Here is a 286,250-nt window from a genome sequence, read left to right as displayed (position 1 = left end):
ATACTACAGAGCAGATTGAACTCTTTCCAAGAAAACTACATCAAAAGACTCCAGATCCCTCTTTAAGCACAGAAGGAAGATCTTTTCTTCCTATCTCCCTCTGCGTTTGTTACATTGGATTCACATTCCCAAATATCATCACACCTCAACTTCACCTACTCTTTCTCCAATTTTTACGGCCTTCTCTGAGTGTTTTGTCATTGATAACAGAGTCTGGGAAACCATTTTCCTTACCTAGCATCAACATCTCTGCTTTTATATTCGTAACTGTGTCATTAAGTGAACAGTGGTATAGTTTTATGATGTCTAAACATGGGCCTGAGTGGCAAAATCTGCACACTAAGTGAAAATTTTCCCAACCTGGGAGGCATAGGGTTTCAAGCTCTTCACAACTTTTTCCCTGTTATAATGAATTACATATTGTGCTACTTCCTTGTGAATATACTAAGTCATTTTCATTTTTAGTTTCTGATCCCAAAAAGAAAAGAGTTTAAAGTCAAGAAAGTTAAGATAGAGTTTATCATTCGGTTCAGAAAGAGAGAAAATGCTAGAAAACAAATAGATCATTGTATTAATTAAATCCTTATGTATTTTTTCATTCCAACTACAGTAACATCGTAAGCTGATAATCCACATTGGTAAGGGATAAGTGTGTGTATGAATAAATATCATGCACTATTTCTGAAGCTGAAGATTTTATTACCAAATGCGGCATAGACTAGATAATGATGAAAAGTGAATTCATTCAAACTAAAAAACAAACCCTGGCTTAATTTTGTTACAGACTCAGAAAGGATTTACAATCCTCACAGTATACAAAAACATTCTCCTTCACACTCTTAAGTTCAAACTTGAAGCTAAAAGGAACTCGTCAGCTAGAGTGGGAAAGTACTCCATAAACACGATATAAATTTGTTAAGCATTTTCATTCAGTTTATCATAATATAATCACACAGTTTGTTTATTCTTCTCTTGCTGTTTATTTCAACAGTACTGCATCCAAGTCATTCAGCAATTGCCTGCTCCCTACTGTGATGCTCTAAGATAGCCAAACACAACAGCTGATTGTCCTATAAAAACAACGAGTATGAGTCCAAAGCAAGAGTCTCAAAAGAAATTCTCTTCTAGTGGTGGTTGGGATGTTAAGGTCACTAGCTCTCCAGCAGATACGACCCTGTGAACCACAACCGAAATAGTTTTTTCAAACTGTCAAGACAGCTGATTGCACATTGCTTCTACATTAGGTCTCACCTGGCTATGAAACTGCTCTTACTCTGGGTAGGTGAGCACCCTTCAGCATAGAAATAGGAAAGGAGCAGGGAGATGGTCTGTTATAAAGCACAATAGCTGGATCTACTGGAGATGTTCAGACACTTAAAAAATGCTATTTTTTTTAAATTACAGAAACAATGCAAAAATAATCACTCAATAAGCAGTCCAGAGTATCCTTTCCAGTTTTAAACTAGCAAATATACTAGAAAGTATCAAGAAAATGAAAGACTAAGAGGAAATAAAAAAGCACTCTACTATATAAGATGGTCATTCATAAGTAGCAAAACAGCAAGCCTGAATTACAGGGAAAACAAATCTCTTTAAGTAGCATGGTTCAATAGCTGAAAGACAAGCATAGGGTATTTTTCACAACTGCAGCTAAGAGTAAGGTGTCAATTACAACATGAGGATGTTCTTATTCAGGCAAGTAAATAAAACATGATGGAATCTTACAGGAGTCATCCTATACATCTCGTATGTTCTTTCCATAGGTTTCACACTTCACAGAAAAAGAATCAGCAAATATCTATGGCAGGAATAAGTCTCTTTCACAACTATATCACAATATATCACTATATCACAATAACTACAATGAGAAATAATTAACAAAAATTGATTTCTGAACTTTTCTGCACAGCGTAAGTTGCATTTTATAGTCACTTCACAGTCTTCTGAGCAGAAGTGGGCAATAATGACCACATCCAGTACATTTGCATTCAAAAAAAATGCCAGAATTGTAAAGTAATTACCCAGTGCACACAAAAGGGTTCTCTGCAACCTCTAAATACCTGAAATCATTGAAGTTACGCGCTTATTTCCTGGATGAAAATAGAATCCTGCTGAGACTACAGCAATACTATCTTCAGAAAGTTTACAGCAAGGAATTAAAACTGTGTAATTACTTCCTAAACAAACAATTCAGATCCTTGGACCTGACCTAATGCAAGCAAACAGGTAATCATCACTTTTGAAGCAGGACAATTTTCACCTCTTTTAATAGACACTTGAAATAATAACTCCCATACAAATTATACCTGTGGCAACAAGAACATCAGATGTCTTGATGTCATTTTCCATTTCCAAAAAGTTATCTTACACCCCATGCTTTGTGTTTCAAAAGAAATCTGTAACTATCAACATCAAATCAATTAAATAAACATTAATATTATAAAGCATAGCAAAACATAACTGGAGTACACATACATACACATTTATAGGCTATATGTGTATTTGCAAATATAGTTACATGGATAGATGTGAAGATACTCCATTTTGAGGCGTTTTGCTCCTAATGAGGAAACCAGGCTGCCCATAGAACTGACTCAGGAGTAATGTTTATTGGAGAACACTATAAAATGGAAGTGATCCCACTTTAAAAACATCACCCTCTGTTTCATGTCCTCATACTAATTAAAAATTCTATTCTTCTGAGCACCTTAAATCTCCAAGAAAAATTCAGCCACTTCTGCAAAAGATTTGAATGTAAACACACCATCGATTTAACAGAAATTCCTTGCATCAGGCTTGTGTTATTTTTCCTTCCTTTTACACACACGTTAAAATAATCATGTAAAAGGATTCCTTTACTGTGTCTTCAAATCTTTCAGAGGATGATTCACTGTATTCATTTTCACTAGGCACAGCACTGCTTAACTTTAACAGAACATACCTTTTATATATTTAATGTGGATCCAGACCAATACGCAGAGACTGAATGACTCTTTGCTAATAAGGCCAACAGACTGAAACAAAATACACGTGTAGGAAAGAAAGCGCGGGTAAGAGGGAAGTGCTTGGCAGAAGGAAAGAAGTTTTTGGTGATTCAGTGGTATGCAAAAGAAACGGGGCAGCTTCCCATCAAATTACATCTTTCCATCTTCTCCATCCCCACTCATCAGCACATTAGCCCTATACACTTCTCCCCTGAGTAAATCATTTGGAGAGCAATAGGAAAAATGCAGTAGCTCAGTCTGTATGATTCAGGGGTTCGGAAGCAGGAAATTGGCCTACTAAACCATGACTCTACCCTCAGAAAGGTTGCCTATATACATGGAAGAGATCTGCTCAGCCTTGAACAAGTCTCTCTCCACACAGAGCAGGATTTAGGCAGCAAGTTATCACCATGAAGGTGCACAGAGTCTCTCAGTGGGAGCTAATCTTTACACAAGCAGAATAGAGTCTTTGCCAGTCTTGTCAAAGGATTCATTTCCTGCCACCTTCATGCTTTTAGAAGCTCAGTGACAAGTTGCAATGAACTCAGCTTTGCATTGCTGTGATATCCCAGTAAGTCACCTTCCTCCTCTGAAGCTGCTTTACTACTGCCAGCAGGCCTGCACCACCACTGAAGCATGCTGAGATGAAGCGGGTGCAGAAAGAATAGCTGAACCTTAATTTGAAACTCAGATGGATCCGTGCCAGGGGTTATTTTACTTTATCTAATCTATATTAATTTCACATGATAAGGGTGAAGATCTGCTTCTCTTATATCTCATCACACTCCAAGACTACAACACAAAACTCACACAGCAGCTGACAGAGATGCAGTGACAAGATTGGTGGAGGTATGGATAAGTTATCCAATGCATAAAGCAGAAACCGTCTTTGTCAGCTCCAATATCTATTTTTTCTGAAAATGCAAACTGTTTTCCATGAAGATCTTCCACCTGACTGTAGATGCCATCTCCTCCAGCTGTATCAAGACAAAGTTATTTCTCCGCAAATAAAACCTACTCTGAAAAGGACAAATAAAAGCCCAGATTATCTGCAAGCTGGACAGTGACAAAATTGTTTCAGACCTCTGAATGAAAAACCCCACTCCTAATGCACACACTTACTACTATGGTCCATAACCATCTCAGCCCAAATTTTGACTATACAACATGGGGACCAGAACCAAAAGCAAGTTTAAAAAAAAAAAAGTTAAGCTTTTTGCTAGCAATGTTCTATCTGACAATTCTAACTAAAGATCACATTCAATGTGTTATAAAGCACTTTTCTAGAAAGCTTTCCTTCAGAACCAGTGTTCTCAAAACCTCATATCCAGACAAATGCAGGGAGGGAGAGAGACATTTCTCTGCTGTGAGTAAAATCTTGCCCTTTCCTCCCCCCTCTCCCAACGATAAATCTGAAGGCATTATAAAAGACTATAAAACAAAGAATATGTATTTGAATAGTAATCTCCCAGGTCACATCCTAGGGAATCAAGGAGAGTCTGGTGGGGAAAAAAAAAAAAAAAAAAAATCTATTTCCTTTTATTTCAATACAAACTGAAAACAGACAGGAAAGGAGGACTTTGGTTCCGCTAGTTAGTAAGTCAAAGACAATGGTTGGAAAGATCTCAAAATGCTCACTGATATATTTTCACAATTCTCCCAAGAGTCCCCACACCTTTATTAGTGATCCAGATATTTAGGTAACACTCTGGAATTCATCAGAGACCAGTCTAAAATGTTGTTGCAGGGGAGCCAAACTGCTCCAAGATGCCTCACTAGAATTCTAACTTATACTTTACACAGAAACTACTTCAGAAGGGACTGGACTAAGCTGCCAAAGAAAATGGAATTTAACAGCCAAAGTATGTGAAAATATCTCCCAGAATTGCGCACTGTATCTCTACTGGGGAAACTCTTTCCTTCTTAATTCAATTTACTTTTATTTCCATCAGAAAGTCATTTTGCACTAAATCACTATTATGTCTATTACATTTTAGACTTATTTTTACTTCATTAAATCACTTAAGAAAGAGCACTAATTTGAATCAAGGGACTTGAGCAATTTCATCTCTCAGTACAAACAAACAATGACTCACCTCTTGTAAGCCACCCCAGAATCTCTTGTTTGGTAGTTTTCACTACAAAACTCCTGTAATCACTGGCAGAGTTATACTATACAGGCTATTCCAGCACCAATGAACTCCTAGTATCTTATATCAGCAAGGACATTTAAACATTTAAAATGAGCATCCCTGGATAGAACATAACTGCCTGAATAATTTGGGAACTCCAACACAACAGGAACAGGTATGCCACTGAAAATAGAGTGTTCTTTTTAGAATTAAAACGAAAGCATGTAGAAAAGATTGTGTACACACTTTAATTATCCTTCTCTTTTTTTTCTGCTTGAACCTTAAAAAGGAAGGAAAGTCAATCTAATTATATAAAGCACAACACTCTGTGGACAGATATCTGTCCCCAGACTGAATAATCTCTACAGAGTAAGTTTGGAGAGAGATGTTGAGTAGCAGCTCTAAACAATTGCACTGTGGAAATGCTGAATGTTGTGACACATTTTCTTGCCTTATCACTACGCCTATGCCTAGGAATACAATTCCCCTTCTACTGGGGACCGCAAAACAGAAAACAGCAATTTATAGACCTTCTTCCTTTATTCTACCTTGCCATATTCTTTTCACTGAGCTCTTTCTACAGGACAGAGAACCTGCCAGTTCAATAAACATAAGTCTACTCCTCTGCTCTTTTATCTCATCTTCATTTGCATACTTAACCTCTTCTGAATTCACCTGTAATTGTTGTGGTTTTTAATCCAGAATCCTCAAAAAGAAAGTCACGATCCATGAATTTCTGATCCATAATATTGTCTTTACATTCTTTTCAGTAAAAGTGAAGATTCATTCTCTTAGGTTTAGTTGCAGACTGCTTTTCCATTTCTGTTATGGAGACCAGCTTTTCAACCAGCAGAAGGAATTACTGAAAGCTTGCCTTACGCACGCTGTTGTAGTATAATAATTACTGTAGTTATGTTCAAATGACTAGTAATTACGAACAAAACTGTTAAAAAGTACTTAACTATTCAATAAGGCTATCTACCTTTCTCCATTAGTGAAGAGGACAAATGTTTTCATGCCTTTAGAACCTGAGTCTCTGAAGTCTCCCTCTTTTTGCTAATAACACTTGCAAGGTAAAAGTTGTCATTGCCATGGAACTGTACTATTAGCGAACTAGAGGATGTAACAAAAATCCTTTGGTGCCTTAGATAATCATCTATACTTATCCCTGACACTTTGAAACACCATCCTTGAAAAGCCCCTTTAGTGCCCAGGACAGGCAATAAGGATGAGTGAAGCACAGGCTTGGCCCACAACCATTAATCAGCTCTCAGAGACATAATCAAAATTTACAATGGAAACCACTCCACCAACCAGACAGCCAAAAATCGCCATTAGCATTGAAAAACACACCCCAAAATGGCTATCTCTGGCTCCTGAAAATTAACCACAGCTGTTGCTAAGAACTAGTCCAGTTCCACAGGAAACCCACAGAACTGGCAACTTGAAAACACTAACAAGCTTCCCTGAGCAACTTTTTAATCCTGATTCCTCAAAAAGCGTGGAGCCAAAGCGGATGCATCATCCATTCTCCAAGAAAACCCCACCAGGTCTCTGTGCTGGCCTCCACTGCCGCACACATGCCTCTCCAGCAGGCAGTGGTCAAAAAGAAGCCATCAAAATTTTCCATTACGCTTTTCAAGAAAAACACATTTCAACATACTTCAGGTACACAGCCCATGAGCAAATGAACAGCAGCTTATACGCAAATACTCTGTTTTCCCAGAACATTTGGGCCAAACTGTGAACTAATTGGAACATTATGCAGCTGCTGACTCTAGTGAGAAAAAGCAGGTGTTACATCAATTATCACAGATTATCTCAGTGAAACAGCCCCAGTTTGGTGTTTCATGCTCACAACTTTGTCCAGCAGACATGAAAGGTCTCAGTCAACATAACCAGACACAAGAGGCTCATCAGTGTTGCAGGGAGGAGTACTGTACCAATCAAAGGAAAAGTAAAAGAAGTCCAAGGTTTTTCCTCCAATCCAGAAAATCTCAATGACTTATCTCCAAGGAGTATTTAACAAAGTTAGAGCAGGCATAAGGCTGCTCCAGCATAAGCCAAGTAATTGTGCATGGCTGTGACAAAAATCATCTAATATAAGCCTCTTTTATCCAAGATATTCTTCCATTTTAGGAGGGCTTGCTCATAATTCTTCTTTTAAAAAACAAAAATAGGATAAAATATTGTTTCATGCTCAGGAAAACAATTGAGACGACTTCTGTTTTAGAGAATTACAGTGTGCCTTCCTCCAGCACTGAACAGGCTTTCTAAATTCTGCTCGAAGTCCTACGCTTCACTCCATTTTCTAAAAGAAAAGAAACTGTCTGTAGAAGCTTTTACACACTTCGACCTGCCAATTACTGAAAAGTAGCCAGAACCCGTTTTTTTTTTTTTTATACACGTGTACCTCCTTTTATCCACTTCGCAGTCAAAAAAAGCTGACTCCATGCTTCCTTCTCCTAACTACAAAGGAAGCACAAAAGAGTTCAATTTTTTTTTGTTTTTAATTTATTTATTTTTTTTAAAGACACAGGGGACACTGGTTCTCTATCAATTGTATAGTAGCTTTAGGCTTTAAAAATCTGTTCAGGAATCATGACTGTTTATGTTTAAATTTAACTAGTTTTGATTAAAAATGATGGGGCAATAATAAAAATTTTGGGGAACAGAAAAATATAGAAAATTTAATTTACATTACTTCTTTGCGTGAATATAAGGGTGATTTCTTAGCTTTAAAGCATGAATCTTCTTAGGATAGAGGCAGTGGGAATTCAGCTTGATAGCCTATTTCCTAAGCACGTATAAAGAAAAGTCTTCAGTATTGTTTTCTCCATTTATCAGTTTGCTGAAGACATTTTTAGAGCATTACCCATAATTCAGAAAGAAAAGCCCCCCCTACTTACAGCTGAAACCACATCAGACCCATTCGAAGTATCCAGGGGAATGTTCACATACGCAGCAACAAACTCCAACATCACATACAGTTATGACACCTCAGAGACCACAGGAGCTTCAGAAATGGAGAGGCAACATGGAAGTACCTGCCTTAGCATATACCAGATGTAAAGCTAGCTACATCAATTTGGCAGGTGTACGAATCTCCAACAAACCTTTTTGCACCAGTAGGTGCTCCAGATGCTTTCAGTCAGGCTAGCAGAATAGAATTACACTCGCACGCGTATGACATAATCAGTCTTGAACAACATTTAAAACACAATCTTGAACTTGTTCTTAAAACCAGGCACTATAACATATAGCTGTATTCACAGCCTTTGGACGCCAGCAGATGCACTTCATGGTCTTCCTGCATACAAGCGAGTGCTGGAAAACTTTGCTTCATTAGGAGAAACTCTTCCCACATGCTCTGGAACTGTTTGGAATTCAAATGCTTGAGAAATTACCTCACTGTTAGGCATCACCTAATCTGAAACAATCACAACAGACATCTTTCCATTATCACTTTAAGAAAGTTTACCAGCTCTTTGCAGAATTAATAGACAGTAAAATTGCTTCATAACTTGAAGTCAAAAATCTTAATCCATGGGTGGAACCCTCTGACATTCCATTACTCATTACCTCAGGTACCTGTACAAATCATCTTTCACAGGGAGACAGAGAGATGGACATTAGAACCAGAAGGCTCACAATATAAGAATTCGCTGTATTTAAAAAGAAAAACCAGCATAGTTACATTAAACATCCAGAAGAGTTAAAGTGGTGTCTAATTAAACCCTCTGAGTGTGGGGGGAGCGGGGGGGGGAAGAAAGCTGTTATATTTAATGAACATGTGTACTGGGTGTGTTTGAAGATGCATTTTCCTTGGAACATATTCAGAAAACAAAAAGAAATATCCTTTAAGCAATTCTCATTAATCTGCAGGAGTTACACACCAAGGAAGGTATTGGGCCTGCATTTTATTGGAATTGTTTAATGTTACTGTTAGTATTGCTGATGTGCAGTCATCCATAGAGCTCTTTCCAGGTGGCTTAAAATAAATTGGACCCAAACATAGACTATGAAATATAACAGTGAAGGTCAACCTCATGTGATCTCATTCATGAAACTGCATGCACAACATGTATGGTGAAAAAGAAGTTCGAGGGAAATAGTGCATATGTGTTTTAATTTGCATTATCATATACCTCAACCTACCACCACATAAACTGAATATAACTGGAACCTAAATTATAAGGACAACGCTCACCAAAATTTTTTTTTACACACTGTTTCCACATCAATATCACCCTAACCCAATGACAAGATCAGACTTCAGACTCAGCAGAGTACTATTTTTTTTTTTTTAAACAGATCAGCATCTTATCTATTACTCACAGCTTCTGAAATACCAAGAGATTAAAAACAGTTTTGTATATACTTGAATCAAAGACACCAACATTGACTAAAATGTTGGTTACATAAAAGCAGATAGACATTTTATGTGAATTACTATGCAACAATGAAAGGTCACTTCTGGAAGAAGTTTGGAAACCGATTCAAATGTAGTCAAACAAAACAAGAGTCTATTGCTTGCAATAGTCTTTGGATCAGCTCCTGATTTATCTGCATCTATTTATGAAGACTCTCAGGGTGCCAATTGACTCATGAGATTAAATACAAATCAACAAAAAACACCCTCGTAACTCTCATTTCCTCCATGTTAAGGAAACAGATTATCTTGAGTGATTAGCTGGAGAGTATAACTATTGATTCCTAAAGAATAATGTCTGGTTTTGAGAATTTTTCTGCATCTCCTGCCACGCTCCATGGAGATATTTTATATGAGATATTATTCAAAAGCTGCAAGTCTGCTAAATTAAACATGTGGCTCTAGGATCTTTGAAAATTAAGTGTGGAGAAATCAGAGACTTTTACCTACACAACTTATTGAAAATAAGCAGCTACAAAGCACACTGCATTTCGTTGTTTTGAGTTCTTCAGTCCATTACTAAATTTATAGCCAGCACTCAGGTTTATAACTTCTTTCCACAGATTTCACAATTCTCAGCTTATTTTCAATGCTGGTTAGAATTGAAAGCTTTTTCTGTCCTTTCTTCATAAGGGACCCAAAAATATATTTCCTTCAAGCATGCTAATAATACTGCTACTTTGGTCTATGATAGTATTTGTTTTTCTCTGCCACTTTGAAATTAAGCTCTGTGCATTATTTTCTGACATTTGCTTTCTTCTTCTGCTTCCACCTCAAGGAAACTCCAAACACTTTAAAAGCCTACTTGAGACAATGATATTTAGGTGAACCATTTGTCTGCCTTACTATTCTTTTTTGTCCTTAATATAGAGACCTCTGTGACTTGATTTGTTCAGAGCATAGCTCAATAAACCAATCTACTCTTCTAGAAATAGTTCAGCCAGGTTCTACATTGATTTCAGAGCCAGTTACAAAGATATTTCCTCTGCAACTGCACAAGTATCTCAGTCACCCTGTTTCCAACTCTAAAAATTCTAATTTTTATCTGAAGTTTTCTCTACTACATTGCTTATGAATAGAGAAACTTTACAACAGCAGCAAAAGATGTCAGAAGGCATCTTCATTGTGGCCTTTCTATTTTTCAAAGAAATTATACTTTCTATGCATTTTAAATAATGCTGATATGACAGTTGCTCCAAAATCCAAACACAACAGTTGGTTATTACTGAAGTTGCTTGATGATTTGAAAGGTTTGGATTCCAATCCAAACTATTCTGTGATTCTACGAATAATACACATTATTTACTATTTCTTAATTTGGATAGCGCTATAATTTAAATTAAAAAATTTGGAAACAACAAAAAAGTTGCTATATTACCCACTATTTAGATAGGTAACAAGCTAACAACAGAAAAAGAAGCTATAACAAAAGATATGAACATTAATTGTTGAAGAACCAAGCATTTCGACTAATGAAAAATGGTTCTCATTATTAGTCTTATAAATACTTATTGAGTAACATTAACAGCAGTGGTAAGAGAGTTGTGTATCTTATAACATATGCTGCATATCATGCATTTGCCATGGCTTATGTTAAGAAATGTGAATGTTATTTATGAACAGTGAAGCTGCAAGTTTAAAGACTCATTTTGGTGAACAAAGATTAGGCACACACAATACAAGCCACATTGTTTGTTATCATCTCATAACTCAGAGTTACAGCACAGTGACTCATGTCACATACAGCCACATTTCAGCACTGTTTACTGCACTCTGAGGCCTCTCCCTGTCAAAGGTGAGCAACATGGTACCAAATTTACATGGGCTCCCAACCAGCTCAGACTCAGATTTCAAAACATGTGGGACTAATTTTGAAGTCAAAGTCAACCTTTAAATCAAGCGACAATAAGGAATGAATCATTTTAAACAAGGTCTTTAACCATCACAAAGGGAGAAGCCATCAAACAACCCATGCTCTGCTAGTTAAGTAGTGTAGGTACATGGTGGGCCAACAAAACCTGCAGCGGCTTTACTGGTGTCTATATACACTCCCACCAGTTAAGTATGTGCTTTATTTAACTTTGATGACTTTGATGCTTCACCTATCCATCCCCGTGTATACACTGACCTTGTCGAATTACCAGAAGTACACTCAAAAAAAGCCACAAGACCGAACTTCAGGACTTAAGAAGTACATCACAGAATCATGCAATCATAAATGTTGGAAAAGACCATTAAGACCATCCATTCCAATTAACAACCCATCTCCACTGACCACATTCCTCTGTGCCACATTTTGCTACATTTACCTTCTTGAACACCTCTAGGGACAGTGACTCCACTACCTGCCTGGGCAGCCTGTGCCAGTACATTGCCACTTTTTCTGAATAAGAAGTGTTCCCTAATATCCAATCTGAACCTCCCCAGGCATGACTTGATGCCATTACCTGTTGCCCTATCACCGTTACCTGGAAGAAGAGACCTATCCCACCCACCTCACAACCACCTCTTTAGATAGCTGTAGAGAGCCATAAGGTCTCTCCCCAAGCCTCCCCTTCTTCAGATTGAACTATCCGTTTCCTCAGCCACTCCCCATAAGACCTGTGCTCCAGACCCTTCCTAGCTTTGCTGCCCTTCTCTGGATATGCTCCAGGGCATCACCATCTTTCTCACAGGGAGGGGCCCAAAAGAAAACAGTACCCAAGGTGCAGCTTCATAAGTGCTAAATACAGCGGGATGATCACCTCCCCGGTCCTGCAAGCTGCACTATTTCTGGTAAAGGCCAGGCTGCCACTGGTCTTCTTGACCACCTAGGCACACTGCTGGCTCCTGTTCAGTTGACTGTCAACTAATACTCCCAAATCCTTTTCCCCTGTACAGCTTTCCAGTCAATCTGCCCTAAGCTTGTAGCAATGTGTGGCATTGTTGTGATCAAAGTGCAGGACCCAGAACTTGGTCTTATTAAACTTCATACAACTGGCCTCAGCCCATCAATTCAACCTGAGCAGACCCCTTTTCCTCCTTAGGGCCTTCCTGCACCAAGACGGATCAATATTTCCTCCCAGCTTGGTGTCACCTGCAAACTTATCGAGGGTGCAATTAATCTCCTTCTTCAGATTGTCAATGAATATGTTAAACAGGACTGGCCCTTGTAAATCCTCTGTAAGACATCAGCATACACTAAAGTAGCAACTAATGACAAAGAAAATATTCAGTTATTAATAGATGTACAGGCATCCCTGACAAATAAAGAGGAGTACATTAAGTGAATGCATTCCTATTTTGTACAAGCAAAGCAAAATAAATCGCTCATTTTTTTTTTTTTTTCACCCAATGTATTGTTTTTCCAGATAAATCTACCATGTTTCCTGCAGGGAAACAACCAGCTGGCAAAGCTATTTGGAAACAAATGTACACACTACCTATCAATAACTAAGAAAATAATTATTTTTTTGGCACCTTGTGTAACACGCCCAACTGGACATGGGGTTCAGTATCCTCAAGTCTGGTAGGAGCAGTGCTGTTATGCCAAATGCATAGTACCACACAATACCTACAAAAACAACCCCTACCAATAGAAACAAGGGCCTGAAATTTGGTGAATTTTTCTCAGCAGAGATAATGAGGTGTGGTTGACTTCCATCAAGCTCAACTCAGTTGTCCCAGAGACAGTGCAAAAGAGCAGAGAAAGTACAGTTTTTATTAAGAGCCTGGAGAGATCTCAGAATACCCACTTAGCAGAGAATAAAGTAGAGAAAACAGCAGTAACTCATGGGGTGTACAAATTGGGATGGTCTTTCAGGAGTCCTAAATAAACTCTCAGAGACAACTGCTGCTGATGTTGAGACTTCTCATTCAGTTAACTAAGTACACAAGGAGGAACTGTATCACTCCCAGATGGTGTGAAAATCACTGATTATAAGTCATCTCCTTTCTTTCTGCTCTAACCTGAGTGCTAATAACTTTTCCTACTGATACTGTGCTAGCCTTCTCACCCTTTTAGTGAAGGCTGAAGGAAAAAATCATTTAACATTCTCACTAGCATCTATTATTGGCTTTCCTTTCCTTCCTTCTTTCAGCAGAGGACTAGCTCTGCCCAAGATCTTAACATGAACACATTTGTTAAGTGCCCACTTGTTACCCATTGTGCACCTTCCTTGTAGATGATATCATGCATTAGATTTTCAGTGCATCTTTGTGCGTTCATCTGATCTTCTTTAGTACTCATTCTCACTTCTATTTCCATATCAATATTTTCACTGCCCATGTCAATATTGTTTTGTGGACAAAGGATTTCAGATTCCCATCAGATGATTTCATGAGAAAAATCAGATACGATACAGAATGAAAAGAATAGATATATTTCTGATCATTAAAACATTTCCTTAATTTCCACAATTTACAATATCAATTCAAGACTGTTGCTCTACAAAGATTTGTCTTCTGTTGAAGATACTTCACATTTACAGAAGTGTTTCTTATTAAAACCCATAACTCAAGAGAAAAAAAATGTAGACTCAAAAACCATTAAGTATATAATTTGGACTAATAGAAACAGTAACTGAACTTCAGCTTCGGGGACTGTATTCATTCCCTGAAGGAATATGAAATTTGCCTTTGCATTGGTGGCATTTCATCTGCAGCATATTGCATTAAATTAGCAGCAGAGCATGACCTATCTGCCCTACTCAATTCCAAGTCAATAATCATTTAGCAAATGTTTTTGCAAACAGGTGAATGAACAGAAAAAAAATGATTGATTGTTAAAGAAATAGCAATTATACAAAGTTCATATAACTTATAACCATAGAAAATCTAATTCTAATAATTCATAATTTTGGCAATAATTTTTCAGGGCAGAAGCTTTCTTTGTTTGGTCTGAGTCTGAAACAACCCTTGCCAAGTATGACAAAATATGATACAGATATCTTCTAAGTTACCAGATCACAACATAGTTGAAGATGCTTTTCTTTTTACTCAGATAAAATAGTATGTCTGGGAGATTTTTAACCTTGAACTTGGCAGATAATGGTATTTGGAATAAAAATGGATTGATATTAAAATCTTACTTGCACAGTATTGCCATTAACATCAAAACCCCGTATCAATAAGAAACATTCCAGTCAAAATGGCTGCCAAGCATTACATCTAAGTAGTCCTGTTCATTTTTAAGTCTGAAAAAGCTTTTATACACATACACAAAAAACATTTCTTCAGCTCTTCAATGGCACAAAACAATTATTAAGCAGTGGAAGTAGCATGACAACCAAGTATGTGACAAAAAAAATCATATATTCATATCTATGATTGTTCACGTGACTTAAAGGTCTCACTTTTTTTTATATACAAGTCAGTATCTTCACTGGATAGCCATATGGGAACTCAGAAATCCAGTTCAGTTTAGGATGCAAAATGGGGAGCTGATACATCATTATGTTATACTCTTCTCTAAATAATTGTTTCCATACTTTTGGCTTCCTTTGGAAGCAGCATCAAGTTGTTTTGATTAGTAGCTGATGAAAGTGAGGAGACTTACTTTTCATTACACTGCCACGCACATCTCACCTAATTCAAATTATTTCCTTTCATATCATGACTCACAAGTGCTGTTAGCCACTTATTTCAGAAGTATTTTGTTTCTTTTCTTTATACAGTAGATTCTCAAGGCTATAAAGAATTTCAGAACTTCCAAGTACACTGTTCATATGTATATCCAGAATCATAAACGCAGAGAAGCACGAAATTGTCTCCAGAGATGGAAACATAAAGCAGCAGCAGATACTCCTTATACTTCAAATATTTTTGAATCTCTGAAGTAAACCTCAATTTTGTTCAGAGAACAACTAGGGTAGATGATCACCTCCTTTCCCAGAAGCTGAAATGCCATTCAGTCTGAAAGCATGGCTTGCCACCACTCAGCATACTTTGCCTTGTTGTTTTGTTTGTTTGTTTTTGCCTAGGCAACTATAATAAAGCTGTCATGATAGGTTTGTAATATATAGTTCAGCACTGTTTTCTGAAGTTAAAACTATTTACTGAGAATTGCTTAATGACTGTGTTCTGCATCCATAAGCCAGAATTTAAATCCATAGTGATTCTACTGTTAGGAAAAATGGTTATAGTATATGAGAAGTGATGAGATACAGAAAAGTTAGAGTTTTATCTTCTATTTGGCACATATATCCCAGCAAATGATTCTGAAACAGATTTACGTATTTAGGTAGATTATACACAAAACCCTAAGACTAAAGTATTTGACCAAGACAAATTGTGTAACTACATGCTCCTAAAGTTCTAATTTTAGGAGCAGAAATACCAGCTGAATGATTCTGAAGCTGAACTGTTAATTACCCAAATGTGCAGAATTTTTCAAGATTTAATAGTCATGTACAAGTCCATATCACATTGAATTCAGTTTTATTAGGCTTAAATTTGATCTGTATATACAGATATACAGTAGCTTATGTATAAAAGTACCAGTAACTGCCAATGGGCTTTTATTGCAGCTGTAGAAAGCAATGGACTTTTGACACCAACTTGACAAGAGTACAAATCTCACTAAGGCTTCTGTCTGACTCTCAGACATAACCTGATACTCAGTTTGTGACATTAAAATTGAGAAGACTAAGCAAGTCATGGAGATTGCCTTGAAAACAGGTATGCAGGAATCAGAGGGAATCCCTGATATACACTGCTCTGATTAATAGTTGCCCAACAGCAAATACTGAAGTGATTTTCTACAACGTATAGATTTCTGTGGATTTTTCTACAACTGAGAAGCAAATCCATATGTCGAGTTAGGCAGATGTACTCAAAATCCCCACCTCTAAATACTTTGGCCTCCTTTTTTTTGTGGTTTTGTAAACCACAAATCACTGTAATACTTCATACAAATGATTTCAAGAGACATAGTTTACGGAGAGATCTATGGCCAACTCAAGGAGACATTATTTTCATTTCACTATTCATTTCTTCTTTTTTACATCTCCAGTGGTGTGGTTCAGATTCTGCATTCCATTGACGTCAATTGGAGTTACGTTTATAACACTCAAGAATCAGATTTATGTTCCAGCATATTACATTTGATTTTGAAAGGTTATATACACTGTATTCAGATCATGGTGTGAATCAGGGAACATATGTTCAACCTGCTAATTCTAAAGTTTTACATTCCAATGCTTTCAAGTTTTATATTAAGAATTCTTATATTTTGTTTCTCTAAGCAGACTACCAAACTTCCAGCATTCCTTAAGCTTACCATCCAAAATATTGAAGATTTAAAAGAAGCCAAATATTGTTATTTACATTTAAAACAAATTCTAAACTATAAGCCATAAATACAAAAGATACAATTCTACCTTTTCTAATCCATGACACATGAGGAAATAGTCCATAATCTATTTCAGAATGTATCAAAATAGCATTCATAGTTCACTGTCATTAAATAAAGTGAAATATAGCCTCTCACTCTAATGATGACAATGTCATTTACTTTCATCTAGTGTTCAAAGCAGTAACAGGCTTCAGACTTTCTCTACTATTTTACCTGTAGCAGATCTTTCTGACCTTCAGATTTTGCAATGGTAAGACCCGGACAATTTAAAGGCTTTTTACTGGAATTATAGTCTTCTAGCCAAACACAGAAGACAAAGATGCTGTGTGAAGAATCTAGCCTAGGCTTTTCTCTCCTATCTAGTTTTTTCTGCAGTCATTCTCACTTCTTGTCCCAGAGCCTGAAACTTTAAATCCATCTACTCCTACAGATTTTATGAATGTAGAAGGTGGCAGCTGTTTACCAGCAGCAGAATAATACAAGCGAAGCAAAAAAAAAAAAAAAAAAAAAAAAAATTCTTACTGTTCTGCTGATACAATACTTTACCCTCCTCATAAGACAAAGTTCTCATGAGTAAGTTGAACATAGAGGAAATAAGAAGACTATATCCAGCCATTCTTTTCTAAACACTTTTTTTTTTTGCCAAAAAATTAAAGCTAGAATTTCTCAGATTTATTTCCCTATCAATGGGAATTAAATAGAAGTAGGACAAATTACTGACAGAGATTCACTGGAACAGGTTGCCCAGAGAGGTTGTGAACACCTTCACTCTGGAGGCCTTCAAGGGCAGGCTAGATAGGGCTTTGAGAAATCTGGTCTAGCAGAAGGTGTCCCCTACCTACACTAGAGGGATTGGAACTAGATGATTAGTGTCTTCTAAGTATCAATTCACATGAGAAGTTGTAGGATTTGGCAGACTAGATGGAAAATGGTCAGGTCTACACCAGTCATAAAAAGAACTTAAAAATAATATCTAGACTTTCTCATTCCTGGATCTGTTAAAAAAAAAAAAAAAAGACATGTTTGATAAAGCACCCCACTGATTTCAGAGATTTGGAGTAATAGACCATTATATGCTATGAACTGAAAAAACTCCTTTCTAACCTGGTCATGTTTTAGCAGGAAACCTGAGAGGGATCTGCAGCCTCAGAGAATAGCTGTCAGACTTGTAGCCAATATTCTCAACAGCCCCTGCACTGTTTACATATTAAGAATGTTTTTAAGTCAAGTAACGTGTTTCATTTTTTCTCTCTGTAATGTTTTATACCTTTTCCTTTTCTTTTATTCCCGAGGGTTTATGCCTGGACTGCTTTGAATTCAGGGAGGTAATTAAATCACATAATTTAGTCTCCTCACAGAAAGGGTTGCTCTGGGTTGATTTTGAAGGAAGGGGAAGAGGGAAGTTACAGTCCATCCAGAAGCTCTAAGCCAAACAGATCTGAGATGGAGAAATGCCTAGATTTCTTAGAGCATATATTCACCATACAAACTTATTGGGTACTACAATACAGTAGAACTTATCAGATGTCCTTGAGAATAATGCTTCACAGCTCCATGACCCTACACACACACTGGCCCTGGTCAGTACATCATGGGGTGCACACTCATGTGGCAGCACAGGTTGGATGAGACACTCTTGGGTGCCAGGGGGAAACAACAACAAAAAAAAATGCATCATATTGGCAGTTTTCAATAGCGCTCATCTCCCTAACAATGGACTATTTGGCATTTAAAAACTAACTCTGGATTGGTGAACGAACCAGGCAGTGAAATAGCTAGCCCACACAGCTGTCTTTGCTTAGCTGTAAGCTAGTGCATCTGTGCGAGGGTAGGCAGCAGCAGATACAGTTACTTTAAACCCACAAAAGGTAGCAGTCACAATCCAGTAATAAAGAAGGAATTGCTTACCCCTTTTCTAAGGATCAGGGCTCACCAAACACTCCAAAGAAGATGGTCTTCAAGTAGAGAGACTTCCCTTGCAGCTACCAGCACTTAAATGAGGCTAGTGAGCAAAAGACCCTGGATCCACCCCTTCCAGTCCCTCAGGTGAATTGCTTGCACCTGTGCTCCCAAGGCTGGTTACACCTCTTCACCACATGCTCAATCACTGGTTCAGGACATGATCTAACAATTCCCATACAATCTACAATCTCATAATCCTATTTGTGGACATGCTTCTTAATAGGATTTCTCCACCTTCAAGAGACTAGAATACAGTCACATTGCTGCAGAAAGACGAAGTTGAGCTTGTTTTCTCAGGCTGAGGAAAGAGTGACCAAAACTTTTTTTTCCCCAACGCGTGGAAATTTTAATTTCATCTATCAAGATACTTCTGATGCAATTTTTGAGATGTCTTAAATATGGTTGCATTAGAAAGACAAACTAAGCTCTGCATACAAGAGACATTAAACTGTTTAAGGAATAGTTCTCTTCTAGTCATTTAATTTCATCACTGGTTGCAGGCAAATCGGTTAACTTTTCCAACCATACCTATATACAAGAATTTCTTCAAGTCTGGTTGTATCTTTGATATGCCCAACATGTTCCCAATGTGTTTTCCTGATATAGGATCTTTCATCACTAAGGTGTCAATGTAAGGATTCTGTATGGTTTCTCTTTACATATTTGGAAAGCAGAATAGGAAAAGAATAATTATTTTATAGAATGGACACAGTATTAACTAGCTATCCTGGAGTCGTACATCAATTGTTTGTATAATAAGCAGACATCAGGCAAAATCTATGCTCTGCATAGGACCTTAATTTCTGAATTCAGAGAGTGTTGACATCACACAATAGAAGTACTGTGATAGCTGGTGTATCCACATTTCAACGTTCACAGTCTTAGATAGATAATGGAGTCTTTTGCCCTAAGATACCCTTTAAGGAAAATTTTCAACACTGTAATATCAGTCAATTCTTTGATTGACAAAACCCATTCTTTTCGAGAATAAATAATAAGCTGGAGTATTTTGATTTTGTGAATTTATGATACATAATAGCAATTCAATTACTACTCTAAAACTGCGCTTTCAGCTATTAAAAAACCTGTGATGCTATCCAAAAGTTCTGTAATAACAAACAATGTCTGCTGCTATATCAAGAGCAATTTCAATCTAGTGGAGTATTGTAGGATGAAATCTAAAAAGATGGGTGCTATTGTCTTAAGACTAAATAAATACACTTATGTTTCTTTTGTAAATGTCACCACCTTTCCATCTGTAGTGATTTTAAAAACAAACATACAGTTTTGGATCCATCCGTTTTCAGGTGGATCACTTGTTACTGCTTGTCCATTCACCAAAACCATAAAATCTTGTTGTGGCAAAGTATAAAAACACTAGATATTTTGTCTCTAAGACAAATAAATAAATCAACATGCATTTAAAGGAACATATTGACTAGCTAAACAACCATAGGTGTTTTTAAAGATTAAAAGCTACATCAAAAATGTAATATGCCTGTTGGGAAAGGACCTCTTTGCTTCAGGCTAAATTTTACTTTCCAGTCTAGTTTCTTCTTCCTTAGACATGGTTTGGGTAAGAATAGACTCAAGGCTTTTCTCCTACATTTACTGGCTTTATTTCACAAATCTTCTCCTCTTTGATACTGTTTATAGTATTTTATATATATTATATCATTATATCAAATACACTGGAATAATTAAATGATATGTATATTGATTATTCTGTATTGTAGTGATGGATTAACCAATAAAGAATGGGAAAAATACTTATCCTGGAATTTCAAAATCACGTTTTACAGCTGATTTCATAGTATCAAGAGTAATTACTACAAATAAGTTCATTGGTTCAGAATAGAGAGCTCAGTGTTCTGTTGTGAAACAGCAGCATAACTTCTACCAAGGAAGGAAACTGAATGAAATAACAGGAGAGAAGAAAAAAGGAAAGAAAATAGATGTTCTGTTTTGTAGAGCATTTAAAGGTTTCAACGTTTTGCTTTCTTTTTGGAAACAAACACACAAATTCCAAAAAGACACGAACTATTTACAAGCAGAATCACTGTAGTATTTCCACCTTTGAAATACAATCTGACATACAAAAATATACCTTGTTTTGGTACGGTACCGAAGGCTCTCTTCCCACTACTTCACCAGACTACAAGCTGATCAATAGCTGCAGTACATACAGCTGAAACTCTGGACGCCTATATGTGCCTATGTGCCAGGAGCTTCAGGCAAAGGATATGGCTGAATAAACCTGTTCAGAAATCAAGAGACAAGAGCAGGACAGGAATCAACAACAGCTTCCCTAGAATATGAATTTTCAGGAAAGCCTGGAGAGAATATAGGAATGAGATCACAAACCTATAGAGTTTTTGTTTGGTTTGGCTTTTTTCCCTTTGGTTTTTTGTTGTTGTTGTTGGTTGTTTTTTTGGTTCTCGTTGAGAGAAAACCCAGCAGTTTGTAGGAGAATGGGAAAAGAACATCCTTGAGGCTTGATCAGGAATAAGAGCTACTGGATAGGCCATGAGGACAGAGACAGCTTGGTCAGTGTTCCCATACAGACTAGAGTAACTGGTTGGTGGTTGGCGCTAATCCAGCTTCTTTTTTTCCACTAGCACCTCTCTTTTTTCAACAGCAGGATTAAAAATTATGAGAACTGAGTATTTTGTAAAGCCATTTAATCAAAACACTAATTTATTAAACACTGGTCCTTAAGTGTCAAACCTTGCTTTGAAGAAAAATAAGAACCAGCAATGGCTGAATGAAGCACTGGTAGCCTTCTACTTGTTTAAGAAAATAAAATAATAATAAAAATTATAGTTCCAACAATTAAAAAGTAGTATTATTTTTAAGAAGTGATCACTTTTAATAAAGAATAATTGAAAGACTTGAAAATAACTATTCATGAATTAGCTAATGGAAATGCCTTTTTTTAAGTTACCCTCAAAACATTTAAGCAGCTGGGAAATCAAATATAGTTTTTAATAGCAAAGAGTTCTCTTTAAAATAACAAATGGTTTTATTGTTTGGGGGGGAAAATATGAACAGAGAGAAGAGATTTCAATCTGCTTTTATTAGAGAACTTCAAAACTTACATGATATTGATAAGGATACCTGAGCATTAAAGTCAAGGTGAGAAGTATCCCAGAAAGCGTTCATTAGGGTAAGAGTTCTCTGAAGCAGAGGAAACCTGTTTTTGTATACCTACGGCTCAAGTTCACATTCCTGCCAGGCTGAACATAAATGTTTAAAATACTGCTTACTTTTAGAATGTTATTCCAGCACCTCTGGAAAGCCTATCACAGAATCACAGAATGGCCAGGGTTGGAAGAGACCTCAAGGATCATGAATCTTCCACCCCCCTGCCACAGGCAGGGACACCAACCTCCCCATTTAATACCAGACCAGGCTGCCCATGGCCCCATCCAATCTGGCCTCGAACACCTCCAGGGACAGGACATCCACAACCTCTCTGGGCAGCCTGTTCCAGCACCTCACCACTCTGTCCGTAAAGAACTTCCCCCTGACATCCAACCTAAATCTCCCCTCCCTCAACTTAAAACTATTTCCCCTTGTCCTGCAGTTATCAACCCTTTCAAAGAATTGATTCCCCTCTTCTTTGTAGGCTCCCTTTAGGTACTGAAAGGCTGCAATGAGGTCACCCCGCAGCCGCCTTTTCTCCAGGCTGAACAAGCCCAGCTCCCTCAACCCTAATCATCTTTGTGGCCCTCCTCTGGACCCTCTCCAACAGCTCCCTGTCTTTCTTGGACTGGGGGCTCCAGACCTGGACACAGTACTCCAGATGGGGCCTCACAAGAGCAGAGTAGAGGGAGACAATCACCTCCCTGTCCCTGCTGGCCACCCTCTTTTCTGATGGAGCCCAGGATACCGTTTGCTTCCCGAGCTGCAAGAACACACTGCTGGCTCATGTTAAGCTTTTCATCCATCAAGACCCCCAGATCCTTCTCTGTGGGGCTGCTCTCAAGGACTGCTCCTTCCAGTCTGTATAGATGCCTAGGATTCCTCCAGCCCAAATGCAAAACCTTGCACTTTGCTATGTTGAACCTCATTAGGTTCACCCAGGCCCACCTTTCATCTATGTTAACAAATCACAGTTCAGAACTCCTGTAGTAGGATTAAACAGTCCTATTTTCAGGGAATTAAACAGCAAATCTGTGTGTTTTTAGACAGTCTTTTTCTGATCTGTTTTATGTACATATGTAAATCCAGAAGGATGAAGTAAAGTAAGATACATGCTATGAATGCTACCAAATCTCAGAAATGATTAACATGCAACACAAGACATATGTCAGTAGTATCACAGCAATGAAAGTACAGGGAGAAAAAAAAACTTATGTTCTCGAAGATTCTTAAGAGTCTGTGGCTTCATTTTCTTATTGACCATAGAATGGCTTAGGTTGGAAAAATCTTAAAGATAATATAAACCCAATCTCCCTGCCACAGGCTAGATGCCGCCTATCAATCAGGCTGACCAAGGCCTCATTCAATCTGGCCTTGAGTACCTCCAAGAATGGGACACCCACAGCCCCTCTGGGTACCGTGTCATTGGACTCACCACCCTGTGTATAATTTCCAGCTGAGAAGTCTGCTTCATTTCAAATACTCATGAATAACCAAGTATAATAAATTGTAAAATGAAGCAAGGACACTTAAGTTTACATTAAACCATTAAAAAGAAGTAAATGAAGAAGCTCATTTTAGCAGGAATACACGTGCCAAAGAGGAAATGAATCAGACTAATTTGAGTTAAAACATACCTTGTGTCCAGGGATATCTTCTTTTCACTATCTATATTGTAACTGATGGCAGCTGCTCAGAAACCTTTGGTTTTCTGTGACCACTTCAAAAGGGAGGCTTGCTGAGTTTAAAAGTGGCAAACCAGGAGTAGTTTTAGCCAGGACAGAGAGCAATGAAGTTGCAGTTCTGTGATTTCAGAAGTGCCAGTTGAGAGCATGCTCCCTTTCATGTGCCAGGCCCAGCAGCCATTTCCCTTCACCAACACATTCTCTGAAGGCACATGGTGGTCTCCACACCTCTCCTTTGGAGAGCAGCTACCAGAAAGGGATGTACAAAGAATGTACCCAACTAGATAGCTTTAGAACCTTGGTTAGGAAGAGAGAAAAACACAGCTTGCTAAATTTAGATTTAATTTGGAAAATAATAATGAGGTTCTGAAACAAATTTGAAGTTTTTAGGTTCTGGTTTGCTCTCATAAGATGAGAGCTCTTAAAATTAATTCCATCGCTAATGCCAGAACCAGACAAGCACTGGCTGCAGAAAACCTCCACTGTTTTTGTAATACTGACTTCCATTTAGTAAGAAATACTTGTTTTTTAATTAAATTTCCCATGAAAAACAGTGGTTTATACTGAGGGAAACTGTGCCTCACAAAAACTCAGTAACATTGTTGAAACCAAGAGCTTATTTAAGAAGACAGGGGTTTTCATAAAGATTCTAAACGCATTCATTTCTCCATTTCTGAAAGTAAATAAATCAGTCATAAATCCTACACTAATTCTTCCTCAGGCTTACGCACTTGGATTTTACAGACTGAAGGATCAGGAAGGACAAACGATACTACACAGAGTTCCATGAATGCTTCCTGCACCTGTATACCCAGTGGCACTGAGGCGGTCCAGGGAGGCACATGTCATGGAATCACAGAGTAATTTAAGTTGGAAGAAAACTTAAAGCCTACCCAGTCCCAAACCCTCTGCCACAGGCAGAGCTGCCACCCACTGGATCAGGCTGCCCAGGACCCCGTCCAGCCTGGCCTTTGAACACCTCCAGGGACAGGGCATCTACAGTCTCTCTGGGTAGTCTGTGCCAGTGCCTCACTTCTCTCTGAGCAAAAAGTTTTCTGTAAAATCTCACGTAGATCTCCCCTGCTCTGCAGCAGGCCCTATAGCTTTATTACTTCCAGGTGCCTCTCCTACCACCCCAGCCCCCAGATCAGGGTGGGCCTGGCTTTACCTCCCTCCAACCCTTCCTGCCACGAACAGGCTGTACACTTTGCTATTTGCCCCGATAGAAGGTCTGGAGCAGACCACCTGCAACACTCAAATCACCTAGCACAGGCTCTGGACCACAGACTGCCCACAGCTGTTCAACACAAACACACCCAGTGAGGTTTCTGTCAGGAAAAAATAACCATGTCCACCTCCAACTCAAAACAATCACTTGTGACAGCACAAGTCTCTGGGTTGCAGCATGCTTAACAGGCTTCAACACAGCTCAAAATCATGCCAGATCAACATTTATACAAAACAACTATGGAGACATGCAAGCCATCTGTTGACTCAAAACACAGATGGCCTTTGGTCTCTCCACCATCACAGTCTGAAAGTCATGTGGATAACTTGGCAAGAGATTGAACAGAGGCTGCAGGGCTAACTACCTCCTTCCTCAGGTTACCACATCTAATACAGCTCCACAGAATAATCGTAGCCTAATTAATAAGCACAGGCTTTCCCCCCCCCCCCCCAAAGTTTTGGAGACAATTGCTTTTAAGCTTTACTTTTGTTGCATATGACAAGTACCAATAGAGGGCTCAAAATACAAGCACTAAATACGGAATACTGTTAGTGCTATTTATGCAAAAAGGGAGATAAATCTGTTTTCCAAGTTGCTTTCTTTTATTTATGTTGTTTTCTTTAAATTATGGTAACAGTTGCAGAATTCATATTTGGAAGTAAGAGGGTGGGAAATTGGAGTTTACTACTGCAGAAAAAAATGTTTCATTATCCTCAAATCCAAGAGACAACAGCACAGCCAAAACTGTCAGCTCATGTTCCAGAATAGTAAGTGGTAGATTAGATACGGAATGGATGAGGGTGGAAAAAAAATTGAATTGTTCAGTCCCTTATGGCTTTAATTGAATAACAATAACAAAAAAAAAAATCAAGTACAGTAGGAAAAAAATAATCTTGGCTTCCTCCTGCTACAGCCCTAGGTTTTGGACAGAAGCAATGTTATAATGTATAATTATATAACTTACTTGAACAGTTGCTTTCCATATGAGAAGTAACAGATTTGCCCAGCTGCACTTTGGCAAAGCCTGAATCTACCATTATTCAGAGCATAACAATTTTAGTGAAATTTGGAAATCTTACAAATGTATCTATACATTTCAATGACAGACTGTGACACTGCTTCTCTTCCTAAGACAAATATACTGCTTCAGTGCCTTACAAGAGGTTTTGAGCCATATTTATTGCACAGGATTATCAGTATAATTAAGACTGCGTTCTTCCAGTGATGAAAGGACAAGAGCTTCAGGAAACACAGAAAGGATGCTTCTGAAAACCTCATTAAAACATTGATATTCTATAATTCTCTGAATAAACTTATACAATTCAGCTGCTTCATGACCTCCATTCCAGGTTTTCCTGCACCTTCTGCATCAGTAACTGAAAACAATCTTCAGTTGCCTCAAAGCAGCAAAGAGTACTTGTCTTCATATAGTTATTTCATTAACTCTGCTATAATCATGAAGCTGGTTACACTCATTATGTTTTAAGAAACAATCTATTTCATTATTTGTGAACTAGAAATGGTCAGGGCTGCGTGTTAAGAATCTTCATTCAGTGTAAGAATTCTAAATTATCTCACCAGAACCCTTGCTGCCATGCCATCGATATTTAGCACAGATACACAGAATACTAGCTGAGTGCAAGACTGAACAGAGAAGCCACAAAAACTGCCACAATTTCAGAAGATTGACACTAGAGTGACCTTGTTACCAAGATGTCAAGTCCTCAAGTGTGAGTCAAGTGGGTATTAACTGGAATTTTTCCCACAGTCAACCTTACAAACATTACACAGGCCATTAGTCTTCCAAGAATACTTTATTTCACTGAGTGTCAGAGATGAAAGAAAACACCAAAGACGACAATGCAGTGTGAACAGAGCACCAAGAAGTGGTTCCACAAATGTCATTGCAGCCTCTTGGGGAAAGCTGCAGCCACACAGCCCATAAAATTTTCAGGATCCCAAAGGGAAATTACCTCAGATTTCCTGTGTTCTCATTTGTCTAACACATGTTTTTATTACATTTTCTATCTTTAAGTATTCCATAGTCCATGAAATCACTCCAAAAAGCAATTTACCACATAATATTACTTTCTGCTATCTTTATGTATCATCAGAATTTTGAGAACTTAAACTACTGTGGTTTGCAGAATCCATGGAAGGCATCTGGCACAACTAGCAGAGTTCAAGAAGAAACTGCATTTGTTGCCAGATAGTCTCCTGGATTTTCCACAAAACAGCCCTTGGATAAAACACAGGAACAGGACTACGGCAGGGAAAGGAAGAGAGGCATGAGTGAGAAGTCTGAATCCTCACATGCAGACAAAGGAACTGAACCAGGCTTCTTACATCCTGGCCATGTGCTTCAGGCACTGAAACAGCCCAGATGTCAACCCTGAAGACAGCAGTCCAGACTGAAGGTCTCAAATGGGCAGAGAAACCTCCCTGAAACTCACATTGAACCATGCGATGGTCCAAATTTAAGATTCAACCTTTCTCTATCATTTCCTCTTATTAGCAGGAGGCAGTTCTGTGCTTTACCACAGTAACTCTTTAGAATCTTATTTTGTGGTTCAGATACAGTTTAGATGCCAGCTCTTAGGCTGGCCCTGATCTTTAATTTGAGGTGAATTGTGCATCTAAGTCTTCACTGTGACTCCTAGCTGCCAGTGAATACTGAGGAAAAAGCTGCATTTGAGAAGGTGGAATGATTATTCCCTAGTGGTAAAAACATAGGATTGCCCTATTAAATGCTCTTCCCCACATTACATACAGATCAGCCGTGACAATAAAGAGAGCAGCTCAGAACATTGGCTCCTCTATGAGTAAGGAGCAGAAAGTGAGGAAATACACCACAATTCATGCCTTAAGGGTTACCACCAAAGCAACTAAATCATAGAACATATTGTCTTATTGAGGCACAAAATACTTCCTCTACAGGGGGTCCCCCTGTACAATCATTTTCTAAAGCACAGGATTTTGCTGACTTTACATTCCAGCCAGTGATCTGGAGTAGCTTACAAATGTTGCCATATTTATGCAGAAGGAATTACTTCAAACTGCCAGTCTTCCACAGACCACAAAAACACTCCTCTCCCCAGCCCCCTCAAAGTCCCACAGTTCCTACTCAGTGTTTTTATGAACTTAAGGCACTGACAATACATTTTTTTTTAACCAGTTCCTCAATCCAGGAGTGCTCCTCTAACTTTCTGCTACTGCCAGAAACAGTAATTGTGTGCTTTCAAAACTATGTAAAGAAAGTTCGCTGTTATTTGGCTGTATACATTTGCTGCCTGTGAAGATGTAAGGTGTGCACATTCCTAATCACAAGCTCTGAAAGAAAACAAATGAAAGAGCTTGGAGTATTTAAACTATACTCTGGCCAAGGATGGGTTAATGAAGTGCTCTGGGCTCTGCCCTCCTACACTAGTAATAAGAACCAGGCTTGTTGGGAAGGATTTCTTGGGTACTAGCCAGGAAGAGAGCCTATAATCTGCAAAAGATGGGATTCAGGGCTGAGTCAGAAACTGCCTGAAAGTCTTCTGCATGTCAGATCCTCACTAAGAGAAGCTAAACCTGCATGCAGCAACTGGAGATTTGTTACAGAGACCTTTGTCATGTAGGCAGCACTCTACTTCAAGGGAGGAACAGACAGATAAAATGTGTCATCTACTTCAACTACGCAAACTTTGTCAATAAGATTGTAGTGACCCCATTTCAGTTACTTCTAAAGTCACAAATTGGGAAGTCGCAAATTGGGAACAATTCTTTACCATCTAGTCAACTCCAAACAATCTGCTGCCTTCACTTAAGTGACAGAGCAGTACTGGAATTGCAGAACAGTAGGGGGAAAAAACTCAAGTTTTATTACTGCAGAATCTGGTAAGGCTTAACTCAGAAAGAAAAGACCGGAGCACTATGAGAAGAATCTCTTAATAAGGATCCACACCAAGTCTAAAAGTAGATGACAAACTGGCTGAGAGAAGCTGACAAAGGCTATACATGATTCATTACTACATTAACATTACAGTGAAAAAGAAAATTGCGATCAGTGTTTAACACGACTAGTTCAGACAAAACAGTCCTACACAAAGAAGAACATAAGAACTTTTTTTTTTAACTCATATCTGAGCTCTGCTAACATACTCAAAAAATGATAAATGGCTGAATATGGATAGAGAAAAATACAAGCACTCTTCTCTTTGCATTGACATGGGCTGCTTTTGGAGTGAGACAGCCATAAGGGCTTACTGGCAGATATGTTGAAATATCAAGAACAAGAAAATTATTTTTTATTTTACCTTGTACATTAACCAGGCTTACAACGTAAGGAAAAATAGCAAAAATACTGGAAAAGTTCTTTACTTTCAAATCACCTTGAAGATCAAATTCTGTTCGGAAAGATGCACGGTGTGCATTCCTATTTTAAAAGCAAAGTCCTTAAAAGCAAATGCCGAAAAAGAAGCAAAGGGTCCGAGTGCCCTCTGGTGGCAGTATGTTGTTAGTATTCATTTTAGAACATTGTTCCTAATAAAAAGTTCTCAGTTGTACTATAAAGAAATCTTAAGACGTTGAGGTAACACTCCTAAAAATATCTATTCTTAATAGAAACTTGAAAAGCTAGACAATTAAGCACGTGGATTCAGACTGCCAGAGGTCACCCATATATAATGAAGTCCAGAAAAGTAAAGCACATGCTTTCTCACCACCAACTCCAGACACCATAAAGCCATGAAATGCAAAGTCATAGCTGGGATAAACTTCTCAGTTGCTGAATTGGTTTGATAATCTAAGCACAACATTGGCACAACAGAGGGAGAAGATAGGAAATCAACTCTCCTTATTGAGGTGTATAACTATATAGGAAAGGAGAGTGAAGGGAAACTCCCCAAATTAAATCTGCTGTAACCACAAGAGAACTAATTACTCCTTCCATGAGCCTGCTTCTAGAGTCATCACACATTTATCCCTAGGGACCAGATCTCAAGCTCTATTGTTAACAGCAACTAAAGGTCTCCGCACATCATCTCAGATGTGCAAAAGGGAAAAGAAGCCCTGCAAAAAAGATAAAGCAAGCAGAGCTGAGTTAACTCTGAGGGGATTTTCATCCTGTGCTGCTGGAAGGAAGAGATTTAGGCCCTCAACCAGTCTATCTCCCATCTTTTCCACAGCTCCTCATGGGTCAACTCTAGTTTTCACTCGAGGATGGCAGCTTCCCTGAGGATTAAAAGGACAGCTCAAGACAATGAAATATTACTGCCCAATTCGCCCTGCAAGCAATCAAAAACAAAATATCTATTTTAACACCCTGCTCCAGTGAGATACCAGTCACATCACAGGCAGGATAGCAAAAAGCTCTGATAAGGCTGTGCTTACATGCAGAGACACTGCTATTCAGTCACTAGTGGAACACATTATACAAGAAGGAAACCCAAGCTTGCACAACTGACAGAAAGATAAACATGCAGTACCATCAGAGACAACTAATTCTATGCCCACTCCTGAAAACAGAGCAATAGAAATACTCACTGGAAATCAAATCTTTCCTCAGGATCTCAAATGTCTTACACTGAAGTGCCTAAAAAGTTCAAGTCAGCTTTTCTAACATGCCTAAAAAGAACAAAACTAACACTGACATTCATTGCTAAATGAGATTAAATAAGGAACTAATTTTAAAACTAGGCATAACTACAGTTGAGTATACATATTTTCTGAGTATCAGACCTTTCAGCTCCAGGAGACTTACATCCTCAAAAAATAAATTATTTAATATATTATCAACTGTCAAGTTCCCCAAAGAAGGTAAAAATAAACTTTCTGGCCTATCTGCATGCAAACTGAACAGTTTATTAAGGATTCCTTAATTGAAAACATGTAAACAAGGGCTTTAGCCACATTGAAACAATCTCTTGAGGCAAACTTCATGGTCTGATTTCCCAGAAATACACTGGAAAATTAGCAAAAGGGAACGGCTCTCCCTGCTTTGCTTTAAGCCATGGAGAACAATCCTGACCACACCCAAAGGGTCAGCTTCAACAGGCAATAACACATCTGCAACAAATAACATGGCTGGGGGGGGGGGGGTGGGGAAGAGGGGGAAAAAAAAAAATCAGGTAAAAATATCTGATAATCCAGACCATAATAAAGGAGAGAGGCATCAGCTCTATTTTCTATCCCAAAAGCCTTGTGGTGGTTTACACATTCTTTGTTGTTGTTGTTGAATATCAGCATCATAATTAACCAAAATTTCCTGTTCCTCAGCTGAAAATCATTATCTTAATGGTGACTGATTAGCACAGCTCAGCCAATACATCCAGCCACATGTGCCAGCATCAACTGAAACAAAAACATGTATTGCTAAATCAAATGAAGTATGGTTCCTCTCTAAAAAATGATTCTGTAAAATACATAATTGTTTCTTGCTTAGTAGGAACCTCTTTTTGCTGCTGAAGTTGGATCTAATCACCTTACCAGCATACATATATTTACTGTTTTTCTCCCCTCCCTTTACTAGAGTAGATCTGTAAATTTTATGTGGTAAGGTGCAGAGTAACAATGCTTGTGCAATTGCTAATTTCCAATATTCATTTAGAATTGTTGCGAGCATTAGATACTGTACTCCATACCTCTTACACGTATTGCCTTAATGATAGGCTTTTCTGGTAGCACCACAACATACCACTTCTACTTAGACAACCTTTGCTTTAGAAAGAAGAGGCAGAACATATTCAGAGTTAACTCCAAAACGTTCTCTAACTGAAATCTTTAAATTGGCAAACTGATTCTAGTTGTAGACATTAGGAGTTGCTAATTAAAAGGCACAGTGCAATAGTTCCGCCTCTTCTCTCTGCTTTTGGAAAATTAGCTTGATTGCTGGTGGCCCAATGGAGCACTGGATGCAAGTATACTGAAGTCTGTAATGCAAAAAGGAGGAATCTGAAAAGCATCCCAGTTTTGCTTGCTCCGATAGGACAGAGACTAAGATGACCTGATTGATACGAAAAAAAAACAGATTACACTCTCAGATTTAATTTTCCAGAGGGAAATATTCAAATAGCAGAGAACTTGCATTTCCATAGCATGGAAGGGATTAAAAGTCCATATTATTGCTTTCACCATAAAAGGACACCGAAATCAAAAGTGAAACCAACTGAAAAACAACAAAAGTTAAAAGAAATCATCCTTTTTCAGTCAGTTCAACTTTACTACAAAAAAAAAAAGTTACCTGCTAATTAGGAGAGGAAAAGCTCTTCAGATCTGAAGGATGGTTAGAAAAAGTAACAAGAAGTTTTTACAGATAGTTATTCTTATAGCAAAAGGTGCAAGATGAACTAGACATTTATCTGTGATATGAAAATCCTTGAAGCAATCTAGAACTTTCACACAAGAGAAATACTTGTGGCTTGTCACACAGATATACAGGAGAATAAAAGGAAACGTGTGAATCTTCGGGGAAGACTTCAGTCACAGCAAAAAAAATGTTACCAGCAAAGTAATTTCTTATGTTATGCTTACTCAAAACACTTTACTTTTGAGTAGTTCCACTGCAGTCACTGATATTGTGTACAGACTGGATATAAAATTTTAGTAATTATGAGAAATATGTTCAGAGGTAGGCTCCTGGTTAATTTTCTTCTCAGCAGAAGACAGGAAGATATCAATGAAATTAATTCAATTTGGAGAGCTACAGTAGGACAGATGTTTTGAAATCTGCTTTGGCAAACAACAAAAGATAATTCACAGCTAATTAAGGACATCATTTTGTAGTTAGCTTAGTGCTTTCCAACCATCTAGTTTCTCTTTTCCTAAAGCAAGCTCAATTTTGAGCATTATTAAAAGTTCTGACTAAATCAGAAATAGGACAGCCACTAAGACATTCACTTGGACTAGGTACTGCTTAATCTATAAATCCAAAAGCAAACTTCCAAATCAAACCCAATCAACACCTAAGAGTTTAGCTGCTTTCATTTGCTTAGATTATCAGTTGTATCTCAAACTCTGATAACTTCTTTATCTCTTCATAGAACCACAGAATGTCCTGGGTTGAAAAGGACCACAATGATCATCTAGTTTTAACCCTCCTGCTGTGGACAGGGTCACCAGACCAGGCTGCCCAGAGCCACATCCAGCCTGGCCCTGAATGCCTTCAGAGATGGGGCATCCACAACCTCCTTGGGCAACCTGTTCCAGTGCTTCACCACCCTTTGCATGAAAAACTTCCCCCTAATAATTAACCTAAACCTCCCCTTTTCATAAGGGTGCTTCTAGGCTTGTCCCCTAGTACTTCAGTACTACTGAAGTGTATTATGTAGCCCACATGAAGAGTTTTAACTTCCTTTGAGCCTTCAAGATATTTTTCACAATTTAGACCATAATCAGTATTGTTTACTTCAGAACTCTGAATGTTAAAGATTAATAAGTCACTGACAATCAATTCTGTGCCAGCACTCCAATGGTTGGGAGGGGGTTTGCTTGAATCATACTTTACTGAAAGTAAAAGCATTTGATGTACTCTCTTTTTTCATGGGATATCTCTAAACGTTTCTGAATCATTGGTAATCTTTTCCATATGATCTCACATCATGTTATTTGAGCTACCTAAGCCTCAGTAAAACAAGCTAGAAAGTTGTGTAAAAGTGTGAGTTCAGGCTAAGCATATTGCAAAAGCAGCAAAAATACAGCAGCAGTGAAAAGGCAGCCCCATGCTGTGCTACTCTTGGGAGGCCCAAAATGCAAAGAGTGCAGCTGGATACATGATTTTTGGTGTCAGACAGATGGAAATTCCTGAGTGCATGGCAAGGTCAGAAAATACTGCAGCAGGAGAGGCCCATTTTCCTCTTGCAGTTCTGAATCTAATCTCAAAGCTGAAGTTATTTGTAAAATAGCTTCAGGTAGAAAACTCAAACCTTTGCTTTTATGTTCCAAAGATCAGATATGGTTTACAAAACAAGCTTAAAAATTACTTCATCTCTAGGATGTCCCAGTGCATTTTTGATGGGTTCAGACAATTTTTAAACTATATGCATTTCTGTGCATTACACATATTCAGTTTAAATTTATGGAGATGAATATCCTGTTTTGGCTGTGTATCACAGGATACTTACCCCATTCGTTTTCCAGACTTCTAGAAACGAGGTACAGGACTCCTAGGAAATGCTCTCTCTTCTGAATGCACTGAATGCGAACAAGAATGCACAAATGTGTACATGTGGAGAAAAGGGCAATTACCCCTCTGATACAAGTAAAACAGCCTCATCAGCTCAGCTTTCAGAAACCATTCTCTGCTAGACAAGGCTCCTAAGACTGCAGCAGTGGTTTCATGACTTTTACATTCTGCTGCTGAGTCAGGAGATCAGAACCATGTGTCAGAACAACAGACACCTGATCCCTATCAATTCTATATCAGAAATTCAGCCTCAGAAGGCAAATGAATCCTCAGCTGCCTGAAATTAAGGCAAACAAGAAATTCAATTTTGTATTTCAAGATCTTTACACCCAACTATCATAAGCCATAGAAATTTAGGTAGTTTCACATTATAGATATAGCATTCACATTATAGACATATAGAGATATAGCACAATAATATTTTGCTATACCCATACCCTTCTGCCTTTAAAAGAAAAAAGCAATAAACCAGACAAGCACTGGTATAGCTTTCCTTTTAGTAATAACTTAAACTCAATCAGAAGAATTTTCCAGGCTTACAGAATAATATAAATTTATATCAATTCAATTCCTGTTATTATGAGACATCGACTCTTCTTTCAGAACTTCAGCGATCTGTTTATGTAACAAGAAGAAATGCATCTTTCTGTCTCCACTTCAGACAAGTGCTTTCCAGACACACTCACATTGCTCCTTTAGTCTGGCATGCGCCAATTGCCTGCACTTTCTGGTCTACTATTGAGTAGAAATTAGAATGAGCTTTCTTATAAGGCACAGTCTAATTCCTTTAATTGCTAATCAACAGAATAGTACCTCTCAGTTTTCTGCAGGCATACAAGCATGCTTCTCCCCCAGCTGCATTCCAACACAAAGTGAAACAGATTATCTTAAACTATATGTGCTTTAATACAACATATTAAAGATGACTTCCTCAATACCGGCGCTCAATAACCATTTAGATGTAGTACTGAGGGACATGGTTTAGTGGGCAATATTGGTGGTACCTGGACAGTTGGTCTAGATGATCTTAGAGGTCTTTTCCCAACCTGAATGATTCTAAGAAAGAGGCAGACAGCGCTCTCCTGCATTGTGTCCAGCTCACACTTACAGTGCACGTAGAATTGGTCAGGCTTTCCCAAGACTGCTGCTCTAACATGCCCCTTATGTGTTGATGCACAAAGCCAAGAAGTATGCCTGAATGATACACAAATTAAAACTTGCGGTTGAGCCCATTACCACTGAATTCAAGAGAAGAACGATGGCCCTAGAGAACAAGAGTGTCGGTAGTAATTTTATTAGTTTAGTCTTTATTCTAAAGATTTCCTTTTAAAGTATTTCAAAGTAGTTGATGGACAAAATTCACTATTTTAAGTAGTTTTGAATTTATTCCACACTTAGTTTCTTCTACTTGCAGTAAAAAGAGGAAGTTTGATATTCCTATCTAATTTAATAGGGCCACATTCTAGTTCTGGATAATCAATAATTAATCTGGATAACCATAATCAATCTGGATAATCAGTTGTGCATGCAACTTCTGTTTATTTCTTAAAATAATCATTCCCCAAAATGAATTATTTTCGTGAGTAAAAATTAAGGAATGAGTCCACAAAATAATTTTTGCATCTCAAAAACTCAGGTTTTTTTTGAGTTTTTGATAAATCCCTCAGGATTTAAAAATTTAAAATAATTTAAAATCCCTCAGGATGTCAGTATTTTCCTATTATGAAGAATTTTTCATCTGCTTTCTGAATAGGGTCAGATGAATGGGTTGGATCAGTGATCCACCCATATAGAGAAAAATAGCACAGACTCTGCACTAGACAAGCTTCACCCACAGAAGCTCTGCAGAGCTGCAGTGAGGAAAACCCATATTTTTCCAGTCACAAGGTATATAAGTGAGATACCATAAACAGTTACCGATATCAGTAGGTAAAAGGGTGAGCTAGCACATGCAATTTACCCTCCAGTGAGCCATCAAGCTTCTGTTCAAACAGCTCCATGTCATTACTAGTTATTTTGTGTATGAGTAATCATGAGTGCTTTGTTTCAGAAAGTAAACTTTTTTTTTTTGAAGTCTCTAGAAAATTTCACAGGTGCCTCTAAAAGTGGTGCCTTCCAGTTGAGATATCACCCTGCTTTCATCCTTCAGCTTCCTTTCCTTTCAAAAGAAAAATGTGAATGATGCTTTTCATGCTGATGATCAAGAGAAGTATCACAATGGTATGGAGATAACTTTTGTTGTCTTTGTCTGCAGTATCAGACTATAATTTCCTCGCAAATACTTCTTAACTACAATCCAACATACAACTGACTGTTCTGAAACACTACCAGCAAGTCTGCTGGTGCAGCAGCAGGTAGCAAAAATCATCATACAGTCCAACCATCATCCCATCACCACCATGCCTGCTAATCCACATCCCTCATTTGTCTGAGGTTAAAACACACTGAACTTACCTGTTGAGAATCTCCTTCTCAACTAAAAAAAAAAAATCTCAAGTCAAATTTGTGTTCTTATGCATGACTTAAGATTGAGGATACTTTAACCATCCTTTTTTTTTTCCCCCCTGAATAGTCATTGTTTAAAAGAAACTGCTATAGATGCAATTTTTGAGTCTTGAGTGGGGGAAAAGCACACCTTGAAAACATCCAAACACAGCATAAGCATTTCACAGTCGGTGGCTCACAGGTTTTCCTCAGTGTGCTATTGTTGAGATTGTTGTTCTTACCTAACAGATGCTAAGAAAGAAAGCCTTAATAAGTTAGTTGGTATGACAGATAATTGAAGTGAAGAAATGAACTGGCAAAACCTCTTACTGACATGATTCTGAGCATAATGTAATTTATTTTTACTTGGTTAACTATTCCAATGTATTCAATTTGTTATGTGCCTCTGCTCTATATTCCTGAAGAGAAATATTTGTTGTTTTTTTTTTTTTTTTTTTGAAGACTTCTTTGAAATTAATTGCTTTGATTCATAAGCTCTATTTCAATGCTGGTGATACAATATTTATGAATTTTTAGAAGTACAATGAATGCATAATTATATGTGTTGCATGATATGAACAAAAAGAAGAGAGGAATTTCTAAAGGTCAGATGCATGAAAGCTTGAGAGGAGATTAAAGTCATGCTGCTGGTATTTTGCTGGTTTTTGATCTGGAGCCTCCACAAACATTTAATTAATAGAGCTTTCAACATGCTGAGAGGATACTGCATATATATTCTGGGAAAAATGACTATTTAAAATAGGAGAGTTGAAATAAAAGAAACGTGGGTACTCCCATTAGGGTCGTTTTGCTTGAAATTCAAGGCACTATCTTCAGTGCCTCAGAATGACTTGGGGAATATGCTTTGATTCTCTTATACTACAGCTCTTTCTGTTGAATTCTAAGTGAATATTAGTTCAATTAATGCCATTATAATCTAATAATAATGTTTAGACACTACCTGTACATTTACAGCAGGCTACCTGAAACAAAATGACTGACATGGCTAAGTTCAGCCAAGCAGATCCTTAGAATCACAGCTACCTATTGCCTACTGAAATTCCCTGTAGAACTCTAAGCTATGTGGATCTCCAGCAGTGACATTAGCGAACTCTGAATCTGTGGCATGAGAACATGTTAGGTATAGGAGGGCCACTACTTTCTTTGCTAGACTATCGAGGAGCATGGCTTAAGGGAGCTCTCCCCTAGTTCTAAAGAACAAACTCAAAAATCATCTCCATGAATGGTGACTTGTATTGTTTTGATGAACAACCATCAAAATTTCACTGAGATATATCATTCCACAGCAGTAGATACTTCCATCACTTGGTCTGTAGCTTAATATTTTCAGTTGCGTTCATCCACATCCTTTAATATCCAAATATTTTGCCTCTCATGTTTACTGAAGATAATCCCTCATCAAGACCAGACAGTCACAGATCTTGTACAAATTACTCTTTCATGCACTTCATAAAAGCACTCAGTTTTTCTGAAATTACATTACAGCACTTTTTAACCTAACATTTAATTTTCTATTCTGTAGAATGCATTATCAGGAAAGAGAGGCTGTGATATATATCCACAACTCCCAAAGTGTTCCAGAGTCTGCAGATAGTTCTTGGAGTAGATCTCTCATTTACGGCAGGTGTACTACTGCCTGAATGGCAGCACTCATTGCTGGGTTATTTTGCTCTTCGGGATGTCTTTTCTGCTACAGACATTTCACAGTCCTCTATTTCACACAAAAACACATCTCTGTCAACAAGCAATTTAATACAAATTTAATTAAATTTAAATAAATTAAATAAATTAAATTTAAATTAAATTAAAAAGTTTAATATAAATAGAACAACGCAGACAGGGAGGAAAGAATGAGACTATAAAGTTAGAGGCAATCTCAGAAAAGAACTTATAAATAAATGACATTCAGCCCAATATGCATGGTTATAGGCCTATACTTAGAACTTGAATGTAAACTGAATGCAAACATAGGTTCTCTGATTGCACTTCCTACACTTATTTTCTTACACACTCAGCTGCTTCATTTCTGTCTGAAGATGACTGCCTTCCACAGAGACAGCTTAAGTAGCAAAAAATAAATGTGAAATCTGAACACTGTGTTGCATCAGTTATCTGCACTGCCTATTCATTTTGTGCAATTTAAATGGTCTAAAGTGCACAAAAAGAGTCAAAAAAGACCACTGATATAAAAGAATCTTCAAGAGAAGAATGGAGTTCCTATCGCTGGTTTCATACCAGTTAAAGCACATCACAAAAGGGGAATGGAGACTGTTGATATCTGGAAAAAAAACCACAACCACAGTTCAAGTACATAAAAGAAACAATTATAAGTGACAACATTAAATAAAGAGGTTGAAAAAAAGTAAGAAGGAAACAATAAGTGTATAGAAATAACAGAATACACTGCTTTCAGTGTCAGCCTAATTAAAAAACAATCCATGCTATAACAATTCCCTAATGGTCCACAGGGCCTGGCATTTCTTTACTTCTCTCACAAAGTAGAGAAAAACGATAAGAAAGAAAAACGAAGTATGCATTGACATTTACATTTCCATTCAAAAATATTGTATGTTTTCCTATATGAATATAACCTATTTACTAATTCCCCCTTTACAAACACTGAATCTTTAGAAGGCCAGATGCGCCACCATCAGTGCTCTTCCAGCAGGGAGCTGTTACCTACAAGACAACTACCGCAGCAAGCGTCTGCCTTTCCCAGCGGCAACCTTTCCATTCCCCTTTCCTCATCCCAGGGTAGTAGCATTCACTGTGGCTCCCTGGCCTTCGCTTGTTCTCACAGGCGCATGACACTTCATAGAAGATTCATAGTTAGAGAGGAAGAAGAAAGAAAAAAGTATCATGGAGTTTTGTAGAAGGACAGAACACTGGTATGGAACCCCCCCCAAAAAAGAGCAGAGGCAAGGCTGCACACTTTCAGGTCAGATTACATGAAGGCAGGAGAGAGAATCTCCAGTCACACAGCTTTCCACAACACCTTAGAGCAGCCTCAGCTTCCTTGCCTTTTCTGTGAATTCTTCACCAGTCTGGATTCACTTTAGACACACGTGGACCATTTCTTAGCCTTCTTGTTCACTTGGGCTCTCCTCCCACTCACACCCTCCTCTCATGTTCTCCTACTTCCATCAATCCCACCCAGATCCTTTCATCCAACTGCTTTCCACCACTCGTCAGAAACACAGCACCACAAAACTAAACTTTGCCTGCACTACTGAGGAGTCCTGATCCAGCTCTTAGTTTCCCAAACTTGGAAACATGTAGTTGGCCATCAGTGTTGCAAAGCCTAGACTAAGATCTCTCCACCCATGAAGTATAAAGCCAGGCATTAGAACAGAAATTCACTTTAACAGGAAGCAGGTGAAGTTGTAGATACCAGCTGGCTCTAACTCTTGCATTCCTTTCTTCTGTTTTTAAATTTTAACTTTGACCCATTTCTTTCTCACATATGTACATATCATTAGCCAAACAACTTTGTGTTTCACAATTAAATTTAAGAAATGATAATAAATTGCCTTTAGTCTAAACAAAATGCAGAAAGCTGACAATTTACCTTTCCTCAATAACAACTGAAGTTATGCACTTTCCACTTTCCCCAGTGACAATAATGGAAACAATTTGCATTATTGTTTCAATGAACATGTAACACAGATAAGTAGACATTGATCATACCTAGTGCTGTACAACAGATGTTGCAAAGAATGAAAGCCAAAGCATTGAAAATGTTGCATTCCTAATAAACAAGCTGTTCCTTTTTTATTGCCTTAGTTATGGTATATTGGTAGATTCAGATAGCTCTGATAAATGTAACAACACAGATCTGTTTAATAGTCAAACATTGTGCAGGTGCGCCTCATTAATGTCAGATATGGAAAGATTGTTCCTTAGAGACTATAGATTTATATAGCTGAATGCTTTACATACTCCACACGCTGCAACAAGCTGGATGCCATGACTCTAGGCCAAAGCAGAGCCAAAGTTCGCAGCTAGACTCTGCAACATAACTACCAATCAACTATCTTGCAATGTAAAACAGAATTTTTGCTTTAAAACTTGGGACATAAAACTTAAAACCATGGAACATAAGCTTATATTTAGTTTTAAGTGCTTTTGAAGCTCAAGTCAGAATCTCTTCCCCCCCACCCCCCAATCAAGTTTCTCACAGAAAAAGGTAATAATATTCATGAAAAAGGAAAAAAAAAAATTCTCAGAGAAAGCCATGCTTACTGCCCTGAGGTTCATCTGGACACCAGCTTGTTGGGAGAGGCCAATAGGAGCTTTTATCTCCCATCAGTGCTAACAGACATAGCCTGTGATGCCACATTATGTAGTAGTCAGAACTCCATGACCATATAATTTGCCACATCAGCCATGAGGACTGTGGGTTTTGTGCATCTGCTTTTGTCTCTTCTAGTTTCCACTTAAGTGGTAAAAGAAAGAGTTGCAGTTTTGAAGCCATGCAACACAACTATTTCTCCCAGTGTGAGCTTGAATTTGTTGGTCTTACTCCTGAACTTCTTCCTATGCTTCAGTAGGATGACTTGTGTATGAAGTGAATAGAACTGATGTTTTAACTAAAGTTTCCTCATACACCATCAGCTTAACCTCAATAGCTTTCTCATATTAAATGCTCTTACCTTTCCCAACACCAAAAACTAGCCAGCTTTACTTAAAAAAAAAAAAAAAAAAAAAGACTTCCAGAGATTATTTCAGCTACAGCAAATAATTAAATTTGATTCTTGTGTTAAAAAACTATTCCTGATTTTTGCTTCAAATTTTTCCCCACTTCTTACTGAACTGCCACTTCTACTTCTGAACTGGCAGCCTAACTCCCTTTGGATTGAATGTTTTAGCAAGATCTAAGTCATAAAACTTTCACAGACTATCAGAACACTGAAATATCAGCATACATCCATGTATTCTTCACTGAAGCATGTCAGCCACAGAAGAAAGGGAATTCAAGCAGGTGCTGTGTTTTTATCATTTAATTTGATACTGAGTGCTAAGGAACCTGTGAGAAGGTGGGATTCATCTGCAGCTGCTGCTGAATCACTTGTCTCACGCAAGGGAGAGAACAGAGGATTCTGAAGTACTTCTGTGTACTTCTCCCCCTTCCCAGCCACAGGATGTGACTTTTGACATAATCTAGCAGTTAGTATGAACAGAACTAGTACTGCTCCTACTTTAACACAAGCATCTGTAAGTACTCCTGTAAATATCAGAAACTTCACTGCACATGTGCTCTAAAGCCTGACCTCTTCAAAAAGGAAAAAGGGGAGGTTAGATTCCAAATATAGAAGGTGTTTGCCTTATAAATTCTTAACAGCAAAGGCTGTATTCAGGGTTTTCATTTGAAAGCATATGCATCCAGTATGGCTATTTCAAGACATACAGCAATGTGAATCACATGTCCAACTTCAGAAGGGGACTACAGGAGTGAAATGCAATTGGTAATGTATCGTGGATCTTCCCCACTTAGAGAAGAGAGTCCAGAAATTTTGTGTGTTTCCATGAGGCATATTCACACTAAGTCAACCAATTTAGGAAAGATGCCAGAGCCACCTCTAAATAGTGAATAACTGGCATCCTGTCCCAGCCTTTCCTCCTCTGCTTTGCTGTGTTTGTGTGAGCTGCTAAAAAAAAAAAAAAAGAAAAACTTCCATGTTCACAATGACTCTAGAACTGACAACTTAATTTTATAATTATTTTCTGAGAGCATTTCTTACAGCAGCCATTCCTCTTCACATACATTAAAAAAAAATGGAGGTTCAAAGTGAGAAGGAATGGGAAGCAATTCAGTTCACAGAAAGAAACAACAGCAGAAGAAAGTGAAAGAGAAAGAGGGAACAAGGAAAAGCAAAGAGTAGGATAAGCGATAGGCAAAAGGGAATAAGACAGCTATGTTGTTCAGATCCCTATGGCTTTAAGTCCTGCCAGTTATACCACAGAACTATTAACAATAATGGACACAGAAACCCTCAATACTTACACTTTGACTTACCAGCAAATTATGTATTAACATGGTAGTAACTTAATGTACACTGTCTTGCACCCATTTGCTTAACAGAATATCATTTTAATCAGTGTCAAAAGCTTTAAGTTGTCTGTGATATTTGCTGTTAATCTATCTATCCATGGAATCCCACTAGAGACAAAATCAGGTTGAATTAGCATGTTTAAAATAATAATTTGTTCTTTCTAGTCTCACAAAAGCAAACTTCAAATGAAAACACAAACTCACATGTGTGGGCTATACCTGCACAGTGGGTTTGGGCACAGAAGAGATTTCACCAACTCAGGCCTCCTTACCACACAGAACATTTGTTACAGAAAGGGCTTGTGCCACGTAGCCGCCTCTTATTTTATATCTTTTGGTACTTTTTGCTAGACAAACAATTTGCCTAAGGCTTAAAAAAAAAAAAAAAAAATGTTTTTTTTCCTATCCCTTGGCTGGTAGATAGAACTCTGAAATTAAGAGTACTGCAATTTCAATTAAACAATAGTAACAGCTGTGACTGCCATTATTCCATAAGATGATCTGCCACAATCTTTTGTGGGAACACAATAAAGGACAGTAGCTATTATCTCTCAATGCAATAACTTGGATCAATAATCTAAGGAATTTTGTAATTGCAAAGTTCTGTGTATTTTATAATCTAATCTTGAATAAAGAAAGGGGGTAAGGACAATGAAGCTAAACATGCTACAGAGTAACTTGTCATTCTAAAAATCTATGTGTTTGTGGAAAGCCCGAGTAAAATTGCATCTCCTAGCTAAAAGGCAGTCCATCAAAAGATTCTTATAAAGTATATTAGAAAAGACCACAGGAAATCAGAAGCCCCAGACTCACATAGAGCAAGAATAACTAGATCTACTTTTTCCACATGTTGAGAAACTCATGTGAAAACTAGGTGGAGACTGAGTGAATACCAGATTTTAAAAATGCCCCTCCTGGCAATTACTAAGAGCATACGAGAAAAATGAAATACAAAGTATTGTAGCAGTAGAATCATAGAATCATTAAAGTTAGAAAAGACCTCTAAGATTATCCAGCCCAACCAACCATCGATATCACCCACTATGTCCTTAAGCACCACATCTTCATAATTCTTGAACACCTCCAGGGACAGTAACTCCCCTACCTCCATGGGCAGCCTATGCCAGTGCCCAACAATCCTTTCTGAGAAGAAATTATTTGTAATATCCAATCAGCAATTTCATATCAAACCACAGAGCATATTCCTGACATTATATGACCTAAGTCCATCACAAGAAGACACCATGATGACAAAAGCCTTGTCTTTTTTTTCCTCCAAGGAAGTATCTCATGCATTATTTAATTACAGCTGGGTCTCAGCAGAATAAGCCTACAGACCAGCTATGAGGGTCTGTGTTAAAGAAAGGAAACATGCCAAAGAAAGCACAAACATTTCAAAAACACTTTTGGAGATGGCTTTTTTCCTAGATAAAAAGCAGGAAGAAAAAAAAACACCTTTAAAAAACAAAGGAGAGAACAGTAAAAAAAAAAAAAAAAAAGGTAAAAAGGCAAGAGGAAGAAGAAATAGTCATTTTATCAGCTCAACAAAATGCCAGATAGCCTGTTTACATTATCTGGAAAGGTTGTCAAGAATAAACAAAAAATTCTTGAACACATACAGAAAAAAAAAGTATCACTTTTCAAGGACAGACTCAAATAGCACCCGGAGATACTTCAACAAAGAAATCACATTCCTAGAACTACACATTAAACGTATCACATTACAAAGTGAAGACTAGAAGACCCGCAGAAAGTTAAAAATAGGAAAAGTGAATGCAGCAAAGGAACGATATGGGACCAAGAAAAGCCTTTAAAATAACAACACAAGGCATAGATAACAGTTATCTTACATGAGTGTGACTTAGTGTAACAATCATTGAGGTGAGCAAAACTACAGACATAAGTAGTCATCTGCAATGTCATTTTAATCATTTTTTTTCTTTAGCTAAAGCAAGCAAGAATAAGCTGCATTTCATGTGTTGGGCAGATTTTCACTCAAAGTATAATCAAAGGAGCATCAGATACCCTTTACGCAGCACGCTTCATAGATTCTCCCAGCACATGGAGAGTTTTTATCACAAACCATTGCAAAGTGTCTTGAATTGTTATTATACCCTAACAAAACTAATTGCCATCATTGCAATAGAGTTTACATGGTAAAAACATGGACTCAAAAAGCGGTTCATCATATAGACTGTTATTTAATAACAAAGTATTCTACAAGCTATCTTGTTTGGCATTGCCATTAACTTCAGTATAAGAAAACACAGAGTATATGCATTCCTTTTCACAAAAACAACATAATCTGAAGATCTGGGCCCTGTGAATGAGATAGCTTTAAGTGCTAGCTCAACAGAAAAATGAAAACAAGAACAGTCTAATAGTATTAAAAAGATTTGTTATGAGAAAAAACAACCTAAAAATTCCAGACTAGACTGTAACTCAATCACTTAATTAGAAAGTCAAAGTACAACACAAATGAGTCATTCTGCATGCACAAGCAGCGAAGAAAAAAAATCTACAGGATTTTCAGAATTAAACAGTTAATAAATGGGAAAGGAGGCAGGAGTACTTCCTTGTTTAGCTGAGACTTGATTATGAAAAAACAATTCCAAGACCAAAAGACAATTCCAACCTGCAAACCCAAAGCACACAATTCCCATCACACCTGATGGATCCAACAGTTAGAAAGCAACCAGAGGTAAAGACTTACACATCTCATCATTAAAGTTATCAAAAATTAAATAGAAATACTCAAGACATATAAAAGATGGTAAATTAAATTTATTAGAATTACTTCTTCAAACCTGTTGGAAGAAATACTACCTGGGAACTAGGCCTCTCTTTACATTTTCTCCTTACATTTTAAGATAAAATGGCAGATTCTCTGATGCCCTTACAAAACTGTGGTGTTATAAAAAACATTCAGACTTTAAATAATCTAAACCTGGTATGAATCAGCTTTATTTCAACAATATTTGATAAAATTACATGCTATTTTTAGTTCTTGCAAAACGCAAAACAATAATAAAGTAGAACCAGAGTATTATTCTTATCGTAAGTTCAGCTAACTCGGTTTGTACTATAAATGATAGTCCTTATCTGACTGACATCCAACATGAAAGCTAAATAAATTTCAGTCTTTCAAAGAACAAGTTGAAAGGTACAAGTCTCAAGTCCACTCCATCATCACATTGTGTTATCAATCCCTCTTAGCCAATTTAATGTCATTTTCAAATGAAAAATATAGCCCTTACATACAAGTCTTCCTCCATAGGTACAAAAACAGTATGGAATAAAACCAAGAGCAGGCATCAGTCACAAATGAGTAGTAACTGGCATGTTTACATAAGGTATTTGTGGATGCTATTAGTATACAAAGAAAAAGGTGGGAAAGTAACCACGTGGTATGAGTACACAAATTGAATGATGCGTTGTATTGCACCCCAGATTATCTTCAGTGCCATGTGATTCAAGCTATCTCTTCCTTAAGAGGACAGTAGCAAGATGAAGCCACAAAAAAAAAAAAGCATCAATTTTCTTATTACCTTCAGTTTTTAATTCCTAAATATGATCTGAGAGGAAAGTACATCAATTGTCCCCTTTATTATCATAAAATCCTCACTAGAAACTGTGCCACAAACTAAGTGCAAGAAATATGGAAGGTAAGGAAAGATATGAACAGTACTGAAAAACAAAAATTGTAGATAATAACTGGTTGCACTCTGACCGCCTCTGAATTTAGCTCTCTCTCTATGTGTGCCTGCCAGACAAGTCATAAGGTATACAATTTCAATAATTATCTGATGACTGTAATTCAATGAAATTGTGCCACTTGTTCCTACAAAAAAAAAAAAACAAACAATTTTACTTCTGAGTTTCTTTAGCAAATCAATCTAAAGCACTGTATTCTCACTACTATTGCTTTAAATGTCTTTTAATACTGCTTTGGCAATCAGGTAATTACAGCCTTGGAACAAATGATTGATTCTCGCTACTTACACATTAAAATGTACTATGGTTTCTTTAATATTAAATGAATCACACTATGGCTGTACATTAGTTCTTCCTGCAGCTTGGTGGAGGTGCTGCTGCTCACGCCACATGTATGTGAGAACAATGTGAACCTGTGGATGTTGCTGCCACACAAGATAAACAAAACCAGCACCCTAATCTCTTTCCTGTGTTCTGTCAAACAGACTGATATACAGGACCAACAAATGCTTTACTACAGGAGTTTTGACTTAAAAAAAAAAAAAAAAGATGATGCTGCTTAACAGCAGACCCACCAAGAGGCAGTCACATGTAACAGAACAATCCTTGAAAAGATGTAGTCTCCAAGATGATTTTTCTTTTTATCTTAATGACAAAAGTATCTCAGTTACACACATGCAGTCCCTCGCTTGTGTTAAAAAGGCAAGCCTGTGACTGACTCAGTCAACTGAAATAGTGAGCATGACTGTTCGAAGAGCAAAGGAACAAGACTAAGGTGAGAAATGGGAAAGCAGAAATATTGATCAATGGTATGTGCAGAGGGGGAGGCAGTGACAGAAGCAAACCAGCTGTGCTGTCACACTGAAAGAGAATATTACAACAGGCTCTCTGTGTCAGAGACACTCCAGACACATAGACAAGAGTGTTTTAAGATACAGTATTAATGCATGATAACAATACATATGCTAAGACAGCAACTTCTATTGAAAACATGGTAAATTTGCATTTTTATAGTTATTTCCATAGCTGCATGAGGATTTTTCTTTAAAAAAAAAACCAAGCAAAGGTTGCCACTCTCACACATAATTCAGGTCAAACAGGCAGTTACTGACTTTCCTTTTTTTCTTTTCTTTGGTATAAAAGAGACTCACCTCTACTATGTTTCTCTTATTAGAAGGTATTTCTCCATCAATGCCATTGAAAAAACATTTTTCACTGCTTCTGCAATTCGATGAGTTATAAAACCTGGTAAAGACAATGCCTTAGTGTCTCTCAATTTGTTTCAATCTGAAACAGCGTTGCTGATTTTTAAATAGTTGCTTTTCAGCTGCTTGTTCAGGATTCCGCACAGAACTGGTATCTCAGCTAGTCTCCTACTAACTAGCAGATTGCTGTGTTTCCACAACACATGTTGAACAAAAAATACTCCAGATATAACCAATCTGATGTTTCTGAACTATGAAGGGAAATGTAGTATTATTCACTGTACACAGGTCACTCCTATTTATTTCCATGGAAACTACAACAGCTAGAAAGTGCACAATAACACTACTTGATAAAGTTCTGAGCCATAACACGCTATTTTTCAACAGTCAACACTGTTAGCTGATTGGTATGGATGAGGTAATCAAGATGCTCTTCATTTTGTAGTGTGGCATCTGGCCATCTAGAACACAGCTTGTCTTTCACTGTCATCACTTTAAAACACACCACCCACCATATCACTGTGCCCGCATCCACTAGTCGGTCTCCAGAAACATTCAGCAAGCATCAGTGGGTGCCATTTTCTTCACATGGAGGAATCTGATGACACACCTTGGCTTCATACACACTTCCACATCAGAAACCACTGTCAGACTTTGTTGCACAGCAACAAAATGCAATGGGATGCTGGTGTGAATGTTCAACCTCTACTGCCATAATACAAACATTTGTCTCTGACATCACGGGCCAACATCATAAGCACTACTTCCAGAGCAGCCCTGTTTACAAGACAGAATTTGAAGGAGTGTTTGACACAACAAGTCTGTGGCTGCAGTGATTTTATCTTTTGCAAGCAGATTTATCTACCAATGAAGGGTGTATCTTAAAAAAGGGGAATATGTAATACTGATTTTTTTCCCCTCTCCCAGTACTTCAGCTCTTGCCTATTAACCATTCTTTAGTTTCATTTCCTTCTGAAAAATAGCAAAAAAAAAACCTCAATTTACACATATTAATATGAATATAATTAACTTTTTTCTGCTCAGATTCGATGTGATATTTGATACAGCACTAATTATAGGGAAATTTGGAGGTTACAAAATCAGTACTGTGTGTCTTCCTCTTCTCTAGTAATTATAGACAGCTCGGTGACTATTCCTGTGAATATTCATCAAAAGAAAAGCTCTGGTCATCTTCAATTTACCTGTTGCCTGTTTTTGTTAGAACAACTCACCTGAAAGCTCTTCACAGGTAGACTTACAAAACGAAGAAGGTTGTGGTGGCCCCTTAAACACAAGAGACCACAGAGTATTTTTCACCTTGCAGTCTTTTGCAAACAATCACAACGTTTTCTTGACTCACATCCAAAATATTCTTTTTGAACTCTCTCGGTAACAGAACCTCCTCTGCACAGTTTTGTATCATGCGCTCAGTTTTTCTTGTTTTCTTTGACATTCAGCAATCAGCAGGCCTGGCGTGTGATCAAATACATTTTAGAGCTGAGTACCTCCTAACATATGGAATGGCTGCTGACATCATAGGGTCAACTGCAGGATAGATTTTCCTGCAGTCTTTGGCATAGCATATAAAACTGACTGTTAATTGCTGCTGTTCTGATAAGTTATATCCATTTTTTCTCCTCAGTAAGTTCTCAGAAGGCTGAGGAAACTTCCTAGTCTTAAATTGATGGATCTAATAAATGCATTATTAGGAACTGAATATGCAGTTCCTATATATGCAACTAGAAGAAGATGCATTGCTGAAGATTTTAATTCACTGTTTATTTCTGGCTAGCTGGCAGTGCATTAAAACTAGTCACAGTACAGAGTCTTCACCCTCAACCCTCCATACCTCTTCACACTCCCACAGTTTTATTACTTATTTTGTAAATCTAATGGTCACATTTCCTCTGAAGACTAACTTGTTCCAGTTCATTTTTAAACACTAAAGGACCAGAAAGTACAATCGCTTCTAATTAAGAATAACTTACTTTTTAGTGTTATTTAATGTCTTATTACTACCTGTACACAATCAGTAGCTCTCTGTGGTCAGCTTAGGAACATCCAGAAAGACATCCAACCCAAACAGAGAGCACCAAAAAAAAAATCTGTGAGCCCCTTTATTTATAAGGAAATTAGGTTTATTTATATAATTTACATTCAGGCCTGATCGGCCTTTCTGTATCCATGAAGAACAAGATCTGATATCCCAGCAGAGTCATGAGAGATTACATACAGTTTTGAAAATAAATACACAACTTCTACATTTTCCTAAAACAATCATGGTAAGATCTTCCTTTTACCTAGACAATAACTGTACTTTGCAGTGCTCCTTTCTTGATAGTTGTACCAAAAAAAAACCAAACACCTGACAAAATGAGAACTATGGATTTTGTCTTATAATGGACATTACTAGAAAAGATTTTTTAGAAGTATTAGGAATAGTGTTTATAGTCTGAATATATGTCTAGGCAACTATACTGGATACTGTAAGCATCAAGGAGGAATAGGAATAGTTTAACTTAATATAGTGTACTGCACTTCAGGGCAATGGGATTATTATTCTTTGTTTTAAGTAGCACCCACTGCCCTGAACTATAGGAAGCTGAACTGCTCCACACTAACCAAAACACAGCAGGTTCTTGCTCTCTTGAATCAGACTGGAAGATGAAGAGAAGACATAACAAATAGGAATAGCATGTGGTAGAGGGTGGCAAAGGAAGGGTCATACAAATAGCACAGCAATATGCCTTGTTATTATATATGATTCCAAATGACAGTTTGTGAAATAGTCCCTTTTGTTCACAAATATGGATATCCAAATAAGAGAATCTTTTGAGTTGGAACAGACCCTAGAGGGTCATCTAATCCAGAACCCCGACAAGGAACAGGGACACCTACAGCTACATCAGGTTGCTCAGAGCCCCATTCAGTCTGACCTTGGATGTCTCCAAGGACAGTGCTTCCACCACCACTCGCAGCAACACATTCCAGTGCCTCACAACTCTTAGTGTAAAAAAGCTTCTTCCTCATATCCAGCCTAAATCTTCTCACACTTGAAAATATTTCCCCTTATCCAACAACAACTGGCCCTGCTGAAGAGTCTGCCCCTCAACCCACACTACTTCCTGCACCATAATACATATATTATATAAAATAATAGAAATATGAATGAGATAGAGGAAATTCTTTCCAACTGAGAGTTGCATTAGATGATGACATTTTCAAGCAAAGCCAAGATTTTTATTCCTCTAGTCACTTTAAAAGAAATTTCGTAAAATAAAAAGTAGCAGACAGTGGAGAAGAACACAGAGCAAAATATTTAATAGGACATTTATTAGGCTGAATATTCCAAGAGTCATCCTGATGTGCAAGAAAAGGGAGTTCTAATGAAAAACAGGATAAGAAATAGGAAAAGCAAACACTGAGTTAAAGAGCAAGACTGGGAAATGAACATTTGCCAATACAAAAAGGGAAGGAGGAAGAAAAGCTGATAAAAACATGGCAAAAAAAATGAGGAAAAATGTGGCATTAACAACATGCCCAGAAGAATGCTCAAAAGGGGAAAAAAAATAGGAAGATAGTTTACTTTTTGTATGAAGAAATATTTGAAGTTTGAGGAGGAAGGAATAATCAAGAATAGAAAGCCATGAAGTTATGAGTTATGGCCTGGAATTTCCTCTGAAGTTCTGTGACTTGAGTTTCACTGTCAATAAATTATCTTCAGAGACCCACCCACTACTCTGATAGAAAAATGGCCCCTCAGTTTGTGCTGTACTATTTATTCTAAATTTAATGCTCCCCATAGGTGACAGAACACTTGAGACTGCCAACTGTCAACACATTGGACTGATGTTTAATATTAATGAGTCAATAAATATGCCCCTTTTGTTGTGTATAAAGGGGCAAGATGTTCTTCCCTCTTTGATTTTTCTTACTCATTAAAAATATACAGCCTTTCAAAGCATTCCCTGTCAAACAGAGATAATGGAGATTTCATTGGCCATGGACTTGCACATGCTGATCTATCTCCTAAACAAAACTGTCAGCATGCTTACACAGGAGGAATCTGGCCAGCTGGAGGGCTTTACTGAATACTTAAATATAAAATTAAACATTTGTAACTATTGCATTTACTGTAAAAACCTGCAGAAGGTAATGACTGAATGGGTAATTTAAAACAAAAGCACCAGCAGAGAAATATAACTAAAAGATAGCCCTGGGAAATCCTGTTCCAGATCTCTGCAAAGCATAGTTGGAAAAGGGCTTGCTTTTTTTTTTTTTTTCAGTACAAAGCAATTACAGGCATTTCCAAATAAAAATCCATAAAGTGTTCAGGCATTCTGGTTTTCTTCTGCACTAGGTCATGTTGATAAGTTACAGGATCCCACTGCCTGTTGACAGCTCTCCAGATTTGACAGAACACTACAAAAACAAATGCTTATGTAATCAAACACTGTATATTTGTTTTTAAATGTACCCACTATTTTCAGAATAGCATCATGAAAATGAATAAAGGAACCTGTTGAAATTGAGAACTGTATTTGCCCTTACAGAATCAAACTCAGTGCCTGTAGTCTGAGTGCAGCCACTTCAGGACACAAAATATCACAATATAAAATGTGGCTTGTAATAAATCACCTAAATCAACTTCTGCAACCTATTGCTGATAATGATCATAACATCACCTACTGTGTCAGTTTCAGCAACTTGTACATTCTGATGACAACTTTAAATATCCAGAAGTAAACAGGATTTCCAGTTATTTTGAAAACCAGAGTGTCCCACTTCAACTCAAATAAAAAAAATCATAGAACTGGCTACTTGAAATTTTAAAGATTTTCTTCTAGTTGAAGTTCACCAAGAAGTGCTACGATGTTCCTATATTGTTTTGTTACTAATGCAATGAAATTTCATATTCTCTTGAAATGAATACTCAGTGAAGCCAACATAAACTTTTAATATTGAAATGCTCTGAGATGCCAGTATTGACATCCATATACAGAAGAAAGTGTTTGCTGAAGCATTCTCTCTTCAGAAAGATTCTCAAAACTCATCAGTAAGAATGAGCAACATTAAGTCAGAACACCTGAAGATGCTCTACAGAACACTGACCTCACAGAAACTTGAGGATAACATCTGTTTCATAATGATAATTTTGCATAAGTATTTCAATACTGGAAGCACTCTAGGAGACTGTAAGAGAACTACCACTCTGCAACTCTGAGGCAAGCAGTTCAACTGAAAAAAAAATTCAGACAAACTAAAAAATTTATATCTGACTCAATTAAAAAATTCAAGTAATATGGAATAGTATAATAAAGCTCTCTTTTTATATTTAGCCTTGTTTAAATCATGTTATACATTTAATGGAAGTCTGTTCAGATTTCTCAATTGTAACTAAAAAATGGTTCATTAAACATGAGTAAAGCACATGTAAAACAGCTCAGAAATCAGTTTATTTATAGACAACCACTAGAAATCATCATTCAGTACAGCTGCATCTGATAAGGTTTTTCTGGCATCAGTACTAAGTTTACCAGTATTCAACACTATTAATCAACAATTAGAAAAGAAATATGAAATTACAGTTCTGTTTGGCAAGCCTGGATGTTAAAAACATATTTTACCACTGCCAAACTCAGAATTATATCCAGGAATAGAAAACACAGATATTATTTATAGATTGGACACTACATCCTTCAGAGTAATTAAGGAAAAAGAGTCAAAAAGGAGGAAACACTCTCCTTCCACTGTCAGGCTATGGTTAACAGGTTGAATTTTATCTTTAGATCTATGAATGGGAGAGGACTGAATAGAAGAAAATGGATGTTATTACTTAGTGCAGCATTAATGAGATCAATCCTGCAATACTACACCCAACTCTCACGCCAGTTTTTTCATTAACTTACAGAGCTAGAAAAGGTACAGCAATAAGCATTAAAATGATACAAGAAAAGGAGAACACAGCTTAGAGTGAGATTTTAAGTATGTTAATCTACCTAAAAAAAAAAATCTAAAAAGTTGATACCTTTAGCAAAAATAAGAGATACAAAATAGATGCTGTATAACTAAAAGACAAGGCAAGGGCAACCACTGAAGTAAAATGAAAACAAATTTGAATAGGAAATAGAGCACAGACATTTAACTCCGATTAACTACTTAAACTGATTATCTAGGGAAATGTTGAATTCTTATCCCCAGATGTGTTCACATGTCTGGAAGTGATACACTGGACAAGCGACCTATTGGGCTTGATGCAGCAATTAAGAGGAAAATGGAAAGGCCAGCACCACGTAGAACAAGCTAGATAATACAGAGATTCCTTCCAAAAACTAAAAAACAATTCTATTAGCTTACCCATACTACTACGAATGCCTGAAACAAAGAAACATCATTATCAGGATAGTACACTACATCCACAGCCACCATTATATCCCTCAGGCTGTCCCAGGTTCTTCAGGATCTCAACAGGCATGGAGCCAGAGTTTAGGATGCACTCATTTCATCCCTAGAACACCTATCATGACTATGAGATACCCTTGCTGAAAACTCCAAAAGCTGCTGGAATCCCTAGCTGCCTAGAAGTAAGAGAACTGCTGCCCCAAGGGCAGCATCCAATCAGATTATCGTAGAGACAACAATACCAAATATAATTGTTTAAAGTCAACTTTAAACTATCCATAAAAGACAAAGGTCACAATCAAATAAATAAATAAATAATCACTTACCCCTCTCTGAGGATCAAAGTTTACCAAACACCCCACAGGACAGAATCTCCAAGTGAAAACCCCTCCTTTGTGCTGGCCAGCCCTTAAATGTGGTTAGGCTGGCACAAGTGAATTGCTCGCACCTGTGCTCCCAGAGCTGGCTCAGCCCCTTCACCAGGTGCTCAATCACTGGTTCAGGCCGAGACTTAATGGTTCCCATAAAATTATATACAGGTGAACATGTACAATTTGCTTTTGTTGACTTGCTTCTCATGGATCTAAGAGTTCAGTTTGGTACAATGCTAGATCCAAGGAGTGGTGACAAGTCTCTCTCTTGATCTACTTTTATTCTTTTTCTTTAGTAGCTATTGCCTAAATTTACCTTGAAGTAGCTGTTAAGTGAATAACACCTGTGCTAAAGTAATAACCCAACCAGGTGGGACAAAACACTTCTCTGTTCCTTTAGCTGTAGGAATCACATTACCTACATGACGTTCCTCCTCTCTTCAGCTGCTCCATGTACCAGTACATAACCCTGCTACAGGAGGAGATGGTTCTGCCTGCTACTCCTTCAAAACAAAACTATCTGACCATCTGCCTCTCATCAGTTCTACTTCAGGGGTTTCATTTGTAATAGCTTCAGTAGAAAGCGCATAATTATTTCTGAAGATCAGTCTTTACTGCCTATCTCTGATCAGAAAAATATCCATACCAGGAGAAGCAGAACTTTCACAGTTCCCTAGAAAATAATTAGGGGAGAGGTTGGACATCTTAAAATAGCCATAAAATCCTCACTGCAGGGAGGAATCAAAACAAGCAGCATAAGAGTTTGTCATTCTATCTCATTGCTGTCTTTTTAAATTTTGCTTTATTCTGCTGGCTAACAGTACTTCACATCTTAATTGCAATATTTTGATTCTAATGGTTAGAAGAAATATTTTATTACAGTCATATGATACCAACTGACCTGAACATAAAGAATGTCTGGAATCTGATGCTATTCCTTAAATTACTTGCTACATGAGATGCAGTTGGCTTTTCAGCTGTAAAGTTTGTGTGATTTGTTCTGCCTCAGTCAGCTCATTAATTCAAAGAACTTGAATTCAGCTCATAATACATCTTAATCATTTAGTGGCATAAAATGTTATGCTTCGTATTTCCTTTAGAGAAGGACAGACATTTTTATATATGCACATGAGCACCCATACAATTATTTCATAGATACTTGATAGTACCCCTGACACTTTCCAATTTAAGATAAGGTATGAATATTATTTCAGATACCTGAAAAGAGAAGTGTGAAAATGAATTAGCTTTAATGGAAGCAGCATCACACAGATAAAATTCCCAAATTAACTGGAACTCAAAGCACGCCAATATCCAAAATACACCCTATATACTTACCACAGTTTTTAAAAAATGTATATTATATTCATTTTCTATATATGCTTCATGGTTTCAACAGCTACAGACCCATAAGTTAGAAAACACTCTGGAATGTACTGAGTTTATTATTCATATAAGGACAATACAATAGAAGTATTATTAAATTTAACTTCTTAGTTCTGAAACTGCTTATTTTTGAGAACTCTGGTCAGAAATTAAAGGGATAGAAAATTAGAAAGGAAACCTTGTTTTCTTTTATTCCATTGTACTTATAAGACAGTTGACTAAGTTTTCCCAAGTAATTCCTACAACAGTCTGCAAGGCAAATTACTATATTCACTGAACACTTGAAACTCTAGTACACATTTCTGCATGCTGATTGATCATTCCCCTCTGATGAAACCACCAGGTAAAACTCTTTCTTTTTGCTCCTGAAGAGTTTTCTCACTGAGTTTAATGGAAAAGATACATTCTCTTACTGTGCTCAAAAAGGAATATCCTAATGTTGATGCAAACAGAACACTGCTTTAGTTTCCCCAAGTTTGTAATTATATCTTACAAAAGGTGTTTGTATTGCCTTTTGGGACACAGTTTGGAGATTTACTTTCCAGAAGCCCAAACAGAGCCAGACCTCAGCAATGCATTCAGGAAGACAAATATATCTTTGACATCTCAAAAAGCCCATAGGACAAGCAAAAAGTTCAACACGCTACTTGATGAGAGGTATGCATTTTCATTTCTCAAAAAAAAAAAAAAAAAAAAACAGACAGACCCTTAGTCCGTTGCTTAACGGAGAAAGAGAACACATTAAGAAGAGGTCAACATAGGCACTGCCGTCTGCAATCCACGTATTAGATCGCTAATTTCACGAGGCCGGGAACGGAACAGGCCCCGGCATCCGCTACCACAGCGCCCTCTCGCGGGCGCGGCGCAGCGCACACGGTCGCCTGTCGCTGCAGGGCGGCGCGAGTGGGCGGTTCACACTCGGCCGTTGTTAAACGGCGCGGTGCAGGTTCGGGTGCTGGCCGGCCGGACCAGCGAAGGGGACGGAGGACGACATGGCCCCCCCCCCTGCGCCAAAATGCGACTTCTCCTTGGGTTTGCTGGGCTCAGGCATTCCCTGCCGGGCAGCGTTTCACTATTCCGCTGGCACTTAAGAGAAGCCGTCCAACAGCAAGACTGTGTCATGGGGCAGCTGTAGGAGCAGGTGGAACTCTTGTCCTTCTTGAGCACATCTCATTTCAAAGGGACCGACTGCTTTTTCAGTGGAAAGCAGCCAAGTGGGGCCGGGCAAGAAGGCACTCACTGCCCTGCAGGGCCACATGTGATGTGGGACGGACTTTGCCTTCCCTTGGGCACAGGCACAGGCAGTGTGCGGGCACTCGCTGCCAGCATGGGAAAGGATGAGGTGCTCAGGCAGGAGCTGGGCTGCCTTCATGACATTCCACTCTACAAATCCTTTGTGGCAGGCTGGCCACAGGTGGAGGCCTTCCAAGCCCGGCACGATGACCTGCTCATCGCTACCTACCCCAAGTCTGGTAAGTGGCTCCAAGGGAGATGGGGAGGAGAAGGATGGGGCACAGCTGGGTAGTTCACAGCCCCTACACTGTTGCCATGCTACCCATGGGCTGCAGGCACAACATGGCTGAGCGAGATCCTGGATGCGATCTACCATGATGGCGACTTGGAGAAGTGTCGGCGAGATGCTATCTATAACAGGGTGCCCTTCCTGGAGATGAAGGCCCCTGGGATACTGAGCGGTGAGCATCTGAGGGCTGTGCAGGGAAGGAGCAGTGCTGGGGCGGGTGTGGGGTCAGGGCACTGAGCCTCCATCCTGCAGGTGTTGAACAGCTGGAGAAAACCCCATCCCCACGGTTGGTGAAGACCCACCTGCCAGTTCACCTCCTCCCAGCCTCCTTTCAGGAGAAGGATTGCAAGGTAATGCCATGAAGCAGCTCCCAGTCTCTCTCCCCGTGGGGCAGAAGTGAGGGGACACCACTCCTGCCTCCCCAGCCACAGCCTCGGCTCCCTCCAGGTGATCTATATGGCTCGCAATGCCAAGGACGTCGTAGTCTCCTACTACTACTTCCACCAGATGGCCAAGATCCACCCTGATCCTGGCACACTGAGTGAGTTCCTGCAGGCATTCATGGATGGGAAAGGTAGGGGCTGAACTCCCAGACTCCCCAATAAATGCTAGTGGGGAGGGCATCCTTTGCTGTGCCATTTTTCAGCTAACCCTACCCACATCCTGCAGTGGCCTATGGGTCCTGGTACAAGCATGTGAAGGGCTGGTGGGAGAAGAGGCATGAAAAGCGGCTTCTCTACCTCTTCTATGAGGATATGAAGAAGGTGAGGATAATCTGGAGGGAGGGTCTGGAGCCTACGCCTGCTGCCCCAAGCCATTTCTGAGGGAGTGCCAGCAGCAAGCATCCCCACTCTTGCTGCTCCTCAGGATCCATGGGGAGAGGTTCAGAAGATCCTGCAGTTTCTGGGCAAGGAGGTGGCAGAGGAGATGGTGGCAAGGATCCTCCACCACACCTCCTTCCAAGAGATGAAGAAGAACCCTACCGCCAACTATGAGACAATGCCCACTACACTGATGGACCACAGCCTCTCCCCATTCATGCGGAAAGGTGAGTTTTGGCTTGTGGTGCCTGGTGAGGGGAATCCCCAGGGCAAACTGCAGCCCTCATCTGTGGATGCAGATATTCAGAGGGGCAGGTTTTGCCTCACATGCTTTCCTATCCCCTCAGGCATCTCCGGTGACTGGGTGAATCACTTCACTGTGGCCCAGAATGAGCGCTTTGACCAGCACTACCAGCAGCACATGGCAGGCTCGGATCTCTGCTTCCAGATGGAGGCATGAGGGGTGCACATCCTCGGGGCTCTGCACCCAGTGAAAAGCAGGCACTGGATTCCTGCTGCAGCAGTGCCAGACTGGGGCACACTACCATTCATTTTTATTCCTGTAATAAATTGCAATAGAAGGAGTGTTGCCAAGAAATTCAACAACTGCTCTATGAATGGAAAAACCCCAGAGCAGCCAGAAGGTGCCCAACTGCCCCACAGTGCTCTTTGCCTAGGCGTGTTTATGCCTCTGAATTGCTGCAGATTGCTTTGCAGAGCGGGCAGTGGCAGGGCAGAAATATCCATTGGCATTGTACCAACCCCAGGTTTGCAGGGCAAGCACAAGAGGAAACACCTCATGCCCCACTCATACTCTAGCACCCACTCACTGGCACCGTGACATGGGATCATCCCTGCTCACCCACAGGTTCTGCTTAGGCATCACTGGAGTAATCTGGTCTCCATCCCATTGGCATCAAGGATTTGCTCTGGAGCCCCAAATCTCCCATCTATACCATTTCCAGCTTTGGTTTTATTTGTTTCCAAAATAGTGAATTTCGGTGCTGAGGAACATCTCCAGCTGTCTCCAGCTGCTGGCTTTGCCAAAAAGATATGCGACCTCCCTCCCAGCACAGCGCGTCTCCCTTAAATTCTTTTCCCAGCAGTGCTCTGGCTGCTGGAGGCACTGCTCTTTTGCAACCGTGCAAACTTTAGACCCGCCTTCTGGGCAAGAGCCTAAGCACTGTCTCTCAGCAGTGAGCCCCACGCAAGTGACACCCTTTCCCAGCTCCATTTAGGATTGGATGCTGAGCTCGGCACTGCTCATCATAGGCGCTGGACTCACACCTCAACCCGCTGTCGGCTCCAGACCCCGCACGCCCTTTCCCTCCCCCAATGACGTCCCTATTCCCAAGCACCTCCCCGCGCCTCCATCTTCTGTGTGGGGAAAGGAAAATAAAGCCCCCCGTGTCTGCTGGCAGAGCATCCCTGCTCCTCGCGTCACACAGCAGCAGGTAATGAGCAGCCCCCAACTAGCCTCTGAAACGCTAAGCCTGAAGACCGGAGGGGCTCAGGAGGGGGGAATTTCCCCGCCAGCTGCAGAGTGTTGACTAGCTACTTGCTGGTCGATCCTTGCAAGGCCAGCTTTGCGGGGTGGTGCAGGCCCTAAGAAATGGGTTTGAGAATCTCTATGATCGCACAAGGGGTCTAGAGACAGGTGCAGGTCTTTGGTTTGCCAGATGCATCGGTGTGTCCGACACCAACCAACCCACACCAACACCAGGAAAAGGACAAGTTATCCTTCAGGACCTGCCCTTTGCCCAAGGGGCAGCACTCACTTTTCTCAAAACTCTTCTCCTGCTGCCCCAAAAGCTGATGCCAGGCAGGACATGGGCTTTTTCCCCTCTTGGCACCCTCTTTTTCCCCACCTTTGGCACCAAAATTCAGGGGCTCCCAATATACCTCGCAGGAGGCAGGGGCCACTTCCCAGGACACCAGCACACAAGACAGGGTTTCCTCCCATGGCTAGGACCGGTGAGCTCAGCAGGGAATTTCAGGGCCTGAATAGGGATGAGGTGGCCCCATGATGACCCCACTGCTATCCTGTGTCCCTTGTCCCCATCAGGATGGGCACAGTGGATGCCTATCTGCGCCAGCCCTGGAACACTGTGCATGCCATCCCCATGGTTAGTGCCTTTGCTCAGAACTGGGAGAGAGTGGATAACTTCCAGAGCCGCCCTGATGACATCGTGGTGGCCACCTTCCCCAAGTCTGGTGAGCAGCCTCAGCATGGGATAAGGGCCGTGCATTGGAAGAGTCAAGGTGCATTTGGGTGCCTGTGATGGGTTCAGGTGGGAACAGCACCAGCCAGACCCTTGTCCCTTCCATCCCAGGCACCACCTGGATCAGCGAGATTGTGGACATGATCCTTCAAGGTGGTGACCCCAAGAAATGCAAGCGGGATGCCATTGTCAACCGGGTGCCCATGCTAGAGTTTGCTGCCCCCGGGCAGATGCCAGCAGGTAGTGGGCTTTGGGCATAGGTCTCCCACGTTGGAGGGGCCACACTGGCCAAAAAGAATGGGAGCAGGTTGTGGTTTTCAGTAGTGCTAGTAGTGGAAGTGCTTTTTGTAGGCACAGAGCAGCTGGAGGACATGCCATCCCCTCGTATCATCAAGACTCATATCCCAGCTGCCATTTTACCCAAAACCTTCTGGGACAAAGGCTGCAAGGTAACAAAGTTGCAGGGAACATAACAGGAGGGAATCTGCAAATTAAGGGTGTGACTAGCCCTGCTAGCACCTTGCAAATCCCCATGTGCCACCAACACCACCCCCTCTGCAGATGATCTATGTGGGCCGCAATGCCAAGGACGTGGCTGTCTCCTACTACCACTTTGACCTGATGAACAAGCTGCATCCTCACCCAGGGACATGGGACCAGTATCTGGAGGCTTTCATGGCCGGCAAAGGTGGGAGGGGACCCGTGGGAGGGGACCTGTGGGAGGGGACCCATGGGAGCAGATGGGGACACTCAGGGTGCTGCCATGTGGTGACGTCCATGGCCACTCTCCCCACACAGTGGCCTATGGTTCTTGGTTTGACCATGTGCGGGGCTACTGGGAGCGCCGCCAGGAGCACCCCATCCTCTACCTCTTCTATGAGGACATGAAGGAGGTGAGGGGCTGGGGCTAATGGTGGGGCTGGGGCTTGGTGGTACTGGGGCTGAGCACCAGTCCTTGCCTCAGGATCTCTGCCGGGAGATTGCCAAGGTGGCCCAGTTCCTGGGGCAGGAGCTGACGGAGGTGGCACTGGAGGCCATTGCCCATCATACATCCTTTGAGGCCATGCGGGACAATCCCAGCACCAACTACAGCATTGTGCCCTCCCACCTCATGGACCAAGGGGTCTCCCCCTTCATGCGCAAAGGTGAGCAGCCCCAGAGGGCTCCCAGGCCCCTCATCCCCTCTGGCCCTACTCAGTCCCTTCTCACCCCCCCAGGCATCACCGGTGACTGGAAAAACTACTTCACTGTGGCTCAGAGTGCGCACTTTGACCAGTACTATGCACAGAAGATGGCAGACACCGACCTGTGCTTTCGCACACACATCTGAGGTGCCTTCTCCTGTCCTCATTCCACAGCCCCATATTGCCCACCCACATCCACAGGACCACCTGAGCAACACCATGGGCTCTTTCCTTTCTTGGTGCTGCTGAAGAGAAATAAAGTGTCCTTGCTGAGCTCATTCTGTGTGCTGGCTGCTGCATCACTATGCTTGCTTCATCCCTGACACACCCATGATCATTCCCCAGACTGGGGCCACCAAGTCCAGTAAACATGAACTCTGAACTTCCCCGGCGCTTGCTCCTCCCTCCTGGTACGTAGACAAACATCTCCTTCCGCACACACTCCGTCCTCCTCCCTTCAATTCCAGAGCTTCCACTGGACCTGAGCTCCCTGTCCTCTGCCACTACCTTCCCTGTGCCACCCTCCCGGTATCACCGTCCTTTTGCTCTCCTGCTGTCACGTCCTTGTGTAGAGCGCACGCTGCCAGGTGAGGCCTCCTGCCTACACTCAGCCCCCTGTACTGTGGGTGCCTCATGGGACCAATGGGTGGGGCTGCTCAAAGACTTGCGGGACTCAGCCCCTGGCATGACAAGGCATGGGGTTTGGGCTCTGCAGGGGTGCATACAGTACCCCAAAGCCTCCCCCATGGATGGGAGCTGCTGCAGGATGTTACCAGTCCTTGTCTCCCTGCTTCCCTCCCTAGAGGGGAAGAGAGGGGTGGTGCTAGAGAATTCTACTACCCAGGACATTCTTGGCGCTCCACTCACTGTTCTAGGGCTGCAACTTCCCAGCTGTGCATGCAGACTAGTACCCACAGGTCAGGAGGACAAGGGGGTCCTAGGCTGCTCCCCCACGCAGCTGCCTCCCATGAGTCTTCCCTTATCCCCATCAGGATGGCCACGGTGGACAGATACCTGCGTCAGCCCTGGAGCATGGTGCATGGCATCCCCATGGTCTGCGCCTTTGCCCCGAACTGGGAACGGGTGGACAACTTCCAGAGCCGCCCTGAAGACATTGTGGTGGCCACCTTCCCCAAGTCTGGTGAGCAGCCCAAACCCCACCAGGTGTGGTGGTCCTGGGGTCAAATATGTGGCATAGCCAGGACCTGCTATCTTAGGAAGGTGCATGTGGGTTTCCTTTCATCCCACAGTACTCATTTGGAGTCTGGGGACTTTGGTGGTGCTGAGAGTCTCTTCAGTACTTTCCTCAATGGGCCAATTTCCCCAGGCACCACCTGGGTCAGTGAGATTGTGGACATGATCCTGCAAGGTGGCGACCCTGAGAAGTGCAAACGGGATGCCATCACCAACAGGGTACCTATGTTGGAATTTGCTGCCCCTGGGGAGATGCCAGCAGGTAGGGGGGGAAGGGCTCATCTGGGGGCATCCCACCAGGGGCTGTGCCCAGAGGCTCACAGGAAAATCCTTTGTGGTCCCCAGGAACAGAGGTGCTAGCTACCATGCCCTCACCCCGTGTGGTCAAGAGCCACCTGCCTGCACATATCCTACCCAAATCCTTCTGGGACAATGGCTGCAAGGTAGCCCCCAACCTCGGTCTCCTCAGCTACTGTATGTGGTGTTCAGAACCCCGAGGGATGAGAGCATCCCCACCACTGGAGAACTAGGTGCTGTCACCAGACTCTTCCACAGATAATCTACGTGGGTCGCAATGCCAAGGATGTGGCCGTCTCCTTCTACCACTTTGACCTGATGAACAAGTTTGAACAACATCCAGGGACATGGGACCAGTACCTGGAGGCTTTCATGGCCGGCAAAGGTGGGGGGAACCCATGGGAGCAGATGGGGACACTCAGGGTGCTGCCATGAACCCTCATGATTGCTCTCCCCACACAGTGGCCTATGGTTCTTGGTTTGACCATGTGCGGGGCTACTGGGAGCGCCGACAGGAGCACCCCATCCTCTACCTCTTCTATGAGGACATGAAGGAGGTGAGGGACTGGAGTTGATGGTGGGGCTGAGGTCTGGTGGTACTGGGACTGAGCACCAGTTCTTGCCTCAGGATCTCCACCGGGAGATTGCCAAGGTGGCCCAGTTCCTGGGGCAGGAGCTGACGGAGGTGGCACTGAAGGCCATTGTCCATCACACATCCTTTGAAGCCATGCGGGACAATCCCAGCACCAACTACAGCACTGTACCCTCCCACCTCATGGACCATGGCGTCTCTCCCTTCATGCGCAAAGGTAAGCAACCTCAGTGGATTCCCAGACTCCCTGGCTCCTCTGGCCCTACTCAGTCCCTTCTCACCACCCCAGGCATCACTGGTGATTGGAAGAACCACTTCACCGTGGCCCAGAGTGCACACTTTGACCAGTACTATGCACAAAAGATGGTGGGCACCGACCTGTGCTTTCGCACAGAAATCTGAGTCTCACACACCTTCAGATTTCTGCTTTTGCAAAAATAAAAGAGTTTTACTTCAGCCTTCCCACTGTCTCCCCAGCATCATTTCACAGTCATTTGATATCAGCTGCATCACTGTGTTGAGCATCACCCACTAGGACACACATCTAGTTGTGCACACACAGCTTTTTGGGGGGAGGAAAAAATAAGTCAGAGATGTGCTTTCAACACATGGGAAACAAGTATGTCTTCTGTTCTCTGTGCACATCTCTGCTGCCACCCTGCACACAGTGGTCCTGTGTCCACTGTCTCCATCCTCATATATCCATCAGCAGGTGCTGATGAAAAGCCCCCACTGAGGTCACACAGCAGCTGAGCCATGGGAAAGAGGCATGGTAAGTGGGATGGGGCCAAAAGCATCCCTGGCACTGCCAAGAGAGAGCCCTGTTTACTGTCAGGGACCTGGAACATCCACTGCTGCTGTCTCTGAAGGAATCCCTCTGAAGGTGTGATTTCCTTCTCAGATGCAGGTGAAGTGGTCCGAGGCATTCAAAAATGACATTCTGGTTTTGCTGGGTGCTGCTTGTTTTGTTCTTATGCCCCTTATTTCTTGTACCAACACAACCACCAGTCTTTCATTCACTTTCATCTCACTCCATTCTCTGGCACTCCATGGGCATTCCTCAGGCCATCACCCCCTGGCCATGTATTTCTGGGCTGAAGAAATCTGTATGAACGCTGGATTGCTTCTGGCAGTCCCTCTCTCAGCCCCTCAGCACCACAACATGACGACTAGCTGCAGGAATTTCCTTTCATTTCTGCTCCCCCTGCTTCCCAAAAGCACCACTGCTTTTGCCAGACTGCTCAATACGCATGCAAATGACTTGGTTTTAATTTGTTCCAGGCACTTCCTGTCCTCTACAAACCCTTTGCATGCCTGTGTTGATACAAAGCCAGGCCTTGCAACATCCCCTCCCCTTCCTCTTGTTTCTCAAGTGGCACGCTGCACCCACATCAGCAGAAAAAAAAAATTATCCCTTTTGTAATTCCCCCTATACAGAAATGGGCTCTGCTCTGCCTCCAGATTGCTTTCTTAGACTACAAAGCCTGCAGGTGGATAAAGTATGGCATCAGAGATAGGTACAATTAGTGAATTCAGTCAAAATTTAGCAGAGATCTCATTTGTTTTTCATTCTCCTGTGGAGCTACTAATATATAAATGCATTATGAAATGTGAGTAAACTCCTGCATGGCTCAAAGCAATGGCTGCTGCACACCTGTTGCCAGAGCCCATGACAGCATGGTCTTTGCCTGATTGCTCTGTGGGACAACTCCCTGCTGAGTCCAAACTTCACACACTAAAATCAATCACCTCTGAGCTGACATGGCTCAGGAAAAGCCCTGATACAGACAGGGCTGAAAAGGCACTGGATGGCTTCCACCACACCTGCACCCTCCCATTTGCAGATCCAGTGGTCCCTGTGGCACATAGCAGTCCTGCAGGAGGGCTGACACCAGTCTACCCTGACAGGATGCAGCACTGATTGTACACAAAGCTTGGCCTGGATCCTTTCTCATTTTGGTTTTTATTTCCCCTTGCAGAGTGGAAAGGCCCAAGCGTGAGTTATCCCACTGTCTGTATAGTTACATGCAAAGGTGTCCATGCAGCATCTGAATTAAAAAAAGCATCTGAAACTGGACAAGGAAATATTGTAAGCACAGGTACATTTTGTCCTCTTGCAATGCTGAGATAAAGTCACAAGCTGGCTGAGAAATGGCATTATGGCACAGGTTCTAGTTCATCACCTTTTGCTGGAGTTTCCCTCTTACACTTGCGGATTGCAAGGGCATCAGTTTTCTACTGTGGACAGCATGTGTTCCTCCATCTAACTTCCCATCCCAACCCGTACTTGGGGATGAAGCAATCTCCACAAAACCTCAGTCTTCTCCACCCACACACTGCTCTCCCTCTGAAACACTTGTTTTTTACAGCTCGACTTTTGAGGTGCCAGTGGTCATCGAGGCTTACTTGCTGTCACACTTGGGTGGATGTGGAAGATGTTTTTGTACCTGTGTGTGAAAAACATGAGGCTGGATGCCCTACCCTTTGTGTAATTAAACTTGAGTAACCTACAGCTATTAGAGATCAGAGGTTGCATCAGTTTCTGCAGCCGTTATGCTGAGTAATGCTAGATATGTAAAATGCAGGCACATAATACCATTCACTTTCTTCAGCTTACTTTTCTTTTGTTTGCTAGATTTCATCCTCAAATCCTCTTAAAGCTTATCTTTTCTGCATTAAGAGTAATGTGAGTACCACCTTTAAAACATGTCCTTTCAAATTCTAACCTTAAAGGAGGGCTTTAACCCTCTGGTTCCTCTGGTAATAGCTCTCAGCTTCTACAGAGGAATTTGTTACTGGGGGTTTAGAAACATCTTACAAAATTCAGCACTATGTTCTTACTGATGAAGATGGTGAAGGTGTAGTGTGCAAGACATATGAGGAGTGGATGAGGTCCCTGGGTTTGCTCAGCCCAGAGCAGAGGAAGCTGAGGGGAACCTCATGGCAGCTACAGCTCCTCTCAGGGAGTGGAAGGGCAGTGCTGAGCTCTGCTCTCTGTGACAGTGACAGGGCCTGAGGGAACGGCATGGAGCTGTGTCAGGGGAGGGCCAGAAGAGTGTTAGGGAAAGGCTCTGCACCAGAAGGCGGTGGACATGGAACAGGGCACACAGGGAGTGGGCACAGCCCCGGGCTGCTGGAGTTCAGGGAGTATTTGGGCAACACTCTCAGACACAGGGTTTGGGTTTTGGGTGGTCCTGTGTGGAGCCAGGGGTTGGACTCAGCGATCCTTGCAGACCACTTCCAACTCAGGATATCGTATGATTCTATGATTCTCAACTGAGTTTGCAACTCCAAGCATCAGTACAGAAGGGGAAGAGTGGATTGAGAGCAGCCCTGTGCGCACTTGCAGCCTGGAAAGCCAACCATATGCTGGGCTGCATCAAAAGTATGGTCAGCAGGGCGAGGGAGGCTATTGATATCCTCTACTCCACTCACAAGACTCCACCTGCAAGGAGTAATGGTTTTAAACTAAAGGAGGGTAGATACAGATAAGATGTAAGGAAAACATTCTTCACTGTGAGGGTGTTGAGGCACCGGCACAGAGAGCCTGTGGATGTCCGTCCCTAGGCCAGGCTGAATGGGGCCCTGGGCAGCCTGATCTGCTAGGTAGCAACCAGCCCACAGGAGAGTGTTGGAACTGGGTAGGCTTTAAGGTCCCTTCCAACCCAAGCTATTATCTGATTCTACAATTGTGGAGAAACTAGTGGAGGTGAAGCCAATTACTGTCACAACATGCTGCATGCTGGTATAATTGCCCCAAACAAAGGGTTTAGAAAGTTTATGTATCACAGACAAAATTTAAGAAAAATACAGAGATGTATCTTCAGATTTCTATAGTTTCCAGTTAGTAACGTTTGCCTCAATTTTTGGAACCAAATGCCACTCACAGTACTTAACAGCAAGGCTAATATGCAACTCTTGAAAAGCTTTGCAAACAAAGTACAAGATGCTCTTTGTTCCAGTTTGTAAATGAGTCTATTATATAAGAACCAATTTTTTATACCAGCTAGGACCTTAATAGGAGCAAAAAATATTTTTAGCCTCAGAAACCGTATCTCTGAGCTACAGGATGCAAATCCTCTGAGAATCTGGCTCTGTAGCAACATCACAATATTCCCTAGCACAGAAAAGACCATCCAAATTATTAGATTACCGAAGGACAACAAAGCAATGAGTAATCCTGGAAGACATGCCCCCTTATGATCATCCCATATTGTATTACTCCCTCCTATTGAAAATACATGTTCAGAGTGAAACTTATTTAAAGTCCTGCCCAGTGCCAAACCTTGCCAGAGCCCTGGCAGGCTAAGAGCAGGTGAGCTGCAACACACAGAAGCAAACCAGCACAGCACATTGCATCGTATGAACCAGAGCACGATGATGATTTTGCACCTCCGAAGGCTCTTCTAGGTAAGAGATTTGCTGCATGGCATTGCCCCTTTCAACCAGCTGAACCATGTTAGATTGAGCATATCATGTTCTGTCCCATTTTGATTCCTAGTGATTGAAAGCTCCTTTCAGGACACAGTGCTTACATTTCCAAAAGAGAAACAGCCCAGAAGATGCAGGTTCCAACTCAAGAATCACTTCTGGCAGCCAGGAAGTAGACAGACCCACAGTTAGATATCCGAACCAAGCCTACAATATGACCAGTGTGTTGCTGATGTGCCCCAGACAGCAGCAATGACCCTTCAGCACCAGAACTGCCATGATTTGTATTACTTAAACAGTGTAAAAGGGTTGAGATGGCTTACTGATGCCTACAATATCACTTTTTTCCTTTTAGTCTCATCACAGGTGTCCATCCGGCTTCTGTAGCCCCAGGCTTTTGCCCCAAGTCTGGCCATACCTTCATGCACGCAGTTCCTGCAGCACAGCTGCTGTTGGCTCAGCAGAACCGCGTGCATATTCTGGGAATAAAGAGTAAAAAATATATTTTGCATATGTAATTGTACCTTAAAAGGTAGAAACATTAAAGTATGCAGGCATCACGGCTTTTGCAATTGAAAACAGACATCAAGTCAGATATGGCTGTGCATTCTTCAGCAAATTTCAATATTCCTTCAGTGTTTACAGACACACCACTTATTTTCTCACAGTTACATATCTACCAGCACTTACTGACTAATATAGCACCTATATAGTGGAAGAAAATCCCTATTATTTGCTTTCATGTTCTCAGTAAGGATTTTATCCCTCAGAGAGAAACTAAAAAAGTACAATAAACAAATTATTGTGCAAATGGACAGGTCTGAGGGAAGCAGGGACTTCTGACAGTGCTGGGACTGCTGCCACCCCTATCTAGGGAAAAGAGTACTCTCAGGGGGAAGTTAATGGTAGAAAAAAGAAAGGGAAAAGCAAATCACCAAGCATCCTTTCCTGTCTTTGGTTCAGGTTTGAAAGGCCCTGCTCTAGCAGCAGCAGACTCACACAAACAACACAGAGGTGGAGTGCTCCTAGCTGGAAGAAAAAGCTGCCAGGCCATCCAGCCCTCAATTCTGCCATGGCCACAAAAGCCACCAGCTCCAAGAAATGCCTCCAGCTTCTTGCTTTCTATGTGGCTCTGGTAGCACCTGTCTTCTGTGGGAATGTGCTGGTCTGGCCAACGGAGGGCAGCCACTGGCTAAACGTGAAGATGGTTATTCAGGAGCTCATCCACCGTGGGCACAGTGTCACCATCCTGGTGTCCAATGCTTCCCTCTTCATTCAGCCAAAGGCTGAGACCACTGAGAAGTTTGAGGTCTTTAACGTGCCCTTCAAGAAAGACACCATTGCAAACCTGATTGAAGAGATTGTGGCATTGTGGCTGAACAACAGGCCAACAGCCTCGACCTTCTGGCAGTTTTACAGGGAGCTGGGGAAACTGTCCAAAAGCTGGCACCAGGTCAACCGGCAGATGTGCGATGCAGTGCTGACTAATCGGGAGCTGATGGCTCATCTACAGGGCTCTGGCTATGACCTGCTGCTGTCAGACCCAGTTACTCTCTGCGGGGACCTCGTAGCTCTCAAGCTGGCCCTGCCCTTCATGTACTCCCTGCGCTTCTCTCCAGCCTCAACTGTTGAGAGGCACTGTGGCAAAATCCCAGCCCCACCATCCTACACACCTGCGGCCCTGTCTGAGCTCACTGACCACATGTCCTTTGGCGAGAGAATTAAAAATATCCTGTCTTATCACTTGCAAGACTACATTTTCCAGAGATACTGGGGAGAATGGGACATCTACTACAGCAAGATCTTGGGTAAGCTGTTGCTACATAGCTTCTCATCACTCAGCTTCCTATACTATGAGCTACAGAGCTGGGAGCATAGAAGGTGGCAAAGGGAAGGCCTGGAGGGGGAAGCAATCAACACACGTCCACCAACAAATTTTTCATTGTGTCAATATATGGAAAAGTGAGTAAGCCACCAGTGAAAGAGTGAGGCAGTTGAGGTTCAGGTTGGATATTAGGAAAAATTTCTTCTTAGAAAGAGTGGTGAGACATGGGCACAGGCTGCCCAGGGAGGTGGTGCGGTCATAGATCCTGGAGGTGCTCAAGAAACACAGAGATGTGGCACTGAGGGACATGGTTAGTGGGCATGGTGGGGGTGGACTGGAGGTTGGACTGCATGATCTTAGAAGTTTTTTCCAACCTTAATGATTCTGTGATTCTTTGACCTCTTACATATGGCATGTAATGGCAGTCTGAAACAGTAGGCCAGAGTGATTTCAGAAACCGAAATAATTAATATCTTCTACAAAACAGAAGCCCCATTTCTCTGGAGATCCTGCTTCAATCTAACCAGGCAGTCCTTACAGTCTTAAGTCAACATTCGCCAAACTGCCTAAGTCAAGTACTTTTGTATCAACTGCACCCACTCCTGTAAGGATGCTGTGCTGGCATGGTACTGTGTGAAGACAGGAATCTATAGGCATTCCAACTGAAGGATTTGCCATAATTAATTCTAATGTAGAGTCTTAAGAAACTTCCCCAGCACAGTGCGCTCTCAGCATGGAGAGCTCAGCTCATACTTCTCCTCTCATGCTCACACTGAAAGCATACAACAGAACTGCTTTCCTGGGTCAGAGCATCACAATTAGGTGAGCTACAAGCCAGCCTTGACCCTCAGTAACAACTGAGGTGCACTGTGCTTTTGCAATAGACTTCACTTACATCACTGGTAAAGAAAACCAATCCTTCCTAAATACAACTTGTTTTGTGCAAACAGACCTTCCACCTACAAGGGAACAGTAAAAATAACAAGCCTTCCTCAAAGGCTTTTGTTTTGGACTCTTCTGAGCAAATAATAGAAAAATGTGCTTGGGTAAGTACACAATCAACATGACATGTTTACTGAGCTCGCACCAACCCTGTGTAATAGGGCACCTCCAAGTCTCACAGGACACAATCTGCCTGTATGCTGCAGGACTCCACAAGCAGAGCAAGCTCTTGTCATGTGTGCAGCAGACAGGAGCTTCAGTTCAGCTTCTCGGGGTCTGACCACTACTTTCACTTCCCCTGCATGCTGGAAAGGATGCTCTGGACAGCACAGGACCCACAGCAAATGCTCTGCCCAACATAATGATTGGGAAAACAGAACTAGGCAGGAGCACAATTATTATTTCTTGCACAGTGAAGAAGTCTCACACCATTTCTTACCTGGAAATCAGAAGTATGGCTGTACATAAAGCAGCTTAGCAGAGCTTCTGGTTCTACTTACAGCATATTACTGGGACCTGGTGGCAGACAGGACAGCCCATGGCCATCAACTTGCAGCTCCAGCCTCATTCCAGGACAGTTCTGGAGGAGGAAAGTTCATGTGAGGACAGCCTTATTCTGACAGAAGTTGCTTGCTTTACCATGTCATCTCATCTACATGGAGATCAGCTTGCCAGTTGCAACCCTGGATCACCATGCTAAGCGTACCGCAAACAGATGCTCAGTGGCTTCATAAAGCAAAAAGATGCACACACAGTGGGTGAACATTTCTCTGAACATCAGTTGCCACTGGAGCTGCCAGAGGAATGACAAAGTCACCTCTTGTACCAAAAATAACAGAGATTATAGCTAGATAGGCACAAGAGCCAGGACAGCTCAGAAAGACAACTCTCACAGCTCTCATTGCTTCAGAGGAAACCCCTTCCAGCTTCATCAAGTCAGTGACCGCCAGATGGAGCCAAGTGGTTCCAGTCACCTTTTCCCTGGGAAAACATGCCATTATCCACGACGGGATTTTGCACCAGCTACCTTGGCTCTTTGCCTTACAGTGTCATGCAGGCCCAGCCCATTTCAGTGTGTTCTGCTGCTCCCAAGGAAGCAAGGCCACTGAGGCACTGAGAAGCACTGTAAATCATGTCAGGAAAGAAGGTGGCTGTGCTGTGGCTGCTGGCTGTGCTGGGCTCTGTGTCTGGTGGGAAGGTGTTGGTCTGGCCAGTTGACAACAGCCACTGGCTTAACATGGAGTTTATCCTGCGGGAACTTGTAGTCCGGGGCCATGAGGTGACTGTGCTGCTGCCTTCGTGCTTCCTTATCCTCAATGGCACTGAGCCCTTACCTTTCCAGTTTGAGATGGTCGAGGTGCCAATCAGCAAAAGTGAGATGGCTGCCGCAATGGATGAAGGTTTCTATTTTTGGTTCTACGAGGAGAGAAGGTTACCCTTCTGGGAAAGTCTTAAAAAGATGATTGATATACTACGCAAGTTCGAGAATATAACCAGAACCATTTGCGATGGAGTTGTGAAGAACAAGGTGCTGCTGGAAAGGCTGAGGGCATCTGGCTTTGATGTCCTCCTGGCAGACCCACTGATGCCCAGCGGGGAGCTGTTTGCAGAAAAGCTGGGTATCCCTTTGATGTACACCATCCGGTTCTCCATGGGCAACACAGTGGAGCGGCTCTGCGGGGGACTCCCAGCTCCTCCTTCCTATGTGCCAGCCAGCCTAAGCTCCCTAACAGACAAGATGACCTACACACAGAGGATAAAAAACACGCTCTCCTATGCTCTGCAGGACCTCGCATACCATTACATTCTTTGGGGACATTGGAATCAATACTACAGTGATATTTTAGGTAAGCTGCTCTTACTTGCAGAGATTACACATGCTATACACATTGGTCTGCAAACCCAGAGCCTTGGTGCTAAGGTACAAGTTAGGACCAAGGCAGTCCTGAACTTCTTTCCTCCAAAATATTTGTGTCACAGCAAACAACCCAGGCAAGAACAAACATTACCTGTTTCCAGCTACAGCTAAAACCATACAGGTACTTTTAACATAGGCAAACCTATCAAATGCTAATACCACTTGAAACAGCCTGTCAGTCAAATGCAAGACACAAAGAAAAGAATACCACTGCATTTCTACCAAATGCTACTACTGAACTAAAATTTCTTGTCACGGGGTTATCCTTAGGTATAAGTCCGCGACAGGGGGGCACAGGCCCCGGGAAAAAGAGAGAAAAAAAAAAAAAAAGGGAGTACGAACGGTTTGCCGCGACCCGGCCAGCCCCGGACCACGTGCGCTCCGGGACAGGGGGAAGGGCAGAGAGCTAGCCGACAGTTTTAACAAAAACACAACGCAACGATCTGAGGAGGAGGGGTAATCTACTGAATTTAACTAAATCGAACAAGACGAGAGAGACAAGAGTATCAAAAAACGAGAGTCAAACCACGATAGTGCGAGGGAAAGCATGCGCTTTCCCCGAGCAAGCTAAGACGGCTAAGCCGGACCAGACGGAGAGAGGCAGACCTCCGGGTCCTATCCGCAGCTCCACCCCACTGCCTCTGCCCGCCCCTTCCATCAGGATACTCAAGGAGTCCGCAAAAGGCAGTAAAGGGGAGCAGAACAATAACTTGTTAACTCCCACTGGTCCACATGATGTTCTGACGTGGAGTACTGACAACAAAAAATCACGAAACCACAACATTTCTAAAGAAGAAAGCTATACGTTTTCTAGAGGGCTATCCACCAAAGTTACCTTTTTTTCCTTTAGTAACACGCTCACTCCTTAGCTCTCCTCAGAATGAAGATAAAACCGGCTCCCTAGGTCTTCATAGGTTTGGAAGAGCAACTGTCCCTGCAGTCTAAGAAGACTGCAATGCACTGAGTCTCACTGGGCAGTGATACAATTCCCCCAGCAGCAAAGAAAAAAAGTACTCGGCTTTTTTGAAGGTATCTTAAAGAAGTATTTGGAGTTGCTTACTTGTTTATCTAATAACAACTACAGAACTAATTTTGAAGTTTTGTTTTAAAGAGTTCTTGTCAAGATTAGGAAGAAATAGGATAATCTTCATTCATTAAGGAATTAATTTATTTATTTTGCAGTGGGGGAGAAGGAATTAAAAGGTTGTTATTTCCATGTGAAGATTTAAGTGCCTTTATTTATTTTTCAGATCTGTAGTAGTGTGTGGTTTTGTTGAGAGAGCAAAGTTGGCAGGAAGTCTTACTACTGGAGTACATAGCCACATATTTATTTGTGTTGCTTATCAAGTTTGGCAGCAGCTAGAAAGCCTTGTGCTGGAAGCAATGCACTTTGCTGAACTTAGGCTGTGTCAGCTTCAGGCTGCCTGAAGTGAGTGATTTATTGGGTTTTCTACTAGTCATAAAATGTGTGCATTAGCACTTAAGGTTACACATACAAACTCTATGTAAGCCTACTTTTTCTTCCCTCTGACTGCAGTCTGCTTATCTCCTGTCTGAGCTGTATTAGTCCAGTGAGGGTCCCATGTAGTGGTGCTGGGCTCCTGGAGGAGTGCCCAGGCCCTACTTCAACTCAGCATAAGCCTCATCCTCCTGCTCAGGAAAGAACAGATACCTGTTCTCCTCCATTTACACATCAGTGGCACAAGGCATCTTTGATTTATCTGTGGGATTACCTTCAGAAGGGGAAATTAGGATTCTTGTGTTGGACTGCCCTGAGCAGTGAGGGGCAAAGAAGGTGAGCAAAACCCAAGCTCTCCATTTCCTCCTGTTTCTTCTATGGAAATGGCCTTGATGCTGTGTTGACCTCTGTCAGGACTGTCCCCTTCCAGTAATCAGGAGATTAAAACCGCAACCAGCCATACAGGTAGTTTGGTTCTTAAAGGGCAAAGAAGCAAATGTAGACTGTAATCAAGTGAAAAGACTGAGCTCCTTGGGCTCCCCTAGCCTGAACTCCTGCTGTGCACAGAGATGTGTACCTTGAAGATCTGGCAGCAGGGTAAGGGCTTCTGGGCCTCGCATGCTGCAGGCTGCACTTTCTGGTGAGCAGAAACAGGATTTGCCTTCATTTCCAGAGGTTGGCTGCAGCTCTGCAGGAGATTCCAGAACGGGATTTACTGCTTGCCCAGCCCTCCTACAGGTGGCGTTATGTGTACTGACATGCCCTCTTGCCAAGGCTGGCACCAAGTGAATCTCACTTTTACTGGCTGTTTCCAAAGTTGTTTGCATACTAACGTAGTGTAACTGTTTCAAGCATGCTCAGACTGGAGTTGTGCGTGGACTGCTGAGATGATGGGGCAAAGATTCTCCTGGCTACTCTGGACCTTTGCGTGCTGCTGGAGTGTTGGCTTTTGTGGGAAAGTGGTGGTCTGGCCCAGCGATGCCAGTCACTGGGTCAACATTAAAGTGTTGCTGGAAGAGCTTATTCTCCGGGGTCATGAAGTGACTGTGCTGGTACCATCAATAAATCTGCTCATCGACTACCAAGACACGTCATCTCCTTTCACCTTTGAGGTCCTGAAAGTGAACATCACCCAAGAGACCCTGGATGCTCTCATGGAGGACTTCCTCAATCTCTGGATAAATGACCTCCCTAATCTGTTCCCCTGGGAGGTCATGTGGAGGATGAAAGAAGCCATATACTCCTTTTCCAACTTGTCAAAGCAGTCCTGTGATGCCTTGGTGTCAAATCCTCAGCTGATAGCAAAGCTGCATCAGGCCAAGTTTGATATTCTGGTAGCTGACCCTCTAGCTGTATGTGGTGAGCTTGCAGCAGACCTACTGGCAATCCCTTTTGTCTACAGTTTCCGTTTTTCTGAGGGGAACGTGGTAGAGCGGCTGTGTGGTGGGCTCCCATCTCCACCTTCTTATGTGCCTGCTAGCACAACAGGGTTGACGGACCAGATGTCCTTTGTGGAGAGACTGCAGAATTTCTTCTTTTACTTTGCCATGGATTTATTTTTCTTAAAGTTTTGGCGAGATGAATGGGACGGATACTACAGTAATGTCTTAGGTAAGGCAGCTGTTGAGCAGTCTCTCTTGCATAAATAGTGCTTTTTGAATGTTTAGAGAGCTTAGTGCTATAGTCTCAGAATATTTCCTTAAAATGTCTCAATGTGGTAGATGACCTCCTTGAAGATGTAGTCCCGCGTTAGAAGAGAGCACATTGAGCTCCTTCCATCACTGATAGAAGGAAGGGAAAGGTCTCTGAAGGAGGCTGTAGATTACTACAGTAGATGAAGACGCTAGTCTCTGCTGTGTCACAGGCACAAGTCCATTCTGCTTCTATACTTTAGTCCTCTTTAACATCTGCTGCATTCATTTGATGTAGAACAGAAGTTTGCAAACGACACCAAGCTGGGAGGGAGTGTTGATCTGGGGAGAAAGGCTCTACAGAGGGACCTGGATAGACTGGATCGATGGGCCAAGGTTAACTGTATGGATTTCAATAAGGCCAAGTCTTGAATTTTTGTCGCAACAACCCCAGGCAATCCTACAGGCTAGGGGAGGAGTGGTTGGAAAGCTGCATGACAGAAAGGGACTTTGGTGTACTGATGGACAGTCAGATGAATATGAGCCAGCAGTGTGCCCAGGTGGCCAAGAAGGCCAATGGCATCCTGGCTTGTGTCGGGAATGGTGTGGTGAGCAGGACTAGGGAAGTCATCCTGCCCCTCTGTTCGGCACTGGTGAGGCCTCACCTTAAGTACTGTGTTCAGTTTTGGGCACCTCAGTACAGAAAGGACATTGAGGTGCTGCAGCAGGTTCAAAGAAGAGCAACAAGACTTGTAGAGGGCTTGGAGAATATGCCCTACAAGGAGAGACTGAAGGATCTGGGGCTGTTTAGTCTGGGGAAAAGGAGGCTGAGGGGAGGGAGACCTTATTGCTCTTATCTCTCTCATCTGAAAGGTGCTTACAGCTAGAGCAGGGTTGGTCTCTTCTCACTGGTGACAGGTGACAGGATGAGAGGAAATGGCCTCAGGTTGCACCAGGGTAAGTTTAGGTTGGATATCAGGAAACACTTCTTTACAGAAAGCGTTGTTAAGCACTGGAATAAGCTCCCTAGGGAGGTGGCTGAGTCACTGGATGTGTTTAAAAACTGTCTGGATGTGGTGCTCAGGGACAATTTAGCTGAGGGTTGTTAGAGTTAGGGTAGTATGGTTAGGTTGAGATTGGACTCGATCTTTAAGGTCTTTTCCAACCTGAGTGATTCTATGATTCTATGAACAGATCTCTGATTTCTTTTATTCTTTTCTACATTTTAAGCAGAGTGTTTTCATTCAATTTTCTTTTTCATTCAAAATTGTAGCAGTTTCAACACACAGTAGTGCACAATTTACCTTACTTCTTAGGAGAGCAGAGATGATAATTCTGTGTTGGTCTGACAGAGGTTGTTTTTTATCTTTTAAAGCTTGTATAACCTAACAGATACCAGTGCAGTCCTGTTATATTTCCACTTAAGGACCTTTAGAGCGTTTAGTTGCAATTTTTTTGTCAATAATGGTACTGCTGGTCAGTTCTTCTTGTGAGCTGCATGCCCGTTTTAGTGCCTATAGAAGAATTTAGAGGACAACTGTTGTTTCTTAATTTTGAGGACAGGCACTTCTACAGCTAAGGTAGCGGATAAAGACTGGAGGGCAATATCATTGTTTCAGTAAATGCAAGCTTCTGGAAATGGCTCCATTAGTAACATGGAACCAGGATTGAAATTGAGCCTGTCTTGTTCTAACTAGGAACACTGGCTGTCGTTAGATGAAAAGGGCAAAGTTGCATGCAGTCATGTTGCATGCATCATCTGGAGGTACTATCTGGCAGCCCTGATTGGTATGGATGCTAAATGTGGGTGGTCTTCTCCAAGAAGACATTTCCCTTTCTGTCACCATACAGAGTTTGAAATACAGTTTCCTTAATCTATATACTCAAAACTTCTGTTCTAGCCTATTACAGCACAGAGCGTGACTCAAAGTCTATAAAAGAGAGCTTTCAGTTAAATGGACATTGAACCTTGTCTAGAATATCCATGTTCAAACAGATAAAAATGAACATCAAGCACAAGGGCATCTAGTCTATAGCCCTCCAATCTCTTCCTCTGTTTTCAGCAAACACCTCTACCTTCCAGACTAGCCTTTCTTCCATTAGTTGAATTTTTCTACCATGTAAGACTTGACAGTTTCACACTACAGTTTGTGACAGTGACATTTTATATCACTCTAGTAGTAATGCAGGTGTCATTTTCACTACTGTAATTTTATAGCTGAGTCATTGCCCTCTACTTTAGAAAAAAATAATAATAACATAGAAAAAAAAAAAAAACACCACCATTTTATTTCTTTTTAATGCTGATCAAGTACTATAAGATGCTCTAAAGGCAACTTTCCTCCTGCTGTTTATTTTGCTTGGGTACTGCTAGCATTAGATCATTTAACCCTTTTCCACTTTGTGGGGAAAATATCACAGAGAACTTGCAAAATGTGCCTAAGAATACGTATTTTCCAAATGGGAAGCTATAAGAGTTTCTTCCCCACCCCCTTTTTTTTTTTTTTTTTTTTTTTCTCCTGCAGATGAATTTCTAAAGACATTTTGCCTAAAACAGTGTTACAGAAGCCACATTTTGGGCCAGTTTTTCTCTATACATTTCAGCAGAAGTTTTCCCAGTCCCCAGCAGAACTTGAGCTAACTGTATCTGTTTTTTTCACAGCCACAGAGCAGCCACAGACTGAGACATCATTTGAAAAACACAACAGAACTTGGTTAAAAACTTTCTTCTTCCCTGACTTCTGATCATCACTTTGTGATTTAATCTTATGTGGCTATAAGTTTTCTGTGACTGTTTTCTTCCTCCAAATGGTGTTTTAGTACAAGCATAGGTAATTACATTTTCCAGCAGTACAAGAAATGCACAGAAATTAAATGCTTCCCAACTTGCTCGTATACATTTATCCTGAAGGTTCAGAATGGTTTTAAAGATACTTTTGCCTTGTTTGTGGCAACTTTAGAAGACTGAAGAGGGACGGGGCAAGGAATAGGTCTAGATTTGTCCAGATTTTCTCTTCCTGCTCATTTAACAGAATACAGTGACTGGGAGTACCAAAATACAAAGGTAGGGCTAGTATTTTGCAATCTACTGCAAACAAGATTATACTCGTGACTGTTGTAAATGCCTTGTACCTTGCCCACAGGAAGGCCCACAACCCTGTGTGAGACGATGGGGAAAGCAGAGATATGGCTAATCAGAACATACTGGGATTTTGAATTTCCTCGCCCTTTCCTGCCCAACTTTGAGTTTGTTGGAGGACTTCATTGCCAGCCTGCAAAGCCACTGCCAAAGGTATTCTTTGTTCTGCCATTGGCTGGTTATCTACAAAATCTATTTTCATCCCTGATAAGCCATGTCATGAGAAAGCTCATTCTCAAAACAGATATTTTGCTGCTGGTGGGAGCAGGAGGGAGCTATTTAGCAATCTGCCCAGGCTTGTGCAAACTAAGGGCTGGGTTTACAGCTTGCTGTCAAAAGACGATAGGTGAGTCAGCAGGAGCAAATATGGGTATTTGTTTTAGGAGAAGTAGGTGTTACCTCAGAGCAGTGAAGTGTAAAATTTAATTCTAAGACACTGAAAGAAAACACTGAAATACCTGATGTAGCAGGTCACTTTGACAAGAAACACTTTTTAAACAAAATGGAGCCAAGATTTGCAGAAAGAGACCAGTGCTGAACACTTTTTCTATTGGTACTTATTTTAAGACATCTTAAAGGGAGTAAAATACTCTGCATTTCCAGGCTGCTATGACTGACAATTTTCAGGTGGAATCTGGAACTCCTGGATATTGATGATGATGAAGACATAACAAGCTCTGGTCTAGATTATTACCCCTACAGGACCCTTTTAGGAGGCAGGATATTTTGCAGTATAAATTGTCTACTGAAAAAAAAAAAAAGAAAAGTAAGTTTTCTTGACTCTTAAATGTTACAACTCTTAACTGCTACAAGGGTTGAGTTGAGAGAGAGGTATAGCCATTCCCTTTTGGATACTATTACTTCATTTCACATGACACTACCTGCCAGGGAGGATTCCTGAGTATGCCTTCTCACCCCAGTGCCAGGATCCATTCCTGCTGGTCATGCTCTGGAAGAAATGTTTCCTGAAACTTCCTGACTTGCATTCAAAGAGATAAAGCCTCTTCTGCTTGTCTTGATGCTTGTCTTGCTCCTTCTTGGGGAGAAGCTGCCTGTTCTGCCGAGGGCAATGTGTATCTTTGCAATAGCCTTCTGTCAGCAGAGGTGCTTTTAACACCACGATCATCTTCTTGATAAATTAAATAAATTATACTCTCTCTTCACATAATCTGTGTAATATGCATTGTGTGATTACTGTTAGTATGTCTTCTACCTCCTAGGAAATTGAAGAATTTGTTCAGAGTTCAGGGGAACATGGCATTGTGGTATTTTCTCTCGGGTCAATGGTCTACAACCTAACTGATGAAAGAAGTAATGTGATTGCCAAAGCGCTCAGCCAGCTTCCACAAAATGTGAGTTTACTTTCAAGTATAAAACAAACTGCCTTGTTTTTGTCACTAACACTTCCTTTAGCAAACCTACATTTGATTGGCCTGATTTTTATCTGTATGTATGCTGGATATCCCATTGCCAGAAGCTGGGCTTTGCAGAGGCAGACTGCCGAGCCATCCCATACAGAATTAAGGTATTTCTCCTCGATTCTCAACCCAAATGGTATGGAGGCCAAAATAACTAACCAAAGATCTTATTTAAAGCCAAAGCTGTTTGAATTACTGATAAAGGATATGTGAGTTTGAGAGAATGCTCTGCTTTACATGTAATAACACAGAAGATAATGCTGCAGTCATAGTGTTTATCTCAGTGTTCCTTTGTTCAAGGTCCTCTGGCGATACAAAGGTAAAAAACCAGAAGCTCTGGGCTCCAACACCAGGATTTATGACTGGATACCCCAAAATGACCTGCTCGGTGAGACTGATTCTATCTGGGATGAATTACACCCTTGGAAAAGCTATTTCCTTTATTTTTCTGCTAAAATGGCTTATTTGGGTGAAAGAACCCCTACACTTAATGGCTACAAATACTTTTGTACTTCAAGCAGCAGAGGTTAGCTCTTGAAGCCATAATTTCATAGTTTGTTTTTGACTTTATGGTGAGTGGGCTATACAAGAACCATGGAAGATACAGCCATACCCTAAAGGGAGTAGGGATCAATGGCTCAGGAAGGCAGCAATTTGAGCTTAGCTATACAGATGGATCTCTTAAGGAAAAGTCCTAGTCTTACAGAGCCCAGTGGCATCAGTCTGCAAGGACTAAGAACCACATGTCAGTAAGAAAGAAGGTGTGTGCTCTGGATTTCACCCTTGCAATTCATTTCCGAGGCACATTCCTCAAAATACATCAAGCATCTTGGTCAACAAGAAGGCTGCAGAAGAGGCTATTATAAACCTGAGCCAGTGTGAAAACTAGAACAGTATGACTGCAGAAGGGCTGAAGTAACTTTACGGTAGTCTGGAGGAATATACCAGTTCACATACTGCATTCAAACATGAATGTGGGGAAGTTAAGCTAAGTGTGCATGCTCTGGTTCAAATCCAGAAGTCAGGGTGCATTTACTCTACTAGGTGACAGCTCTGATACTCCTGTGAACGTGGCCTGCTGCTGCTACATGTGTCTCACCTTCCCTGTTGCAGGCCATCCCTTGACAAAGGCCTTCATTACTCATGGTGGGACCAATGGGATCTATGAAGCTATTTACCATGGAGTCCCAATGGTTGGGATTCCCATGTTTGCTGACCAGCATGACAACATTGCTCACATGAGGGCAAAAGGAGCTGCAGTGGAGCTGGATTTCAGCACACTGACAACACAGGATCTAGTTGATGCAGTGAATACAGTCATTAACAATTCTACGTAAGTTTTATTCTTCTATCAGAGTGATGTTATTTAAACTTTGGGCTGCTGATGTCAAACAGCTGGCTCTTCTGGGAAGTCGGAATATTGTGTAGCTGGCACTTGGGTCTTAAAGAAAAAAACAAACCTTTTCTAAAAATCAGCATCTTCTCAGAAAAGAGAGACCAGAAATTCTACTTTGTATTGCATTTTAAGATTCCTTTGAGAAAGATAGCTCCGGAGCAATCCTGAATCATCCTGAGATGATTCTCTGTTCACTGCTAGCATAAATTCTTTGGATACACTGCATGAGAATGCAAAGTTGTTTTATCTATTCTCTGTATGGAGCTGTCACAGTTCTCTTATCTGAACCTTCAGTTTCCTTAGGTTATTGTAGCAATATAGCTGAACAGATGTAATAAAGTTTATGTTGCTTTTTTACAGAGTAAAATGGAACTGGAATCATTTGGCATAATTTTTCTTTGCAAAATATTGACTTTCTCTATTAAAGTTTGTATCTCAAGTTCTGTGCAGATAGGAATAAACTGGGCTGATTTCAAATATTTTTATATAATGTTGATGAAAGTAAAAGCAAAACTTTCTACCTTCCTCAAGACAACAGCCAGGGGTGGAACAGGTTGTTTCAGAAATCAGTGACAAATCTCCTTTCTTTCTTTCTTTCTTCAGCTACAAGGAAAGTGCTTTAAAGTTATCCAAGATACATCATGACCAGCCAATTAAGCCTCTGGACAGAGCTGTCTTCTGGATTGAATTTGTCATGCGTCACAAAGGAGCAAAACATTTGAGACCAGCTGCTCACCATCTTACCTGGTACCAGTACCACTGCCTGGATGTTCTGGCATTCTTGTTCACCTGTGCAGCCATTGCTGGCTTCATTCTTGTCAAGTGCTGCATGTTTTGCTGTAGAAAATGTGGTAGGGTCACAAAAAAAAAGAAAGAATAGATATGTTGATTCCATCAGCAGTTTTTCTTCTCATACACTGTTTCAGTAAAGCATTTCTGCATATTCCTTGGTAAATACAATTATTAGGATATGCTTTAAATTACGCATATCATGAAGCACCTCATTCAACTGGGTTGTACTAAAAAAGCAGTTAGAGAGCTGCTTGCTAACCCAGCAAATTACTTTTGGCCTCTATAACATTGAATTATAGCTGTCTAATCCCTTGGGAAGCTGTTAGCTGATCACACAGTATTCCTAAAATAATTGCTGCTCTAACTTTTCAAACTTAGTTTGGTGATCTTTTTAAATTCAGCCCTTCTGTGTGTCATCCAGTGGTCCTGCAACTGGTTTTCTTAGCCTAGCTCTGTCCTCCCCCATAAAGTCACCTATGCTTGGTGATTCAAACCAGAACACCTCTCCTGCCTGTATACCTCTTTCCAGATTGAACAGGGAAGCTCTTAAAAAACACCCAACTGAAAGGCTAACATCATGAAAGACGAGGAGCTGCCAAAATCTGGTGAAGCTTGTATCATCTCTTTCTACAAATGCACTACTTAGTGGTATATGGGAGATCAGAGCTTATCTGAGTCCTGAAACCAGTAGAGAAACTGTTTCCTTTCCTCAGGGAACCATTCCTTTTTCCCATCCAGTATACTCGGATTCCTACTGCACACATTATCATTCCAATTACACCACCGTGTGTGAAAATAACCTATATGTAATGTGCTTGCATTAACCCCCAAATCCTCTGAGCCATAGTAACTGATAAATCCCAAAAAACCTTGAAGTGGAACTTACAAAGTAGTACGTCATACATGGGAACAACACAATAGTTACTTGTTTTGCCTGAAGTACTGGTGGGAAAATAATGCTGCCCATGGCTCAGACAGAGATGTTAAATGTTGCACTACTGAAACTATTTAAGGAGACCTTACTGATGAAAACTGATGCTAGTTCAGGCCTCCTGCTGAAGGTAAGGCTATTCAACTATTATGCCAGCATACTTAAAGAATCTGCCAGACAAACTGGTGTTTGTTGTATTCTGGATGTTGCAGATTTGTTTTCAAACAGACTAAGAAAACATTATCTTCGTTTACATAATAAAATTCCCCTCAATATATTAACTTTTTAATTGTTTCCTTTGTTAGCAGCTTCAGTTCCACTGAAATATCTTCATATGAAAACCTCCACAAAAGTGTAAGTGAATAGTTTCCAATCTAGAGTGATTAGAACAAGCTTACTAGTGTTTCACATGGTAACTAGGAATCCAGCATGGTCATGACAGGATGTGCAGAAACATGTTAACAGTGAACACTCAACAATTGGGTCCTAGAGCAGAAAGGTTTCACAAAACCTCTTCATAGAGCTGACTCTTGAAACTCAGCTTCACCATACTTCATCACTGAGTCCTCATCATACAGCTTTGAAAGTAGGAAACTGGTTGAGGATACTAGTTCCATTAACAATAAGGCCAGTAAGATTTCTAACATACATTTGGTACATTTGGTCAGACAGAGCTAACAAAGGATATAGGAAATACAGTGAAGGTACTTCAATTCACACAATCACAAGGGTTGGAAGGGACCTCAAGAGATTGAGTCCAACCCCCCTGCTAAAGCATGTTTCCTACTGTAAGTCACATAGGTACGCATCTAGATGTGTCTTGAATATCTTCATAGAAGGAGATTCTGCAACCTCTCTGGGCAACCTGTACAGGAAGCTGACAGAGCACTGGAAAAGTTCTTCTGCATGTTTGTATGGAATTCCCTACCTTCAAGTTTTAAGCCATTACTCCTTGTACTATCGCTACAAAACACTGAGAATAGCCTGACCTCATCAGTTTGCCTCTCCCCTCCCTTTAGATATTTATAAACATTAGTCAAATCCCCCTTCAGTTTTCCCCAGGCTGAGCAGATTACGCAGCCTTTCCTCATATGGGAGATGCTCCAGGCCCTTTGTTATCTTTGAGGCCTTCCGCCAAACTCCTACTTACTCAGAGCAATTTGGCTTATCAAGCACTGAATTAAGAGTCAAGCTTAGAAACAAAACAAAACAAACCAACCAAAAAAAAAAAAAAAAAACCCACACAACAAACCTGCAACAGCTATTATTTCAAACAGCTATTATTATATTGCTTCAAATGAAGCAATGAAATATCTCAGAGAATGTAGGTAGTCTGTGGTGCACATCTCAAACCAGCCACAATATGCACGCTCAATTTGATAGACCAATCTAATCCTACTGCACACCTCTCAGTTCATAGTTTTGAGGAAGTTTAACATGTTAAACTTCTTGAGGCATTTAAAGAAATTTTCTATAGGGAGGTCACACTTTTTGCTCATGTTTACTATACAACCATAGACTGAAATACACAAAGCCTAAAACACTGTCAGTTCCAAAAAAGCATCTGTTTCCACAATTGCGACACTGGCAAATCCTATGTTGCAGTTCGTTAATACAGCTAAAGCATACAGTGCTGCAGAGCTGGAGGACTACAAAGAATGTGCTGTAACTTGATTTAATTAAATCAGAAGACAAAAAATAAAGGTTATTAATAAAGTCCACAAAGGCAGTGCTACAAATGCAGGTTTTAAGAACTAGGAAACTGCTGCAGAAACTGAGAAATGTCCTCTACAACTATTATCTTTCTTCGCAGTTCTATACCGTTAGCATTTAGGTTGAAATAGTTTCTGTTGACAAGAAATAGCAAGTGATGCAGTAATCTATACAAGGAAGATACGGGAGAGGTACAATTGTGGTTGAGAACAGCCTGTTAATAGCATGGAGATCATTTTAAGTTAGAAGTGTTGGACCTTAACTTTGATTAGCTGCATGAGCTGTGTTAATCAACTACTTCACTGAGGAAACAGAAAAAGCAGTTACCTTTTTGTTTCATGTTTCTTGATCAATTTCACCCACTGCAATTACCTTTAAGCAATTTTCTCAATACTTTCCTAGAACAGACAGATTGTAGGAAAGCAGGCAAGCTTAGAAAAATCAAGAAACTCAGTCTGGAGCATCAATCATTTCAACAGTTACCAATTTATTTTTATATATAAAAAAAAAAAGAAATGGTAGCAATGTAGAATACAGCAATATTTCCTGTTCCACACACGCAGTTGTGAACATTCCAAGCAATGTGTACATTTTGCAAGGAGACCAGACAAGATAATTGACCAAAATGTTACTGAACACGGGAAGATTTTTTTTTTAAAAAAAGGTTAAAAATTAGGTATCAATATCGTTTTTTTAATATTGCTTTCATTACTGAAGACTGAAAAAACACTTGACTTTACAGACAGTTAAAAACAAGAAGAAAAGAAGAAAGCTGCTATGGCACCGCCAGTCAGTCAAAAATCATACTTAATATTTGCATACTTGATAGCAGCATTCTCCCACAGAACCATGTGAAACTACAGGAAGAAAACATCAAAGCAAAAAAAAAAAATATATATATATATATATATATGGCAGTTTTCCATCAGTATTCAAAAACCTAGAATGATGTTACTAAGTAGATGAACACTCACTGAGAATCAGTATGTACATTCTTGACTGTTTTCCATTCTGCTCCAATAGAATTGTCAAGTGTCAGCTTTGTGTATTTTATTTTTGGCCAAACTGAGTTTTTCCAGTTCACAGTTCACTGCATGCTTGGAATAAAGAGGGTCATTATAAATCCTTCTACACAACGAACTTTAAGTAGATAGCTGAAAATAAAATGTACTACTTGTAAACACACAAAAAAATACAAGCTCTTTTTGTTTCAAGTGAGCACTGGTTCTAAACAGATTATCTTCGGTATCTACCTCTTTCTCCTCTGTCTCTGTCCCGGTCACAAATCCTCTCTCTCTCCCTTTCCCTATCACGGCCTCTGTCACGTTCTCTGTCTCTTCTATTATCTCTAGGCCGGTCCCGTTCCCGCTCTCGATCCCTCTCTCGAGGCCTGCTTCTCCGACCGCTGACAACTGCTTGTGTGCGGCGAAGAAAGTCGTCTACCCTCATGTCATAGTCGTGCTGCGATGAAAGGACAGCTGTTTATTTTCTTTGCCAGATGAAAATTCCCTCCCCGTCCTTATCCACAGGACTGGCTGTAAGTCTTGGGAAAGCCCAATATAAAAGTAATAATTAAAAACAAAACAACCACCAAAAAAATCAACTGAAAACATGCATCCATCAGTACAAGTTTCTTCTCTCATCTTCAGGGCAGCACCATACGTCTTGTTTCTAGTGTGCATGGAGTAAGATGAGGTTCAAATGTCAGATACCAGCAAGAGACCTGAAAGCTACACAGCTTTTGAAGACAGCTGAAAATTTTTCAACAATCTACTCTAGTTTTTGATGGGCCTTTAAGAGTTATAGAACTCTCCATTAACAGAAAAGTTTCTTGGTATTATAGATAATTATAGAAGGCCACATCCTTATTCAAACTGAGCTTCAACAAGGAGTTCACAACTTGACAAGTGTATGCCAATTTTAAGCAGAAAGGTCAGTTTAAGACCACATTCTAGTAATGTTTCACTTCTACATGACCTGGAAGAAAATCTTTTCAACAATACTGAAAATAACTCATAGTTTGACTAGATATCTTTCAATGGAAAACTGTATTTTTAAGACCTGTATTGTCCAAGTCAACACGTTTCAGGTTAGGCTACCTACATCTGTACCCCAAATTCCTCCCATTTCTAACCTAGCCTGCAGACTTGCCTTCCCTTATCTTTTTGGACACTTACTACTCGTTTGTCTCTATATCTTGCTTCATGTGGTACAGGATGATGTCCTGAGTATGGAGGGTGAGCTTGAGGTGGAGGTGCATGGTGCTGATAATAAGGATGGTGTGGTGGCTGCTCCATACCTGGATACGGTGGCTACAAGAAAGTTAAAGGCAGTCTGTTTAATGTTCCAAAACAAAGGTATGTACATAAAATGTAGCGCAGGGAGTACACAGCAGAGGTTACTTTCATTCAGGTGGAAATACAAACACCCAAATACACAATTACTAGGCTGCGATCAGATATAACAGGTTATTTCTCATGAAGCACGCATGCTTTATTATTGCTCTACCATTGATTTTTCAGAAGTTCAGGGAACATCCTGCCCAGATCCAAAACATAACCTCTTTCCATATCTACCTTAAGATGATACCGTAACTAAACTTTTGTTACTTAATTCTGATAACTATATATAGGGTTAGGGTTTATATATAGTTATATATACCCTATATATATATCCATAAATTTTTTGTCCAAACTAGTAAATCATTCTCAAGATTCTTTTCAGTGCCATGGCTACACATACATACTGTTTTACATGAATAAGCTTACTCCGCAAGGCAAACTATTCAACAAATACTAGTTGATTATATTATTATTAATATTTAAAACAAGGCATCTGTTTGCTGTTCTACTCCACTTCTTGAAATGATCAAGCCATTTCTTTCAGATGTTACTGAAGTATCTTGGCTTGCATTCCTGTTCACAGAAGAAATAGTGGAAGTGCATGCAGCATACTTAATGGAGAGGGAAAAATGACAGGAAAATCTGGAGGTTTAGCTCTGCTTGATGAACCACTCCCAGTCTAACAACTTTGTTCATTTCTTTCAGTTATAAGAAGTCAGAGTTGTGTCTCAGCTGAGCAAAAATGAGAGGTATCTCCACATCCCGCAAATCCTTTTGCTTCCACAATATACACAAGAGCCAGAAAACTTGTTACAGCTACCCAAAATCATGACCCTTGCTCTAGGTCATAACAAAGTAACCTGTTACAATGACTTTTTCCTCACTGAATTTAAGTACTGAAGTTGAATTTAAGTACTTAAGTAATTAACTTCAATGGACATAACTGCAAGTACATGTATTCACATATATGCTCACCTGGACAGGGAAAGAAATGCATTTCAATGAAGGATGCTATACAGCATGTCTTATTTTCATCATGCTGTTCAGTAGGCTCAGCTATTTTTCCACATGCTTCACTGCCCTAACCAAAAGCAAGCCACTGTGTAACACCCCAGTATGCCATGATCCTATGCAGGAAGTCCAGTTCTGAAACACCTACTGTCTGAAAGAAAGCCCATTACTACAAATCTTGAGTTGAATACAATTTTGTCGCATCCTCTTGTGTGGGCTAAAAGTAAGGGCCTGTTGTCTCCTCTGAGTTTAGAGCTCCTTGCAGGTTCAAGATTAGTCATTTTCACTGCTGTACTACTAACTAGAATGACAGACTATTACTGAGAGTAAAGTAAAAATACAAATAGCTGATATAAATTACAGCAGTTACAGCAGAGGTACGTTTTAGGAAAAGGGAAGGGTTGAGCACAGATCGGATGCACTAGGCTTCTATAGCAGGGTACAGAAAAGCCATGCTTTGCAGAAAAAGCCAGAAGTTGAATAAGACACAAACCATTCCTTGCCATGGTGGCGGTGGTCCCATGTTGTGGAATTCCCTCACATAATCATTGTAGGACTAAAATGAAAGACAGGGATATTAATATTTGTGACAGGAGTTCTTCAGAAGTGCTGAAAGCTGAATATAGGAAGTTCCCCCGAAATCAGCATGCACAAACTTACCCCATTTAAAAACACATCTCGTCGAACTCCTGAAAATCGTCTGTTGGGAATAAAAATTTGCAGAACTAAATTCACGTTATCCATTCAGACAAGTTACCAGGACATAAAAAGAATAGCATGAACACACCTTACCTGTCTACTTCAGGATACCTGGGATCCTTTATATACCCTGTTCAAACATCAAGCAGTATTAATTTACCATTTCATAGCAATAATCTTTAAATACATACTAATTAGAATCTATTCTCCAGCTATCAAATTCTAACAGGTATTATAGGCTAACACCCATTGTATTCAGTTCCAACATAATTATAGAAAACTTACAATTTCTCATAGACAATACAAAGTAACATAATATAGTAGCAAAAATTGTATTACATATATAATATATACACACTCATAGGAACTTGCACACAGTACAACTACGTAAAGGAATACCTATGCAAACAAAGACTTAGAATTTTATTCAAATAAATTGGGAATGCCCACAAGCTTGAGGAGTACTGTCCCCAAACAGTCACCACATGGTCATATAGCTACTTAACAACTATGCACTCAGTAGAATCCTACTATTCCCAGCAATTCTTAAGACCAATTTCCTAATAGGTCTTGAACAAACAGTTATACAGAAAATTAAAAACAAACAAGGTAAAACCACCTGGAAAAGCCTCACAGGGTAAAGAACTGTTACAGTTTAGAATGTAAACTTTTTACAGCTAAAATAGTGCAAAACACCAGGCATGCTTATATTGCTAATGAAATGATGCCTTTGAGTTTCATTAGATTTTACATTTTTGTTCTGAGATCTAAATAATAGTCTTGAAAAGCCAGGAAGCAACTTTTTTTTTTTTTTTTTTTTTTTTTTTTTTTTTTTTTTTACAAACAACACTAAACTTGCCGTCAAACTGGACAGATAAAAGCAGATTCTTTAGAAAGATTTAGATATCTACTACTGAAATAGCAGGATATATATTCCCAATAACAGTGAAGCAAGATTATACAATTACAACTGACCATTTTTTAATATTGCTTTCTGAAAAATAAAAATCTGCAATATTACCATTGCATAATTATATTATTGTTCTACTACCATTGCAAACACTTGTCTGGAAAGTAACAAAATTGTTTTCCCACATTCATGATTAAACCCTCTCGTAAAAGGCAGTAAAAGTTTATTTTCCCTTCCTCATGTCAAGCTTGTAAAAAAAAAAAAAAATTATATCTGAAAATACAATTGAACATGCAACCTAAATAAATCTGCTACTCAGGCAACCTCAGCTCACTTTTTCAGTTGGAAATTTCTGATAAACATTTTAATTTGACTATTACTGCACTGATAAATAGCTTAACTAATTCTAGTGATGGATAGGCATTTCAACTAACCATACTTAAAAGTTTAAGGGAATCATGCGTAAAAATTTACACAATTGTGAGATTCTTAAAAGGGCACAGTACAGAACAACTTATTTCTCACTCAAACCAGTAAAGTTAGTGCCACAGGAATTCTGCAAAAGGCGGGTTAAACCCAAAAGCAACACTTAGAACAAATCCTTTGTTTTGTTTTTGTTTTTTTTTTTTTATTTTTATTTTTTTTTTTATCCCAGCTACATTAGAAGGTCACTTTTAGAATTTATAAGAATGCACTAGGAAACACTCATGAACTGGCGCACAGAAATCTTCACAGTAAGATATTAACCTGGTCTTTGGTGAAACTCAGGGGGATAGTCAATTCTTGGTTTCTTCCTGCTGTTATGAATATCATAATCTTCTGGTCGACGCCTACACAAATTAGATATCAGAGATTAAACAAGGTTGTTTGGAGCATTCAGAACAGCAGAATACCTCAAAGGAATATCTTGAGCTGCCCAGAACCTCTGTTTAACCATTCTGAATTCCATCTGATTCAAAACATTCCACAGCTTTAAGTATGAACTCAAGTAATCAAGAACAGCAATCAAATTAAATACCCCTTCCTATTTCACTTTCTGGCTACAGGTGCTTCAGTAGTTAGGAAAGGAACTCTACCCACTGGTACTTTTGTAACAAACAAAAGGTAACAATTTCATCTGAAAACAGAACTTAGACTCATGGTTGAACATACTTTCCGCTCTACATTCTGAACTAGTCTGTTGGACAACAGAATTTACATTTCTAAGTCTAGTTAAAATAAATGGTAAAGTATATAATTATAGTCAAAAGGCACAAATATTACCGTATTTGCCAGCTATGGGGTGAAAAGGCTTATTTTTGTACATTTTAAATAAAACTGTACATTATTTGTGAAATGGCTTCTTTCACTGTAGCTTGTTTAGCTAGGCAGGCCAATAATATTTCTAACTACTTCTGATCTAAGCAATTTACCAGTAATGCATCAGTGCCATTAGAACAGGAAGCTCAAGAACACTTAAGCTCCCTAGTTAAAATAATTAAGGCTCTCTTCTACACAAGCCACCTTTTCTGTTACCTGAGAATCTCATACTCAGGGAAGAAGCTTGTTTATGAAACAGTTAAACAGAAGCCAAGAACTGGCTGCTAATGCTGCTTTGTCAAGGACCATAAACACTAATGCGAGACTCCAATGCTAACACAGAAGCATTTCTAAACACAAATCAGCTATGCACCCCTCTCTCCCCTCCCCCAATGAGCAACAGAATCACTTATGACAAAGAAAAGAAATTGATATTTTCTTGTAATGCTTAATTATTGTGCAACTTGCTCGCTGGGTAACAAGCTTTCTTTTTATGAAGAGCCATTTTTCCTCCCCCTTCCCCATTTCAGTTTTTAATGCCCACTATACCCAGCTACTAAGCTCTTTAAAATGAAAGCAGATCCTGTCCTACGAGCAAAAAGCCCAAAAACCAGAACAGTTGCATCCACAGTAAAACAGATCAAGAAAAACAAAAGCTGGTGAAAGAATAAACATACCGCTTTCTTGTAGTTTTGAGAGTGCATTTACGACCGGTATAAAATATGATAGAAACAGTTCATATAGTAGTCCAACTACTGACTTTTAGCTGTAAGCCACATACATAAATGGAGGCCCTGGCAGGCATGAGAAGGTGTGGTGCTGTTATATGTATAGTTTGCAGTCCATTGCAAAACCTTCACTTGTATATACTTTATTGCACTGGAAACCTCTTAGCTTAACTTCACAAGCCATCTTGGTGTTCAGTCCTTTAAAGCCAAAAATAAGGGGACGCTGCCAGGTTTCCTCCTACCTACTCGTTACAGTGTCCTTTTTTTTTTTTTTTTTTTTTTTTTTTTTTAAGATCAAGAAAATGGGGACTCTTGTTGGGTATCTGTACCTACCAGAGGATGTTTCCACAAAGAGGAAACTTAACCAAAGGTTTCAGCCCAAATCATACATCAGTCTGTATGCAAAGTGGCTACACAGGGAAAAGGTGTTTGGCAGAAGGGCTAATATCAGTTCTTTGCAAAGACTTCTCCAATTCTGTAACAAGTTACACCCCCTTTTATCCTGGAAAATGATGTTAAGTTCATATAGCAGTGATCAATAACCATGTCGATCCTCTAAAAATACTTTAAGTCCACAGGTACTGCCAGCATCTGGAAAGGTTGTATATACAGACACAGCAACAGCCTGTTGGTTTGTTGCCGGGTCTCCAAGGGCCACTCGATCCCTTTTGGAAAGAACCTATTGTTTTCAGAAGCTCAGCAAGATGTGTGAATTCAGTGGTTACATGTTAGAGAATATCTGGCAATGGGGTTAACACAGCACGGTGACACAATTTGAAACAGTCCCAATAATGCTCCTCCTCTTGAATATCAAAATAAATTAAATATTTTATCCTCAAAATGAGGCGGCATCTTCTGAAAAATTATCAGTGATCCTTATAAAAGTCCCATATTTGATAAGGCTTATCCAGAGACATACCTGAAAGAAAAGGCTTTTACAAGATATTAACACATTTTTGGCATATAAATATATCCTTCTCTCCATCTAGCCTCCTCATAATAAAGCCAGGCTTACCTACAGCTAGTGTTACACATTGCATTATCTCAATAAATTATCTAGTCTAAACTAGATGGCACTTTAAGAGCTTTTTTTTTTTCTGCAAAAGCAAAGATCCCCTTTTTCCTCTTGAATAATGACAGACCGGGAAATCATGTGAAATCCTCAATGAAGCCACAAACTTGTCCATGCAGCTTGATTTGAGGATTTTCTCTCTTCTTTATCGCAGGGAAAGCTTTGACGAATCACATTCCTCCATCACGTTATTCTGATACATGTGCCTATTATCAGTCCAAAGAACGTTTCTAACCTTCCCACGTCCCGAACGGGGTCTCGACGAGATGGTCGTCCTCTTGATCGGGGCTGTGAGTGCATTCTTCTCTTGTGCCTCATTTTATGAATGAGTTGATACAAGTCAATACTTTCATCAGGAGGGAACAGAAGACAAAGCTGGGTTCCACATTCCGGCTCAATTTCCTACAATTAGTTAGAAGTTCAGTAGTGGTTTATAAACCGAGATTAGAAACTCTCCTCAATTACATTAACAATACATATTTAAAACAAAAATCCCCTAAAAACAAAACAAACTTAGATCTCAGCATCACCAGAGACAAAGCAACATTCACTTACATTACCTTCCACTCTTTAAGAACTACTTAAAATTTTTATAAAATAGTCCAACTCTCAGGGCAACCATATCTTCCCATTAGGCATCCAGGCCACATCACTGTTTTACTACAATATCAGAGGACTGTATTTCACCATAAAGAAAATGATCACCTATTACAGACAGAAAAGCAACACATGTAGGAGAAAAATCCATCCTTGCTTCACATAAAAATCCACAGCCTGATAAAATTGACTACTACCACTCAAAAAAGAGTTAGTCAGTGATTGACAGATCCATGAAAGTACTAGATCAACACTTGGCAGCAGTCAGAAGAAGCAAATCACACGTCAGGATTATTAGGAAAGGAAAAGAGAACAAGAAAATCATTAAAAATCATTATACCACACTGAAAGTTCATGTTCCACCTACTCCTGGGGTGTAGCTCTGATCCCGTCATCTTTACAAAAATAAAAACAAAGGCAGGGATACAGGGACAGTAGAGCTGGAACAACTTCAGAGGATATGATGTGGATAACTGCACAAGTAGAACAATCCTTATACTGAATGACTGAACAGGTTGTGACTGTTCAGACTAAGAAAAAAAGAGAAATCTTTGGGGGTATGGAGGACAACAGCTACAAGAGTGAGTTGCTTGGAGGAGAGGGACAGAAAGTTGTTGACTACCTCTTCCGGTACAAAAACCTGGGGCTATTAAATGAAGATAGCAGGAAACAGCTGCAAAACAATTGAAGAAAGTGTTTTCTTCAGCCTGGTGACAAGCAGGCCTGGGGAGAGTCCTGGGAAGAGTCCTGGGAAGTATGCTGTAGATATAAAAATCTCACATGAGTTCTAAGGGTAAGAGTACACATCCTCAGAATAGAGATCCACTGGGGGTTACACAAAATGTAGACGGATAAATGACAACCACTTCAAGAAATAACCCAAGTTGAAAAGCTAGAAAAGCGAACATCAGACAGTGCTTGTCCAGTACTTAACAATATAGCAACATTATAAAAAATTAAAACTCACATCTAGACTGCAACTCTGTAGCAAAGTGCACAAAACATTAAACAAATATACATACTTTACCTTGATCATTTAAGAAAAACAACGTTAATGGAAATACTTTTTTTTTTTTTTTTTTTTTTAAAGATCCCACTAAATTTGAACAAGACAGAAGATACTATTTTACTTCTACTATCCAACAAAGTAAATGTGTCTATGAGAAAAAAAAACAACACATGAAGTATACATTTTTCCATTCAGTATGGGCGACTATGCAGCTTCCATCTTGCCTCTGGAAAGCAGAATTCATTATTTTAAATCAAGGTTGAGTTACTCAATTCCAGCAGCAACATGCCTGCACTCTATTATGTCTGACAAAACAAAAAGCCAACCCACTAACCATTTACTAGCATATGTTTTACTATGCTAGAGACTATGCCCTAAGATAAATAGGAGAAAGGAAAAACACAATGAAGAACACAGCTGGAAATATCAGAACTGGTTCTTAAAAAACTGATGCTATACAGGTTTACACACCATACAATCCATGACATATTACATTTCCATTTCAAAATATCAGTTCTGAAGCATCAAACACTGCTGATCACAACGAAGAACATCGGCACGCTTTGGTCTTCTTTTTCCTTCTTCCCTAACAGCATTAGAAATAAGATGAATGCCTTTGTCACAGTACTCTAACAACGAGTAAGTGATGTAAAGAGATTCCAAATCTTCTATACGTACAAACTAAGCAAGTACTAGAAGATGCAAGTTATTAAACAAAAAACAAACCAGAACAAAAAACAGCATTAACAAACCTGTCCATCACGTCCAATCTTGACCGGCTTATGTTCGTTCCAAGGATTGGTCAGATGAGCAGATTTAGTGAACGGCAATTCACGCCTAAATATGCAAGCGGTATTATTTACAGTTCTGCCCTCATATTTTTACTTTTAAATAATAACTTGTACAATATGACACAGCATACTGAATAATTCCGTTAACCTTTATAGTGGTAAGCCTCTGAATGAATGTATTAGTACCAGAAGAATTGAAGATTTCACATAGTATAGTCCATCCCATGACAGCCTATTGAATACTCAAATAAGTCCATTCCATTAAAGAAATGCTTGTCTTTCTAAAATATTGAGATTGTGCCATAATAAACAAGTACAATCTGAATATGCTGACCAGTCTGTATGAGACACAGTATCTTCATATAACAACATCACTGAAAATAAAGATGCCCCATCCCTAGAGGCATTCAAGGCCAGGCTGGATGTGGCTCTGGGCAGCCTGGTCTGGTGGTTGGCAACCCTGCACACAGCAGTGGGGTTGAAACCAGGTGATCACTGTGGTCCTTTTTAACCCAGGTCATACTGTGATTCTATGATCTTACTCTCAAGCTAAAATATTTGACATTAGAGTAGATAACTTCCCAAGGTTCCTTCCAACCTCAATTTTCCTATAATTACAAGTGAAAACTCCTCCACATTTATTCTTTCTGCCAGCACCAGAGCTCATGCAACCGTGCACTACAACTTATGGGACCGATACAGCTTGTTTTCTTCAGACTTGTAATTTTTTCAGTTATACCCAATTATAGGAATGAACATACTGCTCACACCCTACATATAAAGCAAGAGTCTCTACTTATTTTAGAACACTAGCATTTCCCTTCTTCAGCCAGATGATGTACATCAGATGAAGACAGGAAAAGCCATTCTGCAAGGATGGCTGTTTGCCAGAGCTGTCTATCAAGTGATCAGTTGCTTCTCATCAAGAACTTCAGAATATACTTCCCTAGTTCCAGGGTTAGAGTTCAGCAAAGGAAAACACTCGAGTGTTAAAAATCTCTAAGCTCATTAATGGACAACAAAAAATATTTGTACCATCAGGTACAGATCTGAGTACCACGCTCAATAATATAGGGCATGGGTACATGAAGGATGGAAAATAGATCTACTATTATCATAAATAAATGATATAACAACATCTATTTAATAAACAGAAGCATAAATCAACAATTATTTACCTACAAATCCAGTCAATTTTAAAGACACCTCCCAACATTTTTGCATTCATTCCTGCAGGCAACACCCAGTGTATAGGTGATCCTCCATGATGGGATTCTGAAGACAGTCTTGCAAATCCTAGGGATTTCACATCAATTGTAACAACAGAAAAGCTACCACACAAAATGTCACTTTCACTTACCTTACTAAAAGCTTATCTCCCTTACCTTGGAATTTGCCGCTCTCTCTTACAGAAAATATCAAAATGACACTCCTCGCTGATCTAAATGCAGCATTAAGTTTCTTTTCATTCACTGGAAGCGTTGACCATACTCCCTAAAACAAAACAATCCCCAACCCATCACTAGAAGAGTTAATACGTGGTTCCGCTGACAGAAGATTTCAAGTACATAGCTTAGGTGAAGAAAACGAGACCAAGCTAGTGTTCAGGGATAAAAAGATAATCAGAAGAGAACAGTATTCTAAACATCAGGTCTTTTGGAAAACACTTTTAGCCTGTCTCATGACAAAACTTTCAGAAAAAAAAGTTGCATTGTCTTTTCTGAACAATGTAGATGCATTGACCACTTATAAGATTTCATCTGTAATTACAACAGATTGATGATTACATCTGTCTTCAGGATTTTTAAGTTGTGTTTTAAGTAACTTTGGGAGTTCGTGTATTTTTTTTTTAAGAAAATATATATTAGGGGGAAAAAAACGCAGCATTTATGAAGAATGTTCCAAAAGTAATGCCTCCTATTTTATGATGTTGACCCACAACATCATAGGCGGATGATGGTGTTATGGCAGCAGAGACTGAACATTCCCACCAATAACCCATTACATTTTGTTGCTGTGCAACACACAGCACCAGAGGGACAGTCTGACAAAATTGTGTCCGACAAAGAAGAGTGTAGGAAGCTAAGGTTGGTTATAAATTCCTCCATGCACAAAAAAATGGTGCTCTTTGACATTCATCAACGTTTGCTGAACAGTGATGGAGACCAAACAGTGGCCATGAGCACACTGAGATGCTGGGTGATGCATTTCAGCAGGGGGAACAGCAGGTCACCTCTGCTGGCACAGATCTGGATGAGAACAGCATGCAGACTCCTTCCTGTTCATTGGTGGCAAAAGTGCAGAGCTAATGACTGTGACCATGTTGAAAAAACAAGATTTTTCAGCTGAGCACTTGCTCTATCAAATAGTACTATTGTGGTCTGAGGTAGTTTCCATGGAAATAAACAGGAGTTTTCTTACTCACTTTTAGTCAGATGCTCATTGTTTTAGGTTTGTTTGTGAAATCATACTGCGAGACAGAACAACTTCTTACATTGGCTACACAAAAGTCAACTTAAAAATGCTGTGAATCACACAACATTAAATACTTACGCATCCTTTCTGTTCAGCTTCTGTTCTGCCTTTACAGCAGCGGACACATACAGAGAGAACAGCAGGTAATGTCACACTGCCAAGATTTCACGGAGGAAACCCAGAGAAACAAGAAACCCTATGCTCCAATAAGGAACATGTGTACAATTCCATTCAATGAACTTCTGCCCTTAAGGAAGCAGCAGTCAGGGTGGCAGATCACCCATCCGAACTATTTCTACCAGCAGCTTCTCAACAATGCTGTGCCTAGACAACAGTCTATCTGCATACTAAAGATTCCAAAAGCTCAGCATCACCAGAGATCCCACGTTCTCATGGATTATCCTGTACCATGCATAAAACTCACCTGATCACAGAGAAAGATCTAACACAAAGTGAAAATTGCAAACTACCATAACACCGCAAATGGAAAGCTCCCTCAAAATTAACAGAACTAGGAGACCCACAGTGCTGGATTTATTCAAGAACCACTTGCCCTAAACTATATTCTGTTAACAGTTACTACAGTAACTTTTTTTTTTTTTTAAATAAAAATAGCTTTTCAAAAAAAGACAAAATCATTTTCCAGAACACTTGAAACAAATTCAATGTACTGATTACAAGGACTATTCTAAATTCTTTTCAGTAACTAGAACTTAATGTCTTGCATAGAAAAATGACAACATTGTATATATCCACTGTATTTCAAAACTGGTCACCTTAAAGTGATCAGATTTAACAGAAGAATATTGTAGATTCACTCAGAACATACCTTACGGCTAAAGTACCTTAGAGAGGCACCGAGCAAAGGAGACTAGCTTTCAAAACTTTCTTGAACCAGCTATCCACTGGTTACTGTTCCCTCAACATTTTCAGAGTTAGATTAAACTCCAGTCTTCATTCACTCATGGCTCAGGGTCCCTTTTTAATTTTATCAAGAACAGTGACAGACGGCCTAGAAACTTCTCTGGGATACAGTGGAAGCAGAGTTGCTAACCCTAAAGAATCAAGGAGCATTAGCTTTCATCATCACCTCTACCAAGATCTGAGTAATGAAAAAAAGCATGCACATATCAGTATGCTCTTTTACAGTAAGCTGTGTCTGAATATAAAAGTGATCAGTTTCAAGAAAAATTAACATACCTTAGCTTTAGCAAGTGAAACGTTTTCATGGTTATTACTCTTGATGAGAAAAAATCTTGCATCTTGGAGAATGTATTTAAGTTTACTTGTTTGGTCTGAAAAAAAAAAAAAAGGTGTAAAGTAAGTTCAACTGTAAAAATTCAGTTTTCAAAAATGTTGCTGTAAGTGTAGGTAGTTATTTGCCTCCTTCGAAATAGACTGTATCCCACCCAGTTCCTACCTATGTATCAAAACAGTCAACCACCCAACTTCAAATTTGAAATCTAAGCTGTATAGTACAAAATGCCAAGGGAAATCAAACTAAAACTTAAGATATTCAAATAAAGAAAAAACTAAAATTAGCAGGATTCAGTGATGTTCCGATATATAGGACTTATTTCCTTCCTTGAGACTCCCTGAATGAATATCAGGAAACACGTGTATCAACATTAATCCTCCAACAGATATTACTGATACAGTCCTCTTTTTACATGGAAGCACTTTTTTGCTTTGATGCTTCTGTGAGGAGGAAAAAGGCTGGAATTTTTGCATTACATTCTCAACGCATGCAAAATTAGCTCAAGATTTACTCACTATGCTCACCGTTACAGGCTCAAAATGCTTTATATCGGAACATTACTATTTACACGTAATTTAATGAACAGAGACAATGGCTTGCTGTGGGGCATGCATTAAAAATTCAAATTTAAATGATACCTTTTTGGACAGCACGAACGGAAGATGATAATTTCTCATGCTTCTTTTCTGAACCTGTGTTTAGCCAAAGTACATTTTGTTCAGATTGAGCCTTAATAGAGATAATATACAATTTCTACAGCCTTGTCACATACAATTTTCATTCATGACAAATTATGCTTTCTGGCGCGCACCCACACACACAAAAAGATACTGTTCCATGTGCACGAGTGTTTATTTGTTTTAATTGTTTGGTTGGTTTTGGGTTGTTTGGTTTGGGTTTGTTTTTTAAAATGGTATTTGAACAGTTTCCTACTCAGAAAACTAGTCACTGAATCATCATCTTCCAAGTTTAAAAAAAAGTGAAAATTCCACTTAAGCAACAGAATAGCATTAAAGTAACAAGAAAGCCCACATCCCCCCCCACCTCCCCGAAAGGTACCCACACACAACATGCCAGAAGTCAATATTAAATTATACAAAGCTACATACCCCATAAATCTCTACAGCCAGTTACATTTATTTCAGACTACTCATTACAACTTGATGCAAGTCAGGACAACAAACAATAAAAGGAAAGAATACCTGCATAGGATTCGGACGCAGAACTTCCACTTCTATCAAAAACAATTGGAGAGATACCTCTAGCTCTTTTCCTTTCCTTCTTTTTCTCATCTAAAAAAAAAAAAAAAAAAAAAGATACCAAATAATAGCAACATTTTAATGATTACGCAACAGGTAAAATTTAGATGCAAAGTACTGAAATAGGCAAATATTTTTAACTGTGAAGTTAGCACTTAGCTTACACATTAAAATCGTAGTTGTTGCATCCAAAGCAGCATTTGCTTCTTTTGCCCATGCAAAAGCTTTTAATTCACAAAAAAGACAAATGCCACAAACCTAGAAATTCCATGCAAAGTTGAAAGACAGAATTAATCTCCTAGGTGTTCTAGTAAGGATGGTTTAGTTCTTCTCTTCAGCCTTCAGCAAAATTCACAGAGCACAAACTCTGACAGTGACATGGGCTTGCTTGCTCAAAGCTTAACAAAACGTCAAGAAGTATGAAAACAAAACACTGTAGCACACAGTTATTTGCACTCTAGAAAAAGGTTATACTACAGAACAACTATTACATATTTACTTGTCTTTAGGTTACACTCTTCTGTTTGATAATTCCAAATAACAAAGCTGAATCAAAACACAGATGTTAAGCAGGAAGACTGCCTATGAAGACTTTAGATCAGGAAGCTAAACAAGAGGAAACTCAACAATACAGTAAGCTTCTTTAAGAAAAATTTAAACTGTGCTGAAGTTTCTCCAGTCTACAGCAATTACAGTACAGATAATCTTTCTTAAGGCTTACTTGATCCAAATCCTTTACGTCTGCATATATAAAAACAACTAAGGGGAAGAATGTTCAGAGAATACTCAGAAAGCAGGTTTGTGTGAACCTGAAATCCTTCAAACAATGCAGTATTTCCTATCTGTAACTCAGCACCAGCTACACTAAACAACTGAGAAGCATCCGTTTCTAGTTTTTGCTCAAAACTTCTCTTATTCTAAGGTTGTCTTAATAGCTAATATTTTCAACTTACATTCAAACCTGCTGTATAGAAGGCAGACGTTGCTCAACTACCTAACATCATATCTTCTCTGGTGAAGACTGTGCTTTGACTGCACCAGCTTACCAGGTCACCCATCTACATGAATATATAATAGCTTATCTCCAGTAAGACAAATTGCATGGGAAATTAAGCCATGAGGAAAATATTAACTAAGAAACAATTAACTATGAAAAACACTAACATCTCAAAGCACTGAACAGCAAGGTCCAAGCAATCAAGAATATGAATTTTCAGCATGGAAATCCTGTTATCTGCAAGTACAAGTATAATGAGAAATCACTTCCCAGTAGGATTCTTCTTTCCCTACAATATTTCAATATTAAGATCTTATTGACTCTTGTTGCTAAAGATTAGTTTACACACATTCATTAAACCGTATCCTACGGTTAGCTAAACTCTCAATGGCAAAGTATTTCAGATCAGGATGTTAAATGTGACCTACCTGATTCATCTGAACCAGAAGCAGATCTGACTGACCCATCTGTGAAAGAGGCAGATTCAGAATCGGAATCGCTGGCTTCACTTCGCGTGTCGTAGTCATTTCCTTCCTTCTGATCTCTCTCATCCTGTTCATACTCTTCTTCATCCTCTTCCCCATCTTCTTCCACCTCTTCATCCTCCTCCCCTTCATCATCATCATCTTCTTCCATTCCTTCCTCCTCGTTTTCTGTATTGCCTTGTTCAGAAGAGCCACTGCTACCAGTCTCATGGTCTGAACAATATTCCTCAGAGTTAACCTCTTCTTTAGAAGAATGACTGGATCTGCTTGGTCTTCTATCCACATCATGTCTCATTCTCTGATGTTTAAAGAAAAAGCGAATCAGTGGTCACATAACATTGTTAGGATGCACACACAGTCCTAAGAGAACGTGCCTTATAAAAGTCTCAGTCGCTTTACTTATAAGGCAGCAAGAACATTTAATACCTCTGAACCATCTGGTGTGGAAGACTTTGCCCTTCTGTCAATATCCCTCTTCCTCAGAGGAGTCTTTTCTGGTTGTCCTTTATAAGGATCCCTGGAACTGCTTGACACGCGTGTTTTTCGATCACCATCTGGGCGTCTGTTTCTATCAGACCTCTGGTACTCCTCATTCTTGTATTCTGATACTGGCTTTCCTTTTGTAGTCACTATTCTCTTGTTATTGCTAACTGATGAACTAGGAGGCTTTGGCATCATCTGCCTCGATGAATGCACAGAAGGTTTTTGTCTCTTGCTTTCAACGTTTTCCAACCTGTCACTTTTTCTTTTTGATCCTTAAATAAGAAGAGATTTCAAGATCAAAGTTATTTTGTACAGCAAACCTGAACTTCTACAGAGACTCCTGCTTTCTCTACTTTTGGTAAATGCCTTGTTGCACTCAGCTGTAAGTTTAGTAACAACATTTAGAAAGGCTTGTTCGGAACAGCTGATGCTGTAAAACTTGCTTTACACTTTAAAAGAGCAACTAATCCCTTAGGCTTTGGTAGGTATTTTCTAAACATCATACATAGGAACATTAAGCAAATGCTTATGATATTGGCCTAAAGCATATTAACAACTGAGCTAGAATAAGACTTGTGGACCCCCTTGCTCCATTTCACTTCATTAAAGCAAATAGTACAGACTTTTCTAACAGCGAATACACTCATGACAATGCAGACTCCAGAGTTACTTCTGAGGCAAAAGGTAACCAAGTTAAATGCTTGTTTGGAAGGTCAGGTGAAAGATTAGATCACCTCAGAAGACTTTTTGGACTCCTTAAACTCTTTGACTCAGGTTCTAAAACCTGTTACTCAAAGACTTAACTCTAGTAAGACAGAATTTTTTTTTTCTTTTTACATCCTTTACTTTTACGTGAGACATCCACTACAAAAGTAACCTACCCTTTTTCTCACTTTTATCTTGCTCACTGTCTGGATTATATAACTCATCATCTTGGTCAGGAGCATCAGTTAAAATGTCATCCAGAACATTTAGTTCACCATCTGAAAACAAAACAGTTAAGAACAATTATGAAGAGTCTGAAGACACAAAGTACAGTAAAACTACTATTTAGAAAACATTTCCTTTACAGATCTGCCACATCACAAAAATTAAAGTTCTCTCAATTCTGTTCTTTCCAAAATTTTGCTTAGATGCATGGATTGAGTAAAACCAATAGAAGAATTAAAGCATGCCACAGGATGCATTTCGGTCTCTGAATAAGGTCCAGCTTGGCTCCTCACACCACACTTTGCAGGAAAGCTGACCTATAAATGGAAGCTTAATAAATAAGCCTGTACAAAATTTGAAAAGTAAAACAAAAACAACAAAAAACATCAAGAGATTGGGATATAGTCTGAGTACTATTAGCAAAGTGGAGGGACCTGTCTACTCCGAATTCTGAAGATCTTGCACCTTAAATTATTCCCACTCTTCTGTACTAATATTTTTGTTCTCATTGCTGCGTTAGGAAGGGAATTTTGTGATATATCTCTAAGGAAGACGCCAAAAAAGGGCAAGATAATTTAACAGAAAGAGCGTAAGCTAGCTCGTCCCACTGAGGAAGTGGAGAGACAAATCTGCTGCAAAATTAATTCTGAGTTGTTCTAAAAAAGCTCTATAACTAATTCACTTTTATCAACAGGGGAAAAAAAAAAAAAAAAAGGAAAATCCATGCTAGAAGCAGTAAATGACCACACTTGTCATACAACTTTTAAAACTTGTCACTGCTTCCAGCTGTTTCACTTTGAGTGAAACCAGAGGGGATATGTGGTGATTCCGGTAAAAGGATTCATGGCATGGGAGACAACAAATCAATATTCTAATCACATTCGAAATAAGACTGGACTAAGCCTTAGCACATGAAAGGATAATAACAGAGAAAGTATTAACTTTGCAGTCTCATATTATTTCTCCTAATTTCCAAGATTTTGAGCTCTTTAACTCTTTTTTGACTCATTACTGTCAGTGATTTTATTTTCTACTTAAGAAAACAAAAGCAGATGGATGGCCAGGATTCTTGTGCAGGACTAAACTGGGATAAAGCAGTAAAGAAAGTCATTTCAAGTTGGACAACTTCTTTATACCAAAACCTTGAGCTGTAACACAAGTTTTACAGCTCGGTATTAGAAAAAGATAACCCACATCAAAAAGGAAATTGATTTTTATAAGCTCCTCTCTTCTATATACACCGGAATCACCATATGCTAGCTTCCCTCCTAGCACTTCTGTGGCAAGGGAACATAGAAGTGGCCACTGAACTGCACAACTGCTGTTGATGATGCAAAGAAAGTGGTGCACAGAGAAGGTTAAGTTTTTCAGCAGCAGCATGCAAAGGACATTCAAAGGTAATGCAAAGTTCCATCATAATTCTCTCAGGAGCAGACCCTTATGTTTGCAGATACTATACATCCACATACAATATTCTTGCTGTTAACAATCAGAAATTTAAGGGACAGGCTGATGGCTGTGCAACTGCTAAACAAGGTTTGCAATTTCCTGGATTGCATCATGTCCCCCCACAAAAGACTAGGCAAGTTCACAACATAAGATTTTATTACTGGAGACTAGTGAAAAATAGGTGTACTAGAATTAAACGTATCACCCATCGCAGATCACAAATACTGAAACTCAGATTCATTTCTGTTTCAGGGAGGCAATAGCAAACTTGCGTAAAAGATACTTAACCCAGCTACTGAAGTTGCATTCAAAAATGTTTAAAAATTTGCCTATCAGCTGCTTCCAGAACAAATGAAAAAATAATAAAAATTTAATGGAATAAGCAAGTCTGATGCAGACTCTCTGATAAATGCTTTCAGGATTTGGTAGGCCTGATTTATAGTCAGAACCCTAAAAAAGTACCCCACGGAGAGAAGGAAAGGTTTCCCCACCCTTTCTGTGATGCATATGACTCCTAAGAAATTTCCAGATGTATTTAGCAGCCTGCTGATGCAAAAAGGGCAGTCGACCACACAGCTCCTACGTGCCACCTACATCAGGTATACTGCCCAAATGCCTTTCATAACACGATTCCACTTGCTCCACTGTCACTGTCAGCGTTCAATCAGATCAGCTAAATTATCTCACAGAGATCAAGATAAGTATCAGGAAAAGCACAAAAAAAGAAACAGAAAAACAATAGAGGGACAGATTTCTTACAGTTCATCTCTGCTGAAGGGGGAAGGTCCACATGGGTCCATTTCACTACAGACACTCCCAACTGGGCTCTCCTGCAACTCATCTTATGTTGACTCCGGGATGTGTTGGATCCCTCCATGAACAAATTTAACTCACCTGAAACAGCAGGAAAGTAACCTGGGGAGAGTGTTTTTCCTCTGCTGGTCAAAAGAGTTAGATCTATTCAAGGAAGGGTCCAAACAAGAATCTGAATCGGCAAACAGAGGGGATAAGACCAGGCAATTTAAAACTGAAAGGGTCAGTGATGTTTATTTCCACTTTCCCTAAGCAGTGAAACAGCATTTCTCTCTTGAAAAGACTATAAAAACAATATCACATTTACAGCAGAAACAAATTCAGTTACAAACAAATGTGCATTAACATCTACTATTAAGTCAGAATCAGCCCTTTCAGAGGGTAGAAAACTGAAAAGCAAATTAAAACACAGAACAAAAAAGCTTCTTGTCTGTTACTCATGATTTTATCACTATCAGTGATTAAAAAAAATAAAGAAAGAAAAAACATCCTAACAACAACAACAAAAAAGGGCAAGCCTGGCTGGAAAACATGGTTATAGGAGTTGAAATTTAAAAAGTCAATAGAAAATACTTAAATTTCACTGCTTTACTACAATGACAGCTCAAGTCTGTTTCAAAACGGATCAATTAGATCTAACCTCCCTACTTTTACAATAATAAAGAATCAAACATCAGAAATACTTTTAAATGTCAGCTCTAACAAAATCTAGTAGGAATTTTAAACATGATCTGGTTTCACAGTAAACGTTAAACGTAGCAAACTTTCACTATTCTAAGATACGGCCAAAGACAATTGACAGCCTGCAAGAAGGTTTATGGGAAATGTATATTCCACAGAAATCCAAAATGATGCAAACCATCCCACACCACCAGTGATCCTTTTTCAGAAAACTGCTATAATCTGCGCTAGCCACCAGCCAGCAATCTCCTACATCTGAATTATGCTTTAATTTAAGGCCAATTTAGTGAGGAACGATGCATGTAACAGATAACATCTCAGGCACCGTGTAGATCACTTAAGCTTCCGCACAGGAAGTTTTAAATGTTCAGAATATACATTGCCCTGGAAAAAAACGCCGATTTCAAGTGTATTTACCCACAGGGCCTAGTAACCCTCAGCAGCTCCATAAAGCAATAAAACCATTGGAAAGCACCAAAGGAATGCAAAGAAAAGCACCTAATATCAGTTTCTGCTTGTTGAAATGACCATAGCCCTTGACAGAAAACCTCCCAGAAAAGAAATATGGCCGTGGTTCCCACTGTAACTGCAGCAAACCGGACGCCTCCACCTCGGAAGCGCCCACCCTAGTGAGCAAGGCTCAGCTCTCTGCCCTATGCCTCACTCCCTCCCCCCGCCCCCCAGTCACCTTGCCCCGGTTGGGCCCCATTACCTCCAGCGCCACGGTGCCCCCAGAAGCACCTGCCCGCCGGAGGAACCGCGCCGCATCCTCAAGCCGCCCCCAGCGAGAACCTCCTACTACCCCGCTCTTCTCACGGACGCTCCCAGGGCGAAGGCCCAACACCACCAACCGAGCAGGCCCCGCGAAGGGCGGAGGGCTCAGGAAGAGAACAAGCTCCCAAATCGCCCCCTGAACCCGGCGCCTAGCCGCCACCCACAGCCCCAGGTACCTTTCTCCTCCCGGCTGTCCGCCGCCATCCCGCTACTGCCGCTGCCGCGACGCGCTCAGCGCTTAAGATGGAGGCGCCTTCTCCCAGCGCGTAACAATTCCCACTCCCCAGCATGCACCGCTTTGTTTACGCACTGAGCGGCGGCCGCCGCAGGGGGGCGGGAAGAAAGCAGCGCTCGGTTGCGCATGCGCTCTGGGAGAAAGGCAGTGAGCGCGGCGCGTGCGTGGGGCCTTCCTGCGCAGCGCGGTGTGCGCATGCGTAGTCCTGGCATTTTAGGGGAGGTCGATGGAGTGGCTGGCTGTAGTTTGCTGTACCTTAGTTGCGTTTGTGGCTTTAATTTTTTATTTTTATTTTTCTTTCGTTAGTAAGTGAGCTATAAAGAAGGAAAAAAGAGTGGATGAGGGATATAGGGATGGAAGAGAGGACATTGCTTTCTCACTTTTGGGGGGAGGTCTATGTTTGGTGTTTTTGTTTCTGTGATGGCCGTCTGAGGTGATAGAACTCTTGTGGCTCCTTACTGAGGCATAGCAGTTGTGGCTTTCCCTAATGCTGGGAATTGGGCTTCCCCAGATTTCTCTCAGATGTGTGAATGGCTTGTGGGTCTGAAGGAAGTCTGTTTGTCTGCGGCTTTGTATTTTTTTTTTTTTTCTTAAGCTGAACTAGTAATTTTCTGGCTGTTTTTTTTTTTGTTGTTGTTTTGTTTTGTTTCTTTTTATAGTAGCATTCAGCTTGTTTTGTAATAATCCTGTTGATGACACCAAACTGAGTGGTGCAGTTGGTACATTGGAAGGAAGGGAAAGCATCCAGAGGGACCTGGGCAGGCTGGAGAAGTGGGCCCATGAAAATCTAATGAGACTCAATAAGGCCAAATGTAAGGTGTTGCACTTGGGTTGGGGCAATCCCAGGTATTTATACAAACTGAGGAAAGATCTCCTTGAGAGCAGCCCTGCAAAGAAGGACTTGGGGGCTCTGGTGGATGAGAAGCTGGACATGAGCCTGCAGTGTGTGCTTGCAGCCTGGAAGGCCAACTGTGTTATGAGCTGCATTAAAAAAGGGGTGGCCAGCAGGGAAAGGGAGGTGATTGTCCCCCTCTACTCGGCTCTTGTGAGGCCCCATCTGGAGTACTGCATCCAAGCCTGGGACTCCCAGTACAAGAAGGATCTGGAGCTCTTCGAGCAGGTCCAGACGAGGGCCACTAAGATGATCAGAGGGCTGGAGCACCTCTCCTATGAGGAAAGGTTGAGGGAACTGGGATTGTTTAGCTTGGAAAAGAGAAGGCTTCAGGGAGACCTCATTGTGGCCTTCCAGTACTTGAAGAGAGTATGGCTGTTTACAAGAGTGGAAAGTTACAGGACAAGGGGGAATGGTTTTAAACTGAGACAGGGGAGGTTCTGGTTAGATATCAGGAGGAAGTTTCTCACACAGAGGGTGATGACACACTGGGACAGGCTGCCCAAGGAAGTTGTGGATGCCCCATCCCTGGAGGCATTCAAGGTCAGGCTGGATGTGGCTCTGAGCTGTCTGATCTGGTCGCTGGCAATCCTGCACATAGCAGGGAGGTTGAAACCAAATGATCGTTGTGGTCCTTTTCAACCCAGACCATTCTATGATTCTATGTATAAATAAGCATGTTTTATCAGGCCATGTTGTCTTTTAAAGAAACTTAGGATTGATGTGTATTTTCCTAACATAACCTGGGTGAAAACAGTGTCTCATTCTCAGTTACCTTTCTAGGTAGCTTGTGAGGTGATGGAGGCACCTGAGTATTTTATTAGGGTTATATGTAACTCTCAGTTATTTGAGAGCTCATTTTGTGCACTGTGATATTGTAAATCCTATTAGCTATCTTGTTCCTGTTAGAAAAGTTCTACCAGACTATTCTGCTCCTTGGGAAAGGTTGCACTACATGGTGACAGCTGATATAGACTGAGTGGCAATTCTTGTTCTCAGATTGTAGGTCTTTGCTAGTGTCATCTGATGGATGCAACAGTCATCTTGGTGCCATGACTTCCTCCTGCAAGAACAGTATAGTTTCAGGATGCCTTGCTTGGGATCTCTGATGTGTGTGCTTGCCCTCACAGAGTGGGTGGTTTAGTAAGAAACATCTGGTCAGTCCAGCACCCTTTGGTTAGCTGACCTAGAATGTTGTGAGAGAGTACATTTCCATTCTAGTGATGAAGGTTAGAGTACAAAATGTGCAATGACGCTGGTCAGTATCATCCAACTTGCTTCAAAGGTATCAAAGCAAAGCCCAAAAGGAGGATAAAAACATTATTGTGAAGCTATAATACTTTTCCAGTGACATGTTATAAACTAGAATGAGGTGAAGAGGAAAAAGAAAAAACAACTGGGATAACTGATTCTTACAGGACATAGGAAGGTAAGCATTCTTCAACTTTGTAGTGGCTTCCTTATCTGAATAAAGACTGTTATTGCTTTGGTGATCTAACTGGTTCAACATTTACTCATCTGTGAGTCTTTATCCTTTCTGTGAAATTACACTTCCTGATATATTCAGGATTTTGCCCTAGCAGGTTTTTTTGATACTAAACTCTCAGTTCTTCAATCGTAGACTGAAAAGCAATTTTGGTAGGCACATGTTCCTTTCACCTCAGTTGGGTAAGCAGCTTTTGGAGTACCTTTCAGCAGCTGGAATGCACACAACGGGTTTAATTGGCCTGTGTTATTCCTGAGCAATGCTTACCTTCTCATTTACCGGTGGCTACCTTGTGATATGATTTATTGCTTCCTTTATATTAGATTTATGGAAAGAAGTTTGAGAGAACCAACCAAAAATCCTGTCAAGCTGTGTGCCTTCCACTAGATGGTACCATTGATGTGAGTTAACTGGAAGGGCACTTGGTCAGAAAGAGCTGCAGTTCGTGGCAGCGTACATCTTGCAGATGCTCTAAGGTAACCTTGGAGAAGGCAATGCTTGACAACCAGATGTAGCCTCTTGATGGGTTTCATCCCTTTATTGTGGCACAAAGTTCAATTACAGGTAGTGAGTGTCTACCACCTTCACTGTAGCGTGTATAGAAAAAAAAGTAAAAACCTAAAGATGAGGACAGCAGCTGAAACCTTACTTGAGGTTGAAATCATTACTTGTGAGTCTCACTTTTGAGTGGGAGGGTAAGATTAAACTCTGTCCAGAAATCCCTTCCAGCCTTAGCCATTTTGCAGTTCTGTTATTGATGGGCGTTTGTGCAAGAATTGTATGGTAAGAGCTGCTCCTTGATGCAGTGAAGCAGTTTGTAACCTATATGGAAAGCCACAGCTACAATATACCAAGTCCAGAAGGAGATGGGAGAAAAAAGGGATACTAAGCTTGGTAGTGGGATTCCTTTTAGTTCTCACTGTGCCAGAGATTTGGTGTGCAGCCTTTTAGTTTAAGGGGCAGTTAATTGCTTTGCTCAAACCTGTTCTAAAAGGAATGTAGAATTCCCTTAGTGTCTGCAAGAGAGTGCTTCAGAACCGAATTAAGAGAGAGACGCTGATTGGAAGTTCTCCCTTTAAATGGCCTTCCTAAAACTTCTGTGTTAGTCTGTTCTTGCCTTTTTGCAGCTAACGATTGATAGGCATTCTCTTAAAATTGTTCATTAAAGATGGGCTGCTTGTGAGGAGTGTCAGTGGTGACTGAGAATAGTCTATGTTCTAGCTCAGATGTGAGATCTGGGTGTGCTTTTTTGTGCTGGCCTTTTGCTGTCTGTGAGGGACTTGAGCAGAGATTGTTGCTGACTGTTCAAGAAGTAGATTTTGGAAAATGACTTGTTTGTAGGCTTGTGTAACTTGAAACGTCTCCATTTATGTATGAAACAAGTGTGCTATATCAAGCCACATTGTCTTTTAAAGAAATGTAGGATTGGAGCATGCTTTCCTACCACAATGTAGGTGAAAATAGTGCCTGTGCTTTGATTACCTTTCTGAGCAGCTTGTGAGGTGGTCTGGGCACTGTACAGAACTGAGATGATGGAATACCACCTTTTTAAGGTAGGTTAATTGATCTGAGTTGGATTAAGATGAAAAATCCATTGATTCAGAATTTCTCTTCCAGATTGCAGGACAAGATTTAACGCTGTTCCTCTTCTCATTTGTAGAAGGCACATTTGTACACTTGTGATGCAGATCAGCAGAGAGCCATTCATGTAGCTGAATTATGGTATTTGTGTGTTCAGCTGATCTGCCTGTGCATTTGGATAATGTCACCATGTCTATCATTCTCGTAAAGGCTCACAAGCTTTCAGATTGTGTGACTGTTAATCCTAGTCCTTTACCTAGAATCTTGCAGAAGTAAGGTGTAGGTTATAACCACTTTTCTCTACCATTCTCTCATCTGGTTATGCCAGAAATCCTTTCTAGGCTTACTTTGTGATGCTTGACATAATTTTGGCTATGTCAGCCCATGGAATATGTGAATTTTCTGAAAGAAAACTTCAGAGAGTGCTGGAAAACACTTGTTGGCATGGATAGTGAAGTGTTGTTCGTATTTGGTTTGATTTCTGGTTTGAACCTTAAGTAGACTGCTGGAACTGCGGAAATGTGTGCCTTTTGTTCCTCGGCCTGAGTGCACTGACAGTAGCGTGCTTCCTGTTTATGAGATAATTGCTGTACTCTGGATTGAGTGTATGCCAAGTCCAAGTACTTCAGATCACTGAGTTTATTGGCTCACTGTGTTATTACAGTGTAAACAGGAAACTCCCTGAAAATATTATTCTAAAAATGTATTTAATTAGTAAGCTAATGATAGAACACTTGGGGGGGGCTGGGGGGCGGAGAGAGGGGAGGAGGAAGGTGACAGCATGGTATTGGAGTTATAAGGGGTAGAGAAATTAAGAGTTCTTGGAAGCCAACAAGCTGTTTTCCTATCTCCCAAGATATCTGTTTGGCTGCTTTTCCCAATTGTTGATATTTATGTGTTTGTTGCTTGTTCTGTGCTGTTTTCTTTGCCTCTTCTTCCATTCTCTTCTTTCCCTTTTTTTATCTGCCCTTTGATAATGAAATTTTCAGGCCAATCATGGTGCAAGTGATACTTGCACTGGATTTAAAGGAAGGTTAACTTCTTTCTAAATAAATTCACCTAATAAATGCTTTTGGAAATGCTTTGTTGCAAGACAGTACCACTAGAGAATTGAATAATTAGTTTCCATGACATGCAAGTCACAGGTGAAAGCTGATTGTTGGGTATTCTCCTCTGTGTTTTTGTTTTGTTGTTGTTATTTGAAAAAATCTTCATTTCATTGCCTTTGCTACAGTTTTCCCTTGTTTGAGCACTTCCACTTGAAATATCAGACCTTGCGTACAGCTGAGGATATTCAGTATTTTTCTGCTCTGGGATGATCCTTTCTTTTTATCTCTTCATTCCTTTTGTTCAGTTGTGCTGACCTCGGTTCTTACGGAGTCTTTTCTGACGATACAAATTGCTGATCTGAAAGAAACTTATGTTTTTCAGGATGACTTTTCAAAGACCTGAATAGACACAAAGAGGACAGTGCTGCTGAAGCAGGACAAAGTGTGTCCTGCACTGAGTCTAGCTGTCACCTGGTACGTCTTTACAAATTTTTGGGTCGATTTCCTCCTGAGTCAGGAGGTGGCAGCATGTCCCATTTGGTGCGCACTTTAATACAAGACCTTTTTGAATTACTTTGTTGCTGGAATGTGATCCATAGTGATTATGCTCAGAGGAAAGAAAACCCAGGGCTCACCCTACGTCACTGGTATGCAAGTGCTTCTCGACCTAGCTAGACCATGTCTGGAGATAGCAGGGTTTGTTGTGAGTGGTATTTGTAAGTGGTAAGTTTTTGCTTCTTTTGCTGTTTCCCCAAGGAACAGGAGAAGGATGTAAGACTGCAGTCATCCCTGAGATGTCATAATCACATCTGAGAAGTACATTTGCATTGGCCTGAGTTCAGCAGGGTATTTACAGAACTATTAGAGCTCTAGAACAAGTATTATGGAAGCCATGGGTTCCTAATCGGATACTTGATATTAAACATGCCCTTTTGCTCCTTGCTGAATCGTGTTACAGTTAGCTTTTTTACTGCCTATAAGCTCTGTAGCAGGAGCCCAGTGTATATACTATGCTGCACCAAAGAGGTGAGGAGTGTTTTTTGGTATTCCCTTCTTGCTCCCCTCTGTCTGCCATGGTTTATAGTTGCTCAGAAATACAGAAGTACAGCTCTCTTCTCAATTGTTAACTCACTGGAAGTGTATGAACAATTATTTTGTGTGGTACAAACTGTCTAGCCCATTTAGACAAAGGATTAAAGAACAGGCTTGACAACTCCAGATGTCTTCATGGTACTGTGATAACCCTGTCATTAGTTAGATAGCCCTACCTTAACTTAGACTGAAATAGATAAATGGCATCCTTGTGGTAACCAAGGAATTTTTTTGGTTGCAAAAATAGTATCCAGTGTTCTACAAAAGTATTCGCATCCATTGGCAGCAGTACAATTCAAAATTGTGCATGACAGACAGATATCTTTCAATGACATATAATGGGGAGAAGCTTAATTGTCTTGTGCCAGTTTATTTTTCCACTCTTCTGTCCTGTCTAAGGAGGAAAAAAAAAAAAGAGTTCTCCTTTCTGGACAGATTTTCAGATTAAATTTTAAAGGAAGATAGCACTGTGCTGATTAGGTGCAAGACTGTAAATGTCACCTTCTCCAGAAAGCTGAGCGGTTGCTGTTGGAGCAGAATGCAGTGAGGGCTTCTGCATGGTGATGTTTCTGGCTCTGAAACCTGAATGAATATTGTTCCTCCATACCTCTGCAGTTTCTGTGGTCTGGCTCTGGTGAGCATAAATGTGTCAGTTCAGATTATTAAGATGTTCTGATTTACACTGTCTTACTGTATTTGTGAATGGCTGTAGCGTGCATCATCAGTAGATTAACTGGTAATGGCTATTTGTGGCGGGTTCTGTGATGGATATAGTTTTTCCCATGATTTGTTCCAATGAAAACCACATTGCCCTGTTCTTAACCTTTCCTTCCAGCACGAGGGGAGTTGTTAAGGCTATGACGCCATGTATTCTCATTGCAGTGCAGGTTTTAGCTCGTCTCTTGCTTTTGTATTCCTTGTCTTCCAGGTGAATCACTAGTGTTATCTCATGTCACACCCTCTTTTTAAACCACAGTACTTTTCAGTTTTGAGGGCCAATTAAATATTGATGTTTAATTGGAAAATTTGCTCTGTGTCCTATTGCTGTACATTTTTCTTCTGTGCAAGTTTGCTTATCAAGCTCTTATCAGTGTAATCTTCAATAGATACTTAAAATCTTGAGTTAACAGTGAAGCTATGGGGTTTTGTAGATGAACAGTAGAGCTCTACACACCAGGGCTGAAAGGATGGGTCATCTGATTTCCCCACCACAGGTGTGATCAGCATGTTTGACTACTGCTGATTGTTTATTTATAGAAGCTCTAGAATATCAGCAATTAAAGCTTGGAAGAACAGGCTGGACTATTTTAAGTGCTTAAATAACATGATGGTGAGTATTTCATTGCCTTCAAGTTTTAGAATGTTTAGAGTTGATATTTAGTGTTTTACCTTGCAATATGTGTTAGAAATAAAGCTAAACTTACCAGACAGTAGTTCCACTTCAGTAGCTGAAGTGGTAGAATGGTGGTAGGAAGATTTTGATCTCTGGATTTGATATCAGAATTAAAATATTAGCAGATTTGTGTTTGAAATGTTGATCTCATGGAAACTCACTTCATGTAGTGTTGGCAGAGGTGAAACTAAGAAATTGTTTATCATTCTTGGTAAACTGTGCATGAATTGGTATCAAAAAGGTCTCTCATATTTGAGACAACACATCAACCTGTGGATCTGTATTTCTCTAGAATATTAAACTAATATTTTAAATAACGTATTGAGCCAGAATACCATGCTCATCATCGCCTCTCCTTAAGCGGTGTGTAGCTAAGAGTCTGAGCTGGACAGCGTGAGCTAACGCTTAATGGCTGAGTTCTGATGATAGAAACCATGGTGGGCAGTTGTGTGGCTTCCTACGGGAAGCCTTGTTTTCAGGGAGAGGGCACACCTCCCAGGGGAAAAGCCTAATGGGACTGCTTGGGCCCTAACAAGGCTCTCATACCAGAGAAGGAGGTATTGCGGAGGTGGTACTGAAGTGCAGTAGGAAAGATATTAAATTGAAGCAACAGTGATTCGCTCCAAGAAAGTTTTAAAAACCTGTTTCAATAGCTTTCTGGGAGCACCCACCAGTCAAACATCTTTATACAGCTCTCTATTGATGCTATTTAAAAAGTGCTGGTCTTTTTCTCTCAGCCTCATTTGTTGGACTAAGCTGCTTCGTCAACTCATTCCAGTTGTACTGTGAACTGTAATTTGTCTCCTTTGCTCTTCCTTTGCCACCTTGGCTTTGCAAGGCACTGACAAGCTCTGCAGCAAAGTGAAATACAGCTCACCTTCTCTGACCTGGGTGTAGAAATTCTTGAATGCTGAGGTGGTTTTTTTTTGTTTTTTTTTTTCAGGCACAGCTTGCTAGGCAATTATTTAGATGAGTCATAGTACATAGTCTAATTTAATCTGCAGTGTGTTCTTTGAATTTGTTAGCACCATTGGGACACGAGCTCCATTAGTCTACTTGTTTCTGACAGGATTTAATGTTTCTTGTTTTAGGATATTTCTGCAGGTCTTGGGTACCTCAGATATGTGCTATGGGACCTGCATGAGCTTGGGTTTTTTTGTGGCACTTTCAGTTTTGGCTTCTTTCTTCAGGAGTACTTTGCATTTTTCTACAAACAGTTAATACAATTCTGAGGATCTTCTGTTCTTAATGTAATAAAGTCTGAGCGGATGCAAAGATTTGTAAGCTTGCTGCAATGGGTTTATTTGCTTTATATTTGTCCAGGTAGTTTAGGAAGCTTTCAGCTAGCTGGATTTTGATGTGGTGGTAGAGCTAAGTGCTCTTTATGTTCCTTGTTTGAAATCCCTATTATAAGAAATTTTCAATTCACTTTGGTAGTTATTCCTGTACCATAAATACTCCTAAACTTATTTCTAAATTGACCTGTATGATCACCGGTACCTTGCTTTGCCTTGTGGGGGGAGATGAATCTGTCCAGCAGCTAAGCTCACACCAGGTGCTTGCTCCATCCACAGAGGGATGAGTGAGAGGATCGGAAGAGAAATGAGCAAAACTTGTGGGTCATGATGAAACTCTCTCCCTGCAGCAGCAGGAGAGAATAACTGAGAGAGCAAAAGCGAGAAAAACTCATGGATAGAGACAGTGTAAATAAAGGAAAGGAGAAAATGAGGGCAAGCAATACAAAGGCTATCACTTTACCACCTTCTACAAGCAGGGGGATTCCTGGCCAGTCTCTGAACAGCAAACATTTCAATAAAGCCTTAGCCTTTTATATAGAGCATATTGTGTGGCATGCACGGTCCCTTTGATCAGTTTGGGTCCCCTATCCTGGCTGTGTTTCCTCCCAACCTTTTGCCCAACTTTTGCCTACTTGCTGTTTTAGGGAGTGGAAGAGCAGAGGGAGACATAGAAGGCCTTGATGCTGTTCAAGCACAGCTCAGCAATAGCTAAAACACTGGTGTGATATCAATACTGTTGATATTGGTGGGGTGCTGTTTTGATAGCATATCCAAAACATGGCACTGTATGAAGAAAATAAATCTCATCCCAACCAAGCCAAGTACTCTTCTATGGTAATAGTACCATCAATGAGTTAAATTGGTTTAATTGGCTCATTTTATTTTATAGCCTAATAACTGCTGTTTTTGAGGTTCTCTTTAAACTTGCATCATGTAACAACATGTTAGTTTTAGGTTCTTCCTCCGAGTATTGAAGTTGATATATTAATTATGTGTATTTGATAGGTTAATTACTTTAATTATGGCCTCTTTGAATATTAAAGCTTCTTTGTGTGTGGGTATACTAGATAAAATCTTGGCAGTGTATCTTAACAAAAACTGCAAAAATCAACTGGGAAAGAAATGTATTTGCTTGAGGTCTTTCTGACAATGCTAGATTACTTCAATATTTAGGCTTCTTTATTTAAATAATTTTTTTGTCAAGCTCTTCTTAAAGGCAAAAGCATTACAGAAGAATTCATCATAAGTGCCCGAACTGCTCAGTTCAACTTATATCAGTTCCACCTGTTATGCTTCTAATGGTTGTATTTTTGAGATGTGCCCACAACAAGTTGTGTTTAACTTAAGTAGCTGTATCATGGTCTTGAGTCTTATGAAGTGTGTGACATTGAGGTGGCCAAAAACTATCAGGGTTGCTTGCTGATCAGTGTTGTCACCTCATCTTGGAAGGCTGGGTGATGGCTGTCCCTCCCCAAGAGGCATTCCTAGCTTTTGGTGATTCCTTGGTTTTCAGCTGCCCTTTTGTGAGGGAGAGCGTGGGCCTTATTCTATGTCTCAGTTATCTAGCATTGTTTATGGGATTGTTTGTAAAAGTTAGTGATTTCAGTTCCTCCATAACCAAGCAGATAATATCACAATTAGCTACATTAGTTTGAGCGGTTAATTTAAAAACTCCTAACTAGATGGCACTGCACTGTATATAAGGGTTCGATGTTATTGAGGTAACCTAGGAAACATTGAATTTGGTTTCCCTAAAAGAGAGGGGAACAGTAGAAGATCATGAAACTTAATGCTTGGATCATACTCTCTACTTCACTGATGAGTAGCAAAAGATTCCAGAGTTCTGGGAGCCTGCCAGTGGAGAGCAGAGGCTATGGAGTTGGGCAGCAGGTGGCCAGACTGCTCATGACTGCAAGAGCAATGGGAAGTGTAACTTCCCTAGGAGGAGATAGTAAAGGATTGCTGTAATCCAGAACCCCATTAAAATTACCTGAATAAAACCTGGAAGAGAGGTGATCTTACTTACATGAGACCAGTCAATAAATATGTTGTATTGATACATTGCTTTGCACAGACTTTTTTTTTTTTCTGCTGAAAAAGTGAATTTAGGTTTCATTAGAAACTGTCTGTCTTTGTTGTTGTTTAAAAGCCTGGTCAGTTTCTGGAGAGCTCAGGATGTCTGGACAGATGTAGTTAGGGAAGCCATCTCTCCAAGTGGAGCCTGTCACTGATGGCAGCAGACAGCACACAGGCTTGGTGCTTGGCTTCCTCAGTTGGCCTGGGGTGCTGGCTAGACACCGGCTTCTTGAGAATCTGCTGGCAAGGAACGGTGCACTGTGATGGTCTTCCCTTCTGTTGTTGTATGGGAGAGTCAGACTTGGCTTTCGTTCTAATTATAAGCTAGGTGTTACTAGCGGCTTAAAAGATTAAGGACTTTTGATTAATTCTTGAACCAGAGGCTTTAGCAGCTGGTAAGGAATACCTCACCTGCCATCTCTGTCCTAGGTCATGCTCTCTGTGTGGTCAGACAGATAGCACTGCTTACGGGCAGTCAAGGTTGGCATTTTTTTGCTGCTTTTGCAAAATATCGTCTGTGCACAATGAGACTGAGGCAGTTGAGTGTGGATTTTCATCTAGATGGCTTTTAGTTTGGGCTGTTGGCCATGCTGTTGATTAACTCATTCACAAGTGAGTATTCCCTGGTGTCTAGAAGAGTTGAGTTCAAACTCTAGCTTTTCTGGAAGGATGTAAATGTCATCTCCTTTTTGTTAATGTTTTGTGGTAGGCTCAACCTATGGAAGATACTTACAGAAAAAGTATGGTTGCCTAAGTCTCCCGCCCATTAGAAACCATTCTGTGATTTTATTTTTTCCACCATCCCATGTAGGATATTATGGTGCAGAGCCATAAACAGATCTGCTACCTTGCTTCTAGTTCCAAACTGAAAGGGAAATACTAGAAGTGCATGCAGTTCAGTGATCAAGTCACTTCTGAAGTAATGCTGTGGGAGAAACTATAAGGATATACTTGTTGCTTGTTTTTTCACTTCTCTGCAACTCATAATGGTCATTTGAGTGCAAGTTGGGTAGAACAGAATGGTTGTACGATCCAAATTTATCTTGCATGGTAGCTTGTCTTTTAGTGACCCAATTCTGTTGTGTAGGGAACTCTGGTGTTCCTTGGGAGATTCTTTTTCATGTTTTGCTTGCTGATCCATTTGGAACATCTTAAATGAGAGTTTCTGCAGTGTAATTGCAGCCTGAAGCAAATTCTCTCCTGTTAGCCCAGGATGTCAGCCCAGAACTGGCCTATTATTTAAAGCTTGATAGTCAACTGCCTTATTTCTCCAACACTAAAAAGTTGTTTGTTGTCTTCATATCCTATGGGGTGGTAGAAATTGTATAGTACAGTAAAGTCCACTGTAAACTCATTACTTCTGAATTCAATAAAACCCTGTAGCATGGGCGTAATTCTATACCTTTTCAAATGCTGGAACTCAAACCACTTTGTAAGATTTCTTACTCATTCATGAATACAAAGGAGAACATTTCGTATTTTGAATAAAAGTATTTTACAATTTTGTGTTGTAAATGTCTACATTCAGTTGCTTGCTATCTGGATCTTTGTGATTTATTATCTTGTCTGCTCGTTTGTCTAAAGAGGGATATGTGTGAAGTAAATTTATCTAAGCAATTCCATCATTTAAAGCTAGAGAAAGTGCTTCTGTCACACTGCAGCTCTATAATTGCCCTCTAGAGAAGTACATAAACAGGAAATTTCATTTTGCTTTTTCAACACAGCTAGTGTTACAGTGAGCTTTTGTATTGTCTCTGTTCTTTTTGGGACACAAACTGAAAATACAAATGATGAGAATAATCCTTTAGTCATTACTGGCTCTTCTGAATGATGCTAGGAGTAAGATTTTTGACCACATTTAAAATTAGCACTTTTCTCAAACTGACCATATTCTGACTTGATGTCCACATGGGAATCCCAGCCCTACTCTGGACATAGCTGGTCTGTAGCTGCATGTGCTGCCATAGGCTGAACCAGCCTCATCAGTGGTCTGGGGGAAAGCCAGATGCCATAGAGTTGTCCAGATCCAACCTAGTACGATGAGTATGGCTTTCCTCCCAAGTTTTCCTCAGTGTGATAACTGCATGTATGTCACTCCATATTAAGGAAGATTTGAGAGAAATTACTTCTGTTTTTCTTGAGAAAGAGGGAAGAGTAAGGTCCAGCTTATTCTGTAGATGCTTAAAAACATAGTTGACAAATAATACAAACCGATTAAAACTATCGCCCTCCATGATCCCTAGTTTGTTTGGAGGCATGTTTGGTCACTTACTAACTTGGTAGGTGGACTCGAGGTTTCCTGACCTTTAGTTTTTTCATCTCCCTCCTCAGAACCCTGGCAGGAATTTTGATGCTTGTCCCATTCCTGCTCCTGTGTTTATTACCATTTCTAATCATCTCTGTTCAACTTACTGGCTACCTTACATGCACAGAAGTAGCTGAAGTTTTAATCTAGCAATTTTTCCTCCTAGCTGCCTAGTTTCAGTCTTCAGAAGAGGAAGTTTCTGTTCTCTCTTCTCTGTTGATCCCCTTTGAAGAAATTCTGTGTGTGAATGTTGTCTGACAGTAATGAATGTTCCAGAGTATGAACTTCTACAAGCTGGCATGAAAAACTTCCTTAAGTTTATGTTCTGATTGCATTCCCCATGAATGCTTCAGTAGTCTTATTTGTAGATCCAGTTGGCTTTCTGTTCTGACATGCTGGTAGAAGGTGTATTTGTTTTGTCTTGATTATATTTTTTTCTTTGGCACTTTACCTGAGTCTTTGTTGTTTCTATTTGATAGACCAGAGTTTGTTCTTTATCATCTGTACTGGATACATCTCTAACTTCTTGAAGAGTATTGTCTTAATAGCCTTCCTTCCCGTGTTCTTTCTCCTTTGTTTCTGACGTCTGTTTTTTTCTTAAGAAGAATAAACTCATTCCAGTCCTCCGGCATGGGAACCTGAAACAAATTTGTGTTTTGTTCTAAATGTTTAACTCATTTAACAGTTAGGCCTGCTGGGAGATGCTAGGAATTTATCCATTGTGCTTGCCCTAATGTATCTCACAGGATCTGTTGTGTAGAACACAACACGCAGGTAGCATTAAATTTGCTAAGCTGCATCCTGGAAGATCTCTGACGAGCTTAAGCTTAGTAGAGGCTGTGAGAGCTGCCTGAGAGCTGGAGGGAATAACCTGAGCTATTAACCTGAAGTGCTGCAAGTATCTACTTCTCTTCTTAGGCAGCTTGAGCTGATCTAATGTGCTTTAGGCTTGCATTTAGTTTAGACTGAAGTAACTGCTTAGAGGAAAGTTCAGCATGCTGTGAGTACGTGGTGCATCTGTACAGTCACAGTCTCATATTTGGTAAAGTGTTCGTATGGATAAGGGGGGCTGCTTCCAACACTATTTTTGTTGCTTCTTTTTTGGTTTTCTTTTCCAGAAGGAATCGAAGGTTGACTTATGTTTCAAAACTGTTTGAAAGTCTCCTTGTTACAGGAGACCAGTGCAAAAGATGGTCATGGACATCCTTGGTTACTTCATAAGGGTGTGGCAGGAATTACTGGTGGTAACTCATGTGTGAGACAAGGGTGGTTCTTGAAGGAAATAGGAAGACCGCGTGGCTGGTTAAGCACTTGAGAATTTGGACATTATCTAGTCCAACCAATCAATCCATCCCCACCGTACCCACTAATTATGTCCCTCAGTGCCATATCTCCATGTTTCTTAAACACTTTCAGGGACAGTGACTCCCCTGGGCAGCATGTTCCAATGAATGTGTCACCACTCTTTAGGAAAAATGTATTCTCCAAATATCCAACCTGAACTTCCCCTGACACAACTTGAGGCCATTCCTTCTTGTCACTGTTACCTGGAAGAAGAGATTGACTGTTATCTTGCTCTAGTTTCCTTTCAGGAGGATGTAGAGAGTGATAAGGTCTCCCCTGAGCCTCTTCCAGACTGAACAAGCCCAGTTCCCTCAGCTGCTCACCATGTCTTGTGCTCCAGACTCTTAAAAACTTTGTTGCTCTTCTCTGGACACACTCGGCCTCAGTGTCGTTCTTGTAGTGAGGAGCCCAAAACTGAGCGTGGTACTTGAGGTGTGACCTCACCAGTGCTGAGTGCAGGGCTATGATCATTTCCTTTGTCAGGAAACAACAGTTGAAGACAAGGGTGGGTGCCTTTGAACTTCCTGATGAACTGAATCTCCAAGCTTTGTGAAAACAAAAAGAAAAAAAAAAAAAAGTTAAAACCTAGTGGTTTTTGAGGGGTAGGTTTTTTGGTTTTTTTTATGTGTGGTGAAATGGTATTTTTGGAGCTCTTAAATGATGTAATGCTGAAGTAGAAAGTTCTCTACTGTAATAAAACACAACAACACTTCTTCTCTTGAAGTGCTACAAATGTCTTCATTCTGCAAACAGAAATGTTTTCCATGTTATTGGCAGTTGTTACAGTTGGAGACCCCACCTGGAATACTGCATCCGTTTCTGAAGCCCCCAGCACAAGTAGGACATGGAGTTGTTGGAGCAGGTCTGGAAGAGGGCCTTGAAGATGATCAGAAGGCTGGAGCGTCTCCCTTTTGAGGACAGGCTGAGGGATCTGGGGCTCTTCAGTCTGGAGAAGAGAAGGCTCAAGGAAAACCTTATTCTAGGACCTGAAGGGGCCTACAAGAAAGTTGGGAAGGACTTTTATGAGGGCATGTAGTGACAAGACAAATAGAAATGGTTTTAAACTAGAAGAGTGTAGATTTCGACTAGATACTAGGAGGAAATTCTTAACTGTGAGAGTGGTGAGACACTAGAACAGGTTGCCCAAAGAGGTACTTAATGCCCCCTACCTAGAAGCATTCAAGGCCAGACTAGATGTGGCTTTGAGCAACCTGGTCTAGATGTAGAGGGATTGGAACTAGATGATCTTAAGGGTCCCTTCCAACCCTTTTTATGATTAGTGTATGGTTCTGCTAACTGGTTGTACTTAGGTTTTTGTCAGGCTTTGGTAGTTTGTGTGGGAGAATTCTACCTGTTGGTTTTTTATCTCAAATCTTGTGGCTAGTGACAGATGGCCTCTTGCTGTTACAATAGCTGCTCCACCTCTTTCCAACATCAATTACGAGAAGTTACATACAATTTAGGGAAACTAGTCCTGGGGCTATTGGTGAGGATGACCATTAAGATAAAGGCCATGGAGGGGAGCAGGGGTGAGGAAAATGTGCATGCTTAATATGTTTCCTAGGCTACTTTCTGATTTTTGTGTGCTTTTTTTTTTTCCAAGAGGGAGAAAGGGGGTGAAATACTGATAATGCTACAAAGGTGCCACACCCTAGTGCTACAGCAAGAATTATGGAGTGTGCTGGGAAAAGAGATCACCTTTGGATCCTTTTTGCTCAATACAGTACAGTTCAACTGAGTCATGTTGACTACATGCCTGCTTCTATCCCATCACAGCTCAAAGCAAAAATTATATTTGCTTAAAATGTTACTGCAAATCAACTGGAAGTAAGTTCAAATTATTCTGCAGTTGGCCAGGTAATACAGTGTAGTACATAACTGGTAGCTCACTAATGTGTGTTGACTGCCATCCTTTCTCCCTAGCCTCTGTTTCTTTTAGGATCGCCTTGTAACAGTGCATGGTAAAGATAAGCAGTCTTTGAAAGATTAGCTGGCATGTTCAAATGTAGGACTCTCAAAGTTACTTGATACAGGGTTGGCTTGGCTGTTTCTTTCAAAGACCACTGGAATTGTTCATGCAGATAAATAGAAATGTGTATTTAAATGCTAGGCAAAAGCTTTTGAGTATACTTCTGATAATTTTACCACAATCATGTCAGTGTTTTAAGCGTGGCTGACAGAGGGTTTCTGCCTCCTTTCCTGGCTAGAGATGTTGGAAATTCTGTTTTACCTTTTCAAGAGCATTAGGATTTGCACTGATCTTGCTGGTGGCAGATACAATTTGAGCTAAGACATCTTTGAAGTCGTAATTGGTGGCTAATTTTATTTCAAGACTTTTTTTTTTTCTCTAAAAGCCACATCTTGCTGATTGCTGTAGAAATGTCATGGATGGCTGAAAATCTTTAACGTATTCTTAAATTCTAATGCAAAGGCTTGGGGTTGCTAAACCCTTCCCAAGGGTTTGTCCTGGGAAAGTTTTTGAATATATGGACTAAAACACTGACTATAATGAATGAGGACTGGTGCATGCAAAGCCAAACCCTTCTAAGAGGCAATCACAGTTGTTGCAAAGTGTTTCTGTGGACTGTGTCAGTTTGCATGTCCTATGGACTTCTTGCATAAAAAAATCATGTGGATTTCTAGACTCTTGTACTCTGCAAGAGCTAACACCTGTTAGATGAACTTTGGATTGAATACTTTAAAGCTGTAACTATCATTTAGTTTTTCTAAGAATCATCCAGTGTGGAGGGAGAAATTTTTCATTTGTTACCAAGTCACAAATGCATATGGCTTGAACCTGTCTTGTAACACTTCTTCTTACAACTTACCTCTTCTATAATGGGTTCAAAAATACTTTTGAAGGAATTGAGCACTGAGCCTGGTAAATTATTTGCTTTGAGACTGTAGCTCTATGTCTAAAATGTTCCTGTTGATCAGTTGACTGTGAGACAATGGGCTGGTCTGAGCCTGGGTTGCAGCCAAACTGGCTTGTTCTGTGTGCCATCCTGCAGGGAAGCCAGCTGTTTGGAGAGGCACCCTATTAACAGAAGGTAAAAAAAGCCACCTTTTGTGTCTGCTTTTGTCTCTGAGAACATACAAAGCTCAGAGACTATACTCTGTGGCCCAGCAATTAAAACTGCAGCATGAGTTGAGATGAGCTTGTGTGATGTGATTTATTTTTGCCCCGTGTCTTCAAGCTACTAGCCGTGTGCTGGAAGATTGTCTGTATAATTAGAAACTGACTGCATAAGGATGAGCTCTCATCCATGTGAATCAGTAACAAACTCTCCTCTTTCTAGTACCCTTATACTGGTGGGTTTTTTTCCCTGCCATGGAAGACTTGCATCTTTCCAAATTCCACAAGTAATGCCACACAAAAGAGGACTTAATGGTTACAGAAATAGGAGGTGTAGAGGGATTTTTGGAGATCATCTAGTTCAGCCCCTCGGCTGCAGCAGGTACCCTGCAATAGATTGCACAAGGAAGTGTCCCAGTGGATTTTGAATATCTCTAGAGAAGGAAACTTCAAAACCTCTCTACTCCAACAGGGTAGCTTGTTCCAATACTCTGTAACCCTCAAAGCTATGATTTTTTTTTTTCTCACATTCAGATGGAATTTCTTGTGTTCCCATTTATGCCTCCTTGTCCTGTCAATGTGCACCACTGAAAAGAGCCTGGCCCCATCCGTCTGCCTTTTAGGTATTTATAGTCATTGATAAGATCCCCCCCTCATCCTTCTCCAAGCTGAACAGCCCCAGGTCTGTCAGCCTTTCTTTATTTATAAGAGCCATGCTCCAGGCCCCAGGCCCCTCTCTGGCCCTCCACTGACCTCTTTCTGGAAGTCCCCTATATTTCTTGAACTGGAAAGCCCAACACTGAACAGGGTACTCAAGATGTGGTCTCACCAGGGCAGAGTAGAGAAGACCGATTACTTCCCTTGATCTGCTGGCCATACTTTTTTTTTTTATTATTTAATGCATCCCAGTACCTCATTGGCCTTCTCATGGCTGTTCCACTGCGTACTTAGAATTTTACAACACTGCAGGAGCTGCTAATTTTTGTTAAGCCTTGTAGCAGGAAAGCAGTTAAGGATTTTGATTCTGTCTAACTCTTATCCGCATGTGCTTTTAAAGTGGACTTCAATCTGTCCTGCCTTTTTTGTTGTTAATCTCCATCCTTCCTCTCATAAGAATAGCTTTCCATTGCTTTAATTCTTTTGGCAGCCCTCTTTCTGTCTGATCTGGGTGTAGTTCTGTAGTTCATCTGTGACAGAATTTTATGTTCCATTGCTGTGCATGGTATACCACTTTGACTTTCAGAAGATATTTTGTAGTACTTACTAGGTTTGCATTTTCCATTTTTGATGGTTGAAAGTTCTGGCTTCAAGCCATTTCTGCATTGTCTGTGGGATGGTTAAGCATTTCTCATTTTCTGCTGAATGATCATTCAGCATTTGTTATGAATTCTTGTTGAACCAACAAGTATTCGATCTTATGCTTCATCACATTGAATACTATTGTATTTATTTGATTTCTTAAGTTACATTCTGATATTTTTTTCAGTATCCATGTACTGTGCATGCTGATTTTGCTTACTGACCCATGAGAGAGGGTGGATTAATGACTGCAGCAACAGACCCTGCAGCAGGCCTTTAACTGTCCACTGGGTCTAGCTCTTCTCCCTTGGAGTGAGCAAGTGAGAGGTGATGTATGCCCATTTGGCTAAGAGCTGATGCTCCTGCATCCCTTGCAAATATCAGAGTACTGTTTCACTGAGGTCCCACACCTTTCCCAGACACACTCAACTGATCTTGCTGACTTATCTTTGCTCAGCTGCGTTACAAGAGTTGGTTTATCACTGCCAAGCTTCTCTTGTGGTGCACTGACCAGAGTCATTAGGCTCATGCCACGTGGCAGTATCTGTGCTTAGCAGATCTGATTCAGAGAAATTGAGACTCTTTCCACCTAAGACTTTTCTCCACAAATGAGGGAGGTGCCCAAACTGTTTGTAGTTATGCAGACAGCCTGAGAAACTCAGCTGTCACCAGCAGTGTTTGATCCTGTCTCCCCACCCAAATGCAGTGTAAGCCTGGTTCCCTGAGCCAGCCTTTTTGTTTTTAGCAACCCAAATCAGGGTCTGGCCTACCCAGTTTTTAGCAAGCAGGAAGGGTGGAACATCCTGAGATCACTTGCTCAGCGCAAAGAGATTTTCCATGCATTTACTGCAGCTCTGTTATAGCTAAGCATTCTGTGTTGTATTTATGTAAATATGTGAAAGTACTGGCACCAGGGTGACACGAGTCTTTCTATTTTATAAGAATACCTTAAAATGCTGTATTATGGCTAATAAAAATTCTGAAGCACAGTGACTCAAAGTTTGCAGTAGAAAATTATTTGCTGTAGAAAGATAGTCTGCCCTGTCATGGGGAGCAGTCTGTCTTATAGTGCTCAGTGTTACAAAGTACCTTAAGCATGATCTGTGCATTGCTCTGTTTCCTGCAGGGGATGAGACTCAGGCTTACCAGAAATGTCTTTCATGGTTGTTGGTAGTCTTCTCTGCTGGGACACTTTGGTCTTCAAGAATAAGTCCTCTCTGATGAGCTGTGAGATACCAGAGATGGAACTGAGTTGTGCATGCATTTGTATGCAGCCCTGTGTTCTTACAAGTGGCAGAAGTGGCAGTGTTCTTACAACGGTCCATCTCCTCTGCAGGATGGTCAAGAGTGAGAAAATGCACCATGATCTCTTTGCTCTGTATTTCCTGAAACTGGTATTTATCTAGTGGCACTGTGACATTCTTCTTGGTGTGGCAGGAAGGGTTCTGGATCCATGAGGCTGCAGGGTCCACTGGTCTTGTATTGCACGTCCAGCAGTTCAAGCGATATACTTCTATTTGTTGCTCTGAGCCTCAAATTTACCTGACATCAACTTCTAGATGCTAAAACTGGTTGTGGGAATGACACCAATTTCTTATATTTTTCTCTACTTTCCTGAATTTAAATGCCTGCTATTCATGGCAAACATAATGAATAAATGTTCCAAGGTCTGCTTTACCATATCTCTAGATTCTGATCTGCTCTATTCTCTGCCATCACCTTTACTTTCTTTTTCTAGAAACCTGAGCTGTGCTCAAGATCATGACCCCTTCTATTTATTTCAGTGTCTTTTTTTCATACAGACTCGTGGTAACACATGGATACTTTGTCATGACAGGCACGTTCTTGATTTCATCCTTCCCAGTAGGAATAAGTTAATTACATTTGTTTTCTAGTAGAAAAATTATGGTAAGCAGAAAACAATATCTTTTTAAGTCCATTTTTATTCAGTAGAGATGAACTTAAATCCAGAAACAAATTATAAGGAGAGATTTTTTTCTTAATCCCTCTGCTCTCCTTTTCCACTCTTGTTACTTTGCCTTTAACAAACCTTGTGTTTTAGTCTTCCAAGCATGTGCATCACCTTGTGTACCTCAATTGCCCTCTTACAGTTATGGGCAGCAATCTTCAGCTAGTGGGCGTTAACAAAATGATGACGACTTGAATCAGCTGTAGACTGATGCCTGCATATCTGTTTCTAATTCTGCACTAATTTCTACCTGGACAACTCATTACAAGGATGATTGTTTTTGCTTTTCTACTGTTACAGATTTGCCCAAGGAGAGGCCAAACACTATAGCAATAGGCATGTATACGTCTCAATCTCTTTTAAAGAAGCAAATGGGAACAGTCATGGCAAACGCAATGGGGAAAAGCTTCCCCTAACAGCCCTTGTGACAATTACGATGACACATTAGTATAGTAAGATCTTGTTAATGGCTTAGTGTTTAAGACAATTCTTCAGCTTTCTGCAAGTCGGGGCAGTTCATGATAATGTGTGTTTCTCAATTAGGGAAGAGATTGACAAGGCAGAAGGAGTCTCCAACCAGAAAATTACTTCATGATAATGCAGAGGAATTTTTTTTTAAATGCTTTAAGTGTGAGATTGAGTAAATGCAGCTTGACTCAGTCCTAGGTGAATCTATACAATTTGTTTTTAAAAGAGCAGGAAGTAAAACAAGATTTGGGGAAAAAAAAAAGTTGAGTCATCGGTCTTAAAATAAATAAATAAAAAATTATGTGCCCCTGTCTTTGGATCTCTCCCCCATTTGCTTTTAATATGTGTGAGTTGAGTTTTGTTGGTAGCATAGCAATATACAGGTATAACTGAGGATTTCTAAAAACCCATTTGTTCAGTTTGCTTGTTCAGTAATCTCTGCTGTAAGCAATCTGCAGCTTGCATACAGTCTATTTAGACTGTTCACTGTTGAACAGGGCATATCCAGTAGCTTGTGCTGATACCACTGTAGCTGAGCGGCCTAATCCTGCTAGTATTATTACTGACCAATCAAAAAAATGCTAAGAGCAGTTATATCTAATGAACACCTTTCCAAAGGTTGATACAGGATTTAGCTTTGGTCGTGGCTTTCTTCTCTCCTTTGTGCAAAGAATGAGATTGAAGTTGTGGGATGTTAGGTCTTTTTTTGAGTGATGCTAAGGATACCTGAGCATTTATGAAACAGAGTACTGAGACCTTTCTGGGAAATTCAGCTCTCTGTGAACCACATAGGAAACTTTGGTGCTTATGGAAGGTATTTCCACATGAGAGCTGAAGCTGTGAACCTGTTCCGGGTGTCAGCTGCATATTTACTCCTTCAAGAATTTTAATCCTCAGTAGCAGAGTTAGGTTTAAGTAATACATATGCTTTACTGTCATAGAGTCTCTGTTTAGAGACCTTTTAAGAAAAAAAAAATCTAGCTTTGTGTAACGTTTCTTCCAGCTTCTGTTCCTGAGTTACTGTGATTGAGCGTTACTTTGATTCTCGTGTTCAGAGTTTGGCTTTTTTGGAGACCTGACATGAGCAAGATGGTCTGGTTTGACTGGTCTGTGGCCAGGGTAAGGCTAGAGAAGGCTGTAGTGTTGGACCTTGACTTCTTGAAGAGAGAACTGGGGTCCAAACAAAAGTAGTGGAATCTTTGTAAATGCAGGTATCTTCTCAGGAGTTTTGTGTCCTAATATGAATTTAGGACTGTTGTGAATGAAATGGTCTGTGTTTTCTTGGCAGGTGATTACTACCTCACTTATTTCTTTTTTCCTTACTATTTATGAATACAATGAGTAGAAGAGATTCCTATGAGATGTAACTTGGCTTCACCAAAAATCATTATCATTTTCCTCTCTTTATTTTAATTTGTTTTTCTATCTTTAGCCTTTGTATATCATGGCAGCTCAGATCTTTTAAGAAACCCTTTGTAAGACATTTTGTTTAAGTCAGACCTGCCTTTTTCACTGACTTGCTCAGCAATTGATGTAGGTTTTCAAAGCAGAACTTGGATTCACAAATTCTATTATGATTCTACCCCATATTACATGTTGATGGGAATACTTGTTATTTTTATTACTTAGTTGCTTGTACTAATTTAGCTCTTTGTGGATCTTAACTATGCTGTCAAAAGTGTTTGGATTTGTTGGGTTTTTTTTGTGGATTTTTTTTAGGAAGTGGTAATGAGTGAGAGGCTGCATACCATCAGCAAGTCTAGTTTTTTCATCCTTTATCAGGTTGAATGTTGTCTGTTCTCAAGAGCTATCTTCTTGCTGTTAGCTTTTCATTCTACTCTCTTCTACTGATAATTTTTTTCTAAGACAAATCATCTAGTTGGTTCTAACATGCCTCTATCTGAATTTTTTTCTAAGACAAATCATCTAGTTGGTTCTGACATGCCTCTATCTGGCTGTGTTTGTGCAATTTATGTGCCTAAATGTATAACCTTTTCCATTCTTTCACCTGTTCTGGGATACGCTTATTTGTTCCCCAGTGTTAGTTTTTTCTTTATATATACCCTTGAGATTTCTGAAGGCTGTTTTATTTGACAAACAGAATGATGTCTTGAAATATGTATGTCTCCAGAGAACATGCAGTTCTTTTTAGGTTCTCCCTTGGATGCTTTGATTTTTCTGTATGCATATGGTTCCGGTCTTTAAAATTGAACATGGCAGTATCTGGTCTTCTTGCTTTGGTCTCCCTGTAGAAGTGTTGACTTAAATGCTGGTACTGTTCAGGTACATGGTAGGACTATTATGAAGCAACTCTTGATTCAGACCCGACTGGTACATAAAATTGCTTTCCACCTTGTGAGTTTCCTCACAGCATGCAGAAATCTAGTATTACCTGACTGCTCAGAGTAAGGATTTTAGATTTTTATTTGAAAGTAATTGAAATAATTGTTCTCTGGCATTTTCCTTGTCTTCCTGCCACCACATTTCCTTTAGGCCACCTATGTAGCTGTGTTTATGTCCTTGTTTAAGGTAAAGTATTCTGGGCCTGTGATACCACTATTTTCTCAGATAATTCTGTTAAACATGGGAAGCATTGCTTTGGCTTTCTGTCTCTGCATCCTGTTCACAATGGACTTTCTTTTTTAACTTCTCTTTATTTTTTGTTGTCAACATGATGTATTCTTTACTTGAGGATGCAGTGTCTACTGTAGCGTTCAGCACAGTGTATCCTCTGTGCATCAAAATGCTTTCTGCTAGTCAATTTGTAATGCTTGTATGCTATTCCTGTTAGGATGTACAGGTGTTGTTTTCCTAATCATCCTTTGCTAGGCTCCATCTACCCCCTAAGCTTCCCCAGTCCCTGATGTTTCTGCACCTCTCTTTCTTATTCTGTTGCTTTAGCCATGCACTGAGACTGCTTTCCTACTGGCTGTTAGGGGCATTCTGGTCTTTGGCTTCCCACTTGGCATCCTACATTCTGCCTGCAGACTCTCCTTCCCTCACTTGTAGTGGTACCTATGCAGATCACAATCTCTGCTAATTCCTCAGCATTTTCCAGTTTGTCCAGGCTTCTCTTTGCACCAACAGGCACAATCTCTCTGCAGTCATGCCCTAAACCTGTTAGGTACTTGGTGATGGTGGCTATTTATCTGAGTTGAAAGGGACACTTAAAGGTGTTATAGTCCAACTTCCCTCAAAATGAACAGGGACATCTGCAGCTAGATCAGGTTGCATAGAGCCCTGTCCAGCCTGACCTTGAATGTCTTTAGGGATGGGGCATCCACCACCTGTCTGAGCAACCTTTCCCAGTGCCTTACCATCCTTACTGTAAAAACAAACCCCTCCCCCCCCCCAAAAAAAAAAACCACTTCTTCCTTATATCAAATCTAAATCTCCCCTCCTTTAGTTTGAAACTATTTCCCTTTGTCCTGCCACAGCAGACTCTGCTTAAGAATTTGTCTCCTTCCTTGTTATATCTTCCTTTTAGATACTAGAAGGCCACTATCAGATCTCCCCAGAACCTTCTCTTCTCCAGGCTTAACAGCCCCAGTTCTCTCTGCCTGTCCTTATAGGGTATGTGTTCTATATTGAATCATTTTTGTGGCCTTCCTCTGGACATGCTGTAAAAGGTTCACATCCCTCCTTTACTGAGGACTTCACAAGATTTTACTGTCCTTTTATTCTAGCTGGAGTTTCTGCTGCAAAGAAGTATTGTCTCTACAAGAGTGTACAGGAGATAGAGGACCATTAGTCAGGGTTGTTACATCCTTCACCAGTTTTGGTTCCTTCTTAATGTTAAACTAGATCTGAAAAAAGCTTTTCCAAAGAGCTCTGTCTCTGAGTATTTGGGAGTGCCAGAAATATTCATACCACCTGCACCACCTGGGTCAGGTAATCATATGATATTTGATTCTTTACCCTCAGAAATTCTCACCCTCTAGCTAGGCTTTTGTCTACACTTCTCTTGCATATCTAGACTGACTCAATAAAAGTTTGCCATTATGGAATGGAAGTGCAGATTGCGGTTGAAGTATTAAGAAACAGTAACATGATGCATTATTAGTAACTGTACTTATTGAATTTCATAATAAATTATGAAGATACCCTGACTGAATCTAAATTATGAGAAGCCTGCTGTTTAACTCTGTTTTGTACAAAAGAAGCTGACCTTCCTAAGACGGCAGTACTCCAGTTATTTGGCTATGGACTTGATGTAAGGTAGAAGCATAAGCTCCAGCCACATAAGAAGTACTTGGAGCAGCATGTTTCTTAGCTGGTGATTCCCGAGTTACAGAGGAGTCAAATGAAGGCCATTCAGGAGCAGGGAAAGAATCCTTAGACATTAGAAAATCTATTGCAGCAAAGCAAAGAAAGTATTTGCCACATACACAAACCTCTTTGTCTGATGTTCTGTCTTCTAAATTGGCTTTCTAGAACAAATCTGTGCATAAGGTTGTCTGGGCATATATGTTTTTGAGTAAATTTAATGAACTTAAAATTGAGTACAGATTGAGAAATGCTACCTTAGGTTAGTTTGTGCTTGTGATAATTGACTTCACAATTAACTTGCCATAACTAGCACAAGTAGAAATGCCTATGTAGACATGAATACCACATGTCCATCTTGGAAAAAGTCTTCTAGGTTACATGTCTGTGGCTGGGAGGTCTCAATCAAAATCAACATCTAAGAAGCTAGGGAAGAATCACAGACTTGTCCTCATAATAACAACTACACAGAAGTTCTTATCTGGCCAAACAGTACCTTTCAAGGCAGCTGGGGCAAATGCAGCTGAGCCTTCATCAATACGCATCAGCTCTTTATCTGACCTCAAATTGAACACTCTCTCTAACACAAGCAACTCTTTCGTACTGGTCCTGACTATAATTTCTGTTTATTTGTTTTTTTAATTATACCAAAGAAGGAAATAAGTTTTGTATCCTCACAGAATTTTCATGTCTCTTCTGATTTGGGGTGTTGCAGGGCGTGTAGTTAATGCTCTGAAAAGGCTTTGGGATTCCTGGATGAAAGGTGTGATGAAAGAAGTGTACTGTTATTGTTTTAGGGGAGGAATCATGCTACTGGGTAAGCCTCTGTCACTGAGACTTGCTGGACTTGTTTGTTCTGACTTGCCTGTGACTCCTTTCTTTCCTAATTCAAGCGATAAAGCCTCAAGTCTATGCTGAGATGCCGCACAGTGTGTTGTGGAGTTCAGGACGGTACATCTCTCAGACAAAAGACCCTCTTCCTGATCTCTCACTGGTACTCAAAGGTGAGTGCTACAGCCAACTAACTTGCTACTCGGTTGTTTGTGCAGCATGGTTACATAGCATATGGATTTTTGGGGCAATTTCTGGGCTTTGACCAAGGTGGGGGTTGGAGAATGAATGGCTCTAGTTCTGAGCTAATTTCTGATTTGGGCTACCTTTTATGCAACAGTAATCATTATACTTCCCCCTTTCTCCTCACCCAAAAAGCGTTCATTTTCCAAGAACTCCTTGGCTCCTCTACAGTGTGGTACAGTGATAAGGCAAGGTGGTCCATGGCCACAGGGGATTGTGGGGGGCAAGTGAGAACTCTCTCACTACACTGTAACTCTGATCTACACTTCTTGCTGCTGCAGTTAATGTGTTGAAGTCGCAATTGCTGGCAGCGTGGTATGGATGGTAAGTAGATTGAAGTCATAAAAGTAGCTTCTTGTGTTTCTGTTTACTTTAGTGGAGTTTTTTGCAGTCAGTGAAGTGTTAATATGTGCAGAATCCTTTTGGAAGTGTACCAAATCTTGTACCACACTGTTTCACCACCCTATCTTGGAATGAAAGTCTGGCAGAAAAAAACATGGATACTATAACTATTTGTCTAGTATTTCTCTACTGGAGTAATGTGAAAAGGGGAGGAATGGCAGATAGAGTTCTTTTCAAAAGCTGAAAACCAGAAACCTACTGCTATATTCTGAAACTGATGAACTAATAGAATAAGGCAGTAGCCTATGGCCAAAGTATAAAATGATGTAGAAGTTGCAGAACCATATTGTAAACTGATTGTGTTCAGTAGCCAAGTACTTAATTTCTCTTACACTATAGTGACTTTGCGTACCTTCATGCACGCTGTAAAGTCCTTGAGGATGTACCTTCTTAATTCTCCTAAAACTTGTTACGAACAGGAGAGTCTTTCCCAAGATGTTTGTGACAATCAATTAGAGAAAAATATGTTATTAATCAAGTTCATTTCAGTTGTTAGCCTTGTTATGTCTCACAGATTGTACACATACTTGTGTACAAGTATGGTAGGCAGGGTCTATCCCAACAGTTAAAGAACTTACAATCTCCTAAAAGCTATACACAAAATGGATGAGAAAAAGAAACAAAACAATACTTTGTGGTGATTGCAGAGTTGATTGAATAATCAGGGAAGACTGTATGAGCAGCATTTTTTGTTGTCTTAGATTTCATGCCAGAGGCTAACTGCTGCTCTTGAATCTTGCTGCAAAGACAAGCTGTTGTCTTTGCCTAGCTATAGAGAGTTCTTGAGAAGCAACAAGACCTTAGCAGAGTTGGGCAGTTAAGAGAAGAAGTAGAAGAAAAGCACTAGATTGATGTGATTGCTTATGGCAGAGGTAGGAGTGGAATTAAACATTGTTAGTGTGGCCATGTGCTTTTGCTACTGGTCTCCTGGGGTTAACCAGACATACTCTAGATGCTGCCATTCCAATCATCCTGCCAAAGAAAGTTGCTTCAGGGATATAGTTTAATGTTGCACTTACTGAGCCAGCAGGTAAGTTTATTCAGTTGTCTTGTGAAACACCCCCATTTCTATGAAGAGTGATTGGAGTGATTGTGGGACTGTGCCTGAATCCTAGAATGGAAAACTGGGCATGCCTTAAGTATGGAGAGACCCTCATCAGCATGTTTGCAGACCACGTTCTTTTCTGAGAGTGCTGCAATATCATTGAGCAGGAATTGAACAAAACGTATTATAGGAAGACAATAGCAGATCAGATGGCAAAATGGAAGGGCTGATATGATCTATTCTATGCCAAACTTGGCAGAACACTTTGAATAAGTAATGTTGCTTAAAAAAAAATCAGTAATGTTGGACCCATTTGAAAGCAAATATAGGTAAGAAGTGCTATGAAGGCTTAGGTTAAGAGATGAGAAAAAATCAAGGGCAGATTCCTAAAACATAGTAGGGCAACCTTCCCTGCTAACCCAGTACCTAGTCCCTTTTCCCAGGACATAGGTGACAATTTGACTTCCTTTCTTTGTCTGAACTGTTTTCCATTTAACAAAGATCAGTTTTTTGGAACTGATGTTATAGAGGCTTCTGGTTAAGCACAGCAGTTCAACTAGAAAAGATGGCAACTTGAAATGCTATCCATTCTCTCACTGATTTTACAAGGAAGATCAGACTTGTACTCCAGTAAAATTTCAATATTAGTGTTTCATGATGTGTCAGTAACTATTAATACAGCTTTTTCTTGCTACATTTCACTTATTTTTAAAATATCCTATATCAGAGCTTGTTATATACGTATAAACACATTAAAGATGTGTTTATATAGAACTAAGTTATTTCTGAAGTTCATTTGGATGGCTTTTTTTCCATATGTAATAACTTTTTAACCATCAAAATGCTTTCTTTGGTGCAGAGCAAAGATGTGTAAAGTATGAGAATAATAGTTCACATTTGCAGACCTAATGAACCATGACAAGAGCTTGTCAGGCACTACAGTCACTGGATCATTCTGGTCTTCTTGGAAATGAAGTGGTTTTTAAATGAGCACTGACTGCTAGAGGAGGTCTGGTGTTCGTTCATAGTCTCACTAAGAGTTTTGTTCTGAAACTTTTTGCTGTATAGTACAGACCAAAAGCCTCCTGATATAGACTGTGAGGAGGTAGTTTTCAAAGCAGGGAAGACTCAGCCTTCCAAGTGGAGATCTCTCAAGGATTACTTTTGAGGAATTAAGGTTATTTTCATGCTCTTACTAAAGTGGCTGCTGTGCTGGAGGACGAGTCTATTGGTGTTTCCTGAATTCTCTTGGATTTCTCTCCTGAGAACAAAATGGCAGGTTGCTGTAGTTTGGACAGTAAAAAAAATAATAAAAATATATATCGATGTATGTTATAAGGAAAAGATGCATCTGTAAATGAAGGTGATCGGGTCATCTCTGCCTCTGCATTCTTCAGCACCACAGAGGAGTCACTGTTTCTTTAGCCAAGGGTGTGTAGTAGGGTGGAGCAGAGTTTTGGTGACTGAAGCGTAGAGAAGATCATGCAGATTTTGATCCCTGAACATAGGGGTCCACCTGCCACTGAACTATTTAACTACAAAGACAGCAGTCCAAGGCACAGGAGTCCCTGCCAGGTGGTTATTCTTGTAAAGCATGAGAATCCTGCACTTCATGATATAATAGCAAAAAGACTAGAGGAGAGAAGGAGCTAGTTGGTGATGTAATGTGTGATTACTGACTGAATATGCAGAGTGGACGTAATCTGAACAAGAACTGGCTCTTCCTAACATTGTAGTCAGCCTTGGCATGTGCTGCTCCAGTGCAAGCAGTACATGCTTAGTGCTGCCTGTACTCAAGCTTTTCTTCAAAGATTATAGCTGCTTTTGGGACAAATGAGGCCATGTTTTGTCTGCTGTCTGATTCCTGGAATGGATGGCTAAAGATTATTTCTTATAAAGCTCTAAACAGAGAGCTTTTCCTTCCCATTGCCTTTGCACAGCTGGTGATAGCAGTTCTGCTGCTGAAGTGAACAGAAATGATAAATGCTGCTTAGTTATCTAGGTCCTGCACTTGAGCAGCACAGCTGAAGGGTGTATACTGGCAGCTGTAAACATGAGGAGGTGGTGGAACTTGACATTTTTACTCCACAAATGATTTTTCTTGTCTCTGTTCTTTTTTTTAGCAAGGTGGAGATAAGAGCATCCTTCTAAAGAGAGGAAACTGGGATTTGAAGAGGTGTTTCTGCTTTAGTTTGTATGTCTATATACAAAGTAACAACCCATATGAATATAGAAATATATTAAGTGCTTCCTTTAAACTATTTTCTTAGGACTGAATACTATGTGCCACTGCAACCTGGAGATTCCATAGAAAGCAATCTTGACTAGCTCAGACTTTGAGGCAGCTCTCACATGCTGTACAATCTGCTTTGCGCAGACCTTCCAACAGAAACTAAGCCTGTCTAGTGGAAAGATGAGTAGATTTGCAGAAAACCTTTGCAACAAAACTTAGCAGTGAACACCACCTATTTGAGAGCATAAAAGCTTTCCTGCTTCCCTTCTTAAGAAACACTCTGGGATATGTGCCAACACTCGCTAGCTGAAACCAAGCTTTTTGATGAGGAGATTACTGTGTGAATTGTTTTCAACTACCCCTTCTCTTGCTGAACAACTCTGTGAGCAGACATCTCAGCTTCTTTTGTGGCTCTAACATTATTTTTTTTTTCTTTTCCTGATTTGTGTTTCCTGCCTTGCCTTCCTCATAGCTTTGCTCAACTTTCTTGCCCTTAAGGCGGAGCATAGAACTCCTTTCACACTCCCCGAACTTCACTATTCTTTGCTGTCATAGGTCTGTGCATTGTGCCTTTTCCTTCACTGCTGGTCTGTCCTCTGAGTGCACATCTTAAGCAACTGGCAGGTTTTGGTGTTATTCTGCTCTGCTGGCTCATTTTTGCTTTCACTGTGCTGCCCTGTTACCTCATGGTGAGAAAAGATGTGAACCCTCCATCTCTCTGCCTGTCTGCTCATTACTACTCCTTTCTTCTCGGGTGTTGTTCAGAAATGACTATGCCAAAAGCCTGAAAAGGGGGAGTATAACATCAAGTGTGTCTGACCCACAGGAAATGCAAACCTGGTTTAGTGGTAATAAAACAGTATGGTGACTAGTCAGCTAAGTGCCTCCTCCTCAGAGCTTGCTATTGTTGTGTTTCACTTCAGTCACTTTGAGGAATTATTCCATATGTTCTTCTAACAACTTGTACTAATGCCAACCACAATGCAGAGACTCAATGCATGGCTTGAGATCAAGTACATAGTACACTGTAGAATTACTAGGGTTCTGAAATAACTGCAGTTAAGGCTTTGCATCATTGTACAGCAACATGTGCAAAGATGCAGTTTTCCTAGTGTTCTCTTCCCTAATGCGGCACCAGAGGAAATAAATGGAAGGAAAAGGCTCATTCTTCCTTTATCCATATGTGAGTCAGGTTCACAGGTCTGTTGTGGGCTTTTAGTGCGTCACTAAGACTGGGTCTTGTTGCCATGTATTGACATGTTAGTAGGTATTTCTCTCCTCTCTGTCAGATTGTCTGGCAGGAGCCACAACACTGTCTCTTACAATGTATGCATGCTTTTGGTGAGAAGAAACCCAAACCCGGTAGGAGACCAATACATGTTACTACTCATAACAGTGAAAAATAACTCAAAACTGTGTTTTATGGCATCTCTTATTTCTCAGAGTGCAGAAGTTACCACATCAGTCAGGAATTATTACAGTCAAGTTCAGTTTAAGCACCTGTATGGGCAGCCAACTGCACTTGAAATCTGTGTAATATTTCTTGATGGGAAATAGTCTCTCCTAGAGATACCTGCACTATACTTGAGGCTTTTCTCAGAGGTGGATGTGAGATAATGAAGGCAAGTTGGGATACAGGAGATTCTTACTAAATATAAAGAAAAAAGCTTTTGCTGTGAGGAGGGTGATCACAGTCTGAACAAGGATCCTGAGGGGCTATGGGATCTCTGTCCTTGGAGATACTAAAAACCTGATAAAACTTGGGGAAACCTGCTCTAATGGGAGCTTGTTTGAGAAGTTCAGACCCCTGGCATTCAGGGGCCTTTCCAACCTACCTGCTTCTGTGAGTCTGTGTCAGTGAGCTGAGTTAAGTAGGGCCAGGTACAGTTTTGCTCAGGATATGCCATTGTGTTTCTAATAGAGTTGAATTTTTACATTTTTTCTTTTCCAATGCAGATATTGACTCAGATGGACTCAGGAGGGAGGAATGTGAAGCCATGGAAGATAGCTGTCATCATTGTGTCAGTGATAATTGGTTTGGCTCTCATCATTGGCTTGATTTCTTATTTTTTGTGCCATTGTAAGTGCATTATCTTTGTTGTCTTGAGTATCTATTGTGTTTCACTTGTTGTTGTAGTCCTGCCCAGTGATTTAAGTATGAAATCCACTGCGGGTATAGAATCTGCATGGGAACTTATTAGATCCTGTTAAAGTCCTATATTGACTGAAAATCCGTCAAGAATACTTAAAATATCACTTACTTGAATGGGGATTTAAAGTTTGTCCATTCTTCAGTTTGTCTTGCCCTGCTACCTCCGCTGTTATCCATGGTTAGGCAGTAACTGTGTGTTGTGTGGAAGCCCAGAAGTATGTCTTAACACTCAGGTGTTGTATGCGTAGTAATCTTGGTCTTGAACAAGGTTTTTGCAGAAACAATCTGGGTACATCATTACAAAAAAAGAGAGGTTTGGGTTTTCTGGAGTCCTGATTGCCAAGGACTCTGTTTCACTAGTAATTGAGTGATGCCACTCTCTTCCCAGTCTACTGCAGGGAGGTGAGGGGTTTTGAAATTAATTCCTGCTGTGACAGAACTAGCTGTGTTGCTGACTTTGCTCACCAAGATTCAGCGAGGCCATGGATAATCAAAGGATGCTAGACAATGTAGTGGCAGAGCTGTAGCTTATTTTTGCAAATAGCTTTTTGCTAATTCTGTATCGTAAGGGCCATCAGCCTTCACCCGAAAGACAAATTTTAAACTTAACCCAACTGCTGAATGAATGTGAACAGCTCTGGGAGGGCCACCTGCCTCTGAGGGACAGGAATATGCCAGAAGGCATCTAGTCTGATGGTCCTCAGAGAAGATTTGTAGTGGATGTAATTTAGAGCTGCTTGGGATGGTTGTAAAGGTGGAAGTAAGTCCTTAGCTGTGTGGTGTGGCAAGATGTCCCAGATCCACCTTGCCTCACTATGCTGTCCAGAGTCTGGCCACAGCTGATAATGTTGCAACCAGAGCCTGGGAGTCTTGTGCCATGCCCTGCACAGAACTATGTGTGTCTGATTCGTACTGAAGGAATGAAGCAACTTGTTCTCTTCCTCTCTTATGTAGATCAGGACCGATATTACAATGCAACTTTCCTTATCACCAATGTCCCATATGATCCTCAGTATGGAAGGCAAACAACGGAGGAGTTCAGATACTTGAGCCAAGAGATTGAAACCACGGTAAACTAAGTTGTTTCTCTGTCTCTATCTGGCATATGGTGAAGAGTCATACAATTGTGTGATTGGAAATAAGAGTCAGGGGTGATTGTGCTTCATGCTCATGTACCTAGATTATGTAGACTATATCGGGCTATTCCAAGGGCAGAAGGTAGGAGAATTAAATATTGGAGTAAGTGGAGTCTTTTCTCTGGCTCTGCCATTCACCTATGCTTAATGGTTTAGCCTACTCAGTTTGCTACTGCCAACAGAGAAACTGTCAATGACAATGTTAAATTTTAAATGCTTGGGAAATAAAGGAGATTGCTGGGGTGGAAGAACTCTACTGAAAGTCTGTCATGCATATGGCTCTCGGCATCATGGTGTCTGCATCCCTTGCAGTTTTTCCTGTGGTACCTATCTTTCCAAATCTTGTAGAGCAGCTTGGTGGTGGTTTTGGTGCTTAGGGTGGATGGGGAAAAACAGCACAATGTGATCAAGGCTGAGTTTATCAGTATTAAATGTTTAGTTCTCTTAAAAATAATCAGGATTTAGATGCCTAACTACTATTAAGAGCTTAGTGGTTTTGCCACAGTTGCACAGGACTTGCACAGAGAGCAGTGAATGATCCTGTACACCGTTACACCAAATCAAGGAGGATTTGGAAGCAGTCATGGACGTAATCAGTGCAGGAATAGCATTCGACTGGTGGAGGACATTCTTTGTTGGCTGGTGATGTGGATTGTACCCTAGCAATTCCAATGCCATGACTTATTGTACTTAAAGATTCTGGGCATTAAAATTGCAGGTCATCCCTATTAAATAAGGACTATACTGTGGAAATCAGTAACTAAAAGCTCAACTGCCCAGCAGAGGAACAGTTTAAACTCTGTGATGCAGTGTTCCAGTTGGGTCTATATAGGGTATAAAACTAGAGCTGTAAGAGGTTGTTTGCCCTGCACGTGCATACTGGCAGCCGTACTGTTGCTTAGCATAGCATTCTTTTTCTTTCAGCAAAGACACCAGAAAACTGGGGTGGTACAGAAAAGAGACAAAAAATACTTCTAAGGTGCACAAAGTACAGTAAGAAAGGCTTATACAGACAAAATAGCAAAAGAAGTCCTGGTAACTTATTTAAAGCAGAAAGTTGGGACTGCATGTCTTTTTGGGAGCTGTTACGTGATTTGGCTCAGGACAAATTCACCCTAGATTGTAGAATCATAGATTCAGACAGTTAATCCTCATTGCTTCTTGTCCTGCCACTGGACACCGCTGAAAAGAATCTGACTCAGTCTTCTATGCAACCTTCTTAGTCATCTTCCAGTCATCTTTATACCCTCCCCATTCATCTTCTGACACTAGCTTTCAACAGGGAGTGTTAAATTCCTTGTTGCTGTCTCTGCACTCAGAAAGGAGGAATTATACAAGCAGTTCTTCTCTGCTCCACTGTAAACTTGTCAGCTTTGTCTTTTAAATATTACTGTAGTAGTAAAGAGACCTTGCTGTGTGCAAGCAGATAGTAAGCATGTGTGCTGTCTGTTCCAGCAATTGTAATTGAAAAAGTGCCTGGAGAGTAGAACAGAGAGCAGAATTTGCTAACTCAACTGTTTAATTCTGGAATCTCCAATGAAGTTCAGCAGTAGCTCTGTAGAAATGGGGCTCTAAAGGCAGTTTTTGTGTATTAGGGGTTCACAAACTGTTTCAGTTTGAGAGGATGCATGTATTACAAGTGGATTTTGATATACTCTTTTCCTTTAACAGATGTCTAAAGTATTTAAGGGGTCCTTTCTGAGCCGCAAGTACATTAGATCCCATGTTGTCGCTCTAAGGTAAGTAACATGAAGGTCAGGAGCAAGCAGAAATGTGATAAATATAATTCTTTCCTACCCCTTGACCGTAGGGAATGTACATGGTTGCTTATGCTTGGATCATGCTAGTTGGATATCTTAAGTCTTGGCTTGTTGTCACTTTCCTTCTGAACTTTGAACATTTTTGAGGACTCGGGCTACTTCAGAGATCAGGAAGGAAGAGAAAATTGGCCATATACTTCTGCAGATTGATTACCTGAACACTAGTTCTTTGTGGCTGTGATGCAGTAATGAATTGTTAGGTGAACCCAGCCTTCGCTGCTAGTTAAGCGATTGAGTGATCCCGTCAGCTCTTTATTCCACATCATGTTTTCTGTAGAAACTCAAGCTGGTATTTACCACCCTGTATAGTATATAGGAGGAGGTGACTATTCTCCCCCCTCTCTGCAAAGATATGAAGGAATAAATTCCAGTGTGAGGTATCTGCAGAGAGAGGAAAGGAGGCAAGTGAGGCATATGGATATGGAGGTTCTGTGAGACTTTACTAGTCTCCTTTCTTCATGCATGTATTTCTGTCAGTGGTAAGAACCATCACTTCCCTCTTTGTCACGTGATTTGGGTTTGGAGTAGATACATTTCTGGAAGGCCCAAATCTGCTGTGGAATATTTTTCCCTGGACAGCGAAGAATGCCGTGCTTCCTGCGAATGTCCTTTTCCACAGCACTTTGGGACTCTCTTAGAATCATAGAAAGACTTGGATTAGAAGGTACCTTAAAGACCATTCAGTCCCAGCCTCCTATTATGGGCAGATTAGCCACCCACTGGAGCAGGCAGTGCATTACCCCATCCAGCCTGGCTTTGAACATCTCTGGGATGGGACATCCACAGCTTCTCTGGGCAACGTGTTCCACTGCCTCAACACAATCTGTGTAAAGAATTTCCTCTTGTCATCTAGCCTAAGTTTCTCTTCATTTTTTTGAAACTGTTCCTCCTTTTCCTATCACTAGTGACTCATGTAGAAAGTCTCTCTTGCTTTGACCTGTGTCTATGTGGTTATTTCTTTAAGTTGTTTGACATTTTTTTTCCACTGCTGGTTTCTTCTGTAAGCCTCCCATACTCCGTATTAACTGAACTTATAAAATTTCAGTAGACTTCAAGCAACCTCTTTACTTTTTAGGCTGGCTGAACAGTGCACTGCCTCTAAACTTTCACTAGAGACACCTTATCTCATGCAATTGAGCACTGAGTCAGCTTACCTGCATCTCTGCTGTCTTTGCTTCTAGGTTTCTTTTGGTTTTCCTTTAGACTGTTTGTCTGAAGTATTGGTCTTCATATTTTATACTGATATTAAGTGATCATGCCTTGTTCTGATAACACAAACTATTAAGATGTTTTTCTCTGGATCCAAAGGAACTTTCTCATAAACCAACAAGTAATTTTAATGTAAAGAAATATCAGAAGATCTTTTTAATTTCTGTAGGTCTAAGGACTAAGCTGCATAGACACTAAAGGGAGTGATCCTTCCTCTCCTCCCAGAAGATTCTCTCTGATCTTGTTATAATATAAACCAGGCCTTTTGCTGCCTGCTGACATACATCATCCTACCTTGCTTGTGTACAGCTATGCTATTCATTCTGCACATCAGCGCAGACCAGACCTGTTCCCATATAAGGAAGGCAGACATCACAAAGCAGGACACAGAAACTTAGTGGACAAAGAGATGACACCACTTTGTTTATGTTGGTTTGCAGCCCAGATCCTGGTGGAGTGCTTGTATCTGTTGCTCTGGTATTTAAATTTGCCTCAGCTGACAGTAAGGCAACAAGCTGGAGTCATGTCAACAGTGTGTTACGTAGAAGGCTTGAAACAAGCTCAACGTTCTTGAATGTTGACCAGTCTACCATTAAACTCACAGGCAAGTGGCTTAGGTTTTTGTTTATAGCTTGGAATTTGTTCCTCATACTTTCCTAGTTCAGTGTAATGAGTTTCACTTAACTGTGCAAATATGTGCAATTTCTGTTTTCTTTTTTCAGACTTGTGGTGTGGGCAAGCCATATTGCCTTACTGGCTGGCACTCAGGAACCTGAAAGAAGTAGTAGCATTAAGAGAGCTAAAGTTTATATATATGTGAACTCTGCTCTGTGTGTCAGAAGATCTCTGTGTGTGACCTGGCTTTGATACAACAGGTCAATGTAATTCATTGAAAAAAGACCCACCTTGGTAACCCAGGTTCACAGATGACTTTGCTAAGGCAGACAGTGAATTGGAGAGGAAGCTGTATCACCAGGTTCTTAAATGTGAAGTCCTCAAGCTGTTTTAAAAAATGCAAGGCTGAGATGGTTGCTTTTTCCATCATATGTCGTTTCCTTTGCGTATTATTTGCCAGATTGCTGTAGCAAGCATTAATAACCAAACATTCCTTGTACACTAATCTTCTCAGAAGAGTCTGTCCTTGTCTACCACCAGAATCTGTCAGCGGGTTATTTTGCAGGGAAGAAATCAATAACATTACAGTTTAGCTCCAGTCAAGCCCAGTACTGAGGATTTGTGACTGCCTTGTCATAATGAATGTCATCATACGCATATACGCTTCAGTATTGCATAGGCTCCAGCACATACAGATGTTATTTGAGCCTATTTAGTCAACTGCTTTTTTTTTTTTTTTAGCTTTGAGTTAAGACAAGAAAAATGCATCCTTTGGCCTTGCACTTTGAGTGAGGAACAGAAGCATAACAGGACTTACTCAGTAGAGCAAATTACTCTTTTTACCATACTGTTACTACAAGCAGCAATATAAGTAATTTCATTTGTTTGTTGATACAAGGAGTCTGTCTTAAATCTCATATATTTCACATAGCATTGTGAAATATCCTCAGTGTATTTTCTTGTTTTTCATTTCAGAATTGAATAAGGAGAATGGAGATAACCTTATAAACAACTGTAAGTACAAATGTTTTATAGAAATCATCAAGGGACTTAGTGCCATCAGTACAGTGTTTATAAGATTTTTATGCTTGAGATGCAAGTTGAAAACCAACTTTTTTAAGCTACTAGAACAATAGGTAATTCATGAACCAGAGAAGATTTTAGCTCTTTTTTTTTTTTTTTTTTTTTTTCTTTTTGGACTTTTGCTTTGCAGTGTTTACAGATAGGCATTCCAATTTGATGGTGGTGGGCTTTAGTTTTGGCTATGGAAAGTAGATGAGTTGCTCTCAGTGAGCTTTGCACGAGGACTGCAGCTGTTGAGAGCTGAAAATCTTTTTGGATGAGAGACTGTTACCCAATAAAACTTGCAAGACTGAAAAATCAGGGCATTAAAATGTTGTCCAAGTTGTGTCTTCCAAACATTCCGTACATGTAGTACTAAGGAAAGTCCTAGCTTTCTCTGAAAATGATCATGCCAGATCTTTTTTTTTTTTTTTCTACAAGACAATCTGCTGTCTGCAAAGCCCTTGTTTAGAACTTTGCTTCGTTGTATATGCATCCATTCCTGCTTCTGCCCTAAGCTGGTAAGCCGTTCTCTCTACAGGTACAGCCTTCCATTGCCATGGAAGTTCGCTACTTTGTGTATCTGACAACTAGTAATGTTTTCTACCAATCTTCATTTACATCATATTATCCTGAGACCCTTGTGACCACAGCACCTAATTTCTCTGCTCTTGAAGGCACTGCTTTAGGTGGAGGCTGTTTCTTGGCAGGTTTGCCCTGTTGTGCCTGTGCCAGCAGCTATATGGGCCTGCCCAATAGGCAGACCCTGAATTTCCTCAGTCAGCTAACGTAGCTGCCTTTGTTCTGTTTGGTTTGTTTGTTTTTGGCAGTCTGTGGAATACGAAAGGAGGCATTCTCCTTCTCAGGAGTGGAAAGAATAACCGATGGACAACGTGCACGGGATGGAGAATGGCCATGGCAAGCTAGTATTCAGCTTGATGGGACGCATTACTGTGGTGCATCAGTGATCAGTAATACGTGGCTAGTGACTGCAGCCCATTGCTTTAAAGCGTAAGTTATCAGCACCTTTCTGATCTTGTAAATCCTACAACTTATGGGTGCTTTGATAAATCTACTATGACTTTTCATGAACCACTAATACCTTTATCTGCTAGAAGACAATGAAGTTTGGCTCTTCTCTATTCTGTAGACCAAGCTGACCATGTTGTATTTTTCTTAAGCAGAAAGCTGTGTTTCTATGGAAATCTTTTTTGTGTGTTTGTGACGTAATTGCCAATGTTTTTCAGAGGAAGAGAACCTCGGAGATGGACTGCTAGTTTTGGAATTCTGTTGAGGCCTCCAAAACAGAGAAAATATGTCCGAAGAATTATCATTCATGAAAAATACAATGGCCTTGTCCCTGATCATGAGTATGATATAGCTCTTGTGGAACTTGCCTCCTCTATTGAGTTCACAAGTGATGTGCACAGTGTCTGTCTTCCTGAAGCGTCTTACATATTACGAGATAATACTTCCTGTTTTGTCACAGGCTGGGGAGCTTTGAGGAATGATGGTAAGTGTCTCTTTACTCCCTGTGGAGGCTTCCTTGCCCCTCAGACATGTCTAAGAAGACTGTTGTTGATTTTACGATTTTTGATTTATTTTGCACTGGTGGACTTAGTTTGCTGGAGTTGTTTTTGAATATAGAAAAAACTCCTGCAGGATAGCTTTATAGGATCAAGAGCAGCTTTTTTGTTGCTGCATGCATTGAAGTGTCAAATGCATTCTGTTCTCCATTCTCACTGGCCTAGTCTTCTGACCTGAGCTAAGACAAACCTTTCAGTTATGTCTGTCACAGATCTATCATAGATTTTTGTCAGTTAACCTCTCTTTGATCCTAATTCAGGCTTCAGTTCATCAAATAGCTCAAATGAGCTTCATTCAAGTTGGTCAATGTCACTGAGATTAGAGATGAGACTAATTGTGTTAGTAAGAGAGCTATTTGAGCTATAAGCTGTATTTCATGATGGACTCTTGAGATGTACAATAATGGTCTAAAGTTGCTTTGCAGTTAATCAAATGGGTCTTTCTGTTGGCATCAAAAATACACAATAAAGCCAATGTTTGAATTGAATGTTCAAATGTACAAAAATCCCTTTGACTGTTATGTTAAAGACCATGTACTGAGAGTGAAAGATGGGGAAAAGTTGTGTTTGGGATGAGCGGGTGAAAGACTTCAGGCAAAAATAACTTTGTTTAGACATTCTTCAGGCAATGGCGGGAAGGCTGTAGGAAAGCCTGGCTACTCCTAGTCCTCGCAAGTCTTAGATTGTGTACTCTGCAAAGTCTAATACCACTTTTTCTTCTAGGCCCTAGTGTTAATCAGCTTCGACAAGCAGAAGTAAAAATTATTAGCACTGCAGTTTGTAATAGACCACAAGTGTATGCTGGAGTGATAACACCGGGAATGTTGTGTGCTGGATACTTAGAGGGACGAGTGGATGCTTGCCAGGTAAGTCTCATCTTAAGAAAGAAGAAATAGGTGGGATGGAAAGTGACTTTTCCTAGAAATAAGAAATAATTAAGATTCTTCCATGGTATCTTTTGTTTATGGGGTTCAAGATCTTCAGAGATGTAAATTAAGAGCTTCATTGCTTCTAGGTTGTGATCTGCACTTAGGTGTTTATTGTTTTTTTTTTTCATAGCATACTCTTAAGAGAATGCAGATGTAATGGTCTAGAATAGGAGAGACTGTATTAGATACAGGCTGTCAGCCTCTGTCCTCTCAGTAAACCACGCAGAGGTAAACTTATAGCTGTGATCTAGAGAAAAGTCTCTGTCTGTTGTAACATAACAGTATGATGCTCCCTGCATTAATGAAGTGAATGTTGTTTGCTTTTTGTTCCTGTCTGCTGACATTTTTCTCCTTAGGGTGACTCTGGTGGGCCACTGGTGAAGGCAAACTCCAGAGGAATCTGGTATCTCGTGGGAATAGTGAGCTGGGGTGATGAATGTGGCAAGGCAGATAAACCAGGAGTGTACACGCGAGTGACTTCTTATCGAGACTGGATCGCTTCCAAAACAGGCATCTGAAACCTGCGGTTGTCTTGTGGGCTGTGTGAAGGGCTATTCCTCAAACGCATTCTGCTCTGCGGTTACCCTCTAAACAGCTGCTGCCTTGGCACATGATGATGTATCAAGTGCTGGCAAGCTTGGAGTAGTCTAGGACTTGAAATTGGTTTGGCTTACATCCAGAAAGGAATGAACTCAATCGTGACACAGCAGTTTGTTCAGGAAGTATTCTGTCAAAGGGACAAAGACTTTGGTTTCTGTGCAGCATAGAGACCCTCTTCTCTGTGTCCAAATCTTCTGGCTGCTACTTTGTGGGCCGAGCATGAGCTCACAAATCCGTTTACCAGGATCTAAAAGCGGTTGTAACTAAAATGTGATCCATCCATTTGCTATGTGCTTCTAAGGCCCTGCCTGTCTCTAGACCAGCTACCGTTGAGCCCCTGACTCTAAGACTGCTGCACTTCTGTATTCTTCTCGAGCTTTTTTCCTGCATTGTTCCATGGAGCATATGCTAATAACAAACAGAAGATGGTTTAGAGGAATTTCATTTCCTAGTATCATGTCATACAATTACCTAAGTGAACTCAGAAGTATTTTGTGTTGTGTTGTCCTGAGAAGTGATCGCTGAGAAAAGCCAGCTTCTATCCACCGCCTTTGAATGTGTCCACTTCCTGCTTCTTATGAACAGCCCCTACCACAGCATTTGCCATGAAAGCAATTTCTGGACTTGAGATAAAGTAGTACTTTGTGTTCACACTAGTCTATTGTTGTACGTAAATATCTGACTGAATGAAATTCCATTTTAAAACTTTCCAGATTGTATTGTTTTTAATAAAAGTCCTAAGCTCTTTTGTGCAGGTTTGTAACAACCTCAGTATGAACACTGCCAAAAACCATCTCCAAAACCTGCTTATTCTCATGAATGTTGTTCTCAAGTATTATCAATATAGAAAAGTTTATGTGTATCTCTTCAGTTATGTTTAAAAAAAAAAAAAAAAGTTGTGGAAATATCTATCTACATGTCTACTTCAGAACAAAGAATGAGCCATAAGTCAAAGTAAAGATGTTGTTTCTGTCAGGAATTAATGCCTGAGTTTTATTGATAGACCACAGATAATCCATCTGTTCTCACAGACTTCATAGTCTCTCTACCTTCATTTTCAGGAGCTGATGTTTCTCAAACTTTCTATACCCTAGAAGTGGAACGTGCCTACTCTTGATGAAGATGCCTTCCTTAATGCATCTGCAGAGTATTTCCAATGTTTTATTCTGATTGCTAATATGGTCAACAGTGAGTGATCTTAATTGCTAGATACAGGAGTTACTCATTTGCTTCTGATGGTCAGTGAAGGAAATATTAGCCACACTGCCAACAACCAAAGCTGATCCAGTGTGGCAGACAAGCCAGGCCAGAAAAGACAAGCAAAGAAGCATCTTCATAGTTAAAAGTTTTTGGCATCTTCATAATTAAAAGATCTGGGGATAGAAGGCCCACACTAATTATACTCTTAGAATTAAAGTGTTGTCCAAATTCAGTACAGGTCAGTTAACATCATCAGTGTTAATACTAGGGATCTTTGCAGCTTGCTGTAAGCCCTGCCCAACAGAGCTGCAAGCCATCAAGTTTATGGAATTACTTTATTACACATCCTGTGATTTAGGTGCCTGCAAGCACAGTGAACCATGGTTTGTCTTTACTGGAGATGTGGGGTGTTTGGACTCTCAAAAAAGATTTGCATGAAGGACAAGGGTCTGAGGCTGTTCTGTGCTTGTGTGTATTGTGAAGACTCAGCATTTAAAATGTCTTCTTATGGAGCTTTTTGTATGGAATGCTGTATGATCCAAAAATAAAACTTGGGTGGCCTAAGTTTTAGGTGGGGAATAAGAAGTATCAAAGTGGTTCCATAGGTTTGAGACAGAGAAATCTCATTTTGGTGCTTTAAGCAGAACTTAAATTATATTGCCTTTATATTATGCATGACACATATAAGATTTTTTTTTAATTTTTTTTTTATTTTTTTTTATTTTTATTTTTATTTTTTTTTGCTGGTAACTATACCCAGACAATGAGTCACCTTGAAGAAAAGCATTATTACAAGACTTCAGGACTTTTCTGTTCCCAAAGCACTTCAGATTTGGGTTTTTAAAGGACAAATTTCATTGTAATTCAGGAACATAATATTTTTAGACCTGCAAATCTCAGCTATTTCACTGTTTTCAAAAAAACAGGTAAGTAGATGTCCAAAGGATTTCTTTTGAATTTTTGAACTTTCTAGTTGTGCTTGAACAAAATGAGGAAGTGTTAAGCATTTTTCTCTGTGCAGAGGGCTTTTTTGAGTGTAATCCTTCCAAGTAGTGCACACAAAGCTGAAAAAGTGAACTTTCTGGTTTTGAGAATGCAGCTGGAGAGATCTAGTACACGATTCACCTTAATGCTGAGTGACAATGCAGGGTAGCCAAGGAGGAAAAGACACCTACACAGTGTGTGTTTTAGGAGTCTTTTTTTGGATTCCACTTTTCATCATAGCAGCTGGAATACGTTTTCCTGTCTGGTTTCTCCTAGAAGCAGTGTGATTTGCTTGCTCTTGACTATACGAAGCAGTATAAATGAAAATGCAATAAAGTCACTTCAAAGAATGCCCCTCATCCACAGGATGATGCAGATGGACCTGATGGATCCGAATTCCTTTTGTATGGCAAAACCACAATGATGTCAGCATTGTTGAGCTTTTCCTGAGAGCAACTGTGGAAACCTGAAATAATGTAGGCAGCAAAAATTTTGTTTACTTTAGGTCATCTAGCAGATACATATTTTTTTCTTATCTGGAGTTCTTAAATCTTGTAATTTCATAAAAATTTATCTGTTTTCCACTATGTTTTTGTTTGGAATTATCATCAAGGTGGAATGAGATGCATCTAACTATGTAATCAGGCATGGCACACAGGAACATAACTTACGTGTTAATTTAATAAAAACAGTTAAAAATGTCTTCTCTCCCATGTATTTGTTAATTTCCTGTGTCATGGCAAACAACTGTGAGCTAGGGACTGATTTGTGTTCCAGCATTGCAGTGATTCTGTACCATGTACTTATGTACTGGCGTTTATGTGGTCCTTGACCACCGGTCTTCATTGATGTGTTTGGGAAGTGTTGCTGTGCTCATTTGTAAGGGCTTAACCCACCTGCCCTAAAGTTAGTTTAGTTTAGTATGCATTCAGGCAAAAGCAAGGTCATGTGTCAGCCACTAGAGGGTGAATCGTCTTGTCTAAGAGTCTTAATCTCTTAGCTACTCGTGTTGCTCTGTTTCAGCTCAGCGGAGGGAATCAGGAGTGCAGGGTACCGTGTCAGTGCTGCCTTGATGATGCAGAGATGCTCCATGATTGTCTTGCACAGTTTGAGAAGACTACAGATGTTCAGTTTTTAGAATAGCGTCTGCAGCACTGGGTGAGTTTTGATCTCTTCCTTTCCTTTCCATCCTACATGAGGAAGTTGGCATCAAGTGCTCCCCTTTACATATATACATACAGTATGCTATGGATATGAGCAGACGGCCAAGTAGATTTCTCCTGTTTCTCTGCTGGACCAGAGCCAAACCATAGTGCTGTGGAAAAACCGACTGGAAATGCACAATATCGGGTAGCACTGGCATCTTGGGTCTGTTTTCTCAGTTCGTCAGCTTTCCTGCAAAGAGCAGCAGCAATTTTGAGTTAGGCATAAAGCAGCTGTTTACTTTGATTTCCCCTTTTTGAAAACTGATGATTCTTGTGGATCAAAGATATCGGTTTTATTCTTGTCCTTTTTCCATAAGGATGGGAAACTTGGTACATTCTCAGCTAGAAAAGCAAGCTCTTCATGAGTAAAGCATGCTGAAGTTCATTCATCCTGGTATTTAATATCTAGCAGACAAAAGGAAGATCTTGGATATCAAGATCAAAAGGGTGAAAAGAGTACAGTTGCCTTAGTGCAGTACTGCATGGGATGCAAGGCTGATATGGATGTGAGGCTGGCTGTTCGTTTTGAAGAACAGTAGCCCTTCTGTCATATATCTCTGGGCCAAGTGCACTAAAGCAATAAAGGGAGTCTAAAATCAATAGACAAGCTTCTTAAAGGACATCTTTGTAACTAAGCTGTTTTGTAGTAGTGTGTTTTTTTTTGTTTTTTTTAATATCTGAATCACATAATTGTAGATGTTGGAAGGGACCTCTTGATATTGTAGAGTCCAACCTCCCTCCTAAAGTAGACCTCCACCCTACAGTTCGATGCGTGGGTAGATGCCTAGATGGGTCTTGAATATTTCCAAAGAAGGAGACTCCACAACTTATCTGGGCAGCCCATTCCAGTGCTCCAGCACATCCATAAAAAAGTGCTTCCTCGTGTTTGTTTGGAACTTCTCATGTTCCAGTTTTTGCCCATTGCCCCTTGTTTTATTGCTTCTTGCCACTGAAAAGAGTGCTTCCATTGACTTGACTCCCATGCTTTAGATATTTATAAACAGTTATAAGATTTTCTCTCAGCCATCTCCAGGCTGAACAGTCCCAGGTCTCTCAGCCTTTCCTCACAGGGGAGATGCTCCATGTCCCTAATCATCATGGCTTAAGGGAAAACTGCTTTTTTGCTGATTTCTGACAGAGCATGTGTTGTGTATGTGACGCTTTTTAAATGTAAGCGTTTGGTAGATAGCAACAGTACCGTGATTCAAAGATTTATTCAGCTGATGTGGCCCTGTCTGGCACATGCGTGCGGAGTTTCTGCTGAAGGAACAGAAATGAAGAGCTGAATAGGGGAGCAACTCGTGCTGTTTTGTATGTGTGGTGGAACTAGGCTCTTTCTTTAAAATGTATCAGTCAGTATCAGTTTTCTTGGGCTCTTTGATATGTTACTGCTGCAAAGAAAGCCTCTCAGAACTCATCTGGTTAGAAGAGTTAGGCAAATATTACAAATGGCTCCTAATCTGCTTTGCTTTCAAGTTTGCTTTTTACCTGAATGCATTCTTAAATGATACTTCCTTAGAATGTTGTTTGCAAGCCTCTGTTCATTGCTAGTGATTTTTACTCAGATGCAAATTAGCAGTTTCCCTAAAGACAGAAAAGAGACTTGTGAAACTTTTAAATAAAAGTATGATGAGTTTATTTTCTGTAAGCTTGGATAGTTCAAGAAATAATGGATTGTCTCTGATTTACTTGATTACTGGAAAAAGGAGAGAATTCAATAGATAAATCTGAAAGATTGTACTATGCTGCTTGATGGTTATCCCCTCACCTCTTGTGCTTTTAACCTTCTGGTTCTGGGCAGTCAAGTTCTTGAGGAAGGGCATGCCATCAGCTTGGTATATCCAGAACTCTTTTAATCACAGATGGTTCTTCGTAAGTCAAAAGCAATCAGCTGCCTGTGATTGTCACACATCTCTGACCTTCCCTAGACACTCGGGATCACCTTCAGTCTGTAACCTTTGAGTGACCCAGACAGTCTGGCACTCCACACCAGATGACCTGCATACCAAAGGTACCTGTTACTGAGATCATCCTTGCCCAGTGGACAGACCTTCACCCAAATGAGAGACAGGTACTAAGAAACCATCCATCCTGCACTAGAGGATGATAGGAACATAAGAAATACTTTTTTTCACCTCTATAACAGATGGCCGGAAGAGGTTATAGACTCTATCTTTGAAGACATTGATTAAACCAGTTGGACATAATCCTGAGCAACCTGATCTGGCTTGATTTGAGCCAAGGGGCTTGGGTTAGCTCATCTGTAGTACTGTCTCAGACAAGCTGGCTGCTCCTGATGGTTCCAGTGAGAGGTAAGTGCTCTAGCAAACAATCTGCGGACAACTGACACCTGGCCACCTTCACACTGATGGCCAGTACTTTCTTTGGATGCAGTACCCAGGGCTGTTGTCTGCAGCTTATCTGGCACTATTATCACTAATACAGTAACCAATGAAAGTAGTAGAGCATGGAGAGGAAAACAAGCTATCCTGTGCCAAATAGGTATAAAGAGGTTTACCCAAGTGTGAGTTCTCATTTAAAGGCACCAAACCTACAGTACTCCAAACTGGGACCCAAATTTTGCTACAGAGCAGTCCTGTTCGAAAGCATGCTGAGCTTTTCTTCATAGTTATTCAGCCTTTAAAGTCTGACTGGAAGGGCAGTCAGAATTGAAAAGGCCATGAGATGGAGGTCTTGGGCTTGATGCTCATTATGTCCAGCATAGTATGAGAAGCCTCAAACACCTTTACAACATACGATAATACATCAAGTGGCTGTTCACAAGAACCGCACTTCAAGTCTTGCATGCTGCTGCAAAGCAATTTGGGACAGAAAATAACTGTGACAGAAGGAGTTTCAAAAAGGCAAGTTGCAGCTTGGCTTTCAGGAAGCAAGTTAGCCTCCTGAAATATGAAATCGTATCATCATATCATGTCAAAGAATGGCCTGGCCTGAAAAGGACTTCAAAGATCATCTAGTTTCAACTCCTCTGCCACAGACAGGGTCACCAACCACTAGCCCAGGCTGCCCAGAGCTGCATCTAGCCTAGCCTTGAATGCATCCAGGGACTGAGCATCCACAACCTCTCTGGGCAACCTGTTCCAGTGTGTCACCACACTCTGTTTGGAAAAAATTCCTCCTAATATCTAACCTAAACCTCCTCTGTCTTATTTTAAACCCATCCCCTCTTGTCCTATCACTATCAGCCCATGCAAACAGTCACTCCCCCTCCTGTTGATATACTTCTGTCAAGTACTGGAAAGCCATTATGAGGTCTCCCTGGCACCTTCAGATCTAAGCTAGCCATTTTCTAGAAACATAGAGCCGTAAGAAAATCTTGTTTGGGGCATTTTGTCTCCTGCAGAGAAGACATGAAATAGAATGGTTCAGCTGGAAGGGACCTTCCAAGATCTTCTAGTCCAACTGCCTGGCCACTTCAGGGTTAGCCAAAAGTTAAAGTGTATTATTGAGGGCATCATCCAAATGCTTCTTCAATATTGACAGGTATGGGGCATCAGGCTGCATCAGTGGTCCCAGTGAGTCTTTCTGCTGTGTGAAATGATACTGTTCATTTAATTTGTGCAGTACCTGTAAGGTGATAGTGAATTTATTTTTATCTTAATGTACCTCATTTTTTTTTTTTTTTTTTTTTTTAGCCCTGATCCAAGCATATAAAGACCTCGCATTTCTTTGGAGATGCTCTGCATCTTGTCTATGAGCAGAGGATTTGTGCAGTGACTAGACATTGTGGATTCTTAGCCCGATTGCTAAGTAACCCTGGGAACAAAATGTGGGCTGGCCTGTTTCGTTGAACCAAGTAGCAGCTCTGGCTGAGCAGCTGCAGAAGACAGGTACGCATGTGTTACCTTTTTGTCTTGAATGGGGTGACAGGCTATGAATTCTTTCTTAATGATAATGGAAGTGGGGGACTTCTGTTGTCTAAGGGCGTTGCCGGTATTCTGAGCTGGCCTTTCTGGCTGCAATGCAGACGGGTGTAGCAGTTTCTGTTATAGGACAAGGAAAGAGGGACTGTTTGGAAACCAACCAGGGCAGGATCTAGCATACCTGAGAGCTTGAGGCCATTGCTATAACATCTTAGAGCTTCTGCACACTTAGTATCTCAAAGCTGTATAGGCATGTAATAAGATTTGGCCTCAAGTGACTTTTCGTGGCTCAAGATAAAGTACTTGGCTTATCTCCCAGCCCTGACACTTGCTCTAGAGAATCATTCCATCCCTCTAATGGAAATTACATGTTTGTTTTTCTACTTACCAGTTACTAAAAGCCTTGGCTGGGAATTTCAGGGACAACAAAAGGATGGGACAAAATAAGTTGTTTTTATCTGTCAGAACAGGAGAGGAGTATAGCATGTCTCTAGCTGAAGTTAAGAAGTATAAAGAAATTTTGAAAGCCAAATGCAAGATGCCTTTATATTTTCAGGAGGAAAGGGACCTGAAGCTACCACTGAGCTGCTAAGGTGAGCTGATGGAAAATGAGTTGGCATCTCCTAGGGAAGAATTTTAGTGAAGCAAGTCTATTTGTTCTTACCAGGTACTTACAAAAAAACGTAGTAATTTAGGTTGGAAGAGACATTCAAAGGTAATTGTCTAACGCTCTGCTTGAAGCAGGTCTAATTATTTCAAGGTGATCAGTGCCATGTGCTTTAACAGTGTTTTAGTCAGTTCTGTTAAATATTGCTGCCAGGAATATTCACTTCTCACTTTGAAAATGCCTGACAGAGTCTGTGATCTAAAATTCATGGCCCGGGCTGAATAACTGGTAGACAATTATGTAAAATATCTTTGCTTATGAATTCCAAAGATGTTATTGCTTTGGGACTGGCCAATGGCCTTCTCTCAAGGCGTTTTCCATCTCAACAGTCATGCAGCCTATGTGAGTATGCAAACATAAACCAAGACAGCTTATTATTAGCATTCTTAGGCAAGCAGACTGTCTGACTGGCTGGGCTGACTTTGCAGGGTTAAATGAAAGGTATTGTTATTACATCTTTTTGCACTTTCATTCACCAAATCTTGTGCACCCACATTGTCTCATTCCCACCCTATACTTTGATAGCTAGTTTCTCTATTACTTCCCTAGTATCAACCAAAAAGCTACTGCCTGTGTTTGCTGAATAACTCCCTAATACCAAGCACTTTGTAATTTGCTAATTTATTATGAAGAAATTTGTTCCTTAATGATTGTCTTTTCTTGGCCTGTGTCCTGTTATTCTCGTGGGACAAGTATGTGTAAACAGCTTCTGTGTGTTCTGACATAGGCAAGTGTATTTCTTTATTTTTCAATGTTTAAAAAAAAAAAAAAAGCCATCTATTTTAATTATTAGGCAGATCACAAAGTATTCATTGATCCTAAGGAAACCAAATCATGTTTCTGGAATATCTCTGTTCATGCTCTGGAGTAAAAACAGGAAAGTCTGTCCTTTTGAGGTGAGTTTTAGAAATTAACAGAAGTATATGTATTTGTTGTCCAAGTCCTTTGCTGTTCTGCCTCTTGAAACCCTTGTCAACTTGGTGTTCTTCTAATGAATACTTTCTCCAAGAAATCTCACTGCAAAACCTAAGATCTCGAGTAACTTTTGCCTTCAGCTCTAGCTGTTTGCTAAAATAAAACTCTGCTGAAATTTGTTTTTTACCTGACCCAGGTGGGTGGAGTTGGCCTTTGCTCTTCTGGGAACATCAGGAAAATTTCTGTGCATCGTATGCTGACAATATTTCAAGGCCGTGCTTGGCTTAGGGTACACAGGGCCCATTATTAAATACTAATTGTCCTGGTTGCAACTGAAGCAGAGGCGATTTTCTTCATAGAGTCTGGTATGATGCTATGTTTTGGTTTAGGAGAAAAGCAATGTTAACGCACTGATATTTTAGTTGTTGCTGAGCAGCGCTGCACAGAGCCAAAGACGTTTTAGCTTCTTATCCTGCCTTCCCAGCAAGGGATCTCAGGGGGGCACAAAGAGCTGGTAAGGGAACAGAATCAGGGCAGCTGACCCACACTGGCCAAAAGGATGTTCCACACCATATGACGTTATGTAAAAAAACTATAATATCGTGAGGAGTTGGCCAGAGGAACAGCCAGCTTGGGAACTGTCTGGGCATCAGCTGGTGGGTGGTATGCAATTGCATCATGCATCACTTCTTTTGTAAATAAATATATATATATATACACACACATAAAAGTATAATTACTACTATTTCTCTCTTCTCCGTCTTAGTTTTTATCTGAAACCATGAGTTCTACTTTTTTTTTTCCTGGTTCTCCTCCTCGTCCCAGTGAGAAAGGGGGTAGTAAGCAAAAGGCTGTGTGATTTCAGTTGCCTGCCAAGTAAAACCACAACATTAATGAAGAAGTTAATGTTACTAACCCAGTAACAGTGCTTCTTTTATCTCTGTTTGTGGACCATTGTGCACAGCCTCAGCTTGACCATTCTGGGAAGAAATAGCTACATGCTTCTTTGGCTTACATCTCAAGCTTAATTAAGCCTTTTATATTTTACAAGGATGTGTTTTGTAAGAATGAAATAAGTTGTGATTGTAAGGTTAAAAAAAAAAAAAAAAAAGCAAAAGGATTTAGACATATTTTGAATAACTTCTGGATTCAATTGGTTGGTAAGGATGGAATGCTGGAGTTCCTGTGGATGTGCATGTGTGTTCTGGGTGGAGCAAGAAGTTCCTTTAACCAAGTACTTTTCTTGTAAGCTTTCTTTGGATTTTATTGCTGTTGAAGAAGAAAATTATGGTACTGGATGGGAAGTAAAAGGGAAGGTCAAGAGGAGAACATCAGTACTTGAGACAGCTAACTCTGTATTTAGTCACTGAAGCCTTACGTAAGGTAGGTAACTGCAGCAGTGTTTTTTCTACAGGGAGCCAAGAAGTCAAAAAAAAAAAAAAAAAAAAAAAAAAAAGCAATTTTGACCCAAGCAATGTAAGAAATCAGAAAAACAGGAGATACTGTGCAGCAGTGTACAGCTTTTACCATTGTCCTAGAAGTAGACTATCAGGACATATATTCCTCAAATTGCGTTGAAGTTCCTGTGAGTGGACGTTTTTGGGGAAAGAGGGCATTAGATAGAGCTGGGTGGAAATTTACTCCAACTATTTTTTACCCCAGTGTTACTCAGGTTTTTGTAAGTTAATAAGCGTTCCCACCGAAATGACTGAAATCTTGATAGGTCATTGGAAAGCCAAACACTTCAAACTTCATAGCAAAAATCCAAGTGCATCAGAGGCTGGAAACAAGGAGTTTGGTCTTTGATCATTTTCCTCTTTAGTCTGGGTATTTAGATGTACGGGCAGAATCCCTTACCAGGGAATATCTACTTTTCTCCCTTCTAGCTGGCTCTGAAGATCCATGTTTGTGCTGGAAGAAGGGAATTCCAAGGAGATTGGTGGCCCTTTTCACAGAGTAAGCATTTTCCACAGGCGGGGTTATGCCAACCATTAAATGACTAATGTATAATTAGGAGGCTGGATACTTATAGTTGTCATGTCCCTGGTGCCAGGGGAGTCCAGGACGACTGTGAAGGAGTGAGCATCAAGGGAGGTTAGGCTTGGTTGACCAAGACATTTATGTCCGTATTTGTTTTTCTGTTCAGTTTTTGTGTTGGCAATCTCAGGAGGCAAGTGATTTAGCAGTATAGACAGTGCGGTGGCTCTCCCTTATGGCTTTTACAGTGAGTATATGGTAGAAGGTGCTGCCAGCCAGAAGGCCTGCTGTAAGGACACAAGTTGGACAGAAAGGGAGTGCTAGGAAAGGGAAATTTAACACGCTTCCTGTTCTGCTGTGGTGAAGAACAAGTCTTCTTGCCTAGGCCGGTTTATCTGCTCTGTCCATCTCTGCCTGGGGAGTTCTTTGATGCTGAGCTGATCAGAAGGTTAGAGTCTCCTTATCAACTCCATGCTTACCTCTGTTTGTTTTTATTCCGAAGTTTGCTCTCTTATTTTGCAATAACCCACAGGGTGCTGGGTGTTGCGCCAGCCGTGCCTCAATGAAGGATCTTCATTCAACACCTTTCCCTTCTCGTCACACCAGTCAATGCGACTCCTGCATTTTCCAGCAGCATTCACTACGCAGTCCAGACTTTAGTCAAGCCCTGGTTGGAGGACAGAAAGGCTACCAGACCTACCGGGATCTACCATGGGATCTTCAAAAGTAGGTGGTGTGTTTTAACTCAGTAAGTTTGATTTAGAGATGCAATGGAAGTAGAGGGATGTTGCTAATGGGAGAACTTAAGGAAGTAAACAGATCTAAAAAAGACGTTTGCTCTCTTGTCTGCTTTTAAACCTCCTTGGATCTCTGCCCACCTTCGTTCTTTTAGAAATAGAGGGCATCATGAATCTATCCAAGATGTACAACCTGAAAGGGTGTGATAGAGAGAGGCTAAACAGTAAGTTGCGGACTGAAGGGAAGACTTTGGAGACTGTTTTGCATGAAAAGAATAATGGTTGGGGTGAGAAATGCAGAGGGAAATCCTTTCTTAGCATGGCCAGGAGCACAAAGATTTGCTTTCTGTTTAGAAGGGTGATGTGACAGCTTAGGTTGACATTTATCTTTCCCTCCATGTAACTGTCTTCTCCTGCCCCCAGCAGGATTTTATTGAACTGATGAAGAATTCAGTAAGCTCTTTTGTGTCAAAATCAAATTTTAATAATATGATTTGGGATAACCATACCTTTTGGTCACGTCTAGTTGCAATATTATTCTCCTGACCTTATAAAGGGTCCATGTTAAATGAGCAAAGGCAGCATAGCTATGTAGGGAGAGGGTACCTTGTATGTTTTCATTCTTCCAGGTTGTCCTTAGAGTTTTTAAGGAAGAAGCCATGATTTCTGGATATAGTGATCAGGTGTTTTGTATTTTAAAGAATTTTAAGCAGACAGAGATGCTGGATGTTCTTAGCCTTGTTTTATTGTAACTCAAAGACATTTCTGGAAAGTTCTGCATACTTTAAAGTAAAAAAAAAAAAAAAAATCCAGCTGCAATGCTATCTTCAATCAGAGAGCACATCCAATCATATATGTTTAGTAGGCCACCTAGAATTTGTTCTTTCTGCTTAATGCTCTGGCTTCTGGATCCAAACGGCAATAGGAGATACTCAGCTTCCCTTGAACTGGCCAGTTCCCCCCCCCAAAAAAATGTGATTTTTTTGTTTGTTTTTTTCAGCACCCTCATGATTTGGCTGGATGGCTGAATTTTTCTGTATGATTGCTTAAGACTACAATATTCTCTCTGCCTTTATGTTGAGCAAAAGGCTGTGGACAATTGCAAGATACTTTTTATTTTTCCAACCTCAATATTAAAAAAACAAACACAAAACAAGACATAATTTCTGGAATTATTGAAACAGCAACATTATTTCTGGACTGACAAAAGTTATTCATTCTATCCATTTAAGTGTTTTGGTGTTTTTTGTTTGTTTGTTTTTTTCTTATGAACAATAATGTTTTGTTATAGTGTTAACTTTACTAGGAGGAGGCTGAGTTCAGCTTTTGACTCTGATACTTAGTGGGACCCTGACCCAAAGACCTTGCGTCTGGCTCAACATCCATGCCTTTAAAGCTGTGCCGCATGACTGTGAGGAAGGAATCCCCATCAGTTGTGAATACCTGTTTGTGCATCTTACCTAAAGAGGGAATAATAAGTGAGAATCCTCTACCTAGCAGAAATGAAAAATTGTTCCTTTTTCTAGTTAGATGGAAGTCTAGTTGCTGTATCTTTTTTGTATCAACAGTGGTGTAAATAATTTAATAATAGTTTGTTAGAGGATGGTTAAACAAGATTTAAGTCCATTTTGGTTGTCTCTTAGTAAGAAAAAGATTCAGTTGTTTAAATAGTTCTTTAGATTGTTGTAAAATCTTAAGTGTATGGGGGAAATCTGTTGTGGATAACTATATATTTACATATTTGGAGAAGGAATAAGACTGCCTGGTCTTAATCAGAGACCTAGTGTAGCCTGTTAAATGTCCAGATCTTTGTTGGCCAGGGATATGAATGTCTGTGCGCAGCTGTGAAACTTGCTCTTTGAGTGCATCACACTGTGCCCTAGTCTCTTACAAGAGACTAGCTTTATCCAGTTTCAGGATGCCTCTTTTTACAGCAGTTTGAGCTAAGCTGGAACGTGTGCTCTGTAAGATCCTTCAGGAAGCGAAGCTACTAAGGAAACAGGATGGAGTGGACAGCCTTGTTGGTCTTGTCCCTCCTCTGCTGTGCTGTGCCCTGTGGTCTAAGGAGCAGTGACCTACCTCAACTTCCTTGTGAAGATCTTGTGGACAGGCAGGATGAGGTGCACAGTAGCTACTGTTGTATATGTTAGTCTAAAAGTGAATATGTAGGTGGAAATGCAGTGCCACTTGCACCAATTTGTCATTTAGTAGGTGGGCAAAATAAGTATAAATTACAGACTGCTGAGGTGTAGCAGGAAATGAATACCAGCCCTGGTGCAAGGACAGTCATGGTGCATTGGCATTAATGGGAATTAAGCTTGATTATTGCAGGAGGCAGATATTTCTGCATGGTGTCAAACAGAAACTTCTTCATTTGTCTGTTCCGGTCTAGTTTCTGATTCCAGAAAATCGTAGTGAAATTCTGATATCACCACACCTGATTTGATACCAGTAGAATTATTACTGTTTGTTTGTTTTTCCTTGCCACACTCATTTTCAGAGCTTTTCAAATAGAAAAACAGAATGAGAAAGAAGTTATTCCTGAGTCTTAAAATCTCATCATCTTCGTTAACTGAGCAAGCCTCAGTGTAGTATCAATTGCATTTCTGGTCTCTGCTGTTCCTACTAGAGAGTGTTGCAAAAGTGCATCACTACTAACTTTTTCATAGTTCGTGATAGTGCATTTTGGGTCAGCTGAAACCTTTAAATTAAGGCATTCTATTTCCATCTATACTCTGTCCATTTCTGTATTTCTGATTACAGAGATCTTTGTTCTGAATGAAGTCTTGTTATCACAAAGCTTGGGATGGCTGTTTGACATCTTTCTGATACCACAGTCTGACAACTTCATGTGGTCTGTGGACAGATTTGATGATAACAGGAAGAGATTTCATACAGAAATGAATGTAGGAGTTCCTCTGTCATTGGAGGACTGCCCTTCACTCATCTGCACCTTTTGGCTATGAAACCTTCTCTGATTTCAGCAGCATTTGTCCTGCAAAGAAACTTGTCCATATGTTCAATGTTCAGTGAAAAAATTTTGCTAGATCATAACATCTTACTGTTTATCTACTCAGCTCATCAATTGTTGATGAACTATAAAGTGGACAAATTTATTATTCAGTACGAAATTATTCAGCAAACCATAGGAAAATCTGAATGCTTTGGGCTAAACTCTCAGTGGATATAAGCTGTCACGTGCACACAGACTGTGACAAAGGAGAAAGGCTGGTCTGTTATATCAGACTTGAAGAACTCTTCAGGAGCAGGTGTGTAATTCTTCTATCGTGGTATTCCGTACACCCAGAAAACAGATTAAGATACTGTCACCGTCCTGTTATGTGTGCATTTATGTAGTACCATTATTGCTAGTGCTGATGAAATGCTTTTTATCAGTTTTTCTCATAGCACCTTAAATAAGAATGAAATACTGAACATCTTAAAACCACGGGGATCTGCTTAAGCTGTCTTCTTTTATAGCGTAAGAAACAAAGCACATTTGATAACCCACTAGAAAACATCTCTCATAGGTAACAAGTTCTCCCAAAACTGTCTCACTTCTACTAAGTGGTTATCTTAAGATGTGTTTATCAAACATCTGCTTATCTGAGGAGATTCAGTTTAGAGGTTTCATGAATTAATTGAAGTCATGTGAATGAGGAAGATTACATATTAGAGTAACTGCTGCAGATGAGGATTTTTATTTGCTAAATGGAACATGGAACTTTTGAAAGGAATAAATTAAGAATCAGGGTTTTAAAAAATCATATAATATTTGCAAAAGAATTCTGAAAGTTTATAATACATTACATGGTGTTATTTGTATAACTGCATCCCAGCCAAGTTACTTCTGGTCTGATACCATTCTTTTACTGATACAATAGGCAGTTACTTCTTTACACTCATTTGCGATGTGAAGCTGGCATTCAGCCTTTTAAATGGGTTTCTCAAACCCAGCATTTTGGTTTGGGGCTATGCCAGTACGATTATAGCTGAAAGACCTTCTGAGTGCTTTTCCTTCTGCTCAGCTTAAGGAAGAAAATTTCTTTCTAAAATGAAACAGATAAGATAATGAATATGAGTTGGTTGTGTTAAATTAGTTGTGGGGTTGCGGGTAGGTTTATTGTTGAGTTTTTTTCAACCTATCTCACTTCAAACATGGCAGAAACATTGCAAGCACACTGTTGTAAATGCAGGGGAAGAAATATGTTTGTTTGGACTGCTTGTTAGAGCAACAGGGGAAAAATAAAGCACGATAAACTAAAACTGAACTCACTACTGACTTAATGATTCAACCTAAGAGCTAGTGCTAACCCTACTAGTGCTTTGAGACTTTTCATATAATAAACTGAGTCCTATTAGATACTGAATTAATGTGACTATCCATAAAGGTTGCCTTGGTCGATGATATCCCATGGATATCAGACTCCGAGCACCATAGCGGTGAACAAGCATTAGAAGCTTTGTTAAGTAACTTTGGCATTAAATTTTAAATAAACACAGGTAGTAAAAATAATAGTTTTAGAGATGGGAACATATTAGTCTCTTTTTTTTTTAATTCATTTTCTGACCAAAATGCTTACAAATTCTCTTTTCAAATTATTTAAATTATCCTATTTCCTATTTACTTTCTAATAACCAAGATCATTGTCTGCTAGAAAGGAAAACCAGTTCATAAAGAGGTTAGGGGCAGTTTCCTATAATTTCTTTTATCTGAGTCTGAATGCTTGTGAGTTGATTTGTTTAGGAATGTGTGGCTTAATAAAAAAAAAAGTAACATGAGACATGAGGAAAAAATGCCAAAGGAGATTGATCAGCCAAAGCCTCAATGATTATCAAAGAAAGTTAGTATATTGAAATGTTTCTTAAATATTCTTGTTAATTAACTGAAGTCCTGACCATTTATACACACGTTCTCATTTCTGTGGTTGGTATAAAGGCAGTTTCCTTTTGGTAGGCTCAGAAACAAAATTGGAGCTGCGTATCACCAAATTCTTAATAGAACTGTTTACTTTTGTGTTTTTTTTTTCTGCTGTGTATTCACAAATGCATTTTAAAGAAAAACCAGACAAAATGAGAGTATAATTAATAAGCTGTCCTAGAGGTTAGGTGGAGTGAGGGGAACGCTAGATAAGAAAGCCAGAGAAGGTCAGAAGTGATGTGAGTGACAAATGAGAACTTCCATTTTTCACTCAAGCAAATATCACGTTTAGTCTGAATCAGATGTTTTCCAAGCAATATTAAAGTAGTTAGGGCTTTAAAATGAAATGACAATGAAGTGCCAGGACCTACTTCTGATGTACAGTGCACAACACGCCTGCTGACTTGGTCAGGATGCTGCTGCAGCAGATCCTCGCAATGATTTTCAACTGTAGTGCATTTAAACTTAAGGTTCATGGATGTTCCAGAGGCGAGTTGTATTTACCTGGTTATGAATGTGAGAACTTGCTGAAATACCCTCAGGATTGAGTCCCCACAGCCTTGTTTCCCAGATATACTCTGAGCTGAAGGTATGAACGTTAGCACGTGAGGTGGCTGGCTCAGGTAGCAATGACTCTTAGCCAAAAACTCTTCTTTCCTGTTCTGTATTTTGTAATGGCTGATAACATCATAGAAAATATGGCTTAAGATGTGTCTGGATTCATGGCTGTAGGCAAAATTTGCTCCGATTACCTTTTGGGGGCAGTTGGTTTGTCTAAATATCATACTGACCTACTGACTATTGACTTGCTATGTGTTAATTTGGATTAACACCTGTGTAATTAAGAGCACAGCAGAGAAAAGTACCTGGCAAGGCTTCCTACATGTGTTCCGTTGTCCACTCACCTATCTCTGCCCTTCCCTGTCATTTCATCCCTTCAGGTGAATGTACTTGGGATCGTGCTTGTCTTTGCTTTTAGATTTAGCCTGAGTAAAATAGGAAGGACAAGCAATCCCTCCAAAATCTATTTCTCTTTTTTTGTTGTTGTTACTGTTATCCAGTTCTACTTTGCAGAGAAAAAAAAAAAAAAAAAATAGACTGAACAGTTTGGATAATGCATATATATATATATATATATTTATATATGTACTATACAAATAATGGGATGCTTTTTATTGACTTTGTTGCACAAAGGACTTCTGGGAGCAAAGGTGCTGTAATAACTGGCTTGTTTAACTTACTGAAAGCTGCTTACATTGCTCTACGAGCATTCGCTTAGCTGAAAAATGAACATGGCAGTTTATTCTTAGAAATTTCCAGTCAGAGATCACATAAGAAAACTCTTACTGGGACTCATATGTAAGTGAGCCCGAAAAAAAACAAAGAAAAAGAAAAGTAAAAATCAAAGTCTACGCCAGGATTCTGAGACTGGCAAATCTCAGAATCTAGTCTTGAGTCATGGTTTATTTTTAAAGATGTTAAATACTGCTGGGAAGTATCAACTGATGTTAAGGGAGAAAACTTTAGCATCTTCTTTTTTTTTTTTCTTTTTTTTTTCTTTTTTTTCTTTCTTTTTTTTTTTTTCTTTTTTCAGAATACATCAACCAGCCATCAAAGTAAGACATCTCGAACCGTGGAAAATTGCTCTAATTGTTATTGGAACAGCACTGGCAGCAGCCATCACCATTGGTCTCCTAGTTTATTTTCTGGCATATGGTAAGTTTTACTGAACTTACCACTGTTGTATTCCTGCCTTTAGTGCATCTCCTTTGTGCTTGTGGCACATAATGCTGAGATTTTGTTTTTCATCAGTCCACTGGATTCTCTGGAACTCTTTCCATCCTCATTTAGCATCTTTGCAGATCTCTTCTCAGGAGTATTTCCTGCTATGCAAGATGCTTAGGGCTGTGGTTTCTGTTGCCTTTCACTTGCTTTCACTCCTTTTACATCTTCCTCTTGATCTACTTCTGGATGAGATCAACATAGGAGCCTTCTAGCCTTTGTTAAGCAAGTGACAGCTGAACCTTCCACTCAATTCTACCTGTGTTGTTTTCCCATTCTCCTGCTCTAATCTCCAGCAACTGCATCCCAGTGTTGTGTGGACATGCTGGCCAGGAAGGAATGTAGCTCACCAGCAGGATGCTACTTGAGATCTTATGTGCATTGAGCCCAACAAGCTGCTCGATGGCCACAAAAGTAACTGCTGGACAAACAGTTTTTTCTTTTTTGTCACTGCTCTGCCCAGCAGAACTGAGTTCTTGTTCCTGGGTTCCTAGCTTTTAGAAGTTTTATTTGAATGGATTGAGTACAAGTGAAAGATTATCCACTCCCCAGACATCTACTTAGTCACCTCCAGACCTTCTTCTAAGTTCATGGCTCTTGATGCATTGTGAGTATTGCCTGTTCCTCTTCTCTCTACAGATCAGAAGCTCTTCTATTACAGTGGCAACATAAAAATCACCAACATCCAGTACAGTAATGAATTGTCCAGACAGACCTCAGGAAGGTTTAGAGACCTGAGCGAGAGGGTTGAGAGACTGGTAAGTTGGTACTGTCAAGCCTTTCCTTTATTAAGGACTGTGTGATGATAGAAAAGCCTTTAATGTGGACAGCCATCATTTAGACCACAAGTCTTCAGTATGTCCTAAAACCCTGGGTAGCAGACGTGAGCAATAAGTAGCATTAAATCTGTGGTCATACTAGGCACACTAAACAGTCCCCCAAAAACTTGTTTTAGCACTTCATGTCTCTTTGTCACTGCAGTGGTGAGGTAGGTATTGATAATATTCTCAGTGTCCTCTTACATCAATGATAATTTGTCTGTGCCTTCTCTTTCCCTACCTTGAGCCTGACTTCTGTATGCCCTTACAAATATATGTACAGCACCAGGCATGCAAGAGTCCAACCACTCATGACAGAGTTCACCAGACACCAAATCATTCCCTTCTCCCTCCTCTTATACCTGGCACCACTTTCTGGCTTTTCTACTGCCCCACTGTCTTGAAGGGAAGCATGCTTTTACACCCTCTCCTTAATTGGGGGTGGAGAACTTTATCTGTCAGACTGCTACTGGTGTTGAGAAAACAATATGCAAGCCTTTTTCCTGCTTCTTTGGTATGTTTTGTTGGGAAACCTTCCTACAAATAACAGAGGGTGCTCATATGGAAATAAATAGATTGCAATTTCCTTTCTTGTTTTCTCTTTGAGACACTTCCCTACAGATGATAATTACAGAGTTTAGCTCTTTACAGCAATAAACATGTGATTGTGCTTGTATCTTTTTGTATTTCATTCATTAGAGTCTGATACATATCTCTTACCCCCTGTTTAGCAACCTTGCACAGATATTCAGTTAATAAGACACTCTTTTGCTCCCCACTATCATTTAATGTAGGGACATAATTTATTCACAACACACTGTGAATGTTGTGTTGGAGAAGTAGGATTTGACAGTGCTAGCATCGCTTCCTAGCTCTATAGCTGAGAGTCTTGGAGGTCTTTGTCAAGTTGTCCTCTTTTTTTGTACTTATTTCCTTTCTGCCCCCTTTTACTACCAGTTACTGTACCGTATTTCACAAGATCTGCTTCTGGTGCATGTCTGTATGCATAGTCTTACATAAGCTGCGTTTATGCTACTACTTGACAGCTATTACCTAATAATTGCAGGCTTTTAACCTGATAGGACCATGGAGAGGGAATGTTCTCCCTGAGCAAGGAGATATTGTGCATTGCTAAGTTAGGAGGAAGGAAGGGGCTGGAGAAGTCTTTGAGGAACAACACTTGAGTAAAGTTGAATCCCTTTCTCCTGCATCATTGTCACCTTTTTTTCCCTTTTTTTTTTAATGTGACTCCTTCAGCAAAGAATCACCAATTTTAGCTAAGAAGTTCTTTCAGACAGTGTCCAGTACAGTCAGAATGTCCACTGAACCTGGCTATTAATTCAAGTACTTGAAAGAAGGTCAGTGCTTTAGAAACTGTTTCCTCTGTGTGCCCATAGTGACGATAAAAACCAGTGCTGGTTGAGCAGTGAGAAACATGATTTCAGAGTACATTAATTCTACCAGATGAGTAATATTGTAACTATCATACAGGAGACAGTTGCCTTTTGTTAATTCCTGTGACTTTTTTTTTTTTTTAACAAGTTAACTGTAATTCGGGCTTTAATTTTTACTTAGCTCTGTCAAAGTTAATGAGTTCTTAGCTTGATGAGACTGAGAATTGTCATAAGGTTTGTTGTGTTGTTTTTTTTTTTTTAGTGACTCCACACACTAATCAATAACAGTATGGTCTCCATGAGTCTGTTTCTGTCAAATGAAAACTCAGTGGTGATAAAAATCAAAGCAATCTTCCTAGAGACAGGAATTTTCTTGATTTCTTAGCAGACAGCTGCCTTAGAACATGTATGTTTTCATCATCATTGTTTTCACACCATCTTTCTAATAGAAGTGTAGATAGATGAGTTTGGATTTACCAAACCCCTCTGTAGTCCTACCCTAACTAAGTTCAGAGTTTTAGATGCCCAAGCCTTCCAGTCATCGTCAGTAGGAATGATACTTTAAGCTCATGTTGTGAAATAATGAGTCAATGCAGATAAATGTAGCATCTTTCACAATACTTCGTGTGCAGAGTGAACAGAAGTGAATCATCTCTGATAATCAAAAGCATTCAAATTATCTGAGTTAGTGCAACTCCCTGCTAGTGTTCCCTTCTCTGATCCCTCCCTTATGAAGCCTCCTTTGTTCCCAGAATAACCCTGAAAGGAATTCTTCCAAGTGTTGAAGTTTCTCCATGAAAAAGGTTTTTCATCCCATTGATAGGTCATCCCATGCCTTCCTTGATACCTGCAGAAAACATCCTAATGTTTGCTTTGATTTCCACAGCTGAATAGTAACACCCATTGTGTGACATTCCCAACTCTCTTATCTCATTGAAGGCGGGAGGGAGTGCAGGGAGATCATGCCAGAGAGCTGATGAAGCCAGTGTACCAGTCAACATCTCAGGGCTGACTGGAAAGTCTGGAAAATGGATTGTGGGGTGGAGCAGGGGGGACTGAGGAACAGATGATGAAAGCTGTCTGATTCTTGCTTGGCTTCATTTGAGTGGCCGTATGGGTTCCCTTTGTGCTCTCTTTCAAGAGCAAACCTGACTGAATGCCGCTGTGGAAAGAGATGTTCCAGTCTGCCAATCTCCTTGTTTTTCTGGCTGGACCAGTCGTTCTTCCCTTCCTAGCCTAAAATGCTAAAATGTGCCAGACCCTTTGCTCTTGAACTGAATACGAAGGGCACATTTGCAGCCACTGTTTATTGCTTGAATGATCTGTGCACATATTAGATGCCACTGTTTTCCTACACTGTTGTACCTTCTGGTTTTCTCTAGTTCCTGTACCAGCTTTTTTTTTTTTCTTCTCCTACAAAATCTATTCATTCTCTTTTAGATTTCCCAAGTGTTCCATGGAGGCCCTAACCACCCTATTAGAAACAGCATCCCAAGGGAGATATCCAAAGCCCTGCTCTAAACTTTGCTTCTTTAATTAAGGATCCCCTGGCACCCCAAATTGCAGCTAGAGCTGAGACAGCCAGCTCTATATGGATCCAAGTGACTGGGATGATTTTGGACAGCAGTGCCAATTGCCTTGTGTGCAGGGAGAAAGATGGAGGTCCCTTGTCTTTGCCCATTGTGGAAAGCTGTCTTTGACACTAATGGAAGGAGTTGTGTGTTGAAGAGAACTGGAAATGAGCACTTCATTAAGACCTTCTTAAAGACAATTGCTTCAGACAAAGGCAGGCAAATGTTTAACTGTGAGAGACTAATGGATACTAAGCAACTATGGCTTGTGTCCCCTTCAATACATGGCTGGTTGCTCAACAGAGTAAATACCAGCCTTTACTCTGCTCACCAATGACTTGCAAATGTACCTATCTGCACTTCTCATCACAACAATAACTTTCTGATTTTTTTTCCTAGATACTGTAGGAGAAAGAGGGATGTCTATTTGTCTTTCAGATAGACTTTCCCCTCTTTGAGTACAGTCTACACCACCTTTTTCCTTTCCTGGAACTTAGTATCCCCCTGCTTGCCTACTTTTCTGGCCAACCTTTCTGTCAGGCTGCTTCTCCCTCCCCTAATCCATATGTCTGACTCTTGCATTAGGTACTGTACTCTCCCCTGCTTTTGGAGATCTGTCCTGACCAGTGTCCCATATTCTCTCCTGCTCTTTTGTAAGCCAGGCTGTGGGCTGGGTGGCTAGATGCTCTTTAGGTAGGAGTGTAGCATGGCTCCCTCCTTGACTAATTGGATTGCTGGGCAAGGTGTTTATTTTCCCTCCGTGAGTACCTCAAGCCACAGAGTGGACTGACATGGGCTTCCCTACCATCTCACCCTCCACAAGGTACCTGGGCTCTCCCTCTTGCCACCACCGTCTAAAACCAACATAAAACTTATTGTCTGGATCTGGGCAGAGGGGTTGGAGCTGACTAGTCCTTTGCATCCTCAGTGGCACAGTGCAGATTCTCAGCTGTTCTGGCACAAAATCACAGAATTGCAGGGGTTGAATCATAGAGTCCTACCCCTCTGCGGAGCAGGTTTCCTACAGCAGTCTGCACAGTAGGCATCCAGACAGGTCTTGAATATCTCCGAAGAAAGAGAATCCACAGTCTCCCTGGACAGCCTGTTCCAGTGCTCTGTCACCTTTACTGTGAAGAAGTTCCTTCACATGCTGGTGTGGAACTTCCTGTGTTTATGGCACATTTCAATTATGACCGAAGTACACCTCAGTTTTCCAGTCCCTAGACACCAATGTCCGTGCTGTACAGATGGGGAGCTGAGCTGGAGAGTTGAAAGGCCAAATCGATAAAGCTGCTTCAAAACCCAAGAAGAGGTCTCCTAGAGACAGGAAAGAATTATTCGAGTGTTTAGAGATGATCAGGAAAGGACCCACCTGGTCCCTTTCTTGCACTGAGGTTTCACGCATTACAATGTGTGAGTTTGTGTGGCCTTCTCTCTCAACTGTCATGTAAATACTTGACACCTCTGTGCTTTAACGCCCAATAGCCTTATTTGGCAATTAGATTAGCCTTCAACGAGACAGTTCTCCTAACCAAAAGACTAGCTGTCTGCTTTATATTCAATTATAAACTTGATGTACTCCTGATTTGTGTTGTGAATAGCTTACTTTCACATCTGCAGAGCCAAAGCTAGACATACTGGCTATGTTTTCCATCTGAGAGAAATTCAGATAGAGCCTAACTTAGAAGTCTAGCAGGGGGAGTGGGTATATGAGACTCCTCTTGTACAAGACTTGGCTTTTTTTTTACTGGTCAAACATGAGACACATCTTCCTAGGGAGTGAAACAGTATATCTGGAAGACAGAGAAAGGTGAAACAGGTGCTTCAGAGCCAAGAACTATCTGTAGAGTTGGTTGGAACTGTATACAAGGTGTTTCTGTCACACCTTCCACATAGGTGTTAAGGTACATATAGATACAAAACTCTACAGATGTGCACCAGAAGTTGTTTGTTTGATCGGTGCCTTGTGTTCCTTGGGTCTAGAGGTCAACTCGATAAAAGCAGATATCTAAGCCAGCAGGTTTTTGAAACAGTTCTTAAGACTGCATTTGCTCTGAGAGACCAGGCTGCGAAGGCTGTAGTGGCTAACATGCTGAACATGCCCTGAGAAATAGAGTGTGCTCAAGTTCAAGGGAGCCTAACTGGACTTTTCTTTTTAACAGCAAATTGAAGCAGTGGTCACTAAAGGTACCGTGTAGCTCCATTTCCTTCTCATACTGTTCCCTGCTTACTCCCTCTGTCTTTGTAAATTGTACGTTTTTCCCTTTCAGCCACTGAAACACAGAAGGAAAATGAAGATAGATTGGTTTAGATCACAGAATAAGAAATTATGGTAGCTTCAGCAGCCAAATCTTTCCAAAGATTTTCAGAGGAAGTGTCCTGCAGCACCAAAGTGAATTAAATAAGTACGTTGCTGTTTGTAACAAGTTTCAAAAGAGATTTCATAGTGTTTTCAAATATAACCCCAATGTCTTTATTTAAAATGAAGCATTGCTAGGCACAGAATATGCTCATTGAAGTATCTGCTTAGTACTGATAAAAGGTGCAAAGGTCAGAATTTCAACTGAAAGTTTTCCTTGTTGTTATTTAAAAGTATGGTTGTTCTAGTAAACACAGAAAAATGAAGCTTTCTAATGAATAATATTAGAGATTTTCTTATAATACTCTCCTTTCTTTCTTTTTCTCCAAAATAGCGTATGTTGAAAAAAAAAAATTATCCTTTTTTCTTCATATGAAGTATCTTTAAGGAGTACTGGGAGGAGCAGTCCTAAAATAAATGTAGAATATTTCACAGCTTCTGTTTGAAAAGCTCATTTTAAGGAACTGCTTCCTGCAAAAACAAAGTATTGTCCTTGGTCTGGCAGGATACAATAAGGGTGCCCTCTATGGGTGACCAAGGTTGGAAACAAAGCAGAAAGCAGCTTTCCTCATTAATTCTGCCAAGTGGGAAACATGGCAGCATGCCAGTAGGCAAGGTGATAGTTTGACAGCTTGTTTGTTTAGCTCTGGAATTAGAGGTTGAGGCTGAGCGCTGCAGGTGTGGTCTTAAAGACATAGGTGGAATGCTGTTGTGCAGAGAGAGGAAACAAACCTTCTCTTTTAGAAATTCCCATTGAAATCAAAAGAAGACAACTGCCAGTAGAAGCATACGCTATGTTGCTTTTGAAACTGAGAAGCTTTCTTTTTGTTGACTTGTTTCCAGTTCTTGTTTTCACAGGAAAAGGAAAAAAAAAAAAAAAAAAAAGGAAAATATGATGTTCTTTGAGATGTTAGTGGGAGCTGATGCAGTGTAGTATGGGAAGCTGCAGTTGAATAGTCTTCATCACCAGTAAGATTTGTCAGTTTGAAATCCGCCTACCTTAGAAGCATGAATTTGCAAGATGAAGTGGTTACAGTTATCAACAAACTGCCTAATATTTCTTTAAATTTAATGCAGTGATACTTTAACTTCTTCATGCAATGTGATTTTCTTAAGTTATACACGTACAAACTAATTTTTGTTTTGTCCCCTCTCCCCCATCTTGGTTAATCAAGGCAGAAGATCTAATAAGCATATACTGGGTTGCAAAATTATTACACTCTCCACTCTTCCCAAAAAATAACTCAAATTCAGATCCAGTATGTAGCAAGAAAAAAGGTATAAAATGAGCACAAGGAAAATGAATGTGAACGTGAACTGGAAAAAGGAATTCAAAATGAAATAAAGGGCAGTTACTGTTAGTGTGTATGACTAAGGGTAGAATCTTATCTTAATTATAGACCCGTGATCCAGAATTACTGCATTGTTTGCTGATAATTAAATCAATGAAGTGATTAAAGATGTGAGCTGATATCACTGAGATCAAAATCTGACTGGTCAAGAAAGAGGTTGTTTAAAACATGGTGTTGTCAAGAGGGAGAATCCAATTTCAGTACTGTACTTGAGTGATCAGTATCATTTGGGCAGTTGTAGCTTGACTGTATGGCTATTGAGATATTCTAGATTTTCTAAAAGTAATCTTATCCTAAGATCTGTTTGCTTATATATTTCTACTTCTTACATATTACTGCAGCTTAAAAAACAAAGGAAACAGAGTAATTTTCGTGGGAAAAGTTACCTTTTGAAGGGCTGAAAAAAAAGCCCTTCTCTGTAGTTATGCCTAGGTGGATTTCTCTCCAAATTTGGATTTTTCTGGAAAATCTCTTCTCCTAGTGGACAAAATTTCTGTTGCAGTGTGAAAGTTTTGGGAAGATAATTATGGACAATTGAAAGCTGTGAGTACAGATGGGAATACTTACATGACCTTAATTCCAGTTGTTGTTATTACATGGCTGTAATGAAACTACTGCCATGGCATTCTTTTTAAATTGGTTACACTAGAGATGAGTACGATCCTTTAAATCCTGATGTTATACCAGGTATTAGCTCTCTTAATTTCTTCCATCCCTGTTATTTCTCTGGCACCTGTTGCCAGAACTGTTCAGCTGAGCTCATTTAAGTGCAAAGTCAGTGTTTACTTCTTAGCTTTAGCCGCTGGCTAATTTAAACTCTGAAGAGTTTATGATGATGTTTGCAGGTGCATGGGATCACACTGTTCTTGCCCGCCATGCTGAGTATGACACAACTGTCTTTGTATGTGTGGTTTCTGATAGGAAAGTTTCAGATCTTCTGGTTTGCCAGAGGCCTGCAGATTAGTACACTCACTCTCCTTCAGATCTGTTTTCTTCACCTCAGGCAAGCAATGTGGCTGTAGGGTTGCCACTGCTGTGAGTAATAGGTATCTCTGTTTCTAAAGGGATTATAATGTCTACATCTTGGTTGAGGACTGCCAGGTTCACCTTCTCTTGTAATCCCTTTTCATCCATCTTTTTCCTGCACTCTCTTCCTCTCATCTCTGGTTGGGCTCTCCACTAACCACTCAGCTGAAACCTGTGTAGGAGATAAGTCAGGCTTCCAAGCAAGCTTCCAGCAGGCTTCCTGCTGCTTGATGGTCAGATGGCTGCTTGGACTCTCAGCAGGCTGGGCTGTACACTGGATGCAAATTGGCTAGTGAGTTAGATGCTAGGTACAGAATTAACACGACTGATAAGTTTAATTTGTATTGTATCATTACTATCAAATACTGAAGAGAGTCACTGAACTAGGCAGCACATTCTAGTTTGAAAAACTGTTAAATAACTGATAATAATTTTTACATCCTAAAGAGCTAACAAGACAGAGCGGAAAATGTAGTCTGAAGATAGGTGTAGAAGAACTAAACTGGCAGCACGCGGAAGAATGGTAATACAGAGTAGCAAGAAGATTCGCTCCCAAACCTAACGAATGCCTTTGAGCGTCCCAGTAGCACAATTCAGTAGGTTCAGCAAATGTATCAGAAGAAAGTCTAGACCCAGCTACAATCTGGACAATCACCGCCGAAGTCAGCCTCATCTCATAGTGAACAATCTGATTGCTGTCACACATGACCTACTTCCAGAGCTTGCTTTTCTTTCGGGTCCCAGGGAGGCAGGGTGTATCTGCTGACTCTGACGTCACAGAAAACTCTCTGGGTTCAGAGGGTTGGCCCTGCTGACATGATGCGACATAGGAAGAAGAGGATGATGAGATAGAGTTACTCAAGTTAGAATAGAAAAACAAATCTTGTTCATCAAGGTGTAAAACAACTTCTGGCTGTACAGAATAAAGAAGAGACTGCTCTGTGGCTGGATTTGTGGAAGAGTGGGAATGTTTTGCCCTTTTCTTTTGTTTTTGTTACTACTACTGTAGTAGCATGGAGAGGCCAAAGTTCAAGAATGACGTCCAGTTTGAGAAAATTTTACTGCATAAAGTTTTAATTAAAAAAAGGAAAAAAGAAAAAAAAAAAAGAGGATTTGAAATTGAATTAGCAAAATACTAGGTTACATTACATTAAACTAATTGTCAAACATCTTGTTTGAACAAATGCTAAAATAAAATCTGTCACAAAAATACTGTTCACTTGAAAGAAGCAGTACTTTGCACTTTAAGAATGATTAGACTTTGTCTGCAACAGTGGCTGTCACCATTCACCAGCTGCTAAACAAGGGCCAGAAAAACAGGCAAGATGCACTTAATCAGTGGTGAAATGAAGGGATCTGAATATAACAGCATCTCCTTTGAATGGCTGCAATCAAAACAAAATGCTTAAAATGACTGTAGATGCTTCACCCATTTAGGCCTGGGTCCCACCTAGTTACTGAACGAAGTTCTAGTTGCTTTTGCTTCCAGACTTATTACTCAGACTGAAAAGAAAGCTGTAAGCACGCTGCAGAAAAATGTTTATTGTTGGATATGGGTGTGAAAGGTTTTACCAGGAGATTTATGGTAGAAATATGAGGTAGGCAATTTTCTTTGTGAGTTATTTTTGGCACAAATCTTTCTAGTTTTTTTCCTCTTATATAAGTTCTACATGAATATAAAGATAACTGCTAATGATTCAGGTTTCCAAAATCGTTGTTGAAGGACGGAGTATGTCTGGGATAGATTCATGTTTGTCAGAAGTCATTTCATCAGCAGAGTGAGAGTTAGGGGCCACAGCACTGAGATTTGGCAAGCATGCCTGTCCTGATAAGATATAGCAGCTTACAAAAGTGAAAAAAAATACCAGATTAGGTTTGAAGATGTTAAAGACTCTGTGGGGATCACTAGAAAAGAAAAAAAATAAATTAAAAAAATTGGTGCTTTTATTCTATTGGTGATGTAGTACTAAGGCAAATCCGAAGATGGGGAAAATTAATGACAGTTTTGTGCTAACACAGTAATCAGGGAAGCATTTAAATTTGTGACATGAAATATAAGTAAAAATAATCAATATTTTATCTGAGGGCAAATACTTCCAATAACCAAAGGCCATGGATGGGGGAAGCAGGCTTTAGAATTGAAGGAAACAAAATACTTTATTCTTTATTTTTAAATATACGTCTCATGAAGGGCAGTGATAGCAGTGAGTAATGAGCACATTGGCAGTATAAATTCCATTTTACATATACAGTAGCTTGTTGCAGTTGATGTCTGTCCACTGTATTTTTTTTCTATGTAACTGTCTGTTCTTCCAAATGCTGAAGTAACTTCAGATAACTGTCAGTAACAGCAAGATTTCAACTCAGTGTATGACTATGAAGTACTTTTATTTTTTTCTGTCTGCTGTATCCTTCTCAACTTAGTATCACTCAAAAATAGGCAGTTTTAATATTGAAATTATTCTGTATGTATCAGTGTCTGGCTTCATCTTAGAACAACCAGGGTTGGAAAGAGGGGCTTATGTTCTCTGGGAGGAATCATCCCCAGATTTCTGATTTATTTGCTTTTTTCAGTATTAAGACTTCATCAGAACTTTGAGAACTCTGAAGACTTGGTTCTGAATCAAACTGCCTGAGTGGGCTCAAGCCTACAAAAAATTAAACTTCCATGATTTTGTTAAGCATTCTTAAGTTGTTTTTGGTTTTTTTTTTTCCTGTAACACATTTGACAATTCTAGGGTGTATACATTTGATTTGCTGGGTCTTCCTGGTACAAGGAACTGCATAACTCAGTTGTGACTTTGTTGTTTCTCAATACTTCAGTGATCCTGAAGTATTCCTGGCAGAATTTCATGCTCTGTTATATCATGCTGCATTGTCTCACGCTGATCATGCAATCTTGAGACAACATTCAACCTTAAGCAGGATGTGGTTAAGCTGATACCAGCAAAGATGTCATTTTGGGATTGATTCCTTATGCTCAGAAGTTATAAAAACAAGTTCTAAACTTCCTCTTTCTGATGGTAAATCACAACAGTGATTGGAAGTGCATAGAATTTGACATCACTGGTATCCTTGGTCCTGTAGAAATCTATAGCAAAACTAAACATTCTATCAAAAAAGATGCCTACAAGAGAGGTTTGATGCAGTACTACATCCTTTCTGTAAGCAGCATTTTGGATGCTTCATTTGGAAAGATTGCTGTAGTGTGTTTCCAGAATGCTTATAAATATCCCATTGTGCCTAGGAGTAAATGGAACAGTGATCTAGTGGCATAATGATGTAGTGTGCCTTAGGTTAAATGGGGAACAGCTGAGGGAAGTCTGTCATTGTGTTAAGAGGTTGGGCTAGATGTGTTTCTGTGGCTCTGCAATCTGTGATTTTGTAACTGAATGTTTTTTTTCTGAATGCTCCTTCCAGCAAAACATTCCATTGTTGTTGTTTTCTGGTTTGTTTTTTTTTGTTATTAACTTATATATTTTTTTTTTCAACAGATGGACAAGACATTTCACAATTCCATTTTAAGAAAAAAGTACATCCGCTCACGCTTAGTCAGAGTAAGGTATGTAAGATTCTAAAGAACACATACAGATGAGATGTAACTAAATGCTCACCAGACACAGCTACAGAGCCGTTGATATGATTCAGTGTGGGGAGTCTTATGTATGTCCAGAGCACAATCTCTAACTAAGCATAATCTTAAGCATAATCTTAATATTTGGATCTTGGTGCAGAAGATATATTTCAGTCAGTCCAAACTCTGTATTAGGTTGTGCTTGAATCTTCAGTAAGCATTAGCTAATAAAACAGATATAACTTCAGCTATCTGAAAGTTTAAAAAAGAAAAAAAAAAAAAAAAAAAAGGCATTTTCAAAACTTTCACAATAATGCAGATGTTATGATGTCATTTTACTTTTACAATTGCTACTCTGGTAATACTGTCAAGTAAAAATCAATATTGTTGTGCTGGTTAGGAAGGGCCCTCTTGTCTACTATTGGATCTCCTAGAGAGAGCATAAGCAGGTGCCTAGGGAGGAGCACCAGCACAGGTTAACTATTTCAGAGGTTTTTGCTCCTCTATATGATATCTATCTCCAGCTGTTTACCATTTGGGATTTCCTGAAGTGGTTGTGGTTTATCTGCTTGACAACCCTCAGTAGAGGTCTTTTCTGAGGACTTGTCCAATCCTGGACTCCTTGCACCTCCATCCTTTAATAAGGAGTTTCTTGTGAAAGCACCACCTCCTTTGGACCATTTGATGGCCTGTAATTCTTATGCTGAAGGAAGTGGTGAAAGTCAATTTCCATTCCTCCTCTTTGCGCACCTAGTGGTATCAGACACTTCCCTTTTTGCTTCTGAATTCCATGAGTTCTGCTCTTTTTTGAAAACTCTAATATGCTCAGCAGTTCCTTGCAGGAGCTGTTTCTTCTTGCCTTGCTCTGAATCTCTGCTCTGCCACTTTTTGCGATGAAGAGATTAGGGATTATGGTGGTGAAATGATGTTCTCTTGTTTTGCTTTATTCTCTTTTTATTTGCCACTAATACCTAGTGTTTGATCTCTCCTTGTAGTTCTTTTGTCTGTGAAATCCTAGCTTCCGCTTTATCTTAGCTTAACTCCCAGCTAAGCGTAACACACAAGTCATTATTTGAGTATTTCAATGTAACTTTGGGAATGTTTTCAGATACTGGCTACAGTGTTGTAAATGTAGACAAGATGGCTTAAGAGAGAGGCCAATATGCAAGGAGAAGTAATACCCTTTGCTACTCTTTGTTCCCAAGGACAGGTTGAGGTGCTCGCTGTGAAGTTTGTGATGCTGGGTGCATGACCTGTGCACACCAAAGCTTATTTGCTTCTTCAGATATCACTTGGCCTAATAAAATATATTATTTCTTTCTGCAAACTTCATACCTCTCTAAGTGCTTAGACTGCAAGCTTTCCTAATCAGAGTCATTCTTGTCAACTTGTTTGAAAAGCATTATTTTTGGTTCAGAAGAAGCAATGCATTAGTAAGAATATCCACCGTTTACCAATGAAGACAGAATATGTCTTGATAGGTGTCTTTGGCTCTGGATCTTTGCTATATAGAGAATGATTCAAGGCAGGCTGTATTTACCTGAAGGTTACAAGAGGTGTGGTGTACTTGCAAGAATTGATACAGTAATTCCAGTGTGGCACAGCACAGGAAGAGGAGTGGGGGGGGAGAGGTTAAGGAACACCTTAGAAATGCAAAGCAACACCCACATTTGGATCAGATAATATCTGGAGAATAAACAGAGTAGCAGTCATGCTGAAATTGGCACTAAGGGAAAAAAACGCCTGTTGGAAAGTTCACATCTAACTAGCTACTAGGCCTCAGTTACAAGATCCTTGAGACAAGTTGAGTGCTGTCTGCTCAGTTAGGAAGCACCCAGCATACCATGGTGGGCTAATAATGCTGGCCTTTTCATTACCCTTCACTGGCAATAGCAGAACTATCTGTTTTGTTTTGGTGCATATTCTTTTCCACTATCATAAGCTGATTACATGATTTGTGCATAAGCTACTCACTTTCTGCTAATTTTATTTTTTCTTCATATAATTACAACTGTTCCAAGCAGTGAGATATAACTGGAGGACCTTCTCTTTCACTTCTCTGTTTTCACCCAGGAATGTCCAAGCAGATAGTCTGACTTTGAGTGAGGCTGCAGTGCTGAAAATTAGGTTGACTACTTTCTCTTCTTTTCTTAGCTACCTTTTTGATGGCAGTTGGAGATTTTTTTCTGTGAACATAAAGGTCGCTGGAAAGGTCTCTCTAGATACTGATAATTGTCTGATGTTTCAGAAGTACTGTATGTCCAGCTTTTCATTGCAAGCAAATCAGTTCCATTCCCTCCTGTTCTTGCATCAATGTGTGGTCAGTGACTGCTTTTTAGACCCCAGGACTATAAAACTGGTCAGGCCATTTATTCACAGAAAACATCATGCCTTGTATTAGTCTACGATACACTGGACAATTCTTGGATTTCTTTTAATAGTCCTCTCAAAATAGTACAAAACATTCAAGTATGTATTTAATTCTCTGTTACATTGCTGTTGCTAAGATGAAAACTAAGAAATGTAAAAATGAGCTGAAAGTAACCAGACTGTGCTTTGTTTGTTTTTGTAGTCCAGATGCTGATGGCATGGTGGCAGAAGCTTTGCTCACATTCTGGTTCTCTGCCACGGATTGCAAAGAAGCACTGCGCAAAAGAGTTGAAAGGATCTTATGGAGGGGCCTGAAAAAATACACTGGGCCCCTGCGAATAGATGTCAGATCTTCTACTGTCTCAAGTAAGGATATTACTTCTCTCTTAAATCTAGTTATTGTTCTATTCTGATTGATTTAACTTGATTTTTCCATCAGGTAAAGAGTGAAAGCCTCACCACAGTGGTACATAGTGGTGCAAACAAACATGCTCCTTTGGTCTTTACATCCCTAGGGAGCCTGGAAGTGTAAAAACTATGCCTGGATGTCAGTCCTTGTGAGGAATGCACGCGCATTGGGAAAATTCTTTTTCAAAATTCCTTTCAGATTCCTAGGTTAAAGAAAAAGAAAGGAAGAGTGTTCCTATCGATGTGACCTCTCAGGTGAGGATCTGGCCCTTTCTTATGAAATTGGCATCTGACTGATGTGAAGAGTAACAGCACTATTAGTGATTGATTTAGTGATTTACTGAACAGATAGTGACAGGCGAGTTTTCTCCGTGCTTCTACAATTCTGATCTGTTTGAGAATTTTTCTGTAGGCTCTGCACAAGACTAAGCTTTGTTTATTAGTTAGCATTTTTTCTGTGAGTCAGACTTTTCAAGAATGAGTTGCTGGTCAAAAGGAAGAGGCAGATTCTTGCTTCACTCGTTTTTGCAGTTCTTCTGCTTACTCCTAACACAACAGTGACAGTACAGTACATGGATACGTATACTTCCTGATTGCTTGTTCATGCTAGACTACTTAAGCCAGCAAAGGTGCAAGGAGGGAGGCCAGACAGCTTTGTTGAAATGAACAAGAATCTTGGGCTAAATCCCATGCTGGATGGATCCAGGCTTCCTCTCACTCAAAAATGATTGAGAGCAACCATTTGTTCTGTCTCTTGGTGCTTGAGGTGGGGAGTGTAGAGAAATTCAAATATGAGTGTCATATGCCCATTGTTTCTTGATGGGCCAATCAGTCCTCATCATTGGGATGGCTCACAATGGTAAATGTCATCCCTATGGACAAAGAATCACCACTTATCTTATTCCTTACAGGTAGAAACAGCATGTAGCCATAAACCAAAGAGACTGAAAGAGTGCTGTTGTTGTTTTTTTGTTTTTTTTTTTTAAAGTGGTTGAATCATGACTTACTAAATCTTAAAATTCTAGTTTAGTTTGACTTGCTTAAGGGATAAAATTGGAAAGAGTGCAAAGGTGATTGTTAGAAATAAATGTGATCTTCTCATCAGGTTACTAGCTATTTATATTTAATCTGGTAAATGAGAGAAGTGGTTCAAAACTCTGTATTCTTGACTTTGAACTGCACCAGCACTACTACAGCAATACATTAGTTGCTAGTTAAAAAAAATTAGCTGGTACAATTGAATCACAGTGTTTTCATTAAATACTTGGTTTCAGATAAAGATGGCATCTCAATGTTGCTTTGATAAAGTTGTGATAAACCTCCTGTTGCTTTAATTGGCTGTCCCATCTTAACCATAAAACACTGACTACATAGGTCTGTTACTCAGGACAGGACTAGCATTGTGCAACTGATACAAAGGTACATAAACAATACCCTGCCGTTTCTAGAAGACAACAATACAATTTGGATCTTTCTTTACTCAGAGTATTTTAGCTGTGTTATGAGTCTTCAGCAAGCTATATTTGGCAGTGCCATTTAAGAAAATGATGTTGACTCAAGTGGAGAATACAGGAGCTCTCCTATACTTTCTGAGGAAATTAATGTCTCAAATACAAAGTTCGTCCTCCTTCCCCACTCTTGAAAGAAGTGACGCTTTACAACAGATCCCAGAAGTCCAGAGAGGTTCTGCATTTTAAATTTCTCTCTGTCCAACTCTAGTATTTAAATCAAGGACAGTTGAGAAGCCCTGTAAGGGTTCATGCTCTGTATTACTTTTCTAACTTATGCTTCACTATAGCTTTGATGGTTTTGCCAGCTGGAATCCTTGCTTATCTTGAGGCAGTTCTAGAACTTTTTCATAACAGTTTCTAAAAAAAATCATTAGACCTTTCAGTGTAATCATCTTATGAAAATATTCTAATTTGGGGGTCATGATATAGCATAGCTTAGGTAAGCATAGCTAACTAGCTGAAGAAATCCAGGTCAGGCACTTATTTAAATGGCATGCTAGGAGGGTCTGATAAGGAGAATGAGTAAGTCTTCCTCCCAGCATCTGATCTAATCTTGTTATTCAACAGTGTCTCAACTTGCACTTCACTCAAAAGTGTTTGCTTTTTGGGGATCAGATCCAGCAAACTGCTTGCAGATTGGGTGCAGGCTTTGAATCTGCAAGCTGCAGTCCAGGGCAAAAGCACAGAATTAGTCTGCCAGCCAAGGGTTTTGCTTTCCCTCTTTATTTCAGAGGATGGGGAATAAATAGCTTTGGGGAGATAAAATCTAAACTGATGATGTTTAGAGGTTTTTTGTTGGTTTTGTTTTGTTTTTGAAAAACACAGAAGGTGGATAGCATTGATGTGAAAATACAGCAAGTATGTAAAACAAACAAACAAAAAGGCAAAATAATATCGTTTCTATTTTGTATCATCATTAAACAGTTAATGGTCTTTATATAGGGCTGGAAAAAAAAATGTTCTTGGGATGTCTTCACATGTGTTATTACTGGAGTTCCTGTTCTTTTTTTCTTGTCCAGCTTACAGTTCCTAGACTCCTAGCCAACTATGGTGGTATTTCCAGATATCAGCTATAGGTCTAAGAGGAATGGAAATTGATAGAGATTTATGCACTTGCATCCAATGGAATTTTTCTGTCTAAATATTTTCAGTGAAGAATCAAATGAAGTCCTAACTTCTCTGAAGAGCCATGGAAAGGCAGCAGAATGAGATGTCAGGTCATGACTGATATAGGAAAAACCCAAACTAGGACTTGCTCTTCCACTGGCACTGAAAGAAGGTGTTACAGTTTGTCCTCTATATAGTTCTGGCACCAAAGAGATAAGGCTGTTCTGTTTTTTTTTCCCCAGGATTTCCTGGTTAGAAGTAGAGTCACCTCACAGCCTGCATCCCTGTTAGGCAAAGTATAGAGCAGCTTGCCAGCCTATTTTCCTTTGCCAGGTAGGTTGGAAGTCTCACAAAAAGTGTTTTTGGGAATATACTCTTGACGTCAGAAAGAAACTGGTTGCAAGATCACTGGCACTGTTCAAAGTGAGTAGGAAGTATTCCCATCTATCACTCAGCCAAGGGTTTTGACCATGAACAATGAGTCATGAATTGGTTTTGATCAACAAGTCAACTGTTATTATTTCTATTTATTTGGCATCAGGTACTTACTAAAGCTCCTTGCAAAGTACAGAGCCTAGGAAATAGATTATTTCTTCTTTATCAAGTCTTATTTGGGAGACCTTCAGATAAGTGTCTGACCTGAATTACTGAATGATGTTTAATCAAGTTGTAGCTCAAAGAATATATCAGACAATCTTTGCTTTGCTTGTACTTGATATCTGTAAAACCCACAACAGCAGCCTGGGGTAGTAGAACAGGATGTGCATCAACACATTGACAAATACAACAGAGATTCAATTCAACATTCCCCGACTTGGATGATGTTACCTTGGCACAAGGTGGTTTGCAGCAGTTTACAGAGCCTGGCTGAAATGGGAGACACTGAAATGTATTTTAAAATGAGTATTTTTGCAGAAACTGAGCCATGCATTAAAAAGACTTAAGGAATAAAGCAGCTTCATGAATGGTGGGTTCTCCTGTATGCCTAAGGGAAGGAGACAGTACTTGAAATAGAGCAGGTAAGTCATCAGCAGCTGTTAGCCCTTGCTGGGTAGTGGCAGTGTAGCTCACAGTCTTGCTCCAGTAATGTGACTTGCCTCCTCTGTTCATGCCAGGCTTACATTTCACCCTTCACAGTGACAGACAGTACTACAAAGCCATTGCTGACACCACAATTTGAATTTAAAGTAGAATTTTAAACATTGTGATACTCCTTTCTTTTAACTGGAACTATAGTTCCTGTGTAGCTAACTGAAAAACATACAAAAAATGTATTTTCCTTGATAGCAATGATGTTGTTACTTTAGTTTGGATGAGATGAAAGGAAAGTGAATATATGCTGTACTGGAGATGCCATAGGGCATGACTTGTAAATGAGGATTCCAGCATATGTTATTGGCTAATGAATCCTCTAGTCCAAAAGCATGTATGTATTGTCATGCATGTGGCTTCAGTGAATGTCTGACAACACAAGGCATGTTATTTTCAAGCAGGGGAATGTTTATGAACTAAAGAATCATTCATCCTTTGTAAGGAGAAGATTATTACCAATTTTGGACCTATAAATTTCAGTGAGAGATGGGCTATTATATGGAGAATAATTAAGATGGAGTTGAAGGCAGCAATGAGGGGAAGTTGCAGATATTAGGACAGGCCTTGTGGACAGGAGCAGGGAGGGAAGGGAAGGGTGACAGGGACAATGAGAGGTACAAAGCTTTTGTCTTGTCCCTACCAGGTTAACTCTTCCCCGCTGAAGGAATGAGAATTGCATCACTTGTCTCTAAGTTATGCTTGCTACTTCCACAAGGGTGCTTAACTCTAAGGAAATTACTCCCTGGAGTCTCAACAGGAATTATAGCAATGCTAGTAGGAGTATGTTTTAGGTTGTGTGCAATATGTATCCACAGAAGAGCAAATTATTATTGATGAGCCCAGAGCACTCATGTTTTGCTGTATGTCAGGAAACTTCTGCATTTCCTTTCATTTATGTTTTTTGGAACGTGGTTGAGTCTGTCACTCTGAAGGACTGATCTAATTCCTATCTTACTCCAGTACCTGGGGCCTTCGTGGTCATTGAAATAATTGAAGAGCATTAGGGTAGAGATATTAGAATCATAGAGTCACCAAGGTTGGAAAAGACCTCCAAGATCATCCAGTCCAACCATCCACTTACTGCCAATATTTCCCCACTAAATCATGACTCTTAGTACAATATCTAAACATTTCTTGAACACCTCCAGTGACTCCCCCACCTGGCTGGGCAGCCCATTTCCTGCACCTGACTGCTCTTTCAGAGAAGAAATTTTTCCTAACATCCAATGTGAATTTTCCCTGGTGCAAGTTTTAAAACTAGCGGTTACATTATAGTACATAGAAAACTACAGTTGGAAACCTTTAAATTAATTCTTGTGGAAATTAGCATTTGTGAAAATTAAGTAATTGTCCTGGTGTTGGATTCTTGAAACAGCTTTCTTATCTCTTTAATTTTGCAAGTCTCTCAGACAGTTTCCCCACTGAAAACACATGATGTCCTTTAGTAATGCATTTGCTTTCCTTGTTTAAACCTCTTCAGTGTAATGTCTCCTCCATTTGATTCACTCAGGGTTCTGGTTATTTCCCCTTTGATGTAAATGCTGGTCTCCATGACTAAATTAAGTGAGGCAGTGGACACAAGATGTACTCTTCTAATGCTGTAATGCTAATGTTACTTGAGGCATAACAAAGAAAGCACATCTTATTTTCTGTAGGAATCTCTGAATCGCTTTGAGAGGTGTGGTCACATTCACTCTGCAGTTAAGTATGAACCTGTGAACGTTTAGATGGTTTTGAAATAGGACCACAGGCTTTGGACACTGAACTCCTTTAGAAATCCTTGCCTTAAGTGGCTGTTGTTTATAGGCAATTACCAAAATCAAGCTGCTTTCCAACTTTTGTTTACTCCCCTTTCCCTTCCATGCTTGCTCAAATGTGTATTCAGGAGTAAAAATAGGATATTAACTGATAATAATCCTAAATAATAACTGTACCAGGTCACTTTTCTCATTCATATGAAACTGAGACCAATAACTTCCGTGTATCCAAAGATTGAGCTAACTGTATATACAAAATAACTATATTTACTGATCATCCAGTTGGAGAACAGGGCCCTCTTTTGAAAGATTGTTTCTCTAAGCCATATTTCAGTAGATTGCTGTGATTTTAATTTAAACATGAGTTTTCTCTTATAAGTTGAGCAAGCTTTAATTTAATAGCGTTAATAGCGAGTTCCACTTGGCAGGTAGGCAATGCATATTCAAGTTGAACTTGTTCTTGTTTACAGTGGAAACCTGAACACTGTTTTCCTAAATGCAGTACAAATAACTTTTTTCAGCCGTATGTGGCTGGGATGAGATATGAGGTTTTAATTGTTACTAATTGATGCTTTTTCTTGGTAGTACAAACGACTAGGGACAACTAGTAAATGAGCAGGGCTGAGAAAATCATCTTGTGCCTCGCAAGGCATGGCTTGCAACATACTGGCTGGCATAGTCTGAACTGGTGTGCTGTTGGCTAAGCTTGACAAAAATGTCAAGTAACAAATGAAGGCAAGCCCCCCATGAGGTGAGACAGCAAACAATCTGTTTTTTTTTTTCAGAAGTATCATGCAACTCAAAGTGTTTCTGCTTTTGATGGTACCTACTGTGGGTTCAGTTGATCTGAAAGTTATGTCAAATCAGGTTTTACAGGTCTTACACATGCTCTGAGCTTGGGATCATGGTTTTGAGTCCAGAGGAGTCCAGAGTCTTTGAGTCCTTAGTTTAATCTCTGTGATGTGTTCCCAGATTTTGTTGCTACCTGCTTTTGCCTCTTAAGGACTCCCTTTATTTTGTGGAGGTTTTTTTTGGTTTGTTTTTGTTTGTTTGGTTGGTTTTTATTTTTTGTGGTATTTTCTTTGGTACCTATGCTCCAGATAGGCAACCAGGACGCTGTATCTGACAGAGCAAAGCATTGACCCTACCCTGACGAACACAACATTAAATTTTTGGGCAGATGTCAGTGCACTTTAGCAGTGGGTGCAAAAGAGAGTACATGCAGTATGTAGTCTTGATAAAATATGCTAAAATTCAGAGCTGTACAGGCATTCTGTTTTAAGATTCACAGCATGTGGAAACATATTTGGAGAAACAGCATCTGGGATAGTCTGTCTGGAAGCAATGGATAGGTCTCAGAGCAGAGTTTTGCCCACGTGAGGTTTGTAGGTTTTTTCAGGTGCCTCATAAAAAAAGCAAATAGAGATGTTGATGGATGCCTTGCCGAACAGCTGTGTGACTCATAGCAAAACTCGGTGTAGTGAGAACATGCCAACTGAATTGCTTTTGGCACTGTGCTTGAACAAGCTCGTTGCTTCTTTTGTCTTCTTGATTAGCTTTGCAACATAATATAAGTATTAATAATTGACTTCAGGCTTGATAATCAGGCATTATGAGTTAAATGTCTCTCCACCCAGAGAAGAATTAGAAAAATAATTTTAAAAAATCAGTATTGCACTTGAAAGCAAAAGATGTGCTTTCACTGTTTATTACACTTGTTGGTTTATTTCCATTTTCCAGCTTTACAACATTAGAATGACCCAAATGCTGAATAGTACTGGAAACAGTATGAATTTCCAGGAAAATACTTGATGCTCATCAGAGTTGAAATAAATTAATAGGGCCAGATTTTTTTTGAAGAACTTCTTGCCAGTATCACCACATAGATGAATCAGCCAGATCTTCAGTGTGGCTCTCCACCCACTTCTTCCTCGCTTTTTAGCTTATTAAAATTTGCAGCGCTGCTAGAGTTCTCTGCTGGTGTAACTTTTATTATCTGGTACTATTACAGATTTAAGGAATCTTGGCAACAAACAATATTATCCAAGAAAATTAATGGACTGTAGCAAGCATTTCCAAAGCCAGAAGTACCTCTACTTGAGTGTTATCTCCTTTCTCTGTCACAGCAGTTAAGTGCAAGTAAGCACTTGTACTGACAGGGGACCTCACAAGTTGTTGCTTGCTTGCCGGTAAACCTTATCTGGCTTTATTACATGAATGGTGAATAAAACTGTGTCACTATACAAACTTTCAATTATAACTCAGCTCCCATTTCTATAAAATAAAGCAGTGGTTGCATGCACATATGTCTGCCCTGCCACTGGCTTTGTTCTGTAATGTTCCCTGCAATTCAGCTGTATGCTCATTTGCAGTCCTTTGGTTTCCTTTTTATATCATAATCTGCTTAATGTTATATAAAGTTTGAGTACTTATCTAGTAGTAGTGGATTGCAAACATGCATACCAGAAGTACTGTCAAATGCACAAGCAAAATGCGGTAAGAGTGCAGTAGCCAACAGGCAGAGCCCTTTGCATTCTAAAAAAATTCTTTGTCCTGGTTGGCATGGTTTGGAATCAAAGCTAGGATATTATTCTATGTAGCTGCAAAGAGAAAATAAAAAAGAAGGACGTGGATAAGGTCAGAGATCTGCTGAGACTATCTGCAGACTGTGAAGTTGTGGATACTGTACAAGAGCCTCTAGACAATTTATCAATAGTTTTAAAAGTGTGATTATCCTCTAGATTGCCGGCACCTGGAATGGTAGCTCTCATGAAAAAGAGAGCACTGTGTAAGCAGGGGGGGAGTCTGATACCTGATACCTTGAGCCAGTGCTCATTAGTGACAGACAAGGTGTACTGTATTGTCACATACTCAGAGCAACACTTTGGCCTGGACCTCTGAGGATATTGACTGCCTGGAGTACAGCAAACTGCACTGCAGAGCAGGAGTGTGACAACCAGTGCAAGGACATAACCACATATGAGCTTTCCTGGCTTCTATTGCAGCCTACCTCTGCCTGTTGGGCCATGCAGCATTCAAGTAGCCACAGGAACTGGATGACCATGGAGGTGATAAGCCTTGTCTATGTTTTCCTGGCTCTATTCTGACTTTTTTTTTTTTTTTTTCAGCTGTGGAGAGGAGAAGAGCAGAAGCAATCTTCAATGACAGTAAGTGAGGGCTTTTTAAGCTTGAGAAACTTCTGATTATTGTAATTAACGTTAAGACCCTCCAAGCACTTTTCCTTGCTCTTCAAAGCCTTTTCTCTTCCCTCTTATCAAATGAATGTGTCCTTGTGCTTTACACATGTAAGAAAATCCTACCTAGATAAGAAGTCTTAGTCATAGAGAAGCCTTTTGTTAGTGCCTTCTGACATACTTAGGAAAACTCTAACTACTGACAAAAACAATCAGTATAAATGGGGTGAAACTTCATTCTAGGAAAAGTCCCCACCCATTTCTGAGTTCCATCAGTTTTTCCTCCTGTTAAAATAACAGCAGTTTAGAGAGAGCTCTTTAGAAATCCCCAGGTTTGTGCAGAGGGAAGACATGCAGGTCCTGCTGCATCACTCTATGGATGACAGATGGCCATAGCACAATCCTGTCTTCAGCAGCATCGGTGTGGTGGAGGGTGCATCTTAAATGTAAAACCTGGTATCTAGGAAATGGATGACTTAGCAAATAGGGGCTGAGCACTGTGGTGTTCAGGACACTTGCTTATTTTGTGTCATTGGACATGTAGACAATAAGCCATGTTTTTATGTGAAGGCTAAAAAATTTGGATAATTCTGGATTTACGAAATTTAGGTAACTCTTGGGTGTAGGCAGTAAAAAAACAAGTGAACAGTGAGGACTTCCAATAGAGAAAAATTTAATTGCTTGGTCTAACTGACTACTTTAACATCAAGCACAGCAGCTATCTGAAAGGTTAATGAGAATGTGATGAAGGTAAGAGAGTCCTTATCAGGGATTTGAGCAGGTTACACTTAAAAGCAATCTCTATTAAAAATGGATTAAAATGTGTACTTACTCACATCTAATCCTGTGCGCGTAGGGCTGACACCCAGTCCTCTCTTCATCTTGGAGAGACTGCAGACTCTGTTTCATATATGCTTGTCTTTGATGCTGTAGCATAACAATTCATCTCCTACTGTTTTTCCATACATGCACGAAGTGATGAGGTTTACACTTTAAGGATAGCAACCAGGCAGAGGCCTATAGTACATCCTGTGAGTGTAAGATGGCACAAAATCTAGTAGGAATGGGCACATGCAGAGGATTTTTAAATAGTGGCTTTCAGTGTGCTCTTAAAAACTGGAAGATTGGAATTTTCTTTTGTGTGTATTGGAAGTAAGGAAGGACAATGGGAAAATGTACAAAAGTTATGTCAGTCTCTGGTTATAATGAAAATATTATGGCTTTGGAATGGCTGGTAGCTCAAAAATTGTTATGGAAATGTAAGACAGTATGATCAGTCTTCTAAAGATACATTTGTAGGGATCAAGTTGAGGTAGTCTGTTTTAAAGATGTTTAAGCTTTCAGGGACGAAGTTTATTTAGTGATTGAAAAGTTGTAAAAAACACATCTTCAGATGAGTTTCAAGTAATGGAAGATGAAATAACATTTATTTTTGAGTTCATTTGAAGTTCTGGTGTTCCTGGATTCCTGAGGGAACTGTGAGTTTTCCTTTGTGTTTTGAACACAACAGGTAGTTGATAGCATTGTGCAGATCTAGGTCCAGTAATTGAAGATTACCAATAGTTTTCAGGAGGAGAACATGCTAGTATAGACAATCACATCAGCTATGGTATACTCTCCCGTTTTCCTTTCACATGGGAAGTTTTGTACAAAGTAGCTATATCTTTACATGCCAGCGATTTCCTTCATTGCAGTTTTAAATTTCATCACAGTTCAGACACTACACTGATCCTGTGAGTTTCTAGATATTGTGTGATATTTTCCAAATTTATGAACAGCTTTCGATCTGCTGAGTTATCACTGCTGCTTTTGACTATGAGGTACTGTTAACATCACCTTGTGCAGATCCTAGCAGAAGGGGCAGAGGTTACACTCTGCGTGGCTCCAGTGTTTGCCTTCTGAGGACTTCAAGGGTCTGGTGCTGGCAGCTCTTCAGTGAGGTATTGTGGATTTCCACGTTGTCCCCCCTGTGGGTCACTGTCTGAGGGAGACAGACAGTGCAATAGTTCATTTGATATTGTCACCATGCAAATAATTCTTAGCTCTGTCTCTTTTTCAAACAATTGGGATAGTTCTATATCTCTACTTTCCTAATGTCTAGCTGAAATCAGGGCCTGGATGAAAGCTAGTGAGTCTTGGTACAGGTAAGATGAATTTGATGCTGACTGAATGGGAGAAAAAAGCTGAAATAGCTTGAGGAAGTTTCTAAAGCTACTGGGGAGCTTCAGCTGTTCCTGAATGTCTGTTTTGTGGCTGAAGCCACAGATATTTTCATTTCTCTTCAAGTTTGGAGGATAATATTTCATGGATGCACACCATGCTGGAGGTATCCATGTTTATTTTTTTGATCTCTGGCTTGGATTGGCATGTTGCTCTTTGCCTGAAGCAACTCTCAAGGTTTGTTTGCAAATTGCCATTTGTGCAGTGTGCAGTGTACGACTGCCTGGTTCCAAGCAGCAACTTACTTATGTACTCTGCATGCGTGCTTAGTAAAAAACCCATGGCTTGGACCACTGCCATCATTCATGTTTTATCCTTGTGACAAATCAGCTGAAATGTTTGAGTTGGCAATCCCTAGACTTGGGAATTGTCCTGTTTGTATGGTGAAGAGTTTTGATTCTTGATTTGGGCTAATTGGTGCACCTCAGCCTGAATCGTTGACCATCATGGTTTACCATGATAGTCAGTTGTTCATTCAGGCTTCTAACAGACTGGGTTGTGCATGAGGATCTCTGTTCTGGGGTCTGGTGGAAGGTATATTTTCATATTGATGGTATACTGTTGGAGAACCTACTGGTGTGTGATTTTTGACATCTATTTTCCACAGTACCTACAGCCATTGGCAGGCATGTTTACTAAACAGATGAGTAACTAATACATGTTTTTTTCCTCTCTGACAGTCTGCGGGTTACGACAGAATAGATCGGTCAAGTCCATAGCAAAAGCAACATCCTTGCGAATAGTTGGAGGATTGTCTTCTGCAGAGACTGGAGACTGGCCATGGCAAGCTAGTTTGCAGTATAATAATGTCCATCGCTGTGGTGCTACGCTCATCAGCAATACATGGCTTGTATCTGCTGCTCACTGCTTCAGAGAGTAAGTTCCCAGCTTAGAGAGAATCTGCAGCAGAATGTGCCTTGTTTGGATCAAGCTGTGGGGCTTTCCAGATTTACAATACACCCTTAACTCTTTCCAGGAGAAGAATTGCCTGCCTTGGAGGAAAAAAAAAAAAGAAAAAAAAAAAAAGAGGTTTGGGGCGAGCCTATCACTTGTTTCTAAAGGTGCTCTTTCACACTGTAATTAGGTTGCTGCTGCTGCAGGCTGCTACAGAAGTTCTGAGCCCAGATTTCTACCTTTCCATTCAACCATGCACTCTCAGAACTTTTTGTTTCAAGTGCAGCCATCGTGAAGCTTCAGGACATGTAAGATGGAACAACTGTTTGAATGAATTATTAACATCCAGAAAGAGTAAAGATGATTTTTCTAGAAGAGCTTTTTGGGCTGATTGCATACGCCCTTTGACTAAACAGTGGCTAGATCAGGAATGAGAAGTTGAAGGGAGTAGGAAACCATGGTTGAGAAGGGAGTGCAAGATTGCCCTCTTCTAGCAGCAGCCCACAATTACATGGGGCACAGTGTTATGGGAAGTGAGAAGTTTAAACACCCGAGTACTTGTATTTACAGTCAGTTATTTACAGCACTCTTACCTTTTTCAGAATGAGTCACCCTCACAAGTGGACTGCTACTTTTGGAGCTCTTTTGAAGCCACCAACCTTGAAACGATCTGTCAAGACTATTATTATTCACGAAATGTACCGCTACCCAGAACATGATTATGACATTGCACTTGTGAAGCTCTCTAAACAAGTTGAGTTTACGAGTAACATACACCGTGTTTGTCTGCCTGAGCCATCTCAGACTTTTCCATATAACATTTATGCTGTCATCACAGGCTGGGGAGCACTTACCAATGACGGTGAGTCCCAAGTCTGCCAGGCAACCCATGTACTGCATGAACCATAGCTCTGATTTACTACTGAATACGTATCACTTGTGTAGCTGTATGTTACATGGCAGCAAGCCTAATTTTTTGTCTATAAGCAATAGATTTGTTCAACAGTGAGCAGCAGTTTCTTGCTCTAAAATTAGATTTGACAAAGAGAGAGGTACTATCCACTGAAGCAGAAAATAGCATAAATGTCCTCTTTTTTTTTTTTTCCAGCTTTTCTATCTTATATTGTAGATACTTGAGACAGGTAGTCAAGCCACGCATGTGTTAATGGAGAGCCTAAGAAAATATTATCTTAGTTCGAGCCAGAATCCTACAGAGAGCTGTGCAGGCTTTCAAGAAAATTTCCACAGTGAGCTACATATGATCACTTGTCCAGACTCACACATATCAAGCCAAGCTGTGAGTACATTTAGCAATAGAACCAAGATGCCTTGATGCCATATCATGTGCCCAAATGGATAGGTAATTTGTATTCCATGGTATAAGATGGAACTTTGTACAATACAGTGTTACACTTGCGGCACTGTTTATCATGCAATCATTAGTTCTGTCTTAATATTACATGAAACTGTGAGTATGTACATTTTCCTTAAGGGCCCAGCCTAGAGAGAGTAAGAAGTAACACCTCCATATTATACCAAATTAATCTGGTGCTTCATAAGAGAACATTAAATGCAATTCCGTTAATGTCTGTACTACTTCTTCTCTCAGGTCCCACTCCTAATGCTCTTCAGGAAGCAACAGTGAAACTTATCGACTCAGACACTTGCAACAAAGAAGAAGTGTATGATGGGGACATAACACCCAGGATGTTATGTGCTGGATACTTGGAAGGAGGAGTAGATGCTTGTCAGGTAACAATAACTGAAAATTAGAAAGGAAAACTCTTTTAATATTGATTCCAGTATTTGGCTGACCAAATATTCACTAACGGTATATTAGTCCTTTATACAGGCTCTGTTCAAACAGCAATTAAGATGTGAAGTAGCATTTCTTAAAATTATTTAGCACATAAAATCCATACTGTGAAGGAGCTAAATTAGTGTAATACTCAGAACTTAAACCTTTCATGGCATGAGATGAAATTTTCATTTTGTAACTCAAAATAGCTGCTATAAGCCCAATTGCTTCTCATAATATCTTCTATGAAATCTAACTGTATTTCAAAAATGTATCCTGTATATTGATGCTTTATTCCTTCTTTACTGTTGCCATTCTACACCAGACCCTTATTTGCTGGACAGCAATCACTAGCAGGTACTTATATTTTTGCAGGTGTTTGAACAAAAATCTTACCACCTGCAAAAATATTTCCATAGGGATAACTTTTAAAAAGGCAACTGCTATTAATGTTACTTATAAAAAAATATATATATACTTGTAAGTACTTGTTCAAAACAGACCCCTTCCAGAATCCCAGTCCTATGGATTTAAACAAAACTGCTTGCAGGTAAGTACTGGAGACCTACTTCCTCTGTTCCTGTCCCACTCAGCATTGAAGAGACCTGAACAAAAGGGTACAGCTGCTGTGTGTTTCAGTAATGCATTTTGCTGGATGATGGTGTATTTGTTCTGTTGTGTGACAATTGCCTTTAAGCCTGCAAGATTTCCAGTGAACTATTACTACCACGTCATGCTATTAACAGTATCTGAATTCAGCCTTTGAGAGTGACTAATGTCTTAAGGAGATATTATCTAATTAGAAGACCAATTTTCTGATGAAATCCTTTCTGAAATGTTATTGCTGCAAGTGTCTAAAAGAGTTTGTTGAAAGGATAGTGGTTACTGTAAAAACAAATGTAAAAACGACTTTGTATGAAGAGAAGACAAAGCAGTATGAGGAATGTTTCACAAAATGAGAAGGGTCACAGAATGAGAAGGGAATTTTTTGTTTGCTTGATTTTTAATGGAAGGATACTATGCAATCGCAGGTGGGTCAAGAGACTTCATGGCAAACAGGAAATAGCTACTGACTGCAGACTCAAATTTCATATACAGCCTGGATTCTACACAAATGGCAGCTCTTGAAATACTGCTTGCTTTTCTGTCTTATTCGATGCAACAGACCCTCTTGTCTATGATTTTATATTATCTATTATATATTATCTATGATATTATATTATCTATTATATTTTCCCTTCTGAACAATTAAATCTTTTTTTTTTTTTCCCTCCTCTTTCTCCAGGGAGACTCTGGGGGACCACTGGTTACTCCAGATTCTAGACTGATGTGGTACCTCGTGGGAATAGTGAGCTGGGGAGATGAATGTGCCAAGCCAAACAAACCTGGAGTTTACACACGAGTGACTTATTTCCGTGACTGGATTACCTCAAAAACTGGCATCTAATTCCAAAGTCAAAAATGGATAAAATTATATAGGTTACATGTAACTCATAATTGTCTGTACTTGTGAAAGGTTTTGTTTTTTTTTTTTAATATATGTATTCCTATTAGTTTTGGTCAAAGCAAGTTTTGCCTGCAGCAAGCACTATCTTTGCTGTCAGAGATCCTAAGCTCTTGTGAATTTATACTAAACATATGAGATTGCCTTCCTCATATTCGAGCTTTGAAGCGTTCTCATCTTTATCAGAAATTATAAACAGGTGTTATTAAACTAACATTTAAAAGCTAGCAATTTACCTCCTTAATAAACACAAACATTTTTTCAGGAAATAAGAAATTTTTTTCAGCTATGGCTGAGGTCTGAAGATGTCCACACTCTAAGCATAGAGAAGCTGAACCTTCTTCCTCCAGTGAAGCAAATGTTGTCACAGCTGTGTTTCTAGGAAAGTGAACCCGTGATTATTATTCTTGTTAGAGATCATCATCTGCACAGAGACTGCATCTGAGACCCTGGATACTCACCCTGCTCAGTGGTCTTCATAACTAGTATTGGATCCGCCAGGACTGAGGGTAGGTCCAAACTAAGGAAGAGGAGGATTTCTGTGCTTGCAGTTAGTTCAATGGAACAAGACAGAAGTTTGATATTCTTGTTATAAAGCACATTTTTAAACAGATTTTTTTTGATAGATTTTATAAAGTTCAAGTTACTCAAAAATGCTTTTGTAGAAGTGCTTTATCGCGATGCTGTGCTGCTACTTCTGGACCAATGCCCTTCTCTACAGACAGTTCAACTGACATCATGCTAATGATGCAGCAACACTAGCTCTACCAAACTTTATTTGTAATGTGTGACCCCATTGTGGAATGCAACCTAGCATTTAAATTTATGCTAAAGGAAAAATAAACCACAAATAATCTGGGACCTTTTTACTTCAAGTCAAGAAATAGTGTGCTTTCCAAGGGCATGCCAGCCAACAGAAGTCATCTCACTGCAAAGAAAATAAATTGTGATAAACCATCTTGTTTCACTGATGGATTAATTTCTGCCATGGATAAATATGATCCTGTCTTATGAGTCTGAAGAGCAATTTCATATTGAAGAACAGTCCAGATGGAAACTTCAGAGTAAACGCTATCCTTACATGCAGATTAAGCACTTTTCCTACCTCGGTGCATGACATCTACTAGATTTTTGGTGGAAGGGAGTCCAGTGACATGACTATTGCTGTTCTCTACAGCCCAGGCCTTCAACATATGGAACCAAAATGTCAATCCAGTACTGTCTCCTTCTGCTGTCTTTGAATGGCCACAGGACTGCTTTTAGGCTGTGAATACAGGACTCACAGGAGTCTGTACGAGACGTGAAAGAAGCTGCAAACCCCACAGCTAAACTTAAAACAACTGAAAATCTCTCCAGAGCATCTCACCTCCTCTTCTGCTCAGGATTGGGTCTCTCCTCAGCCTTTCTACTGTGCAAGCTCTGTAATAATCAGAATCCATGGGAACAGGATGCTTACCATTTCCTGAAAAGTCAAACCCTGAATGAAAATGAACACGTGGATGGAAAATCCTATGTTGAAGCATTAAAGGGGTGGGAGAGAGACCGTCTTATTTTTCAGCTCCTTCCAGTCTTTTTTCCATATCTTTTGAATTTTAATTAAAACAAAACAAAACAAAACAAGCAACCATCAAAAATGAAGATGCCTTGTCTCAGAAAGAATTGAAGGTTTTAGTTCAGCTTTGCTTTTGAAATAATAATATCTTTCTTCTGATTTTCCATGTTCATTTAAAAATGAAAAGGATCTTGGGACAGTTAGGAGGATAGTTGGATGCAGCAAATCTGTTTCCTTAATTTATTGATGAAGTTTGTAATTTATGCACTTTTGAGTTGCTGCTATTTTTAAACTAAGAATTTACTCTGGGCTAAATGCAAACTGTAGAGTTTGGGATTAGGTCACTTGGGAACACTGTTTTCTTGTAGTGTTCAGGTCCCACTTCTGTAGGAGAATGGGGAAAAGAAATTACACCTAGTTTTTTGTGCCTCTTATTGTTTTGAAGCTGAATGCCCTTCCTTATAATCAGCAGATGAATTGCAATTGAAAGTAAACTGTAGTTCACTTTCAGAGGGATGTAAGGCTTTGTTTTTCACTTAAATCTATTTTTTTGTGTACCAAATGGAGGGGCAGCAATAAGGGGTCAAGGCCCAGGCTATCTATAATCCGTATAAACTGGTTCCTACCTCACACTGAAAGTAACATGTATTTAATACCTTTAAAATGAGAAAGGCAGCCTTTATTTCAGATTTTATTGTGAGAGGCCAAACAGCCAAGAGGCGAGTGGGAGAATGTCTACTTTACTCAGGGAGTCCTGAGCCAGCCAGATGCACTTTTCTTCACAAACTTTTAACAAACTGTCTGGCCTGGGTTTGTCTTATACTCCATGTCAGTGTTTTATTTATGAAGATTCTGTTTTCTGTGGTAGAATTAAAAAAAAAAAAAAGAGAGACTATTGTGTGATTAAGGAAAAAGATTTTTAAAAGCCTTTTATTATTGTTAAGATTTAGTAAGGATTTGAATGATATAAAGGTAATATATTTCATAACATTAAATGTATTTAAAAACAATTGCTCCTTTTTTTTGTCCTTTCTTCTTTAACAGTAACTCTGTTGAAATGTGTGATTGATTCAGAATAGACTATTATTTAGTTTGTTGTAAGACTATTCTGAAACTTCAGTCCTTTCTGTTCGTTCCTGATCCTAGGAATTTTGGTTCTAACAGTGGCTGGAGCTTTACAGACATTTCTGCAGCAACAGAAGTGAGACATTAATTTTTTTAAAACACTAAAACACTCTAATGGGAATTTCAATACAGTTAGTGCTATGTAAATTTGAGAGTAAATCTCAACCTTCATCCAGGAACCAACCACCGTGCTTCTTGCCTTGCGAAATCCTATCCTTGTAATGTGACCTTCCTGGCTCTTGGCAGTAGGGACTTCTATGCAACTGATGTACCAATTCTCCTGAGATTACCCAGGCAGATTTACAGCTTCCAGAAGCATGTTCCAAACTTCTGGTTATCCAAATCAAGTTGGTTGAGGCTTGCCCAATGCTAACTTGCAACCTGAAGCACAAAAGGAAGGAAATAAGAGCCTGATTGCACAAGGCCTAATTGCCTGAGGAGGTCTGGTTGAGTGACATCAAGCAGTCATTGGGATCCCTTATGTAAGTAAAGCTTGTAGAACTCCAATTCCACGTCTACTGTTCCTGTTAACAAATTAGAAGAGCTGAAAGCCAAAAGGTATTATTATGTACCCCAATTAATACTTATCTGGCAATTTGCAGCTTGTGTTAGAGATACTCGTGCATGGAAAAGCTGGCTTTTGCTTTTGGAAATGCTTTCAAGCATGTTAGCTTGGAATCACCTTGGGTAATTGGTACCTTTTGTTTATCTGCATCAGGATTCTTTAAGAATGTTGGTTTCTAGGAAGGTATCACACTATCTAGAGCAGCTTTAAGTGAGAAGACTCTCTAGCCCATCACACTGTGAAGGTGGGGGCCTTTTAAATGTGCCAGCAAAGCACTTCCACACTGCATGTCCCATCAAAAAGAGTAGATAAAAGCCTTACCAGACAACACCTCATTTTTTTTAAGAGCCCATGGCCAGCCACAGCCTACAGCAAGATGTTTGGAAATCCACTGAAGTAATGTTGCTGATATGGATTTATGGATATTTCTGTGTGCTAAAGAGAATCGTGTAACACATTACTAGTGAGAAAATGATAAGGAGATTTGTGGCTAATTTATTAACTGAATAAGTCAGAAAAAGCAAAGACATCCTCCCAAATCTCCCCTAGGGAGTTCTTATCAAGAATTAGAAATTGCACCTGAAATTTAGAAAATTAAGACTTAAAAAGTGTTAGTATTTGAGATTTTCATAGCAAATGGAAGGGAGCTTTACAGCATTTGCTGTAGTTCCTTTTGCAGACATTTAATTGCAGGCTTTAAAGAAGTATTCGATACCTGTACACAGAATGAATCTACAATAATGCACTGGCCCAAGCACAGAAAGATTGTTCCGATAGCAAGGTACCAATGATTGGCCTCAGAATGCCAGAAAGCCTTGTGTTGGTACCTTTTGCCAATTTCAAAAACTATAGCTTACTTTAATCTGGTATAACTACAGAGGATTATTTTCTTTTCCAATTAATTATTTTTATTTTTTGTAACTAAGGTCTTAGATTTATATATATTTATAAAAGATAAGGTTGTGCATGAAAAGAAAGAAGTGGCTCCAGAAGTTTCAACTTTTGCAATCTTGGAAAATAAGCACTAGACCTGTATGCTTTTTATTTGGTGCTGTCAAAAAAGAGAGCTCCTGAGTATACCTGCTGCCAATTGATGTGTCTGGGAACCAGTTTCTTTGGCTTCTATGGTAAACAGAACCTGTTGGTTTTATTTGGCAGTTGAGCTTAGAATGCCCGTATTTATAGTTTCATTGACAGTGAGTCTTTGTTTTATTCCTGAAATGATGGGCAAGAATTAACTGGTTGTTGCTCTTTCTCCATTTAGGCAAAGGGCTTTTCAGTGTTCAATGTTACTACACAAAATCTGGCTTGTGTGAAATACTGCATATTGAGGTGATGTGCATCTCAAGAGTGCAAAAATCAGGACAGAAACAGGGTATGTAGGAGATCATTTTTTTTTAATTTTTCATAACACATTTGAATGATACATTCTTTAAAATAATAAATGTTAGTTTAACTTTAAATATATATAGAGAAAAACATGCTCACTTTTAAGGAAAGAAACCACAAATTAAAGGTAAAAATCACTGAGAAAAAATATCTAAGTGGCAAAACTAAAGCTGATATTTTTTTGGCATCTTAAAACTTTTCTTCTTTTTTTTTTTTTTTTTACTCTTTAGAGCTGGAACTCCAAGTAATTCATTTCATGAGGTATGTGCGTGGCTCTTGAAGTCTTTGAAATAATGTAACTGATTTTATATTTATTTGTATAGTCTGATTTCAGGTCTTTTGCAAAAAAGATGAAAAGCAAATACCAGCCTTAAATATCAATTGCCTTACTAGTATGAATTGCATTCTTCCTGCATTATTTTCTTGGTTTATTCTGTCTTGCAGTCCACTATTTTAGACTTCTAGTGGCCTCTAGTGGTTCTAGGAAGTTTGTCTGTATCTTCTCTCTCTGTTGTAAGAAACCCACATCTAGTGGGGAAGTACTTTCAGTGTGATCCTGCCGCAGCAAGGCCTGTGATTGAATGATGAGTGTTGTCCAACCACTCTTAGTCTTATTTAATAATTCAGCACAAAAGCTGCTCCCGTAATTGGGGAAGACTTGGAAGGATCAAGTCAGTCATATACCGGTCAGTCATGTACCAGTTACAGGAGGTAGAAATTCTAATATAATTGAAAATAATGTAACAGATGTGAATGCACAAAGATCAAAACTTGGGATTTGAAAGAAGGGGGACTTGAAGGGCGATGTCACCAGCCTGGTGGTAGGGCTCTTAGTATTGGGGTCTTAACCAAACCCAGGAAATGGGAAGAGGAGAGGTGGCAAAAAAAGTGATACAAATGGAAGGTGATGTGGAGTTGGTGGTACCAGAGCTCTGTGGAGACTGCAGTAGTTACCACAGCTTGCTTTAGTTGATCTGCACTGGCTGAATACCACTATTGTCTCCCTGTACTCAGCTCTGGTCAGGCTGCACCTTGAATATTGTGTTCAGTTTTGGGCCACTCGCTACAAAAAAGACATTGAGGCCCTGAAGTGTGTCCACAGAAGGGCAGCAGAACTATGAGGGTTTGGAGCACAAGTCTAATGGGGAGCGGCTGAGGGAGCTGGTGTTGTTCAGTCTGGAGAAGATGAGGCTCAGGGAAGACCTTATGGTTCTATACAACTGCCTGAAAGGAGGTTGTAGCAAGATGAGATCAGCCTCTTCTCCCAAATAACAGCAGCAGGATGACAGGGAATGGCTTAGGGGAAAGTTCAGGTTGATTATTAGGAAATATTTCCTCTCAGAAAGAGTGGCGAGGCAGTGGCACAGGCTGCCCTGGGGGGTGGTGAGGTCACTGAGGGGTTTGAGCAGTGGGTAGATGTGGCACAGAAGGAGAGGTCAGTGGGCATGGTGAGGATGGGTTGATGGTTGAACTGGATGATCTTAGAGGTCTTTTCCAACCTTAATGACTGTGATTCTATGAAAAACAAAACAAACAAAAAACAAAAAAAAAAAAAAAAAAACAACCCACAGAGGTTTCCATTAGCGCTGTTTGGGCTTGGACTGTTGTTTGCTTGTTGTGTGACCGCTCTGTGCCTAATTTGTACCTTTAGATGCCATGCAGCATACAGTTTTCTCACCACCCCCCCCACTTAAATAAATTTGGTCTACATTTGAGATAGGCCACATCTTGCTGGCTTTGGTCCTACAATGAGCAGGGCTCAGAAATAACCTGTCACGTAAACTGCTACTCTTGAACATAATGTTTGTTTTTAATTAAGTTTTATTTATTTATTAGCAGTACGGTGCTTGCAGAATATTTAAAATAAAATTAAAAAAAGCAATAAAAAAAAAAGCTTTCCGTTGCAAATCACCGCGTGAGAGCAGAAGCCGGAGGAAAAACACAACAACCCTCTCTCGCAGCCGCCATGTCGCGGTGGGGCGGACCAGGAGGCGGGCCGACCGGCGCGGCCATAGCCCGGCCCCTCATGTCGGAGGCGGAGCGGCCCTCGTTTCCTGTCTTTCGTCCTCGGCGCGCCGGCAGCACGCAGGCCTGTTCGTGGTGTCAGGCCGCCGCGGTGAGGGCGGGCTGCGGGTCGGGGCGTGTGGGCCCCGGGGCGGGAAGGCGGGCGGGCAGTCTGAGCCGCCTGAGCTGAGGGAATGTCTCAGCGCCCCGGGGGTTCGAGGAGAGTGGGGGCCGCAGGGATGCCCGCAGACCGGAGGGCCGCGGGGTGGGACGGGTTTGTTTTTATGCACTTTGGCTTTGTGTCGATACCCTTTAGGCGGCGGTGTTGCCCCGCGGGGTTGGTAGGAGCGGGTGTGAGCGTCCTCTCTTTCCGCTGACCAAACAGGGAGTCTGCCTCGACCGGGATCTGTCTCCGGAAGCCCTGGGTAGGTGAGATGCGGCCAGGCCTCCCTGCTGTCCCGGCCTGCTGAGCAGCAAGTAGTTAGCTGAGCCTGTGGTAACTTCAAGGTAAGAAGCACCATGAAACCAAACCAAAAGCCACGACTCATGAGCTTTTGCCCTTCTTCAGAGCATCTCAGTCCTCCTTTCCCAGACGTAATCCTTTCCCTTCTTAGTTTGTTTCTGGTCAGTGTTCTGCAAGCAGCTGAGGGTGAGAAGAAATAGAAGCATATATATTTATCTTTTAAGTGTTGAGCACTTGGTGAGGACCCGTAAGCGGGTCCTTCTTTGAGGGAGGTTCAAATGGGCTGAGATAAAATGAGAAATACAGCTTGGATGCTGAAATACATGAGCAGAATTTTGTCCTAGAGCTGCTTGACCAAAGTACTGCTAATTTCTCTTTTGGAATAACTAAATCTGTTTTGCCAAACATGGTTGGCATGCAGGTAGCAGCCCTGTGCTGTAACAAAGAATGCAGAAAGAGAACTGATGGTAGATAAATATGTATTGGAAATGCCTTTCTCAGATGTGTTTTTGTAATTCAGATGGCAAACCTCGTGTGTTCATTGCACATCCTCATTATTTACAAATGGTTAGTGGGGAGGAGAGCACATGTGATGGCTGTCAGCAAGCATGCTGCTGCAGCAGAACCAGCTGGAGTGTTGTGAGGGAGGAATATAGGTGTGTTTTACCTCAGGGTGGATCAGCTTCCCCACCTTAGTACCAAAACCATTTTGTTTTGGCAGTCCCAAAGCGAACGTGCTGTGGAGGAGCTGAGCAGTTCAGAGATGGTTTCATTGGACCATTATGAGATGGTGTTGGTGTAACCTGAGGAGACTTTCAGTCTGGATTTCCGGACAGAGAGGAAAAGTTAAGGCTTTTAGCTGAGCAGAGACTCGAGTACTGGACTCTCAGATGTGCTCTGATACTTTCTGTATTGAGAGCTGTTTTCTAAGATAATCTATTAACGTTGATATTGCTTATATTCAGTGCTTGCTGTGTAAGTGCATAGGAACAGTGTGGAAGTGGCTAATGATGGAAGGTACTACATGCTAATTGCCTTCTGTGTTGGCTGATGTGTTAGATCTAGTATCCACGCTGTGGAGCAACTTAATGGTCAGATTTGTGGTCTACTCTCCAGCATACCCGTCTCCTTTCTTAGGTGAAGGGATTGTAAGCTATGTGTAAAAATCTACTGTTTTCTGGGGATCATTCTTTTTTAGCTGTGATAGATGCCGATACTCTAGGTCAAACTTGGAGTTTGTTTTACTTCTCCTGTATTTGGTGGCAATTCCTGCCAGATCCAGAGGGGACAAATTGCTAGCCTGCATAACAAAAGAATCGTAGAATGGCTTGGTTTGGAAGGGACCTCAAAGAACCCATGGTCAGGGTTGCTAGCTGCTAAATGAGAAACTAGATCAGATTGCACAGGGCACTGTCCAACCTCATGATAAAAAAAAAAAAAAAAAAAAAAGCTTCGTGAATTTGCACGTCAACCTGTCCAGTGGCAGAGCTTGTTCATAATCCTCGTGCTTACTGGTAACTTTAAAATAAGACGGTCTTAATAGTGTGCATACTTTGTTCTTAAAACTCCTTTGAATTGTTTAATTTGATTTCTTAGTTAAATGCGTTCACATCTTAATGTGACTTTTTTTTGCTCAGTTTTTCAACAGAATAACTGGAAGTGGCAGGGAAGATGGCAAGCTGAAATCTATTTTAACTATATTCTTTATTTTGTAACCAGTTTAGTGCGAAACAGTTGCAGTGCGTCATGGCAGCAGATTCTATGGAAATCGACGATGCGTTGTATAGGTGAGTATCTGATTTGTAAGTGTTGTTCTTGATGTTTCAGCAACTCTTAGATCTACACACATTAATGTGAAAGACAGGGCTTGAAAGCAGTGCCTACTGGCTGTTAGGTCAAGGGACGCCTACTTGTGCTGCTCCCTCCTTTAGCTTGAAAGTGGAAGGAAAAAACATCCAGCTTATCAAAATGAATCCACTTCCTGCCAGCCTTCTTAACCAGTTCTTACACGAACTATAGTTTGAAGATATAACCCATTTTCCTGTGAAAGTGTTCGTTCTTCCAGTATTATAACATCTGTTTTCTGTCCAGATGTCAGGTTGTTGAGTTTTGCCTGCATTTTAGGTTTGGCTTTTTCTTTGTTTCTGTTTATTTTTAATTTGTTAGCTGGGAGTAACTTGAGATTGTTTGGCATGACAAAAGTTTGCAGTATTTGAAACAAACAATATCTCTAGAAAAACATGGTGGAATGAGAAGCTTCTTAAAAAAAAAAAAAAAAACACCAAGTAAACAAGCAAAAACAAGAATCTTATCTTTTGTGTGTTGAATAAATGAGACACCAACCAAGCTGCTTGCCTTTGACACAAGTTTCACAAAAATCATTTTCCATCAGGAGATGGTGCTTCAAATAGTTTTAATTTAGTTGTGCAGTTGGAAATAGCCAGTGTTTCAGAGTTCTGGGTTTGATCACAGAAGCTGCTGCACTCCCTGATGTGAAGATCTCTGATATGAAGGAATTCTCTAGTTTGCTTATCTCTTCAAGAATTAGTTCTGAAATGATTTTATACTGTCCTTAAAAAAAAGTTGCACTGATTTAAAACAAAGAATATTTTTTTCTCTAAAACATGGAATTGAAAAGCACTCTACTAAGTGCATTTCACTATTTGTATTGTGGGCTCAAATATTGCATTTGGTAAGCATTTATTTCCTAAACCAGTGTACAGTTCAGACTATGCATGTTGCATTCTTAGTTCTTGATGATTGGAAAACTGGTAAATATAGCTGTGCACCTGTCACTGCTGATGCATGTTCATCTGCAGAAGGTAGTAGTGCAGATTAAAAGCTGATTGGGGCACTAGGAGGAAAAGAATAGCTATGGAAACTGAAAGTATTTTAGCTTGCTCTTGATTTTGTTTGTGCCTTGTTTTAATTTGAATTTATCTTTGATGTAGTCGGCAGAGGTATGTTCTTGGAGACACAGCAATGCAGAAGATGGCTCAGTCCCATGTGTTCCTGAGTGGTGTAGGTGGTCTTGGTGTGGAGATTGGTAAGTTTGGGTATCATTTGTGTAAGCAAACACAAGCATACATAAACATACTGTCCCAGCTTGCTTCTAAAGCTTATTTTAGATGTAATAAGAATGTCTGAGATATCTGAGTGAACATATGTTCAACATGTGTTAGTAACGTAGATGGCGGAAAGATTGAGGGCTTCTGTCTAAAAAGCTTTCCAGTAGAACAAAGTTCTGAATTTTACTTGAAAATGTGCTTGTAGTGCAGGTAGCTTTACCCAAAATCTCATGTCTGGGTGAAAATTGAGAGTGTATAATTTGGATTATTCCTTCAGGTTTCATTATCAATAAATCTAATATAGGAACAACTATAGACTGAATTGTTGCTTTACAGAAAATGGGGACGTGAGGGGAAGGGGAACAGATGCAATTTGGTTAGAACTGTGTAATTGTTGCCCCAGTGCAAGAGGGCCCATAACCATTCATTTACTCTTTAAAAAACAGCCATGACAAGTCTTGTCCATACCTAGATTATTACCCTTTCAGTTGCCTTCAGTGGAATTCTGCACCAAATGCCAGAACGTGTATGTGAGGTTTTGCTGTTTATTATCATTAGCATCTCTGTAATCACATTTGTGGGATGAACAGCTGATGAATGACAAATGTAGGAGAGTCTTTCTAACTTTGCTCTTCTTGTTCTGATTTCAGTGGTGGTGTAGAGTGCTTAAACTAAACATGAAAGAAAACAAACCCTTAAGCTGTGAAGTTCTTAGGAATGACATACTGTTACTGTCCACCCACGTAACTTTTCACTTAGAGCTTTGTGAGAGATCTGTAACAGCCTCTTTTTTATTTTTTTTATTTTTTTTAGCCAAAAATATAATTCTGGCTGGCGTAAAGGTATGTGAAGTAGTTCTGTTCTTTGGTGAGTGGGAGGGAAAGTGGCAGCAACACGAAGCTAGCTAATCCTAAGTTTCTGAAACTGCTTTTCTGTGGGAAGACTGCAAAACATGAAGCTCTGGCTACGAAAACTTCAGAATGTCATAGTAGTATGGTGTGAGTCTTGCGTTACTGTGAAATCTGAGTTTTCATACCTTCTTAGATCCTCAGTAGAAGCATTCTGAAATAGTTCACGTGAAATATTTCAGACGACTGCTGATCAGGTATTGAATGCTTTTGTTTAAAGCCACCTCTCATAAATGGCGAGTGGTATAAATGCCAATCTCTTCAAAATGTTACCCTATTCTGTCGCTTGTCAGAATCCATTTATGCATGTTTTAATCTGACAACTGCTTTTGTGTTGCTGGGATTAATGTTATTAGAAAAGCCTTTTAACATTGTTTCTTCCAATCACTAAAAAACCATAATAAGTTTGGGAGCTTGTTCAATTACAGATTGCAGTTTTGCATTTTAATTGCAGTTTGGCAGAAATCATCCTCAGTATTTAAATGTCCTCACCTCTGCAAGCTGGGAGAAAAATGTTTAATGAAATTTGTCTTCCGGATCCATTCCTCTCTCTCAAACAGGAAGAGTTCTCTTGGCAAAGAGATGGGAGGAGCTCATTCCTCTATGCATTACAACCAGACCTTCTGTGATGCTAGTCTTTACAGTGATTTATATGGGGCTTAATCCATTCTTCTGTGTGCTTACGCAATAGGTGTGGTTTTTTTGATTCTTTCTCAGGCTCTTACAGTTCATGATACCAAGCAATGCACAAAGTGGGATTTAGGGACCAACTTCTTCATCCATGAAGATGACATAATCAATCAAAGGAACAGGTTGGTCAAGTCTCTGGGGTGAATGTAAGCTGAATATCTCACCTCCTAAATTTAGTAGTGAGGGCCAGGGTGCATTTCTTCCTTAAATTTTCTCATCCATCTTTGCAAGACTAGAAGATGGCCACGACATCAGAACATCAGCACGTACTACTGTCTATTGGATACAGCTTTTTTCCTCAGTCCTGCTAGGAATTTAAATGTGAAGAAATAAGATTGTCACTAGGAACTCTTGCAGGGCGTGGGTAGTATGAAGTCCAGTTTAGAAAATTCATTTTGTAAATGCAGAAAAAAACCTGTTTTTGTTCTTTTAGGGCTGAGGCCACTCTTCATCACATTGCAGAACTTAATCCATATGTGCATGTAGCAGCATCGACTGTGCCGCTAGATGAAAGCACAGATCTGTCTTTCCTAAAGCAATATCAGGTATGTCATTCTTCAACAGAGCAAACAACTTGATCTTTTTTATGTAAGTAAATTAAATTGAAACAAATTTTCAAGTACATTCTGAGATGATTGAAGAAAAGATGCGGTTTGGACTAATTAAATGATCTGCTTGTTTTTTCAAGACTGAAACCATTTGTGTTCCTAGCATCACATCAATTATGGAATTTTCTGTGACAATTCCAGTTATTTGAGACTTGAGATAGAATGTTTTTCTTATTTACAAGATAAAACTGTGACTTTTTTTTTCAGTTATATTGCAGTATGTTCTATCTGTATTTTGTGCAGCAGAAACACTTTCTGTTCAATTGGGTTATTTACGTATTTATGTACCTAATTAGCAGAATGTGAGCTACTCTGTAGTGAAATGAGGATTTTTTTTGAGTTGTTCAGCCAGATGTCTCCTGCCTGTGTGCTTGACTCAGGATGAGTTGGGGTCTCATACTTTTAGGCTGTTGATAATACCTAAGCTAAGCAAATTTCTCAGTGTCTCAGCTATGCGAAGGCGTGTAGGACTGAATGGGACACAGAGCATTTACTTTGTAACCTAATGTTTTCCCAGACTTCAGAAGTGTTTGTCAAAATCGTCTGCAATTTAAAGAACGCCATTAGTTGAAGTTATACAGGCTTCTTGGTATGCACTGGTTAGTGTTAGTATGTATCAGTGCTATTATTTGCTAATTCTAATCTTAAAAATCAAAAGCTACATTTTTTTCAGAAATGACTATAATTTTCTAGACTATTGTAACTAGGTTTTGTTTGACAGCTGTAGTAAAAAAGTGAGAATTTGCTGTTCCTGGCCCTGCTCACCTTATTTCCCCAACTAGTGGAGTGGTGACCCACCTGTTCTAATGAGAAAACTTGATGTGAGACCTCTTTCTCTGTTAAGCAAGGGGAGGAGGAAAGGAATCCTAGAGGTTCAGAATTCCTGAGTAACTTACTGCTGCTAGTACTTTTTCCATTCTTAAAGCATTGATTGTTTTTGGTGTTTTAGCTTTATTTGTATTCTTGCTCGCAGTGTGTCATATTGACTGAAGTAAGCCTATCACTGCAGAAGAAGATTAATGGCTTCTGTCATGCTCAGCAGCCACCCATTAAGGTAATAGAAAAATGAAACAGGTGATTAATCCATACAGTGATCATTCTGCAGCGTGCTCTTTCCAGAAATGGAGAAAGCATGTTATGAGGTATATAGTTTTCTGCAGATACCATGTTGATGGAGCAGTGTGATTTTTGGGAGTTTGCTGCTACTGTTCTGCACATGTTTGATGTTATGTGGGTAACATATGTTTGTTCTTTAGAGAGAAATTAAAAAAAAAAAAAAAAGAAAAGAAAAAAACCCTCATAGTAAAGAAATAGTTGTCACCACTAGCTCATAATTCTTGTTGAGAGAGAACAGGGTGAGAGTAAATGTGACTGTAGTAGAAATGGCAGTACCTTACTGCTTATCACTGTGACTCCTGTTTTTTGTGCAGAGGTTCTGAAATGCTAATGAGTATTCCAAGTCTGTCTTTAATACTGTGCTGTGTAGTCAATGACCCGGGTGCTTGTGACAGATTTTCACCAGATCTTCAGAGCAGAAGTTCCCTCTGCTAGCTTAGGATAAAGTTGGTTGTGAGAATTCATTCCTTTGGCATAAGCTGTTTCTGAGATGCTCACAATTTTTGCTTTGTTTTGTAGTTCATCAGTGCAGATGTATATGGCATATGTTCACGTTTGTTTTGTGACTTTGGTGATGAATTTGAAGTGTTGGATACAACAGGAGAGGAGCCAAAGGAGATCTTCATTTCAAATATTACGCAAGTAAGGGATAAATGTAATTGTGCTACCTTGCTTTATGATAAGTCATTACTGGCTTTGAGGCCAAAAGTGTGTTCCAATTTATTAGCCTGCTAAGGAATTGAAAACTGCATAGCAGAGGGAGACCAAGCTCCATGTTTGTAATATCTCTGTCAAAAACAGTCAGTGATAAGTGCTAATGCCACAGACCATACTGATGCCTCTTGGATGTTACTTAAAATGCAGCATCATGGTGTTCAGGCTTTTTAAGAGAAAGAAGCAGATAAAATGTGGAGAGAAGAGGACATAGCTTTAGTGTGGGAATAGGCTAAGTCTTCAAAAGAAGCTCATAAATACTCCTGAAATTAGCCACTTAGTGAGAAACTGCAGCACATATAGAGGAGGACTACTGGGATGATAAAAGGGATTGAGAGCCCACATTGAGAAGATGTGTATTTGATCATTTTAGCCTCTGAAAGCAAAGGTGATGAAGAAATGTTACTGCTAACACTTCCACTGGAAAATATTAGAGAGGCTATCCAATTGATCTTGTATTTTATAATGTAAATGTATTCAGCTCCTCTCAATTCTGTTGGAAAGTCCAGACTAGAACATTGCTCATCCATTTGCAAGTCTTCTGTCATGTCTCCTCTCCAGATGTAACAGTATCAAACTAGAAGGGGCTGTATAACAAATCATATTTGATCTAAAGTTCATGACATAATGATTTGGTAGCCAGTTCTTTGACTTGATTGTTCTCATTAATTACATAAGCCATAGAGAGTTACATATCATGGCTTGTCCAGGCTGCATGCCACAGTGAGTAATATTTTCGTTTATTTTTCTTACAATTCGTAATCTGTTATTTGAGCTTAGTTGCACCCTATTTCCACTCTCTGGAGTGGAAAAAATTGTCATCAAAGGAGATGACTCCTTTGGTATGGCAGAGCTGAGGTGCTGGAAGTATTAGTAACTGCAGTTTCACTAGTCAAAAAAACTTTTTCATAATGTGTGACGTCTTCAAATGAAACTCTTTTCTCTTTGCTAACTTTGCTGCTTTTGCTTTCAGTCAAATCCTGGTATTGTCACTTGCCTTGAAAATCATCCACACAGGCTTGAAACAGGGCAGTTCTTAACCTTTCGGGAAGTTAATGGAATGTCGTGTTTAAATGGCTCCACGCACCAGATAACAGGTAGAGTGTTGCTGACTGGTTGCACTGTACGTCTTGGGCTTTTTGTGAGCTCACTATACTGTTATAGCCAGAAGAGTGCTGGATTGTGCAGAATCTACAGTAAGCTCACAAGAAAAATTATCTTCTGATATGGAGGTCGTCCTTGTTTTGTCTTAATTTCTTTTCTATTTAGTAAAGCTTTTCTAAACTTCTTGTGCTGTTCAAGGAGCAGTAGAAACTCCCAACTAGTGGAAGGTAGTTGGCAGCTTCTGAGGTTACTGTCAGCAGTTTGATTGTGTTGTTTTGTTTGTTTTGGGAATCGTGTAAAGCCTGTGCTTCTGTTACTGTTTTGGACTACATTAATGCTGCTGTGTGTGTCACTGTTTGCCTTGTAGTTCCTTGTGTTACAATTTAAGTGTGGAGGGATACATCGCTATCACTGTTTCTGAGCATGCTTTTGAAGCAATTCTCATGAATTGCAATTTACCCTGCTTTTGTTTCTGTCGTGGAGGTCTCTAGGCCTACTACTCAGTTCCCTTTGGCAGCTGGGGAGCCATCTAATTGAGGGGAGAGGGGAGAAGAAGGGAGAACAGACATAAGAGTCTTTCAGTTGTTTTTAATTACGTTGTGGTCTGAGATGAAAGCTGTCCCTTTGAGGGGTGGTTGAGTCTGTTTTCTCTGGACTTATTTGTTTAGCCAATTCTGGTGCTATATTCAGTTCTTTCCTGTTGATTATGACCCAGTTTTTGATTTCAGTCTTCATGTCCCATGAATTTACCAAAATGTTTTGGTAAGCTTCCTTTATCTGAATAATGCTCCAGGTGGTCTGAGAGGAAAGATTTAATTTGCTTTACTTGGCAGCTGGAGCTTGTTTCTTTATTATTTGTTGTTCTAGTCTTTTCTAAAATCTTACTCTGAGTAGTACACTGGTTGTTGCTGTGCACAGTCCAAATAGAAGTGAGAGTGATTTCTTTTTTGTTACGGAGTTGTGGTCATCAGAATTCTTATTAAAACTACTCTGAAAGGGTTATTTCATAATAGATCATGTGAGACTGATACTTTGGCAGAGAGGGACAATCCCATTAGTTAAGGAGGGTCAGCTGTGTTCATGATTTCAAAGCAAGGCTACATGCTAAAAGATTAGGACATAAAAAGCTTTGGAGGCGTAGAGAAAGTCTGTTTTGTCCTGTGTAGAATTGTAGCATGTGTTGTCTGTCACTGCCACAGTGTTCTTTCCTCTTTTCAGTGGTGTCACCATACTCCTTCAGCATTGGAAATACGTCAGACATGGAGCCTTACTTGCATGGTGGCATAGCTGTCCAAGTGAAGACACCGAAGATGTTTTACTTTGTAAGTATGTCAAAGCCAGGTTCTTCAGTGTTAACATTGTAAGCATTGAAAGCAGAGTTTAGAAGGTGATTTGGTTACACGTGATTCACATTTACATTTAACTTGGGGAGGATGGTGACAATAAATCACAGAGAGTAAGAAATACTTCAAACTCAAAGTTAACTAGTATAGGAAAAAAATATATGGGCAGCCCATTCCTATATGGTAGGAGCCCATAAAAGCCTACAAACATATGGTTTCTTGGCAGCCTTCTGAGAAGAAGTGATGAGTTTGTGTGAAAAGGATTGGAAGCTATGTGGTGCTGTGTGCCATTTTGGGCCCACAGAAAGTTGAAGCTGGTTGCACTTAAATGTCCTGCAAGGGAGCTGGAAGTGAGAACCAGCTGCAGCTGATATGAGAATGACCAGCTCAGGGGATGTATCCTGTCTCTGCAAAGCAGTGGCTTTCTGGTTTTGGTGAGTTGTGAAGATATACATTGACACAACCAGTTGGTTATAAAATATCCAATAAGTGACCTACCTCAGAGCACTCGGAGAGTTGGAGAAATGGGTCTTGCTACTGTGATGTGAAACATCCATTACACTTCTGACTGACAAAACTTTCAGTTTTGTTTTATGCATCTTTTCTAGTTGTAGTTATGAAGGGAGTATTATAAATGCTAGGAAGAAAAGATAATCACTTCTTAGTCTCTTCAGGGAAAGTATTGGTTTTCTCAGGAAGCACTAACTGTTGTGTTAAGTGACTGTGTTGCTTCAATGAATTCTGTTTTTTCCAGGAACGGTTGGAGAAGCAGCTAACAAATCCAGTGTGCCTAGTTGCAGATTTTATCAAGCCTGAGGTAATTAATGTGTGGGGATTTGAGTGTCAGTGTTGTAACCTTGAAACTACATAGAATATAATCTGCAGCTTTATATGTGTAGCAATAACATTTCTAACTTCTACAGTTGTTAAATGTGAGTTTAGAGGATGAAATGGGAGTAGGCCATCAGATTGTGTGCTCACACAGAACATGCACTGTGAGTTAGGTTTCTGGAGAAACTTACCCATTAGTTGCATAAATTATATTATAAATTCATAGCTCAACCATGTCTCTGTAAATCTGCTGTGTAAAATATCAGTTTTTGATAACTCTTTAATAGATGACAGTATAAATGCTTAAAAGAAACAGTATTTTTTCTTTAATGAGCTTTGTTTGATTAAAAAAAAAAAAAAAAATACAATGGATTCAAAGCCAGGACAGTATAGAAAAAAATAACTGTAGTTAAGTGTGAGAACAACTTCTTTTTCCCTTTTTAAAAAGATTCAGCGGTATTTAAAATCCAAGAGGAAGCTACCTGTATCTGCCTCCAACACAATTTAATTGAAAAATTCTTAATATTAAAAAAGTCAGTCATGTACCCTCATTAAGATGAGTAACTAAAAAAATGTTGATCTAGTGATACGTTTGTTTGATTATGTAAGATTTAACTTGTCTGCTCAGAGTTTCTGATGTTGGCCATTAATGCTGGGCTTTGGTACTGAGACTTGGCATAATGCAGTGAATTCTAATGTCTAATGAAAAGAAAATTACTGTTTTTGATGTTTTCAGCACTGAATTCTTTTTGGGGACTCTAGTTGGATTTGGGTGAAGTGGGTATTCAACATATACAAAGGGTATTGCTGTACTCCTGAGCAGTATTTCATAAACCTAAACCCATTTTGTAAAACCACTAGCAGAAGATGTTTCAAGTTGGCTTCTTACTGCTACTTTAACATTTTTGGAGCTGAACAGTTCATATAAACTGTTGGTTTCATCTCCTTCAGTTTGAGTATGTGATACATCAACAACTGTTGTTGTCTTAACAGGCACCTTTGCAGATCCATGTTGCCATGCTCGCATTGAACCACTTTGAGGAGAACTTTGGTCGCATGCCAAACATTGGGTAATGCATCAGTGTTGTGTTTGCTAAGCCTTGAAACAGGGAGATCTCTACTGTGGCTTGATGTGCAGCGGGGTTCCTTATCTATCTGGTACTTAGATGACATAGAATTTAAAAGCTGAAATCTAGGTGAAAAATGTGACCTAATGCCCGTCTAGTTTTGTAACTGGGCTTTTCCAGTGTAGCACTGGCAAGTTCTGGGCCTAGGTTTACAGAAAGTGCAAACACTTCCTTCTGAAGGCAGTTCTTCTCTATTACAGTTTCTTCACATTGAGAGGTTAAACAGGAGAAGTTGTTCAACGATTCCTGAATTATCTGTCAGGATTCATGGATTTAAAAAAAACAAAAAAAATCAAAAAATGCAAAACATAGGAAGGCTCTGTTTTTTTCATTACTAGTAATTTGCTTCAGTTATGTGGATACTTCTTAGTCCAATGAGATGAAACTGCTTACAAAGTGTAAATCACCTGACTTGCACATGAGCTTCTCCACTGAGACTCTTATTGTTGAGCTATCCTTAACATTTAAAGAGCTCCTTTACTACTCAGGATTGAAGCCAGTAAAAATTTCCAAAATCTTCCTCCTGTGTCCAGTGATTCTTTCTCAGTTGATTACATTTTTAGAGGGAGTCGAGAATGGTTAAGTGACCATCATTGTTTTCACCCTCATGTCTAGATGCCATCAAGATGCTGAGGAAATGCTGAAAATAGCCATATCAATAAGTGAAACCCTGGAAAACAAAGTGAGTAGCAAATGACCATCATGAATAATTTCTAATATACTCAACTGTCTGAAGGTCGTGCTTTAGTTCTTGGCCCTTGTTCTAATCTTTGTATGCATCTTTAGATGAACTTGGTGATTTTCTGAAGGCCGTGCAAGAAGTTATTATGGTATATCAGCACTAGTCCAACCACGTGGTTGCCTAAAATGAAAGATGAATTCGTGTGGCTGTGTGTATTTGGTTTTTAGATAGCTGCTTGTTAGAAGATCAGGGTATGTAGTGGGTCTGCTTTCGCTGGGAACCATAGTCAGAGTGAGGTAATTTCTTTGTTTTGCTATAGATCGATAGTTTTGACACTGAAGCGGTGACTTGATCAGTTTAAGGGATGCGTATACATTATTGTTTTGTTCTATTTTTAAGCCTCAGGTAAATGGAGATATAGTGAAGTGGCTGTCCAGAACTGCTCAGGGATTTCTAGCTCCTCTAGCAGCAGCAGTGGGTGGTGTTGCTAGCCAGGAGGTCCTGAAAGCAGTAACAGGAAAATTTTCTCCATTGCAGCAATGGGTAAGGCCTTTTTCCTTCAGTACCTTTATTTTAACAGTGATGTGACAAACATGGGGTTGTGTTGCGAGCGTTGAACAACTTCTTTAATGGGAGAACAAGACTTGAGGCTGAACTTAGGAAAAACATGGTGGTTTTGTGCATACTAGAGAAGAGCAGGCAGTTTTAACTAAAACTTTTCTATTTAGGATTCAGATGTCTTACTCAGTGTGACATAGCCAAATGCCATCTTAAGGTACTGTGTACGAGAGCAGTGCTTTCAGGACTCATAGGGCAAATGTCCGAATAAAGTTAAAAGCATCACGGTCCCTTTAGGAGGATCACACAATCCTATGATTACAGACATCACAGTCCAAGTGAAAAGGCTGTGGTTCAGATTTCAGTGACTTCCAGGCATTCCTGTCTGCGGAAGTTGTGTGGTGAACTATAATGAGCTATAACAAATTTCTAGACTCAGCTGTACACTGAAATTCTTACTTCTGAACAGACTAAAGTTTTTCACAATTTTTAATTTATTTTTTGTTTTTACAGTTGTATATAGATATGTTTGACATTGTTACTCCTCTAGAAAAGATGGGCTCTGAAGAATTTCTTCCACGGTAAATATAAATACAGTCTGCTTTTTTTTTATGTACAGTTCTCAAGTAAACACAGATGTCTTTTAAAGTTAGTTTAGCGCTGCTTTATGGAGGGAGAGAAGTTTGAACTTAAGTGTCTTTCCTATTTGAGAATGGGAGGAATAGGGATTGTAGTAGACTTTGTCTATTTGCATCAAAGCAGAATTTCATGATGATGATACTCCCATGGAAAAAAGTAACTTGCTATTCTTCTGTTTTTGTTTCCTGCCTCTCTGTAGGGGAGATAGGTATGATGCCTTGAGAGCTTGTATTGGAGAATCTCTATGCCAGAAGCTGCATGATTTGAATGTTTTCTTGGTGAGTACAACTGACACTTAAGGCTTTTGCTAATACTCCGCTAGCACAACTGACATCACCTGTCTTGAAGATAAGAGGTCAGACTTCTTTATGTATGTTAAAACAGAGTAAGTGGTCTAAAATTGTCATAAACATCCATGCAATAGACAAGTGCTAAGCTGCGTGGCACATAGTGTTCTATGTAATGCTTGACTTCTGGAGCTAGCCTCATAGCTGAGAATCCAGTTGAGTCTTGAAAATCTGTAAGTACAAAGGTTGTCCATCATCTCTGGACAAGCAGTTTCAACGCCTATTTAGTCTTACAGAGGAAAGTATTTCTTTATGCCAGGTCAGAACTTTGTCTCAATTTTTGTCCGTTATCTCTCATTCTGCTGCTGTACACCTCTAAAAAGAAACTGACTTTGCCTTGGCAGGAACCATTCCTAGAAATCAGCCACTAATGTGTCCCTCTCAAACTTCCTCTTTTCCAGCTAATGGACGTATGGATCCATTATCCTCTCTTTGTAGACAGATGTTTCAGCCCCCTAATTGGACATACCTAAACTTTTTTTTGTGTGTGTTGAAGTACACAAAACTGAATCCTCTATTCTAGATATAGTCTAGTGCCTAATGAGGAAGGGAGACTAATCACTTCCTCAATCTAGTGGCTGTACTCTTTTTTTAATAATATTCAGTATGAAGTTTGACTTAATTACTGATTGGATATACTATTGTCTCGCGTTTAGTTTACTGTTCATCATGAGCCCATCTCAACAGCAATGCTACCTCCACAGGCAGTGCTGTACTTACATGTGCTCCAACTGAGGAGTCTGTGCTTATCTGTATTGAATTTCATGGAGTTTAAGTTGTTCATAATACTCTCCAGAAGATTCCTGAATTGTCTGTGTTACTTTTATTTACTGATCTCACTTACAACAACTTCTCTGAAAATTTCATTCTCTTCAGGTTGGCTGTGGAGCAATAGGCTGTGAAATGCTAAAAAACTTTGCACTTCTTGGTGTTGGTACTGGGCAAGATAAAGGATTGGTAAGTCACGTGCATTTGTTAATTTCACATTGCTTATGTATAAGTAATGTAACAAGGAAGGATTAAATACTTAGGCTACTTAAAAAGTGTTAAGTCAAAGTTTGTTTCAGGTCAGTGTCTAGGCGTAGAGACAAACGGCCTCAGCGTGGAGTGAAATTATGCAATTAGAGGCAGAACAAACTTGGACTGGCTTTGCTATATTTTGATTTTAAAAGAGAGTGTATGAGAATGGACATTATGAGTATGGACAGAATTATGGGCCATAGTGTATAACAGGAGGAGTGTTTTGTTTTGACTTATTTTTGTACAGTTTGCTTCAAGAGTATCTCTTAGTGCTACACTTAAATAAACTTCAGCTATTGCTTTTGCCCCTTCTGACTTAGGTTACAATTACAGATCCAGACTTGATAGAGAAGTCCAACCTGAACAGACAGTTTCTTTTTCGACCTCATCACATACAGGTAGGCTATTTTGTTCAATAAACTTGGACTGTTGTTTTGTTTCACTGTTCTGTGTCACCACTGGGAGCTCAACTTCTGAATGTGTGGATCTGTATCCAGAGAACGGCTGTAATGGAGTCCGTTATTTTTTTTAAATGATAGCTATGCTATGTTGACATTATCACTGGTATCAGTTGAGTAAACCTAACTCATCTGACCTTCATTTGTATTGGTGTCTTTGACTGATGAAATCTCTCAAATGTTCAGAGAAAGAATCAGATTACAAATGCTGTGGTGCATCAGAAAGTGCCATGAATTACTATGCCAGAAATGCCTATTATACCATTGAAATTCAGGGAGAATAAACTAAATAGACAACAGTGGTAGAAGTTTTCTTGAGCTACTACTACTAATAATATAATTTGACTTAAGTGTTAGCTAGATGCTATGGTTTGCCTTAATTTAGTCTTTATTAAGCAAGTAAATAGCCCGGAAAAAAAAAAACATATGTTCAGTATGAGGCACAAATGTTTTTTACACCTTAGAAGCAGAGAGAGTATCTCTTTACTTGCAAACATGACACAAAATAAAAAAAGATGGTCCAACCTTGACAGCAGTGGGGAAAAAGGATTCCTCTGCCCAAAAACCAGTGGATGGATTTTTTGCCTCCTGTCTGTTAGGCGAATCTGGGAATGAATTATGTTTTGGATGGTTAGTTAAATGGAAAGTGAACTCTGCAAGCTTTCAGAAGCCACATTGTCTTGAGTTCTGATGGTGGTCTTTAGGGGGGGTGATCTGTAGATAATTGAATTCAGTATTTTGAAGTCATAGAAGTGTCAAGTAGGTTGAGAACTCTTCCAGTTTGGCTTTTGAAACTGGTTTTGTGTGGGACACCTACCTGTAGTGAGGTTGTTCATATATATTTGATGTCTGTGCTGTGTAGTCAAAGTAGCAGTAACAATTTTACCCAGTGAAAGTCATGAATTGCACCTTTCTTACAATGCTTCGAGAGTAAGAGAGGCAGTATGCAGCAGCTGTTTCAGTTACTGGATACGTTTGTGCTGTACCATTTATGCACTACTTTAAAAGTAGTGCCAAAACAAAGCCTAAGAGAAATATTTGTGAAGGAGATACGTAAGTAAATAATTTCTTTTATTGTATATTTTGCATACTAGTGGTTTTATTCAGGTGAATTGTCTGATTAGCAAATGAAAGCGATGTTTTTGTGCCAGGTGTTCTTTATTAGAATATTAATAATATATATGCATGTATGTGTATATATTTCAGAAACCCAAAAGCTATACTGCAGCAGAAGCAACTCTGAACATCAATCCTTGCTTAAAAATTGACTCATACATTAATAAAGTTTGTCCAGCCACTGAAAACACTTACAGTGATGAATTCTACACCAGGCAAGATGTGATTGTGACTGCTTTGGACAATGTGGAAGCAAGGAGATACATTGATAGGTAGGTGAACCTCTGTTTTTGTGTTTTTAATCTCACTGGATTGCAACCTACTTAAAAGATTTGATAGAGTTTCACTCAGATTTATTCGGCTCCTTTGACAAGATTGCTGGCTGGGAGGAGGAAAGGATTTATATTCAGGATGTAAACAACAGGCTCTGAGCAACCTGATCTAGCTATAGGTGTCCCTGTTCATTGCAAGTGTAGCTGTCTTCAGATTGAACTACTTATGCATGGGAATATGTACTTAAATTTCAATGTAAAAATCCCTACTTATGAATTGTAGATTGGCTCTGGTTTATGGTGACCTGATGTAACTTGAAGTAGCTGCTCTTATTTAACCTGTTCGCAACCCCTGTTTGGGTTGTGTTCTGGTAATGTCTGCAAAGCAGGTGTGGAAGTAACTGTATCCTGGTTATCTGTGTCTTTTCATATCAGTCGTTGTGTAGCAAACCTGCGTCCTCTGATAGACTCTGGAACCATGGGAACAAAAGGACACACAGAAGTTGTTGTGCCTCATCTGACAGAGTCATATAATAGTCACGTAAGTTGTTTATGACTATCAACTTCTGCTGTAGCTGGTCCAGTGGTACAGTATGATTCTTTGTTTATGTATCTGTCTAAAATAAGTGGCTTATTTGACTTGTTCAGATTCAGTCCTATTAGGAAGTAATTATTTCCTTGGATTCTGAAGAAAAGCTTCATGAGAAATTAAATTTGAGCAGACTGGACGTACTGTGCCCTCTACCTACCTGGTGATTACATCTAGGCCAGTAATTAAACCTTATCCCTTCTTTTGAATAGGTATTTGTGTTGGGCGGGATAAAATTTTGCAATATAACTCACAGTCTTGAAGCAGTGCCTTGGACAAATTTGAGTTTGTTCAAATAAGGTCTGAATACCACATAAGGCCAAAGAAGGATTTCGTTTTTGCATGACTTAAGTGCTTAACAAGAAATTGACTGTATTTTTTTCCCCCCAAAGCTCCCTTCAGAGCAAGAATGCAAGCTGTTTTTTTGCTTGTGGTTTTCTTTCTTTGAGCTATTTTCTACCTATTTGTTCTCTTCTTGGTGATACTATCTCTAAGGGCAGGCAGGAGAAATGCAAGTCTCAGTAGTAGACATTAGTCTGCATGTTTGTACAAAGATGCATATCAGTTCTTTGTAAATGGAGAGGGAGGAAGTTACCCTCAAACCCTTGTGGTTTTCCACGACTTCAGTTCCTATGAAAGTGCTACATTTGCATGATGTTGATAATCCTTACAGCTTTACTATAGTTGATGGAAAAAAAAATTTCAGGCTTTGCGAGACAGGGTGGTTTTTACCTTGCAAGTATATGTGAATGTGAGCTGCACACCTTGGATAAACTGGCTGGTAATTACTTCTGCTGTTTGTGTGTTAGGATTGAGTTTTACTTTCTGTGTTGTTCAGATGCTTCTTCATAAAACAAAATTTGTTTTATCCTTCTTTGTTAAGGCATAAATAAGCTACCTTGTATTTTATGATAGTGGTGTTGGAAACTTGTGTGGTCTTCAAGTTCTTGGTCCTATCATTGGTAATAAGCTTTATTAAGCCTTCCCTTACAAACAATTCCCCTTAAATATAGCGGGATCCACCAGAAGAGGAAATACCTTTTTGCACCTTGAAGTCTTTCCCAGCTGCCATTGAACATACAATACAGTGGGCAAGAGATAAGGTAAGGAAATAAGTTCCCAGGCTTTTGAAATGACTGTGTATTTGAGAAGGTGAGGTATTTGAGGTACTTAGTGTTTAATGCCGTATTGTTCTTTTTTATTTTCTAGTTTGAAAGTTTATTTTCTCACAAGCCTTCATTGTTTAACAAGTTTTGGCAGACCTATCCATCTGCAGAAGAAGTTTTACAGGTAAGAGAATGTTGCCTGGATAAAATCTGCAGTTTGAACTAATGCTTTATACATTTTGTTTTTCACTTACATTAAGTACGATTTGTTTTCTGGCTTTGTTCAGATTTTCTGAAGACTTATTTGGCCAAGGCATATGTTGGTGTTTCATAGGATTTTTCTGCTGTCACTAAGAGCTGGAGTCTCGTGTGTGTGGCCTGTTTCTCTAGCTCAGGGATTCTATACGTGATACAGAAATTAAAAACTGAGGGATTGTTAGCAAGAATAGTGAGTATCATGCAGGTGTGCAGTCAGTTGGGAAAAAATGAAGGGAAGATGTACTTCTGAGTGAACTTGACGACCTAATCGATCAGACTTAAACACTTACCTGTTTTTGTCTATAATGGCTAATGGTCATTTGGACAAGGTGGAAGTAGAACAAGTAGACAGCAGCTCTGTGGAAAACCCAGAGGGAAGGGATCACATGAAGATTGATGTTCACACGGCGACCTTCCCTTTCCTTTTGCCCACGACTCAATAAGATCATACTTGCTGTTTGATTTTTGTGACTAATCTTTTAAAATATTTGTTTATTTCCTTCTGTATCTAGAGAATAAAATCAGGCGAGAGTTTAGAAGGCTGTTTTCACGTTATTAAAACACTCAGCAGAAGACCCCGAAATTGGACTCAGTGTGTGGAACTAGCAAGAGTAAAGTTTGAGAAGTATTTTAGCCACAAGGTAGGTAACTAGAGTGTGGAAATGGGGCACCTGTGGACTGACAGGGACATGGTATCCTTAAATAGTTTTCCAAATCTTTGCATGCGTTTCCTTCTCTTCTTCATTAATAACAAGCTTTGCTTGAAATCTATAACTGCTTCATCCCTACCTCTTTTTACTGTAGTTTTTAGGGGGGATTTTTTTTTTTTTTTTACTATTCTATTAACTATTTCCTAATAGCTCTATCTAGGATTCTCCATGCATTTCTGTTGGCGTTTTTCCCAACTGAGTAGGTATCTTTTATTAAAGTACGGTACCTTTCGTTATCTTCCACTAAATTTTGTGTTACTCAACTCTTTGTATTTGTATACTTGATTTTTCTTAAAGCTATCAAAAAAAGGTTGGCTGAAATATGGGCCAGTTATTCTTCAAGTGTGATCCACAATTTTGCTTCCAGTGTGTTTGGGGGAGGACGGGGGGAATTCTGTATTAAAGAAGTGTATATTAATAAACATACCACATCTGTGTTGTCATGACAGTTGTTAGATTTTGAAAATGTTGCTTTCCCAGTTATGAATTTGCATGCCAGAATCCTATGGGTGTGATAAGGTTGGGGAAACACTCTGCTTATTGTATTTAGTATTTTGCTTGGACCTGGGACTGGTGAGGTGGTAGGTGGGATCTTACATGTGGTGACAGTGTCATCTTCATCCTGTGAATGATCGAATCATTCATTCTACATGTACTTGTGTCTTTAAGCTCTCTTGAGAGAGCATTTACCTGTCTTGATACAGGTATCTTAGATTTTCTTAACTCTTCAAGTCTTGTGGTATATATTGGAGAACCTTAAAAGATGTGTAAAGATTTCGCATTATTACTAAAAAGGAGATTTTGATTTTGTGATGTTGCGTCAGCCTGACAAACTGCTAAAGCCACTGTCTTTCCTTCTAGGCTCTTCAGCTTCTTCATTCATTTCCCCTTGATACACGGTTAAAAGATGGAAGTAAGTACAAACACCTCCGTGTGCCTCCTGTGAATTCATGGCACGTGTCATGTGTTGCTGTTCTAGGACTTCTTCTTAAGTCTGTCTTCTAACCAGGTTTGTTCTGGCAGTCACCAAAGAGGCCGCCTTTCCCAGTGAAGTTTGATTTTAATGATCCTTTGTAAGTATTGCTCTGCGTTTTAAAATTACCCTGTGAAGTTCACCCCATAGTAGAGCAGTGGCATTATGGCACTGCAAGTTGGACTGATAATTTGATGGGTACTAGTGCAGAGTTTTATATAGTGGCAGACTGAGTGAACCATCTTGAACTTTCACTGCAGGTAATTTAACTCTAACTGACATGAGATCAGAGGGTGCTATGAGAAGTTCTGACAATATCTACCTAGCATGAAAAGGCTTAGAACAACACATTTTGTTTACTGTGTGACTAAAGAAATACTCCTCATTCTCTGGGTGAAAATTGAGATCATTCCTAGGTATCAGAGGATATTTGAGGTGAAGATTTTTATCCATGCATTAACGTTGAGTAAGATTTTGTAGTTGTTCTCTTGACTGCAGGGGTTAAGAAAATACAGTTAATTAAATAACTTCATAAAACGTCACTTAATTTTGGGGAAGATTTCTGAGTACCTCAAAATCTTTATTTTAGACAATGTGCTCTGAAGGTTAGAAATTCTGTATGTATATTTGCAAGATCTCTGTGAATATAGTTGCAAATGTGCATGTGGGTAATTAAAACTTTAAAAAAAAAATTAAAAATTTTCTTCCACTTTAGGCACTATGATTTCATTGTGAGCGCAGCAAAACTCTTCGCTACAGTGTACTGTGTTCCTTTCACGGAACAGGTAATCAATACTGCAGTAGTGTTCTTATTTTATAACCTGAATATATAGACATACAACTCTGATCCAGCATCCAGTTGCCTGCCCTTCAGCATGGGTTATTCAGAGCTGTTTATACGTATTTGTCTTGATTTGAATTACAAAGCAGAAAAACACATGAGTAGTTTAGGTTAGGTATTTTCCATAGGCTTTGAAGTCGTAAATCCTTGTTTTGACAGACCATTTCCTATGTAATATAATAACTGCACTGAAAGATCTTTTTCAGGCATTTTTAAGTATATTAGGAATCTTGTTGAAGAGTTACTTTAGTTACTGTTTTTACTACTTACAGCCTCTTTGTTTCTTGCTTATCCTTTTCATATTAGCCTTTGTCTTGTCTAGCTGGATCTTCTTGCAAGTCACGTGTTTACATTTTGCTTCTTATGTCCTTAACTACTTCAAGTATTGTGCACGAGTAATGCTCCCTTAGGCGCAATTAGGAGACCCCGGACAGAGCTATGCCATCCAGGTGCTGTGCAGTAAGGCTGATGCCAGGCCAGTCAGACTTGCTGTGCATTGCAGAGCAGAATTCCCAGAAAAATTGTCCCGCCATTTGTGCTGCAGACAGCAAAAATAAAAATATAACAAGAGTTTATGCTGTCTTGGAGTGTCCCAATTGTTTTCAGTACTCTGTGAACACCATACATACCATTTTAACATCATATAAAATGTATTGTGTTTTTTTAATGCTTGGACTTAATTTTTTTTATACCTATTTTTACATGCATCTCTATCAGTGCAGCTATCGTGCTGTATTTCATACATATCTTACATTTTATACAAATAAATTTTTGTCTTTTCATATTGATATGGCTTTAAGAGTAATCTGATTTCCCAGAGGTATAAATTCAGCTCCGTTTGCTAAGTGCCAGGCACTTCATTCCTCTGCAGGTCTTGTGCACTGTAAACCTCATCTGGAGTTTCAGTGATGTTTTTTCAGTGAAACACCACTGTCTGCTTCTGGGATTTTTTTCGTATTTGGTATTCTTTTAAATGGTCCTGCATACAAAGTCTCTTTGCAGAGTGCTTTTTCAGTTGTTATAAATTGAAATTGTTTTTCTTCAAAACAATAATAGGATTTGTCAGAAGAAACTATTCTGAAGATAACTTCATCTGTGAAGGTACCAGAGTTCAGACCTTCAAACAAAGTAAGTATGTTTTTAAGTTTCTAGAAAACATAATCCACACAGCGTTGCTTATCTCCACTACTCTGCTTTAATGCTGGTCTGAAATAAATATGAATGAAAATAAATTTTGGGGAAACAAGTATGGGACATATAGGACTGCTTCAGCTTGATAGATCTAGGGTGTCTGTGCACCAGATGGTAACTGCAGGGTGGATTTTTGGGGGAGGGATTGTGCAAATGACTTTCAATGCATTCATGATGCTAAGTCAGTAAGGTTTTTAAGTTTATACAAGGCTGTATTTATGTAATAAAAGTAGAAAAATGTGACTCATGAGCAACTTTAAAGCAATCCTTGGTTAGAGAAAACTTGTAATTTCTCTCTAGGTAGTTTTATGGAAGTATCTTCACTTTTATGTTTGTTTTTTAAATGTTAACTTCAAAATAGCTGAAGTGTTATTGTGCAGTGGCTAGCATTTGTTACCACTCAGAAGTCACAGATAACGTTTTCCAAGGTAGTTTCATGTTTTCTTGCCCAGTGTTAATACTTGTCTTGTGAATGCCTGCCTCATGAAACAAAAAACTGTTTTGACATAGAACCACAAAATGATGTATGGAAAAATCTCTGGCAGCTGTCTATTCCAATGCAAACATTATGTTTCTCGTGGAATTTTGAGTGCTTCAGTTTGTTCCTTTATCCCCGTGTCCTGTCACGGGACACCTATTAAGAGTCAGGCTCTTGCTACCAAATATTTATATACTTTGATCCTGCTGAGCCTTCTCTTCTCTAGGCTGAACAGCACCAGTTCTCTCAACCTTTCCTGATATGAGAGATGCTCCACTGCCCTAATGATCTTTATGCCTCTTGGCTGGACTTGCTCTAGTAAGTCCATGTCTCTCATACCTGGGAGGGGAAGACTGCAGGGAACATAGAACATTTAGTAGACTTATTTTGTACAAAGTGCATGTGTTTTATTCCTTTAAACACTACGCACTTGCAGGTCGTACAGACTGATGAAACTGCAAGAAAACCTGATCATATTCCAGTCAGCAGTGAGGATGAAAGAAATGCTATTTTCCAGCTGGAGAAGTCTATACTGTCCAATGAAGCTCTGCAAAGTGAGTAGTGCATACTAGCTTTCTAGCTTAGTGACATCTTGCAATTGCACTGCATTCAGGTCTGTGGATAAAGCAGTTGTTTAATTCTGTAAGAAGTAGGTAGCTGATTGCTAAGCTTTTTGAAGTACTGTGCAGGTAATTGTCCTAATTGCTTGACCTGAAAACTTGCAGGCATCTCATAATTCAGTGGTACATGATTCTCTGCTATGTTACCATGTAAGGACAGCTGTGCTAACTGTGAGCAGGTACGGGCACATTAAACTTGAAGGAAGGGAAAGATCCTGAGTAGATTACAGCTGGGTGTTTTAGTCCAGCATGAGAAGGCTGAGAGTTACTTCTTGCAGGAATCAATCCGAAATTGTCCTTAATTGTGAAGGCTGATAATCTTCACCAGTATCTTTTAGATATGTTAAAAATGTGGATTTTTGAATCTTGTTGTGTTTGGTAACATGAAGAGGTCATTTGGCAAGAACTGCATTTTGTGCATCTGTAGGCCATGAGGGCTAAAGTCTCCACAGTGGAGAGATTATTTTAGCTCTGGCCCATCCCATGGAGAGTCTGCCCTAACCTCTGTCTACCATGCTACTGAGTTCATATACCAATATGGTTGCAGATGAACAAAGCATGTAGAGGGAATTCTCATAGGAGAAGAGCTATATGAGTAGACTTTAATAAGAAACATGCACAGGACCATCCAAAATTAATTCATGGTGTTGAAAGGAAAACAGTATTCTGGACCTCTTGATAATTCTTGTGTTGCTCACTTCTAACAATAGCCATGGCAGGTACTGGTATGGGAATTTCCCCTTCTAGCATGGAAAGGCAAGTACAATTATAAGTTGAGTACCAAGCTCCAGAACATGAAAAATATCTGTTGAAGTTCTAATTGCCTGTAACTTAAGCTTAGGACACCTTTGTTTTTCTAATAATCATTTTTTTGCTTTTCGCCCACATACAGATGACTTAGAAATGAAGCCCATTGCCTTTGAAAAAGATGATGATAGTAACGGACATGTAGATTTCATAACAGCAGCATCAAACTTGCGAGCCAAGATGTACAACATTGAACCAGCAGATAGATTCAAAACAAAGCGCATTGCTGGCAAGATTATTCCTGCAATTGCAACAGCTACTGCTGCAGTTTCAGGGCTGGTGAGTATGCTTCTAAAAATAGTGAATGTAGTATTTCTTTCAGTTACTGTTCCTTGCCTAAAACCACTGCTATCTGGATATTCATTAATGCTATGGTGACAGAACCTCATTTAAGAAGCGGGCTTAAAAATCGGTATGAATACATCATTGTGATCTCTACTATAATGGTAGTTATTAGTCTAATATGTAATAAATACTTTTATCTCAAACTTGGATTTTGTTGTGATTTAACCTGGCAGAGCAGGCAGCTGAGCATCACACACCCATTTGCACATTCCCCTGCAGTGGGATGGCTGAGTGATTTAGGGCAAAAAAGGTAAAACTCTTGGGTTGTGGTAAAGTTGAATAAGAAGGGTTGTACATCACTTTCCTTTTTCTCCTCACACTCCTAATTACCACCTGCCAACAAATGCTCAGCCAGTCTCTGAACAACTCTCCCCAGTGTTATTGTTCAGCATGACACCATAACAGTATGAAATATCCGTTTGGGCCAGTTTGGTTTAGCTGTCCTGGTTCTGTTCCCACCGATCTCCTTGTGCACCCCTGGCTCCTCACTGGCAGAATGGTACGAGAAGCTGAAATGTCCTTGACTTAGTGTAAGCACTGCTCAGCAACAACTCAAACTTCAGTGTAGTATCTGCACTTTTTTCCTCCTAAATTTAAATTACAGCACTGCATCTGCTACTACCGTGGTCAAAACTGGGACATATTCTTCAATTTTTCTTGTGTAGCAGTACAAAAAGTCAGTCTGGTTTTAGCTGTAGTCAACCCTCATTGCTTTCCTTTCTGATCCTTTCTGATTTCCTTTCTGATTGTCCAGAAAGAGGAATTAAATATCAGAGTTATGATTTGTCTTCTGCAATTAACTTACCAACTTCCATCAGAGTGCCAGTGTCAAGAGTAGTAAGGATCTGTTCTATAGTAGTTCACATCCATGCACCTCAACAGAACTACATGCTTTGTTGAGAGTGTCTAGAACTGGAAAAATTTGGAGGACTTCCTGCATAAGGAGTGTTTCTGAACAGTTTAAGTAATTGCAGCAGAATTGGTTTCTGTGGCATATTTGGGTTGCATCTTCATATGTGATTGAATCTGTGGGTTGTACAAAGGCTCATCTCACCAACACATATTGCTGTTGTGTGCTCTGTTAACTAAATTAGTGTTGATACAACACCTGTGTTTGGTCTTAGGAAACACCTGATTCTTATTTACTGCAGGTTGCACTGGAACTCATCAAAGTTGTGGGTGGCTACCCAGCTGATGCATACAAGAACTGTTTTCTGAACCTAGCCATTCCCATAATGGTCTTTACAGAAACTGCTAAAGTAAGAAGAACTGAAATCAGGTAGGAAGGATGATGGTAGAAGGGTAATATTCTGGAAACATGCTATTTCTCACTTAAAACAAGTGCAAGATATGTACAGTTATTAAATTCACAATCAGATCTATACTGTATGTGCACGTGTAGCAGAGAGATGGGGAATCGAAGTTCACATTCAAATTCTGGTCAAATGTTACAGATATTCGAGGTTGAAGATTGGTCAGTTAGTGCTTGCTATCAAGCTCTATTAGCCATTTACTACTAACAGTGTAACTGAAATTCTCAGTACTGCTAAGGATGTCCCATAATGCATCTCTTGAGAACTCCTTGTTTGGAGATGCAGCTGATACACGCTTCTGTCCTAATTTTAAAACTAGTGGTTTTAAGGGTTTAGTTTTGTTCTCAGTGGAAGCTGTTGGTAGCTAGGCTCTAAAAATCTAGATGAGATAAACGTGTCACCTGCTTATTAATAAACATCCTGCATGCTCAGACTGGAACATGTGGTCAGTACAAAACCTGTTTTTCAACAGGCCTGAAAACAGTAAATTCATTACCCGATACTGTGTTCACTTGGAGTTAGGTTTTGTCTTGTGCTTAGGCAGGTGAAAGAGCTGGAGAAGTGGAATCAGGGAGGGAAGAGATTAAGGTATAACTGCAAATCATGGGAAGAGGTAGCAATTCTTTGATATATATTTAAAGGAAATGCCTAAGTTCACATTCTAAAGTAACAAAGAATCATTCTTTCTTTAAAACAGAAATGGGATATCATTTACCATCTGGGACAGGTGGACAATTTATGGAAAGGAGGATTTTACACTGTTGGACTTCATAAATGCTGTCAGAGTAAGATACCTATTGCACTGGGTTAATGCAAGATGAGAAGATAGAGTCGTCTTGTTTGGGGTTATTGCTTTTTTGCATTTGTCAAATTGTTATTTAAACCAGAATAATTCTAGAAAAAAATTGATGTTAATGGGAGGTTGAGTCTAAGTAAAATACATCCCAATCTATTTTCAAGTTATTTGTTAATCCACTCATTCAGTTGAATGTTAATAACACATCAATGTCCATGCATTAGCATATTTTCTGCCTGAAATCTATAGTTTTCTGTAATTAGATGTAGTATGAACATCAGTTGTATCTGCTGGTCTTTGCAGTCATCGCAGTCCTTTAATGTGTTTTGTGAATTCCAGGAGAAATATGGAATTGAACCAACTATGGTTGTACAGGGAGTCAAAATGCTGTATGTTCCTGTGATGCCAGGTCACATTAAAAGATTAAAGCTGACGTAAGTATAACTGGAAAGTGGATCTAGATATGTGAGTGCACCTACAAATCATATTGACTGGTATAACACAAGATTGTGGGTCTGACAATAGTTTTCTCCCCAAGCATTTGCTAGTCATTTATATTTGGGAATTGAAAGTGGGGAATTACTTTGGGGGCTGGAGGAGAAGGTAAATTAACTTGTGTTGAGGACAGGAGATCTGCAAAATGCTGCTCTAACTGATGGACGATAGCATGAGAAACCAAAGAAGTCTGACAATTTTGGGAGGAAATAGTATGTTTTTGTTTTAACAGAACAAGACAAACTGATCCTTTTTAATCAGGCTTAGGATTCATGGTGATTCTTATCAACTTAGTTCAAAAAGCAGGAGAAGACATTCTGGAATGGATGTGTTGGTTGCAGATTGAGATTTATGGTAGTCTGTTAAAGTTTGTGGTAACTCCTTCAGGTTGTAGCTCACTTCGGCCCTTTTAAAACTGAAAAGTTTGCAAGGCTTTGCAGTGATTCCCTATCAGAACACATCGAGCTGGAAGGTATGAGGGCAGAGCATTATTTTTTTTTATTGATAGACCTTTGCAAAAAGGTAGCTAGATGTGACCCAACACGCCTTATATGTTGATTGAACTTTGCTAGCTCAGAATTTGTCCATCATAGCTCTTCTGGAGTGTATGCTGGTTAGTGCTCACAGACATTGGTGCAGTAAATAGTTGCATTGATTAGTTGTCTGCTAGTCATCTACTTGAGAGAAAGTACTATACATGTGAGCAAAGGGATGACTTCGAAGGGGCGAAGAGTCCGAAGTTGATGCTACCTTGAGGGTGCCTGGCATACAGCCTACCTCAGAATAAATTGTTTATATTCCTTCCTATCTGGCTGTAATTTTGATTGACTGGAGTGTAAAGTCAAAGACATGGTTTGAAGCCGCCTTTTGTAAGAATATTAAGAATTTCTGTTAACCCCCAGACATTATTCAAGCTTTCTGTGTAGTTACAGCTCTTTTGGGATGCTGTTACAAACAGTCCCAAAAGCATTGCAAGATGTATACAGCAAACTCTGGTCTTGTTTGTGTGTTGTTGTTTTTTTGTTGTTGTTGTTTTTGAGATGCTTAATATCTTTCTTTCTGGGTGGCTTATCCCTTGACATAAATTTGAGGTCAGTTTGGGTGGCGCTTAGAGCAACTTGATCTAGTGAAATATGTCCTTGCCATGTGAGGAGTGGATTGGCTTAGAAGGTCTTTAAAGGTCCCTTTCAACAAAAATGATCCTCTGATTCTCTAATATGACAGGAAGCATTGCTAGACCATCTCATTTCGGAATTTCAGCTTCCACTGGTAGCATACGCCTCAGAAACAGGTTTTAGGGACGTAGTTATCACCTTGCTCTGTAACTTGAAATTTCCTCATGCTGAAAAGAGGCTGACTGTGTTCTTGCAAAAGAACAAGTACTTCAGGGATAGCAGCTTTCTGTCCTGCGTCCTAAACTATAGCAAGAAGTGAATGCTTCGCTTGTGTCCTACAAGTAATCAAAATGAATGTGTTCTTCAAGCCTGCTGCCATTTAAGCTGGCCTTGTGAATTAGTGTTCCAAGGTAGCGAGAAAGTAGTTCTGAGACATCTAAAGATAGGTAACGAAAGTGAGATTGAAGTATTTATTGTGCAACTTCACAGTACTAGCAGTATCTTTTGAGGCTTCTGTTACAGTAATAAGACTATAGAGAGCTAAGAGGGAAGCAGCGCTGAAACATCTCATGCTTACCTTTTAATGACCTCACTTTGTGGTCATTAAAGAAGATTCTTTTCCTCCCTCCTAGCTATTCAGCTTCAGAATTCAAGGACTTGGAAAGTCTTAATTTCAGCAGAATCACTTTCCATGAGAACTGCAAATCTGATATTTGCATTGGAGTGGGTCTCCCTAATAAAGTGCTAAAAGCCGCCATTGTGGATGGACCAAGAGTTTGATCCTATTTCCCAACCAGAATTCTGCACAGAAAACTAATTTTGTCTTGTATCTCAGTAGGGTGTCAATGAGAAATCATGTGGGTGAGGAATCCCATCTGAAACTGCCCGTCTTCTGTTGTTGTTTGTACTGAGCACTAACAAAGTGAGCAATGTTAGTGAGCTCACTAGCAGGCTGAAAAGTTTGTCAGAAGTAATAGAATGCTATTTGCTGTAGCTGAAAGGGAGGAACAGCTTTTGTGTCGACATTAAAAGAAGGCATGCTCCGTTATTGTGGTTTCTGGTAATGAAATTAGTCCTTATTTGGCTCTGAATTCACACTGCAATTCCTTCTTTTATCTTAAACTGTTATTCATTTCCTTGTAGGATGCAAAAGCTTGTGAAGCCATCAGCTGACAAAAAGTATGTGGACTTGACAGTATCATTTGCTCCAGAGACTGATGGAGATGAAGACTTGCCAGGGCCACCAGTGAGATACTACTTTGTTCAGGAAGACAATTAATGGTAGAGATACAGAAGTCACTCCAGGACCATTTGTTTTGAAAGGAGTGTGCTAATTTTCAGCTATTGAAGGTGGTACTATCCTTTTTTTTTTTTTTTTTTTTTGTGAAGCCTTAATTAAAACAAATGATGGAAGTCAGTGGCTTTGCGCTGAAGACAAACTGGATTTGTTTCATCTGTTCCCATTATCTCCAAGCTAGTTTGCTCTAAGGAGGATTGGTCACCCTACAAGATGGAATGTCCAGTACAGTCCTTACCTTAAAGACAAGATCTATATTCATTAGTGGGGAGCTGAAGAAAGCAAGAGGAGTGGTGAACCTAATGAATTGTTCTTGTGCATAAATTGAGCACTGCTCAGAGAAGAGTGCAAAAACTGAGGAAACGGCTCTCTTAAGATACTCCTGGTGTTCTAAGAACATGTCAAATCCATTTCACGTGTTACTTCGTTCTCAAATGAGAATTCAGTCTTGGCATCCACATGAGAGATAATCCATTCAAATGTTTAAACATCCACTTAAAAGCAAATGCATTTTTCTGTTTTGTTGGTGGTGCTCTCTTCTGAACTGTAAGTGATGCCGCATGTCAGTGGCTACTCTGTCAGTCTCCGCATGGAAACGTAGGAAGGCAGGTCTTGAATAGGTGTAAATTGTCATAGCTTCCCTGAAGTCAAGACAGCTGGAGTTGTTCATTATCTGCACTAAGACTGTTCCTCGGGGAAAACTGCAATATGGGGAAAGTAGAACCCTATCGGAGAGCTGAGTTAACACTTCGGACAATAAAACTTTGTCTTCAAGAAAGAGAAAATAGTCGGTGTGGTTGAGCCTTTCTGCCCTTACCTAATTAAGAGTACTGAGGCAAGAAATTACTTTGAAAGTAGGTAAAGGCAAACAGCCCTGGATGATTGTCACAGCAAATGCTGTTTCCTTGGTTGCTCCTTCTGGTACCATTTCCTTATAGTGAATGGTTATGCTGTACACCTGTCCACAGTGTGAGTCTGAGTTGCAGTGCACTGAATTAGCATCATCTCAGTTTGTTACTAGGATATCTCAGTATAAAGAATATGCTTAAATAATTAGAAACTAATTTTACATTGCAGTGAGGTAGAGGTGCATTACAGAAGCACCTGTAACAACACATTATCTTTCAAACATGAGATAATGAAGCTGATAGTTTGGGTGGGGTTGAGGGTGGCTTTTTTATTATTATTTCTCAGTTGTGAGTGTGAAGTGGGGCTAGGATAAAAACAGATCCTACAAACTGGAAAACCTTGCGATGTTTTTAAGCTTTAGAGATGGAGAATGCTCATCTTGGAATCCTCCAGGTGTTGCAAAAGGGTGTTGACTACTTAACCATTTATCCTTGAGCATCTCTTATTAAGATTTAGGGATATTTTCACATTTAATGAACATTATTGCTTGGGAATTCTACCTGTTTTTCCTTTTGCAGACAGTTGTAGCCAGAAACAATGGATATTAGGCTGGTTGCTTGAACAAGATATGTGGAACTGAGTATCTGGAATCAACACAATTAGTTGGGATTTAGTCTTCCATGTGAAATATGTTTGTGAAGGTATATATAGTTTTACAGTCATTAGAGTTTATAGATCTCATTTTCTAGATCAACAATAGTGCGTTTTAAAGTAGCCTATTTCTTTAAATAAAAAAACTTAGATTTTTTTTGAAACAGGACAAAAGATTACTGCATTTGGAGCACAAAGAAGGCACAAGCGGACAGTAAGTTTCCACTTTAAATAACAACTGCAATATGTTTGCCTGTGACAATATTAGAGCCTAAACTAAAATTGCTGATTATTACTGAGGATCACTTACTGAAATGGTCAGGTTAAAAGAAAAGCACTGTCACCTCTCACAACTATGAGCTGGGGAAAAAAAATGAATTTCTGAGTTGGTACACACTCTGGTGCACTGGTGTGGTGTTTGACATACTCCTGCTTTTGAGGTATGCAGCAAAGCAAAATAGTATTGCTACTGTATCACTACTTTGCTTGAAGGCCACCTGAAGGTCCTCAGATAAAGTTAACAGAATGACTCTTGGAGATGACAGTGCATACAGCTTTGTGAGACACTTGCTAAAAATTTCACGTGTAGGCTGTAGCAGAACTGACAGATACTGCTCTTATTGAGTATATGTAGGATGTGTCCATTCTACAGATGGGTTCTCAGTTTGAGATAGAAAAACTGAAAAAGCACATCTCCAGATACTTCTAGCAGACCTTTAAAATCTTCTGAAAGTAAGTTAACTCAGGTAACTTCTTAACAAGGTATTACCTGAGAGAACTTCATATAAAAGTGTGCATGTCAGCTGGCTCTTAAAACTTTTTCTCACGTTTTGAAATGAATAGCTTTCTGAATAGCTGATAGCTCTCATGTAAATGCATTCACTCACGTGAAGTTAGCTGATTCAGTGAGGATTTGTTTGATGCAGTCCATTTCTCAATCAAGTACTGCTTTCTGCCAGTATTTCCAGCAAGTGTTCAGTGTGCTCACTCAAACTGGGCAAGTGAGCTGTGGGGTGGGAGGAGTTGTTCTTTCCAGATCTGCACTGTTGTCAGTACTGGTTTAGTGCTGCCAGTGCAGAGATGCGTTACACCACCTGGATCTCAGAACTGCTTTTTGTCTTTGTAGTGAAGGCCTGTGAGTGTCTAGGACTAATGCTGTGTTCTTATGCAGCAGCTGGAACAAGGCATCTCCCTGTAACAATGAGGAAGTAGCTACCTTTGTGCTCAAGTACATTGAGCAATCCTTCGAAGTATTATTCTTTGCAAGAGCAGTTGATTTACAAAGATTAAATTTTATATTAGCATTAAAGATCTTTCTCATGCAAATGCCTTTTACACTGGTTTTCCCATAATAAAGAGCACTGGCTTTCCCCGTAAAGAGCGTGTTTTCATTCTCCCTTTTCCAAATACATGCAGTGAATTTGTGAACATGCTACAGTTCTAGCAAATACAGAGGCACCTGTGACACCATGTCACAATCTCACATCTTGAAATAATACAGGGTTTGTATATAAATCTAAGTTGTATCAAATAGAAGCAAGGGTCTTGGGTAAATTGGCATTCATAGTCTTTCCTTCTGTCTTTAGAAATGTTTTGCCTGTATAGTAGTCATTTGAAGAAAAGAACTGTATTTCAACCAAATACAACAGACTTAATTGTACCTGAAAGGTCTGTCCATCCCTGCTAATTATCATATGTTCTATAATTACAGAAAATAGGCTTTGCTTCAGTACAGGACAGCAACCTGAACGTCCATCTAAAGGGTGATTTGTTTTGACCAGATAGCTTTTGGAGGTTTATTTTAATAAATGCGTCGTCTGAAATAGCTAGAGCAGGTGTTTATCCATTGTGTGGAATTCTTATTTAGGCTCAGTTTTAAACTTGTCATGAGTTACAGCAGTGATAACCACACCAGCAAAACTGTCTTCTAAGTAAGTGGATCATCTTGCATGGCAAAAGTCAGATACAGTGCATGGTATGCTTTAGAGGCTTAAAATACTAAATTTTGGTCCTGCTGTTGACCACTTTGGGTACTTGTTTTGAAGGCTGAATCTTTAGTTTCCCAGAGGATGGATAGTGGCTCCTTTTTGTACCTCTGTATTTCATCAGGACTTTTCTTGTGTTTTGCTTTCAGAACTCTGGTCCATTTGCAGAGCCTCGTTGCATGTCTGCATGATGAAAGGCTTCAGGTTCCCATGGGTTTGGATCACAAAGTAATTGATGACATCCTGAAGGCTTTTGACTGTCACCTGTTTCACAAACAATAACAACAAAATAAACACCACCAATCAAAACATACTGCATGTGTTTCAGTGAGAATGCATTTTTGAAAACATGCTGGCAGCCTGAGGTGCCTAGCAGTGTTTTTCAAACAAGTAACACTGGATTTACATCTAGTATTTTTAGATGCTGTGAGGTCTAGGACAGCTCTCCACAACCAATGGTAACAACTTGAGCTTTGAATGCCCAACTCTTTCCATCAAATGAGAAAAAAAAGAGGTTTAGGTCTGTGTGCCCTTGTGCTCTTCAGTGATGGCTGATGGTGTTTCAGCAGGTAGTTTAATTGCAGATGCTTTTTCAAAACATTAGGATGTTTCTGAGGACATTGGCAAAACAAAGTCTCAGGGAAAGTGATAGGGGAAAAAACACTTTCATAAGCCACACAATGGGGTCCAGGCACCCTTGACTACAACTCAACTAAGTTACTTCATCTTTCAAAAAGTTTCAAGAAGTCAGCCATTGCAGGAAAGCCGTGCTTTGCCCTTCTCAGAGAGAAAGTGGCACTTCGATTCAGTGTGATGCTTTCTGGATCCTTGCATTTTGAACTTCCTCTAGCTGCCATGAGAGCTCAGTTTTTTAGACTTAATACTGAAGACTGAGTTGAGAAAATGTGAAGCAATCTTGTTTTGTGGGTGGTGGTAGTTTGGTTTTATTTTTGGTAGGAGGAAGAGGTGTAACGTGGGTGTTGTTATTTTTTCCTACTATCCTAGTTCTTATTATTAATGATTAGGTTAGTTACATTAACGAGAGGCAAAATATCTATATACTTTATTTTTTTTTTTCAAATTATAGCTAGGAGTTGACTGTAGCTTTTTTAACGTTCTGTGAAGAAACAATTTTTACACCTGCTTAAGAATCTCCTGCAAGGAAATAGTTCATTTACCTGTCTTTCCAATTCAATAACGTAACTTCTTTCTCTGGATGTCACTCTGTAGTGCTTTATGCATGGAGCACTGAAAGGAAATGAAATGTAAGTCAACAGGCTGCTAGAAATGAAACACCTTATGATGTACCATTGTTGTCATTATGAATTCTTCTGCAGGAGCAGTGGATGTGTGCTTTGCAATATCCCCAGAGCTTACTGAAGTGCGTGTGGGGCAGAGTGAGGCTTTTGCTCTCCTAGGAGAGGAATCTGGGAACACTGGGATTTGCAAAAGTCATTCCTGGTGTTTCAGAAGACTTGTTCTGAAGCTCTGCAAACCTGGAATGTGGCAATCCAGGTAAAATAAGGTGATTTTAGATCAAGTTACTGTTAGAAAATATTTGTCTCTCGTTTTCTTTTGCTCATTTTAGAAAGAGATATGGCCTGTTCATTTTTATTCTCCATGAAGATTTCTTGAATTGAGCAGCATTTCAAGGTTAGGCAGCAGGTGGGAAGACTGTTCTCCTAAGGAAATAGACTTTTGGTGGCTGATCTTTAGTGCTTCTTTTTTTAATCACGCTGACTTTGGAGGAGCAGAGGATTAATAGATTGGTCTCAGGCCCATCCTTGCTCACACACTTTTCTCAAAGTAGTCCGAAGGAGAGGCACATGCTTCACACATATTTAGTGGGTATTAAAAGTTCAGCTTTCAATACAGTGCATACTACTTAAGAATGGGGTAACGCGTTACGGAAGCAACCTACTGCAGCACATGTCGGACAGTGATTGCGTAGTTCTTGCTGTCACTGCCAGGACGCAGGATCAAATTCCCACACAATGGGTTATTTTCTAACATCTTTATTGCTTCTTTCCGAGATACTGCATAGAAGCACCTGCATAGAAGGGAGAGGAGAAATAGCATGGATGCAAGTTACACAGCAGTAGCAAGGCTACGTTATTCTCAGCTGTGCACAGAAATGTTGTCTACCAGGTTAATGCAGTGCCAGGCTTATCCAAGGTAACTAGCCATGGCTGCCAAGGGGCATGACACCTGGGGGATTTTTGGTGATTAATGCTATTACAGGAGAGCAGTGCTTCACCCTTCTCAATGAGAAAGTGGCACTTCGGTTTAGAGAGATGCTTTCTGGGCCCTTGCAAAGAGTGTGAAGACCAACCTGGATCTACCTTGAATTTCTCAACGGTAATCAGTATGTTCTCAGAAGGGCAGATACAACCAGTCCAGCATGTGGCTTTCTAAAAGGTTTATCAAGTGTAGCAGTATTCTACATGCAGCCTTTTCAAAACAAAAGGCATTGTAGAAAAGCTGTAGAAGTAAAATTTCTGTTATGAAATCTCTGTAAAGGTCTTAAGGTAAATTTTGTTCATCGAATATTTTAAACCTTTGCACATTAGTTGAATTTTGAACCTGTTTATGAAAACAATAGTTGGAAAGAAGAAAGGAAGGCTCTCTAGTTGGACTGAGGTTTGTATATTTCAGTCAGAACTTACGCTGGCATAGCAGTCGCTGTGCTACTGTTGTCCTTGTTGGGAAGGCTTTCCTTATTCTGGGATGTGCTGGAACAGTCATTAAGCATAATCCTTCTTTTCTTTTCTTTATCTAGCACTTCATGTATTTTTGTAAGTTGTCCAGGTGATAACGACTCATCCAGTGGAACTGACAACTGAAAATGAACAGCATAATTAAAAATTAAAGACTGGACAAATGTGAGCAACTGTTTTCTGTGTGCAAAACAGCAATCTCCAGAGTGCAGCTGCCATGTGGTAGTCTTTCTTACCTGCTTGGTTAAAGCAGATACGGTTATTTGGAAGGCTTGTGTATACTTATGTTTTGAGTAAGATGCTGCACATCTATTTTTGTTAGAATAGCAGAATACATACACATCTGTACCCTCATTTACTAGAGATACCCATTAACAAAAGTGGGAACAAGTATATTTTGCAGTTGCTGCACTGTGAAATTTAACCTGTTTCACTTAACCTCAGCTTTTTAAGTGATTCCGTTACACCAATGTAAACTCACCTGTGAACAAACTTTTCTCCTAAACATTATTAGAGAAAGTCTTGCTATTTTTGAAGCCCATTTAAGGATGGGATGATTATAATACAGTTATTTCACAGTAATTACTGATGATCATTTTAAAAACATGGAGATGACACCCTGGACTCTCAAGCAGTGAGAAAGGGGAGAAAAGTAGTTCAGCAGTCTAAAGAGACTGAGGGGAAATAAAGCCACAGCTAGAATAATCTAAGTTCCTTCTTTCCATTTTTAAACTATTTCAGCTGACAAAAACTGCTGCAGGTTTTGACTGCTAGACTAGTAAAAGGTGCCCCAAAGGAAGGACAGTGCTAGCTGTTCAGAATAGGGAAACACTGATTCCATCTCTTCCTAAGTGCCAGCTGGATGCTGATAGGAAATGAAGACTCTCGTTGTTTTTCCTGGTAGAGTATAAGGTAGGTCTCAGTGGGTTCTCTCAGATGTGCAGTTTAGTCATTTCTTTGTTTATTTCTTCATCCCTTGTTAAGTATTTATAGATTCTGTTTCTCTCAGCACAGGCTCCTTTTCTCACAGATGCAAGGAGGTGGACTTGTGCGGATGTTTCTCCTTGCTAATAATGGACTGGGAGCTGTTTGGATACCATGGCAGATGAGCTGAGGTGAAACAAGCCTGAATTTTGCTGTCTTTGCAGGGAAGGGTGGGCATGTTTGTTTGTGCAAGCACATTGGAAATAAGGCTTTAAGCCAACTTGTTGCATATATGAAGACAAAAAAGCCCTCATACGTGCTTTCAGTATTGAGTGAGATACAAAACTGTTCCCTACCTTTGTTACGGTGAGAATAAAACCCTTCCATTCTTTCCCAGATTCACAGTTATCAGCCTAAGAGAACAGAAATTGAATGTAAGAATGACTACAGCAAAAAGAAAAACAAATAGTATTTTCATGAAAAAGCTGAGATAACTTTCACACATTTAGAATGCCTTGCCTGCAAATAAGCCTCCTGTCAAACTAAATCACACCCTCTGAACTTCCACTACTCCACATTCAATTACTGAGAGAGGATGGAGGTGGGAAGACGAAAACTCATGGGATTTTTGGAGTAAATGGAGTGGGTTGTATTGATCCAATAGGAAGGCCAAGCTAAGGAGATAGGTGAGTCTTAGTTGTAAAGCCTTGCAGGTAGTCCCTGAGATCTACAGTCTCTAAGCTTTTGAATGGGGGTAAGGCGCTGGTCAGATATATTATTGCCCTTTTTATATTACAGGTGACCTGAGTCTGTCAGTGGGGTACTTTCTGCTTTTTTTTCTTGCATATTTTCTTGTTCAATTCTTTGCTCACTTTAGGTTCCCAGATGCTCCAGAGAAAACTGTCTAATGCCTGAAGGAGGATTTTCCCTGGTGTTAGGTTCCTTAGTGCTGCCTCCTTCCTTGACTGCCCTTTTGTGCTTGGCTGCAGGCTGTCAAGAAGAAAGCTCTACTCCCATCTGGAGCTCTGAATATCTAAAGGTGACAAGGTAGAGCACCAAGGGGTTACAAATGACAGGTTTTCTCTTTTTACCTTCACTTCCAATTTTTCATTCAACAACATCAGGATGAACTGTGCAGAGTCGTTTTCATTTGGATAAATATTGGTTACTGAGGTCAAAGCTGATAGATCTAGTTTGTGTGAGTACTAAGGAAACAAAGAAAAGGAATGGCACAAGTTGAAAAATTCACCAAAACGTAGCTGTTCTTCAAACAAATTTGTTTAGAAGAAAATACTGGGAAACTTTATTTTTTTGGCAGATGTTGGGTAAAGTTTCATTGAGAGACATTTCAAAGTCCTTTGTTTCTGCTTAGAGAAACTTACCATCCACAACATGCTTTCTGGATTTTTTTCCTTTCTTCTTAATTGCACATTAAAGACAAGAGACCTCCCCAAATACTTGCTTTCTCACTTCAGCAAAACCCGTAGCCACAATCCTCCAATGGTTATACCAAGAACATTTTTCTCTGCTGCGCAGAGGAAGGTCATTCTACACATCAAGATACAGTTTTTATCCTTGTGCACAACTGAGGAAGGAGTGTGCAATAATTTATGGAGCAACATGGGATACATTTTTAGCTCAGGTAACAAAAAAATCTTCCTTTTTGCTTTGATGAAACAGATTAACACTATTGTTTGCTTCACTCTAGTTTAAAAATAAAAAAAAATCAGCCTTCCTGTTACTATGTTGAGTTCCTGGACTATGTGGGTGAGGAAGGAAGGGGTGCAGAGAGGTGTCTAGAGTATATGAGGACTGATTAATGAAAATAACTGAAGTAGGTAATCCAATCTGCTGTTACAAAGACAGCATGCTACTCACCTTTGGTGCCTTCTTATCATCGTAAAAGAAGAGCATGGTTCCTCTCAGTTCTGTCCAAAACAGTCTAAATTCCTGTTACAGAGGAGGAAATGTCAGTTCATCAAGACAATCTTTTTCATTTCCAAAAAGTGCTGAAAGAACTGCTATGAAAAAATGTCACTGTGTGCTTTTAAATCAGTGTTTTAAAGATCATTAAAGAACGAATAGTTATTTGTTTTCTATGCAGCGTATGCAAAATGAAAAAAAGGTTTACGAGTTTTTTGCAAGGTAGAAAGATGCATATGCTCTATGCTTTGTTGTCTAGTATCCTGGCATCAAACTAGAAAACTTTAATTGTAATGAATTTAAGTATTTTTAATATTAATCAATTTAAAGGGGGTAAGAAAAATATATTCAAAGTGTCTATTTGTACATAATTTTGATCTCACCAGTTTACTTGCTGGACAAGTAAAGACAAGATAGGGGACAAGATCACAGAGCTTGTGAGTAGTCTGACCTACTAACTACGCTTCCTGTACATGAAGTGATATTTTGCTTGCTTTGTCTTTGAATTATGTGCAGTACCATTCATAAGTCAACATCGTGACCAAGTAAATATAATTGTTTCACTCTTCTTACGGGTTCCGAAACATGTTCATATTCAAGTGAGGGGAAAGATTTCTGCATTTTTCTCAATTTTTTTGTGACCAGTACCCCAAGAAAAGTAGCTCTTAGAGGACTGGAAACACAAAAGTGTAACACAGTTCTGAATGCTGTTCTAGTGTTCAGTTTCCTTACTTGTTGCTTGTTTATTTATTTGGGGATGTTGTTTGGGGATTTTCTTTGGCACAAAGTTGGAGATATTTCTTTCTCAGCTTTTGTGAATAACTTGTGAAATCTGTTAAGTCATAGGAATTACAGTAAACAAATTTCTCCTGGAGCATTCTGCAGGAGATTCTTGTTCCCTGTCCTGCAACCTCTAACTAGCCTTTCTGTCACACTACTAATGTAAGATTCTCTACAGCACTCCGCCTTTGGACCCCAACCTCTGAGCACTGCAATGTACTGCAAAGGTGTAAATGTCCTCATCAAATCAGCTGTCCCAAGCAAGTTAATGAAGTCAGTGAGTGCTGTGTGCTGGGGCTGGATGTCATGGCAAGCTTTTGGATTGCGCCTTATGGACTTTGTGCTCTATGGAGATGGAGTAGCAGTTGCCCAGGAACATTTCCAATTGTTTCACACATTCAAAAAATTTATTCACACTTTTTTTTTCCTTGGATGTCTGGTTTCTCATAAATGATAATACACCTTGCTCATCTCACATGAGTCTCCTCTACAGACTAGTCTGTATTATTGCTATGCCCTGTTACTTTTTGCTATTTCATTATGGTAGTTAACCATATTTCAGAAGGAGGGATTTTTCAGGAGACAAAGAGGTTTTACATAGAAGGATATAAATAAAGGACTGTAACAAGGAGTTTTATTTAAACATGAGGGTATTTCCATGCTACGCTAAGGCAAGGCATTGAATAATTTTTATTGCTGCAGAAAAATGAACGGCTTATCAATTGTCTCCTTTTTGTTTCTTGGAGTTTCTGTTTTCTCTGCTACTAGCTTGTTCCTGTATTTGTGAGTCAGAGTGTTATTTCGGTTTCTTGATTACATCTCCTTTTCACAGTGCATAACTAATTTTCTCTACTTTGTGCATCTGCTTCCATGGAGGTGTGAGTGTAGGTATAGTCCCTAAATGTTGGGATTGTCATTATCAAGTGCTAAAAAAGGGCAATCAGCTTAAGTCCATGCTCTGAGCATGGTAGCACTGATTAAAAGGATGTGGGCATTTACCAATTTGGGTTGTAAATAATTATCCTGGCTCAACAAATCACCATTATGCTTTGAAGGTAGTCCATCTGTGTGGAATCATCAGCTCATTGCAACAAGAAAAAGGAGGCACAGCAGAGCTAATACATATCGTGGTGGTGTGGTGCTGAAGATGGATACTCTTCTCCAGAAAACAGATCATACATTGAAGCAATATAACCAAGCTGTCTTGGTATCTAAAGTACTGCATTAGCTTTTCGCTGTGGTGGTAGCTGTGAAATTGGTCAAAAGCAATCCATGTTTCAGCAAGTACGTGATCATTGTAATATTATAATTCAGTAAATAAATTATAGTGGGATCTAGGAGATACTGATGGTTACCTTGTGTGACTTATTTTACTTTATTTTTTTTTTGTTTCCTCAAGTAATTTGAACAGAGATGAGATGAAAGCGCAAATTAAGCTAGATATTATTTTAGCACAACTATTTGCATCGGCCAGCACTGAGAAGCATTTCCCACCACTATCAGCAGAGGATTAGCACCTAGCACTAATCTTCTGAGGAAATGCCCCAAAATGTCAGCTTTGTGGGCTGGTGCAGCTTACCTGGCACTCTGAGCGCCGGACTGACAGGTAACCTTGGAAGTACAAGGGCAGACCTGTGAGCTTCTGTCTCTCCTGGGAGATTCGTCTGGGTGCTGCCTGAGGGGCTTCTGCAAGCTGCTCCATGCTGCTCCTCAGTAGCCTCTAGATATCAGTTCTGCTGTTTGGTTGTTGGTTTCTTCTGCCTGTTTGCTTTTAATATATTTATTTTAAGCCCTCCTCCTTTCACTCCTGTGCTTGTTTGTCAGCCTCAGCCAGAGAGCTCATCCTGGTGAGGGGAGGGGGAAAAAGCAACACCTCAAAGAGGAAGTCTCAGTGCTTTGCTTTTAGGTCAGCAGATGTTTCGCTCAGTGCATAATCCTCAGGGGAACCAGACCAAGTGGATTGAAAGGATCTTTTCCTTTGGGAGTGTGTTTCTTGGTTTGCTCAAAGGTAAGCATTCAGATGATACAGCATAATGGCACAAGACTGCATCGTTTCTGTGAGCAGTGTCGGCTGGAGGTGGTGGCAGACCAGCCCTGCAGGCAGAGAGACTGGTTTCTAAGTGGCTTTTCAAAGATTTCCTTGGTGATTATGTTGTAATGTTGAAGATATCAGAACTGGAATTTCTATAAGATATGGTATGCCAACAGTAATACTGGTATTAAGCTTACAGTTGTGTATGGCTGCCCAGGATAAATCAACCTTTACCTTGCATGTGGGAAAAATATTTTTTTCTGTTTGAAAGAGGTGATAAATCAAAGCCTTAAAAAAAAAAAAAAAAAAAAGTGAAAGGAGAGGGTGGAGTGAAAGGAAAGGAGTGAAATGTTGGCCTTGCTGAACTGAGGGGTGACATTTCCATTATTTTCCCGCAACATTTATGTTTCAATTTGTTTCTGACCTCCCCTTATAGTATTTAGGAAGGATAGGGATGACCGCACTTGGCATTTCCTGCTTGTTGCTGCTAAAAACAAAGCTTTTATCCAGCCAAAAGGTCATGTGCCGAGTAGGTCAGGTCCCTCATTTGGCTAAAAAAAAAAAAAAAATTACAAAAAATCTGCTTTGAAGTTTTTAATTATCTTGTCAACCTGTTCTCAACTATAGCAGGTTTGGTATACCTCTTCACAGCTTGTGGAATGCTGTCTGCTGTGAGGTTTCAGATGTTCCACTATAGAGGAAAAACAACCTTCTCTAGGCAGAACCTCAACTGGCTGAAGACTGAATTAATAGCCAGGGATCAAGTGGGGCTGATCTGTGTCTCAGGTTTTGGCTACATGTCAGTGAGCACATTACTGAACTTGTGGTTTTGTTTAAATGGCAGAATGTGACTTCGCCACCGAATGATGCAGAACAGATAAAGAAGGGCATCCGCACGTTCGAATTCTCGTTGACCAAGGCAAAAATCCTGCTCTCCACCCCATTCCCTCCCCTTAGGGCACAGGAAGGCCGCCCTATGTCTTCTGCGCAGGCGCAGCAACGGCCCCCAGGAGGTAGGAGCCGCGCGCGCTCGAAGAAACCGCCCCGGTTGGCGCGAGGCGGGAGCCGGCCAATGGGGCGAGGCGGGGCGGTGGGCGCCGGCCAATCGAGCGAGGCGGCGGTGCCGCCGAGGTTTGAAAGCGGCGGAGTTGAGGGAGGGGCCGGGGGCGGATGGGTGCCGGGAGCTTTCCGGCGGCGGCGGCGGCGGCCCGGGATGGCGGAGCGCTTGGTGAGAGGGCGGGGGGAGCGCGGCCCGCGCGGCGGCGGCCCCTGGACACTTTGGCTGGGGGGAGAGGAGGGCAGCGGGGCCGTCTCTCGGCGCTGGGACGCACTTTTCTCCTCAGTGCGCTGCTATGGGCGGGCGGGCCCTTCCGTCCCGCGCTGTGCGGCCGTGGGAGCGCGGTGCCAGCCCTCAGCGGCAGCAGCCCCACTCCTCTCGGGCTGCACAGCGGGGCCCGCACTCGGCGCCGAAGCCTTCCGTGGGCGGGTTAGGGTTAGCTGGAGGTGCCGGGCGTGCCGCAGCTGTTCCGCCTCTTGCGAGCCTGTCAGTGGAGCGCGGGGGTTACGTTTGATAGGACCTTTGTAGGTGAACGAGCTGCGAGGAACTCAGTTCTGTGACTGACCAGGAAAGAAGGCGGTTTTGCACTAAGCGTCTCCAAACTAACAGCATCTCGTCACCAAGAGACACTGTGGTTCTATCTGCTGTGTTAACCATATGCTGAACGGTGACAGTGGGATGTTCCTTACTTTATTATTATTACTTTGTTTGCTTCTTTGGTTTTTGATTACCATAAGTAACCTCTAAAGCTGCTTAGAAATGTGGCTGGGGGTTTGTCTGATGCTTTTAAGACTTGCTAGTACTGACTTCAGGTAAACCAGGAGTCTTTGACACTTGTTTACATATCAACCAGGAGGCTGTTGTTGTTTGTCAGCGGCATGCTTAGTAACAGCTAATTCTTATTTCTTGACAGGATCACTTAAAACAACACTACCGAGCAAGATTCTGCGGGCAAGAAGGGTAATTTCCCTTTATGATTTTAATCTTAGATATATTTGTTGGAAAAGTTACGTTGATATGTTTAAGTGTAATGCTAAAACTAATGGTGTGTCTTAGGGATGTGATTAGCAGGAGTGGTGGTGATGGATGATTGGACTGAATGGTGGTGGTGGTTGGACTGGATGAGCTTAGAGATCTTTTCCAACCTTAATAATCTGAACTGATTTAATGATGTTTCCCAGCCTTCTTGTATTTCTTAGTGGTAGGAGAGGCAAATTGTTCTGGACTCCAAAGTGCGAAGGATTTCCTTTGTGTTTCTCGGCTGCAGTGGTGGGCTGTGGAGTATATAAATCTTAAGATACCCCAGCTGAGCTACTTGAGTGCAGCTGCAGCCATCTGCAAGTGCTCTGACTTTCAGGAGGGAGAGAAAGTGAGGCCACACGGAATTCCAGCTTGGGGTGTTTGGTCCTCAGTGGTAAATGTGGAACGTGAGTTTGGGTATTTGCAATGCTGCAAAGAGCTTTTGAGACATTTCTGAAGTCATCAAGCTTTTTGTTACTGGAATCTATTGCTGGATTTGCATTTCATGAGCTTACCAGATCTACCAAATTACTTGTTTTTGTAGATGTTTAATAATTATGAATACTTATGGAAAATAGAATGTGGTGTTTTTCTTCTTATTTTAGTTTTGATCTCCATTGGCCAGCTGGTGGATTACTTCTGCTATTTTTATTTTTCCTGGGGGGGATCTGAAATGGTATCCAAGCACTGAAGCTGTTTTCTAGCTTGCAGTTTGATGCCGTAAGTCAGTTCCTGCTCCCAGAGCTTTTATAGAAGTCTATAGTAACTGCAGGTAAATGTAGGAGGAGAAGCAAAGGTTGATTCCTTGTTTGAAGGGATAGACTGCAGATTACACATCTCATTTCTGGGTCTGCTGAGGCTGGATCACCATGCAGGCAGAATTACGTCAGGACCGATTATTTTTTTTTTTAATTATTTATTTAAAGACAGAGTCTCTATTCATAGAATCATTAAGATTGGAAAAGACCTCTCAGCTCACCCAGTCCAACTGTCAGCCCATCCCCATCATGCGCTTCTCAGAGCTCTTTTACTTGAAGAGTATTGCAATAATTTGTATATAATAAATTTGTATATAAATTTGTATATAAATAAATATAATAAATATTGTATGATTTATTCTCTGGGGGTTATTTCCTCATTCCAAATATGTTTCATGACAGTGCTTCTTGTTTCCTGAAATCGCAATGTAAAGTATTAACTAGTAATAGATCGCTTGCAGGAATAGGTGTATATAGTATTCTTATTTTAAAGATGTGTGCTTTTTTTTTTTTTTTCTTTCTAGAAAGAAGATCAATATACAGCCTGGTGAAAATGTTCTGAAATATATACAGGATTGTTTTGAATGTAAGCTTTTATTTGGTGTTGTGCTTAATCTGCTGGTTAGAGAGTTGTTTCTTTCTTGTACTGTATGTAGTAATAAATAAATAGAAACTAAAAAAATAAAAAATTAAAAAAAAAGTTGATAATACTTCTCTTAGTCTTCAAGAGTTCCCCCTTTGCAGCCCCTTGAAACTGAGTCTAAGCTGTATGATTCCAAGTATCCCTAATTGCTTTTTCTTTGTAGGTGATGATACTGATGTCGTAGTAAGCTCTCCAGATGCAACCTGTTTCTCAACTCCTCTTGTCAGAAACAAGGAGAGGACTTCAACACAGAGCCCTAAGGTAAGTTGGACCTACTTTTTACATGATCTAATAGTAACAGGACAAGAGGAAATGGCTTTAAACTAAAAGGGGGGAGATTTAGGTTAGACATTAGGAAGGAATTTTTGATTGATATGGTGGTGAGGCACTGGAACAGGCTGCCCAGAGAGGTGGTCGATCAAGGCCAGGCTGGCAACCCTGCCCGTGTTGGCAGGAGAAGTTGGAACTGCACAGTCTTTAAGATCCCCTTCCACCTAAGCCATTCTGATTGATTATGGTGGTATCACAGCCTAGTGCTGGGTACAGCTTCACTTGGGTACACATTTGGATCTGTAGGCTTGATTTCTGTATGAACGTTGAGTAAGTTCTGTATGTCAAAAATATTAATGTATAGGCTATAATGTTCTTTAATATTTGCTGGTAATGATTTTCCTTAGTTTGTTGTACTGATACAGTAAATAATCTCTTACAAGATTTATTTAATGGCTTTTTTTTCAGATTTTACTAAAATTTTTTCCGACTTTGTCTGAGATAGTTACATTTCTTGTGCTCTCATACTGAAGCACCCTGTCTTATAATTGATGCTGGGTATGGCTGTCATGGACTCTGTTGGAATTGGTTTCAGGCACTTTACCAGATGTATGGACACAGCTCTTTGCTGTCAAGTGGAGGGTAACACTGAGAGACAGTTCTCCTATGAAAGGGAGTCATTGGCTCTTAACAAGCAGTCGATATCTGAAAAATAACTTTGTAGCTTGAAGAAGTGGACAGACTTGTTGATTTATTGTCTAAAAGAATGATGGGAATCTAGTTTTTCTGCAGCCCATTCTATCTAGTTTTGATGCTTTGATTCAAGTGTTTATGTGAAAATAGGATATTCTGTTAATAGCATTAAAATGGGCAACATTTATACTGGCACTTGTTTATTTCAGTCTGATGTTAGAATACTGAATAATCTCAAGTTTTTCTTGCAAAACTTCAGGCTACATAATTGTGGGTGAATTAGTTGGTTTAAATTAATTTGTTTTAATGAAAAGAACGTAGCTTGCCTGTGGAATAGCAGTCTGTCTATTCGGAACTGCAGATTGATGTTTATGTACGCAGTACTTTTACCTGTTTGAAATATACAGTTAGTTTTAGAAAGTCTTAGTTAATAGAAAACTGAAGTGTTCTGTTGAAATAGAACCGAGTAAGGATTAAAGTAAGGAAATGATATTGTTTTCTGCAGAAGTTCTTATTCCTGTCAAAATATCATGGCTTTGTGAAATGTTTTTTTTTTGATTGTCTCATTCTTTGTTGAATACGTCAGCCAGATGCAGGGTTAACTAACGCGGTAGGAAATAGTACCTGTCATTCTGCTGTGTCCTTACCTGCAACGCCAGTGGAGGCAGTCAGGAGCAAAGGTTGGTAGTGCTATTTTTGAGTTAAGGTTTTCTGGGTAACTCTTCTTTGGGGTTTTATGAGCTTTTGAGTACAACTAAACCCATTTAATATGTGTGGCAGGCGAGCCATGTGTGTTCTACCCGGAGCCTGGAAGAAACAGTCTCATAGCTGGTTCTATCAAAACAGAGAGTCCTGTGCCTAGAGGAGAAACACAGGTGTTAACATTCAGAGATGTTGAAGTACTATGTGAAAGTCCTGCCAAGTTATCAGATCCTGAGGATGATCATGGGGTCGTGGGATCACCTCTTCTTGTGGAGGTAGCAAAGACTTCTCCTGTACAAACGTAAGTAGAGGTGAATGTTGTTTTTGATTCTAAGGGTAAATTAGTACAGTGGTTTCAGTTGATGAGTTCGTGTTCTGAACAAAAATAATTCCAGATTGGATGAAAAAAAGTCTATGTCTGGATTCAGAAGAGAGGCATCATTGTTTTTTATTAAATGTTCTGGTGATAAGGGTTAAGTCCCAGAAATGCAGTACTGAAGACTTCCAGAATGAATTTGAACTCCTTTTTTTCTAGAAAAGTTTCTGAGATGGATAATCGGGGCTTTTTCAGTGAATGCTATTGGAAGCATTGATCTTAACATAACAAAAACTTTGTTAAACAGTGGTGGGCAGTCATCCTTGCCCTCGCTCTGAATATATCAATATTTTATATAAAGTAGGGTAATTTCAGTTGCAGTCACAATCTCCTTTTCAGAAAATTTCAATTCCAGTTGCAGTAGTGGCTGACTGTCCCAGCCACAGTTCTACTTTCTAAGCAGGCTGAGCCTCTGCTGGAGATCATGGAAGGGAGGGAATGCCACCAGTCCCAGTGACACATGATGAAGTGAGACTGGGAAGAGAATGCACCAGTGATCTAGGAAATTTGACATGTTGTGAAGCACATTCTCCTAAAATTAAGAATTTGCCTTGTTGAGCTGTACTTGGATCAAGAGTCATGGTCTCACCCCATGTCGCATTATTGGTTTGGATGCTTTCTACTCCCCTGGGAAGCAGTACTGCTTACCCACGTTCCATTAAATTAACAAATAAAAGTTTATTCGTAAAAACTGAGATACTGTCAGCAGGAGAAAATGAGAGCATTTGTCCTTCCACAAAATGAAATTGAGTGCACATTAAGTATACCATCATACTTAAATACTTTTTCTCATATTTAGTTTAGATTTTGATAACCAAAATGTAAAGAGCCATATGGAGTGTGAATATTTGAAAGGACCTCAAATTGTGAGAGAAAATCAGGATATTAGACAAAGTATAGAACGTGTTGCTCTATCTCCTGTGTGGAGGGAGAAGCTGTCCATCCCTTCAATCTTTTTAGCCTCTGTAACGACAGGAACACTTGTAAAGTGTTTTGAGGCTTAGCATGGAACAGTCTACTTGCAAAAATAATAATCCAATCCTGGGATTCTTTTGGGAAAGGGTTTAACTAGTTAGAATGTTTTGTGAAGGTAGGATTTAGCAATGCTTTTAGTTTTTAACCTTGTTTGCATTTGTCTGTAGGTAGAGTTGTATGGAGTCTAAGGAGACATGCTTCAGATTGATCTTGAGATGTTTTGATAGGTAGATTGGAAGCTTCAGGAAAAGCTTATATGGTTCTGAAGCACGGTAGTGATCAAAGGAGACTTTGAGAAAGAGTTGGTGTGAATCAGTGAGGTCTGATAGGAAGCTGATTACTCAGCACCTGAAAAACAGTAAGGCACGCATTTGAGGCCAAAGCAAGAGACAAGAGGGGTGTGATCATTTTGGAAAATGAAGGGCAATGGATGATGGGCTATAGAATCATTTGTCTGGGAGTTTCCTGTAGAATGTTTATGTGCTTTATCGGCTGATTTTTCACGATTGACACTTGTATTGTACTTCCAGATAACGTGAGTGCTTTGTCCCTCCTTTCTTTAGGCGTACTGTCTCAATCGCTCCATCATCACCTCCTCCTGTCAAAGATCAAAACGTAGTAATAGAAAGCGATTGTGAGTTTCTCATTGATGAATCAGATTGTCTGTCTTTTAAGTCTTGGTTTTCAATACCTCGCAAGAACAGAAAGTCAAAAAAAGATGGCTCTGCGACTCCTGTTTCGAAATCTCAGTCCTCTGAAAAGGAAAAGACAGCAGATAAGAAATGCAAGAACATGAAGGTGCAGGCTGGAGTACATAGTGAACAGAAAATGAAGAATGTCAGAGGGCAACGTGACTTAAAAAGAACATCAGAATCCCATCCAGTCTCTTCTGACAGTGAGGGAAAGGTCCTTAAATCTCAAATGCAAAGCAGTACTCGTGTGGGTAAGTCAGCTAACTCATCTTCAGACTTGCCCTTCCATGTCACGTTACTGGGTATTTTTCTGGGGGCTGTTTGGAAACTGGGGATTAAGGAGATGAGAGAGATTAACGGAGTCCATTACAGCATCAATTAGGACTCCGTTACACAGTTACGTTTTGGGTGTATGTAGGCAGCAAGTCTATATTTTTTTACTTGTAGATTGTGTAATGCAAAAGTGCCAGTGCTTCTGTTTAAGGTTTACCAATCTTAAGAAAAGTACGTGGAAGCAAGTTGATATTCACCAGTTTGATAAAGAAGTACTGATGTTATCGGGGTGGCTGACTGGTGGTGTCTCTGCCAAGTCCTTGTTACTGGTGATGGCTGGCCAGCAAGATGTCCATGCGACTCCCTTAGTACTGTGGCCTTATATATAAAGGCGGGAGACAATAAAGCATGGAGTATCAGGATTAGTAAAGTCATTCACTGAAAGCAAGGATACTTAGTTATAGCTGCAAAGCAGTTTCTCACAAACGAGTTTGTTCCAGCTGCTTAAAGAAGGTAGAGGCAGTTGACTTGTTCCCAAGCTAACACAAGTGCTTTCTCATGGGCTAGTTGCCTGTTCAGGCCATGGTCTGTATTTTTCCACACAGATTCACCTCTGCCCCCAATTCTATCCTCTCCTGTTAGGAGTTCACAAATTAAGTTAGATGTTCTGTCTTTTCCTACAAGCTGAGAAATAGGTAGGTACCCACAGGCTTTTGCTCTTGTATCGCTAGAAAGATGTGCTTCAAATGAAGAGGTCAGTTTTTATGAATTATTTGGGAAGAACTTTCTAGCAGGTAGCACTGAAAACTGGAAGCACATACAACATAACGTTTCTGCTCTTTTACTGCTAGGGAATTTGAATTAGAGCTTTATTTCAAATGTTAGGGAAAAATAAGTTCTTGTGATATTTAATATTTGCATGATTTTTTAAAATTTATTTTTGGTTTAGGTGTAAACTTATTTATTTGGGTTGTTATGGGGAAAAAGTATTCATGTCCATGTGTTTTTTGTATTCCTAGGAAAATCTAAACCAGATGAACTTAGGGGCTCTTCCAAGCATAGAAAGAAGATGTCCTATGAATCAGAAGCTGAACAGCTGATGCTGTTTGGATTGGACTCAGAAGCATCTGATGAAGAACAAAAGATAAGAAGGGTGATGGCAAGGGAGGATTTGCCAATGCCCTCTGCTGAGGATCAGCAAGAGCAGATGCTATCTCCAAAAAAGAATCTCACTCCTTGCAAGTACCAGCAGTCTGCTTCAAAAGCTTATCAGCGTTCAGTTCACAAGAAACAAACTAAGCAGAAACTTGCAAATGATAAGGTGTTGAAGAGCCAAAGGAAGAAGCTGAAAAAATCTGGAAGGAGAAATAGTAATAAAAATCCTGAGCCACAGAGATGGAAGAGTTCTGACAGTGAACCTGGTGAAGAAGGACTTGAAAGAGAGCCCTTAAAATCAAATGAAATGTTTACCTCACCTCCGCATCAAGAATTACAGACTTCTGTGCTTCAGAAGTTGGCTAAGTCTGAAAAAGCTGAGAAAGTATTGCACTCTTTGGAAACAGTTACTGATGTAAATAACAAAACTCCTTTAAAAGCTGCAGAGTTACTGCAGCATCTTGTAGACAGTGTGAAGAATTCTGAAAAGAAAAGATCATCAGCTACATCTTCAGGGAAGATGCTCAAAAAGATTAATCACAGAGCCCATAAAAGAGCTTGCTCAATCACGGTGGACACTGAGCCTCAAAATACAACAGATTCTGACAGCTTTTCTGCACAGGAGGTGTCAAGAAAAAAACACAAGCAATCAGCTGTAAAAGCAAGTGAAAAAAGAAAAAATAACGGGCACCAGAGACTGCAGTAAGCTATTCATTCAATTCCTTAGAAAATGTAGTGTGACTTGGTATATTCTGTTAAATTTGAGTGTTACAGTGTTGAAATAAATGACTGTTTCAGATGGTTAAATAGCTAATAGGGAAACCAAGTGGTATAATCACTATTCTGTTATCAATGATGGGTGCCAAGGGAAACATCTGTAAGCATCTAAGGAAACTTGGAGTTTTTGAAGTGTGATTTGGAGATTGAGTAGCAGATCCAGTGTTTGGTGGTTTGGATGTTTGTTTTTGCATTGCTTTTTTTTTTTTTTAATCTCTTAAATGGTTCCCTGCTGTAAGTAAAGTTGTTGACTTACAGTAAGCACGGTAATTGTTTCTCTTTTAGACATTCCGCTGCAGCTGAGAAAGCTATGGGTCCTGAAAGGTAATTTCCTGTGTTGTCTGTAAAACTTGCATTTAGTCTCACTTCTTCTGTACTGAGACAGCACAGCTCTTTGGTGCAGATACTGTGCTCTGTGGTGTTCTAGTATAGCAACCAGTAGAAATGGATCATAACTGATGCCTGAGGCATGTAGCTATCATGGTAACATAGTAAGCTAATCTAAAAGGTGTTGCGCTTGGGTTGAGGCAATCCCAGATATGTGTACAAACTGAGAAGGACCCTGGGGGTCTTGGTGGATGAAGAGCAGACAAGAAGTGTGCTCTTGCAGCCCACTGGGTATCCTGGGCTGCCTCAAATGAGGGGAGGCCATCAGGGCAAGGGAGGTGATTGTCCCCCTCTACTTTAGCCATGTAAGACCTTACCTGGAGTACTGTGTCCAGGCCTGGGGCCACCAGTAGAAGAGGGATGCAGAGCTGTTGGAGTGGCTCCAAAGGAGGGGCATGGAGATGATCAGAGGGCTGCAGCACCTCTCCTACAAAGAAAGATTGAGAGAGCTGGGCTTGTTTAGCTTGGAGAAGAGAAGGCTGCAGGGAGACCTCACTGCTGCCTTCCAGTACCTGAAAAGAGCTTTACAAGTGGGAGGGGAACCAACTTTTTATATGGTCTGATGGTGACAGGACAAGGGAGAATGGCTTTAAACTGGAAGAGTGGAGGTCTCGCTTAGATGTTAGGAAGAAATTTTTTATTTAGAGGGTTGTGGATGTTCCATCTCTGGAGGCATTCGGGGCCAGGTTGCATCATCGTGGGCAGCCTGATGTAGTGGTTGGCAACCCTGTCCATGGCAGTGGGGATTGGAACTGGACAGTCTTTAATGTTCTCTCCATCCTATGCCATTCTATGATTCTAAATTGTACTTTCTGTCAAAAGTAAGGAGCCACCAGTAATGTCATACCTGCTGAGTAAGGTATCCAGCATTATCTGCACTCCAAACCCTTGTTTGTTTATGTAGGTGTGCAGATATCTTCTCCTTTATGCAATGGGCTCTTTAATGAAATAGAAGAGACAAATTGTGAATGTGTGAATCACATTCTTTTACTGTAATTCTACTGAAAACTGTAACAATTTAGTTGAGCTTAGAGCAGAATTCAGTTGGACAAACTGCTGCAGCAAAATGTAGGCATGAAGATCTAGTACTGAAATGCATCTTTTGGGGATTAGGTGGAGCACAGCTGTATTCTTCCCCTGCTGAATTTTATTGGCACGGTAGTGGCAGTCACATGCAGTTGTGATTACAGAAGGAGGCAAGGTCAGGTCTATAAAGAACATATTAGGTCTATAAAGAACAGTCTTGTTCTGAATAATGCTTGGAGAATCTTTCTGGTGGAGATGCATATGGCTGATAATTATTGTTATATCGAGGGATTGTTTTATGACAGCATACATGCAGCTGAAATTCTAAACTTTGTTACTGTCCTTTTGCTTACGGCATATAGAACATTTCTTTAACTACTTCTATAGTGCTGCAGAGGAGAGGAGGACATCTGTTTCTTCAGGAAGGCAGGAGAAAGGAGACATCAGAATTTTACGAGGCCTGGTTAGAGAGATGTGAGCACAGGTTGTCTGCCTCAGTACTCAGTAGAGGAGCAACTGATGAAAACACCTGTGATTTCTAACAGTGGTCATTTACTTCAGTGTTGAATCAAGTGCAGACAGGTGTTTGGAAGGAAAAAATCCTACACGTTCTCAAAGGAACTTGATTTTGCTGTTTCTGCTATTGCTGTAACATTTCTTTGATATGCAACACATTGAAACAGGTGTATTTTTTTTCTTTTCTTTTGAAGCGGGCTTGTTCTAGAACATTCTGGGAAATGTACTTCGCCAAGTAAGAATTGTGAAGAGAATAATGAATCTTCAGGTACTATTTGAAGTTGGTATTTTCGCGCATTGCATGTATGAGCTACTTAGACTGTGATTGCACAGTAATTTCTATTGTATCCTCAGCTCTTGTTCTTCAGAATAAGTACAGTACTCACCAGCTTCATGCTGCGTTAGCTCTGTAAGGACAAGCTGCATGGTCTGGCATCGAGCCTTTCGGGATACAGTTGTCCTTGCACAATACTCAGAGCAAATTTTGTAGGCTCAGGTTTGTAAGGGAACTATTAGGTCACAGCCTGAACTGGTGATTGAGCACCTGGTGAAGGGGTGTGGCTGGCCTAGGGGGCACAGGCACATTGTTTGCACCTGTGCTCCCCGGATGACCAGAAGGGGTGGACCCAGGGTGGAGCTACACTGGGCTCATGTAAGGGCCAGCTGCTGAAGGGAGAGTATCTCTTGCACTTAGGCTGCTTCCTCAGAAGCAGTGCTGCATAGCCAGAGAGCCCCTTCAACCCTTCTTTCTGTACATGACTGCTGGCCTACCTGTGAATGCTTTGCCTGGTATTGCCAAGAACCTCTCAGAAGCAATTTTGCTTCTTTGTGAGCCGGACAAGTCTGTACCAATTTGATGCATTGTCACGTAGAGATCCTGTATTTAATCACTTCAGGCCACTGTAGAGCTAAGGTTCCTACGTATGGCCTGTTCACCTAAAAATACCTTGGTTTTGCATGTTAAGTTGCGCTACGCAAGTTAAATGTACTACTGTAATGCATGTGAACCCTGGAGGTAGAAAGTCTTCTTTTCTTTTAAAGCCAGTTACAAGTGTTGTTTAGTTAATGTAATGTTTTTTTCAGACCTAGTTTTGTGGCTGTTCTAGTAATAAGTTTGTTTTGAAGTTATACTGGGAGGCGTAAAGCTGAATGATCTCACACTTCAGTCGGTAAAATTGTACATGTAGTTACAATACTTGACTTTTTAGAGAGAGATGTCTGAGGAATGTTTACTTGAATGCATAGTTTTCTTGTACCTTTCAAGCTTATGCTTTGTAATGCATACATAAATTACATATTGATTTTACCTACATTGGGTTTCATGAATCTTTAAAGAAAAAATGTTAGAGGGAACATTAACGTTGGGAGTTGTGGATCTTGGAGATGGATTGAATAAAAGTCAGGAGTAGTAAATAAATGCCTATTGTGATGGCTTTTTAAATGTATTTTCAGATAATTCTGAAGACCTGCATTGTCAAATAAAAAATCTACTGTCAGACGAGATAGGCAGGCAAAAAATAGGTAAGATTATTTTAAAATACCTTAATGTAAGTGCATAAATATAAAGACATTTCCAACTTGATGTAAATTTTTGCTGAAGGAAACACAGGGAAGCACCTAGAAGTCTATCATTCACTAATCACAGATAAGTGAATTTGTTAATTCATTAAGCACCTTTCATACTTCACGCAAATGTAGAGTACTCAAAACCATAATTTTAAGTTGAATAAGATATGGAAAGCAATCTGGAAAATGCATGGGACATGTTTATGGACAGGACTTGTTAATTCCTCTTTAGAGTACTATATAGCCCTACTCTATTTTTTTTTTTTTAACTTCTGAAAACTTTTTTTGTATGTCACCATTTTAATTGTCCCATTTTCCACTTCTTGAGTTAGCACGTTGCTTACAGCTCAGTGAGAGGGTTTGAATTAATCTTGCACAGTGTAACTGAGGGTGCAGATAAGCTGCCTTCTGTGATATGAGTTGGTCCTATGGGAGAGGATGGCACAATGGGCATGTGGTGGGTTGTAATCTCATCCTAATCTGTTTTTATTATTTCCTCCATTATAGTTTTTGAAGGTACACGACTATATTGTTGTGCACAAAATAATATAGGCAAAGCTTGTTGTTTTTAATTTACCATTTTTATTTTTAGCGTTTAAGTATCCTTGACTAATTTGTTCTCAACTCTTAAGGGAGCTTTTATTTTTTTCTTACAAAATGTAAAATTCTTACTGTATTCGTACATTGCAGCTTAGAAAAATTGAAGCTGAGATTCCATTAAGTCAGAAAATAAATATCTGAGGAGTCTTGGAAGTGCATGGGATTTTCTGTTGGCAAGAGTCCTGTTCTTTTTCCAGACCTTGGAGATGGAACTTAAGTATTTGGGAGAAGAAAGGCAGCTCAGGCACCCTCTGTTACTCTTCTCTTGCCATAAGCAAGGTGAAACCTTTTCACTTTTGCTGATGAAATCCTTCAAATTTGAGGAAGATTCTTAGTCATTGTCGAGGGGTTTGTCTTCATAATTAAAGTATGTTTGTTTCTCTGTATTCCTGAGCTCCTAATGTCTGTATATCAGTGGTTGACTAAGGTATATAGAAAGAAATCCAATAAATCTAATGTCAAGCTAGCATGGTGACTACTTAACAAAAAGCAGAGTGAAGTAATAATGTATGCAAAAGGAGGCTACTGGCAATACCTCATTCCTTTTTTTTTTTGTCATGAAAGCAAAGTGGTAAAAATATCAGCTGGGAAGTGCTGACCCCTTGGGATGGAATAACAGCAGATTGCTTAATGCTTTCTAAATATTATTTCTAATAAATTTCTAAGTAATTTTCATACTTACTGTGAACTATTTCATCCTTTAGTGCTGCCTTCCAACACGCCTAACGTTCGTCGGACAAAAAGGATACGGCTTAAACCTTTGGAATATTGGCGAGGAGAGCGAGTAACCTATACATTGAAGCCTTCAGGTACAAGTTTCCAAAATACCCTTCTCCTTGTCCCTGATAGGGCAGTAAAAGGAAATCTGTGGTTTGATCCTGTGCTATCAAAGCCCTGAGATGCTTACTATTTGTGAAATTGAAAGAAGTCACTTATTTATGGTCTTCAGCTGATACGCCTTTCTCCCAACGCTCCTGTTTAAGCTGGAGGTAATTTAAGCAGAACATGTTAAATAAACTTGCATTAACAATTTAGCGAATTTAAAAAAAATGATTTATTTGCACCAGTGTGTTTGTTCTGTCAGACGTTCTGTGATAGCAGGAGCTGCTTATTGGATCATTTTTGGGAGCATTTTTCATTGCGTGGGCACTGCTTTCTAGAGCAGATACTATAACGTTTTATCTAATGTCAGCGTTAAATACCTTGGTGATGGAATACATCTTGTACTCAGACTAATTTGGTCTTTTCCTGATTAATCAGTCTGCTTGGAAATAGTATTTCCTTTTGTCCCTGAAGTCAATGCCTTGTCTTTAAACTTAACTTTCATGTTCTGGCTTTCTGAAATGTTCCTCGAACGTATTACCATCATACCCTTTTCTTTAAAATCTCAAAAGCGTGTTGCACTCTCAGGTACTTGATGTTCTGAAGCTTTTTGATTTTGTTCTGGCTTTCTAAAGCTGTATAAAAAGTTGAGCATCAAGGAAATATATACCAAACTGAAATGATTGTAGATTGTGCAAATCTTCGTTCTTGTAAAATAATTAAAATAATTAGTACGTGTTAGTGAGTTTCACTCAACTTTCTTTTCTTTCAGGAAGGCTTTTAATTAGTGGAATAGCAGGTGCAGAAGCAGAACCTCACGTGAAGAATAAGCAGAAGAGTCATCATAAGCAGAAAAGAGCTAGAACAAGTATAAATGCAGACTTTATTCCTCTTCTTTTGACACTTCAAAAAAACCCTTCTGTAATGAATTTTCTTTTGCTCTAAGATTTTTCTCCTTTGACAGCTCCAGATTCTCTAACTGAAAATCCTTTTGTAATGGAATGTGTTAGTGATCTGATGCAGAAAAAAAAAGTGCGTTCTTGTTAATGTAGTGCACCAATGCTGTATCAACCTGTCTGAAACTTCACTGGGTTGGGAAGGAAGAGAGAAATGAGCGATCCTGAGGTGTTGTGGTGCCCTTAAAGCTGTGATGAAGAAAAATAAGTTGTACTTCTGCCCTTAATCAGCTCACTGGTTTATGATGCTCATGTGTTCTATTTTATAATGCATAATTAAGGTATAAAAACTTCTGGTTGTTTTGCTGCTACCAACTGTAGTATCACATCTGAATGTGAGCTAAATTCAAACGCATTGTGATCTAGGTGAATAGAGATTTACAAACAATCCATGAAATAGATAAAAGTAGGCAATAAATCGATGCTTAAACTCCCAGGAATGGGAAGCTTTGCTAGACCATTTGCAGTAATAGGTGATCAGTGCACAAGTAGTGCTCAGAAGGGAAGCAGGATCAGAGACCAGAAACCTCTCTCTCTGGAAGAGATTTTGATGCAAAAGAGCCTTTCTGTATGGGGACTCACTGGCGCTTTTGTTTGTTACTGCTGCATTTCTATGTGAAGTTATTGAGGAAATAAATGCTAACAAGGATGGAGAGAGAGAACACTGGTTATCCTGACACAGTTCCAGAACAAAACGTGGATGAACAGATCACTGGAGAAAGAATAATGGAGATAACAGAGAATATTGGTGCGAATTTCTGCCGCATGTTTTTGTTGCACTTGTTTCTTTACCACATAAAGAAAGTTGTAGGACTAGAGGAGGTTCAGAAAAAGCTTTTTGAAGACATGGAAGGATTTATGTACCAGAAGCAGCTACATAAGTGAAGGCTCCTTGGCTCTGGAAACACTACAGAGGTGTGAGATAAACCTATAAAATCACAAGTGGCATGGAGAAGGGAAATAAACATTTTTTCTTTTATCACAAGAGCTAGAAAGTGTAAAAGGAAGATAGCATGAGCTGAGTTTTTCACAGAAGATAAGCTCTTTTCACTGCATGTTGTGTACTCCTTAACACAGAATACTGTGGAGAGAAATATTTTTATATGTTCAATGCAAGAACAGGATAAATTCATGAAAGACTTAACTGTTAATAGCTCTTCAATGAAACAAACTACACTCTAGAGGTGGAGGATATTCTGTGGAAGCTATTGCTCCATTACAGTATTCTGGGAGGTAAAAGGTGTGGCTGGTTTTGGCCACTGGAGGAGACAAGATTCTAACTTATCTGAACCTTTGATCTGAGTACAGCTTATAAGTTTATTTGCAAGTTTATGGAAGCTTGAGCTGGTAGTGACTGTTCATACTTATGTTACAAAGAATATTAGCTGCTTTATGTTCCTTTGAGCTGCCTCTAGAAGTGAGGCATTATCTGCTTATCAGACATTATTCCTGAGATACTTAAAATCCGAGGGTGTTAACAAAAGAGTAATGTGTACAAGACCTATTAGTTGAATTGAATTTCTAGAATAAATTCCTGAATTTTAATGATACAATAAAAATTCCACGGTTAGGGCTATAGAGTTGCACTTATTGCTGCCTCTTTTTATAGAAGTGTTATTTTGAACAAAACTTTTTCAGTCTCTTAGCCCTGATTGTCTCTGCATAGTGCTTGAGCAGCCATGAGTGCCTATAAAGTGTTACAGCTTGCCTTTGACATCCTTTTTCTGACTATATTTAGAGGGATTTCCTGTGCACTATAGAATTAAACTTGCCTACTTACAAGAGTTCTCCAAAAGACTTTTGGGATATTTGTTTCATCTTAAAAATTCTCCAGAGTCTCTTTTTCCTTTGAAAAGTATATGATTGTCATAAACTCTTAGGCTATTGTCTTATCTAGAAAAATGCATTATATGATAGAAATTATTCCCTGATTTACAACTTAGGATGACATTCCTGTAAATAGTGTCTCTTGAGACAAGGAAAAGTGAACATGTACTTGTTCTTTTTGAGCACTTTCTCTCTCTAAGTCTCTTGATGCCCATCAGCAGTTGTAAAAGGGAAAGACTTGCTTTTCTAAGTTAGCATGTATTTTATATCCTTTCTTAATATTCTCTGTTTCTAGAAGAGTTCTCCTAAAATGCAGCTACTTTTGAATAAATGCTACTGTTAATAGCACAAGCAATATTGTTGGCATTACTCTGAGAATTTCTTCCTGATTTAGAGTCCCTTTACCAATCACAGATGGAAATAATTCTGATGAAAATTATATCTTCAAAGAACTGTTATGTATTTTTTCTTTTATTTATTAGGAGAAAGTGGGCTTTAATCTGTTTAGTCACTTAATAAAGCAATTTAATAACTTGTCTGAAATCCAAAATTGTGATTAAATAAGAGTTTCAGTTGTGGAGTGATTACTCTTCTGTACTTTTTTTTTTGTCTCCTTAGGAAGTGAGGTAGCGAAATGTTTGGATATCCCCCTGGCTGATGCCTCTAAGCCAACCAGCATACTGGACCCAGTAACGAATCGAGAAGTTCTTCTAGGTAAGATAAAGGGATATGGCCAAGGACTTTCCTATATTATGTAGCAAGTTTTTAGGTATGGACTGCTGTAGGAAGAAGACTGCTCATTCATTCTGGGGCATGAAAAGGTGAGCTGTTGAAATACTCACTGCTTTTCCAGATAACGTTTTGAGAGACAGAAAAAGAGGAAGTCAAATGTCCTGATTTTTTTTTTTTTCCAGCTGATGATTAAGTGTAACTGGTGGGGTTGTTGAATTGAAACAATATATAGGATATGTAGTTTAAAAAGGGGCAGAACTAAGAAGATGACTGTTAATACTAACATTTAATCTTATGACTTTCCTTGCAGAGTGTGTTAACTCTGGAAGCAGTCACTCATGTTTCTTCGAAGATGAATCGATAAAAGTATATAAAAGTTTGAATACATCTGTTTTTGCTGCTGGTAAATTGATCTTGAAACCTCTTAAAGAAAAGGGACACCAGTTTGTCCACATGGATACAATAGTAAGTACACTTTTTCCACACTTCTTCTTTAATGGTTTATATGTAAACAGAAAATCACAGGATCATAGAATGACTTGGAAGGGATCTCAAAGATCACCTTGTTCCAACTTCCTCCTGCCGTGGGCACGATTATCAACCACTAAATCAGGCACTAGATTGTGGGGTGCCCAGGATCCCATCCAACCTGACCTTGAGCACCTCCAGGGGAAGAGCGTTCACAGCCTCTCTGGGTGTCCTGTGCTAGGGCTTCACCATTCTGACATCTACTCTAAATCCTCCCCTTTTTTAGTTAAAAACCATTCCCCCTTGTCCTATTGCTATCTACCTCTGCAAAAAGTTGATTTCCATCCTGCTTATAAGCTCCCTTTTAAATATTGGATGGCCACTATCAAGTCTCCCTGAAGCTTTCTCTTCTCTGGGCTGAACAAGCCTAGTTCCATCAGCCTGTCTTTGTGGGAGATATGCTCCAGCCCTCTGATTATCTCTGTGACCAAAGTATTAGAATAGTTAGAACTAGTATATAGAGTTAATGGGTTTTTCGTATTTTTTTCCCTAAAGTGTGGAGATAGATATATACATATATACATATACATATATACATATACGCATATACATATATATACACACACACACACACACATATATATATATATGAAATATAAACAAATTGTAACAGTTGTGAAATTAAACAGTTACAACTAAAGGAAATTACTAGAGGTAATTTTACATGCACATTATTCCTCTTTCTTTCACATTTATCATGCATGTCCATGTGTGCTTACTGAATGGATTGCAAGCAAGATAGAAGTATTAAATAAATAAAAATTGTCCCCCTGCTACCTTTCAAGTTGTGCATCTAAATTTTCATTGGGGAGGAGGAAGAGAGTTTCAGCTCAGCTTATTGTTCTACTTCATTACAAATTATAAACAAAACATTATTTTTGCTTGGATAACTTCCTTAAATTTTTGCAAATGAAATGTTGCTGATCTTAGAATCTTTTGGCTTTCTATTAAGGCTTTCTATGTTATCCGTGGTCAGATTATTATCACCTTGCATAAGACATCATACTACCTGACTTCAGGGGATTATTTCTATGTTCCAGCAGGTAAGAATTGCATGTCTTTAAAAATCAGTTTGTTGGGAATGGTTCAGACTAAATTACCATGTTAGGAAGGAATACTGAGGAGAATGGTTGGGAGAGTTAAGTTTGAGTAGAGAACGGGGAAATACCTATTAGGAAGAAGGGAATGTGAACCCTCCAATGGGCACGGTTGATCAACTATGTTGTGATACAAACACTGCTTGTTTACCTGAGTTGGCTTCAGGGCTCATTCAACAGACAGTTTTAAAACTGGTAAAATATACAGAATAAAAATATAGTTGTTGAAGTCAGGACAGGGCTTCAAAAATTACTGTTGGCTTCTAAAGAAAATGTTTTCTGTTTTTATTTATAGGAAATGGATATAACATACGTAATCTTCTGAATGAGGAAAGTGTTCTTCATTTCACACAACTCAAAAATGGCAGGTGAAGAACTTTCTTCCAAGAAGTTGCTTGAAATACTTTTTAAGCTCTTGTATTTTTTTAAATTTTTTTTGGCATACAAAGTGTGTTTAAGTGCACCCAGCTTAACTTTACAAACTAAGGCAGAGCTGATGAAATCAACGTAGAGCTACAAAACCAACTCAGACATTTACTCTCAAACTTCAGTGATGCAGCGAAGGGCCTCGCTTTGTGACGGGCGCTTTTCTCATCCAAAGACAGTAAGATATACTTGAAAACTGGTGGGAAAAACATATTTTTTCAAAGTGTACTTTTATACCTAATGTCCCAAAAATGCTTAGCACTTAATTTTGACATTGTCAGCTAACTCAGCTAACATCTGTTAGATTTATTGTCTGCCTGATATAAATCTCAAAGTAATCCCTCTTTGCACATAAAGCCATACTGTTTGTACTTCAGTAATTGTTGTCTAGGAGATGGACTGATGGAATGCTTGCGTGCTAGGGTCCAGCATTCTTCTAATATGTTCATGGCAGCAGTTTCTTCCTTGTCTAGCAGGGTGGTATGTTTAGTACCTAAAATTTGTATTAGTTCTGTTTTTTATATTAAAGCCCTGGATGTTGTGGATAGCTTTATTTTGTGTAACAGTGATAGGTCATTGCCAAATATTTTAATATCTTTTTTTGTTTTGATTAACAAATAATAATGATGACCTTTGGGAAAACTGTAATTATACTGCATACTCCAGAAGCCAGGTCTAGACAGCAGATGGTATACATAACATTTGTCTCCTATCTTCTTCAAGGTTCCTTCTGGCTGAACAAAAGAATAAGCTGCAGCTACTCTAGTAGAGTGTTTTCTAAGTGTGGTCAGTGCAATTCTAGAAAAGAAAGAGAGAAAATTGAATTGGAAACTGTTCAGGGGCTAAATATTTGAGGATTGAGGACTGACCTAATAAGCGGCCGTGACCATGATCTGATATTAAATCTAGAGTACCATTTAAAGCAGGAAAGATGAACTGGCTTTAGTGCTTACCATGAGAAAACAAACAAACAAAAACCTTACAGGTGAGAAGTAAACTGTGTGTCTGAAAAGGCTAAGAGACTGAGGCTACAATTTCTGAGTGAGAGATGTTTTAGATGGGTGAATTTTATGCATACACTTTTTTCATTCTCTTTCAAGCATTTTTTCCGATAGTGTATAGAAAGACTGACTTTGTACATACTTAGAAGTTAGATAGCATCTTTGCATTCGGTGTCTAGGTCTTGCTGAATTCCTGAGTAGATAAAACAGGAGTATGGTAATTACCATTTAGTTCATCTTCTTGCTAAAAATTATTTGCAGTCAAGGTTAAGTTTGCAGGGAAGCAACTTATTTTCTGCTCAGCCTCAAATTTTATAAGTGGTTTACAATAAGGTGGTTTTTTTTTTCCTTTTAAAGTCAGTTGTAGCTGATGATAACTTGGTTTTGGCAGCTCTTCTAACTTACGGGCTTGGCTGGCATCCTCACGGTTAGTGAGATTAAAATGTCCCTTCTGCTTTGAAGCCATGCCAGCTACCAAATGGTCACATGCTGTCTCCACTGCTTGAGGGAATCCCACCTGTAAAGCTCTCTGTCTTTAAGGCTTTAAACTCTTTAGATAGGCCCACAGAGATCTGGAGGTTTTCCACTTGGTAAACAGTAGAAGGCTAGCACTAGACCTAAAGAACCTCTGCTCCTATCCGAAGTGTGTCTCCCAGCAGTTAGGGCATAAGTAGAAAATTGGAAAGTAGAAACTTTATTGTGTGGAAGGGCTACCAGGGAGTTCAGAAAGAAGAGAATGCAGAACAAAATTTCCAGAGCATCTGCCTGCTAAGATTGGATAGCAGAAGGATGTCTTGTGAAGGTGTTGGTGAATGTGTATGGACTGTGGAGCTGGTGGCCTAAAAGAAAAATGTGGGTGTGTATTGTCACAGAACTCAAGGCAGCTTGCCACTTTGCAGGAGTGTGTTTTAGTTTGGTAGGTTCCGATGGAGGTGAAGCATTGCCTGGCTGTTGTCTTTTCTCAACTTGGCAGCAAGGTTTTGAGTGGATTTTCTTTGGTTCTTGAGTAAGTGATGGGAAATCCATCCTGAATATTTTAAGCAGAAGTGGGTGCAGATGGGTTCTTGCCACAGACTGGAAAGTGGCAGATGTTCAAGTGCAAGTTCAGCATCAGAATGCCACAAGTGCCTGTTTGTTCTTCTTAACTGTGACTGACAGTGTCAATGGAGTTCTGTGGGTTTGGAAAAGTAAGTAACTTTTTAGACTGGGTGGTTTGGTTGCTTCGTAGCTAGTTGATTTCTTGTGTGAAGCATTCAACATAGGATGCAGAAAGCATTTCCATGGTTGAGCAGCATCTCAATGTTTTTTGTTTGAGTAGTAAAATCAGTTATGTCAAGGATGTTGCTGGTAGTTTGCGCAGTTTTGAAAAAGTACTTGCTCAAATCAGTTATTTGTTTCATCAGTCCTTTTTCTTCACAGTGTTAGTTTAAATCCCATTCTAAGAAACAGTGACATAACATGTATTTGCTGCAACAGTTGACTAAGAAGTACCTCTAGGTCTGCAGTGAAAAACAGAGCATGATTTTGTAAAGTAGTTTAAGTGGCTCCAATGTTCTGTCATTATAGAAAAAATATCTTATTTTGGAAAGGAAAGAGAAAATGGAAATTCACTTTTTTTACAAAGTACAACAGAGTTCTTAATCTTGCCGTTTTTATCTGTAGAAACAGTTCTGCTATTTGCCATTAGATGGTGCTTCAAGCACAGCTGTTTGCTCTTGACTGGCATCCATACTCAATAGGGTTTGGCTTTTGTGAATAGGGGAGGAAGAAGAGTGTGTTACAAATGCAGGTAAAGTCAATTGAATTCTGTTGTCAGTTTCCATTAACATTAGAATTTGGCACTGAACCTTGTAAAGTTCATTCTGTTAGCATGCAAGTTGAACTAGTTGCAGACACACGTTTTTAAAAATAGTGCACAGCAGGAGCTGAGTTGTGCTAGATTGTTTCCCCATTGTCTGGACTGCATTTTTTGTTTTAACTTGACACTTGCTGTCTTGTAGTGCATGGAAATGCAGGAGAATCTACAGCTTGAGTTGCAAAGTTCTGTTTGCATTCCAGGGCTCCTGTGGGTGATGAGTTGTGCAGTGTGGCAAATGAGAACTGGTCATTGGAAGGAAAAAGTTGATGTTTCACCTCTGCTTGGTCTTGCTGTGGCTCCTGCTTCCTACATTGCTGTGTATGTCAGACTACTGGTAACCTTTGGCAGTTCATGTTTTTCCTTTATTGAAAGAGATATTGGAAAGAAATTAACATGAAAAAACCCTCTGAAATCTGAGAACTTACCATTTTTCTTCCTGCCAGTAACTGATTCTTTTAGTTGTTGTGTTTTCTACTTTGTTACTTTGTTTAGTCCACAGACTACTATGATGGTTACAAACAGATACGTGGCGAAGTTTGGACTGGGTAAAATGCTAAGGAAATAGTCCATGCAGAACATGTTGTGGGCTGTAGCTTAAATATATATTTTTAGGGTCTCTCTAATGCTTTCTTCATGTTGCAGCTTTTTAAAACAGTGCTTAAATTATTTCCTAGACTTCGGTGGTTCATATATTCAGTTCAGATAGCACAACTTTTTGTTTATAGCAGAATACAGAAAATATCTCTAACAGTAGTAGGGATCTGAGCCAGGCTTGTAATTGCTTTGTTATGCTCAAGTTGTTAGCTGACGTTATGTGCTGTGAACTCAAGTTGGGATGCTCTGCTGCTACTTTGGTACATAGACTGTTCTTTGAGGAAATGTGGTTTAAACTGTTAACTCATTACTTTCTGTCAGCAGTAGTTGAGAGAGCTGAAACTTAATGTTAGATGGTAAATGTATCCTGTGGTGAGTGTTTTGATAGCAACTTAGAAACACATGTTAAGGGAGCTTAACTGGCAATGACTCTCGACAATGGAAAAGTTAGATTTTTCAAGGCTTTGGCTTCCTTTGAGAAAAAGAACTTGGTGGTTATTAGATTCTTTTGAAAAATCTAATGTTTTCAGTGTTTCATTTTGTTATAAAACTGTTTGTCTTAATGAACAAAGCTTTTCTTTGTAATTTAAAGGAGGATGCAGGAGAACGGTTGCAAAACCATCATATGTGTACATCTATATTTATATTACTTGGTAAACACAAAATAGGAGAATCTGAGTTGATTTACAGAGAAATAAACAGCACTGATAAAATAGCCTTTGAAGTGCATATACAATTCCTTCTATTTTTTCAAGTACACACCTGAATTAGTTCTGTAATTAAATTAACATCTGAGGAATAGAATATAAACTAAAGAGCCATTTCCTCATTTTTGTAATAGCTAAAAATGCCTTTCAGCATGAAGGAATGTTTCTTGCATTTCTCGTGACACACTCTACTATATGATGTGTATTGTAATACAACATTTAAGCAGTGATTGACTCCAATACATCCATCTGCAGTGTGTGGAACATGGCTCTCTCATGGCGTTGACGGCTGCAAGTGAACACCTTAATATCCTATTGCCTTATGTGGGTGCTCACAGGCTGAGTCAGAAGAGCTCTCAGTGATGCATTTCTCCAGCCATATAGAAAAACCTTCCTTTAGAATTCACAACCAAACTGATTTCTGTGGTCCAGTTTGAAGATAGAAACAAATAGTTGGCACCAGTCAAAACAATTGGCTGCTGAGCATTATGAAATGAATGTTATATGTTCTTGAGCCCACCATTGAAGCCTGTGTTCTTTTTTCTTTTTTCCTTCATTTAAGCTGCTGTACCCAAGCAGAGACACAGAAAAGACTGTAAAATTCCATTTGCTTTGCATTTCTGTAGTCTTTTCTTGTTTAGGGCACAAGACGAGCAATAAATGAAATGAGCTGAAGGAAGCCAAGTGTATATTTTCTCAGTCTGTTGAATTGAGATGTAAATCTAAGTGTTCACGGAAAAAGATAAGTAAGATTTTACGCTTCTCTTTGCAGCTTAATAGGTAAGGACTTCTAAATTTGGAAACTGAAGAATTGCAGTGCTCTTGATAGCTGTGTGGAAAGTTTATAAAATGAGTAGGTGCAGTGGGTTGACCTTGGCCAGCAGCCAGCCATGCTCTCACTCCTCTCCCTCAGCAGGGCAGGAGGAGAAAGAAAAATGAAAAAGCTCCTGACTTGACATAAGGACAGGGGGACTACTCACCAATTACCATCATAGCCCAAACAGATTTAACTTGAGAAGGTTAATTTACTGCAAGTCAAAAATAAGAATAAGACAGTGAAAATTAAAACTAAAAACACTTTTTCCCTTCTCCCCAGAAAGGTGAGCTTTGCTCACAATTCCTTCTTCACTGTTCCTTGAGCAGAACAGTAGGGTCCATAATACTTAGTTTCTCCTGTTCCATCCTCCTTGCACCCCAGTGGGGAACAATACCACAGGGTGCAGTCCTTCAGGAATTGACTGCTCCAGCAGTGATCCCCAAGGACCAAAGTTCCTGATGAATCACCTGCTCCATCTTGGCTCCTTGTCATGGACTGCAGCTCCAACCCAAGATCTGTACCTGCAGGAACTCTCCATAGGCTGTGGCCTCCTACAGGATTTGCCTGCTGCTCCTGCACTGATTGCAGATCTGTTTGTCTCACAGCTTTCTCAGAGGCCACTCCTGCAGCACCTTTTCTTTTGTTCCCTCCAAACTCTTTCAATTGCCAAAACTTCAGATAAATAATAAACTCGTTACAGTAGGATAGCTGATGATGCACATCACTTATCTCATAATGTTTTTACATTGTGTGGAAGTTGCCTTTTCCTGCATCACTAGCTGAAATAAGAATGGATCAAGGTACCAGAGATAAGGTATCACCATGTGGGTGTCTTCTGGTATCACCATGGTGTAAAAAGGGAGAGGAATGGTATGAGAGATGTGAACATAATGAAGAGCTACACTGCTTCTGAAGTAAGTGTTCTAGTGTCCGAAGTTGTTGCATACTGGCTTGCCTACGGTTGCACTAAGGGTTTTCCATGAAGTTCAGTAGCAGAACATGAATTTTCTGAAGGGGAGGGAAACCTTTTTGGTGTTGGTGCCATCAAAATGCAGTTGTCTGTGCTGGCAGCTTACTCTCTTGGCTTGGTATTCGGTCAGTGCTGTGATTACTTGCATTTAGCTTGACTAGAATTGGAAGATTCAACTAGTGAGCATGAAATAGAATCCTCTGGACAAGAGATGTGAATGTATTAAATCTTAGCCTTTCTTTATCACCACTTTTGTGTTGTATTACAGAGAGGGTAATTACAAGGAAGGAAAGCTAATTATGAAAAAGTTTTTCCACAATCTGAACTTGAAATTTTAATGCTGACAAAGCAGGGGCTCCCATAGGGTACAGTAGGCTATAAGCTGAAGAAACTAAGCACTTCTCCTGTATTTCAGTAAGCGCCAAGTCAGCTCTGAGGCTAATTAATCAAAACAAATTTACAATTAAGTCCAGGAAGGAAGACTAATTAAGTAGCCGGTTAAGAAGAAGTGCTGAAGGAGGGATCAACCTTAAGGGGAAAGTATGAGACTCCCAGTATTGGCCCATGAAGGACAATTAAGTGATAATTGCAGAGGCCTTTCTGCATCCAGCAAATGCTCTCTGACTTTATTATAGCTGATTTTCTTCGTATTAGAAGCACACGTTTGCCTCTTAAGCAACTCAGCTTTGCTGTGCACTCTGAGGGTAACTTAAAGTGCAGAAGTTGGTGCAGGAATTTGAACACGGCTGCCTGACTTGAACAGAATTCTAGCTAGCAAAAAAAGCCTCAATATGTTTTGAAGAAAAAGCAGCATTAAACGTTTGAATTTTTTTTGCCTCTTTGTTCAGTAGTGTACCATCTCAGCATCCTATTTAACCTTTCCAAACAAATTACTTTGAGCGGATTATCTCATCAGAATTTAGAACAGCTTCATTTTGTTTGGTTGCTAAGAGCACTTAAGTTCACAGAAGTCATTACCTTGTCATGAAATGGCTTCTGTTGCTTACATCCAACACCCACGCTGCCGCATTGCATGACATACTTGTGTTTCCTGATGGAGGGGGAAAAAAAGAGAAGGAAGACGGGCTTATTGCTTATAGTAATACTGTTTTTACTGAAAATAATTTAGCTATTCTTCTGAAGGGTTTTTTAAGCTTGCATTTGTTTTGCTGCAAAACTCAACTCTCTGGCAAGATGCTAAGGGCTGCAAATGAGGTGCATGCCCCAATCTTCCACCTGTCCTTGGCCATCTCAATACAGCGACATGTGCAGATGAAGTACAAATACATTTTTTAATTTATTGAATGTATGCATGGTCTAAGAACTTGCTTAAGTGTCCAGGTTTTTTTCTTGACTTTTCTTGAACTCAAATTATTCCTGAAACTTTAATACTAAAAACTATTACGTATATTACAGAAGTGTTGATCACAACTTCCTTTTCTTTGTGGAAATCTATACACGTATTCTACCAGTGTGATGCACTGTATTCTGCTATGCAAGCTGGCAGTTGTTACCTTGCCTTATCTGTCCAAGATATGTCTTTGTGTCTCCTTTTGCTCCTTGTAATGGCTGTGTAAGGAGGCGTTCATTTGCCACCGTTTCAATTCTCTTACATCCTGTATCAAGTTAGAATATTCTCTTCCTGCATTTTTTGTTTTGCAGCCTAAAGTAATTTGGGCGGGGAGTATTCCAGTGCCCTCTTCAAAGCCCTCTTTTTTTTTCTTTTTTTTTTTTTTTTTTTGTTTGTTTGTTACTACTGTTTGCAATGACTATTACTTTTCTAATTCAGTTCCAGGTATTTGAATTATTTCGGACGTGATCTCTGGCTCCTCTCCTTCAAGCTTTGTACAAGGCCTGGCAATGCTCCCAGTTCTTGTGCTGAGTGAAATGATGCAATGCTTCCTTTGGCCTCTGTCCTCTTAAAGACTTCATAGTTTTAATCCCACGAAGGTTGGCTTAGGACATCACTGGCAAGGTGTTTATCATTGTCATCTGCCTTTTTTCAGACTGCAGAAGCGGAACTGACACCTCTCCAGGCACACATGGTTGTCCTTGAGCCACATCCCTCAAGCATGAGGCTGGCTCTGCACTGCTAAAAGAATCCTTTTCAATGCCATTTCACCTGGCCAAACATAACACAGAGCATCATCGTGTGCTTCCTGCACCTCTTGTAGCACTAATTCAGCATGCTGGTGATATCTTTTGCCTTGGCACAATTTTTCTGTGGCTCTGCCATCACTTAGGCACCACGCCATGTCCTGATTTTATATTGGCAACCTAGACCAGGCATTCACCTGCTCTTACATCTTCATTCCTGTTGCCTGTGGGAATGCTTTTGGTACAGAGGTCTAGCATGGAAGCATGTGCCCGCTGCTGCGGATTTGCATGTGCACAAATATCATAGAATTGTTTGAGTTGGAAGGGACCCTTAAAGGTCATCTAGTCCAATCCCCTGCAATGAACAGGGGTGCCTACAGCTACATCCAGTGCTCGGAGCCCTGTCTAGCCTGACCTTGAATGTCTTCAGAGATGGGGCATCCACCACCTCTGGGCAACTTGTTTCACTGTTTCACTACCCTTACTGTAAAAAACTTCTTAAATCCAGTCTATTCTCTCTTATAGTTTGAAGCAATTTGTCCTTGTCTTGTTACAGCAGACCCTGCTGAAGAACCTGTCCCTTTCTTTTTTTTATAGCCCCACTGTAGGTATTGAAAGGCTGCTATCAGGTCACCTCAAAGCCTTCTCCAGGCTGAACAGGCATGGCTCTCTCAGCCTGTCTTCATAGGAGAACTGATCATTTTTGTGGTCCTCCTCTGGAAGTGCTCCAACAGGTCCATGTATTGAGGACTCCACATCTGGATACAGCACTCCAGGTGAGGTCTCACCAGCGCAGAGGAGAGGGGCAAGATCACTTCACTTGACCTGCTGGCCATGCTTCTTTTGATGCAGCCCTGGGTACAGTTGGCTCTCTGGGGTGTGAGGGCACACTAGTGGCTTATGTTCAGCTTCCAGTGCACCAGTACCACCACGTTTTTTTTCAGTAGGGCTGCGCTCTATCCTTACAACCCTCAGTTTGCACTTATAGTGGGAGGTTGCCACACTCAGGTGCAAGACATTGCACTCGGATTTGTTGCACTTCTTAAGGTTCACCTGGGCCCACTGTTCAAGCCTGTCTAGGTCTCTCTGGATGACATCCTGTCCCTTTGGGCATGTAAACCGTACTATATGGGTTGGTGTCATCAGCAGACTTTGAGGATGTGCTCAACTCCACTGTCAGTGTCATTGATGAAGATATACAAATATTAACCCCTGAGGAACACCACTCATCGCTGATCTTCATCCAGACGTTGAGCCACTGACCTTCACTCTCTGTACAATCTTGCAACAAGTTCCTCGTCCACTGAACAGAGAAGAATGTTATGAGGGACCGTGTCAAAGACCTTACTGAAGTCCAAATAGATGACATCAGTGACTCTTGTCCACTGATGCAGTTAAGCCGTCATAAAAAAACAACAAGGTTGGTTAGGCAGAACCTGCCCTTGGATGAAGCCATGCTGGTTCTCCCCTATCACTTCCCTCTTTACATGTGCCTTAGCATAGCTTCCAGGAGGATCTGCATCGTGATCTTCCCCAGCACAGAAGTGAGGCTGACAGGTTGGTAGTTCTTTGGTCATCCTTTCCATTGTTCTTAAAAAACGTGTGCTATATAATCTTTTTTTCCAGTCACCAGGGAGTTCACCTGACTGCCATGACTTTCCAAATATCCCTGAGAGTGGCTTGGCAACTATATCAACCAGTTCCCTCAGAACTCTGGGATGCATCTCATCAGGACCCGTAGACTTATGGATGTCCAGGTTCCTCAGGTGGTTGTGAACCTGATCACCACTTACAGTAGGAGGAGAGGCATTGCTGCCTCAGTTTCTGCTTTCTGAACAATCTGCTTGAGGGCTGCATGTAGAGCAACCGCTAGTAAAGACTGAGGCAAAAATATCGGTACCTAAGCCTTCTCCTTTTCTGTTGTTATTAGCCTAACTGTGTTGCTCATTAAGGGGTGATATGCTGTCTTGGACTTTGCTTTCTGGTTGATGTACCTATTTAAGCTTTTCTTACCCTTCTTTCCACCCCTTACCACGTCCAGTTCTAGTTGGGCCTTGACTTTCCTGACCCCATTCCTACACAGCCTAGCAGATTCCTTATACTCTTCCTGCGCTACCTGTCACTGCTTCTATTGCCTCTGCATTTTCTTATTGCTCTGCAGTTTGACTAGCAGGTCCTGATTCAGCCATGCTGGCCTCTTGCTTTTCTTTCCTGACTTCCTCCACTTGGGGATAAAGAGCTAGTGTGCCTAAAGGAAAGCTTTCTTAAAGCTCTACTGTGCTACTTTGTCCTTGAGGACCGATTCCTAAGGGGTTTTGTTGACTGACTCCCTGCAGAGCTGAAATTTGGCTTTCCTAAAATTCAGCTTCCTGATTTTACTCTTTGTCTGTCTGATATTCCTCAAGAACGTGAACTCCACAATTGTATGGTCAGTACAGCTCAGCAGCCTCCTATCCTCGTGTCATCAATCGGTTCACTCAAACTGATGTGCAAAAGGTCCAGCACTGTTTTCTCCCCTGGTGGGACTACTACTTATGAAGTTATCCTCAGTACAGTCCAGGAGCCCCCTGGATCACCTTTAGCTCGCCATGCTACTTTTCCAGCAGATATCTGGGTGGTTGAAGTCCCCCAGCAAGATGAGAGCCTGTGAATGTGAACCCTCCAGTAGCTGAAGGAAGGTTTAATCAACAGGCTCCACTTGATCAGGTGGCCTGTAGTAGACCCCAACCACAAAGCTCCCTTTATTGCCTCAGTCTCTAACTCTGACTTGTAGGCTTTTGACTTGCTTATGGCCATTCTTCAGGGTCAAGCTCTTCATGTTTTATTCTTTCCTTGATGCAGAGGCTGATGCCACCTCTTCTTCTTCCTTGCCTGTCCCTTCTGAACAGCTTGTAACCACCAACAGCCACATTCTGGTCATGGGAATCATGCCACCGGATTTCTATGATGGCAACAGCATCATGGTTTTCCAGTAGCACAGTGGCTTCCAACTCCGGTTTGTTTCCCAATCTGTGTATGTTGATGTAGAGGCACTTCAGCTGGGCGGCTGTTCTTGTTACCTTCTTGGAGGATAACTTCTTAATTCCTTTGTAGTGTTTACCTTCAGTCTCTATGTTCCCTTCATCATCAAACCACCTTGTCCTTTTAACTTAGCTATGGTATCCTGTGTCGTGGGGCTCACTGTCATACCCCTCCCCCTTCAAACCTAGTTTAAAGCCCTGTCAGTGAGCTCTGACAGCTTCTGGGCCAGAATTGTTCTCCCCCTTTTACCCAAGCAGACCTCCTCAGCAGCTATCAGGCTGGCACAGAGTAAGCTGCCCCATGATCGAAAAAGCCAACATTCCTGTGGTGGCATCTGCTTCTTAACCAGGTATTTATCACAAGGGTTTTCCTGCTCCTCTCAGTATCCCTCGTTGCCATGTGAAGGGATAGATGAAAACACCACCTGTACTCCTGCACTGTCCATTAGCTGCTCCAGACCCATGAAGTCCTTTTTGATAGTCCTCAGGCTTCTTTCAGTGATTTCATTTCTGCCAGCCTGAACTATCAGTAAAGGATAATGATTAGAGGGGCAAACCAGATTGAGAGTCTCTTAGTAATATCCTTGACCTGGGCCCCAGGGAGGCAGCGCACTTCACTATGGGTGGTATCTGGCTGACATGGGGTCATATGCTCTTTCACACCTTGTTGCTGCTTGACTTTTCTGATCAAGAATTCTTCTGTTGTGATTTCTCTGGTGTCTGAAGAGGAACTTGGACTGAGTAGGCTGCGAGCTGTGTGTGGCTCTTCAGGATCGCTGGCTGTACGCCATTACTCACATTGCCAGTGTGTTTTTCTCAATCCCTCTGGCAGCAGAGTGCAAGCACAGTTGGCTTTCACTTGGAGGAGCATCCAGTACACCTGGAATCAACTACCCCAGAGGAGGAAACAGCCCTGCTATTTACCATGGGCTGATCCAGGCTGCCTTGGAAAAGGGGGAAGCTCCTGAACACCTGCAATACATTGATGATATCATCATGTGGGGTGATGTAGCAGAGGAAGGGAGGAAAATAATCCAAATCCTTCTGGAAGCCAGCTTTGCCATAAAACAAAGGGAAGGTCATGGGAGAGTGATCCAGTTCTTAGGAATAAAATGGCAGAATAGATATCATCAGGTCCTTATGGATATGATTAACAAAATAACTGCTCTATCCACAGCTACTAGCAAAAAATTTCCATGAGCTTCCTTCGGTGTTGTGGACTTTCGGAGAATGTGTATTCTGGATTATAGTCTGATTGTAAACTCTATATCAAGTGACCTTTGGCTTTGAAAAGCAAGACTAGTGGTGACGTGGCACCCCAGATAGAATTGAGTCACATAATGGGACTCATTTCTGAAACAACCTTGTGTAGATACCTGGGCCGAGGAGCACGATACTGAGTGGGTATATCATGTATACGCATGATATACCCACTTATCATGCATTAGCCTCTGGAAAATGATAGAATGGACTGTTAAAGATTACATTGAGAGCAATGGATGCTTGGATGTTCAAACTTTGGGGCACACAATTAGCAAAATCCACCTGCTAAGTCAACACTCAGGGGTCTGCCAGTCAAGGCTAATACATACTGTAGAAGTAGATAACTTCCCCATAGTGCATGTGAAAAACATCCTGGTCTTGGAAAAAGTGTTCCAGCCATGTGTAGCTTTGACAGCTCTAAACTTCGTACAGAGGAACATGTTTGCTAGATACTGTGTTTAATTGAGTTAGACTAATGTGCTTTTTTTAAAGTCGTAATTGATTTGACACTAATATTCTTATTGATTTGCCACTGGAATATGTGGATGCTCTAAAATCTTTGCTGCTGTGAATAGAATAGGAAGTTGTTACTGACTAGTAACTAATGCTATGGCACAGAGGTGTTTCCCTGTTGTTTTTTAAATGAAGATTGTCTTAATTTGGATGAGCTTATTTCTATTCTTTTTGTTTTTTAGACGAATTGCAGGAAGCATGTTGTCGGAGCCCTCTTCCCCATAGGTTCACCTTCAGATTGAAGATCATCTAATGGGAGAGAGTTCTAAAGAACACTGTTAACTACCATCCAGGTAGAGATATATCCCAGTACTGGGAGCATGTAGTTTCATTAGTCTTAAGAGATTTTCCTTCTCTGTAAATTGTAAATATATGGTTTGTTACAAATTAGTTTTTCTTTCTTGTCAATAAATGTTAAATAATACAAACCCATTTTGATTTCTTTGCCTTTCTAAATCATTTAAAAGTGAATTTTCTGGTAGTTGATGAAAAGTTGAAATCGCAAGTAATTGCGTGAAAGTGAGGAGCTTGACTTGTAAATATATGTATAATGTATAACATTGAGTGGTTACAAGAACATTACCAGTGCATCTGTTAACTATTCCAGTGGAGTTGCTCAAACTTCTCAAAGAAGTTTGAAAGTTAAATATGCTAATACAGATTGTCTTTGAAAAAAAGTGTTACTGACTGCGTGGCTTTGGTTCCAGTGTTACTGCCATAGGTATACAGGAACTCCAGTTTATAATGTCGTAGGATCTTTTAGTTTAGAGGTGAATCATGAACAGACTGAACTGCTGTGTTGTCATAATCTTTTAGTGCTCTTGAGATCTGATGTTTGACAATTTGTCCATTAGTTTTTTACTGGCCAGGAATGTCAGCTTTTAGTATTTTTCTTTTTTTTTTTTTTTTAATTTCCTGGGAATTTCAATCTACATAGATCTATTATTAATTCTACAGCAACTCACACGTTTTCTCAAAAATCTTAATGTCAGTAGCAAAAGTAGGTCTCTCTAGGAAAAGATTTAAAATCTAGATTGGGCTCAAGTATACAGTGTACAGCATTGGCAGTTAGTGTGGGTTTTTGTGTTTGTTTGTTTATAATGCACTTTTGCCACAGCTCAACTCGCTGTTTTTATTGTAAACTAAGTGTTGTAGGGTTGTCTGACATTTAAAACTTTGGAGTTTGGAACAGTATTAAAAACCATTCTGGCATTATAGAAAAAAAATGTTGAGGGTGTGAGAGTGAGAATAAATGTTCTCCTGAGCAACAGTGACCTATGCTAAAAATGATAGTGTAGTGAGGTATTTAAATGCTACAGAAAAAAGAAAAAAAAAGAGCAAGAGAGATTTTCCACTCTTGGAATGTTCTGTTAACTCCCATCAACCATGCCCTTACAACACTGGTTAGCATTCTGCCAGGAAGGGCCTTGTTGAAGGCCAGACTTTGTACCTGCAGTTCTTGCCCTGTCTCAATTACAGATAATATTTACAACTAAAGCGATGGAGAATCAGGCTTTAGATTAAGACCCCCAGCCTACATAAAACTCGTTCTGTATTCTGCCGCTTTTGCCTGTCTGGGAAGTGTATGCACGTACCCACTAGTGTGGGATGTGGGAAGGGGATGCTGTATTTGCACAAAGCCTAAAACTGATTCAAGTGCTGCCTTGTTCTTTCGAGCTGCTGATTAGATTGCTTTGTTGAGTCCCTTGAGCAGGAAATGAATTTCAGGACTCTTCCCTTCCCTCGGATGTTCAGTCAGGGTCATGCTCTCCTGTGCTTGTGGTCTAACACGAGGAATCATTACTGCTTTTCTTTTCCACAGTGTTGTAAGTAGGAGCAGAGATGCCTTCATCTCAAACAATCCATAACATTGGGTTTTTTTAATTGGGTCAAATCAATGCATTGGACAGAAGCAAAGCAGTAACCACGTATATAACATACTGTATTTTGCTAAGCAGGAAGTAATGCACCTTTTTCTTTGACTTGCCTTAAACTTGATGAATCAATCAGAACATGTCCTTCCTATACCTGTTAGACTCAGTCATAACTACATAGAAGTTCTAGTGAAGTCTGTAAATTGACTCAGCTTTAATTTTTAGGTAGCAACAAGTCTTTGTCTTGTATCTTTGTACTGATTATCTTTTTGGGGTAGGGAAGGATTGTGGGGTGTCTTTTCAGTTTTTCCAGTGACCATAAATGAGATCCACGTCAGTGGAAGGTCGAAAACGTTTCATAAGTTTTAAGGTACGATAAACAGGTAAAGTGGACAATTTGTAGGGCATGAGAGAAGGTGATGGTATATTTCTTCTGCATGTAGTAAAATTCAACTTTTTATCTTAGTGCATGGGAACCAAAGTACAAGCTACTTGGAATGCATTTATGGACATAAAGGGAAATCGTTCTTCAAGCAGTAATGCATCTTGAGCAACAGTATACAGGTACTAAGGTAACAGTTTAGCTGCTAAATATTAAGACCAGTTTGTGCCTTAGACAGAGGAGTGACCAACTGTCTCAACTGTTTACACTAAACCCTTTTCATCTCCAAGGCTGCAGCATATGTGGCAGGTAAATACTAGACGTGAAAATATTAGGAATTCAGGAATATCCAGAACTCAGAATTCCCCTGTCACAACAGAAGCAACTTGAGACTGCAGAAGAGCTCAGGGTCACGGTGGTGGTACCAGAGTCCAAACTTATCCCAATCTGCTGGTTTGTGCTGCCACACAGAGGAAGGAGACAGGTTATCCAGTGGTCTAGAGTGGTTACACTGCAGCTCAGTTACGGGTACAGTGTATAACTTATTGGCCCCAAATATGCCACGAGCTATAGAACTGTCGCTCTGTTATTAACTAATTCTGAACGTTTGTGCCTTGAGATGTGGTGGATATAAAAGCAAATGCTTATATCCAGAGCTCAAGAGTTGCCTCAGAAGTTCTGCATTGTCTGGTAGTGATAGAAGAGGTTATTGTAAGTCACACTTACTGCATGCTTTTGGCAGCTCAGGATTGGTTTTGTCATGTTAGTCTTTTGGTATTTTCAGTACCTGGAGGTACAAAGATCCTTCTCTCCTGTGGGAAGCAAATTGGTTATGCTGGTATGCGGTCTGTTGGTGTAGAACTAACTGCTTTCTCATGTTATTCAGCTGCTACTAAAATAAGACTCGCTCCTCTGCAGATAAGCAGTTTAAACTCATCTGTTAAGGCTTGTGCAATTTTTTTTTTTTTCCTTTTCTGTTCCAAGCTGGATATTATCCACACACACATGCTTCAAGATATACATCAGACTAGGGCCAAATGATTTGCAGCCTAAGAAATTAACTGCAGATTGAATTGCTTTGTAGATTGAGTTACACTGTGCAAAGAAAGCCAAAGGACAAGGTATGGAAAGCTGTCTACCTGCCTCTTAGGACACCAGGGAAAACTTTCCTATGCTGCAGTAACCTTGCTTTGCTTCTGGTGCTACATCATCCTGGTGAAGCTCCATCACCCACTGGTCCTGCTGCCAGCGTACCTGTTTTGTGGTGCTGTGAGATCCCACACTGTGTAGCAGGTGGAGAGCAGCTCTTTCTTTTTAGCTCAGATTAAATGCATTTCTTCTGACTTTTTTTCCCCCTCATAAAAGAAACAAACATAATTTATAGATAGTTCATACAGCTCTGAAGATCCAGAGGCTTGAAGTCCTATGTTTGATTATTTTAAACTTGTAACATAAAATTTAGGCTGCTTTAGGTTGCTCTCTACTAAATCTGAGGAGAAAAGGCACTTGGGTCCTTAGTGCAGAGCCGAGGGAACTTGAGCAAGATGCAGCCTGGTACTGCTTTGAGTTTCCTTGCTGCTGGTTACATTTCAGTCTCTCCCTCACATTTATACAAGGTGAGTGGTGGAACTGGCAAAAATATTGACAGTGGTCGGTATCCGTTCCCTTCTCTCCTTGAAGGTAAATGGGGAATGCAAATGATTTGACCAGAATAAACAAGTCAAATGTTTCTTTGGATTTGTTCAGTAGCCAGTGACAGATCCTGTTCTGGGAGCACACCTCGCTGCACTGCCCTGGGCTCCGGAAGACAGACAGGCACCAGAGAGGAACACCACACCAAGCTGTTGGCAGCATGCACACGGGTTTGTACTCTATCAAAGGAGGCCAGCATGTACCAGCAACCTGCCTTCCTTTCCCATTCAGGAGGTATCTGTTCATTTTTTGTTTGCACAGTTCTGCTGGGGGCAGTGTTGGCTTTACAGCTGGTTCTGGTTTTGGAAGCTCTCTGCTCAGTCCAACAGATTATTTGCTCTTTTACATTATTCAGATCTTTGTACTGAGCCTTCTGCTTTCCACTGACTTGCTTGTTCAGAGGTTTGTTCCTGTGATCATGCTTAGTGCTTTCTTTTGATTATTATTTGTATTTTGAATGGATTGAGGAGACTTGTCTTCTTGTTTATATCCATAGAAACTGGAGCAAAGGGATTTTAGTCACTAAATTTACATCTAGGCTGCGCTGCTTATCGCAGTTGCTGTCTTTCATACAGGCATATATTGTGAGCCTGTGTTTACCAATGATAGCTACTAAACTCCTCATTTTAGACTACATTATAGCCAAGCTGCTGTGCTCAGAGTGCTAAAAGGGTTATGTTTCAGTGGAGCATATTCAATGGCTCCAGAACAAATATTGCAAAAGGTAGTGACTCTGCAAGTGAGATTATATTTGAATGTATTATGGCAGACAGTTAAAAGGTACACCTAAATGGAAACAGTCACATATATAGAAAAGAGCTAACATTTAACTCAGCATCCTTCCTGAACGTTAGCAATATCAATCTTGTGTATGTAGCTAAGTCATCCCTTCTTGTTGCCTGCATCGCTTCCTTAATCAAGCATAAATATGAACTCTGTGTAGGGAGTGGTATTTTTTTCCCCTGTGCTCTGTAAGTGAAGTTTTGTGATCTCAGCACATAGCTTCTGTTTTCCACTAGAGGCCAATAAAGTGTAAGACAAGACAGCTGCAAAGCTTTAAGCAGAAAACTCCATTTTTTTTCCCTTCCAGACCTGTTGACCAGCTGTTGTATTTATCTTAATAATTTCTTCTTTCAAAAATGGTTTGCCCTATAATAAAGAGGAATTCAATTGCTAATTCTTCCTTCCAGTTTTTTGTTCCCAAAACCTTCAAGGAGTTAAGAATTGTCCTCTTGACTGGTGTTTTCCATCACGTTTTCAGTTCACAGTTAATCCTGCAACAGCCTCCACAGAATAAGTGGGTCATGAAAAAGGCTCTGGAAACAGAATGGCAATGTCAGTGCTTTGATCTTGTAAGAGTTGCAGGAAATGTTATGGCTTTAGCTACTCCATTTTTCTAGGGATCATCCCAGACAAGCTGCATCCAAACCAGCAGCATCCCATTGCAGCTGAAGGGCAGGGGCCCTTCCATGCTTTGTCATCAGTCTATCTGGGTGCTGCAGCCTCCTGGCTCCTTGGGTCTTCTCTCAGTCCCTGGTAACAGAACCACTCTGCTGTTAGGAGGTTCAGGACAGCCAGAAGTCCTCAAATACAAAGAAAGTTGTGCCAGCTCTGATGCAGATAAGAAGTAGTTGGGGACAGCTCTTGCTGGCCCGGGAACTATCCCATGTTTCCTAAATGGAGTAACTCTGCCTAACATCAGAAACGTTTACAGCGTGACAAAAGCACTTATTTGCCCAAAGAAGCCAGGTTGAAAGGCCTCCGGTAGCCTGATTTAGTAGGTGACAACCCTGCCACAGTAGGGGTTTTGGAACTAGGTAATCCTTATTGTTCCTTCCAACCTAAGATGCTGAAATGGGCTGCCCAAGGAGGTGATGGAATCACTGTCCCTGGAGGTGTTCAAGAAACATTTAGATGTTGTACTGAGGGACATGGTTTAGTGGGGAAATATTAATGGTAGGTGGACAGTTGAACTGGACGATCTTGGAGATCTTTTCCAACCTTGTGTGATTCTGTGATTCTTGACACAAACGTTTAGGATTTGGTTGCTGCTTAGCAAGGGTCTCATGTACTGTAACCCCTGTTGCCTTGCTCCTGGGCCTGGTCATAGTACTGTGATTTGGTTGCTTCTCCTAACCCTGTGAAATTGCTCTGGAAATCGTGGTGAATTTGCCTTTAGAAGTAGCTAGGCTTCTCCCTTTTTTTTTTCTTTTTATTTTTTTCCAGGGTATGCTGCCATAGTAGGATTGCAGCTCAGAAGAACATTACCCTGCCAGCTTTAATCCGAGTGTGAACTGCAGGGCACGTGTGGTAGCTTGGCTTAACACACTGCTTTTAGCCAGAGTACCCACAAACTCTGGCACACAGCAGGATGGGTGCTGCGAGGCCCATACCTCACACTTGTTCTTCAACAATATGGAGTTTGCAGTATTGCAGCATTTGCCAGGTAAATGCCTCTGCAAATCTACCTTGTGCTGCCAGTGGCTACAGTGAATGTTGTATGCCTTACCATAAGCTGAAAAAAGTGGATGCATTATTATTGTTTACTATTCACTAACACTGGTGTAGCATAGCAGGGAGTCTCAAGCAGCAGCAGCAGCTTCCTGGCCATTATCTGCTGCTGCCGGTGGCTATGTGTGTGCAGTGTGATGGTGTTACACTCATGAAGGACCTGCTATCAGAGAGTGGTACCAGCTGGTAAAAACAGAAAAATGAAGCAGAGAAAATCTGGCTCAGCTTTATTTATCTCCTCATGTGAGCAGTGTCACAAACGCTCCTGTGGTAAATAGCAGAAAATGAAGAAGAGGTAAGAAGTGTGACTGACATCAGTTTTTAATCGAGGACTATACAGCTATTTTTGCAAAATGAGCAATTTTGTCTATTGCTGGTCACACATGCTGTTTAATTTCTCTCTCCTTCCTGCGGTGCATCTTCTTTTTCTCTTGTACGTGGAAATCAAATGAAGTGTCATCAGGAGCCAGTTTTTAACATTAAATGTTCCCCTGTATGTGTGTGCGTTCAGATTTGCCTGAAAGATTAGGACCTTTTGGTACAAGATGCTGTAGAAGCAAAATGAAATAATATCTGCTCTACAGTGATTATGTTCTAATTGACAAAGGGAAAGTGACTGTGTGTAGTTTTTCTGGTGTTTCTATGATGCTTGAAACAGTGGGGCCAGGGCTTGAAGTGCTGTTATAACTCAAGTCAGTATATATAATTCTCAGTTTTCTGGAAGAAGGGTGTTGCAGAGTGACTTTCTTACTGTAATTTGAGCAGGATGAAGCAGGCTTGTGGCCTGAAATGTGAGCTCCAAGTTCCTTGGCAGAGTTTCAAGACGAGCACATCTCTCTCTGCCACATCGGAAAGGCTCAAATGAGAGAAGGGACTTGGGGTCTTCTCGCTTTAACCCCGAAGGGCTGTTTCACTTGGCAAGTGACAGTCCCTTCCTGCACAGCTGCTTTGCCCACCTGTTTTCTCAGGGCAGGCGTTAATTCTGGAAGTTGATTAGGTCTGGAGAGAATGTTGCCAGTCCTGGTGGTGAGATGTTGGAGCAGAGCTGGCAGCCCTGTGGCTGTGCTCAGGTTATGGCTCTGCATTGGGCCCTCGGCTGCCACTCTTCTGCGAACAATTGCATCAGGGCTCATTGCGAGCTGCTCTGCCCAGGGGAAACCCGCTCAGCTGGCACCTGTAGTGTTCTGTGCTGAGCCTTTCATGCCATCCCAGTAGTGCAAGTCAGTGGGATGCTCGCAAATGAGCAGGAATGTTTGATCTGGTCCTGTAATTTTGTTAACTGTTTCTCCTTATATTAATTTACATTTGGGTGATTCAGTAAGAAATTACAGCAGAATTTAATAAGACTAATATTAAAAAATCAATATCAGGTCTGCATAGTTCCATCTGATTAGCAGTTTTTCCTCTTGATTAAATTATGCATTTTTAATACAAGCCCTTCATTTGTGATAATGTGGCACTGTAGCCCTTTGTGCAAAGTGAG

At 40.0% G+C, this 286,250-nt stretch overlaps 10 protein-coding genes and 1 long non-coding RNA gene across 39 annotated transcripts; 8 read left to right on the top strand and 3 right to left on the bottom strand.

The window, feature by feature from the left end:
• The first annotated feature begins 56,763 nt into the window (after nt 1–56,763).
• On the top strand, nt 56,764–58,622 carry LOC109367286 (sulfotransferase 1 family member D1-like). The gene is made up of 7 exons (XM_019614721.3): nt 56,764–57,170; nt 57,267–57,392; nt 57,473–57,570; nt 57,668–57,794; nt 57,890–57,984; nt 58,088–58,268; nt 58,389–58,622. The coding sequence occupies exons 1-7, from the start codon at nt 56,960–56,962 to the stop codon at nt 58,499–58,501; spliced, it is 951 nt and encodes a 316-aa protein (XP_019470266.3). The 5' UTR covers nt 56,764–56,959; the 3' UTR covers nt 58,502–58,622.
• A 608-nt stretch (nt 58,623–59,230) lies between these two features.
• On the top strand, nt 59,231–61,725 carry LOC100549463 (sulfotransferase 1B1). 3 transcript variants are annotated; one of them, XM_085222742.1, is made up of 8 exons: nt 59,231–59,495; nt 60,107–60,303; nt 60,375–60,503; nt 60,615–60,712; nt 60,825–60,951; nt 61,062–61,156; nt 61,228–61,408; nt 61,481–61,725. In XM_085222742.1, the coding sequence occupies exons 1-8, from the start codon at nt 59,377–59,379 to the stop codon at nt 61,591–61,593; spliced, it is 1,059 nt and encodes a 352-aa protein (XP_085078868.1). In that variant the 5' UTR covers nt 59,231–59,376; the 3' UTR covers nt 61,594–61,725. The 3 variants fall into 3 exon arrangements, with proteins under 3 accessions (XP_085078868.1, XP_019470265.2, XP_019470264.2); XM_019614719.3 differs by having other exon boundaries at nt 59,238–59,495; nt 60,107–60,255; XM_019614720.3 differs by lacking the exon at nt 60,375–60,503 and having other exon boundaries at nt 59,233–59,495; nt 60,107–60,255.
• A 142-nt stretch (nt 61,726–61,867) lies between these two features.
• On the top strand, nt 61,868–63,992 carry LOC100547627 (sulfotransferase 1B1). 2 transcript variants are annotated; one of them, XM_003205682.5, is made up of 8 exons: nt 61,868–62,034; nt 62,440–62,588; nt 62,775–62,903; nt 62,987–63,084; nt 63,197–63,323; nt 63,401–63,495; nt 63,567–63,747; nt 63,820–63,992. In XM_003205682.5, the coding sequence occupies exons 2-8, from the start codon at nt 62,441–62,443 to the stop codon at nt 63,930–63,932; spliced, it is 891 nt and encodes a 296-aa protein (XP_003205730.2). In that variant the 5' UTR covers nt 61,868–62,034; nt 62,440; the 3' UTR covers nt 63,933–63,992. The 2 variants fall into 2 exon arrangements, with proteins under 2 accessions (XP_003205730.2, XP_085078869.1); XM_085222743.1 differs by lacking the exon at nt 62,775–62,903.
• LOC146544464 (uncharacterized) lies at nt 63,837–71,781 on the bottom strand. The gene is made up of 2 exons (XR_014883001.1): nt 71,168–71,781; nt 63,837–68,440 (listed from the first exon to the last, which is right to left on the bottom strand). It is a non-coding gene; the product is annotated as an uncharacterized LOC146544464 (long non-coding RNA).
• LOC100549312 (UDP-glucuronosyltransferase 2A2-like) lies at nt 68,923–90,031 on the top strand. 6 transcript variants are annotated; one of them, XM_085222731.1, is made up of 7 exons: nt 68,923–69,383; nt 75,328–75,716; nt 78,880–79,028; nt 80,096–80,227; nt 80,594–80,681; nt 81,407–81,626; nt 82,293–83,693. In XM_085222731.1, exons 1-7 carry the CDS (start codon nt 69,034–69,036, stop codon nt 82,567–82,569), a joined length of 1,605 nt encoding a protein of 534 aa, XP_085078857.1. In that variant the 5' UTR covers nt 68,923–69,033; the 3' UTR covers nt 82,570–83,693. The 6 variants fall into 6 exon arrangements, with proteins under 6 accessions (XP_085078857.1, XP_085078856.1, XP_010708206.2 ...); XM_085222729.1 differs by lacking the exon at nt 68,923–69,383 and adding an exon at nt 83,721–90,031 and having other exon boundaries at nt 74,931–75,716; nt 82,293–82,436; XM_085222728.1 differs by lacking the exon at nt 68,923–69,383 and adding an exon at nt 83,718–90,031 and having other exon boundaries at nt 74,931–75,716; nt 82,293–82,436.
• Nucleotides 85,593–107,518, bottom strand: YTHDC1 (YTH N6-methyladenosine RNA binding protein C1). Of its 6 annotated transcripts, none has more exons than XM_003205679.5 (18): nt 107,364–107,518; nt 105,679–105,813; nt 103,422–103,523; nt 102,484–102,812; nt 102,001–102,355; nt 100,519–100,608; nt 99,955–100,008; nt 99,259–99,353; nt 96,969–97,077; nt 96,762–96,879; nt 95,545–95,629; nt 93,422–93,588; nt 90,835–90,917; nt 89,271–89,307; nt 89,139–89,178; nt 88,972–89,034; nt 87,303–87,437; nt 85,593–86,586 (listed from the first exon to the last, which is right to left on the bottom strand). In XM_003205679.5, the coding sequence occupies exons 1-18, from the start codon at nt 107,389–107,391 to the stop codon at nt 86,362–86,364; spliced, it is 2,250 nt and encodes a 749-aa protein (XP_003205727.1). In that variant the 5' UTR covers nt 107,392–107,518; the 3' UTR covers nt 85,593–86,361. The 6 variants fall into 6 exon arrangements, with proteins under 6 accessions (XP_003205727.1, XP_010708204.1, XP_003205728.1 ...); XM_085222726.1 differs by having other exon boundaries at nt 86,546–86,668; XM_085222725.1 differs by lacking the exon at nt 85,593–86,586 and adding an exon at nt 86,694–86,796.
• Nucleotides 107,519–107,589: 71 nt separating this feature from the next.
• Nucleotides 107,590–151,766, top strand: TMPRSS11E (transmembrane serine protease 11E). Of its 11 annotated transcripts, XM_085222737.1 has the most exons (13): nt 107,590–109,572; nt 109,663–109,743; nt 111,295–111,353; nt 133,910–134,020; nt 139,727–139,850; nt 140,877–140,992; nt 142,730–142,797; nt 144,528–144,691; nt 145,678–145,716; nt 146,595–146,775; nt 147,012–147,277; nt 148,074–148,216; nt 148,636–151,766. In XM_085222737.1, exons 4-13 carry the CDS (start codon nt 133,928–133,930, stop codon nt 148,795–148,797), a joined length of 1,356 nt encoding a protein of 451 aa, XP_085078863.1. In that variant the 5' UTR covers nt 107,590–109,572; nt 109,663–109,743; nt 111,295–111,353; nt 133,910–133,927; the 3' UTR covers nt 148,798–151,766. The 11 variants fall into 11 exon arrangements, with proteins under 11 accessions (XP_085078863.1, XP_085078860.1, XP_085078861.1 ...); XM_085222734.1 differs by lacking the exon at nt 111,295–111,353 and having other exon boundaries at nt 107,590–107,681; nt 109,314–109,743; XM_085222735.1 differs by lacking the exon at nt 111,295–111,353 and adding an exon at nt 112,813–112,904 and having other exon boundaries at nt 107,590–109,743.
• A 5,026-nt stretch (nt 151,767–156,792) lies between these two features.
• On the top strand, nt 156,793–199,629 carry LOC100549159 (transmembrane protease serine 11E-like). Of its 2 annotated transcripts, XM_085222732.1 has the most exons (11): nt 156,932–159,690; nt 160,244–160,437; nt 166,964–167,085; nt 167,791–167,909; nt 179,166–179,233; nt 181,818–181,981; nt 190,619–190,657; nt 193,585–193,780; nt 194,401–194,660; nt 195,408–195,550; nt 196,882–199,629. In XM_085222732.1, the coding sequence occupies exons 1-11, from the start codon at nt 159,637–159,639 to the stop codon at nt 197,041–197,043; spliced, it is 1,521 nt and encodes a 506-aa protein (XP_085078858.1). In that variant the 5' UTR covers nt 156,932–159,636; the 3' UTR covers nt 197,044–199,629. The 2 variants fall into 2 exon arrangements, with proteins under 2 accessions (XP_085078859.1, XP_085078858.1); XM_085222733.1 differs by lacking the exons at nt 195,408–195,550; nt 196,882–199,629 and adding an exon at nt 194,907–195,094 and having other exon boundaries at nt 156,793–159,690.
• Nucleotides 199,630–203,715: 4,086 nt separating this feature from the next.
• Nucleotides 203,716–234,518, top strand: UBA6 (ubiquitin like modifier activating enzyme 6). 2 transcript variants are annotated; one of them, XM_085222719.1, is made up of 34 exons: nt 203,716–203,847; nt 204,121–204,242; nt 205,918–205,985; nt 207,150–207,244; nt 208,080–208,108; nt 208,892–208,986; nt 209,298–209,409; nt 210,446–210,526; nt 211,108–211,230; nt 212,276–212,399; nt 213,625–213,728; nt 214,504–214,566; nt 215,574–215,650; nt 216,323–216,389; nt 216,789–216,932; nt 217,461–217,528; nt 217,786–217,864; nt 218,810–218,890; nt 219,274–219,351; nt 220,618–220,799; nt 221,235–221,340; nt 222,402–222,491; nt 222,598–222,678; nt 223,265–223,393; nt 224,324–224,375; nt 224,472–224,535; nt 225,151–225,220; nt 226,333–226,404; nt 227,382–227,499; nt 228,458–228,651; nt 229,869–229,996; nt 230,728–230,815; nt 231,166–231,260; nt 233,580–234,518. In XM_085222719.1, the coding sequence occupies exons 3-34, from the start codon at nt 205,945–205,947 to the stop codon at nt 233,713–233,715; spliced, it is 3,066 nt and encodes a 1,021-aa protein (XP_085078845.1). In that variant the 5' UTR covers nt 203,716–203,847; nt 204,121–204,242; nt 205,918–205,944; the 3' UTR covers nt 233,716–234,518. The 2 variants fall into 2 exon arrangements, with proteins under 2 accessions (XP_085078845.1, XP_085078846.1); XM_085222720.1 differs by lacking the exon at nt 216,789–216,932.
• Nucleotides 234,519–236,531: 2,013 nt separating this feature from the next.
• Nucleotides 236,532–245,510, bottom strand: STAP1 (signal transducing adaptor family member 1). Its single transcript, XM_003205689.5, has 8 exons — nt 245,142–245,510; nt 242,738–242,809; nt 241,951–242,064; nt 241,216–241,272; nt 239,885–240,057; nt 239,140–239,268; nt 238,397–238,466; nt 236,532–237,482 (listed from the first exon to the last, which is right to left on the bottom strand). Exons 1-8 carry the CDS (start codon nt 245,262–245,264, stop codon nt 237,339–237,341), a joined length of 882 nt encoding a protein of 293 aa, XP_003205737.2. The 5' UTR covers nt 245,265–245,510; the 3' UTR covers nt 236,532–237,338.
• A 1,182-nt stretch (nt 245,511–246,692) lies between these two features.
• CENPC (centromere protein C) lies at nt 246,693–278,740 on the top strand. 4 transcript variants are annotated; one of them, XM_085222721.1, is made up of 19 exons: nt 246,693–246,822; nt 247,565–247,611; nt 248,954–249,015; nt 249,236–249,333; nt 250,622–250,715; nt 250,816–251,038; nt 252,652–253,031; nt 254,073–254,910; nt 255,271–255,309; nt 257,109–257,182; nt 258,367–258,435; nt 259,785–259,889; nt 260,675–260,770; nt 263,304–263,399; nt 263,728–263,882; nt 264,898–264,988; nt 265,338–265,410; nt 268,528–268,645; nt 278,491–278,740. In XM_085222721.1, the coding sequence occupies exons 1-18, from the start codon at nt 246,808–246,810 to the stop codon at nt 268,592–268,594; spliced, it is 2,622 nt and encodes an 873-aa protein (XP_085078847.1). In that variant the 5' UTR covers nt 246,693–246,807; the 3' UTR covers nt 268,595–268,645; nt 278,491–278,740. The 4 variants fall into 4 exon arrangements, with proteins under 4 accessions (XP_085078847.1, XP_085078849.1, XP_085078848.1 ...); XM_085222723.1 differs by lacking the exon at nt 255,271–255,309; XM_085222722.1 differs by lacking the exon at nt 268,528–268,645.
• The last annotated feature ends 7,510 nt before the right edge of the window (nt 278,741–286,250 follow it).

The sequence above is a fragment of the Meleagris gallopavo genome, chromosome 4 (genome assembly GCF_905368555.1).
Source record: "Meleagris gallopavo chromosome 4, MGAL_WU_HG_1.1, whole genome shotgun sequence".
Classification (NCBI taxonomy): Eukaryota; Metazoa; Chordata; class Aves; order Galliformes; family Phasianidae; genus Meleagris; species Meleagris gallopavo.
The sequence above is the reverse complement of the archived record's forward strand: the minus strand, read 5'-3'. Positions and strand labels throughout refer to the sequence as shown.

Bases quoted from the DNA above. Each gene is read 5' to 3' on its own strand.
- CENPC (XM_085222721.1), top strand. The intron at 250,716-250,815 runs GTTGGTAGTGCT...TATGTGTGGCAG, and splicing joins GGAGGCAGTCAGGAGCAAAG to GCGAGCCATGTGTGTTCTAC. The intron at 260,771-263,303 runs GTATAAATGCAG...TTGTCTCCTTAG, and splicing joins GCAGAAAAGAGCTAGAACAA to GAAGTGAGGTAGCGAAATGT.
- STAP1 (XM_003205689.5), bottom strand. From the start codon at position 245,264: ATGGAGCAGCTTGCAGAAGCCCCTCAGGCAGCACCCAGACGAATCTCC. The intron at 240,058-241,215 runs GTAGGGAACAGT...GTTCATTTTCAG, and splicing joins TTATTCTCACCGTAACAAAG to TTGTCAGTTCCACTGGATGA. The intron at 239,269-239,884 runs GTAAGTTCTGAC...CCTTCTATGCAG, and splicing joins ACAGCGACTGCTATGCCAGC to GTGCTTCTATGCAGTATCTC.
- UBA6 (XM_085222719.1), top strand. From the start codon at position 205,945: ATGGCAGCAGATTCTATGGAAATCGACGATGCGTTGTATAG. The intron at 212,400-213,624 runs GTAGAGTGTTGC...TCCTCTTTTCAG, and splicing joins CTCCACGCACCAGATAACAG to TGGTGTCACCATACTCCTTC. The intron at 217,529-217,785 runs GTAAATATAAAT...GCCTCTCTGTAG, and splicing joins TCTGAAGAATTTCTTCCACG to GGGAGATAGGTATGATGCCT.
- TMPRSS11E (XM_085222734.1), top strand. From the start codon at position 133,928: ATGCTGAGATGCCGCACAGTGTGTTGTGGAGTTCAGGACGGTACATCT. The intron at 139,851-140,876 runs GTAAGTGCATTA...TCTCTTATGTAG, and splicing joins TTCTTATTTTTTGTGCCATT to ATCAGGACCGATATTACAAT. The intron at 145,717-146,594 runs GTAAGTACAAAT...TGTTTTTGGCAG, and splicing joins AGATAACCTTATAAACAACT to TCTGTGGAATACGAAAGGAG.
- LOC100549463 (XM_085222742.1), top strand. From the start codon at position 59,377: ATGACGTCCCTATTCCCAAGCACCTCCCCGCGCCTCCATCTTCTGTGT. The intron at 60,304-60,374 runs GTGCATTTGGGT...CTTCCATCCCAG, and splicing joins CGTGCATTGGAAGAGTCAAG to GCACCACCTGGATCAGCGAG. The intron at 60,504-60,614 runs GTAGTGGGCTTT...TGCTTTTTGTAG, and splicing joins CCCCGGGCAGATGCCAGCAG to GCACAGAGCAGCTGGAGGAC.
- LOC109367286 (XM_019614721.3), top strand. From the start codon at position 56,960: ATGTGGGACGGACTTTGCCTTCCCTTGGGCACAGGCACAGGCAGTGTG. The intron at 57,571-57,667 runs GTAATGCCATGA...GGCTCCCTCCAG, and splicing joins TTCAGGAGAAGGATTGCAAG to GTGATCTATATGGCTCGCAA. The intron at 57,795-57,889 runs GTAGGGGCTGAA...CACATCCTGCAG, and splicing joins GGCATTCATGGATGGGAAAG to TGGCCTATGGGTCCTGGTAC.
- LOC100549159 (XM_085222732.1), top strand. From the start codon at position 159,637: ATGTTTGTGCTGGAAGAAGGGAATTCCAAGGAGATTGGTGGCCCTTTT. The intron at 181,982-190,618 runs GTAAGGATATTA...TTTTTTTTTCAG, and splicing joins CAGATCTTCTACTGTCTCAA to CTGTGGAGAGGAGAAGAGCA. The intron at 193,781-194,400 runs GTAAGTTCCCAG...TACCTTTTTCAG, and splicing joins GCTGCTCACTGCTTCAGAGA to AATGAGTCACCCTCACAAGT.
- YTHDC1 (XM_003205679.5), bottom strand. From the start codon at position 107,391: ATGGCGGCGGACAGCCGGGAGGAGAAAG. The intron at 102,813-103,421 runs GTAGGTTACTTT...TTCTTATTTAAG, and splicing joins AGATAAAAGTGAGAAAAAGG to GATCAAAAAGAAAAAGTGAC. The intron at 89,179-89,270 runs GTAAGGTGTGTT...TATTCCCAACAG, and splicing joins AGGTATCCTGAAGTAGACAG to ACGATTTTCAGGAGTTCGAC.
- LOC100547627 (XM_003205682.5), top strand. From the start codon at position 62,441: ATGGCCACGGTGGACAGATACCTGCGTCAGCCCTGGAGCATGGTGCAT. The intron at 62,904-62,986 runs GTAGGGGGGGAA...TGTGGTCCCCAG, and splicing joins CCCTGGGGAGATGCCAGCAG to GAACAGAGGTGCTAGCTACC. The intron at 63,496-63,566 runs GTGAGGGACTGG...TTCTTGCCTCAG, and splicing joins TCTATGAGGACATGAAGGAG to GATCTCCACCGGGAGATTGC.
- LOC100549312 (XM_085222731.1), top strand. From the start codon at position 69,034: ATGGCCACAAAAGCCACCAGCTCCAAGAAATGCCTCCAGCTTCTTGCT. The intron at 69,384-75,327 runs GCTGGGGAAACT...GGTCATGTGGAG, and splicing joins TTCTGGCAGTTTTACAGGGA to GATGAAAGAAGCCATATACT. The intron at 81,627-82,292 runs GTAAGTTTTATT...TTCTTTCTTCAG, and splicing joins ACAGTCATTAACAATTCTAC to CTACAAGGAAAGTGCTTTAA.